This window comes from Acomys russatus, chromosome 8 (genome assembly GCF_903995435.1).
Source record: "Acomys russatus chromosome 8, mAcoRus1.1, whole genome shotgun sequence".
NCBI lineage: Eukaryota > Metazoa > Chordata > Mammalia > Rodentia > Muridae > Acomys > Acomys russatus.
The window spans coordinates 31,843,324-32,131,681 of NC_067144.1; the positions used below are offsets into that span (position 1 = coordinate 31,843,324).

Below are 288,358 nucleotides of genomic sequence, written 5' to 3' on the forward strand. Positions count from 1 at the left end.
AGAATGACTTTTTCAACTCATTCATAATTGAGAATTGAATAATTTTGAGATTTAGAGAAGTAGCTTTTAAAGACTTATTAATACAGACATCAGTAATGGTTAATTGATGACTAGAGTCAAAGCCTGAGAGACTATCTACTAACATTAGTTGTGAAAGTGCCTGTGAGAACAGAGACAAAGTGCCACAGGCGACAGACGGCAGCCCTACCTCACAGACAAGCTTTGAGAATTAGGTGTCATAGTGTCTACAAATCAGAACACACAGCTTATTATACACCTAAAGAGCTTAAGTTACTGAAGATGCCCAAGTGTGGGATGTTTGACTCTTGGACCCCTAACAGAACAATAATTAGACAGAAAAACAATTAAGAATCAATAAAATCTACTGCAGCACTGTCTGCTCTAGGGCTGGGTCTCAAAATTATTCTTCCATCCCGAGTCATTTCTGAAGAACTTATACACCTTATATTTTACAGTACCTCGCACATGACAATTACACCCCAATTTGCTTATAAGAAGGTTAAAAGTATGCCAAATCTCTTTGAAATGTATATAGATACTTGTAACAGAATTTGTTGACTTGAAATTTTTCAGAAATTTTTTAAGAAAACCCACAAGGTAGCTTTATAAATCTCACAAGGATGATTATTGCCTGTAGTATATCCATATCACATTAAAAATCAACTTTATTGTCAATGTTACTAAGGAATCTGACACAATTAACAAACTTACATACAGACAGATTATGGCATGAATAAATTATTTAAGGAAATGTCATAGATTCATGGAGTTAAATATTTATCTTGTATTTTATTATTAACATTTTAAAATTTAAAATTTGCTATCAAAATATTTTATGCCTTATTGACTCATTTAAAGAACACATACTTAATATTCTAATAATTTAACCCAAGTTGAGGCTGAAGTGTGTGGCGTTTCAAATGAGAACGGCCCCCAAAGCTCATATATTTGAATCTTCCAGTTGGTAGAGACACTTGAGAAGAATTAGGAGCTGTAGCCTTGTTGAGATGGTGTGCCACTCTCTGCTACCTGTCTGTGTCCCAAGATATTAAGCTCTCAGCTACTGATCTGGTGCCATTTCTGCCAGCCTGCTGCCATCCTCCAAGGCCATTACAGTCATTAAATGCTTCCTTCTTTACGTTACCTGGGTTACTGTGTCTTATGACAAAAGTAAGAAAGTAACTGAGAGAAAGTATCAACCTTTTCTCAATTTCATAATCCTAATTTTTATTTAGAAATGTCTTTTCTGGCCGTAATAGCTCTGGTTCCTGTCTTTGCTCAATTGTATAACCTGTGTACACATGAACACATTATAATTAATCTGAGATACTTTCTAGCGATAAACTCAAGCTATTATGATTATTTTATTCTCCTTATATGTTACTACAAACCCTTTAAAACTTTATTAGCATGTGAGTATCAATCATTAAGGAAAATTTATGGAACAAAACTATATGAGAGGTAAAAATTAAGGCTGACGAGATGGCTCAGCCGTTAAAGGCTAGGCTCACAACCAAAAATATGAGATAGGTAAAAACTATACTAACAGAACAACAAATTTCTCTTCAATCTTTCATTGACTATGGCATGTCTCATTCACATAAGTATTTTAATCTTATATAATTTATAATTAATAAATTTTAATTTTTATATTTAAAATTCTTCACCCAAATAGAGAGATGGCTTAGCTATTAAAAAGCTATCATTATCCCTGTATGTTTGTATATGTACCATGTATGTGTTCACAGACGCAAATATTGGGCATGAGATCTTTTAGAACTGAAGTTACAGACAGTTGTGAACTGCCATGTTGGTGCTGTGAACTGGATCTATGTCTTCTGCAAAAACGTAAGATGTTTGTAACCACTAAACCATCTCTACATTCCCTCATCATCAATAAAAGTTTTAAAGTAATATATAATTCAGGCTCATTATCTTTCACTTAGATATACTTAGAAATTCTAACAGTAAAAATAATAAAATGAAGAGAATGTTCCAGAAATAAATCAATAAACTTTCTGATAAATAAAATTCTGGATGTGTATTTTCGTGTGTGTGTGTGTGTGCGTGCGCGTGCGCACATGAATACTCATATTCCTAGCTTGATTTTGTTTGAATTTTCCTTTCCATAGGTTAGGAGAATATATAGTGCTTGCCTAGTACGGCTTTATCGACAATATTGCAAAGAAGAAAACATTAACAAATGAAGCCTGATACTAAGATGTTTCTGGGTGACTCTGTTTAATTTTCAACTGATTTCAATTTCTCATGAGGATTAGAATACCCTAGACATACAGCAGTAATCATCTCAGAAAGATTTACTTATGAAAAATTCACTTTTATAAAGTTTCTGAAATTGGAAAAAAATAGAAAAATTTACTTTTTCAGAAAGTGACTTGCTAAAAATTGTATAAGTACTCTTTGCATTATAACTTCATATACAAATTTGCTGAGTATTATTTTCTCTTACCAGCTGACTGACTGGTTTCTCTACATTATTCTCAGTTTCTTCCTTGGTCTGCTCCTCCACATCAGGATTTCCACTTAAAAAGAAAAAGTATAGTAAGAGCCTGTTCTCACAGAGATCACAAGTTGCAGCAGTAAAGAATCAAAGAATTGAGTCATTATCACAAAGTTTCAAAAGTGTCACAAATGTGTATCAAAGGCTAATATGGAAATAAGCTATCTAGCACAGTCAGGTTTGGCCACCTGGATGCTTCTAAACTGTCACAGTTGATTTTGATATGTATCTACATCTTTTTGGAGTCTCAAGTTAGAGAAAAACTATGCTAAGCCCTTGCTTAATAATGGTAGGGAAACCAGCAAACTGGTATAATTAACTCTGCACATTTACCAGATGCACCGCAGACAAAAAGGTCCTAAGATTGGCTTCCCAGTACTCAAGTTAAAAAATTAAGCATGACAGTACACTCCTAGAACCCCAATGCTGCGGTGGGGGGCGGGGGGAAGGATGGAGTTCCCTGGCCAGACCACAGAGTAGATAGGGGAACTCTAGGTTTAGTGAGAGATGCTGCCTCAAAATTGAGGGAGTTCAGAGATAGAGGAAGACACCTGACATTGACGTCTGTCTTCTACCCACTTCAGAAGGGCTGAGTGTGTGCCCTCACATATATAGACCACACATATACTCACAGACCATACACACAAGCTTATGGCATTACATCAAGGTAAAGAAGTCTTTGAAAAGGATGATTTTCTCATTGTATGTAGGTACATTTTCTTGCTGTTTCCAATTTAAATAACTTCCTATTCTCTCCTGCTTCTACAGTCATCAAATGTTTCTCATCTTTAAAAATCTATTCTAATGTCACTTTATGAAAATTCAAGTTCTAGTCATTATTATTTTTTCCACAACCCAGTGTTTGCAATATTGTACTTATATATTTTACCTACAGATATACTACCCTTCCTCCCCGCCCCTTTTCCCCCAAGAAAGGGTTTGTCTATGTAGCCTTGGCTATCTGGAGTCCCTAAGACCATTCTAGTCTCAAACTCACAGACATCTGCCTGCCTCTGCCTCCCCATGAGCTGGCATTGCAGGTGTGTGCCATTATGTCTGGCTCAGATATACTTTTTGCTGTGTATGTTCCTACTACATCAGAAGCTCTACTTACAAAGCCTTTTTCTTAAGTCTAACTCTCTAAATACTGAGGAATCAATCAATAAATAGTTCTTCTGTGTTATGCTTGTTATCCTGTATAAAGTGAGAATTAATAAAAAAACAAAAACAAAAACAAAAAGGCCCCCTAAAGTCAAATACAATTTATAGTCAATGTGAGTGCCTGTTAAAACACTATCTTATTTTTTATTTTTTCAAAAAATATCCGAATGGAGATCACTTGGTGGTTATGAGTACTGGATGCTCATCCAGAGGACCCAATTCCAATTATCTGTACCCACATAGTTTATTAATCATTATCTATTAACTATAGGCTCAAGGGACTTAATGCCCTCTTCTGGTTTCTTCCTACATTATACACACATGGTCCACATAAGCTCATGCAAGCAAATCAGCCAAGCACCTAAAAATAGGTTAAGTGATACCTGTATACCTTTAAAACAATGCCCTCAAGTATGGCACACTATTTGGACCTTTGTTCTTTAGCTAAAGGACAGTCCCTAAAGATCTCTTGTGAAAACTGGACTTCACTCAGTCTACAATTCTCTCTAATCAAAGTTGCTAAATTTTCCTGAAGCTTCGTGGCATTCAATTGACCAATTTTCAAAGTTTGTAGAAAAGTCTAATGCTTATATTGTCTTGGGAATATGACAACTGCCGCTCGGTTGTAGTAACCATTCCTTACCTCACATAAAAGTCTTCTGTTAGAGAATCCATATTGTACAATGTTCCTTTACAAGACTTATTCCAAAGCTTGCAAACTGACTTTTGTTATGGCCATTTAAAGCTGTAAGAAAAAAATAGTATTTTTAATAGGAAGTTGCAAACTTTTTTCTTTCTCCCTATATAGACCAGTTATGATTATTTTAAATATCTTAATATTCATAAAATAATAATAGTTTCAGCATCCAAATATAATCACCACCTAGAATTTACACTTTTTCTAGGTGTAGGCATTTCTAGGCATTTTCTCTTTTAAGAATTTTGTACAGCACACTTTGATCATATTCACTTCCCAACTACTCCCAGATCACTCTTTTTTCCTCTACCCATCTAACTTGAGTACATATATGTATTTATATATATAACATAATTAACTATTATATATACATAATTTATATAATTATAATATAATGTGAAACGTATTATATATATACATAGATATACATATACACACACATTAAACTCATCTAGACCAATTTACACTATTCAAATACTTGTGGATATAATACAAGATCTCACTAAACTGTGCAGGGTGGCCTTGAACTCACAATGTAGTATATAGTATAGGCAGGACTTGAATTATGATGCTCCTGTGACTGAAGGCTGAGCCACTAAATAAAACAATGTTTGATTAGGATTTTCTTGACCATTTCTTTTCTTTTTTCTTTTTCTGAGACAGGGTCCTCTGTGTAGCCTTAGGTAGCCTGGACTTACTTTGTAGACCAGGCTGGCCTCAAACTCATAGCTACCTGCCTGCCTCTGCCTCCTTGAGTGCTCAAATTTAAGGCATTCACCACCATGCCCTGCTTCTTGGCCATTTTCTTAAGGAATACAACTAGATTTCCTACCTTTCCCATTATAAGTAATTATACAAACTCCATTGGTCTTTCACCTTTTACTATATTAATGGTATTTCTTTACAATAAATTCACAGTAAAATTGCTAGATTAAAAGATACTCATGCATATTTTGAAATGGCTTCCCATAGAGGTATATCAGTTTCTTTTTAATTATAGTAACAGTAATGAACACTCTTTTTCAGTATAAAAATGCTACATAGCCACTTTCCTTTCAAAACCATATTAATTGTATGGTTCCATAAAATAACAGGTGAGATGTAATATCAAAGAATTTTTGTAAAGGTTTGTTTTTTCTTGTCCTCTTTTATTTATTTATTTATTTATTTATTTATTTATTTATTTATTTTTAAGACGGAGTCTATCATATGGTCTCTGGGGGATATTGAGACTGAAGTGGATTTCCAGTGGAGGAAGGGGGACACCAACCCATCCACCAAATCTTCAACCAAAATTTATCCTGCCTACAAGCTGTGCAGGGATAAAGATGGAGCATAAATTGAAGGAAGGGCCAAACAACTGGCCCAACTTGACAGCCAACCAGATAGTATTAACCAAACTCTGCTGTTTGTAAACAGGAGCCTAGGGTAACTGTGTTTTGAAAGGCTCTACCCAGCAGTGGAGCAAAACAGATGCAGAGACCCACAGCCAAACATCACGGGGAGCTCGGAGTGTCTTGTGGAAGAGTTGGTGGGAGAATGATAGAGGGACGCAGAGGGGACAAGAATTTTACTAGAGGACCAACAGAGTCAACTAACCAAGGACCATGGGGCTCAGAGACTGAAGGACCAACCGAAGAGCATGCATGGACTGGACCTAGGACCCCTACACATAGGCAGCTGATGATCAGCTTGGTCTTCATGTGGGTTCCCTAGAGACTGGAACAGGGCCTGTCTCTGACATGGACTCTGTTGCCTGCTTTTGGATCACTTTCCCCTAGCTGGGCTGCCTTGACTAGCCTCAATGGAAGAGGATGCTCTTAGTCATAATATGAGGTATTGTACCCATAAAACTCAAGTAGAATTCAAGGTTTACTTCCAGTACTTTGAAAGTACTATTGCAGGCTATTTAGGAAAAGTAAGCTATACAAATTAATTGTTAGTTGATCAAATCATGATCAAACCAATTACTAGTCTATTTTATTACAAGAATATACATTGTGGGTTTAACAGATAGATATGATTCTATAGATAGATAAGGTAAATTAGTTAGATAAGGTCTTCAAAAGCCTCAGAGATCTACAGAATATGGCATTTAAAGACATTTTTTATTATTTTAAAGATTCTTTGACAATAAGACAGGTTAACTCCTGACAACTCCGAGCCTACCTCAAAGATGATGAGCATCAATGAATCTCCTTATAGAGGTGGCTTCAAATGTGGCAAACCAAAGACCAGGCAAAATGTCCTCATTTTGGCCACAGACAGAATTCTGTCTAAAAATGGGCACGCCTGGATGCAGGCAGAGTCAACGGCCAAATTCTGCCAAAACATGGTAAGCAAGTCCTCAATAGTTCCTGCCTCACAAATATGGCCGTCAGATATATTGGGCCAGAAGGCTGAAGATAATGCTCCAATGTTACAGAGTTTTGGGCGACTGTTCAGGCACCAAACTTCCTCCATCATTTTCTCATTTTGGAAACTGCTAACCTGTACTTCCTGTCTATTCAGGTAACATTCAGGTAATTTACACACCAAGATATTTTTTTCAAGGTTGCCAAATACAAATAGCCAAAACACTATGAATGTAACATTTATATAATTCCTGCTTGTTTTGTGGTTGTTCTTGTTGGAAGTAATTTATTTGTATATAATTGTATATTTACAACAATATAAATGTATATATAAAAAATAAAAACTTGCTAAGAACAATTAATACATTTGTAGACTTTGTAAGCGTTTCTTTTGTTTTTACCAGAGTACTTCTGATAAGAGCTTCACTTGTTCTGGGTTTGACACTTAAGAATTTTGCTGTTACAGAAATGCTGCATTACATAACCTTCAATAGACAACATGCTAACATGATGATAGTTTTAAGAAGCTGTACTCTTATGCCAACACTAATTAAACAAATTCTGGATGTTTATGAGTATGCTGACAAGCATATTCTGAGTGTTTAATTACTTTTGCTTAATTTTATAAAAGAAAAAAATTGAAACTTCAAAGACATGAGGAGTTATAGCTACTTCAAAATTCAAACCTGGTGACATAGACCTATAATCTCAGGGACTCAGGAGGCTGAGGCAGGAGGCTCAAGTTCAAGGTCAACCTGAACAAGATTTTTTTCTAAAAAATTAAAAGGAGAATGACAATAGAAAACTTACTAAGAACAATTAAGACACTGTTTTGTGATGTGAACTCCTAACCAAAAATATTATAAGTATTTTAAAATCTGATTATATCTTCTGGGAGAACACCAATCTTGACTCTTTGTGGTTTTTAGTGTGGTAAATTAATCTTTTTCCTTGCGGCTACTATAATTAAGAACAACAGACTAGTTGCCTCAGTTCAGTAGACTACATACAATTCCAGAGTCACAGTTCCACTAGTCAGCCCTACTAATGGGTTTCAGCTACCAACTTCTTGTCGTATCTTCATGTAGGTGGAGCAGGGAAAGAGCTCCCTGAGGTCCAGAAGCTCTATCCCACGAATAACTCATCTCTTAAAGGCCGTCTTCTCTAACACTCTCACATTAAGAAGCTACACTTAACACATCTGGAAGGGAACAAAGTCAACCTACTGCATACTTACCAGCCTTGTCTCAGTGACACACTGCACAATTCTTTTATATTAGCAGTATTAAGAATGAATAAAACATGCTGATGATTCGATTATCTATTATTATATTTTTGACTTTAGTATTATATTCCTAGGCAAGGTCACAGGAGGAATTTTTCTAGACAATATGGCCAAAGGCATTACAGTTATCCTCAAAACCCTTTGGGATGATGGTTGGAAATTTTGTGATCACAGATTTTATGCTCCCTCATAAAAAGAATTCTGACCATTTCAACTCTTGCCTCATTACAAAGATGAGTGTTAGAAGTACTTGGCAACTCAAAGTAGGAAGCAGGAGACTTGAAATGTACACTCATGGCTTCTTTATTGCAAATTACCCATATAAATATGGCTGCTTAGAACAAAATTAGCATCTTATCAGAAACATTCTTTTGGATGCCATTATCTTGTTATGTAGCCGAAGAGGACTTTCAATCTCATAATCCTGCCTCAGATTCCTAAGTGATGAAACTATAGGCACATATAGACATAAGCTAAGACATCTTTAATTCTATTTAAACGTAGCCAGTTGCTTCTGCACTTACACAGTCAAATCTATTGAATTACTTATTGTGTGGCAGTAATAAAATATCTGACAAAAAACAATTTAAAGGTTTTATTCTTGCTTAAAGGCACGGCAGTAGGACCAAAAGGCTGCTACCAAGCACATGCATCTGCAGTCAGGAAACAGACTGTGAACAGGAAATAGGGGGGCAATAAAACCTCTAAGCCTGTACTCAATAAACCACCGCTTCCAGCAAGACTCCATAACCTTCCCAAACAGTGGCACCAGCTGAAGGTCAAGTGTTCAAATGCATGAGCCTATGGGGGATATTTTACATTCTGACCACAATATCTACATGATATGAATGCCACCTTATTTTTAGCATTTGGAATGTACTTAAAATGGATATACCTAAGTTAGGATGTGCTGAAAAAATGGTTATTTAACTAATCATCAGTTTTAAATATTTATAAATAGCTCTGCTAAAAGCACGTTGTTCACAAATGTAGGTAGGAACCACTAGATAGACTATCTTCAGCAACTGAAAACATGGTGTCATTACAGTTAGATAACAGTAACAAATGGGAAATAAAAGGTAACATAGGAAGAGATTACAATCATCAAATGAATGGAGGAGCCTCACAAAGTTGGTTTGCCTACTCTCTGTGACAAAACCATTCTTCTATCTACCTCTAATTTCTTTCACTATGTAAGAAAATTGACTGTTTACTATTCTAGAAAAGAGTAACTTTTAGGATGAGAAGACAGATTAAGCTTTTGGATATGAAGAATTTCCTTTCATATACAACTAAGTATATGTGTTTTCATTGTAAGATTTCATCAGTTCTGTTGTGTAAAACTATGGACTATGTTAACTATGCATACCCAAAAGCATCTGTCTCCATACAACTCTGAAGGATAATATTGTGATACATTATAAAAACTGCAAATAAAGACTCAAAACTATTCATTACTAATAAATCACTGAGTGCAGGAAATCATGCAAAACGCATGTTTTTTTCACTATTCTCCATGCCTTCTAGCCATACTTGATTTATATAAGTATGCAAATTGAGTTCAGCTAGGTCTGCACATACCCAATCAGAAACAAAACTCTATGACCCTAATATTGGTCAGCAAGTAATTTGAACACACAACTAATTATATGCAGTATTTCATAGTGAATTAATCACATTCACCTTTGCTAGGTGTTTTCTCATCGGTGAAGTAAATAAGAACAATTAGCAGCCAGATACCACCTGCAGCACTGGACTGAATAATTCAAACCTGTCTGAATGAGCTCTAAAAGTTAACAAGTTTTTAGAAGGAAGTATAAATGTATTTGATCACATATCCCTAAAACACTAAAAGTCTGAGAACACACTAAAAATATGACAATCAATTAACTTATTAATTATATGGCGGATCTCTATAGTTTTGACACTGTTTTCTTTAGAAAAAAGGCTTCTTGCTTTAAGTCACAAGATAAGAATCTACTTGGTCCATACACTTAACTAGAAATTTTTACGAGTTATGCAAAGGACCTTACTCTATTCAAAAGAGTAGGCCTTCAAAAAATTACTAAAAAATATTACTACACTCTGACATGTCTCTTGCATCTTTACTTACCCATGAAACTGAATTCAAAATGAATGTGTATTAATTATGTGAGACAAGCAAAAAATTCAAGGCAACATTTAGACTGTAAAAATAGATGTGAAAATTGGGGGAAAACATTTATTTAAATTATTAAGACATTTCCTCAACACAGATATGATTTCTGTAAAGTATATAAAGTCATAATTATATTTCAAAACCGAAAAGTGATTTTATGTCTTTAGCAATCAGGACAGCTATATTTTAATACTTGACAGCTGTTAAAAAAACAACAAAACAAAAAACAGAATAGTAACATACCTCTTAGTGAGAGAAATACCAGATATATGCATCTTTGAGTTATGTCACTCACTATTGCACAAACACGGTAAGAGTCCATTAATATTAATACACACTTAATGGCAACGATCAATCACTAGATGTCTTTGTTAGGTTTTATTGGTGTGAAGATACATCATGACCAAGGCAACTCTTATAAAGGTAAACATTTAATTAGGTCTAGCTGACAGTTTCAGAGGTTTGGTCCATTATCATCATGGGGAGAAGCAGGGCAGCATGCAGGCAGACATGGTACTGGAGGAGGCCAGAGTTCTACATCTTAATATGAAGGTATTCAAGAGGCGACTAGATGTGTCTCACATGGGTGTAACTTGAACATTAAGACCTCAAAGCCTGCCTCCACAGTGAGGCACTCCCTCTAACAAGGCCACACCTCCTAATATTGGCACTCCCTAGGGACAAGCATTTAACCACATGAATCTATGGGGGCCACCTATTCAAACCACCACACTAGACATGGGCACAATATGATAACAGATTGGGTAACAGATATTTCTGGCTTCACATGGCACACTATTCTACATTAAACTTTTTTATTATTATTATTATGAGTACTAGTGCATTTCAAGGTAATGATGAAAGTATGATACGGTAAACACATGAATGGTTAGTAGTTTATTTGTACCATATATATCTATATATGCTATACTTTATGATGCTCTCATGTAATGTGTTACATTATGTGTTACATTTCAATTGTGGCAACTAGGATGTCACTAGGTCACAGGAAGCTTCCAGTCTTCAGTTTAGTATGATATCACTGGACCACCAACACATATGCATCAATGACCAAAGCATCATTATGGGAATGTGCCTGTTATTTCAATGGAAGAGATAATTTTCTTTTCTTTTTGGCACTTTAGCTTTCTAATAAAGGCTATTATTCTTGAGAAATAGAAATAACATAAAGTTCATTTACGAGACTCTGAATAAAATAGTCATAAAGGTCATCCTGGGTAAAGTTCAGTGTCAGTATCTGAAAGTTCTAGTTGTAACAGGGACATGTTAAACAGCCACATGCTTTAGTCGGCCATTTTCTACTGTATTTCTGTGCCTTGAAAGTTTAGAAGGTAGGTAAATGAACCATTTGTCATATTTGAGGTTAAAGCACGTGATTTGGAACCTGGGCCAATAAAACATTTGTTGTACTTCCTACTGATATCTACTAACAATCCCCTTGTTTTGGAACTTGGGCCAGGGAAACATCTGTGGCATCTGCTCTTCCTTATTTTACATCTGGCCTTCCTTATGTCCCCACCAGAAGTTTTCCAAGCCAGAAGGTCATTTGTAACCTGACAGTTTACACACTCAATATTCACTTAGCAAATAATGTCACCTGTCCCTCTGCATACCTCAAAACCTTTGAAAGGAAGATGCTGATAAGTAGATTAAGACGGGCTGTGCTAACCTAAGACTTCTTTAGCAGTCTTTGGGCTCTTTCAGATGACAACCATGGGTCGGCAGAGCGTTAGTGTTCTCCAGCAGCCTCTTAGCTCTGTGGGTTTTCCAAATCTCTCCAGTCTCTAAATACTTAAGTACTGAGATTCAGACCCAGGAAGGAACTTCTCTACCCCTGCTGACCTCTACAACATCTAGCATTGAAGCTTTGATTTCTGTGCATCCTCAATGTCTTTAATTACTAATAAATTCAATAAAGGATGAAACAGCCTACTCTTGGATTTCACTTCATGAAAAGACTGAAGCAGTGAAAAGCAGACACAAAGAGAGGTGAAAAAAAAAAAGCAAATTGGCTCCACATTTTATGATGATGACTTCTTTTTCATGTATGAAGTGAATTCCAAAATACTTTTCTATTTAGACTATTTCCCTTATTGGATGGTTGCTTCTCCGAAGGTACCACTATCTAGTCTTTGTTCTGTGTGGTAGGCACTCTGCAGCCTGTTATACATATTTGTTTAAAATTTAATGAACAGACGGTGGGTTGCATGAGAGTGGGACTAGGAGGAGAGGAGGGAGGGGGCTAGGATCAGGCTTTAAAGAGAATAAATGAAAAACACTGAATGAGTAAATGAATGCATGCATGAACGAACATATTAGCTACAAATTCTTTCGTGAACATCTCAACGCCACCATCATTTTCAGCCATCAGTTAGCTTTACTTTTATTTTTTTCTTAATATGAAAATAAATCCCGTCTTTAACATACCCAAGGGAAGAAAAACTGTTTCTCGAATTCACAAAACATTTCAGAGGAACTTCTCGGTCAAATGGTCACATACTCTATTCTCAAACCTAGCTTAAGCTCTTGAACCAGTTGCTGACTCACTTCGTTACACATCAATGCAAAACACTATCCTCTGATTAAAAAAAAAAAAAGAAAGAAAGAAAGCCTCAACAGAGCCTTTTTTTTTTTTTTTTTTTTTAGCCACCGAAATGAACAAAATAATCATGCCCGCCAGGGACACCTTCGCCTATAGAAATCAACGCTGACGAGAACACACTGGGGAGCAACTCCGGGGTGCAATCCCTAGGGCGTCCGACAAGTTCTATTGTAAGGCCATGACTGGCTTGTCACGGAGTCCTGGCGGCCACGGATTTAGCCTGAGCAAGTCTTCTCTAGACACAAGGGACCCACGCTGGAGAACCTGAGGCCCCTCCCCCGCCGCATCAAAACCTGAGCCCCAAAGATACTGCTCGGAGTTCCTCACCGTGTCTAGACTAGGGGGAAGCGACCATATCTCTGGCAGAGGCTGACGCACAAACGAAAACCAGACCCCGCAGCGCCGCGGCCGTGGAAACCCTGGGAACCAGCGCCCACCATACGCAGGGACCCCCCGTGTTGACTAGCAGCCCCTCCACAGGTTGAGCCTCGAGTCGCGTTTCTCGCGAGATCCCTCGTCTTCGCGGATCGGCAGCTGAAACCTCGCGGCCTCTCTGCTGCTGAGGGGCTGCGGGGGAGCGGCTCCCAACCACATTCCCGAACCCCCCGAGCCTCGACCCTAGGCCCACCCCACCAATCACAGGCAGCAGTCCCAGAGGCTTGCCCAGAGACTTCCGGAGTCCGACCGGAACAGGAAGCAGCCGGGACGGGAGGGGTGGGGCCTAAGAATCAAAAAAAAAAAAGCGCGGCGGCAGCTGGAGACTGGCGCTGGCGTTCGCGGTGGTGGCCGCTCTCAGGGTTCCGCGTCGGGATGGATTCCACCGCCTGCCTGAAGTCCTTGCTCCTGAGCATCAGTCAGTACAAAGCCGTTAAGTCGGAGGCGAACGCCACTCAGCTTCTCAGGCACTTGGAGGTGAGGGGTTTCGGGGCGCGAGTGGGTGCTCCCCTTGTGTAATCCTGTGTTCCTGGGGGGCCAGCGAGTGGCCGCCTGGCACAGGACAGTTCTGCAACCGCTTCTCTGTCCTTGCACTGGTGAGGGCGACTGGGTGTACGCGTTCGGATCGGTGACAGGAGGGGGATCGTAGCCTGCTCGGACCAGGAAGTGTGTGTGTGTGTGTGTGTGTGTGTGTGTGTGTGTGTGTGTGTGTGTGTGTGTGTGTGTGTGTGTGTGTGTGTGTGTGTCTTTGACTGTGTGTTAACTGGCCTTTCTTTTAGGTGTCTTCTAAGTACGTTTTGTTTTCTTTGTTGAATCTTCACTGGCTTTTTTCACCTAATATAATCTGGGCACTTCATTCAGGTTGCACATACTACCAGGGCTCCTTTTTATGCCTTGTGTTATCCCGTTTATTTAAGTGTACCACAGGCTGTACACATTTACCTGTCGACAGACATTTGGATTTTTTTTCCCCAGGAATGGATGCAATTATAAACAAGGGCATTCCAATCATACACTTTTATTATGTTTAAATGCACTCATTCCTTATCTTGCTACCAGTAGAACTAAGAGGTCATAAGAAAGGCTATGTTCCCTTTTTTACTGTTTCTTTAAACTTAATTATTTGTGGGTGATGTGAGTGCAGTTCCCTCAGAAGACAGAAGAGGGCGCGGTATTCCTCTCTGGAGCTGCAGTTACAGGTAGTTGTGATCTTCTTGATGTGGGTGCTGGACTCAAGCGCGGGTCCTCTGTAAGATTAGTACAGGCTCCCAACTGGCAAGCCACCTGACCCACATTCACTTTTATTTCAAATCGCTGAAAACAGTTTTTTAAAAAGTGGCCTTTCACTTACTGGCAGTGTATCAACTTTGCCACCACTCAGCCATTCCATCCTTAGTTCTTAATATTTACCTTTTTGAGGGTAATGTTTTGGTTTTGGTGGTCAGTGTCATTACGCAGAGGACTGATAACAGTTTCTGAGCATACACAAATGTATGTCATGAGACGGGAGGTGAGTCATTCCTCTGAGCTGCTGCTGTCAATGTTTGACTGGATAACTCCACACAAGGCTGTATCATGAGTCATTTCGTGATGAGCAGGACCAAGTTGATCTGGTCTGGTGTTTGATGATGGTATTTCACATCACTGACCGTGTGACTAGTTATCAAAAGTGTGGAATCAGCTGTTGGGGGTATAAATCTGAGTTGTGCTTTTTCATTAGTGTGTGCTTTAGTTTACTCAAATACAAATTGAATCAGAAGCTTCCAACTTACAGAGTTATGAAGCGGAAAGGGAGTTACCATGTCTAAAGCACTTAAGTCGGTGCCAAAGCCAGATTAGATGCTGTGTGTATGTATTAGCATTAAGATAAACTAGTTTTTATTAGGAAAAAATTGATTTTTACTTTGTACTAATTACTGTATGTTAGATACTGTTGAGATACATGTCCAGCCCCAATCAAGTTTAAAACAGAAAATATCCTCATATTCTAGAGTTCTGAAGTTCTTAATAGATAAAAAAAGACTATGTTCAGAAAGTTGTTGATCTCAAGAGAAGTTGCCAATTTGTGTGATTTTTTTTTTTTAACTTTGGACATATTTTTCCATCTTATAGACTAATTAAATGGTAACAAACATTGTATGGTGGAATAGGTAATGCGAAGCTCCAAGAGCAAAGCTTATAAGGAAGTGAGAAGACAGAAGGGAGCTACAGAAGGAGGAATTAGGCTCTGATAATTAGAGGGTTACTAAAACAGTCTGCTTAGATATACTCTTTCAAGTATGTGTATTAGATACATTAGTCATATTCTTTGTTTTGTTTTGTGTGTTTGTTTTTGAGACAGAATTTCTCTGTGTAGCCTTGGCTGTCCTCAACTTTGTAGACCAGGCTGGCCTCAAACTCAGAGATTCGCCTGCTTCTGCCTCCCTGAGTGCTGGGGTTATAGGCGTATACCACCACACCCAGCTGCATTAGTTTAATTTCTGAAGTAATAAATTGTTTGACTTTAAATATCAGGTTATAACTAATCTCCTTCCTTAAAATAACTGGACTGAAAAGTAAAAGTTATTAAACACTTACCCTTGTTACATCCTTTAATATGCTTCATTAACTTTATTTATTTATTTATTTATTTATTTTCATACTCTCTTAACTTCAGCCTGAAAGCAGTCACTAGTTGTCCACTGGACTTCATGTTCCATTCTCCAAGTCAATGGAAGGAGTATACCAGGCTTCAGAATAATAGAGCTAGTTGGCTGTAGTGCACATTTTAGTCTCTGTTCAGGATATATAGGTAACATATAAATATTACCAGGTAGTCAGAAGTTCACTAGAACATGAAAGAAGTAAGTTTACTGTACGGCTGTGTAATAAGTAAAGCTTAGGTGATCTAAGTGGCTTTGGGAAATCTTTGTGGGAAAAGTAAACAACCTGCAATGCAGATCATTGAGTGGAGAAGGAGCGAGTCTGCAAGTGGGCAGAGAGAACAACAGGTGTGGATTTCCTGAGTTGGGAAACAAAGGGCTAAGTGGCACTAAAGAAAATTGGCTAACTTGAAATGGAGAAGCAATAGAAATTGTCAGCTCTTAACACATTTGCTTCCCATTTTGTAGGTAGTTTCTGGACAAAAGCTGACACGGCTATTTACATCACATCAGATATTACCAAGTGAATGCTTGAGTTGCCTCGTAGAACTTCTTGAAGACCCAAACATAAGTGCTTCTCTGATCTTAAGTATTATCAGTTTGCTGTCTCAACTGGGTAATGTATTCATACTTCCTTTTTCAGAGTTTGGAAGACTATTAGCTTAATATTCTTTTATTTTCGGTGGTGGTGGTGGGGTTTAAGAAAGGGTTTCTCTCTATAACAGCCCTGGCTGTCCTGGACTCGCTTTGTAGAACAGGAGGGCCTCGAACTCACAGATAACTGGCTGCCTCTGCCTCCCTGAGTGCTAGGATTATAGGAGTGTGCCACTGCGCACCCAGCTGACCTTAAAGACAGATAGAATTAAAGAATTTCTTTAAGAATGATTTCTTCATTGTAGAACCCTTTAGAGTTCTTATAGATCTCTCAAGAGTCCCTGCGTATATACATATGAACACATACATACACATGTCATTTCTTAAAATATTGGATCAAAGATTCTGCCATATATCAAAGAGTTCTATATTCTACAGAAAAGAATGCATCAGGGGAAATGACATTCTATTGAATTTTAAAACAACGAAAAGTCACATGAACATAGTGCCAATATTAAAGACAACAATCAGAAAGACATGGCTACCAATCGAAGATCCTTCTGTGACGGACTACATTGAACATAGAGCAAAAGATAAACTATAGTTACTTTGTCTATTCCTCCCCTTTCCATTTTGTTTTGAAATGTTCATCTATTAGTCATTTCTCCTCTTGCTTTGTGTGTGCAGAGGTGTTAAATATTTTTGTATATAGTTTTGCTTAGTAATAGAGAAGTTTTAGCAGAGACCAAACCGGCATGTTCCACCAACTCAGCTGCTATGTTGTTTAAACAGACCAGTTTCTATACATATGTAAAACAAGTTGTATTTTGAAATTGGTGGGCATTAGTTAAAAAAAAAAGTCTATCTTGGCCAGTCTCGGTGGCTTAGCCCTGTAACCTCACCACTCCTGAGCCTAAGACAGGAGGAACTGCCATGAGGGCCAGGCCAGTCTACGCTCCTGAGTGAGAACCCGATTCCAGAACGCAAAGCTAAATAGTTATTTCATGTTCTAGCTCCTTTAAAGATAGGATTATATGACATAAACATTATTTTACTTTTGTCGAATGATTTGTGCATGTAAAAGTGATGCATTTCATGCCATTTTATTTTAACTTTTAGCTTTAGATAATGAAACTCGAGACTGCCTTCAGAATATATATAGTCTGAATAGTGTGCTGGCGGGAGTGGTCTGTCGGAACAGCACTTGCCACAATGAGTCAGTGTTTTTACAGGTATATCGATCTTCATGGTACATTGTCACCTACCCTCCCTTCTTTATTCTCAGACCAGAATTGGTAAGACCTTTTATTTACTGCTATGGTACCGTTTCTATGATGACAGAGCATGATCAGACATAGTTGAGATTAGGGGCTGGTTGGACACATGCAGACTGCGTAAATATTTCTCAAGAAGAGAACAGAGAGAACTAGAGCTTAAAACACTGTAACTAACTTAAGAACATATGCATTTTGAAATGTGAACTATTCATATTAATATTATAATTTGTGTTAGTATAGAGTCTCAGTCCATTGAAGAAATACCTTACAAAATTTAAACCAATGGTTTAAACTTGCGTATCATAATTTGAAGACTCTTGAAGGCATCATTTTATTGAATCTAAAATAAAATCTTCTGCAAAGAAGAAAACCATGACAATTAAACTGACATGCAGTTATAGAGATAAAATGTAGAGGAAAAAGGATAGCCTCAAATTAATTCAGCCCACACTCAAGTTTAATGTATGTAAGGACCACAGATGCCTGTGGTGAGCTTTAGTTACTACAGCTGAGGACATGACGTAGTTTTGTGGTCCGAGGTTTGGTTGTTGAGGGACATGCCATCTACACTGGCATAGATCTGGCTGTAACCATGGCAAATGGGAAGGGTGGGAATATCATCATATCTCAGGTCAGGTAGGAGAGATACCAGGATCAGGCTCGTTTCTTTTATAACTTTCCTCTCTCGAGAACTACCAACAGGATCACATGGGAGATGCATCATACTTCCAATGACTTAAGGACTTTTATTCAGGCGCTAATTTCCAGAGGTTCAGACACCTCTCAGTAGCACCATCCTGAGGAACTAAGGCTTAAATAGCAAAACCCACCCTTACTGGACACAATTAGGTGCCACACAAACCATAGCAATGACAGGCCCTTAAGATGAAATTTGTAGACGTGAATCTATTAAGATGTAACTCCTAAGGTTTTTCAGGATATGTGTTTTAAAATAAAATGGCAAAAGGTGCCACCCCAATCATGGCAATGACAAGCCTTGAGATAAAATTTGTAGAAGTAGATGAATTAAGGCTTGACTCCAAAGGTTATATATTTTAAAATGAAACTTAAGAAATTGCTCTTTTGTTTGGTCCTAAAATGATGCTCAAAATGTTTGCAGTAGTCCATTTTGATGAGCAGGAAATATGTTTTCATGTATATACTCATAATCATATTCTTATTTTCAGTGTATTCAGCTCCTGCAGAGGTTAACATATAATGTCAGATTTTTCCATTCTGGTGCCCATATAGATGACTTAGTTACATTCTTGATTGGTCATATGTAAGTATGCAACAAAACATGTACTTTAATAATTTGTTGGTGTATTATTAAATTGAACCTATGTGGTAGGTTAATTCTTAGGAAATGTTTTCTAGCTTAAAAATTATTTTTATGTGTATGCAGTGTGCCCGAGTCCATCCATGTTCTGTGGTACACCATGTGTGTGCAGGTGCCTGTGAAGGAAAAAGGAGGGCTTCAGATTCCCTTGCGCTGTCCAACGTGGGTGCTGGGAACTGAACCTGAGGTCTCTAAAGAGCAGTAAGTGCTCTTAAACCACAGAGTCACCTTGCCAACATTACCTCCTTTCTTTGTTTTTAAACTAAGATTACTGTTTGTTTACTCCACTTGGGTAGTTTCAATGGTTGAGTGCCATAAAGCAGGTTTAATTTTCATTAAATTTAACAAATTGATTTAGAAAGAATAATAATAATCAAGGTGAACCTTGTATGTGCTTTATAGGTGAACATGATAAAATATCACAGTCGTTTTGGCACTTATTTCTGTATTTTTGTGATACAGTTGAGTAGGAGAATTTAGTTTCAAAATGTAAGTAGTAGTATTCAGACTATGATCATCTTGTTCTCACGTGGAAGAAGGACCTTAGGATACTAACTACTTCCTGCCTGATTTTGACTAAATAGACTGAACACCATACTTTCTGTCTCTACAACAGTCAGTCTTCTGAAGATGAGCTAACAATGCCTTGTCTAGGACTATTGGCAAACCTTTGTCGGCACAGTCTTTCTGTTCAAACACAATTGAAAACTTTGGTAAGTAAGGGGTTTGGTGTTTGTTTGGTTGTTTTTGTTTTGCGGTAGTAGATTCTATTCCTAAATTCTTCAGAGGCTTTTTGTTTTTGTTTTTGTTTTTGTTTTGTTTTCTTCTTCTTTTTTAACTTCCATTCTTGACTGTGGAATTAGGGCCTTCGAACATGCCATCTGGGTACCTTTATCAAAAAATCAAAACAAAAAAAAGTAAATAAAATCTCTGTATATCAAACAGTTTTGGAATTTCTAGTTGTCTCTTTTCTAAAATTTCTCTTTACAGCACTCATCTTTTAAAAGTAATAATCATGTGTTGAAAAGCTCATAATAATGTTTAGTAAGCTTGTCTACTATGTACAGTTGAAACTCACTTTCTTTTCTCCTTCAGAGCAATGTAAAATCTTTTTACCGAACTCTCATAAGCTTCCTAGCACACAGCAGTCTGACTGTGGTTGTATTTGCACTTTCAATATTATCCAGTTTGACACTAAATGAAGAAGTGGGGGAAAAGGTAATTTTTTTCTGTTTATGAAATTAACTTTGAAATCATTGTGTTTGACATTTTAAGTCAGTAAGATGTCAAATTACAGTTTTGTATGTCTAATAAAGTTTTCCCAATTTTTTAAAGCTATTTCATGCTCGAAATATTCATCAGACTTTCCAACTAATCTTTAATATTCTCATAAATGGTGATGGTACCCTAACAAGAAAGTATTCAGTTGACCTACTTATGGATCTCCTCAAAAACCCTAAAATTGCTGATTATCTCACCAGGTAAGTTACTTATAAATAGCATCTTTTTTTGTTATTGTTTTAAATTTTTGTCAGTTATGTGTACATGACTATTTTGCTAGCATGTATATATTTATGTACACCACATGCATGCCTGGTGCTTGTGAAACCAAAAGAGGGCCTTGATCCCTAAACTGGCTTTAGAGACATGTGTGAACTTCCATGTGGATGCTGGGAATTGAACCCAGACTCTGTGGCAGAGAAGCACTCTTAATACTTAAGCCGTCCCTCCAGCTCCAAAACATTTATGTTTTGTCTCCAGGTGTTTCTTGTCAATTATATTTTGAAACTACATAACATTTACTTCCAAAGAGTTCTTTGCATTAGAATCCTTCTCTTTTATTTTCAATTTATTTTTATTTTTTATATATGGGGTTTTATGTCTACATGTATGTGCACCATGTATGTGCCTGTTCCCTTTGGAGAGACTAGAATAGGACATCAGATCCCCTGAAAGTAGAGTCATGGCTGGTAGTGAGCTACCCAATATGGTGCACTGGGAACTGACCCCTGCTCCTTTGGAATAGTAATACTCATCCTTAACTGCTGAATCATCTCTCCAGACCTTGCTTTTAGCATCTTAATATTTTCATGGCTTAGATTTCAATGGGATCTTAAAATAAATTCCTTCAAAGAGTTAAAGCGACTTATCTCCAAGTAACACAACATGTACTGAGCACCTACACTGTTCAAACAGTAGGAAAAAAAAATGCAGCATGAGGATGTCAAGTAATTCCTAATTTTGCAGAAACAAAATCAAGAAGCTTTACAAATAAACCTAAGCACTAGGACTAAATTAACTTCGGGTAGTTGGAGTGTGTTCTGCAAAACGAGGCACGTTTACTTTAGCATTTCGTCTTTTTTCTAAACATCTGTGATAGAGTTGGTACCATCAGTGTCACAGATAAGGTCATTTTTTCCTTCAGAATACCTTCCCTTTAGCTGTCCTCTTTTCATCTGTTGTATATTTTTCAATACCCATGTGTATCTATCCTGGCTGTCACATAATGCTTACTGAAAAGCCTTGTGGTAACTTAAAATTTTCTTTTGGCTATGCTCTGAGGAGTCCAGGAGGTAACCATGTGTAGTGTCTAAGATTAAACTTAATCTACACTCCTCTCAGTCACTCAGATGCATTCTTTCCTTTTGTGCAGAATTGATCCCAAGAGCTACATCTATCTTGGCTTCTTGATTCACTGCCATACCACTTGTTAAAATCTCAGTCTTGAATCTGCTTCAGTCTTAACAATGTTGAGTTTCTAACGAGATATGAGAAAATCACACACATGATCTGGGCCAGATCCCTCATGTTTATTCTGTCAGCCTCCTTTCTTGATTCCTGCGGTGTCTCATTCAGTGTGTGTTGCCACCTTCCACGCACAAGCTCACTTTACCTTTGTTTCAAATACAGAAGAAAAAAAATTCATCTGCTTAGAGCTCACTCCCATTTGCACACCGAGACAAACTTGTTTTTCCACGTTCTTTCTTGGTGCTATCCTTTTCTGTTCATAAGCGTTTTATTACCCTGTGTTGTAATCTTCATTCTCTCATCAGCAAATCAGAAGCCTATTCAATGCTTCTTACTCAGTTGTCCCTTTCCTTTCAACCATTACATCACCTTAGTACTGCTCAAGGTAAATACCCAAACCTAAGCCAAACCTGGCCTCCTTGCAGCTTTATTTTTGGACCCTTGCAGTGCTAGAGTGGCTGGAAGCTGCAGCTGCAAACCAGCCCCTCAGACCGTAACACCAAACAACCGCTCACCCACCATGTGCTGCATTGCTGTGCTCTGAGGGTTGTAGAAAATAAAATACATTGTTCACAGAGAGTGGTTTAAGTTGAGGTGGGTTTATTGGCATAAGATTGTCAAAAGTTGATGACTTATGACATCTATGTACATAGATAGCCGATGACCATATATGTAAACATTGTAAAGGCATTTGATGTATCATTCGTTTTTATTTGAGAATGCCATACTTGCATATAATATGTTTTGATCAAATCTACCTCCTTTCTTTTGCCTAAAATCCTTCCCCTTTTGTCGTTAATGTGTACCTTTGAACCTAGGTATGAGCACTTCTCTTCATGTCTTAACCAAGTACTAGGCCTTCTAAATGTGAAAGACCCTGATTCTTCTTCAAAGGTATGTAAAAGCATGGCATTTTGTTTTGTTTTGTTTTCTGGTTTTTTGAGACAGGGTTTCTCTATGTAACAGCCCTGCCTGTCCTGGACTCGCTTTGTAGACCAGGCTGGCCTCGAACTCACAGCCATCTGCCTGCCTCTGCCTCCCAAGTGCTGGGATTAAAGGTGTGCACCACCACACCCAGCTGTGTTTTACACTTTTTAAAAATTTTAATGAACAGGACATTCTAAGTATGAGTCTCCCTACATATTTAGAAACTGTTCACACCCATATAACCAATATTGAAATTAGAATGACAGCACTACAAAATGTAAGCCGCATTACATTTTTCTTTCAGAATATTTCCTTTTAAATTGTGTTGGATTTTTAGTGTTTTATCATTTGCATTCTCTATTAAAGTCCAGTGAAGTGGTATTTAATGAAGACTTTATATTGTACAGGTTTTAGAATTACTTCTTGCATTCTGTGCAGTGACTCAGCTGCGCCATGTGCTTAGTAACATGGTGTTTGAACAGTCTCCATCGGGCAACAGCATTCCAGGAAGCCGTCCTAAGAGCTCAGAACCTACTGTGGCTCTGCTTCGTTGGCTAAGTCAACCTTTGGATGGATATGAAAACTGTTCTGTTTTAGCATTGGAGTTATTCAAGGAAATCTTCGAGGTAATAGAATGATTGGCAAATTTCCTTTTGTACTTTTATGATGCTCAGTTAACAATTTGTTTTACAACACTTTCATTGCTATATAAGCTTCCAATTGTCCATACAATGGATAAAATTAATAATTATAAACCAAACTGTCTGGAATTCAACTACTAAGGTTTTTTTTTTCTGCAAAGTCACATGTATTAGTATTTTCTACTGAATGCTTGGTATGTATTTGTTTCATACCTAGATACATACATACAGTTTGTTATCCTGTATGTTAAACTGTGTGTATTAAGCAGTATCTATATGATTCCTTTTTGTGTCGATACATACGCTTTGGTTTTTTTTTCTCTCTTACCTGTTTGTCCACTGCCTTGTAGTAATTGTTCTATAAAATATTGGTCTTAACTAGTGAAATGAGACAGAACATGCAAACAGCATGCAATGCACTTAGTAGATTGAAGACAAATAATGTTCATCCATAAATTATGTTACTGGGCAACTTAATGTTATCTGCTGTTTGCCAGCTTGTACATTCATTCAGCCTGTGCCAGTCTTCCCCGTGATTTTTCAGGTCATAATTGGATCCTATGCACCAATACGTGTTTGAGTGATTAAGTCTAGTAATTAAAATTAATGCATAAACTGCTTTTGGTATTTTAACTTGATCCTGAGTATACCTGATTTTAGAATTTAAAAAGCTTTTGAAATTATCTGTGGTTCTACACTATTAAAGTCAATCTCTTCCCATTTTAATTTTAGTTAACAAATTTAGAGTATTGTCATTAAATACAAAACATATTTAGAATAACATTTAAATCATAGCTTCTTTCAAAAATGTCTTATTTGTAAAGTCTTACACATTCATTTGAGGAAAGATGCCAAGATAGGTCTGAAAACTGGCTAAAATGGTAAATTGTAAAATGTTTTAAAATAAATGACTTGAATAAATGAATATTGAAATAAATGTAAAAAATTTAAAGTATACTACAGTTCAATAATAACTGTTGAAGTTTATTTTAGTTTCTCTCTTAACCCAGCTATCACATAAATAATTGAGAGTCTTTTATATTTGTTCATAATGAGCTTTACAACACATTCATGAGCAATTTAAGTCTGTTCTTAACCCTCTATTTAACTTGACTCTATCTTAGCCAAATTCCCCAAATTATTTGCTTTTTAATTCTTTCCTTGCTCCAGCTGAATCTTCTTTATCTCTCCTGCACCACTGCCTGTGGCTGCTCTTTTAACTCCTCCTCCCCTATCTGGCAGAAAGTCCATCCCTGTTCTTTATCCTGCTCAGTGATTGGCTGTAAGCTACTTTATTGGCATACAAGGAGACAATTGGGGAGCAGAGGTTAAACAACAATGAGACAGGAGAGTCTCAGAACAAGGCTCTCAACCAGATGGGGGTATACAGAAATTAACATTTGAATTACATGATAACCTTATGCCAACAGTAACTGTTTTGTGTTATGTATTCCACCTTTAATTACTCTTGATGGGAAATTTTCCAGGATGTCATTGATACTGGTAACTGTTCCTCAGCGGACCATTTCGTGAGCCTTCTGCTGCCTACAATCCTAGATCAGCTTCAGTTCACAGAACAAAATCTGGATGAGGCCTTAACAAGAAAAAAGTGTGAAAGGATGGTCAAAGCCATTGAAGTTTTATTAAATATCCTTAACCATAGTATAAATGGAAAGTACAAAAACTCCAATTTTGTATCTATTTGAAATCTTACAGTTTCTCATGTAATATGGGAAGTAATGTACCGAAGGGCAGGGGAAATACTTTAATAAAGTGCTTCTCTTGCAAACATGAGGACTTGAGTTCAGTCCCCAGTAGACACATGAAAATGTCAGGCAAACATGATAGTGTGGGCTTGTAATCCTGTGGCTGGGAAGCAGAGACCAGAAGGTTCCTGGGGTTCGCTGGGCCACCATTCTAGCCTTATGGCTGACCGACATTCCCTTTGGAAACCCAGCTGTGCTGCTGAGGATGATACCGCAGGTTGTCCTTTGGCCTCTAAATGCATGTGCACACACGTGTATACACACTTGCACACAAACATGTATGAAATGTGCACTTACATATATGGAAAAAGGATATTGATTGGGATTTAAAGTTTCAAAATACCTGGAAAAGTTCTCTAGTTTGTTTTTCTGTGTATAATTTATCCTGAAATACATTTAGAACTCATTAAATTTTTCTAGATACATTTTGTGTTCATATTTGTGTACATGTGTCCACTGCAAAGGATCAGACCCAGGATGTCATTGGAAATCAAACATTGTAATACTAACTGATATTGACAACCCAATAAATGGTGTTCAAATATGACCATTTTTTAAAATCACAGTTTGAGCTTTGAAAGTGAATTCTGAGGTGGCTCCTTGTAACTCTCCTGTGTTTTTAATGCTTGTTAATCCTGTAAGTCTTTAGTCGACATATCAGTGCATAAGCAAATACTAAGAGTTTTCAAGGTTTTATCCCCCATCCCCTGTGTTTGTTTGTCGTTGTTTAATCTACCTATTTGTTTCAAACTTGTAGCCAAGATTGAAAATCACTGGAGTAGAGGCATGCAGTTCCTCTGTTTAATCTTAACGGTGTCTTATAACTTGGCCCTTTTTTCTGATAAGTATTCATAGTAATTTGTAATTATAAAAAAATACCTTCCCATAATTCATTCAATGTTTATCAAAACATTGCGATCATTGCTAACACAAACACCCGGTGAAGAAATATACATTCTCTTGTTTTACCATGTGTCACATACTTGTATGAATCTATCTCAGGCCATTTACCAGTCACCTTAATACTTTAGAGTTCTAATTTTCTAACATGTCTTAAAGCAGCTAAAATAATTACACTGAGGTCCAATGATGACATAACTTGACTGAAAGTATTCTGAATGTTATAAGTTATATACAGCTACACTGTATACCAAGTACATGTATGTTCGTGTATCTTAACTGAATTTAACCTCTGTGTGGAGATGATACTCTGAAAATGCAAGTTGTAAAAGTATTGACTACTATAAAGTGCACCACGCTGATAGAGCAACAGTTTACATATGGCAAGATTGACCTCGGGTTTGGAACAAAGGTAGCAGATTCTGAATTGTGGTGAGTATCTCAAATCCAAAATGCATACTGGTAAAGGCAGTAAAAATTATAAAGTGTAGTTTTCATATTTAAGGATCATCCTTAGTTTTATTCTGTTAACTCAAAGGATAGCTGGAAAATTTTTGGTTTTGTTTTTGTTCTTTTTTGAAAAAAATTCAGTTTGTGGATTGCATCCTTCTGCTGGAAGGTTTTGACATCTGTAGCTTATGTTTCATTCTAACTTTTTTTCCTCTGTACATGTGTGAAAGAAAAATTACAGAGCCTGATCATTTTTCTTCTAAACTTCCTTTTGACATTGCCTTGGTAAATTTGGCTTCATTTAATCTTACATTTTTAAAGAGAAAAGCATGACAAAATGGCTGATTTCATTACAGAGACCCAGTCCCTGCTGAAAACTTCTTAGTAACAAGGACAACTCTTCCTTCGCACATCAGAGCTTTAGTTGAAAGTGGATGCTCACTGAGAGTAACGGGCGAGTCATTTATGCCCTGTCCTCTCTTGAATAAGTCCTCCTATTGAATATTTATTGAGACCCTGATAAAGGCCAGACAGTATAATTCGTTCCCACTTCCATAAATGGCATAACTGTTAGCAATTATATTCATGAAGAACTAAAATTATCTTTTCACTTTTAGGTCTTTTTGGTAGAGATATTCTGTGTATATGGCGGCAGGGGGTGGGGATGTAGACGTCAGGACAGGCTGTGGGAGTCCCATGGATTGAGCTTACGTCACCAGGCTTCACGGAAAACAGCCTTACCCTAAATTGGGCTATCTCACCCATCATTAAATTTTTTATTCCCTTTCAGATACAAAGTAGAATGAGTGCATGGTCATGTAGCATTCATTCTCTACATTATTGTGGGTTTGTTGTTGTTGTTGTTGTTTGTTTGTTTTAGTTTTAGAAACAGTTATGGAGAATACAATGAGGAATGTTCTAGTTCTTGTACTTCATTCAGAAGACATTTGAACCACATTGGTATTATTTTTCTGTTTTTCTGTAAATTTATTTTAAAAATTTATTCACTTTGCATCCCCATTGTGGTTCTCTCCCTCATTCCCCCTGGTCCCATCTTCCCTCCCTCTTCCCTCATATGCCTCTCCCCTGGTCTGTAAAGGGGGTGCCTTTCTCCCCAGCCTACTAAGTCCCATCAGGACTGCCTGCATCCTCTTCCTCTGTGGCCTGGTAAGGCACCCCGCCAGGGGGAAGCGATCAACTAGTAGGGAACAGAGTCCATGGCAGGGAGAGCCCGGAAGCTGCCTATGGGCTACGTCTGAGAAGAAGGTCCTTTTCGATGCAAGGTCCTCATTGGTGCATAAATCTCCACCAGCACTCCTAGGCCCAGATTTGTTGCCTTTGTTGGTCTTGTGGCGCCCCTGTGCCCTCTGGGGTCTTCTGTCCCACCCCCACCCCTCCACCCCAACTCTTCCATAAGACTCCCTGCCACCTGCCCAAAGTTTGGCTGTGAGATTCAGCTTCTGCTTTAATCCCCTGCTGGGTGGAGTCTTTCAGAGGACCTCTATGGTAGGCTCCTGCCCTGTTCCCTCCTGCAACAGCTTCTAGGATCTATTCTATTTGCCCTTCTGGATGAGATTCCAGCTTGTCCTTGTTATATAGCTTCTTTAGGTCTGTGAACCACATTAGTGTTTAAAAGTAGAAAACAGTCTGAAATTTAGACTCAGTACTAATTTAAAGGTAGTTAACAGTCTGAAATTAAGACTCAATACTAATTTGTTCATTCTGGAACTTGAGTCCTAAAAATATTAAATTTTTAACTCTTAGAAGTAATACTTTATCTTCTTGAGTTTTAAAAACAAATTTGTTTTAGATTTTTCATTTAGAATTATACACAAAAATATGCTAATTTTTTAGTTATCTAATTTAAATGTGACTTTTATTTTTAAAGCAAACTTGCTGCTGATGTAATTTTGAAAACTCTTAATTTGATGAACAAACTTAAACAATTGGTTCCTGGTATGGAAGTAAGCTTCTACAAAATCCTTCAGGTAACTTCAAACTTTTCACACATTTTATTACCATGTGATTCATTGTGTGCATGAGTATGTATCTGATAGATATACACATAGTCCTGTGTGTGTGTGTGTGTGTGTGTGTGTGTGATGAGCCACCATGTCCTTCAATCTAGGTGGGTCCTAAGGATTGGACTCAGGTCATTTTGTCTGAGTAACCCCTCTACCTAGGTGTGTAATAGCTCTCCCTTTGTTTCTTTCTTGATTTTTTGTTTGTTTGTTCAGATATCATATGACCATGTAAGTCAGCTTGCCTTTGAACTCTCCATTCTTCTGCCTCGGCCTCCTAAGTCGAGGATTACAAGCCCATGCATCATGCCTATCTTAATTTCTGTTTTAATATTCTACATCCTTAGGGGATATTTCTCTTAGAATTGACCATGAAAAGATTTGAGAATTCTGCCTTCTGTTTAGAATATCCTTGTTGTATGTAATTTCTTAAAAACTAAATCTAAATTCCTCCAGGTTCTAAGGTGAAGAATGTTCACAGTCATGGTTTCTCAGCCTTTCTTTCATTGTGTTGTACTTGCAGATTCATTGGTTTATGTTAGTATTGGGAAAGACTGTGTGTGTGTGTGTGTGTGTGTGTGTGTGTGTGTGTTTATAAACCTATGAGATACACATATGTGCAATGGCTTGATGATGACTTTGAGTATAATTCCTTGCTCCCTATCCACTTTTTTTTTTTTACAACATGAGGTTTTTTGCTGTTCTGGACCTAACCAAATGAGGTAGGCTGGTCACTAGTGAGCTGCAGCAATCTGTTTGTCTGCCTCCCTAACACGGGGTTAAAAGTATATACCCAAATTTGTATTAAACTCAGATTTTCTTTCTGGGCCAAATTCCCTAGGTGAGCTCTGAATTGTAAGCAGGGTTGGTGATATAAAATAATAAGGGACTAGAGAACATCTGAAGAAAGGGACGGATAGGGTTAGTGAGGATGTGCTGAAGAAAGGGACGGATAGGGTTAGTGAGGATGTGCTGAAGATAGGGACGGATAGGGTTAGTGAGGATGTGCTGAAGATAGGGACGGATAGGGTTAGTGAGGATGTGCTGAAGATAGGGACGGATAGGGTTAGTGAGGATGTGCTGAAGAAAGGGACGGATAGGGTTAGTGAGGATGTGCTGAAGATAGGGACGGATAGGGTTAGTGAGGATGTGCTGAAGAAAGGGATGGATAGGGTTAGTGAGGATGTGCTGAAGAAAGGGACGGATAGGGTTAGTGAGGATGTGCTGAAGATAGGGACGGATAGGGTTAGTGAGGATGTGCTGAAGAAAGGGACGGATAGGGTTAGTGAGGATGTGCTGAAGATAGGGACGGATAGGGTTAGTGAGGATGTGCTGAAGAAAGGGATGGATAGGGTTAGTGAGGATGTGCTGAAGAAAGGGATGGATAGGGTTAGTGAGGATGTGCTGAAGATAGGGACTGAGAGGGTTAGTGAGGATGTGCTGAAGATAGGGACGGATAGGGTTAGTGAGGATGTGCTGAAGAAAGGGACGGATAGGGTTAGTGAGGATGTGCTGAAGATAGGGACGGATAGGGTTAGTGAGGATGTGCTGAAGAAAGGGATGGATAGGGTTAGTGAGGATGTGCTGAAGATAGGGACTGAGAGGGTTAGTGAGGATGTGCTGAAGATAGGGACGGATAGGGTTAGTGAGGATGTGCTGAAGATAGCTAGCTCACAAGTGTGTTGTTGTTGTTGTTGTTTGTTTTTGGGTTTTGGTTTTTTGAGACAGGGTTTCTCTGTGTAGCCTTGGCTGTCCTGGATCACTTTGTAGACTAAGCTGGCCTCAAACTCCCGGTGATCCTCCTGCCTCTACCTCCCAAGTGTAGGGAATAAAGGCGTGCGCCTCCACCGCCCATATGTGGAAAGTTCTAAATGTTATTAGAAAACAAAATTACAAGATTTAGTTTAAAATTTCAATTGTATTTTATTTTCTACTCCCTCTTACAGCACAAACTCAGGTCTTAAAACATGCCATACTACTGGTCCTCATTCTCTCTTAGTAACATCTAATAATTCACATGTATTCTTAGCTGAACTGGAGGAGGTGGGCTTTATAAATAGAAAAGGAGTTTATCAAATTAAGAATGTCCCTGTCTGTTACTTTCCTTATATGAAAAAGATCTTTATGTGCTATTGCAGTCTATTTGCTTATTTTAGGGAAAACAAAGCTAGAGTTTAGTTTGGTTGCGTAATACTTAGATCAGTGGACTTCATTCTGGTTTTATCTGGTTTCTTTGCTTAGTGCAGGGTTCAACATTACCCATGTTATTATCTATATTACCTAGATAACTTACAAAAATGCAGAATTACTTTTTGCTGAATTAAGTTAATAAAGTAGCTTAGAAAGGGTGACAGTGAACATTCAGGTGGAATAGAAGCCAGAACTGAACCTGTAGGCAGTGGTCATGTGTACGGTACAAAAGCATTATGCTTTAGAGGCTTGGTTCTTAGTTGACTGAACTAAGTTGCTAGACAGTGTGAGCTTGAGCAAGTAATTTTCCATCTTTGTACTTCAGTTACCCTTACACAATTAATGATTCTTTGCTCTAGGAGAAATTGTGAAGGGATCCCATTGAGAGTTGTGAAGATTGAAATTAAGCATTTAACATTTTAATTATTAAGGCTTTACATGTTAATGATTTCATTAACAATTTTTTCTTTTAAAAAATGAGTCAGGGTGGGGAAATGACTCAGTGAGTAAGTGACTAAGTGAGTAAAGTCACATAAAAGGTGAGTTTGACAGTATATCTGAATCTATCCCAGTGCTGAGAGGCAGATATGCCAGGGGATTTATGACCAACTGGTCTACCCAGTTGGTGAGCTCCAGGTTCAGTGAGAGACTTTGTTTTAAAAAATAAGATGGAAAGCAATAGAGACACTAGCCTGTATACATACATATGCATACAAAACAAAAAATAATAAGTCTGGCTTTTTAACTTCTGTTTTTAGATGCTTTTTCATAATAGATGACTTTAGAGACTGTGATACTAGTATAAAATACTGTCATGAGGAACTTTGAAGTATATTAGATTTTCTAATTTGCATTCATTTGATAATATATTTGATACTTTTAATTTAGAAGTGATTGGCCAAAGTTTTATTAGAAATAAAACAGTATCCAACTACCATTTGATTCTGAGTAATTTAAATTCATCAAAATACTTAAGTCAATTCTGGAAGGCAGAATTTAAAACATTGAAGCCTTTTTCTGGATATTTTTTGTTTGTTTATTAATATGGATTTCCATACAGTATAAATAGCTAAAGGGTGGCAAAGTTCATCTACATGCATGCTTCAAGTGGGAATACCTTAGGATATGCTCACCCTTGACTAAGGCCTGGGCAGTGTGTAGTCTTTCCGCCTCTTACTTTCTGGTTTCTGATTTGTTTAGGATCCACGTTTGATTACTCCTTTGGCTTTTGCTTTAACATCAGATAATAGAGAACAAGTCCAGTCCGGATTGGGAATATTGCTGGAAGCTGCTCCACTGCCAGATTTCCCTGCCTTAGTGTGAGTAGGAGCCATTTGTAGTATCTCTTTAGTGCAGTCTGAATGCCATGCTATATTTCTTCATAATCCTCCATGTGTAATTATTAATAAATTGGTAAACTGCAGATTTTATTGTAATTGTCAATAACTGTTCAAATAATTTTGATTCCTGTAACAGAAAAAGCCAAATGTTTACTTTCTCAAAGAAAGCATAGATGCACGTAATTAGATATATTAGTCCTGCTTTTTTTTTTTTTTTTTTTTTTTTTGGTCTCTTAATCACCACTTCTGAACAAAGATTCTAGACACTGAAGGTTGAACCAGCTGCTATATGTCCTTTTATACAAGAATTTCTCTTTTCTTATTTGTTTGCCATCACGTCCTAAGAACCGCATGAACTCAGCTGGGAGAGGTCAGTGGGAGGATTCTTAAATATGAAGTTTTTAATCATAAAGTGCAGTAGGTGATGGCCAGGTGAAAAAAATTTACTATATTTAATTTCAGATAATAGTATATTTAAAATGCTGTTGTATTTTTAAATTTTATTTGTTGTTTTGCTTTGGTTTTTGTTTTGTTTTTTGGTTTTTTTTTTAATTGAGTTTATATCAGGAGGAGAGACTCTGTAAACTGGTTACTATAGTCTGTAGTTGGGATTTAGATTTTAGAACTTTAAGTGGTTTATGTAATAGAATTTATAAAAATTACTTGAGTAATTTGAAACTAGAGGTCAATAAGCAGGCTAGTGAACAAGTTTCTATTTTGTCAATAGTTTCATCAAGCCAAAGCCACACCATTCATTTCAGTATTATCTTCTCTCGTCCATGCTGTTTTCATTCTCTAAAAGTAAGAAATGAGTTTGATAATCCATGCTGTCTGTTACGTGACTTTAGTTGTATTTTGCAGATAGATAGTCATGAATTAAGAATTGAAGAACCACCTAGAAACCTACAAGAAGAACATTATGATAGGCAGATTTGGGCCCAGGGGTCCTGCTCAAACTATGGCACCAGGCAAGGACAATACAGGCCGTAAACTTTAAACCTCTACCCAGATTTAGCCAATGGTCAGAACATTCTCCACAGTTGAGTGGAGAGTGGGGTATGACTTTTTCACGTACTCTGGTGCCCCATATTTGACCATGTCCCCTGGAGGGGGAGACCTGGTGGCACTCAGAGGAAGGATAGCAGGCTACCAAGAAGAGACTTGATACCCTATGAGCATATACAGGGGGAGGAAGTCCCCCTCAGGAACAGTCATAGGGGAGGAGAGTACGGGGAAAATGGAAGGGAGGGTGGAATGGGAGGATACAAGGGATGGGATAACCATTGAGATGTAATATGAATAAATTAATAAAATAAAGTTAAAAAAAAAAGAATTGAAGAACCAGTAAATGCAAGCCCAATGCCAATGCAATAGCAGTATCCCTCCTCGCTTTACTTAGTGGTAGTAGTGTAAAGGGAGAAAACAAATTCAAGGCCTAACACACAATCTAAGAAATATTTTATTTAGAAAACCCAACCCAAAAACTTACACATTTTGACATTTATGTTTAGCAAAATATTTTTTATTTTTTGATATGATAATTACATTTCTTCCTTTCCTTTGCTGCCTCTCTAAGGCTTCTCATATACTCCTCTCTGTTCTTCAGGTTTATGATTTCTTCTTTCATTATTTCATTGTTATTGTATGCATACATATGTATGCATGCATACATGACAAAATGAACTGGAGAAAGCCCTCAAGTTCTCAACCCTAAGCAAGAGCTATAGGCAACTGAGAAAAGTTGGGAGTAGGCTAGAACCTAGAGCATGAGTAGAATAGATGGCCCAGGGACCTACAGTAAATTCAAATACTACTGTTCTTGAAAAAACAAAAAACCAAAAGCACAGTAGAATGACTCAAATGACATTCTGCTACACTCATAGAACAGTGCCTTGCATAGTCATCTTCAGAGAAGCTTCCTCTTCCAATAGATGGTAACAAGTACCAATACAGAGAGCCATAGCTAGATAGTATGCAGAGAGAGGAATAAGAGACCTAATACAGGACGACTCCATCAAATCCCTCCCCTCTGGGCTCAGGAAACCCTGTAGAAGAGGAGGCATAAAGAATTTAAGAGCCAGGAGGATGGAGGACACCAAGGAAACAAGGCTCTAAATCAACATGATCAAAGCTCATATGAACTCAGACTGAGGCAATTGCTCAGGGCCTAGCCAAGTCTGCACCAGTTCCTCTGCTAATATATTATGGCTTCCAGTTTAGTGTTTTTGTGGGATTCCTGAATATGTAATGAGTGGTTGTCTTATTCTTGTGCCTTTTCTTGGGCTCTTCTGTTTGTTTTGTCCTATTCTAATGTGTTAGTTTTTGTTTTATCTTACTATATTTTGTTACTTTTTAATAAAGGTTCATATAATGCCTATCACTATGGAAAGGAGTGGTTAATTATTCATATTACGTAGCTGACTAATGGAGGCCTCTTTGGGGAGGTAAATTTTAACCAAGATCTTATGGTAACCAACTTACTTCTGATAGAAGAGTTTCAGATAAAAGAACAGCTCATTCAGGGCCTTAAGACATAGTCAGGGTTGGCTTTCAGTGGAGCAGAAGAGAAGTCAGTTTAATGAGGACATACTGGGTGAGAAAAAAAAAAAGAAGGGTTAGCAGAGAAGATGGATGAGACCAGATGTTACCATCTGTGATAAGAATGTTGTTCTGAGTACAGTAACTTTGTTCTCACTAAAAATAATCCACACTCACTAACTAGTGGTAGAATGCCTCTAAACCAGATGTGGAATTTTCATTATAAAGGATTCTAAGTTGAAAAGAGTACTGGGGAAAATTTAGAATGTTTTTCCAAAGTTTGTATTATTGTGGTTACCAAGCAGATGATTTCCAATGCAACTAAAGACGTGTAGTTCCCAAATAAGACTCATTCTAAATCATACCACAGTTCTATAACAGCTTTGCCTTTTGCTCTCTTTTTGTGATTGCTTTTTCTTTTTGATGCGTATTCAGACTTGGAGAAAGTATAGCAGCAAACAATGTATACAGACAGCAAGAAGTTGAGCATATGCCCAGGAAAATGCCTTTGCAGCCTTTACATCACTGTTTTTCAACATCAACAAAGTGCTTAACGTCTCCTCTTTCAAAAGATAATGCTCCTGCACTGAACATTGAGGAGCTAATAGAGAAGCTTCAGGCTGGAGTGATGGTGAGTAGGGATAAACAGCACTGTAAACGGGCTTGCTGGATACTAGGCAGCTAAGTGTCAGCTCTGATTACAGATTTAGTTAAACAGCTTTAGGTGCAGATTTTATCACTGAAACTTTACTCTTTTACATAAAAAGTAAAATCAGGACTTTTCAAAGGAAAAAAAACAGTTATAAAATGTAAACTTTTTTTTTTTTAACTGTCATTTTATTCTAGCCCCCTTCCTGTCTGCCCATGAAGCTTAAGAAATATTTTTAGATCACCAAATGAATACTAAATTTTGTCAGAGAGCCAAATTAGTAAAATATTTGTAACCTACCTGATAAAATGTACGTTTTACTCTTTGGGTTTAATGGTTTAGTTGCAAAGTAGACTTTCCTTCTTTTGCTAAATTTATAATTTTCTGATGTGAACTCTGTTAAAACTAGGTAAAAGATCAGATTAATGATGTAAGAATATCTGACATAATGGATGTTTATGAGATGAAACTTTCTACGTTAGCCGTGAGTACACTCTTACTATAACTGTACTTGTGTATGCATTTTATGGATGTTTTCTGAAACAATGGACATTAATGGTGTATTTTCTTCTAGTCTAAAGAGAGCAGGTTGCAAGATCTCCTGGAAGCAAAAGCCTTGGCTCTTGCACAGGCTGACAGACTGATTGCGCAGTATCGCTGTCAGAGAACTCAAGCCGAGACAGAGGTCTGTACACTATACAGTAAAGCATGAGGGGCTGGTAGAAAGCATCACCAGTGAGGTGGGAAACATGCACAGTGCTAGCTACAAGGATCTTATTAACACACACGTAACTGAGGTGAACTGTCTTGAGCAGTTCATGTGAGTATTTCCTGGTCTGAGCTCTCTTCCCTTGACTTTCATCTACATTATCTCCACTTTCTTTTCTACCTGGTTGATGTATGTTTGTGTAAATATCATTAATGCTCTACCCTTGAGTGTCAGAAATCATCAGAATTATAAGCCCCTTCTTTCCTTGTTTTTCTGCTATATAGTTTCTGCCATTACTAAGAATCAGGGTTCCCAAAGTTATGGCAAGCCAGAGAGCTTTTTCCAGAGCACTAAAGGCACTGTGTTGCTGAATTTAGTAATTTGGGAAATGCTTAAAACTCTGAATAATCAGTGAAGTATTTACCCCTTAAAACATACATATAAAGACTTGTCTATGTACTGCTTAAATTTTCTGACTTAGAAACCTGGAAATCACTGTTTACCTCCTGTATTATTCACCAAGTTCAGCTGATTACACCTAACTTTCTGATTTGTCTCCTCCTACCTGCACTTACTCAGGGTCATAGGAGAGCTCTTAAGTAGTCTTTCTACCTTAAGTCTGTTTGACACCCTTTGCACTTCCAGTGGTTTTCTGTGTTTTGTTCTCTTTTCCTTTATGCCAACTGCCAGGGGTATCTGAAGGCGTACCTCATCCTATCTTTCTAGTGCTTCATGGTAGTTGTCAGTGCTCTCTGATGTCACTGAAATTCCTTAATTTGACATAAACAAAAATTCTAACTTCATCCCATTCATCTTCCATTTTTGCTCATACACTGAGGGTAACTACTTATACTAATTTGCATTTTGGTAGAATTTCTCATAGTCTTATTTTTTCTTAGCTTTGAATTTCCTTAACCATATTTAAGGTCCCTTTTCTTCTAGTCTTGCTTAATACCTCATCATCTTCAATTATCATTTAAGTGTCCACATCCCCAGAAGCGTCTGTGGTCATTTTCTCACTTGTATGTTTGGCGTTCCTTCTATACCTCTACCTTGTGCTTGCGTCTTCATAGCATTTTCCAAACCATATGATAATCATACTACTTCCTACTCTGTTAGTGTTAAAGACTATTTGCGAATCTCCAAGCTCTAATACATTCTTGTCATATGGTAAGTGCTTTATACATTTTGTAATTAAAATAATATACCTTATGAGTGAAGTATTAGTTTAATAATATGAAATTCTTAACAGATTCAGATGGAATTTTAAATTATTTGAGTTAATAAATTATAAGATTGTATGGTGCTTGAAAGAGGAGTTAAAATTGCTACTAAGTAAAATACCTTTAAAATCTTTTCTGGTTAAAGGTATCCTAAAAATTATAAAGAAATAAAGCTGAAAGGGAGGAGTCAAGAAACAGCATATATCCTGTCCCTGGATTAATTATTGTTTTGGTTAATTTTTCTGTCACTGTAGTAAAATACATGGACTAAAGCAACTTAAGGAAGAAATGATTTATTTTAACTTGTAATTCAGTTTTCTTGGCAGGGAAATCAAAGGGCTGGGAGTTTGAAGTGACAGGTCACATATACCCACAGTGACAAGAGTAGAGTGACAAGCATTCTAATGCTTTACTCACCTCCATTTCATGCATTCCAGGTTGCCTTGCAAGGGAAATGGTCCCATTCAAAATTGAGATGGAATGCTCCACATCTATTAACCTAACCAGATAATTCATGGAGGCCCATTTATAGTCAAAATCTGTAATGTTGGAGCAGTAGGTAAAACCTTCGTCACCAATCTTGATAAGCTGGGTTCAATCCCTAGGACACAGATGGTGGAAAGAGAAAACTTACTTCCACAAGTTAGTCTCTCACCTCCACACATGTGCAGTGGTATGCATGTACTCAGACACAAACAGACTCACACATTAATTCATTTTAACTGGCTTTAAATGTTATGTTTTAGGTGGAAAATTCTTCGGTAAAACTATTTTATGCACAAATTTAAACTGCATAAAATTACTTCCAGGTTATGTATATGAGGGATATGAAATGTAAATAAGTGTCCTGGTTAGATGTGGGTCTCATGTATTTGTTACGTATGTGCAGATATTCCAGAACCTTGAAGAATGTGAAACAATTCTGACTTTTGACCTGAATCAGATTTGGAAGAACTTAGGAATATACAATTGATACAGTTTTCTTTAGCAAGTAAATGCTGAATTAGGTATTTGATAGCTCTTTTAAATTGTACAGTTTATCAACTATAGAGTACCTCATGTTACATGCATGCATTATTTAATGCATTCTGAGAAGTGGGCTAGACAGTTTTGTGCCAACATCACATAATGTACTTAAGCTAAGAAGGCTACATTATAATAAGGCAAAGTAATCCAATGGGACTGCCACCAGCTATGTGATACATTTTATCCAAGCATTACAGCATAATGTATTTGTATGTGATAGTGGAAAAGTGTATGTTTCATTTTCTTTTGAGGCACGAACACTTGCAGCCATGTTAAGAGAAGCTGAGAGAAAAAAGGAAGAGCTTAGTGTGTTGCTGAAGTCACAACAGCTGGAGTCAGAAAGAGTCCAAAATGACATTGAGCATCTCTTTCAACACAACAGGAAGTTGGAGTCTGTGGCTGAAGAGCATGAAATACTGACAAAGTCCTACATGGAACTCGTTGAAAGGTAAATCAAGGTTTCTGTGTAAAGTTAGGACCTAAGTGCATGTGCCACATTTCTTCAACCCTAAATGGTTTTTGAAAACATGTTTTATATTGTTCTGACATCATAAATTAAGTAATTCATAAAATATTTAAGACTGCCTAACATGAGCTGAACAAGGACAACATAGACATGCCAAAGTGGATGGTGAAAAGACCAAGAGGCCTCAACCCTACACAGCTACAGCCAACTAAGGAATGCTAGTAGCAGGAGACATACTCTACCAGGGAACAGCAACCCAGTTTGTCTTCACTGTGGCCTAGAACAAACAGTGCTTGAGACTGAGGCACTGCATCATCACAGGTTATTGAATGAGGGCCAGCTAGATGGTTCAATGCATAAAGGGACTTGGAAAGCCAAGATTGATTGCCTTGATTGCCCAGAACATTCATGGTGGAAGGAGAGACCTGATGTACTCACACATTCATACACTCACAGTATAACACACATGTGCTCATATACACACATATAATCCATACATAATTCTAAAGAAATTATAGAGCCAATTTAGTTGTCACAGTTAATACTAATATTAAAATAGACAGTTGGTGATTTCAGCTAACCAAATTAGTTAACCATAGGGAATTTCATGTCACTTTACCTAATACCATAGAAATTTGTGTTACTACTTGCCTTTTGTTGTCATTGAGTATAGTTTACTATGCCATGAAGTGAGCTCTTTAGGTAAACTGTGTAATTAAGGAGCATAAGCATTTATAATTTTGATAGGTACTTCCAGATGTCCATGCTGCTTTCCTCCATGAAGACACTAACACATTTCTGTCATTTTAGAAATGAAACTACTGAGAAGAAGAATACCGACTTACAAACAACCTGTGAGTCCCTCAATAAACAGATTGAGACAGTGAGAAGGTTGAACGAGTCACTCAAGCAACAAAATGAAAAGTAAAACCTCTATTTCTATATTCTAATTATTTGTTATTTTGGAAAGACAGTGATTCTCTTTCTACATAGAATTGTTTTCTATTGCTAGCTAGTAGAACTCTTCTTTTAGATTACAGTATAAACTTGGCACATTTATAGGTAATTACAGTTCTTATGATTTTTACTTAATACATTTGGGGAACAAAATAGCACTAATAATTTGGTTCAATAATTTTTCTTTTGTAACTTTAGAACTATTGCTCAGTTGATAGAGAAAGAAGAACAGAGAAAAGAAGTCCAGAGCCAGTTAGTGGACAGAGAATATAAATTAACAAGTAAGTCGCTTTTTTTGCAATGCTGTATTTTCATCATAGTTTTCTTTGGAAGAATATCAGAACATAGGTTGTTTTAGTTTACGTGTGTGTGTGTGTGTGTGTGTGTGTGTGTGTGTGTGTGTGTGTGTGTGTGTGTGTGTGTGTGTAGTGGGACTATGCACCTGAGTCCCAAGTGGCCATGGAAGAGGTATTGGATAAAGTGATTCTCTGCAAAAGCAGTACCGGCTCTAAACTGCTGAACCATCTCTTAAGCTCCAACTGTTCTTTTTCTCAAATTTTAAATTACTTCCTAAACAACTTCCCTTCTCTTTAAACTTTCAAAAATCATTTTCTTTCAATTGATCAAGTAGAAAATGTTGTCTTTCCGCATCCCCTTCCCCCGCTCCCCCAACTCTAGGAGTTACAAGAAATGATGGCTTTTTTAAAAATAAAGTGTTTAATATAACAGCAGGTGGCAGTACTGGGTAACTTACAGTTACTAGTCTTTAAATTCTGACACTGTGAAATGACCCACAAAGGCATTCCTGCTCTAGCTTACCCTCCTTAGTGCAGAGACTAAGCCTGGTTTATTTGCATTGGGTTTTGCTCTCCAATTTCTAGTAGCCCTTAAGCTCTGTGTGTTTCCCTCCCCTGCCCCCCAATGCTTGTTTAGAGCAGAGAAAGTCGGAAAAGACATAAAGATTTGCTGCTTTATAAAGAATGCTGGTAAAAAGAAATAATTTGGGTGTACCTTGTTTTATGTATTTATTCTCTACATTTATCATGTGGGGGTAAGGGTTGTCCATGTAGGGGAGAGGACAACTTACAAGAGTCAGCTCTCTCCTTCCACCATGTAGTTCCAGGGGTTATTTCAGGTGATTGTAAGCACTTCTTTTTTTTTTTAAGGCATCTCCCCCTCCCTTGAGATATTTCCTTTACTCAGTAAATTTTATATAAAAAATATTTCCAACAAGATGTTTTATCGCCTTCCTCATTGTTTTGTTTTCTTTTATAATGGCTACTCTTTCCTAATCACATGGCTATTTGTTTGTTTTAGATTTGCACAAAAAAGCAAAATCCCAAGAAGAGAAGATTAATGTTTTACAAAAGGAAAAGGAAGATAAGCAGGGAACCATTGATCTCCTTAAAAAAGAATTAAGCAGAACAGAACAGATAAGAAAAGAGTTGAGTATTAAGGTAAGACTCTTTGGTTTTCCTTGCAGAAAAATAGAAAAGTAGTTTTTAAAAAGATTGAACATGGATAAATTAGCTTCTGATTATTTAGTAATTTCAAGTCATTAAAGATTTCATATTTATAGCTTTTAAGTGTATAGAGGATATAGAAGGGAATTTATAGGTCGTCATGTGGCATGCTGGTAGCTTTATATAGGTTGATAGCTCTGTCTCTACTTCACAAGTGGTTATGAATTTATATTTGCTTAGATCCTTGTTATTTGCAAAGAACTCCTAAACTTTTTTTCTCAATTATCTTCTCTTTGACATCTACAAATATCAAAATATTAGCACTTATAACTTAACAATGAGGAAATGGAGCATGAAGTTATATATAATAGATATACCTTATGAATTTTAATCTACTGGTTGTATATTATTGATTGTTTAACTTGAGAAGTAGCTGTGAATTGTGCTTTCTAGCCCATTTATTATCAAAAAGATAAAAATAGCCGAACTTTAAGACTGAACTATCTCAGAGCAAATGAACAAGGGTGTTACAGTCAAAATGTATCGATTTAGCCTATGATGCTAAATAAAGACACAGAGTCTGACGCGTACTTTAAAGCTGCTAGCACAACGCTGGGCAGAATCTAAACTAATATAAATCAACTCCTAAACTATGATAAACAAACTGCTTTAAACTGATATATAGTACATATACCCCAAGCATTTGCACTAAGATGCTTCTCCAGCCATTTCTCTACTTTGTCTTCTTACCCAGTCCAACCATCTCCCCCTCAACTGCCAGACTTGCTCTTCCTCCTCCAGCAAGCCCCGCCTTCCATTTCCTGTCCTTCTGCCCAGCTGATTGGTTAAGCAGCGCTTTATTGATGGTTGATACATCCACTCAGCATTCCTCCAAACGAGGAGCATTAAACTTGGTGGAATATTTATACTTTGGGGGGAATCTGCATTAATATGGATTTTTTAAAGTACTATACAGCATGTACTGTTTTTTGCAAAAACAAGAAAACATGTAGCTGCTTTATTGGCTCTGTGTGTGTGTGCGTGCACCAACAGGTCTCATTTTGTAGCCCTAAGTGGCCTCAAACTCATTACGTTTACCAATCTTGCCTTGAATGTATAGAAATCCACCTGCCTCCTGAGTGCTGACTGCTATCATTGGCTTTAAAGCATAATTTAAGAGTTCTAATTTATATTGTCTTAAGTCACTTTCTAACTTAATAAAAATATATGTAATTTGCCCTAAACTGACACAAGTAAAGGTTAAAAGACACTTAAAATATCTCAGCTGACAATCCATTCTGGCCTATTTATTCTCTATCTCTTGTCATTCTTTCCTCTCTCCTTAGGCTTCCTCCCTAGAAGTACAGAAGGCTCAATTAGAAGGTCGTTTGGAAGAGAAAGAGTCTTTGGTGAAAGTTCAGCAAGAGGAGTTGAATAAACATTCTCACATGATAGCAATGATCCACAGTTTAAGTGGTGGAAAAATAAACCCAGAAACTGTGAATCTTAGTTTATAAACCGTGACAGCTTGGGGGAATTTGCACATGAATACATTTGATGTATTTATATATTGGGGGTGGTAGTAAATGGAAAAGCTGACTCCACAACAATTACCCTTTGCCTGCTATCCATTAGTAAAAACCCTAATTTGATTCGTGTTTTATTTGATCTTTAGAACAGGATTTTTTTTTTTTTTTAAGATTTTATGATTTGGTTTTTCTATGTTTGCTCTTAATGTATCTCATATATTTTTCATTTATGATTATAGTCATGGATTACTTAATATCAACCATGGATACATTACATAAATGCACTATTAAGCACTTTATTGTGTGAACATGTTAGAATGGACACACAGACTATGAGGGACACAATATTACTAGGCAATATCTTTTGTGTCTATAGTAATAAATATGATCTCTGATTGACTAAAATATCACCATCACGAAGTAATATATTTGTTAAACTTTCTTGATACAGTGGTCTTAAAGATAAATTGGCTCAGATCAACTAGTAAAAAGAGAAATAGTCTGACACTACTAAGGAAATTTCTCTCTAAAGTTAATGGAAATTAGTAGATTGAAAGGACTTTATTACTGCATTTAAAATGAAATAATGTAAAGCCTAAACTCTAAATTTGAAAACAATCCATAAGTTATTAGAAATAACGTTTAAAAATTGGGAAGTGTCCATTACATTAAATGATTACACAGTTTCTTAAAATTAATAATTTGTAGAATTATTCACAACTTACCTTAGTTCTTTTGTTTGGTGTTTGGTGCTTTTTTTTGGTTGTTGTTTTTATATCTCATTATAGTAACCTAAGATGGTGTTTAACGCTCTCACTTTCTGTTTTTATTTTTTAATTTTATTGTGGTCTATAATTTTGGCTGATCTTGAAATCACTGTGTAACTCATTCCTATCTTGACTCATGGTGACTCCTGCCTTGGCCTCCCAAGCACTGGGATCACAAGTGTGATCTACTTCTATCAGGCTCTTTAAAATGTTGTATGTTGACAATCCCATTATCAAGGGTTATTTCAAGGATGATTGGATTTCTATTCTAACTAGTTAAAAATGTTATTTCCTGTGGTATAACACACATTTAATGTATAAATAGTTTTTAATTGAATTTTAAAGCAAAAGTTAATATGCTTGTTTAGGTATTTCATTCATACAAGAGAATTTTTTTTTTTTTTTTAGCACTTTTCATTTGAAGAAAATAAGTGATATTTTTAAGAAAACATTTTAGATCAGTACTTTAATTTTCTTGTTATGCTATTATTCCATGCATTCTTAACCATATATGATTTCTGTGAGTTTAGTTTTGCTTTTATTATTTTAATCATAGAAAATATAAATTTGGGTTTAGGAATTAATCATATGTTTGCATTTTAATGATTTAACGATTAAGAACTATGTCTGGAGGCCATGCCTGATGGCGCATGCCTTTAATCCTAGCACTCAGGAGGCAGAAGGAGGTGGATCTCTTTGAGTTCATGGCCAGCCTGACTTACAAAGAGAGTTCTAGGATAGCCAGGCCTATTACACAGCAAACCCTGTATGGAAAAGAAAAAGAAAGAAAGAAAGAACTATAGCTAGGTGGTGGTAGCTCATGCCTTTAATCCCAGCACTCAAGATTACAGAGGCAAAAGCTCTGTAAAATGAAAAGAATAAAAAGTTAAAATTAGTGAAGCAAAATTTTAGGGAAAAGAAAATATAACATCTCTAGACACTGAGAATCGATATAACCCCAGGTCACCACATAGAAGTATTTTGTGTGCTACTCAATACCATTAGTTACACATGCTTTTCAGCACCTGAAATGTGTGTGCAGCTGAAAAGTTGGATACTTTGACATTGTGATAGGACATTGTCTACAGTATTTTAGGCTGTATTCATAGCTATCCATGGTGAAATGGTACCCAAAGGGTCCAGGTTAGATCTGCCTAATAGGCCTTATTGTTTCAGTTACAATGCTAAGCTTTTATCAGAAAAATAGACATAATAATAATGTATAAAATTTAAATTGCACATGACTTTTTAGTAAAATCTTGTACCTTCCTGCTCTATTTTGGATCATGAATCATCTCTTCATCTATCATGTTTCTACTTCATATTCTACTTGCAATTTGGCTACTTACTAGTAAGCCCAGTTATCAAATCATGTTCTCAGGTTCTGAAATGCTGTATTAAATTAACGGTTATTTTATGATATATAATAATGGCTCCACATTTAAAAGTAGTCAATTTGGATATAACTATTATATCGCATATAACTAAAGGACATTGGAGAAGTACAATAATATTTTGAGATCAATACTATAATTAACTCATTACAGCGCATTTTTATACTTACTATTTTTTAATCATTGTTGATAGTTATTTCCTTGCAGTACCTAAATTAAAAATTAAGCTTTGTAGCTAGGTATACTAGTATGTGCCTTCAACTCTCATACTTTGAAAACAGAGAGAGCTAGATCATAAGTTCGATGTGAGTTGAGCTACACAGTGAGGTCTTGCTTTACATAAGGTTGAAACCATGGAGGTTAGTAGAATAAGAGTTAGTTAAACTGTATAATGTATATTATAGGAAAAATCATAATACATGTAGAACTTAGTACTACCTCTGGTTCAAGGCATCTATGAGAACTTTGGAATATGTCATCTTCAGATGGATGGGACAGGTGTACGCTAATATATTGCTAGTAGCCTTTCTCAAAGTCCATTCATTTCATTCTTTTTTCTTTGGAGGAAAAGCATCTTTCCCCACTTTCATTTCTTGTAGATTTTTTTTATTCCTATTTTTCTTTTCAACATGTGGTGTATTGGGTACTTTTCTGGCTCTGTTTTAGTTTGATTGATTTTGTTTTTGATTCTGTATACCTCAGATTTTAAAAGCAGAAATTTAAATCTTAATATTTCTTTTCTAAAAAGTTTTTAATCTGGTTCACGCTGTTTTACCATAGTTGAATATTTAGAGATGATTGGTGTGTATACTATGTCCCAAAGGAAAACACAAAACTTAAATTCATTTGTAGTATTACTCAAATCTGCTTAAATTTTTTATGGGATAAGTTTTCTAAAATACATACTATCATATTTCCTCTTATTATTTGTAGTTACAATTTGAACAAATAGTGTTCTTGTGGTCGTTTGAATGAAAATGACGCCGTACCGTAATAGAGACTGGCACAACTGGGAGTCAGTGTAATGTTGTGGAGGAAGTGAGTCACTGGTCTCAGGTTCCAGCCAGGCCAGTGGCTATGGGTCTCTTTCTGTTCCTTGCAGATCCAAGTTTGGAACTCTCAGCTTCTTCTCCAGCACCATGTCTGCCTTCAGGCCAGCATGCTTCCTGCTATAAGGATAATGAACTAAGCTAATACTTGGAAACTGTAAGCCAGCCCCAATTAAATGTTATCCTTCATAAGAGTTACTGTGGTCATAGTGTCTCTTCACAGCAATAGAAACCCTAACTAAGATGGTTGTCTTAAAACTCAATTGATTCAAGTTTATTCTAAGCACCTTAATTTCATGTGAGGATAAAAAGAAGATGGAAGGTTAATGCTGTATCTTAGAAATCAGATTAGTGCTTCTTTGGGTCTTAATGTCATAAAAAGTATCTGAAGATAGGAAGAAGATTCCATCTCATGGATTAAGTTTGTTATGTTGGGCTGTGAGAGCTTCTTTGGATCTTAATGTTATAAAAAATATCTGAAGATTGGAGAAGATTCCATCTCTTGGATGAGGTTTGTTACATTAGGCTGTGAGAGACAAAAAGTCACATCCACAACTATTAAGCCCTACAATTGTAGCACAAAAGCAGCTTTAGACTGTACAAAGGTAAATATTCCCACCTGGGTTCTAGTAACCATATTGACAAAAACTGTCAACCATTTGCTACTAAATGTTGAATTTGCCTACTAAGGCATTTCCCTTTGGGATTCCTAGTCTTATGACCTGTTTTATTTGCTAGTAACTGCTACTTCATTTTTGTATTTTCTCTTACCTGCTATATTGTTTTGTGTCACTTTTTTATATTTATATATAAGACACATGACTTGTAGATACTGTTCAGGCAGGCTTAACTTCTTAATCTCTTCTGACAATAAGTTCTTTTAATTTCATTCTCTACTTAAAAGTTGATATTGTAAATTAATATATAGAATACAAACCTCGCTTCTTCGTAGCAAAGGTTATCACATCATCTTTTTTTAAAATTTTTTAAATTAATTTTATTAATTTATTTATATTACATCTCAATTGTTAGCCCTTTCCCTGTTTTCTCCCATTCTTCCCTCCCTCCCACTTCTCCCCTTCTCCCCTCCCCTATGTCTGTGATTGAGAGAGACCTTCTCCCCTTATATATGCTCTTAGAATATCACGTCTCTTCTTGGTAACTTGCTATCCTTCCTCTGAGTGCCACCAGGTCTCCCCATCCAGGGGACGTGGTCAGAAAAGGGGCACCAGAGTTCGTGTGAGAGTCAGAACTCACTCTCCACTCAACGGTGGAGAATATCCTGTTCGTCGGCTAGGTCTTGGTAGGGGTTCAAAGCTTACTGCCTATATTCTTCTTGGCTGGTGCCTTAGTTTGAGGAGGACCCCAGGATCCAGATCTGCCTGTCATAAAGTTCTTCTCGTAGGTTTCCAGGACCCTGTGGATCCTACTATTTCCTTATTCTTCCATGCTACTCTCGCCTAAAGTCTCAATAGGATGTCCTCTCCTCTGATCCACTTTCTTGGTAAGTAAAGTTTTTCATGGTACATATCCCTTGGACTAGTGTTTTGATATAAGTGATATATACCGTTTGTCTCTTTTTGCTTCTGGGTGAACTCACTCATTATGATAATTTCTAGATCAATCCATTTGTCCACAAATTTCGGGAATTCCTCGTTTTTAATAGCTGAGTAGTATTCCAAGCCCCATTTCGCAATTGGGTTGTTTGGTTTTGTGGTGTTTAATTTCTTGAGTTCTTTATATATTTTGGATATTAAACCTTTGTCAGATGAAGGGTTGGTGAAGATCTTTTCCCATTCTGTAGACTGTCGCTTTGTTCTCTTGACAGTGTCTCCTGCCTTACAGAAGCTTCTCAGCCTCATGAGGTCCCATTTATTAAGGTTGACATTAAGGCCTGGGCTGTTGGTGTACTGTTCAGGAAGTTGTTTCCTGTGCCTGTGTGTCCCAGGCTCTTCCCCACTTTTTCCTCTAACTGAATTAATGTCTCTGGTTTTAAGTTGAGGTCTTTAATCCACTTGGACCTGAGTTTTGTACATGGTGACAAATAAGGGTCTAATTGCATTTTTCTACATGTAGACATCCAGTTAGACCAGCACCATTTGTTGAAGATGCTATCATTTTTCCATTGAATAGATTTGGCTTCTTTGTCAAAAATCAAGTGAGCAAATGTGTGTGGATTCATCTCTGGGTCTTCAATTCGATTCCATTCATCCACCAGTCTATTGCTTTGCCAGTACCATGCTGTTTTAATTACTGTTGCTCCGTAGTACAGCTTGAGATCAGGTATGGAGATTCCTCCGGAGGATCTTTTATTGTATAGGATTGTTTTTGCTATTCTGGGTTTTTTATTTCTCCATATGAATTTGAAACTTGATCTTTCAATATCTTCAAAATATTTTATAGGTATTTTGATAGGGATTGTGTTGAATCTGTAAATTGCTTTTGGTAAGATGGCCATTTTTACTATGTTGATTCTCCTGATCCACGAACAAGGTAAATCCTTCCATCTTCTGATGTCATCTTCAATCTCTTTCTTCAGAGGTTTGAAGTTTTTTTCGAATAAGTCCTTCACTTGCTTGGTTAGAGTTACTCATAGATAATTTTATATTGTTTGTGGCTATCGTGAAGGGAGTAGTTTTCCTAATTTCTTCCTCTGTCTGTTTGTCATTTGTATACAGGAAAGCTACTGACTTTTTTGAGTTTATTTTGTATCCTGCCAATTTGCTGAAGGTGTTTATCAGCTGTAGGAGTTCTCTGGTGGAATTTTGGGGGTCACTTATATACACTATCATATCATCTGCAAATAGGATAATTTGACTTCTTCCTTTCCCATTTGGATCCCATTGATCTCCTTTTGCTGTCTTATTGCTCTGGCTAGAACTTCAAGAACTATATTGAAGAGATATGGGGACAGAGGGCAGCCTTGTCTGGTTCCCAATTTTAGAGGGATTTCCTTGAGTATCTTTCCATTTAATTTAATGTTGGCTGTTGGTTTCCTGTATATAGCCTTTATTATGTTTAGATAAGTGCCTTGTATTCGCGATCTCTCCAGAACTTTAAACATAAATGGGTGTTGGATTTTGTCAAATGCTTTTTCTGCATCTAAAGAGATGGTCATGTGGTTTTTCTCTTTCAGTTTGTTTATATGGTGGATTACATTGATGGATTTCGTATGTTAAACCATCCCTGCATGCCTGGAATGAAGCCTACCTGGTCATGGTGAATGATGTCTTTGATATGCTGTTGTATTCGCTTTGCGAGAATTTTGTTGAGTATTTTTGCATTAATGTTCATAAGAGAAATTGGTCTGAAATTTTCTTTTTTTGTTGGATCTTTGTGAGGTTTAGGTATCAATGTGATTGTGGCCTCATAGAAGGAATTTGGTAATATTCCTTCAATTTGTATCTTTCGGATAGCTTGAATAGTATCGGTATTATCTCCTCTTTGAAGGACTGGTAGAATTCTGCACTGAAACCATCTGGCCCTGGGCTTTTTTTGGTTGGGAGACTATCAATGGTTGCTTCTATTTCTGTAGGCGAAATAGGGCTATTTAATTTGTTTATCTGGTCTTTGTTCAATTTTGGCAAATGGAATCGGTCGAGAAATTTGTCCATTTCCCTTGAATTTTCAAATTTTGTGGCACAAATGCCTTTAAAGTACGTTCTTACGTTTCTTTGTATTTCTTTGGTGTCTGTTGTTATGTCTCCCTTTTCATTTCTGATTTTGTTAATTTGGATAGTGTTTCTCTGTCTTTTAGTTAGATTGGCTAATGGTTTGTCTATCTTGTTAATTTTCTCAAAGAACCAGCTCTTGGTTTTGTTGATTCTTTGGATTGTTCTCTTTGTTTCTAATTTATTGATTTCAGCCCTGAGTTTGATTATTTCTAGGTGTCAACTCCTCTTGGGTGTTTCTGCTTCTTTTTTTTCTAGAGCTTCCAGATGTGTTGTTAAGTTGTTTATATGGGATGGTTCCATTTTCTTTTTAAAGGCACTTAATGCTATGAATTTTCCTCTTAGCACTGCTTTCAATGTGTCTTACAAATTTGGGTATGTTATTCCATCATTTTCATTGAATTTCAGGAAGTCTTTTATTTCTTCCCTTATTTCTTCCGTGACCCATGTGTCATTAAATAGAAAGTTGTTTAGTCTCCACGTGTTAGAATGCTTTTTGTTATTTCTGTTGCTGTTGAAGTCCAGCCTTAGACCATGGTGATCTGATAAGATACAAGGTATTATTTCAATCTTCTTGTATCTGTTGAGGTTTGCTTCATGACCAACTATGTGATCAATTTTAGAGAATGTTCCATGGGGTGCTGAGAAAAAGGTATACTCCTTAGCATTTGGGTGGAAAGTTCTGTAGATATCTGTTAGATCCATTTGCTTCATGACATTGGTTAATGAGGTTATTTCCCGGCTTAGTTTTTGAATCAAAGACCTATCCTTGAGTGAAAGTGGGGTGTTGAAATCTCCCACTATTAATGTGTGGGTATCGATGAGTGGAGCAAGCTTTGTTAATAAGTCTTTTACAAATGTGGGAGCCCTTGTATTCGGAGCATAGATGTTCAAAATCGTGATGTCTTCTTGGTTGACTTTACCTTTGACGAGTATGAAGTGTCCATCCTCATCTCTTTTGATTAATTTTGGTTGAAAGTCTATTTTATTAGATATTAGAATGGCTACCCCAGCTTGTTTCTTGTGACCATTTGCTTGGAATATTTTTCCCCAACCTTTTACTCTGAGGCAATGTCTGTCCTTGTGGTTGAGGTGTGTTTCTTGAATGCAGAAGAATGTTGGGTCATGTTTATGCATCCACTCCGTTAGTCTGTGTCTTTTTATTGGAGAATTGAGACCATTGACGCTGAGAGATATTAATGACCAGTGATTGGTAAGTCCCTTCATTTTTGGTATTTGTAACTGTCAAGATTTTGTGAGGTTGTGATTTTGCCATGGTAGAGTTACCTATTTCCTATGTAGTTATGGTTGTAGTTTGACCAGTTGGGGTGGAGTTTTCCTTCTAGTAACTTCTGTAAAGCCGGATTTGTGGCTAGGTACTGTTTGAATTTGTTTTTGTCATGGAATATCTTGTCTTCTCCGTCAATGGTTATTGATAATTTTGCTGGATACAGTAGTCTTGCCTGGTATCTGTGTTCTCTTAGGGTTTGCAGCACCTCTGTCCAGGCCCTTCTGGCTTTCATGGTCTCTGCCGAGAAGTCAGGAGTAATTCTCATAGGTTTGCCTTCATATGTTACTTGGCTTTTTTCTCTTGCTGCTTTCAATATTTTTTTCTTTGTTCTGTATATTTTGTGTTGTTATTATTATGTGGCGGGAAGATTTTCTTTTCAGGTCTATTCTATTTGGTGTTCTGTAGGCCTCTTGTATGCTCGTATGCATCTTTTTCTTCAAATTGGGGAAATTTTCTTCCATTATTCGATTAAAGATATGTTCTGGGCTGTGGAGTTGGCTATCTTCTCTTTCCTCTATCCCAATTATTCTCCAGTTTCGCCTTTCATGTTGTCTTTTAATTCTTGTATGGTCTGTGTCAGGAATTTTTCAGATTTAGCATTTCCCTGGATGGTTGTTTCCAGTTCTGCGATTGTATCTTCAAGTCCCGATATTCGTTCTTCCATTACTTCCAATCTGTTAGATAAGGCCACCTCTGAGATGCTTGCTGTCTTCTTTGATGCCTCTTGATCACGTTTTTCTTCTGTGTGTTCCTGCATCATAGCTTTCATTTTTATCTTCATGTCTTGGATTGTTTTAATGATTTCCATCATCTGGTTATTTATATTTTTCTGAAATTCTTCAAGTGCCTCTTTATATGACTCTTTTAACTCTCCAGCCCTCTTGTTTGCCTCCTCCTGCATTTGTTTACAGATTTTATTTGTTTCTTCCATTATCATCTTCTTTACTAAGGACTTGAGGTCATTTTCTTGCCTATCCATTGCTGTTAGGTTCTCTAGGTTGTTTTCATTGGGAATGTTGGAATCCAGAGATGCCAAACTGTTTTGGTTTTTGATAGCATTCTTTCGCTGTCCTCTTGTCATTTTGATGGCTCTGATGTTGGAAGGTATTTTGTAGTGACCTTCACTGGTTGAGAGTGGTTAATTGATGACTGATTATAGGTCAGGTGCCTTTGCCTGTGGGGATCAGGGAGTATTTCCGTGAAACAGGTAGGTGATCCGGTTTCACTCCTGGTGATTTTCCTCTGTACTGTGGGCTCCAGGCTGAGCCAGCCAAAGTAGATACCTGTTTGGACTTTACTGCTGTAATTCAGATCAGCAGTTTGGGGACCTACAGTTCTCAAAGTCCAGCAATCTGTTGCTCCACTTATGTCTCTGGTCTCCTCGGAGTAGATCAGGTACGTGGCTTAATGGTCGGCACCATCTTGGAATCCCCTCTCACAAGATGAAGAGTACTGGAAGGAATCTTGGAATGAAGAAGCCAATGGTCTCATTTCAAAGATGACTATGTTAGGTCCTTTATTTGCAAATGTTCATTGCAATGAGTCATTGGTCAGGTTCGAGGTCTCCAGCTTCTGTCACACCATCAAGACTGGATTCTCACTGGGACTCCTCCCTCCCTGTTATCCTGTTGTTGCCCTGTGTCATTGAGCTCCTCCAGCTTTGGATCAGCATGAGCCAACCATGTGCAGATGATGTGGATCTTCTCACATCATCTCTTATGCTATAGTTGACTTTATGTTGCCTATATATAAATAAAAGGTTCCCATGCAGTATTACAGTATTTGCTTTAAGTAGCTAAATGGCATAACTACAGATATCGTCAATATATTTATCTATTTGTTTATAGTGATGCAGAGTAGTTTATTATAACATGACTTGTGGGTTTGCGAATCATAACTAAATTGGAGGCAGAGTCAGCCAGTATCTTTTTTCTCTTCTGACTTTTTATATTTAGGTTAAACCTTTTGTTTCTTGTTCTTACCTAAAACAATTATTAATGGTTACCAATTTTTCCCTTACTTTTTAGTGACAGAAACTGAATGCTTTTGAAATGTTTTGATATACCTAAAATATTAGTAAATTACATCATTAATTGGGAAAAAAATGAAGTACCTAACAGTTTTGCAGTTATGATAGCATGCTAATTTCTTGAGAAAGTACAGGTACATTGTTACAATGCCAGGGATTTGTGCTTTGTACTTTACATTTGAAGAAAACATGGATGTTAAGAACATTGAATATGACTGTAGGCAGGTGAAGCAGATAGGTAGCCTTCAGATCTTGACTTTCCAAATGAATCTGCTGTATCATCAATCACAGCTCTGTAGCAGACTGCCTGTGGGGGCTTCTCTTCTTTGCCCCCATTCCCAGGGGACTTAGAAGATCTTAGGGGAACACCTGCTTTCTTTCTTTTTGTGGACCCCCTTAGCACTCTTCCCCAGTCAACCCTCATTTTTAAATTTCAGCTTCTAATACCTGTAAACACATTTTACCCAGAACCCCTTAGACACATCTATCATTATCCCAAAAGAATTCCCTGCCAAGAAACACGGAAACAGAGAGGGCAACAGAAAACGAGCAAAACACTCAAGACCGGCAAGAGCAGCTATCCACATCTAGAGTTACATTCATCCCAAACCCAAAGGCCAGCATCAGGACAGTTACAGCCAGGATAATATGTCTTCACTAGAGCCCAGCAACCCAACTTGATCATGTTCATAAAATATCCTTCATGAGTATGATAAAGATTTCTGAAGAAATGAGTAAGTCCCGTAAGTCTATGAATATGCAAACAAACAGTGGAAGGAAATGAATATTGCAGTCATGGCCTGAAACTAGAAATAGGATCAATGAAGAAAATCCAAACAGGGAAATATGGAAGTGAAGAGTTTAGGAACCTCAGAAACAAGAGATGAAAGGAGACTCTCAAGCATTGAAGACAATAGAAGAAATGGATACCTTGGTCAAAGAAAATGTTAGGTCTTAAAAATTGGTACTAAACAGCCAGGAAATTTAGGAGACTGAAAAGACCAAATCTAAGAATAATAGGAATAGAAGAATAAAGAACTCTAGATCAAAGGCACAGAAAAAATTTTTCAACAAATTCATAGAAGAGAATTTCCCCAACTTGAAGCAGGAAATAGCTATCCAGGTGGAAGAAAAGATACAGGACACCAAACAGACCAGACTAGAAAAGGTCTCCTTGGCATATAGTAATCAAAATACTAAGGGGACAGGACAAAGAAAACATTAAATTCTGTAAGGGGAAAAGACCAGGTAAGGCAGACATACAAGAATAACAGCTGATTTCTAAAAGGAGACTAAAACCCAAAAGGGCCTAGACAGATATGCTGCAGTTATAAGACCAAGAAGTGCTAGGAAGAAAACTCCAAGCTAAAGAAGTTAACTGCACCCAAATCCACTATGAATAATCTCAAACCAGTAGATCAAAAGGATTGCCACAATAAAACAGCAAGAATCAACAAACATTGTTCATTGAAAAGTCTCAAGATCAGTGGTTTCTGTTCCCCCCATAAAAGACACAGAGTAACAGAATGGATGCAAAAATCATCCTGCTGCATCCAAGAATCAAACTTAAATATGAAGGATAGGTATCATCTCAAGAAATGGATGGGAAAAGATACTCCAAGAAAATGGACCTAAGAAGCAGCCTGGTCACTTAAATCTTTAGTCTTTTATAAAATAGATTTCAAATAAAAGCCTATTAGAAGCAATAGGGAAGGACACTATGTATTCATCAAAGGGCAGATCCACGAAGAGAACATTGCAGTTCTTAAAGTCTACACACCATATACAAGGGCACCTAAGTTCATAGAAGAAAGCCAACATCAGTTTAATCACATGTTGACTCACACTGATGGTAGAAAGCTTCAGTATCCTGCACTTGCTAATGGTCACCCACACAAAAACGAAAAAATCTGGAGTTAACGGATCTTATAAACAAAATATACCCAAGAATATTTCACCCAAAACAAAAGAATATCTCTTCTGTGCACCTGATGGAACTTTCTCCAAAATTGCTCATATAACTTAGGCACAAAACATCACAACAGATACAAGGACATTAAAATTACATCCTGCATCCAGTCTGACCAACAGATTAAAGATCAGTATTTAAAAAAAAAAAAAAAAACAGCAGAAAGCTTACAAACTCATGTCAATGGAAGAACACATGACTGAGAAATGGGTGAAGATAAAAATTAAGAAATTAAAGACTTTCTAGAACTGAATGAAAATAACATATACAAACCTATGGGACATGATGAAAGTGCTATAAAGGCATGTTCACAGCACTAAATGAATATGTAAAAACCAAGATATACTAATAACAGCATACCTGAAAGCTCTAGAACAAAAGGAAGTCACATGGATGATGAGTAGACAGTAAGAAATAACCAAAGTTGGCTGTAATCAATAAAATAGAAACAAAATGCAAAGAATCAGTGAAACAAAGAATCGAATCTTTGAAATGATCAAAAGATTGACAAACCCCTACCCAAGTTAACTAAAAAGGACTGAGAGCCAAATTAACAAAATGTGAGATAAAGGCACATAGCAGACACTGAGAATCTAGAGAATCCTAATGACATAGTTTAAAAACCTGTACTTGACAGAACTGGAAAATCTAAAAGAACTGGATGATTCTCTATACATACCAGATTAGATATGCAACTTAAATGGGCCTGTATCACCCGGTGAAATAAAAAGAATAGCTAAAACAATCCTATACAATAAACAATCTTTCAGAGGAATCTCCATCCCGGGTCTCATGCTGTACTATAGAGCAACAGTAATAAAAGCAGCATGGTACTGGCATAGAAATAGGCTGGTTGATCAGTGGAATCAAGTCAAAGACCCAGAAGTAAACCCACACACCTATGAACACTTGATTTTTGACAAAGAAGCCAAGTCTATACAATGGAAAAAGTGATAGCATCTTCAACAAATGTTGCCGGTCTAACTGGATGTCCACATGTAGAAAAATGCAAATAGATACATATTTATCACTCTGCAAACTCAAGTCCATGTGGATTAAAGACCTCGGCTGCGGGTGGGGTAAACAGACACACTAAATCTGTTAGAAGAAAAATTGGGAAAGAGCCTTGAACTCAGTGGCCCAGAAGACAACTTCTGAATAGAACCCCAGCAGCCCAGGCTCTAAGATCAACAATAAGTGGAGCTTCATGAAACTGAAGAGGTTCTGTAAGGCAAAGGACAGTGTCAACAGAACAGAACAGCCTGCACATTGGGAAAGATCCTCACTGACCTTATGTCTGACAAAGGGCTAATGTCCAAAATATAAAAAGAACTCAAGAAATTGAACAATTGCCAGGTGTGGTGGCGCACACCTTTAATTCCAGCACTCAAGAGGCAGAAGCAGGTGGATCTCTGTGAGTTCGAGGCCAGCCTGGTCTACAAAGCGAGTCCAGGACAACGAAAACTACGCAGAGAAACCCTGTCTTGAAAAACCAAAAGAAGAGGAAAAAGGAGGAGGAGAAGGAAAAAAAAAAAAAAGAAATTAAACAACACCTAAACAACCCAATTTTAAAGTGGGGTACATAGCTAAACAGAATTCTCAATAGAGGACTATCAAATGGGTAAAGAAACACTTAAAATGCTCAATGTCACTAGTCATCAGGGAAATACAAATCAAAATGACTCTGAGACTCCATCTTTCAGAATAGCTAAGATCAAAACTCAAGTGACAGCACATGCTGTTGAGAACGTGGAGAAAGGTGAACACTCCTGCGTTGCTGGTGGGAGTGCAAACTTGTACAACCACTTTTGAAACCAATCTGGAGATTTCTAAGAAAATTGGGAATACTGCAACCTCAAAACTCAGTTATGCAACTTCTGGGCATATACCCAAAAGATGCTCCACCATACAACATGGACATTTACTCAACTATATTCATAGCAGCTTCATTGGTAATAGCCAGGACCTGGAAACAACATAGATGCCCCTCAATGGAATAATGAAACTGTGGTATATTTACACAATAGAATATTATTTGGCTACTAAAAACAAGAAAATCTTGAAATTTGAAGGCAAATGGGTGGAACTAGAAACAATCCTGAGTGAAGTAACCCAGACCCAGAAAGACTGCATAGTATAAGTGGATATTAGCCTAACAGTCTTCTGAGAGACTCCACCCAACAAGGGATCGGGACAGATACTGAGAGTCAAAGGTGGACTCTTGGTTAAAAGCTTAGAGTTCTATAGAAGGATGGAGGAGTGTGGTTAGAAGCTTCATAAGGAGACTATCAAGGCTGGCAGATCTGGACCCAGGGGCCCTTGCACAAAGGTGCACCTGTGTCCAGACTTTTAGCATCACATATGCACATTTTCCTTTTACCAGCAGTGTCTTGATGCAGACAGAGATCCACTTCTGTACCTGATTTTCAAACCAGGTCATTAGAAGTTTCTGATATCTAATAAAGATTCTTCTTAATTTTTTAAATTCTTGGAGTCCGGTAAGACAGATTCTTTAATACCTATTTGTTAGTTTATTCTTGTTTTTCAATGTTGTGACTTGTAGTAGTTGGGACATCCATGAAAGTAAACACCAATTGTGGAATTTCATCCAGGTAAAGTAAGCCATGATTATAAATCATCAAGATAGAAGATACTTGATACTTTATACCCTTAAGAGCCAGAGATTATCTCCTTCCAGATTGCATAAAATGAGCTTCTGTCCGATTGGAGTCATTTTTATTTCACTGGCAAAGAGCAATTCTGTTATTGTTAGCCATTCCCCTTGGTAACTAATACTAGGCTAGCCACAACCACTGACTAAATATAACTATATATAATCCACCAATGCTAAAGAAGAAAAAGTATGTTATAAAAAGATAGATATACTTAACTTCATTAAGATATAAAACAAAACAAGTAAATCCATATGATAAATGATAGAGTTGGTAAATTAAAATAATATGACAGAGATAGGATTAGGAAACAAATGGGGACTGGCCAGATGGCTCAGCAGATAAGAGCGCTTGCTGCTCTTGCAGGGAACCTGAATTGATTCCAAGTGCCCACATCAGGCACCTATAACTCCAGCTCCAGAAGCTCTGACAGCTGTTCTGGCCTCTGTGGGCACTGCACCATCGGCACATGCAGAGACACATGTGCCCCTAAATAAATAATAAAATTTTTAAGAAAACATACAAAGCAAACAGGGGACAACTGCATTTGAAAAAAAAAAAAGAATAGCATAATAGAAAAGACAAATGGTAATCCACATAACTGATAATCATTTGGAAAAAATGATAAACACACGAGGAAAATAAAATTAAAATAATAACAAGATATTTCTAATCAAAGTGCCAAAAAAGTTTAAATAATGTCACCTCTGAGCCTTTTGGCCCAATTGCCATATCCTAGATCTGGACATCTTAGCTTCCTGGAAATGGAAGAAATAATTTTCTCTTCTTTATAAATTACTCCTGTGGACTATGTGTAACTATTGTTACGGAGACTGACGGAGGCTAGAGCAGAGGCATGCTATGGATGAAAAAGCTACATCACAGAGAGAATGAAGAATACCATCAAATTCAAGAAAAATTGGGATTTGTGCTTAAGCATTCTGGCTTCAGAAGCTGAATGCTTTCTTATAAGGCAGGATATGATTTATCTAACATGATATAGCTTTATGATCCTTCCCCAAAGCATGTGGTGCACATATTGAGAAATTCTGAGATATGTTCAGCACAAAATAGTAGTGATGAAATACATCCCATGAATTGCATAGGTATGGGACAGGGAACACATAAATACTATATAGAACAACATAAAATCATAATCTTTCTCAATAAAAGTGACTCAACAGCTGATTTTTTTTGCAAGAGAGTGTACTGATATTTTTATGGAGACATGGGTTAGGGTAAGATGCACACAAGGGGCAAGCTTTGTTTCTTCTAGAATGTGATGAAGTACGGGGAAGTATTGGAGCCTAGGTCTCTGGTAAAAGGCTAGACAGGGATGCTTCGTGGGTCTGTCTTGTGTAGGCAAATCTGATAAGAACTTAGTAGGGGTCACTGAGGCTTAATGGAATCTCTTTGCTTCCTTATTATAGGAAACATCTCTAGCATAGTTCAGAGTGCATTCACTGAGAAGAAATGTAAAGTAATTTTGATTCACTGCATTTGATCTATTTTCTAAATCTTGATGAAACCAGGGAACCTGAACCTCAGTCCTCACCGTTTCCTTGGCTGCACAATTAAGTTCATTAACATCAAAGCAAAGCACTTTGGGATGGATGAGATGAACTCAAGTTTTTAACTAGATGTCAGCAAATGCCTTCTACTAGAGAAAACATTTAAGCAAGGAGGGCAAAGTACTGTGTTGATGTGTGAGTAACTCAAACTGCTCTGCAATTTTTCTTTCTTTTAAACTTTCCCATATTTACTTTTAATAGTTATTATTTATCTATTTGATGCGCATGTCTGTGCATCATGTGTGCTGTGCTGGTGGTGGACAGCAGATATGGACATCCGATCACCGGGAATTGGAGTTACAGACAGTTGTAAGCTGCCATGTAGGTGCTGGGAATTGAACCCAGGTCCTCTGGAAGCACAGCCCTTAACCACTGAGACATCTTTCAAGCTCCTTTAGCTGGAAAATGCAAGTATTGCAATTACTGGCCTATTTCAAGTAATTTTTAGAGAGGTTGTGATCCAAGTCTAAATCTTTCTGCTCTAAGAATACATTGTATGTTAGCTTTCTGTCAGTGAGACTAAATACCCAAGAAACTCAAGGAATTAACACATAGTTACAGAAAATTCAGTCCAGGATTAGGTAACTCAGTACCTTTGGGGGCCTATCATAAGGCAGTCTACTATGGCAGAAGTATGTAATAGAAGAAAATTGCTCACCTCAGAGCAGCCAGCAAGCAAAAGAAAAAGGAGTTGGGGACCAAATGTGCCGTTCAAATGAACACCACAGCAGCTTCTAAGGTGGGCCTACCTCCTAAATTTTCTATTATTCCCCAGTATCCTACTAAATTATGAGTACATAAATGGCTTTATCCTTTCACTGAGGTCAGAACCTGCATGGTCCAGTCACACCCCTAAGGCTCACCTCTGAACACTGCTGCTAATGGTACCCAGGACCAACTCTCCAACATATAAGCTTCTGGGGTATTAGAGATCTAAAGCAAAACAGACACTTGCCTTCTTCACTGGTGTTCATCCTGAGACAGGCTAAGACCCAGGTATTCAATAAATGGATCATGAGTTAAGTTGAGAGATCAGAGAATATTAACTTCACAAGAGAATAGAAATAGGAAAAGGAAACAAAAGAAAAATGTGGAAGAGGATAATTAATTCCAGGCTTGAAAAGATACCTTGCTGCTTACAACAGTATGCTAAATACATATGTAAATACGGTATAGTGCTATATGCCTCACAGCATATTTGGGGTACCTGATTTGCATGTGTTGAAATTTAAATGTGCTTGTTGGTGGCGCACACTGATTAATAAAGTGCTTTATGGAGAATTGGTTTATCAAAGCATTGCTGCTAAGAGTCTAGCATTAATGGTCTGCTTCATCCACTAATGTTCAGCTTCATCATCAGGGGAGAAGTCATTTTGGTGAATGACATTTTTGAGAGATGCTGAAATTGTAAATGAGGAGTTTATAACTGATATTTGCTTCTTTTAAAGTTACTATTAGACATGATAAAAAGATGAAATGAGAGGAAACATGTTTACCAGTTATATTCCCTTAATTCTAGTCATAGAGAATTTTAAAAACTGAAAATTAGTAATTTGTTTTTCTTTACAGTCTGAATAATTTTTTTTTCACTATGCAGCAGACATTGGTGAGTTCTATTTTGAAAATTATCTTTTAGATCCCAAGGCAGACAGATAACAGCCCATGTTAAAACCCATGGCATGTTTCTTGTATCTTTCCCCATTAAAGATTTTATTCATTTTTCTATTTGTAAATATAAAGATGTGCATGAAAATATTTAACAAAAATTATTCCCTTACACTATACCACTCATTAAAAAACATCTGGCAATATCAACTCTTTAGCTAAAAAGTAGATTTTTATTAATTATTATTATATTTGGCTACCATTTTTTTTCTCCCAGCAAGCCTTTTTTTTTTTTTTTAATAATTCTACCAATTTCACAACTGTTGAGATCACTGAGATGAAGTGTGGACAACTGACAACTGATGTCTATGAAGCAATAGATAGCAGAAGGGCTTTCTTCTGTTTATAGTGGTGCTGGTTTACTTCTGTTTCAAGTAACTAAACATCACCTATTAGTACATCAATGCCTACCTGACTATAGACAACAATGATGATTGGGAATGCTTGTGTTAGAAAAGAGATGCTAGTAAAATTAAAGAGCTCAGGAAAATGCTGAAGTGAGAGTAAGGATTCATATATGTTTGTTTGTGTGTGTGTGTAAAGATTATATATATATAAAGTTTTCATAAAATTATGTTTTATACCAATTAGTAGTCTGAAAATAGCTTAGCTAATTATCACTTTGAAATTGTTTTGCAAATGACTCAATTAATTTTCCTCATTTTATAAACTATTTCCTCACACTTATATGGGTTCAAGGTCATGTGGGATTAGGCCTGCCTCTAGCAGCCAGAGGTATGCAAGCACCCCTTATGTTATAGGGTATAAATGCAAATGATGGACAGTTGTTGGGGAATAGCCTTGGAAGACATGGGTTCTTTTAAATCTTGTTTTTCTAAGTGTAAGTAGAGAAAATGACTGGATCTCCAACAGAATTTGAACTGTAACTTTATCCACGGAGTGGAAGCCCTGATCGTAGATCATCAAGATAGAAGATACTTGATCCTTTATACACTTAAGAGCCCTGGATTATCTCCTTCCAGATTGCATAAAATAAATAAACTTCTGTCCTATTTGAGTCATTGTTATTTTGGTGATTTCAGTTCTTGTGCACTGGCAAAGAGCAATTTTGTTATTGTTAGCCATTCGCCTTAGTAACTAATACTAGGCTAGCCACAACCATTGACTAAATATAACCATATATAATCCCCCAATGCTAACGAAGAAAAAAGTATCTATGAAAAGATAGATGTACTTAACCTCATTAAGGTATAAAATAAAACATAAATAAATCCATATGATAAATGATAAAGTTGGTAAATAAAGATAATAATATGACAGAGATAGGATTAGGAAACAAATGGAGGCTGGCGAGATGTTTCAGCAGGTAAGAGCACTTGCTGCTCTTGCAGGGAACCTCAGTTGATTCCAGGTACCCACATCAGACCATCAGGCAGCTCACACGCACCTATGATTCCAGCTCCAGAAGCTCTGACAGCTGTTCTGGCATCTGTGGGCACTGCACCATGCGCACATACAGAGACACGTGTACACCTAAATAAATAATAACATTTAAAGAAAACATACAAAGCAAACAATGGATACTTGCAGGTAAAAAATAAAAACAAAACAAACAGAAGATGAATAAAATAAACAGGCAACTCAAGTAACAAAGACAAGTGGTAATCCATGTGACTGATCAGCATTTGAAAAAAAATGTTTAATGTTTTAATAGGAAATTGAAATTAAAGTAGCAATGCAATACTCGTATTGAAATGTCCCAACCAATATTGAAATGATGTCACCTTTTAGCCTTTTCGCTCAGATCAAGGGCAGTTTTTGTTGTTGTTGCTTATGACAATATTGAGTTAGCAAGTTGGTAAAGTCAACTGCTGCCAAGCCTCATGATGAATTGAGTCCTTGGAACCTGCATAACTGAAGGAGTGAGTGAACGGACTCCTGCAAGTTTTCCTCTCATTTCTACACAAGGGAAGCTATGGTTCATAAATACCCCCTAACCACACACACAAAAAAACCCACCTACTCAGCCACACACACATGTACATTCACCCACTCATATATGCACACCCACATAAAATACATAATTAAAAATTTTAATGAGAATGCCTATCAGTGTGAACAACAGAAGGATAATTTTATGTGATGAATTACCTAGATATAGAAGTGTGAATAAAAGTATTGCAGAATTCACTCTAAATTAGCAACTGCATTGCTAGAGGTATAGATCAGTAGTAGAGTGCTTGCCCAGCACTGTAAGACCCTAGGTTCTATTCTCATCACTACAGAATAAACTGGTTATCTGGCTTCTTATATGGAAGGGCTAATGTAGGATAATCTTCACAGAAGGCTCAAAGAACACATGTTCTGTTTGGGCAGTAGCAAAAGAACAAAGACAGGCCAAGAAGCCTTGAGTCTTAGAATATTTCTGACTTATTTCCATGTAAAATTGTAGACGTTTCATGTAAATTTTAAGTGGAATGATTTGTGTTCATCAATATATAAAAGACCTTCAAGAAGTTTCTAGATTAGAATCAGGTATTATATTTTTACTGTCAAATCAAATCAGGGGATTTAATCATTTGGCTAAGCCAACTATTGAGAGAATTTAGGTTTTATAAATTTTGTTTTTGTTTTGCTTTTTTCTGTTTTTCGAGACAGGGTTTCTCTGTGTAGTCTTGACTGTCCTAGACTCATTTTGTAGACCAGGCTGGCTTCAAACTCACACTGATCTGCCTGCCTCTGCCTCCCGAGTACTGGGATTAAAGGTGTGTGCCACCTCGAAGACATAATACTTGATATACAAGATCTTGTTCTAATTCTTACTCTCTATTCAGTCCAAGGATGAAGTTACCCATTCTCACATTTTCCTGGGGTTGTCATAATGGTCTCATAGGCCAAATCTGAATTTCCAGTTCTATTACATGACTACCTACCCTTTAGATTTGGCAATTACCAAACACCAACCGTCTCAGCACTATGTCTCAGATTTTTGCCCTGCTTGGGATAATTTTTCTAAGCAAAGCCACCCATACCACTGTTACTATTTACTCTTCCCCCTGTGGCCTCAGAGTACTGGCTGATGTCTCCCCTGACTGGTCAGAAATGGAAAGAGGCTTATAACCTTAACAGCTGTCTCTCATCCATTTCAAATTAAACCCTTCTGAAAACCACTCGGGTCAGTTTCCTCTGCATTTTGAATCATCAGCTCACTGAGGATTGATGTAAGGCAAGTTGGTGTGCCTCTTTGACTCTGGATTAATTGTTTTTTTTTTAAACACCCAAACACGACACACCCTTTTTTATTTCCAGCCTGCAGCACGTATTACAATGGCTTGTGATCTCCCAAAGGTCAAATGGAGAATTTTAATGTCCATGCCTTACAAAGCACCAGCCAGCCAGAATGGGCTTTCTCTTTTTTCATTCTGTCTACCCTGAGTCTCTGTGAGGTTACTGCTGCCAGCTTACTCAATCTAATTAAATCACATTCCTGTTAGAAGCAGCGACTTCATCCCAACTAGAATCCTATGTTGGCTCATTTCTGGTCTAACTGATCATTTGCAATGTGCAACACTTCATCATTTATTACTAGCTTGTTTCTGCCCTCAAAGCTGCCATACTAAGAAGGTTTCAGGCAAGGGTCTCTACCAGCTTCTTTCCCCCTCAATGGGAAATGGTTAATTCACTGCTTTGCAGCAATCATTTAGTAGAAGTGGCCCACCATTAGAGCGAACTGAGTACATGAGCTGCTGTCTATTACTCAGGGTTTCACTTTTCAATGTCATTTCTACAAAGTTATTTTAAACACAGCTCAGAAAAATCTTTTGCTCCAGAGACCATTTCTGGGTTCACAAAACGCTTTCAAATCCTGGAAGAGTGACTCAAAGTCAAGGCCCTTGGCTGCCTTGTTTGTTTGTTTGTTTGTTTGTTTGTTTATTTTAACCACTAGCTAGTTGCTTCACCTAAAAACTGGGAAAGAAAGTACCCTACATGTCATTAGAGAAATAAATAGCAGTACATGTCCTTGGATAGATGACGGCTTTTTAAAAACTACAGTTTGGGTGGAGAGGGGAGAACAACAACAGCAAATCCTTTATGTTACCTCTGAGTCGACAGTTACATATCACAGTGGTTACAGAAGAGAAAGTTTGAGTTTAAATATTTGTAGTTCAAATCTTGTCTCACTGCGTCAGCTGAGCATGGTGGAACCCACCAGTAATCTGAGTTACTTGAGGTTCAGGCAGGAGAATCTTGGGTTATAGGCCAGGCTGGGCAATGTAGTGTGAATTTATTTCAAAATTTAAAAGTAAAACAGAGTGTGTGTGTGTGTGTGCACACACACATACATATACACAAACACACACATACATATCCATCCCAGTGGTGGAGCACGTGCAGAGTCTGTGGAAGGCCCTAATTTCAGTCAGTTATCACCCTGAAGAAGTAAGAGTTACTAGGTATTAGCTTATCGCTGTTACTTGTTTCTCTATTCATAAACTAGGGATAACAAAACCGTCTTTGTACTATTGATAAAGGTTTTTAGTGAGGTCATCTGTACAACAACATAGAATAGGGATTGGAACATAGTGTACCCTTAATAAATTGTATTTCCTACTATTCCAAATATGACCTGAATAAGTAGTAGACAATTGCTAGTGAGTATTTTTTGCAAGGATTAAAGATTCTTGAGACCATGAACTGTTGGGCTCACTAGAAGAAGTAACTGTAGAGCCAGGAACTCTCTTGTTGCTTTTCTTATTAATATTGCCTAATCTCATTATACAGCAAACATTTGGAGAATGGGTCAAATTAGCCTGTGGATTTCAGTTCTCGGAATGGAATTGTTCTCTGGCATCTCACAGACTTGTCTTAGAGACATTTTGGGCGCCAAATTCATATCCATGGGTTCAACTTCTCAAAAAGACAAATTTAGAAACAATGTCAGAATTAACTGAGGTTGTCACTGCTGACCTTGACAGGAGTGTATAAAGTGTGGCTTAGCCCTAATCTGTGTATTTCTTTTGCTCTCTGAAAGGTAGGTGTTTGTCTCTCTACACCAGCATAGAGTAACAGGTATGAAAGTTTGCTATATGTAAAAGCCTTTTAAACACTACATTATTCATTATACGTAATGTGTTAATGTAGTTGTTTACCAAATGGTATGGTTAATCTGAGGTAAGAATTTTAACAACACAATTTGTTTTCAGTCATTACAGTGTGAAGAATAAATCCATTATTGTACCTATACTGATGACCATCTCTTGACAACTCTTATCTTCTACTAGACTTAAATATGGAAAACATAGGTCATATCTTGGTAGTCTGGTACTCTAAGTATGTTTTAAACTCTTATCATTTGCTAGATATTTGGAAAAGTGCTTGTTGAATTTAATTTAGGTTGATTACATAATGCCCTGCTTTACATGAAGTAAGTTTACCATTGAATACCTGTGAAGATGTGGATTGCAGTTGGGCTTAAGAAAAAGTTTCATAGTTATCTTGATGTGATGCAAAATAATTGAGACTACATTAAAACAAGGGAAAAGAAACAAATAAAAGCATAGGTCTCCACAAGCCCTTAAATTGACTAAAGATAATCTGTATCATTTTATGATGAATAATAATATCCACAGCTATCCTGTGAAGATTAGGGGTTCCCGCTCTTTAAGAATATCATCACATTCTATTTACTATCTACTAATTTGTGTTTTGTTGGAGAGTATATTTGACTTTTCTGAAGAATAGACTTTTTTAAAACCCTCAGTCTTACTTTTCCCTAGATTTTGGTTTTAGTATATTTTAATTTTTTCTGAAGAACGTGGTACTTTCAGCCTGGTTCCACTGCTGCTGGATGGTGAATTTTAGGCAATAATTTATGTGCTAAACTTTGTTTACTCACTTGTAAATTACAGAGCACTGAGCTAGCTGATATCAAAATTGTACAATGAAAAATCTTGAGATAAAACCAACACTGATCTATCTGTACTTGGGGGGCTGAAACAAGGAGATTGTGAGCTCCAAGACTGCCTAGAATATAGAAAAACCCTGTCTGGAAGGGAAAAAAAAGGATCTTATGATAATTCAACACACATTTCTTGAGTTGAGTATATTTATTTTAAAAAGAAGCAACATACTTAAATATGTTCTTCCAATTGAGTTTCCTTGATGAAGTCAGTTAATTTTATCTTTATACTTACTTTGAATAATTGAATCATAGATCTTAAAATGAAATTTTTACATAATCTAGAAAATGATCTGGTGAGACATTTGAAATGTATTTGTGTGCGTGTGTGTATAAACATGTATGTGCACATGTGTGTGGGGGGGGGGGTAGTGTCCCATGGCTGCCAATGTACGTACATAGAGGTTAGACACTCCTAGGTGTTGGTCCTTGTTTTCAAGCATGTTTGATTCAGGATTGTGTGTGTGTGTGTGTGTGTGTGTGTATGTATGTTTCTGCTGTGTTCTTGGAGCTAACTGGGCTTGAAGAGTCTATGCATTCTCTTGAATCTGCTTCCCAGCTCCCTGTAGGAATTTTGGAATTACAGTTTCTGTCATGGGGCTGGCTTTTATGAAAGCTCTGGCTTTATATGGGTTATAGGGACTCAAACTCAGGTTCTCATACTTATAAAATGAAAGCTTTTATCCACTGAGTCATCTTCCTACCCGTCTCCACCTTTCAATTCAACACATCTTCCTGTATGTACAGGTTAAATGCTGTTTACGATCTTTGGAACCAAGAGCATAAGCCCTGCTTGACATGACTAGGGCAGCTGTGGTTATCCCAGGGATCTGAAAAGAAGGATAACTGCACATAGGAACACCAGACATTGGGTTCACTAGAGGAATGTATGATTTTTTTCATTTTCCCCCTGCTGTCTTTGTATCATTTAGCTAGCTACTAAATATAGCCTTGCAAGCAGAGATTGAGAAAATAGCCTTTTTTGACCCTTTTCTCTGAGTTCCTTCTTTAGCACTTTCCTGTCCTTGTGGTCTTGCCCTCCACGCCCCCAGGAGATTCCTCAGACATTACCTCATGCCTACAGTATTCTGCAGTCATATAGTCAAATTCAATCAAGGTTTGTACCTAAGGAAAAAGCAGCAGATCTCCTGAACTGTATCTCAGCTAGGAGACACTACTATGTTATACTATGGTCTTGGAAGATGGGTTAGTTGTTGTTAGTTGGTTAATTCTCTAGATGTTTGTTAAAGTCCTATCCTGTGCAAAGGACTGCAATTTACTCTGAAAGTGTCTTACTATTAAATTACAAGTTTCAGGCATGGTTAGGCAGTTAAATTTAACATATGATGTAATTATTCATAATTTTTATTTACATAAATAGTAAATTAGCACAGTGCAGGGACCCAAGATAAGATAAGATAAGAGATGCAACAATGAGGGAGTATACAAAGAGCTGACACTGCATGGGAGGGAAGATCCATCAGAAGCTGCAAGAGGGGAACCAGAGGAAGGATGGAGTGGAACAGACATGTTTACAGTGTCAACTGGGGTGGGTCTTGAATGTGCTAGGCAACTTTTTGTCACTATGACAAAATACCTGAGAAAAATAACATAAGGAACAGAGGACTTTTGGTTCATGGTTCCAAGGCTCCAGTCTGTGCCAGCTGGCCCCATATCCCCTGGGATTGTAGTGAGGGTGTACAGCACAAGAGAGCGGTATGACAACCAAGCTGCTCACTTCATGGCAGCCTGGACACTGGGAGAGAGGGGAGCCAGAAACAAGGTATGTCCTTTAAGGGCATGCTCCCAATGATCTTCCTTCAAGTAGGCTCCACCTCCTGATAGTCCATTCAGCTAATTGATGGTGAAGTTCATCAGTGTATTCATATATGGATAACGTTATAACCTTTATATCCAATCACTGCTTAACAGAACCACTAACTGGAACCAAACCTCCAGTGCATATGCCTTTGAGGGCATATTTTTTATATGCAAACCGTATCAGTTAATTAGTAGACCAATTATTTCTTCAGGATTCTTGATTTACACTTCAATTAAACACTTTCACATTTCTCTTTAAGGAGATAACCTGTCAGAGGCACCTGCTTCTATTGAGATCCAAATTGCATATGAGTAAATATGCTTCAGGTACTATAGATGCATGGAGGTGGTAGATTTCTTCATAAAGATTGAGTACTTATGAGTTTTCCAACCAGTAAACCTTTCCAAGGGAAGGCAAGATTGGGATTATCCAGTAGCATGAATATTAGTGGGCATCAACAGTGTTGTTTTACAAAGTAGTATCCCTAACTAAGAGCACTCTCCAGATTTGTAATGTTCACTGGGCCTTGTATCTTAAATGTGTTTAATTTACTGCCTTGAGGTATATGCCCTAACTTGTTTAATGTTTGGTAATTCTCTTCCTCTGTTGACATCTGCAGACATCCATTTTCATTTTTTGCCATGTTGTTGTCATCCATGTGATCAACTAAAGCAGTTTTGTTAAAAAGATACTTAGTATTTATTTACTGGATAAATATTTTTATTTTTCTGCACTATTTGCTGCATAGTTTTCTAAAAACAGAAAGCTTTTAAGGGGAAACACATACAGAAGAATACAAGGAAACATAAAACCAACATGGAAGACTGTCACGGCTGCTGATACGAAAATCATTCAACTATTTTATCAGTTTCTTAAGAGTCATTAATTAAGTTTCTGCTTACAGTTAGGTACTAAAATACCACAACTGCATACAATTCTGCATACCTTTCCCGTGGAACACACTTCCTAGGTCCAATCAAGGTAGATAAGAACAACTATGGCCACCAGGGGGAGAATTAAAGGGACTGTATTCTAGAGAAGGTTAAAATCCAAGCAGATTTTTGCTTTGTTGTATCTATGTTTACTCAATTGTAGCTGTCATCTTGCAAATTTCCCTCTTTGCTTCCTGTTATTGCTTGAATGTATGGTGAAATTAATTTTCAAGCTTAGGATGATACCCCTCATGAATGGACTAAGCTACTCATGGATTGTAGGAGAGGTTTATTTGTTTTTAATAATAAAAGCATGTGCTTTCTGGCATACTTGTTCTGTTATGTGATGTGATTTGCCATTTCAGTGCTGGCAAGAAGGCCCATAACAGATGTTAATGATGATGACATCATGCACTTGAATTTCGATATCTCTAGAACCACCAACTAAATAACTATATATTTATTCTTTATGTGTTTGTGGTATGCAGTTACAATAACAGAAAAACTGAAACACCAGCCTTTGCTACTATCCTCCGTTAATGGTTTTGTATATTTTAGATTCACAAAATAATTTACAAAGTAAAGATACAAGCCGGGTGTGGTGGCGCATCCCTTTAATCCCAGCACTTGAAGGCAGAGGCAGGTGAATCACTGTGAGTTCGAGGCTAGCCTGGTCTACAAAAGTGAGTCCAGGACAGACAAGGCTACACAGAGAAACCTTGTCTCCAAAAACCAAAAACCAAAAAAAAAAAAAGTAAAAACACTTTTTTATTTAACTAGCAATCAGAAAATGCACAAATGTTTATTGATCAAGATCAATTACTACTTTAAACTTTTATTACATTTGTGTGTGTGTGTGTGTGTGTGTGTGTGTGTGTGTGTGTGTACATGTGTGTAAACCTGCACACCACAGTCTATGTATAGGCTAGAAAACAACTTGCAGAAGTTGGGTCTCTGCTTGCACTATGTGAGTCCTAGGGGTCAAAATCAGGTTGCCAGTTGCCAGTTGTCAGTGTTGAGATTTTATATATATCAGACAATGTACTGCCTCTTATAAACACCTACATTATCTAGGACAGAAATTAAGAACCAGTAAGTGTGGCAATTGTTTTCTTTAAAGGTATTTTGATGGAAAATATGAGAAACTCACTCAAGACCACTTAAATTGGGGCTTAACTAAGAGTTGGTTGAGAGTTTGTTGAACTTACCAGAACCAAAAGCAAGAACTGAATCTAATTTTCACCAGGTAGTATTGCTAGGAAACCTACCTCTCTCTTTCCTTCCTTGCTCTCATGTGTTGCTTCCCCTCAGTCTTGTAACTTCCTCCTTACTGATACCTTTAGATTAGAACACATGTGACACTGTTAATCACACTGGAGTGCTAACCTCACCTCCAAGGTTATATCACTCCACTCAAGCAGTATTCAGCCTGAGAGGGGCACCTAAGTTCCAAATCCAAACTGTAAGACATGTTCTTTTGGTTTGGTTTGTTGTTTTCAAGACAGGGTTTCTCTGTGTAGCCTTGTCTTAACTTACTTTGTAGACCACGCTGGCCTTGAATTCATAGAGATCTGCCTACCTCTGCCTTCCAGAGTGCTGGGGTTACAGGTGTGTGCCACCACACCTGGCTTAGGACACATTCTTATTGTGCATTTGGAACATTTACTCAAGTTGGTCCAATAATCTGGGCCTAGACACCCAGGCTACATTGCAGTCATAGTTATGTCTGGCTCACAACTAGGAATGAGGCCAGGCACCTCTCAGAGAATGGGTAGGCTCTGTGCAAATCTAAGCTGTGCCAAGTAAAAGTGGATTAGGATTTGATAACTACAGAAACAGTAGAACATGATGATTCACTGACTATAGACATGACAAAGAAGGAAGAATCAGAGGTGATGCCAAGGGTTCTGTTTGAAGAATCAAAGAATCAAGGCCAGGGGAGGGGCTCTTCTATTCAGATGTCAGGAAATGATGAAAGGAAGGAGAATATGATAGAAAGCAGTGAGCAAAAATATTTCCCAGTATGAATTAACCCTATCAGGAACATCTGCTCTGGTCATAAGGTGAGGGTTCTGGCTTTATAAGTACATATCTTTCACTTACTTCTTAGTCTCCTTCTGGCCTCCCTCCTTCTGACTTTGCTGCAACAGTACCTCATTTTATGGTGGATGAAGATTTCTCTATAAAAAATTGCATAGAGTATAACCATAATTAAAGGTGAAAGAACCCATTAATTGTCAATTCAATCTCTACAAGAATTTCTTGACTCAGTAAACATTTCATTCATATGTGCTTTTCCCCCTCACCCCAACCTACTTTCCACTCCAAGCCATTGCTTTCTCTCTACTGCCTTTGTCATTTCCTCAGTGTCCACCTGCCTCTGCTTTTGTACACTATCTGACCCAGATAGTCAACTCTGAAAGGACACTCACATTTTTATCATTTTATATGCATACTAAATATGTGTCTTAATACCTTCTCTTCTTTGTCATCTATTCTGTGTGTAATGTTTGATACCTAGAGGCATCTAGATTCTATCCTCCATTCATAGCAAGAGTCCTCATGTCTGCAACTTGACATTTGTCAATTTCATCTAGTATGCCACTTGCCAAGGTCAGACCTTTGTGGCTCAAGGCTGTGGTTTGACTTCTACCAGACTCAGGAACTTCTGTCACTTTAGAGGCATATCTTCTATACAATTATTAATTTTTTGTTTTGAAATTGTGTTGGTAAAAAGACAAATAAAAGCTGGGCTAAGATTATTATTATGTCATCTCTATTATATTTATGTTTTCCTTCTTATATTTAAAGAAATTGATGCATTCTCATAGGTTCCTGAAAGCACTTTTGACCTTAGGCATTGAGCTTTTAGTGCTTAATGGAGGACCTGGCTTTGTTGGAGTTAGATGTTCTTGGATATAGTTGTGCCATGGCACAGAAATAGAAGAACCATTCTTTGGTTTTCCTACTATGAATGATTTATCGTTTTAGAACAAATGCCTCAATTCTACTTTTTCTCCTCACATCTTTTTGCAGAACAAATCCTTTCACATTACCTGTAGTCCTACATTGCTTTTATCTCTCTCAGTGGATATTTTAGGAATGATGGATCTGTCTGAATTTGGAGATGCCGCCGCCTTCCTCAGAAGAAAGAAGTCTGACCCTCTGTTACAGTCCTCAGCCTTTGATGGTAAGACTTTGAGGAAGCTGCTGCCTTGAATTCACATTATTACTGTTTGCTTGATTGCAATGAATCATCAGTACTGGAGACTAGCTTATTTTGGATGGTGCACAAACAGCTGCTATGAATCTTTGAACAACTGAACACATCAAAGTGTTTAGGCCAGGAATAGAAATTTCCAAGAAAAAGGGAAATGGCTGGGAGGGATCCCAGGCCCACACCCAATTTATGTAGCTTTCAGTCTAGTATTCTTTTCGGGGACTTGCCATAGGCCAAACCATTCTTAGGAACCCATTAGTTATCAGTGAGCATAGATTTTAGTAGGGAGAGGACGGTGACTTGGCTGAAAGTTGGCTTTACACACTGTGAGGAAGGAAGGAGATGATGCTGGGAAGCTAGAGGTGAGAGTTTTTTCTCTATCTTCAGACATTTCTGCTGTGGGAACCTGGCCCTCTGGTTTGGGTCATTAGGGTTTCTCAGCCAAATTAAAAGTAAGATCATTTAAGAGACTGACACTGGGTATTCACAATTTCTTTGTGCATCATGCAAGGCCAGAGGTTAATGAGGATTTAGCTTCAAATAAAAAGGCCAGGTTCTACATTAAAATTTCCAAATAAATGTAACCTTCACCCCCATTCTATTTTATATGTCTGGGTTGCATGAACATTCTCTAAATTTCAGCTAATTGGAGATTTGGAAGTCAGATTCACAGTGTGGTTTGCCATCAGGTCACGTACGTGTCTTAATTCCAATATTATTTAACAGTGCATAATAAAAACTGAACATTGTTCTGGCATCCAGAATTAGTCAACATTAGACTTTAATGTGACCAATTATAATTCAAGCCAGTTATGAAGGAAATTGTCTTTCTGCCACAGACTCGCCAGTCCTGGATCAGCTCCCAGTTTCCCATCTCTGTATTTCATTTCTGTGATTGTATTCCAAAGTAGCTGACTATAATCCTTCAACTTAAGTCCAATACCAGAACAATCCCTGTGGTTGGAAGTGGCCATGCAGAGGCGTATCACAGGCAGTTAGGTAACGAAGACAATATGGTGATAGTGGTACCATGGAGCAAAATCAAAATTGGCCCAATACAGTAGAGATAATTGGGTCATTCATTAATAGAGTCAACACTATAAATAATTACTTAAAAGAGAGCAATCAACATAATCTTGATTAATTTTTTAACACATAATTTTTTTTTGTAGATATTCAGTGGCAGCAAAAAGATGAAAAACACCAAAACATCTTTATCTCTCTGGACTAGGTGACAGTAGAGTTAGTATTCAGAATCCAGGCCAAGTGGAAATAGTTTGACAATGAATATTTGGCCAACTTGGATTTCAATTCTCTGTTCTTGATCATCTATTACTTTGTAATTATAACAAAGCATCTCACCTTACTGAGCCTTTTTTGTTGTTGTTGTTCATCTGTCAACGTTAAATAAACAAAAACACCTGTCCTTCCTTCACTGCTGTTAGGAGCAATTAATGCTATAAACTGTAAAATAAATGTAATGTAGTGTATTGATACCTAGAAAAGAAAACTAGAACTAATGGGTATCAGGGAAGGAGACCAGTTTTAGAGGTAAATATCAAAAGAATCATACTCCAAAGCCAAACAAATGACTTTGTGCTAGGGATTATGAATCTTTTTTTAATATAACTGTAAGTTTGACTGTAATTTAACTCTGATTTTGTCTCATACCATAGGACACAGCCCCATAAGAAATGACACAAAGAAATAATACTGGTCACTTTTGAGCTTGTTTGTGGTGGGTTTTAATGTTTTGAAACTTTTATATATCTCAAAATTTCTCTAGTAAATGTTGACCATCTTCATATTATATGAGATATTTAATTAAAGATGGTTAGCCCAAAGGAAATAACATGAGGGAAAATATCCTTCATTTATAGATGAGAAAACCAAGACCCAACAAGATGAAATGACTACTAGACAACTCCTTAGTAGCAAGACCAATAATAAAGCCTAGATGACCCAGGTAAAATGCAGGGCTATCTCCATCTTCAGCTCTGCATTATTGATAGCCAAAAGGAATTAAAGGTCAACTTATTTCATCTACTTTATCATTTAAGAAAAGTCGTTGTCATGGACTGGATCTCAGGGAAAGGGTTCTGAAAATTCGCACTCCCACTGTTTCCAGTGATGATGAAACAAAAAGCTCATCATGGGGTAAGAGGTGAACCCTCCTTGATAGAAACACTGGAGAGAGAAAAGAAGTGAGGCACTTGTTAAAGGAAGCAGATAATGGACAAAAACTAATTTAGAAGGAAGGAAATTTGATTTCTAGAGTCATTAGTCTAATCACTGCTAATAGTTAGCTATGGCACTGTTGGTTCTGTGAACAAGTCTTATGCCTCTTCCTAAGTTGAGAGAGAGAGACCAACAAAGAGAGGTAGTGACAGAGGCAGATATAGAGACAAAGAGACACAGAGAGACAGAAACAAAGACAGAGACAGAGAATCATTAAATTTCTTTCAAGTGATAATATATTTTGAAGTGCACAGCCTTTAATATGCTAAGCAGGTACTTTTAAAAATCAAATATATTTTCATATACCAACATAAAAACACCAGTGTTTGCATAAAAGGAACCAAAATAATAAGTACAACACAAAACCAGTATTCAAAAGCATAAAAAAAGCTGAAAGGCAATGAAAACGGAGTTACAATGGATTATTCCAACTGCTTACAACGCAGTTTTCAGAGGGAATTGTTTGTAATGAGGGAAAGGGAGGAAGCAGTGCACTGTAAATTGTCGTAGGAAGAAAACAGTGAGCAATGAAATTCTATGCAGAGAGAAGAATTATGGGAGAAGAGGAGAATGTCTCTTGTCTCTTTGTGTACACACTCATCCCCCACTCCCCGACCCACAGCTCACATTTAGAGAATGCATCTGGTGAGGACCAGCTGTCCTGCAGCAATGAAATATCTAAAACTTTTGTGACTCAGATATTAGGGATGGTGGTAGTAACCTAATTGTTATTCCCTCTAGCATCGTAGTTTAATCAATGCCCTCCCTCCACTCACCCTTCTTTCTATTTGGTTGAGGAATTCTTGTAGCATGCTAAGACTCATTTTCTTTGAAAAGCAAATTTTCTATTCATATTAAATAGCTACTCACCTCAGGTGGAAGGGAATTTGATAAATATTTAAATGAACCTAGAGAAGAAGTTTCTTTCTTTCTTTTTTTTTTTTAAAGAAATTTCTTATATGCACAGGACTCCTAATTTATTTAACCTAAATTATTTTATGGTTTACTTTTGTGAAACACTTCCTTACTTGGGGATAAGGCATTGACTGAGGGGATAGAAGAAGGGAAAATAATATATGATGGGAAATATGAGTTGATTTTACCATATAACTAAATAACTGATATTCTACTTATTCAATCTTTTCAATTTAGCATTCCCTTCTCTTACCAGACTTTCATTCAAAAGTTAAAATATGATATATAGAAATTCTGAAGGACAAGTCCATTAACATATAGTTTTATACAGATGTAACTAGGTCATTTGTGAATGAGTCTTTTTGAGGGGAATGTGAGAAAGGGTAAAATGATAAGGGAATGTCCAGAGGTCTAGTATTGTGGTAGGATGGAGAAGATGAGTTAGGTAGACAATTTCCTTATAACATAATGGCCTATGATGCTAGCAGACATCTGCTTGCTGAGGCTTTCTTGTTTCTTTACAGTCACGCATGGGCAAGCAGTCATGATTAGCATTTATGTAACTTTGTGACTTATTCTGGTGACTCCAAAATTTAGTAGAAACAAGACTGCATCCATATGAAAATGACCAATGGAGATATCCTTGAGTTCTATAGTTATAACCCATATTTTCTCTCTAGGGAAGAAGAAATGCTGGGTTCACCATGGGAAGAATGCTTATATTGAGGCTGAGGTTAAAGAAAGTGATGGTGATGGAAAAGTTATTGTAGAGACTAGAGATGCAAAGGTAAAGAATGTCTTTTCCTCTGGGGTTGTTTATGTTCTGCACCTAGTCAAGTCACTAAGTACATTCTTTCTTTAACACTGAGCACCTGGGGTAAGTGATGTCACTGACATATTGTACAGACCACGTTCATGTTTAAGGTGTTCCTACCCTTACCAAAAGAAATCTAATGAATAGCATTGAATAAATTCAAATGCATGGTGGTTACAGTGGAAAATATAAACTGGACTTCCCAATTGTTTCCACTTCTTTTGTCAATGTTTTAAGTTCCTCTTTCTCTCCCTCCCATTCCATCTCCTCTTTTCCTCTCCTCTTCCTCCCTTCCAGTAACATTTGCTGCTTATTTTTTTCCTTGATACACAGTCTCAATCTATGTTTTTTAGGATGACCTGAAGCTCATGATCCTTTTGTCTTGGCCTCCCCAGTGCTCAATCCAGCTCTCTGAATGATCAAGAAAAAGACAGACTGGGGATAGAGCTCTTGCCTACCATGCATGAATACTTAATTTTAATTTCCAGTACTTTCAAAAATGTTTTTATTAGAAAGAATGTATGATTTTCATAAAATAATATCATATCATGTCCAATTGTGCTAAAATCTAAAGAAAGAGAATAAAGGCAGAGGAAAGCTGTTTACCTTGCAGCACATGGGTAGGAAGCAAAGAAAAATAGAGACAAATAGCACAGAGAAGGTACATGCTTTAAAGTCATATATTTATATTCTTATGTTCCTAAGCTAGGCTCTACTAGTTATAGCTCAACTAGCTAGAAACTAATCCACAGATCAATGTATTGATGAAGTTGATACCCTCATGACCCAATCACCTCTCAGTAGTGCTATTAACCAGAAACTAATTCTTCAAAATAGGCCTTTTGCAAACTATAATATAAGTTTAATTTATTCACAATTGTTGAGCCTCAGTAGCATGATTCCAGTATCAGTTCAGCTGTGCTGAGAATCTTAATGGGGGAGAATCTTCTTCCGTCTCCAGTGCTGGGATCAAAGGTATGCACCACAATACTTTGCTAAGAATGTATCTTTTATTTTTCTGTTCTTTGCAGAGTCTGAGAATTCAAGAGGACAAAATCCAACAGATGAACCCTGCACAATTTGAAATGACTGAAGATCTGTCAATGCTGTTTTATCTCAATGAAGCATCTGTGCTGCACACCCTGAGGAGACGTTATGACAACTGGATGATCTATGTATGTATAAAGGTTCTACTAAGAAAGTCTTGTGTTGAAATTTGTATTGGCTATATCTCAACTTCTTTTAATGATATTTTACATTTAGTTCAAATATTTGCATATAAACATTAATAACCAGGAAGTAGCTGTCTCAACATTTCTCTTGTTTGATCTTGTCAGCATGCATGTCATTTCCCACAGAATGTCATGCTAACTTAAAAATATGAAGCTTAGAACCTGATAGGGTAGACGCCACATGCCAACTCAATTACTTATTAGTTGAGATTATCCATTCCCCTAAAAATAAATCTGGAGGAAAATGTATTTGAAATGTTGCCCTTTCAACATAGCTTTGTGTAAAGATAAAACCAGGATATGCTTGTATTTGTATACACAACACTTTTGTGCACATACGCAAATATGCTGGCATTAGGAGTGTATAAACATATATTCATGGACACACTTTCCTATTTGTATAAAGAGAGCTAGGTGGTCATTGGGCATTTTCCATGGTATTCTGTATCAGTGCTTTCAGGAAAGAAGAGCTGAAGCTCTTGTGTCCATGTGTTTCTGATTACAACTGTCTCCATGACTGTCAACTAGCTTATGCTTATCATTCATAGCACTGGACTGTGTGATCTTTGAAGGACTGCTTTATTTTCCATTAAGTTCTCAATGAATGCTTAAGTAATGAATCCGTCAATGAAAATGATTAAAAAGGCTGGGCATGGAAGTGCATGTCTCTAACCCCCACACTTGAGAGGTAAAGACAAGTGGATCTCTGTGAATTCAAGACAATCCTGGTCTACAAATGAATCCTAGACAGCCAGGGCTATGTATAGGGACTCTGTCTCACAAAACAAAACAAAACAAAACACCCCACACAAACAAGCAAAAAGATAAATACATTCCATTTATGGACCAGGAACACTGCTAAGTCCAGATAGCGACAGAAATTTGCTAAATATGGACCTGAATTTGTGTCCCCTGTGTATATATACCCACTGCTTTACTCATAGAGGTTGAAGGGCGGCACTAAGGCTTGTTTACACTGTGAAAGACACATGTTTCAAAAACAACACAGCAAGCCCTAGAAGAAGATGGGGCTATCTGCTATTATGACACCCAGTCCGTGATGCTCAGAAAGCCATCTATGCAGTCCTAGGTGAAGACGGCTTTGTCCTTTGTCCATATTTCCCCTGTCTTGTTAAACCCTCTCATGTTACCTTTCTATAAAATGGGATATTAATGTCTGACTCTACATAGAAGTTAAAGGATTAAAATATATTAGACTGGGCAATTCAGTGCCTGTCCTTGTTGCCCATACAGCACTTTGGGAAACCAACTGATTTCTCCATGATCATTAAGTTCCTGCTGGTTTGTTTCTCCTCCTCCTGCTAATCCTATGTGTTAGAAGCAGCACTGAGATTAGTTGAAGATAGTGGCAGTAGGGATCCGTTGTCACTAAGACTGTGACATGCAACCATACTACTCTTCAACAATTTAACTTACCAGGTGACTGTTTTTGTTTCTCTGAAGATTTGTCTCTCAACAAAATTGCTACTAAGTGGGTAGTTTAAAACACCATCTAATCATATACAGTACAGGCCTTAGTCTCAAATTGAAAACAGTGGAGCTCTACTTCTTTTGGAGGCTCTAGAAGAAAAGGTTCCCTTATCTCTTCTGGCTTCTTAGTGGTACTGGTCTTCCTTGTGTTGGTTTTCCCCCAATCTCACTTCAAGAGGTACATGTTGGGGCTAGAGAAATGGTGTAATGCTTAAGAACACTGGTGGGTTTTGCAGAGGAACCAGGTTTGGTTTCCAGTAACAACATGAGGTTCACAACCATCTATAACTCCAGTTTCAAGGGATCTAATGTCTGCTTCCTGCCTCTGCACCAGGCACATATGTGCACACATGCATACATGCAGACAGGCAAATGTTCATACACATAAAAATAAATATAAATCAGATGTTTTGGCATTACTGGCTGGTTTTGTGTGTCAACTTGACACAAGCTAGAGCCATCACAGCTGTGGTTGAGGAAATGCCTCCATGATATCTAGCTGTAAGGCACTTTCTCAATTAGTGATTGATGTGGGAAGGCCCATCCCATTGTGGTCGTGCCATCCCTGAACTGGTACTCCTGGGTTCAATGAGCAAGCCAGGGGAAGCAAGCCAGTAAGCAGCACCTCCATGGCCTCTGCATCAGCTCCTGCTTCCAGGCTCCAGCCCTGCTTGAGTTTCTTTCTGACTTCCTCCAGTGATGGATTATGATCTGAAAGTGTAAGCAGAATTAAACCCTTTCCTCCCCAACTTGCATTTTTGTCATGGTGTTTTTGTTGCAGCAATAGAAACCTAAGCTAAGACATGTCCCTCAGAGATCAAGAGTTAATCCCAGGTCTTCATGTTGGCCTAACCGAGATCTGTCTGCTTCACAGACAGAAGTCCCTTCTTCACAGGATTTCAGATCTGTCTTTTTCCATGTTCCCTTATAAGTAAATATTTAAGCTAGCATTAGATGATAGGAAGCCCTGGCACACATGGGAGTGTTGCTAGTCTGTGTTCTGAAATACACTTTGATCTCCTCTCAGACATATGCAGGTCTCTTCTGTGTGGCTATAAACCCTTACAAGTGGCTCCCTGTGTATCAGAAAGAGGTCATGGCTGCCTATAAAGGAAAGAGGAGATCCGAGGCTCCCCCTCACATCTTTGCTGTTGCCAATTGTGCCTTTCAGGATATGCTTCGCAGTAAGTAGATGCCCTACAAAATGAAAAGTGAAAAGCTCTGAAAGAAGTTTTCTCCATGTCACCAAAGGACGCTTAGGCATTGTGACGGACCATGGCCTCACAGCTGCCTCATCTCTTGAAGCCCCAGTTTTCTCCCAGATACAATGCAGGCAATACAGTGTGGGCCTCCTATGGCTCCAGGGACAATTAGCTTGTACTTCAGAGTGAAAGAATACATCTGTAGTGCTGGGCGGGAGGCTGGCCCAGATAGTGCCCCCTGCAGATGTCTGCTCTTATCACACCAAGCATCTGCTATACTGTCTGATAGAGGAGCTGTTCTGTAGCTGTTACTGTACAATGACGCTGAAAAGGCTGAAAATGCCAACCAGTAGGTAGTTACTCTATATTTAGAGCAAGGAACTGGGCCTAGAATTATATGTGCATGTGACTAGTAAAAATAGGGGTATCTGTTTTCATACTCTATATTTCAAATGAGGGGTTTTCAAGAGTAGATGAAACAAATCTTTCCCCCCAATTCTAAGTTGAAACTCAAGAAAAAATATTCATAAATTCATGTCAGTACATAATCTTCAAGCATAAAAACAACCTAGCATTCTCTCTCTCTCTCTCTCTTCTCGGTCATCTGCTCTCTCTCTCTCTCTCTCTCTCTCTCTCTGTAGATGGAGAGAATCAGTCCATACTCTTCACGTAAGTGTTTGTCTTATTTTTTCCCCTATGTGAAGTTTCATTGGAAATAGATACTTTTACGTTACTGAGAGTAAAACTTAAGTTTGTCAAACTTGACTTGTTTAATCTTCAGGTACAAAATGCATTCCACGTAGGAAAAGGCGCTGTGCAAGTAGTCATACTACTCTGGTTTAAGGTGCTCTGTCTCCATCATGCAGCGACCCTTTAGGAACTATATGGTACAGTCTCAGGGAAGAGGCCTCCTGTCATGCAAGCATCAGCTTTAAAGGTCTCTGTGCTGGCTAGTTAAGCAGAGATGCTGACCATACGTAGAGTATGCTTGTGAAATAGATAACTTGCTGGTTTTAGCAGCCAAGGCACAGTACATATAGTAATACATGTGTGCCTTTGGAGGGTGAAGAGAACCTGGGATACGTTATTGAATGTTCATTCTGTTGGAGAGAACACCAGGTGGGCACTTTAGTGTGAGCAAGTGGGTGAGACCCAAGGGTTATGACATGTGGAACTCTATGGTCCTCCTTTGCAATGATAATGACAGGCTACGTTACTGACTCTCAGTTGGTTTCTTTTATCTTAAAGGGGAACATAGCTTTTTAGAATCTTAGAGCTGAGTGGCTTGCTTAAATTCAAATCTATGTTTTTTTTTTCAAATAGCATGGCCTGGCTTCTGAATTTTATGTATCTAAAGGCAGGCTGGAACAAATGTACTCGATTATCAAAGGGAAAGGAGAAAAATAATGCTCATATTCCTGGTGAAATGATTGACAAGCCGTTTTTGAAGAAAGGGACCGGATATGATCAGAATTAGCTAACTTTCATTACATTGATCATCAGAACCAGTTACCTGTTTTTATTTATTTGTTTGTTTGTATGTTTTTTCAAATTTAAACCACAGAGGAGAATCTGGAGCTGGAAAGACAGTGAACACCAAACTGACTATTCAGTATTTTGCCACCATGGCAGCCATAAGTGAACCCAAGAAAAAGCTGGTAAGTCTCCATAACATCATGAAAGGTGAGGTGGCCTCACCTACTGAGCCATGTAGACTCTTCCTGAGAAGTATGGGGACTAAAGAGGGAGAAAGAACCAGAGAACAATTAGCAAAGCTGTACTTTTCTAATTCTATGATAAAATATCTGATACTGCAATTTAAGAAAGGGAGCATTTACTCTGGCATACCCTTTAAGGAGATATACATTCCAGCGTGATGCGGAAGTGATGGGGTAGGAGACTGGCTGGTAACACTGTATTATTGTAGCCACACTCCGGATGCAGGAATTCAACAGGAAGTAAAACTGACCTGAGACTACAAAACATTAAAACTGGCTAACAATGGCTCAGGTTGATTAGGAAAGCTCCATATCCTGAAGGAAGCTGACTATCACCAGCTTGGGATCAAGTTTTCAATCACATAAGCCTATGGGGACATTTTCAGAGCATTATAAATCAAACTGAAAGCATATGTTACAGAATTTTAGATTAGCTTCAAAGAACTGACTGCATTTCATTTGGTTTGTTCCTCTGATCAATATGCCTTCAGGATTCAAACCTTTTTATACCAAGGCATCACAACCTTCAATGTCCTCTTCTGATATTTTTAAATCTCTTTAGCTACAATGCTGTGTTATATTCCCACATATATACACCAACGGCTTCCTTTATCCTCAACACCCTCAACACCCTTATCAGATCCCAAGTGTCCATTTGAAATGCCTTCTACTTTAATCATACAACATTTTCCTCCTTTATTAACTTTTCAACCTTGGTCTCTTTTTTATTCTTGAGACAGAGCTTCTCTTGCGTAGCCTTATCTGGTCTAGACTTGCTTTGTAGACTAAGCTGGCCTTGAAATCACAGAGATACGCCTGCCTCTGCCTTCCAAGCGCTGGGATCACAGGCGTGTGTTACCGCACCCTGCTAACCTTGGTCTCTTAATTTAATTTCTTGTTTCTAGGATGAGATACCCTGCCTAAAGGAGAAAGGATTTATTTGGCTCATAATTTTTTGTTACAGTCATTTTAAGGAAGTCAAGTTGGCAGGCACTTAAACTAGCTCATCACATGACATCCATAGTGAAGAAAACAATGAATTACTATATGCGTGTGAGTGTTCTGCCCACTCCCGCCTTCCCATGCAGTCCAGGCTCCAGCCCATGAAATAGTGCTGCTCACGTGCAGTGTGGGTCTTCCTACCTCAGTAACCAGCTTGAGACAAACCAAACTACTCCACACACTCACTCATTTAGACTCCCTTTCCAGGTCATTCTGGGTTGTACCAGAATAACAATTGAAATCAACCATATGCTTGGTAGTTTTAAATTCAGCTTTAGCTGAAAAGTGGATTTTTATAATAATTTGGAAATAATTACCCCAAGTAAAGTAAAGTTAGGTAATATGGGATGGTTCTCAGAACCATTTGTTACTGGAGTGATCCACCATGTCATCTGTTCATGTCTGACACTGTCACTTTGTACTATCAATTCAGTGAAAGAGTTCTGCTTCTTTGGCTGTGACAAGTAAGAAATAAGCCAAAATACAGACCCACTTTGCTCAAAATTTATTTAAACTTCAAAAGGTTTCCTTTCCAATCACCTCATTCCTGAATTTGCTTGATATCTGTAAGTATTCTTCAACTCTGTTTTTCCCTACACAAAATTTTGTTTCAGTGGGCATCTTTGTTTTGATGTTGTTTGGTGTGTTTTAATTGGTTTAATCTTGACATTGAGTTTTATGATGTTATATAACTTAACATAGCATAGCACAGCACAGCACAGCACAACATAACAACGTAACACAACATGCTCAGGAGGTCTATGGAATCCTTGCTTCTACAGCCTTTTATAATTCTTTGGAAGACACTAGACACACATTATTCAGAGGGAAATAGTATTTATACTTAAACCTTGCATATTTTTGAACACTATATACTATATAATTAATCCCATGAAGTGGGTCTTTGAGGATGAATTTGTAAAACAATGCAGCTCTGAATTGATGTGGAAATAGCTGGTTTTTTTCAGGGTCAATCTGTGTAGACAGCCATATGCAAAATTCAAATTGAAGATCAGTACCATTACTAGCCACTTCTTGGTGCAAACCTCTGGATTACCTGCAAATAATAGTGTAAAGAAAATATTAGTTAATAATGCCAAAAACTGATATATTAACCTAAGACAAAATTCTTATTTATTGTTTTGTTTGTTAATAAACATTTTCTTTATTCACATGGACTCAAACAGAAACATTACAAATTAATTCCTGCCTAAATACTGTCTTAGGAGAACATATGTGAAACTGCTATCTTTCATCTTTTCATTTTTTCCAAATCTCAGTTCCAAAAATAGTGTTTTATCACCTTGTTTGGAAACTACAGGTCATGAGTTATTACAGCAGTGATGGGATAGATCTGTGTTTGGAGAGATTTCTTCAGTGTGGAATTCCAGTAAACTTTAACCATCTATGCTTCTCTTCCATGCTTTCTAGAGGATTTTAGATGATCAAGTTGTACAAATGAATCCTATCTTGGAAGCATTTGGAAATGCCAAAACTCTGAGAAATGACAACTCTTCTCGTTTTGTAAGTGACATGATAACATCTCAGAACCTATAACTTTTAGGCTAATATAAAATCCATGCCTGAGCACATTGGTAACAGAATTCTAGAACAAGGTTTTTGATTGAATTCTACCATATTGTTACATTACTCAAAAAGGTTTTACCAGCTAGAGCTGAGACAATTAATGCTGTCCATGGCTATGTATCTTTTAGTTGGAAGAATACATCCAGGAGGTATGTAATTATCTTAACTGATACTTCTTTACCCTTGTAGTAGAGAAGCTCTTCTAGCAAATTATCATGATGACTCACATACTCATACAATTCAGAGGTTTGAAATGGTGTCTCTTTAACTTCTTGTATACTGAAGTTAGTTTAGTAGCCATTTCCTGTTTCTCTTAATTATTCTTTCTGCTCTTGTTTGTGGACTTCTTCTGGTTGCATATTTACAGGGTTGGTTTTTTTTTTTTTGAAAATAGAACAAAGTGTTCCAATGTGTTAAATATATACATTTTTATTTTAAAACCCAGTCTCATCCAAGAATGAGTGGCAGGGACTCATTGTATAAGTTAAGGAAAACTGAAGAAAGCTTCATGTTTGAATATCTGAACATACTTAAATAATAACCTAGGATAATTACCTAGTTTCTGACCAAAGCCTACTAATGCAAAATTTCTGTTTATTTATTTGCATATGCTTTGCATATTAAACGATTGCTATTTTAAAGATTTGTAAAATATTGATGCATATTTTATGAAATATGAAAGATGAGAATATAGAATAAAGAAAAGAAAAACATTTAAAGAAAAAAGTAAGGGCTGGAGATATAGCTAAATGGTAGGCACTTGCCTGGCTTGTGTGAGATCCCAAGATGGAGAGAATGAGGTAGAGACAGAGAAAGGGGTAGTATAAGAAACAAAATAAAATAAAATAAAAGAATAGGAAGGGCAGGGAAAGGAAGGAAAACAAGGAAAGAACAAGAAACAGAGAGGTGAAGAATAGAGAAAACAAAGATAAGGTTGGAAGGAGAGTCAAGAAGAAGCAAAAAAAAAAAAAAAAAAAAAAAAAAGAAAGAAAGAAAGAAAGAAAGAAATGTTATGCTAACAGGAAGGAAAAAAGATAAAGGGACATCCAATAAAAACGAAGAAATCCAGATAGGTTTTGATAATTAATACTAGGTACAAATGCCATCCATATTGACTTTCCACATATGTGTGTGCATATAGGCGTGTGTGTGATTGTCTGTGTAGCTGTCATTGTGCTTTGTTTTATAGTGCGCTAGCCCAGGCCCCATGTTGTAGTACCTCCCTGGCATAGAAGACCTCAGCCATCCTTCCATTTTTTACTTCAACATCCTCATGTCATAAATGTGGATGCCACTGTGTCTGGCGTTCTGTCACAGATACTGTCAGCCCTAGGCAGACTTTGTGCCTTCCTGGATTCTTCTTTTAGATTTTAATTCGGAAAGAACAAAGTGTAAAATCCTGTTGCTTAAATTAAGGTGTATTTTGAGACATAATCAGACATAAACCCTTCAGTTTCCTGAGCACATGTGAAATGAGCCCCTAGCCTTTTATTGTCTCTCAGTCTTGGCTTACATTCCCTTTTTTCTTACTTCCTAAACTACAGCAAAGGCAACTTTTCTTTTGATACCAAAATACTCCAAGTGGTCCTTTGCTAGAACTCTTGAAGTAGCCATGTATCTTCTAAAACATTTCATAAGGATGAGGGCCATTTATTTCTATAAGTTGTATTTAATTCCTTGGGCATTTCCTAGATGATGGCAGACAGTCAATGATTACTGAATGAGTTAATGAGCATGTCAAGCAGATACTACATCCCTCCTTTTCAAATAAGAGCACCGAGGATCTCAGAGATTGTACAGTGCACATAAAAACATGCAAGTAGAATGTCCTCGTTTCTACCACAGACAGAATTCTGTCAGAAAAGGGCAAGCTTGGATGCAGGCAGAGTCGACGGCCAAATTCTGCCAAGACAGGGCAAGCAAGTCCTCAATGGTTCCTGCCTCACAAATATGTCTGTCAGATATTTGGGCCAGAAGGCTGAAGATGATGCTCCAACATTATAGAGAGTTTTGGGTGACTGCTCAGGTGCAAATTGTCTCTGTCATCTTCTCATTAGGAAAGCTATTAACCTGCACTCCCTGTATACTCAGGTGATCAATTTTATTCCTTCTGAAGTCTCGGATGGAGTTGAAGACTAAATAGTTTAGTTTTACAATTAAGCTTAGTTTTTTAGAGGTTAAAATGTTTTTAGATCTAGATAGATGTTATAAGTTGATAATGATGAGATATGATAGATATAGATTTATATTCAGAGTTTTAGACTCACCAAGATAGGAAAGATGTTTTCTTCAAGGCTGCCAAATACAAAGAGCCAAAACACTAAGAATGTAGCATTTATATAATTCCTGATTGTTTCATGGTTCTTCTTGCTGTAGGTAGTTTATTGTATATATGTGTAATAATATAAATGTATATGTAAAAAATAAAAAAAAATTAAAAAACCAAACAAATAAAAACATGCAGGCAGAAACTGACAGATGTGTCACTAGCAGTTTTGCTAATCAATGTAGCTTCCTCTCAACCTTCCTAACACTGCAATCCTTTTATATAGTTCCTCATGTTGTGGTGACCCCCATCCATAAATCTATTTTTATTGCTACTTGATAGCAGTAATTTTGCTACTGTTGAGAGCTGTAATGTAAATACCTAATATGCAGAATATCTGGTATGCAACCTCTGTGAAAGGTTACTCAACTCCCAAAGGGGCAGTACACACATGTTGAGAACCACTGTTCTAGATATTATTTGATCTGTCTCATCTCAAAACCATCGTGCAATTTATTTTTCAATATTTGGAGTATGTGCTCATTTGAGAATTGTGAACATAACAAGGTCATTGCAACTGTTCAGCAAGTTTATATGGGATACTGTGTTCTGTTTCTACCTAGGGAAAACTTATTAGGATGCATTTTGGTGCAAGAGGCACACTGTCATCTGCAGATATTCAGATCTGTAAGTAACCATTGCGCTACCTGGTTGCTTTTCTTCTAAGATTTGTAAGAATATTACAGTATGAACCTTTACCCATTTTTTATCTTCCTAGATTTTCTCGAAAAATCTCGAGTGGTTTATCAGCAGCCTGAAGAGAGGAACTTCCATATCTTTTACCAAATTCTATCTGGAAAACAAGAACTTCAGGGTGAGTGTTAGGCTGGAGTCCATGTTTATTCTTCAAAAGGACAAAAAGATTCTCCAAGGGATGAAAAGAACTGTCCTAGTAATTCTCTTAGGAGTTTTATACCAAGGCTTATTTACCCTATATCAGGAAATATGATCACATATTTATATAACTAGTGAGGGTAGCATAAATGGCAACATTGTTTTTAATTTGGTATCAAAAGTAAGACAAGAATTTGCAGTAAATAAAATGACTTGCAAAATTAAGTGTGTGTATGTGTGTGTGTGTATGTGTGTGTGTGTGTGTGGAGAGAGAGGGAGAGAGAGAGAGAGAGAGAGAGAGAGAGAGAGAGAGAGAGAGAGAGAGAGAGAGAGAGAGAGAGAGAGAGATTAGATAACTCAAGACCTTTAATATTTAGACCTATATTGATGTCATAGATAAGAGGACAGAAGAGAGAGACACTGTTATGGACAATGGGAATTTTATAAAGAACGGGCATGTGTCTTTGAATATACAGACCACATATGAGAACCAGATAAAGTCAAGATTCAAGTGTGTTTTCTAAAGGAGAAAGCATATATATATATAAGTCAGGAGAGGGCAGACAAAGAGCAGGAGTGGCGTAAACATTGACTGGGTTAGACGATCTGCTTAGAGGAACATAGAAAATTATTGTGGTAGTTTCCAGACATATGGAGGTGAGTGAGTGTGTGCATGGGTGTGTTTGGTGCTGTAGAGGGTGGACAGGATAATAGCAGGGCACTGATTTTGTTGAGGTCAGTGTGTAGAATGACTTAGCCTAGCAAAAGTTATGGTATATGTTGAATGATTTTGCCTAGTGTTATGGAGGCAATGATAAGACAGTTATTCAAGATAGTGTCTATGGGAAGTGGAGAATGAATTCATGTAAGATGAGTCTTGACTATAAAACTATGAAGCAAGTTTCAAACATTCAGTTCACTAATATTTATTGTATGACTGCTAGGCAGCAGACAGTGCTATTTAAGCATAAGGGCTAAAGTGAACATACAGTTCCTTGCATTCTTTATCTTACATTTGTAGAGTGAAAGATGGGCATCCATCAATATACGAAGACATACATAATCTCAGATTATTAGTAGTTCTGAAAGCAAAACAAAGAATGAGATTTGGTGCATCTGTAGTTGATTGGCTAGGTTTTAGATGAAATAACCAAGCAATTTATCTCTGGGAAGACACTGTTTCTACAGATACCTAAATAAGGGAGCTTTCCAGGAACCACATTCTGAGAGGACGAAAGGTGAGTGCAAAGTCCCTGAAGACTGAGTGTATTTTGGTTTCTATGAAACCAAGAGGGTTGGCATAAGAGTGGAATGGCTGATATAAGGGGAAGTTGGCAAGGCTCAGATCGTGTCATATTTATAATTCATTCTATAAAGAGTTTAAATGCTATTTTAATGCTATGGGAAATCATTGTAAGGGAAGGATAACAAGCTGATTTTGTTGCATTTGAGGAAAACAGCTTACATATAGCCCAAACAAAGCCAGAATGTGTGTGTGCGTGTATGTGCATGTGTGTCTGTGTATGTGTGTGTATGCATGTGCTATATGTGTGTGTTATTGAAGATTAAATATGGGGACTCATGTGTTCTAGGCAAGAGCTCTCCTACTGTCTTCCATTCCCAACTTTAGGGGACATTATGTTCTATCCTGTGACAGGCATCTGACATGTAGTGTCTAATATAAAAAGCACTTGCAGCCTCACATGTTTTAGAGTCATTTTTTATTACAAATAAGCAGAAGCATCAGAAGTCTTTGAACTGCTCTGAAAAACTCATGCTGATTCTGAATTCAATTATTTTACCCAGTCTTTGGGGCCACTCAGATAGACAAGTGAGCAATAGTTGACATCTGGTGGTCCACACTGGTCATTGCCAATCTCCTTGGTTTTGGCCCCCACTATTATTAAGAGCCATTTTTTAAAAAGTGATCCTTGCTACCATCTGTGCAAAACATGCATTTCAGGGCATCCTGAGGATTGATGTAAGAGTGAGCATTCAATAGCTCTCCTAAATTATGAGCATTTACTTGCATTACAGAAAATTAAGCATCAAAATTCACAGCAGAGGTGGAAACAGCCTGCAAATGAGGTGGTATATTAGTTCTGGGTGTTGCTAATCTAACTTCTACATATCATGGATGCTCTTCTCCCCTGCTCCCAGTTAAAGTGTGCTGTTTTATCAGAAGAGTCTAATCAAGTTCTAGTAGGTTACCAAGAAGAATGGAAAAACCTTGTTTCATTTGGGGGGGGGGGGCAAGGGTTCCCTGACCAACAACTCCTAAGGCTATATCCTACCCTGGCCCTTGGTTTCTGCTTAATAATCCCTGGCATTGGAAAATAGTGCTGTCCAGCCATGGAAGGAATCTCTCTTCGAAGATGTTTTTAAAAGTTATAAACTATGTTTTTAAATTTGGTTATGTGATAATAGGCTTCTATGTTTTCTCATAGCTCCTTTGTTTAGGTTAACCATTTCCATTCTCTTTCCTTACTTCTCTCATAATATTTCTGCTTTCTACCTCCCTGTATACTCCCTGCCTTCTTTTATATTGTCTGTATTTTATTATCACCCTGCTGCAGGCTACCTCCCCAGGGTCTCTTTCTATTTTTCTGGGTTTTTTTTTTTCACACTTTAATTTGAGCATACAAAGTTAGCCATCCAAAGCTAGGATTCACATATGAGGGCGAACACGCAATATTTGTTTTCCTGTGCCTGTGTTACCTCACTGTATATACCTTTCCCAGTTCTATCCATTTACTTGCCAATTTCATTTATAATTAGTGCTGAACAAAATACCATTTGTGTGTGCATATAACATTAACATTGTGTATAAATGCATATAACACTAATATAGCGGCAATGAACACAGATGAGTCAGTAGCTCTGCAATACGCTATAGAGTCCTTTGGTATATGCTCAGCTGCAATAAGGCTGAGTCATGTGGCAGTTTTGTCTTTACCCTTCTGAGAATCTCCATACCGAATTTCATAGTGTGTATTGGTTTGCACTCCCACCAGCAGTGAATAAGGGTTCCCTTTCTCCCACATACTCACCATCATATGCTGCCATTCATTTCCTGATTATGTAGTTAGTCATTCTGACCATAGTAAGATAAATTGTCAAAGTGGTTTTAATTTGCACTTCACTGATGTCTGAGGGTGTTGAGCACACTTTAAAATGCTCTTAGGTCCTCCTATTCCCCAACTCTTCCATAAGACTCCTTTGCTCCACCCCAAAGTTTGCCTGTGTGTCTCAGCATCTGTTTGGAACCCACTGCTGTGTGGAGTCTTTCAGAGGACCTCTATGGTAGGCTCCCTTCCTATTTCTTCTCTTCAACTGCTTCACGGTCTATTCTGTTTGTCCTTCTGAATAAGAATTAAGCACTCGCCCTAGGGTCCTCCTTGTTATTTAGTTTCTTTAGGTCTGGCCAGGCCTCAGAGGAAGAGGATGCAGACAGACCAGGTGAGACTTAATAAGGTGAGGTCAGATGTGAGGGGAGGAGGACTCCCCTTTTGGAGGACTAGGGAAGGCAGGGAGTAAGAGAGGGAGGAAGTATGAAGGAGGGAGGTGAAAGGGAGGGGCCTACAATCAGGATGTAAAGTGAACAAATTAAAAAAAATTAAAAAGTGCTCTTAGGATTTTCTGAATTTCTTTAGTGTCTTTTGTGGTGGATCCTGACCAACCTCTAATTCTACTTATTTAGGTCTTTTCTTTCCTTTTTTTTTTTTTTTTTTAAGTTATTTCAGCTAGAAATTCACCAATCCTGCCTACCTTTTAAAAGAACCAATTCTTCATTTCATTGATTTTTAAAAATATTTTTATTTAATTGTTTCAATTTTATTAACTTGTGTCCTGGATTAGATTATCTCCTCATCTACTATTTTTGAGTTTTATTGCTTGTTGCTTTACAGAACTCTTGAGGTGTATCTCTAAGTTATTTATTTGTGATTTTGTACCTTTTAATGATTATTTTTGTAATAGTATGCACTTAGAGCTATAAATTTCCTGGCTAAGATTGGTTCTTTGTAGTCAAGTGGTTTTGATATATTGTATTTTCATTTTAATTTAATTCTAACATTGAAAATGTTTTTTTCCTTGATTTCTTGAATGACCCATATATCATTCGGCACTGTTTTCTTTAATCCTCATGAGTTTGTGCATTTTCTGGAGTTTTTGGTATTGATTTCAAGTTTTATTCCATTGCAGTCACTAAAAAAATATAGATTTATTTAAATTCTCTTCAATTTGTTAAGATTTTATTTGTGTTCAAAGATGTTTTCTGATGAGCCCTGATGAGCTGCCAAGAAAAAAGAGTGTATATTCTGTAGTGATAGGGTAGGATATTCTGTAAACATCTATTAGTTTTATTTGGTCTATAGTGTCATTTAATGCTGATGCTTATTCATTTTTGTTTTGATGACCTGTCTATTGGCAAAAGTAGAGTACTAAAGTAATTTACTATTACTGTGTTAGAGTTAATCTGTTGATTAACGCCTGCTAGTGTGGGTTTTTGTTTTTGTTTTATTTTTTATGAAATTGAGTGCACTTGAGTTTGATGTATATAGGTTTAGAATTACAATGTCTTCTTGATGGATTGTTCCCTTGTCAGAACTAAGTGATCTTCTTTTTAAAAATTGATTAATTTATGTAATCACTTTACATCCGGATAGTAGCCCACTCCCTCCACTTCTCCCGGTACTAGTGTCCTTGCCTCTTCCTCCATCCACCTCCTCTATTCCTCAGAAAAGGGGACCTCCCCGACCCCACCCTAGCTCATCAAGTCACATTAAGACTCTTCTCCTGTGGCCTGTGCGAAGCAGCCTGGCCAGGGAGAGTGATTAAAAAAAAAAAAAAAAAAAAAAAAAAAAAAAAAACCAAAAAGCCGACGTCAGAGTCTGTATCAGAGACAGCCCCTTCTCTGCTTACTAGAGGAGCCAATGAAGCCTGAACTGCCCATCAGCTACATCTGTGTAGGGGCCTGGGTCCAGGACATTCATGGTCCTTGATTGGTGCTTCAGTCTCAGCAGGTCCCTCAGGGCCCTGTTCATTGGCTCTGTTGGTCTTGCTGTGGAGCTGCTGTCTCCTCCAGGTCCTTTTATCCCCCCCTCCACTTTTTCACAAGACTCCCTACACATCTCCCAATGTTTGACTATGAGTCTCAGCATCCATTTTGTCATCACAGAGTCAACTTTATGGATTCCAATTCAGCCGAGCAGTTGTTTGGTGGCCAAGCAGATGTTGGGCTCCCAGCACTTAGATTTGGCCAGGCTCTGCCATCTTGAGCCCATGCCCTGTATTCATATTGTCTAGCTGGTCTCCTCAGGGGGACCAGTAGAACCGTGGATGGAGTTTGGGATGCTGATCCCGGGTACACAGGCGTTGTCCTTGGAGAAGCAGGAGGAATCCCAGGTCTGATTGTTGGAGCTCAGAGCTCCTGGAACTGGGGACCTGCTCTCCATATAGACACAATGCCCTGGGTGCCATGAGTCTGGGAATTGTTTGACTCCTTGAGCTGGAAGAAAGCTGCAGGGGGCCTGGAACTGCATGTGCACAGCTTCTGGGATGTCCCCTCCCATCCAGGAAACACTGAAGTCAGTGTTTTGGCGTCAGCCATTAGGTTACTCACCATAACCATAGTCTCTGGTCTTCTGCCACTCAGATATAGTACACCATGGCTACCACCATCTTCTCTATCTTGTTTTCAAGCACTGACACTTTATCTTTTGTCATCTATTCTGTTAATGATGCTTCTATTGAATTTTTTGTTTGTTTTTTTAGACTTACTGATATTTTTATTGCCAGCTTCACTTCACTTTGGGTTTTCTTCAGTATCTTTCATATTTCTAACTCTTTTCTATTAAATCCTAGTAAAGGGAGGTGGGATTTTCGGCACCTTCGGGAAGAAAAAGGAGAGTACCCTACATGGTGTCCCAGTCTATGCTAGTTTAGGGGGAAACAGGCAGAATGGTGAATGATCTAGTTCTTAGGAAGGAAAAGCCTTGCCAGGCAGCAACTTCAGAGCTGGGTCCCGAGAAAGTCTGGGGCTGGGCAGCCTAGGAAGCATGAAAAGGAGGGTTCTGCCTGGCACAGCAGCCTGTGGATTCAGTGAGAGGCAGGCTGTCTGCTGGGTGGCTTAAGGAGTGAAGGGGAAATGCCACCCAGAGGCATAAAGTGCTAGGAAAGCTTGCTGGAAAGTTGGGAGTTTAGTGGCCTAAGAAGGAAGCTGGCTTGCTCTGAGCTATTCTATAAAAACAAATTTAAAAATAAAGCTTTCTACAATAAAGTTATACAAAACTTTTATTTTTAAATTTTTATAACCTACCTTAATGAGGCCTGGAGAGATGGCTTAGCTGTAAGAGGCTAGGCTTATAACAAAGGTAGCTTGGAAGGAGAATTATGGACCTACAGTTTGAAATACACAATTGATATTGTGTATATATATACACACACACAATATCATATTCATATATATATATATATATATATATATATATATATATATATATATATATATATATATATATATATATATGAACCCATTACCACAAGCACCACAGGCATCCACTGAAAAATTTCCCCAGGGTCTTTTACAATTTTCCATTCCTTCTTCTTTTCATTGTTGGAACCTTTCTATGCCCATCCATATGTAAACATAATAATTAGGTTGCATTTTCTATAATTTTATAAGGCACGACCATCGTCCTGCACATGCTCTTTTGGTTTGGCTGAGCATGTTGGGCTTCTTTAACGTTTTAATTAATTCTTGACAAATAATAACTTAGTCTATGGATAAACAACAGTTTCACTAACACATTCAGCATTCGGCCACCAAAGCTGCTATTAGCATTCCTGTAAGCCACTTTCTTTGTCTCTGAGATTTATATTTCCACAAACCAAATATTCACTTCGATGGGTAATAAACAGAAAGGTAAGGCCAGATTTAAACCAACCAAACAACAACAAAAAACCACCACTGAGATCAAACAGGCAGCATTCTGCCAAGTCAGTGGATCTGTTGACGGCTGTTTAGCATTGTCCTGCATTCTGTTTCCTGATGAAATGAATCCTAACAGGACTCATTATCCCACCAGCAGTGCTAACACTGTATCTGACTGATGGATACCTTGAATGAAGAACCCAGCCTCCTGTGAGTGGGGATGCAAAGTAACAGGAATACATAATTAATGCTCCCTGAGGGCTGACCCCAGAGCTGGCTGTTTCCTAGGCAGAAACTCAGGTCTGTTGTACTTTACAGACCATTTTTATACCCTGGCCCTCTCCCATGAGTCTAGGCCAAGTGCATATAAACAAAGTTTTGCCCACACATATTATCTGCTGCTCCCTGACAACCACCGTCATAGCATACTGCCGCAACTGACTCTGCTTTTGGATTTGGTCAACCTGGTGATTTCATGGGAGGCCTTGACACATGACTGACAAGTTAACATGGGGCAAAATATTGATTATTGAGATTTTGGTCTAGAATATAGAATTTATTTTGGTTTGTTTACCTGTATTTCATAACTCTAAAAGTAACCTGAATTTTGGTCAATTGCTTCCTTAAGTCTTGTACATTTCTCTAACCTGTTTTACCTAATTATTTTCTGTTACAGAAATGCTTCTGGTGTCCACAGATGCCTCTGACTTTCACATTTGCTCCTGTGGAGTGGTTGCTGTGGAGAGCTTGGATGATGCTGAGCAGTTTCTGGCCACAGAGGTAAGGATTGGTACTTGTAGACGTTAAGTTTGGTGATGACAATGAGCAATGAAAACTAGCATCATTACACCTTACCTTGAGGGTGAGGGTGCTTCTTTCCAAAGCTTACTAGCAGTAGAAACTCAAGTATTTAATCAAAGGGCGTTATAGCTATAAAAAGCAGACAGACTTCAACTTAAAGAGCAAACTCTATTATTGGTGTGTATCTCAAAAGTCTTTATCCTGTTTCTATCTACAGGAAGTTGCTTTGGTACTGTTATTTATTTACAATTATACTCCAAGACCATGTGTTCTATAGAGTTTGATGTTTCAAACGTATTTTATAAGCATTTTGAATTAAAACTCAATTTTTTTCAGTCACGCATTTGTTCTATTGTTTATTGAACCATTCTTCAATTGTTAAATCCCAAGGCTTTTGTCTCTCTTTACCCTGCGAATAACTTAGAAGATTAATACTCTTCTTGTGTATTATATTCTCTCAATCTTCTATTTCTTATAGATGAAGGTATTGAAAAGAATATAGACTCATCCATCCCAGTTGTTACATGCATTTTAGATTAGTTACTATAATGAGTACAGTCTTCTGGGACCACATGCTGTGTCTTACAATGTAGTGGTATGGTGACATCATTAGACAGCACCTAGACACAACCTGAATGCTATCCATTTGTAATTAGCTGAATTTTATTTAATCTGAAGTTGGTCTTCATTCACATGATTGCATTTGGGCTTGAGACCCAGCTTAAAGGGGAGGCAGGTTTTTAAAGGTAAAGGGCACAATTACTTTATTTCTGCAGAATTTCCAACTATGTGAGGAACTCTCTTACTCCCCCTGGACACAGAAACAAGCAAGTTTATGTGAGCCAGAGCAAGTGGTGAATGATTTCACAACAGTCACACAAGTCTTGGAATGGGTGAGGAGTCAGGGTTGCCAAGTTAATCATTTTAGGAAATTAGGTCAGAAGCAGTTACAGAAATGGGTGCTTAGTACAAAATGGAGTTTTCCTTAGTCATCACAATATGATATTGTTTTCTTAACACATCCTCAACCCAATTTTTAAAATGAGCAAACTATGGAATAAAACCAGTTGAACATGTGAGACAAGCCGTCTAGCAGATTCTATGCTTACTGCCTTAACCATGAAAGACAAAACTATGAACCTCCAGAAGCCAGTTAGTGTGATCTTTTGCTGGAAGGGAGAAAAGAAGATCCGGGTGTTGAAGGAGACTTCTGAAGCTACTGGACACTGAACAAGCCAAGACCTAAGCCTTCCTAATTCCCGGTTTTTTTTTTTTTTTTACTGTTCACTATTTCTTTTATTTTTATTAACTTATCAAAGCATGGAAATTTTCAAATATCTGCATTTGATTTTTTTTTTTTTTCAGGAACAGTCATAGGGGAGGGGAATAAGGGGAAAATGGGAGGGAGGGAAGAATGGGAAGATACAGGGATGGGATAACCATTGAGATGTAACAAGAATAAATTAATAAAAAAAATTACCATTATAACCTAATTCCCTTTTAAAGGACCGAGTGGACTGCTGGCGGCCCAATGCTAACAGGACCGATTTGCCTTGCTTTGAGCCCAGCTGTGTCTGGGCCTGTGGTGCTCTGTCTCTCCTTGCTGCAGCCCATAGTCCAGTGCAGAACTGTGTGACACATGGCAGGGTGAGGTGCCTACTGGAGCCATCAGGCAAAGGAAGGCGCAGCTAGCCATCTGTTTCTCTTCTCATAGAAAGCCATAGACATCATGGGATTTCCTCCCCATGAGAAGTTTGGGTGTTATAAGCTTGTTGGAGCCATCATGCATTTTGGAAACCTGAAATTCAGACAGAATCCCAGAGAAGAGCAACTGGAGGCTGATGGCACAGAAAGTAAGACTCACTTTTCAAAGACACCACTTATAATTCTATTTAAATCTCAGCTTTCGGGCCTGCCTCTTCTTTTTTTTTTTTTTTTTTTTTTTTTTGAGTTTGTTTGTTTTTGTTTTGTTTTGTTTGTTTGCTTTTTTAGAGAATATTGAAAACAATCAGTCACATTTTTCTTCTTATTATTATTTATTTGACTGTGTTATGTTGCTGAGGTTTGAATTTAGGGCATCATCCCTACCAGGCAAGCCCTCCATACCTAATTCTTCATTATTGTTGCTAAAAAGTATCATCTCAATCATCATAGGATCTTCATTTCACAGAATAAGAAGCATTTTCAGTTATCACTAGTAATGTCAATGTATTTTCTTAGCTTTTGTAAAACATACTTTTAGCTCGTGGACTACTAAGAAAACAGATGGAGCAAATTATCATAAAATATAATAAGAAGTACAAGGGATGGGGGGAATTCTGAGCAAAAGCCTTGGGCACACACCTTTAATCCCAGCACTTGGGAGGCAGAGGCAGGCAGATTGCTGTGAGTTTGAGGCCAGCCTGGTCTACAAAGCAAGCCTAGGTCTGCCAAGATAATACAGAGAAACCATGTCTCAGGGGAATTCCGAAAGCAAACTTATTCCATCCTATCAAAACTACAAGGCTTCAAGTTCTGTTTTCTTCTTCTTTCATTTTCTTCCTCCTCCTCTTCCTCCTTTTTCCTTTTCTTCATCATCATCAAAATAAAAAGACTTCTATCATGAATGGGAAAGTGCCCCTTAGTCCCCTCCCCTCAGTGAGGGCCATCGACCGTTGATCATGGCTGAGGGGAGACTTACTTCTCTTTGGGGATGTGTCACGGAGTCAGTAGTAAGTGGGTTCAGGGGATATTTTAATAATAATAAAATTTTTAAAAGAGAGAAACGCGTTTTTGGGTCTCAATGGTCTCAATATATCCATGTATGAACTGCAATCTATATTTTTTACATTGATTTAAGCACACTTTTATCCTCTGAGCAGTGTATTTAGCTACAATGTAATTATATCAACAATGTTTTCTACCCTCTTTTACTCTTTTCCTCCCTCCTCCTCTTTACCTTCCTTTCTTCTTGACATTATTCCTTACTTGTGTGACCAGATGCTGACAAAGCTGCTTTCCTCATGGGTATTAAGTCTTCCGAGTTGGTAAATGGCCTGATATACCCTAGAATCAAAATTGGTAATGAATATGTTACCAGAAGTCAAAATGTACAACAGGTAAGGCAACATTTAAGGACACTGTGACTGTGTGATTATGTAAATATTTTATATAGGTCATATTTACATATGTTCACCAACTAACAATGTTAGCTGTAAGAGTTTCTGTGAAAACAGTAGGGAGAGCTACTGTGGCGAGTATTTCAAATGTTCTTATGAGAAACATTACAGTGGTAAGGGAATATGCTGAATATTTTGACAATTCTCCCTTAGGTAGCACTTCACTCGTTATCTGCATCTCGGTTGCCCATGTAAGAAGCTTTCAGAACTGTAGAGTATTGACATGACATGAGTCCTCTTGGGATATGACATCCTTTACTTAGTGTACATCCTTAGTGTAGTGGACAGACTTCTTGTTAAGGACAGGTTAAGCATTTCTTCATGAGATGGGGATTGAGATACCTCATTGGGTATTTAGTGTAGGAAAACTTCATAAAATGACATAAAAGGACTTTTCTAGCAACTGGCCTGAGTGAATGGGGATCGTATTACTCTACAGGTTCAGAGCATCTGGAGTGGAGCCTGAGTCCCAATGTCTCTTAAAAATTTCAGATGTTGCTGATAGTAAGACTTAAGACCACAGTGTTCAGAACAAGGCTCTGGAGCATACCATCAAAACATAATCTGCGATAGTTAGTCTATTTTTAATAGCAGCATTTCTCTCATTATACTTTTGGTAAACAATCACAGTGCTAACTTTCTTCTAATTTCTTTGCTTCTTTTCCCCAACCAATTCTTGTCCTTCTTCTTTTTTCTCTCATTGTATTTAGCAGAATTCTAAAACCATAGTTTAATAAACATATACTAGTTTGACTAGAAGATGTTTGCAGATAGAAAGTGCTCAGGATTAAAGCAAACATTGTTGAAGGAACGTGCTAAAGGTTTACTTTCCTTGTTTATATGTCTGAGCCTGTATGTGGGTGTGAGCATTTGTGAGACTGGAAAAGGGAATTGGATCCCCTGGAACTGGAGTGAGAAGCAGTTGTGAGCTGCCTGGCCTGGGTGTTGAAAAAGTAGCAAACAATCTCTCCACACCTTCTTTTCAAAGATTTAATTTTGTAATTTATGAAGAAAAATTTAAATATGACTTCTAGGTAACCCATGCTGTTGGTGCACTGTCTAAATCAATATATGAAAGGATGTTTAAATGGTTAGTGGCACGTATGAACCAGGTCCTGGGTACCAAGCTGTCAACCCACTTCTTCATCGCTGTTCTTGACATCACTGGTTTTGAAATACTTGAAGTAAGTATACGTGGGAAGAGTCAAATCAATGGGTAGTTTGAGGGGAGTAGAAAATTTGAGTAGTAAAGTTTAAGCATGGGAAAACATGAGAAAAGCATGCTAAGAATCAGTATACTTAAATCAACGGGCATGCTAATGTGGAAGGAGGAATAGCTCATAGAGTCTCATTCTTAGACGATGAGCTACAGGCCCCTAATGACTGCTCAAAGAGGAAGAATTAGTTCTCCCAGGGATGATCCCATAGTAGGTTGTGCAATACAGAGTGGTCATCTTTGAAACCATGTACACGTAAGAAACAAAACAAATGGACTAAGCGGTTGTAATATTTTCCACATACACTTATGTGTGTAACAATAATAATAAAATAAAAAGAGGCTATCAACTTGAGAGTGAGGGTGCATAGGAGGGATTGTAGGGAAGAAATGGAAGAGAAAGTTGTATAATTCAATTTCTATTAAAACATATTTTAAAAAGAAAACCAAAACAAGCAAATAAACAGAGTAATTATACCTAAACATTAAGGGCTATTTTGCATAGAAGAGAGCTACAATTAGTAACATTTATTGTTGTTAGAATTAGTCCATATTTTAATCAAGGTAAATAGAGGTCTTGGCTGACTTGTTGAATTATAATTTCTTTGAGAATTATTTTACTCAACAATTATTAGCTTGTAGATGCATCTGAAGGAGACAGGAATTTAGCTGAGCACTGCTAATAGTTGGGCACCATCATGTGATGGTGACTGTGATTTTTTTTCTCATTAATACATATTCTTGCAAGTGGAATTCTTATTTTTAACTCGTCTCTCTACCCATTCATAGTACAATAGTCTTGAGCAACTCTGCATCAATTTTACCAATGAAAAGTTGCAACAGTTCTTCAACCAGCACATGTTTATTCTGGAGCAAGAAGAATACAAGAAAGAAGGCCTTGACTGGGTATCCATTGACTACAGTCTGGATTTGCAAGCTTGCGTAGATCTTACTGAGAAGGTATGATATATATGAAAAGTGTGTGTGTGTGTGTGTGTGTGTGTGTGTGTGTGTGTGTCCTCCTTGTCCATTTTTATTTGCAAGCGATCACAGCTTACAATGCTGATCCATTTCAGGAAGTGGTCTCTGTCAGCAGAGAGGGAATGTGTCTGGAAGGCTCTGTCCATTTTCTCCTGATGATCTTTGTGTGCAGAATCTGTGGCATCCTAGCTTAACTCTCCTGTCAGCTGCCCTACTCCATCATGTGTAACACAGCCTGTCTGCGCCTTTTCTCTCTGTGTGTGTGTGTGCGTGTGTGTGTGTGTGTGTGTGTGTGTGTGTTCTCCACTGTTAAAATGCAATGGGGCTTTCTGAAAATCAAATGGCCAACCTCTACTTTTCTCAAGGGAAAAAGCAGAGATGAAAATGTGAACTCTGCAGTGCCTCTCAACAGTGAGTGTAGCCATATCCAGGGAAGCTTAAGGAAATTTGGCAAATTAGCACGCAGATAAACAATTGATCTAAATCTTTTAAGCTGGTACCCAGAATATTTTTAGTTCATTTAATTGGACCTGTAATTCATGACAGTGTTTTTGTGGCTTGTTAACAAAGTAGTTGTAGCATAAGGTTTCTGGGCTGTGTGAGCCCTCTTACATTGCTCTGTGCTCTGGGAAGGATTAGTGGGGTTTAGTAGAAGAGTTCATGTTCTCTTTTCTGCTGCTTTGTCCACAGGAACAAGCACTGTCTCATGGTAATAATTTAGTGCTTTTTCTTGGTTCTTATCAGGAATTGCAGTATGTTTTGAAGGCAAGCCTGAGCAGGTCAAAGCCTTTGCTTTCCTCAAAGCTCTTTAAATACACTATTTTCCATGCCTACCTTTAAAAAAAGATTTAAGATAAAGGTAAATCCTATAATTCTTAAAAGGAATACATATCACATTGATTTTAAATTTTCAGTGAACTTCTCAATAAGAAAGGCAGGTAGAATTAAAAAAATATAAGATTCCTTTTATTACTATAAACTTCTTAAAATAATAGTAATAAACCAACCATGGTATGATAAGTTGTGTGTGTGTGTGTGTATGTGTGCACACATGCATGTTTGCATGTGCATGCATGCATGTGTTGGTTTTCTGATTAGAAATAAGCCAGAGGGCTGGAGAAAGAGCTCAGTGGTTAAAAGTACTGGCTGCTTTTCAAGAGGTTCTGAGTTCAATTCCCAGAAACAACATGGTGGCTCACAACCTTTTAATGGGATCTGATTCCCTCATATACATAAAAAATATTTAAAAAAGAAAAATGTTAAAAAAAGAAATAAAACAGAACTTCAGATTGGCAAATGAAGACTTAATTTTTGGCAACTGTCACTTCTAACACCTGCTTACACTGCTTGTAATGAGACACTTTTTCAAATAGAAAGCAGGGATCTAGAGATTGTTTAGATCATGGTAGGTCAGTGCTATTGACTTTTATGTGACCAGAGGTTATTGCTTCGTTTATTCTAGTCTCGAGTGCTCCAAGTTATATTCTTGCAATGTGAATGTGATTTCCTGTTGTATTTTCTACTTGTTTGATAAAAAGTGAAAAAGTATTGACTAGGTTACAGAAAGCAAAGATAAATCTTCAACTACTTCAAATAACTCAGGCTAGATTAATAGCAAAAGCTCTCCTGAAAAATACAATATTTTGGGAAAAAAATCCAGTATATTGATTGGGAGAGAAAAGTGTTTATAGTAATGGTAAAACTTAGTTCTTGATATAGAACGAATCATGAGACGTTTTAAATCAAAGCAACTACATCACTTCTCTATATACCAAACATGTTGTGTTGTGCGTAGTCTACATATATGTAGGGGGAGGATTTTCCTTCTTCTTCCTCATTTCATTCCCCTGTGTTTTCAGACACAAGTAAACCAGGGTCTGTCATTTCCACCTGCTTCAGTTCTTTATCTGTGAACCTGAGTTAATGAGGTCAAGCTATGAGGGTCAAAGGGCATCACACGGAGACAGACGGAATCTTTCTCTGTGCTTGCCTTTGGGAGCTTAGCTTCAACCTCAGTTGGGTGGTCTCTGACCACCTCAGAACTTTAGTTCATGCTGTACAGGGAGTGACATAGGACCTCATGAATATTTTCGTACATTTTTTTTGGACTGTTCTTGGCTTCTCCTTCCTAGAAGCTTTCCAGGCACTGTGTTCGCTACCACAACACAAAATGCTCAATACTAAAAATATGAGTTTTTTGACTTTTAAAATATGAGTTTCCTGTGTTTTATATTACTGGTCAACTGATTAGCTGGACTTGAAAAAGTGATTTTCAAACATAAACGTTTCGTGTTTTCAAGTTTACAAAAATGTTCATCTCATATTGAACCAAGCTTAACGATTTCATATCTTTCTTCAAGCTTATGATGACCTCCTTCTACGTAAGTGCTGTGAGGAAATCTATTATAGGATTAACTCACAATTATTAAAATATTGTAATTCAGAACTTAATTTACTTCCTGAAGTACTATCATACAATTACAAATTTATGGTTATGTACAAGGCTTCATTAGAGAGATTATCCCTGTTGTTTCTTTGGACAAATATCCAAAGATTCATGTTTAAGAACTTGTTACCCTTGAAGCATAGCTTTAAAAGTTATGGCATTCTCCCATGGGATCAGCATAAAGTTCCGAATTCCACTGGCCTCAGTTTTTACCATTGTAAGAGATGCTGGGTGTAAACGGTATTACATCGTGGATAACACAACTGGTCTTTCTTGATAACTTGGTCCAAATTAACATTTTCTCCTACATTTGATTATTTATCTTTCATTATGCTTTGAAAGTTTTGTAGGATGAATTTTGAGCATATTCATCCCTCACCAAAATCTTCCCGGATCCACCCCCCTTCCCTGTCCACCCCAACTACTCCTGAATGTGTGGTCTTCCACCAGAGCACAGTTGGCCTAGGGGAGCTACATTCCCTCTCCCAGCAACTAACAAGGCCATAACCCCATGGGTAGGGATGGATTGACTTCTTTGGAGTACGTTTTGGTTGTTTCTATATAGTGACAGGCTGCCAGACAATAGCTGTTGATATCAGTAGACAATTAGTAAATATTCCAAAATTTTTCTAAATTATCTTAAACTCTGGTAATTGCATTAAATAGATATTGCAGCTTTCCAAAAAGAGTTCTTTGATTATGCTTATTTTGTTATTTTTAATATGAAGTAATTAACTTTAGTATGTAGTTATTTCTTGTGTGCCTGAAATTTTTTAAAATGTATAGCTTCATGCTTATTTATAGTGTGTTCTCAACCAGGAGGCTGAAATTTCAGAATTCAAACTTTTCCATATTGGAGCATATATCAATGTTCACCTATCAATTAATTGCTTACTAGGAATTTCCTGAGGACTTACACTAAGAGTAATAAGGCTTAGAAGGCATCATCTTTCCTCTCAAGGAACTTCACTTATAATTGGAAAGATGTCTTGAAACCATGACTTTTCCCCATTAAATAGATAAATCTACTACTCAATTACTTATCTCTTCACTCTGTTGCTGAGGCAGGGATTTCCCCTAAGCTATGTGAATGGATGAACATGTGGCATCCAACACGGAGCAGGAGAGATCAGCCACTTATTTGTTATGGTGTTCCTATTTTGCTCATACTTTTAGGAATTTGATACTCCATACCACTTGAGGCCAGATAAGGGCTGCACCCAGCACAGAGTAAATAGGGGCTAAAGGAGGCAGGCTCTGAGGCAATAGGGTGACTTCCAATATCTGCAGGAAGATGCGATGGACTTGTCTAATTCCATTGCTAACAGTGTACAGAAGCCTAGACACTGGACATGGTCCATCTCATATGAGCAATCACTTGCTATGGGATCTAATCCAGGGTGTTCAGTGGGAAAGGAACATATGCTTGGGGTCCCTAAGCCCCTGTTCGTTTTCTGTAAATGTGGAAGTACACAATGGTGCTGAGTCTAAATTATCATACAGTGACGTGCCGATGAACTCAAGTCTTCGGCAAAAGCAAAGGAACTCTAAGTCTAATAAATGTAAAATGTCTTTTTAAATGGTAAATATAGAATAACAATAATAAAAGACACAGGCAAAGAGAAGTCCAGAGCATCCAAAAATCAGAGGTTGCCTGTGTGTGTAAGAATCAATAAAGTTCTGCCAAGAAAGGTGTAATGTTTAGGCTAGATCTTCAGAAATGGATGTTATTTGTGCAGGTTAAAACACGCGGCTAGTGAAATGATGAGAGGGCAGGCAGGCACAAACACACAGAGATGGAAATGTCTCCTTGGAAATGTCATGTCCCTACTTGAGCTTTCAATATTCAAAAAGAAATACCTAGGGGAAAAGGACGAGCAGACCGTGAGGGGATATTAATGAATTTATTCCTTATTTTAAGCAATGGGAGTATGTTGGGTTCTGAGCCAGGCAATGGAGAAATAAGAGCAGCTGATATTTGATCTGCTATAAAATAAGGCCAGTGGGGAGGCAGCTCAGAAATCAAGAGGTCCTGAACCAGGGCAACAGACATGCCAGTAGTAAGAAAATGATTGTGAAAGAAATAAAAGCAGGATTCATAATTTTCTTTTTTTTTTAAATTTTTGTCTTTTTATTTTATATACAAATACATGAAAAAACTTTACATTAAAACAAAAGAAATCATACATTTTCAGATAAAAGCTTTAAAAACATTGGAATAAAAAAAAAAAAGCCTGAGAACATTAGAACAATCCCATCATATGGACTTAATCAGTGTCTCATGGTATGTATGGTACTAAGGAATGAATCTTGGGTCTAATGAGTGCTAAGCAGGCACTCTGCCAGTGAGCTACATCCTAGCCTTGACCAATGTCTCTTGTATGACTTTATCTGGGTTGTTGTTAATTTTTGAAATATATTTTATTAATTTATTCATATTACATCTCAATTGTTATTCCATCCCTTGTATCCTCTCATTCCCCCCTCTCTTCCTTTTTCCCCTTACTCCCCTCCCCTATGACTGTGACTGAGAGGGACCTCCTCCCCCTGTATGCTCATAGGGTATCAAGTCTCTTCTTGGTAGCCTGCTATCCTTCCTCCCCATCCAGGGAACGTGGTCAAATATGGGGCACCAGAGTTCGTGTGAAAGTCAGACCCGACACTCCACTCAACTGTGGAAAATGTCCTATCCATTGGCTAGATCTGGGTAGGGGTTCAAAGTTTACTGCATGTATTGCCCTTGGCTGGTGCCATAGTTTGAGCAGGACCCCTGGGACCAGATCTGCCCATTATAATATTTTATTTGTAGGTTTCTAGGACCCTCTGGATCCTTCTATTTCCCCATTCTCCCTTGCTTCTCTCGCTGGAAAAATCGTAATTTTCAAAAGAGAGAGAGGTCATAGTGCAAGTGTTTTCAGTCAGAGAAACTGATTCAAACCATTTACTGTGAAATATGGGTGCAATAGAATTTATTGTCAACATGATGCCTTGAGGCAGATCTGTAAGGAATTATCTAGATTAACGTTTAACCTCTGAGAATGTTCTCTTGATTAGGTTTGTCAATATGGGAAGAGCCAATTTAGTTGTGGGTGGGGCCATTCCATGAGCAAGATATCCTAGTTACATGAACCTGAGAGGGTAAACTGAGCACTACCCAGCATGCACTTAGTGCCCTCTACTTCTTGACTTTGTGAGTAATGTTCAAAGCTGTCTTGAGCTCTGCTTCCGTCACTACTCTACAATGATGGGCAGGAATATGGAACCCTTCTCCTCTGATTTGACTCTCTCAGGGTATTTAATTATAGCAACAGGAAAAGAAACTAAGATAATAGTGCAAGATGATAGCAAATAATCACCCTTTTCCAACCTCTTTACAAGTTAACTGTTGAAGAACTCCATATTCATTAGAAGTTCATACCTCTAGAGCAATTGAGAAATAAAGGAGACCTTGAAGACTGTGATGTGCGATTTCTGGTGCTATAAAACCATTACATTTCAAGTATAAAGTCTACTTGGTTTACATAAAACTTCTATTCATCCCAAAGTTAGTATATTGACTTCACTAGGAAATCAGGGATCAGGGGCTCTTCGGGTGTGGTGTGGTGCACACGGCTGCTTTGCCATGTTCTCCTGTTAACAGGCTTCCTTTCGGGTGTGGCATGGTGCGCACGGCTTCTTTGCCATGTTCTCCTGTTAACAGGCTTCCTTTTGGTAGATGCTTATGTTTGTAAACGATTATTCCAGCTTTCAGTAAAATTTGGCTGTTAGTATATAAGAAACTACATGGTGTAAGATGGAGTTCAGTCTTCCAAGCTCCCAAAGAATTCACATGTTTGCGTGAGTCCATCAGCTATTTAAGTTATGGCATTCCTCTTTTCTTTCCCCTCTCCCACCTTTTTTGATTGTCCTTATTTTTCACATTGTCAACAACTCACAAAGCCAGTGTTTTATGTACAAGATGGGCATCTAATTTGCATGGAATGTGTTGTGCTGACAACACTTCTTGATTCACTCCATTTTGAGTCTTGGAATGAAGAGAAGGGCCAAGAATTACTTTTGGGTTGTTTCTATAAATTGCACACTCTAGATCCATAGGGAAAAAATTAAAGGATACAAAACCTGGGATTTTCAAGATGACTTGATGGGTATAAGTGCTTGTCACAGAAGCCTGACAACACGAGTTTGGTTCACATAACCTACATAAAGGTAAAAGGAGAGAGCCTATTCTACAAAGTTGTCCTATGGCTTACACACACACACACCATGGAATGTGTGTGTCTACCTCCCTGTCACATGCATACACAATAACAATAACTTTAAAAGTTAAAATATGGAAAACCACTATATAGATTTATATTAAAGTGGCAAATAATTGAAATTTTTATCCTCAACTATTTGATTAATTATTATGTGGAGTAAGAATGAAACTTATTACTGTGGCTCTAGTGAGATATTTAGAAGAAGGAATTTTAAGTATAAATATATATTGTTTTACTACATTGTATATCTTGAGCCGTGACTCTTATGATATCTCTGCAGGAAATCATTTAAGCACCAGTGACTGCCCTTATCAATTCTGATGAGAATTCAAGGATCTACTAGGAAAGTTAGATCAGATCTATCTTAGTTGTTATCCCTTGAACTCATAGCTCCCCTGTTTCTCTGGGCCACTTTGGTAACCATGTGCTGTATGTCTTTTGGCCACACACTTTTAAGAGTGGAGCCTATGTCTAAGTCATATTATCATATCTCTAAATATCTGGAATAGTGAGCTGATCTTGGAAGGCTCTTCAAAGTTATTTGTATAGTGAATAGGTAAATAAAGTTAATATAAAAGAAATATATAAATATAAGCATTCCTAGTTTTTCCTTGCATGACAAATGTGTTTTACCTGATTGTGTTTCTTTGTGCATATTATTTAGTGGAAGGACCCATTAGAATTGGTTAGTTCAAAAATTTGTCTTAAATCCCTTATTCTCTTCATTAGGAAGTTGTGGCATAGCTCTCCTTTTGACTACATCACATGTATAATGACTTCTCACAAGCTCTGCCACCATTTCTAGGCAGATAAATGCGTAGCAAACCATGATGCTATGGACCAAATCCAGCCTGCAGTCTGGTATGACTGAAACATTGCCTCTTCTTTTCCTTGTATGTGCCACAGTGAATGAGCAGGTAGCAAACAACTTGCAAAGACTATGACCGTTTAGAGAAATTTTGCTTAAGGAAGTCATAACATTTTCTCCCTTACCTCTTTGCATATTCCTAAAGCCCTTTAAAATGCAAATGCTACTGTTAGCTCATTGCTTTCCAATCTGCTTGAGAGACTTCTGCTCTAAACCATCTTTTTCTTCAAACACAAGCCAACCCACATCTCTTCATGTTAAACGTCCCCAAAAGGCTTCTCATTACATTCAAAACCCAGTCACATTACCACAGCCTGTAAGTTCTTTGGGAGCCAGCTACATTTAACTTTGTGACTTTTTTCCTTATACCATATGCCATGGATGGCTTTGTTGGGGTCACCCTTGCTTCTGATAGGATCTCATATTTGCAAGGGTCTTCTGTGTTGGGGTCCCTGCCATTTTCATTTTCTCCTTTCCTTGCCAGAATACTTAAACTAGATGTTTCCAGGTTGTTCTCCTTCAGGCCAAAAAGGTCTCATGGTAAAATGACTTCCACCCCTTCATTCTCAGTCTTTCTACTTTATAAGATGCCTTCAGAGCACTTACATGGAACCAAGTTAATTACCCCATAGCTATTTGCTTATTTTGCCTATTATCTCTGCCCCACTTGAATGTCATTACAGCGAGAAGCTCACTGCTGCCCCTGCTGGTAATGTGTACTTAAAGGACTCATGGTGTAATGGCATTGTTCTGTGCTGGGAAGAGCTTCCCTTTGTCAACTAGTTTTTGTGAAAGATTTATATGAACTTACTAACAGAAATATTCCTTTCTGATACTTGTTAGAACTCACTTTTGTCCCAGCCCGTGGGACAAATTGAACCAGGGTTCACCTGAAAGAGGCAGTGGGGATTGAAAGTGGGGACAGAGACGTGAGAAATAATGAGTCAAGTCTGGAAATTTCTGATCAAGACTCTCTTTAATGCAGACAAGTAAGACTATATATAGCAAGGTCGACAGGGTCTATTCTAATCCCACTTTCTCTAGCCCCTAGGCTGGAATACAATCGAATAGCTCCCTGTAAGAACTTCCCTATTTCTCTGGGTAGTTCCCTGTAAGGTCTTCCCTATTTATTTCAAAGGTAAACAATCCAAAGATAGCCTAGAACACAAGACATCAAGCGTCAATAACCCCAAGGTCACAGCACGTAGCCTAAGCACGGGATTTCTAACATGGCTGAATTTAGCATGGCTCCCCACAACTTTTATCCCTCTCCCACAGCCCATGGGCATTTTCTCCATCCTTGAAGAGGAATGTATGTTTCCTACGGCTACTGACAAGACTTTCAAGACCAAACTCTTTGAGAACCATTTTGGAAAGTCAGCTTACTTCCAGAAGCCCACATCTGCTGAGAAGGAGAACTTCGAGGTTCACTTTGAACTTGCTCATTATGCAGGAGTGGTGAGTTAGCCCTTCACTCCCAGGTCCACATTTTCTGATCTCTGAAGCAAATGAATTTGTCTAAACTCCTCAGCTAATACTTTAGTGCCATTTATTTTAAATAATGAGGTGAATAAGTGGATCACAGTGGTAGAGGAGATGTGATGTCTCCTTTTAGTGGTCAGGAAATGAAATGTCCATACTACGATAGCTTATGCATAGAGGTCAGAAATCTCAAAATGTACTCTGACACCCAGCCTCAAACCAAGGCTGCTGCCGAAGGCCTGGAGACCATCAAAGTCAGGAACACCTACCCCTTTTGTTTTGCTTTTAACTTGACATCGTGTAAATGATTTTAAGTCACCTTTTAAAAAAGAAATGGTGTGAAGTAATGGTCACTAAATTTGGCCAAAAGAATTCTAACGATTTGCTTGCCTCTCCAGTGACACATGTCAATTTTCCTTTTTTGTAGCCACTGATTATAAGAGAGCAGATACGTAACTAATGGATGAAAATGATGTATCTCAACCTAAAATGACCTCCGAAGTTTCCCTAGATATAGTTCTATTATTATTATTATGGAATATAGTTGGAAGGATATGTAAAATACCACTGTATTTGCTAACTTTATTCTGAGTACTCACTATGTGCTAGAGAAAATAGATTTATTTTTTAGTGCTGCCTATGAAAAGTGCTGCTATGAATGATTTCTAATGGTGATAAGTTCCAATTCACCCTCCCTCTATCCCTTTCTCTGTCCTTTCCCTATGTTTTTAACCCATTACTTTATTTTCTGTCAAATCTTTTTATTTTCTTTTCCTTTGAAAATGCAAACTTTTAAAAATCTAATTGGGTTTCATGATGGCCTTCTGGCCACCATGTTACTCAATATCATTATTAAATTAATACTAAAGGATACATTGTATAGATTTTTTAAGCAATGCATTTTCCATATTAATGCATACCTTTTCTTATTTTATTACCTGAAACACATGCCTTTCTAAAGGTCCCTTATAACATCAGTGGTTGGCTTGGAAAGAACAAAGACCTTCTTAATGAAACAGTGGTGACTCTACTTCAGAAATCCTCCAACAAAGTCCTGGCGAATCTCTTTTCAAATGATGTCTTTGCTGGCACTGGTGAGTTGGTCTCCACTGGTGATTTACTTCCACGTCAGGGTTGATGGGTGACTTGGTTTCTTCAAAGGTCCTTTCTGCTTTCTGTGATAAAAACTTTTGTTTTCTGTGGTGTCCTTCCTCTCCTAGAGAGTTTATGATCAATTCATGCTTTTCTTCTAGACTTACCTACAAAGAGAAAACTGACAGCACAGTTTGATGAAGGTTTTGAAGACAACAATAATCCTCAAATATATATCAAAAGACCAATCTAGTTTTGAAAATCTTAATTTGCTTTATTTGCAATTCTAAATTGATTGGCAGTCTAAAGCAAAGCAAAACAAAACATATTACACCAAACTGTGCGACACTAGTAAGAGAAAAAAAAAATGATGTGTAAAACTGGAAGTTATTGAGACAACCTTGTTGACCATAGCTTACATTTACCTTATGTGAACATGGTTTAAATAGTTGACAGAGAGTGTTTGGCTAGAACCTTGCTACTTGCTCAGTGTTGGTTATAATTTGCTTTCTTATTAATTTACATGTTATGTCATACAGAGAAATATTTGAGCTAAATTTAGGATGTCTTAAGACAGCTTTGGGCTAAAGTTTATCTATCTATCTATCTATCTATCTATCTATCTATCTATCTATCTACCTTCTCTCTCTCTTCTTGCCCTCCCCCCTCTCTCCCTACCTATCTTCCTACCTATCATTTCACTTTGGTTCATATAGGTTCAATAATCAAAATATGTCCCCCCATGTCTACAGATGTTCTTTTTTGTTGTAAAATGGAAACTCCTAGTAGATGTTAAGTCTGGCAAAGCCAGGTTCCCTCAGCATACATAGGATGGAGTGTACCAGCTGTCCTTTCAGCAGGGCATGTGCTTTCACCTCCTAACATTCTCACTTTCTATTATTTTATACCCAGCTTCACGTTAACGTCTGCTCTCTCTTAGCATGATTTAGGCCTCCTGATCAACATGGTCAAGAAGTAGATGAACAATGTGGCATGTACTAGACTCTTCAGCGCATGGTGATATCATTAAGGAGCAATTCTGGCATACTTTGGGTCTGGCCATTGTCAAGAGGAGAGAGAAATAAAAATGGTTGTGTTTAATTTTGATAATTCAGAGGAAATATAGCTCCCTGATTCTATTAGTCTTTTTTTTTTTAAGACTATGTCTTGATAGTGGCTGGCCTCAAGCTACTTCTGCCTCAGTCTCCTAAGAAATCAGGATGACTGGAACAGAGTACTGTTCCTACCTTTTATCTGGGTCTTCTCTGGTGCCTCTGAGTTGGTGAGGTAGTGGCCATATAGCTTACAGTTCTTAGTTGGTTAATTATCTGAAGGCACATAGAAGAATCACAGAAGGGGATGGTCAAACAACAGGGAAGGAATTCGGAGTGTTCATCGTCAAAGTGTGCTGCATTCTTTGCATCAAGAAGAGAAGAATGGAAGGCAAAGAGGGATCTTTGAAAAAAAAAAAACCATATTCTAGTGCTTCTTGTAAATAATTCCTTCTAAAATTCTAACTCATCCACACATTAAAATTTTCCCCAATAGCCATACTTTCTCTTGACAAATTGCTGTATTTTAGACCAAGGTTATAGTTTCAGAATGTAATGTCAGATAATAGTATTTCCATTCAAAAATGGGGAAAATGAAGTGCACAGAAATCATGTTAGTCACTTAGAGGACCTGACTCTCCCAAAAAGACCTTCATGATTACATTTCATGGCTTATGTCTCTACACAGTAATTACTCAGGCTCAGAAACTATGTGTTTTACTATTATGTACTAACTGGTGTCCTATAGTCTCCAAGTTGCCTGTAGTTTTGTTGTTTCTGCCATTGTACACCTGAGTGAGTTAGAACTGTACAGCTGTTTGCAAGGTATTTTAACTTAGTGTGGATTCTTTCGCTTCAGTAGTAAGGAATGGAGAGTAATTTGCATCCTTAAATAAACCTTGAGAGTACCTGAGTGTTGCCATAAGTAGCCAATGTAGAGAAATTAAAAAGATCAACATAAAAGGGCCTATATTATCACACAGTAGATAACTACTAATAACATTTTGGTTTGCAGGTCTCTCATTTGCTGTCATTTCTATCCTAACTGTGCTTAAAACAATCAGGATAATAATATTCAACATAGACATTCTGTAACTTTTCTTAAAATAACACTTAAAATAGTTCCATGTTTGTTATATGATCTACATAATCATTAAAGCTTGGAGTATTCTACTGCATGCATATTTATTCATAATTTAATATGTCTTATGGACATTTCTTAACTTCTCTTTTGCTCAGATTTTCCACAATGACTAGATAATACTTGAGTGAATATATTTATATAGCTATCCTATTATTTCTTTAGGGAGAAGCATCAAAGGCATCTTGTGAAGGATGTAGATATTTCTTAAAGCTTTTTGGTACAAACTGTCATGTTTTAAAACTTGGATGAATTTGTTTTTATCAACACTATGATAATATCATGTATTTTGGCAAAAGGCATTTAAATTTTTTCTTCTTTTGCTTTTTAAGCTACACAGTTTGGTGAGAAGACACACAAGAAAGGAACATCATCTCAATTGATTACATCTCGGCATAAAGTAATTTTCATATTTTAATTTTTAAAAAAATTAGTTAATTAATTAATAATTGTTATTTTGTGTGTGTGTGTGTGTGTGTGTGTGTGTGTGTGTGTGTGTGTGTGTGTGTGTGATGTATGTGAGCATGCATGCCCTAGCATCCATGTGGAGGTCAGAAAAGAGCTTTGTGAATGCAGTTCTTTCTTACCATTATGTGGGTTCTGGGGATCAAATTGAGGTAACCAGGCTTTCATGGAGAGTATGTTTACACACAAGGCCATTTCATCAGCCCTAAGTAAAGCCACTTAGGTGGAAATAATAAAGCGATCTTGTTATTGTGAAGGGCTTTAGAAGTCACTGGGGTGCCATCATTAGGTCCTTTTGTCAGCTCTGAGCTAGTCCTGTGGCTGGTGTGACTATTGCCTCTTAATGACTTCCAGTGGCTAGAGTTATCATTAGGCAGTAGGAATCTATGGCACCTCATTTTCCTCCTCTCCAGACTTTGGCTCTGTTATGCCTTAAGAGAGGACCAACTCTGGTACTACCTGGTGAGTGGAATCCAGCCTGAGGCTGAGCCAGCACCATTGCCTTTTCTTCCCTTTCCCTACCCTGTTTTCTCCACTCTTCAATGTTTTAAGCAATCTTAGATTGTGATTCTGAATAATATGACCTAAAATAAAGGCTTTCAAAATAGAAAACCGGAGAAATGATTTCTTTTGCAAAGAAATCTTATTGCTTAGTTTCAAAAGCTACTGCATTCAAATTCAAGGCAGGTGGAAAATAATTCATAATTGACGGGTAAGCATTGACTTGCCAAAGGAAAGAAGTAATGCATTTGGTAAGCATGTAATAATGTTGAAATCATTGTCTCCCTGTTGGTGTTCCTGTTGGATATTGGATTCAAGTGACAGATTTAGACTTTCCGAGGTTCTTTTGTAGCTTGCAAAGTGACTTTTCTGTTTATTATGGCTTTTATTTTAGGACAACATAAATAAATTGATGACAGATTTGAAATCAACAGCACCTCATTTTGTGAGATGTATAAGTCCCAATACTAACAAAATGCCAGGTAAGAACTAGACATCATTACCATTTGCAGGAGAGAATGTATTTTAGTTCAGCCCTGTTGAATGTACTTTATAGAATTATTTACTATTTCCTTTATATATGGGTAGATTTTCACATAGAAAAGGAAAGGAAAGGAAATGTGAGGTCTCTGGACCCTCCTCCAGGCTGCTTTGAATTGTTTCAGGTGGTCATACAAAAAACTTTCCCTGAGTATGCTCCAAGTGAAATAGGTCTTTGAGTTTTAGGTTAAAATGTAGATGTGCACCTTTTCCATTCATTAGAAAGAGGAGCTATTTTTTTTAAAAGGATTGAATAATCAATCAGGATGATATTTTAGCACAAGAATAGTATTTAGTCTTCAATATATAAATTGACCATGAAGATCACTTCAGAAAATTTTAAATATTTTTTATCTCGTAATCTTTGCAATATTATCTTCCTTAATATGCCTATTGACTTAGTATGTACTTCTGGACAGTAGATACTTTTGTAGTGAATTGATGGTGGGATGGTGATGAGAGAATGGTGGTGATTTTTAGTTTCTAATTCACAGAACAGCTTTGCCAAATTTAACTATCTGGATCACATTTCTTAGATCACAGTTCAAAGCTCTCCAGCCAACTCTTTGAAATAATAGTATTTTTAAAGCTCTAGTTTGAGGTACTTAAACGAACCTATATGACAAGCACTGTGCCTTTGGACCGTCAACCACTCTTGGAATTCATACCTGAGTACTGCAGATTATGATCTGTATGGTTCTGCACTGTCTTATATTTTTATTAATCTTCTGCAATTAAGAACCTAATCTTGACAGACTATCATCTAAGTATGGAGACTGTGATGCCAAGTAGGGTTGATACTGGAATTTTTATAATGGAGATATTTCAACATTATAAGTTCATGTATGTATGTGTGTGTATATGTATACACACACATACATACATATATGTTACATATAGCTTCATTATTTTTATGAGTTGTTTTAGTTGTGTGTTTGTGTGTATGTATATGTATGATGTGTGTATATTTGTCATGGTATTAGGAATAGAATAACATAAGGCTTCCACATATGCTAGGCACACATGCTCTATTTGAGCTACATTCCCAGCCCTCAGCTGGGCTTCTGAATGCATCTAAGTGTTCCACTTCAGACTAGCAAAGAATGCAATCAGCTGCCTCTGAATTTTGGAGCAATTTTGCTCCCTATTAGATGATTTCTATTAAATCGATGAGAATTTCAGCAAGTTTTCAACAAAAGCTTTATGCTTCAAAACAACCCTTCATATATAATAAATGGTTTGAGTGGGTTTGATTTTAAAATGTCAGAAGGTTCTAACCCGCTTGTTATAAAAGTTCCAGTTCTAACCATAAGAGGATTGGAGTACAGACATATAGTTTAGCTTACGTTGGTGATCTGAGACATAAAGACAGAGCAGGCCTTTGTGAAAGGAATGGTCCTTGGCTTTGTCCAGAGTACTTGATGAAGGTCAGATTCACTGGCTTCTTGCATGGAGTTTCAAAGGCTTCCACCAGAGACTCCAGATGACAACTGTAGAAAGGCTGCTTTTGTTGAACAAAGTGGTGATAGAAGAATGCTCACATTATAGAATAAATGTAGACACTGGCAACATAATAGGGTGGAAAAGAAGGCCTGAATGTGGTCAAATCCATTCTAGGCACAAATGCAAACAGAACTATATGGTTGGTCCACCTTCCCCTTTCTTTTTACTCATACCTCTTGCAGTCCTTCTCTCCTCCTATGGGAATGGCAGCTCTGATCACCCTCAGTGACTGCTTTTAGTTAGCACATGTATATGATGTCAGCCATTTACAGCAGCAACATACATGATCTTTCTTATTTTCTTAGAGAATTTGCCTACAAAGTCTTATATACCAGCTACATTAAAAATAGTAAAATTAATTAAATTAAAAATATCTGTAGACTCCTTCCTAGTAGGACAAGTGCCGTAAGTAGTCAGGTTGGGAGTCAGTGAACTCCTGTGAACTGTCATGAGCAGCATACTGAATTCAAACTTTCTTTCAACCCCAAGATTCAGCAATAAAGATAATATCTTGTAAATAGATGTTTGAGATGTGGAGTCACCGTGTCCCTCTCTTTCAGGTGTATTGGACCCTTTCTTGGTTCTGCAGCAGCTGCGTTGTAATGGTGTCTTAGAAGGGATTAGAGTATGTTCTGAAGGGTTTCCAACTCGGATGCTATATGATCACTTTAAGCAAAGGTATAACTACATTTGTCGTTCCAAAAGTCAGAAGCAGTTTGCTCTGTTTCCTCTGTGTTGAGTGTTTATGCGTGCATTGTTTATTTGCTTGGTGTGCTCAACTCTACATTGGAATGCTTTTGTAGTGCTGAGATACATGCTGACAGAGTTCCATATTTTTTGTTCGTAATTCCAATATCTATATAGGTGTGGTGCTCATGAAACTCTGTTAGTGGATATTAGATCCATATATAGAAGAAATATATATGAAAGGAAGATGGAGAGCCTGAAGTGTGTCTCTGAAAGTGCACATGCTTTGTGGTGGCTGCCACACAACCAAGCTATTGCCTTTTTTTAAAAGCTATTGTAAAAAGAGGGGTGCCAGCAGTGTGTAGGCAGTAGGAGGCAGGGGAAGCATCTTTTCTTTCTATGTCTTGATTTTGAAAAGAGAAAATTATCAAGTTTACTAAGACAATTTGAGCAAAATATGGTAAAGCAAGAAGAGCACCTGTCTGTCATGGCACTGAAAGGCACATGCCTGCAATCCATCACGAGGGTGAAAAGCTTTTGCAAAAGTCAAACTCAATTTTTCAGTCTCGCTGTCCACATAATAGAGATCCTTACACTTTCTCCCTTTCCTTTGCCTTCTGAGTCCCCAATTCCCCAGTCAAATTAAGTAGACACCACAATACTGTAGAAAATATAAACTGACCCATTGGACAGTTAACAGGAGGCATCTTCACTAATTGCTAACAGGCGGTTTGTTATAGATTGGAAGGAGATAGAGATAATCTGTACTAGCTTTTCCTCAGATGTTTCCAATTACTCTTTTAGTCATATGATCCCCTGGTCTCATTTCAAACTAGGTACTGCATTCTAAACCCAAGGATCTTTTCAAAGAACAAGTTTGTGAGCAGCAGAAAAGCAACTGAAGAAGTACTTGAGTTCTTGGAGATAGATCATTCCCAGTACCACTGTGGAGTCACCAAGGTAACAGAGATATGTCAAGAAATGTATTTGGAAAAAAGTGGGAGGGAAAAGTGCACATTTAAAAATATTGGTAAATGCTTTAGTTACTAAATAAATTCTTCAGATCTTGTGACCAAAAATAATAAATATAGAGGCAGTTTTGCAGTGGAAACTTGACTTTCGCTTGATAAAGAAAATCCATTGTTACTTAAAGAAGTCTAGGTTTACGTTTCACTTACATTATTTATTTCAATAGTGAGGGTTAAATACCAAGCTCATCCCAAGCAAGCACTCTCTCGCTGGGTTATAATACTCCATCTTGCATATAAATTTGTATAACTAATTGTCTAGTCAAACTTGTGCCAGTATATAAAATACCGAGTTGATCTTTCTGTGATAGAAAACAGAGTAAGAGAAGAGATAACTACTTGCCTATGTGAAATGTTTTATGTAGTCTGCTGCATTCGAAAATTATTATTACTTGAATAATTTAGTAATTGAAATCATTTATAAATGACAACCAAAATATGATTATATACAGTCTCTTTTACCCAAGAAACCCACATATTTTTGGAAATTTCTGACTAATAGGCTTGATCTTATATAGTAGTCAATACCATGTTGTTTTTAATAGCATCCATGTAAGAATAGATTTTAAAAGAAGAGTGGGAGGAAGCAGGGTGAAGATCTGTTTGTCTGTTCATCCCTCTTTCTTGAGCTTGCCTCATCATCCTTCTGCCTCAGCGTCCTGAATTGCTAGGATTACAGGTGTGTGTAACTAGAACTATCCCTGCACTATAGTTCTATGAATGATACTTGATTCTTTTTAATGGTACTTTTATCTTGAGTGCCTAGGAATCACTGTTTATCATTTCTGGGTTTTTTTTTCTTATAGTTCATTATTTTTGCCATCTGCCACTCTTCAGGGCTAAAGCTCACATAAGCTAGTGAAGATCCTGAGTTAGGTGAATGAAAGTGAGAGGGACTCACTGACAAGACAGGGTTTCTCTGTGTAGCCTTGGCTGTCCTGGACTCCCTTTGTAAGCCAGGCTCATCTCCAACTCAAGAAATCCGCCTACCTCCTGAGTGCTGGGATTACAGGCATGCACCACTGTTCCTGCCTGCATGGACATATTTTAAGCAGAAATTCACTTTCACAATTGTTCAAGGTGCCTTTAAGAAGGACCACATCAATTCCTCTAAGAGACTTGTGTCTTAGGTAGCTACCCACCTGACCTTAGTTTTCACTGATGATTCCCTGGAAGTGCCAAGTCTCTCCTGTGTAGGGCAAAAGCATCTTTTACAGCGTAAGTCAGTAAACTATGGTACAACAACCATATGGGCTATTTAAAAGTCACTGCCTGTATCCTGCTATTCCTCTCCAACCTAGTCCTAGGATCCCTTTATGCTTTTCTCCTTTCTGTGATTACTCTATGTTGTTAACTGACATCTGAGTGTACGTAGCTAGGAACCTCAGATTAGAGAGAATGTGAAGCTCTGTCTTCCTGGGTCTGGTTTACTTCAATATAATCTTCACTAGGCCCACCCATTTATCTACAAATACCCTGGCTTCATTTTACTATATAGCAGAATAGTATCCCATTGTGGATATATACCATACTTTCATTATCCACTCATCTACTGAAGACATTGGCGTTCCATTTCCTGGAAATAGTAATAGCAATGTACATGTTAGTTTGGAAGGGATAATTACACAGTGTTCCACTCCTAGCCAAAGAACCCCAGGCAACTAATGACTGCCAGAAGGAAAATTAGACTATGCTAGGTATAAGCCCCCTTACTGTTTGCCCAATGTAGATTGAGGTCTGCTTTGAAGCAACATACACACAAACAAGAAAAGTGGTCTCAGTAGGTAGTATTTATATATAGTTGTTTGTTTATTTGAGTGTGTGTGTGTGTGTGTTATATACATGTACATGTTCATGCATGCACAGATACACAGACCCACACACAGACCCACGCAGAGAGAGAGAGAGAGAGAGAGAGAGAGAGAGAGAGAGAGAGAGAGAGAGAGGGAGGGAGAGAGGAGGGGGATTATAAAACAAAAATATGCTATCAGCTTGGAGGGGAAACATGAAAAAGATTCCAAGACGGTAAGAGGGTAGCTGGAAGGAAAGGGAGGGGAGAAGACATCTAATTTTATTTCAATTAAAACATATTGAAAATAAAATGAAAGCCATTGCTAACAAACTCAAATAATTTTATATTTAGAAAAGCAAACAAGTACCCAACATAACTGTTTATGGCTCACAAGACCCAGAAAAGTTTCTTGCCTTGTCCCTCACAGAGATAGTTGTGGACCCTGAAAGTCCTTTGGAGTGCTGTGTATCTGAGCCCACTTTCAAACTTAGATCAGGTTCTTTGAACATTATTACTAACCAAGGGGAAGCACAGAGGAAATTATCAGGATGCTAATAAGTCCAATATAAAATGTCCTATATAACCTTTAGAGTTAAAAATTAGATTCCCTCGGATGCAAATTTTACACACTGAGTAAATAAAGCATGTACAAAGACATAGGATTGACAAAGCTGTCCCATAGACTACTTTAGTTGTTAATGGCATCATTCAAAAGACTGCTGGATTCATCTGATGAGGGGAACTGTATCTGACTTACTTCCTTTAGGTATTTTTTAAAGCTAGCATTCTGGACCGGTTAGAAGAAAGAAGAGATGAGAAAATATCTGAAATCTTCACTTTGTTCCAAGCCAGAGCACGGGGAAAGCTGATGCGTATTACATTCCAGAAGATTCTAGAAGAAAGGTATTCGATTTCTGTTCTACTCTCACACCACTAGAACAACTCATACCTCAATCAACATGGCTTTATCTCAGTGCCCTGTAATAGGCTGTGGCACAGAGCTTAGTCTGTGTAGTTTTGAAAGTGTCCTACTACCTGTACATATAACAACAGTATAGAGGGCCTTGCTGTCTTTCAAATGAAGTATGATCATAATCCAGATATTATTTCTGTTTCTTCCCATCTTACCTTTGGGAGAAATAGTTTCAAGTTTAGAATTATGCTTATTGGAAGGTGATGTGTTTCACAGTTATGCCAGTAGCACACCTGAAAAAACTGGCACACACCTAAAGAAGACTAAACAATGGTAATATCAATAGGCATATTGATATGGAAGGGGAAATCTGGGTTCCCATTCTAGATTGAGAACTACAGGCAACTAATGATTGCTGAAAGAGTGAGACCTACCTCTCTCACAGAGAGGGCACCTTAATTGAGTATCCAATACAAATCAGTCAGCTCTAAAATTGTATGTATATGAATGGACTCAGAGGCTATACTTATATATTTATGTATATATATACATATATATACAATAATAAGGAAAAGAGACAATCAACTTGTGAGATAGTGAGGGAGACTTGATAGGAGTTGGAGGGAGGAAAAAGAAGATGTAAGAGGTGATATAGTGATATTTTAATAAAAATATGTTTAAAAGATTGACACACATATTCCAAAATTAACTCTGTGGAGAAATAGTCTCTCTGTCTCTCTCTCCCTCTCTCCCTTTCTCCCTTTCTCCTCCTCCCTCTCCCTCTCTCTCCCTCTCTCCCTCTCTCTCCCTCTCCCTCTCTCTCCCTTTCTCCCTCTCTCTCCCTCTCTCTCTCTCTCTCTCTCTCTCTCTCTCTCTCTCTCTCTCTCTCTCTCTCTCTCTCTCTCTCTGTGTGTGTGTGTTTGTGTGTGTGTGTGTGTCTGAGTGAGTCAGTGACTGTTACTTCCACCAGCTCAGCAATTATGAATATTAATAACTTATGATTATAACCCTCTTGTTTCATTTCAGGTATGATCAATAGGAATGTTTATAACTATATTTGGACAATTTGGTGTCAACTCTTTTTTCTAAGTTTTTAGTAGAACCATAGGAAGCAAGCTAATAAAATCTTTAAATAAATAAACCATGAACAAGAAATTCTGTATTGGTAATAATTTTTCCTTACCATGGTTTTATTCTTGAGGGAAAACTAGAAGGCTTGGTATAAGTTGCTTGACTGACATTTTGTTTATTCTATTTGTCCAAAGATGATCAAGACCATAAAAGTTACTCCTGAGGACCCTTTGTGACTTTCTTACAGCAATCAGTTTAGCATGGGACTATAGTTGGCAAGGGATATGTCTTCCAGGTTGTGTTTGTTTGGGGTTTTTTGTTGTTTGAGAGAAGGTGTTATGTAGCATTGGCTGGCCTAGACCTCTTGAACTCCAGGCATCTCTCCTATCTCAGAGCCTCTTTAGAGTGCTGGGATTGCCCATGTACACTACCATACCTGGTTGTAGCTGTATATGTTTATGTAAAATTCTCAATTCTTTTATTTCTTAAATGAGGTCATTAAAATTCAATGTTTCTAAATCATTTATCAGAAATTATCGTGCATTATATAAAACTCATAAAATATAAATAATATAGAGCATTCTTATGGCACCATCATCAAGGAATACTAATTTCTAACTTTTTATATAATTGCTGACAATTTAAAAATTATAAACTGATTTCATTGAAACTCTTATATATTTCCTTCTTCCTACAAATCTACTTTCCCCCAGATCCTAAGTTGTTGTTTATTGTTTTCTGTAACATGTATAAATAAATAATTCATGTAAAAGTATGTTTTCATCCTTTACTATGTGTACAGATTTTTTTTTCTGAGACAGGGTTTCTTAGTGTAGCCCTAGGTGATATGCAGATATCTTTAAACATCTGCATAGTTTTGCATGGCTACTTTATGTAAATAACATTCGTTATGAATTTTTAAATCCATGCTTAGAAACCTTCTTTAAAGTGTACCAGTGTTGGTGGATGTAGGGCTCATAAAATCAAGATCATTGATTTAATTTCTGTACAGCAACCCATTGTTTAAATATACCACCATGTATTCCTTTTCCAGGGAAATTAAATTTTAATGCTATTTTAAATATCATGTGCCATTCCAATATGTTATAGTTTCCTAATGATATTTTAATATTTTTCTTATTCTTATTTGTAAGAGTTTTTGAAGATGATATAACTTAAAATGATGCGTTCTCTAAGTTATCCACAGAGGACAGACATGGAAGGCTGCTCTCCAGGTTTTAGGTTGTATACAATTATGACTTTGCAGGATATTATTTTCTGATTTACTACCCAGCAGTAGCCTGTGAGATTCCCCTTGCTGTATATGTGGTAGTTCAGATTGTGATATATTTCAGACATTGGTAAAGCTATCATTTGCATTTAAAGAATGATGTTTTCTGTAGCTTAAATGTTGTGATATATTGTTCAAGAGTATTCCCTTTTCTTTCATTTTCTTTTTGTAAAGTATTATTATTATTATTATTATTATTATTATTATTATTATTATTATTTCAGTTTACATCCCAGTCACAGCCCTTGCCTCCTCCCAGTCCCACCCTCCCTGTTTCCCATATCCCCCCTCCCCTACTCCTCAGAGAAGGGGTGCCTCTGACCCACCCATCCGAGCTGATCAAGTTGCACCAGGACTGAGAACAACCTCTTCCCCTGTGGCCTGGCGAGGTACCCCTACCAGGGGAAAGTGATGAAAAAACAGGCAACAGAGTCCATGTCAGAGTCTGTCCCCATTTTAAAAACTTTTTAAAATTATAATTTATTCAGATTACATCCCAATTGTTATCCCCTCACTTGTATCTTCCCGTTTCCCCCTCCCTCTTCTGCCCTATTCCCCTCCCCTAGACCTCTGATAGAAGATGACCTCCTCCTCCACCATATGGCCACAGCCTCCCAATCTCGTCTGCATAGCCTGGTTTCCCTTCCTCTGTGTGCAGCTAGGCCTCCCCACCAAGGAGAAGTGATCAAATTGCGGGCACTAGAGTTCATGTCAGAGGCAATCCCGCTGTCTCCACAGGAACTGACAAAATTTTATATCTGTATCTATTAATATATGGTTTTCTAAATTCACTTATAAATGTGTTAAATTTTAACAGATCTTTACAACATTTAACTTACTTTGATTGACACTAATGAATTTTGTAGTAGTGTTACAATAAGATTTTCAAAAAACAAATTGACTGGCCTACAATTTTATTTAATTTTTATTATGCTATCTAGTTTTAGAAAAATATTCTGACCTTATAAAAGAATTGGAGAATGTTTTCTTTTTCCATGTATGAAACTTTTTATTGCAATTATTTGTCATTAACTCTTTGTTACATTTGCCTATAAACTAATCTGAATTTGATGGGTTTTGATAGATTTCATAATTTTTAATGTGTTGACATATTATATTTTTTTCTTGAGTCAGTTTATAAATTATTAACTAAATAAATAACTAATATTATAAATTATTTGTTTATATTATGTATTATTCAACTGCAACTGTAAAGTATTTACTGCTTATAATTGTATTCCCCAGAAAATAATCCTAATTAATTCCTAAGCCATTGTTCCTACTATTATTTATTTTGCCTTCTCTTCTTTCTTTTATGCTACATGTCTATTTATTTATTTATTTATTTATTTATTTATTTATTTATTGTTTCAACATGATAACTTTTATTCCATTTTCTCCTCAACTTCATTAATTTGTTATTTTCATTTTTGTGCCTTCCTCCAATTTATTTTCAATGTATTCTTTTTTTTCTGGGGATTTTGAAGTTTAATTGACAAAATTGCATGTTTATGGTATACAATCTGATGTTTTCATATATATGCACTTTGTGCAATGATTGCTGCAATCAGCTTAATTACTATATCACCCTATATAGTTATATTTTGTGTGTGTGTTGAGAACATTTGGGATCAACTGTATTTAACTAGGCATGGTGTTGCATGCTTGTAATTCCAGCACTCGCTATATGGAGACAGAATGATCAGGAGTTCAAAAACAGTCTGGATTACATAAGATGTGTATATCACATTGTTAATATAATATATATTTCCCAGAATTGGACACATTAATTACTTTTCTCATTGCTGTGACTAAATATCTGAGAAAACCTAGTTCACGAAGGGAAGGGTCTATTTTGACATTTTTTAGAAAAGTTTAATGGAGGAGGGAAGATCCACAATGAATATTGGTAGCAACACCATAGGGGCTAAAACTCTGCACCCCCCACTTCCTGTTATAAAGAAAATGTGACCACCCACCCACCTCCTGCTTCCATTCCTTCCATCATTATGGGCTGTAAATCCCAAAACAAAAATGATACTATAATACGTTTTTCAATTTATAAGTGTGAAGTTTTCTCCATGTATTTGGATCTTCTACAGTTGATTTCATCAATATCTTAATTTTCTGTATATAGGTATTTCTACCTCTGCATCCTATTTATTGCTAGGTAATTTGTTTTATGATACAGTTATAAATGGGATTGTTTTCTTAATTTCTCTTTTACTCCTTTCATTAATATAACTATGTAACTGTGCTGATTGTGTTTGTTAAAATTCAATTATTTTTATATATCAGGTAGATTAGCCTCAAATGTAGTCTTAATTATGGTCTGTATTACAAGGACCTATTTTTAGCCTATCTATGCCTTTGAAGGTAAACTACTTTGTCAGAGGCTACATTCATTTGAGGTGGAAGTAGAATTAAAGTCTTAAATTCTTCTGCTCTTTCTATTGAGTACAGTGTTAAGAAAATGTAATTTTTAGGTCTAAGATACGGTTATTGCCCATTGTCCCTGTTGTGATGTCAAAACCCTTGAGAGTAGATTAAAAAAAATCCAATTTTTCTCTGCAAATCCTAATAAGGTAGGACAGAAACTATTTGTTTCTAGGACCATTTGCAAGCTTAAGTTTTAAGAAAGTTTGCAAACTTCTGTTTGCAAATTTACAGCCTTCCGGTTGTAAAATCATGTATTTTACAGATTTATAGAGTCTACATGGCACTAGGGTTGTCTCACCCTCCCTGTGCTCTCTGAGCTGTCATGAGAGCACCATCTCTAGTTGTGTTTTCCTGGCCCTTAAAGCTTTCTGGGTCTAAGTGTTTTTCACACAGTGACACATCATAGATTTCTTGAGCTTCCTTTATTCTTTTACATTGTTTTAAAGAAATATATGATGGTCTTGTTTCAAAAGACTTGTCCTCAGTTTTGCAGAGTTTGCCTTCTCCTTGGTTTACTCTGTTGCTGAAGCTAATCAGTTTTAATTCTTGTTTTACTGATGAACTTCTTCAGTTCCCAAACCTTTTTTTATGACTTCTTTCTCTCTCTGAAAATTGTCATCCAGTTCATGATTTTTTTCTTAATTTTACTAAATTCTTCTGTATCTTACTGACTTTCTCTGGAATAATTATTTTGAAACCCTCCTTAGGAATTTAATAGAGTCCCTTTATGTTGTGCTGCTTTTTTGGCTGTGTCACAAATTTTTTCATGGCTGTGACAAACTCTTTCAGCAACTTAACTTATAAAGAGAAAAGGTATATATCAGCACACAGTTTCAGATGCTTCAGTCCATAATTAGCTTTGCTGTCTCCGGTCATAAAAGCTAGGTTAGAAATCATGATAAGTAGCTTATTGTAAGTGGTGCTGCTCATACCACGGAAGGAGAGAGGAAGATAAAGGAGTCTCAGCATTGCATTTACTAGTAACAAACCCAACAACCTAACTTTGCTGACTGTGTGTCTAGGAACAAACAGTTCTATAGACTATCACATTTTTGGTTTATAAATTTCATAGCAGTCTTTTATAACTCTTTATGATTCTTTGAGTCATTTGGGACTTTTTATATTTAGTTTTGGTTGTATTGCCATTGTTTCCTTTTTATTTTTTATAGTCAGTCTTAACTTCTTTTTTTATGTTTTCACTCATACTTTAGGGAAGCACTTGTTTTGATCCAAGAGAACATAAGAGCTTTCATGGCTGTGAAGAATTGGCCCTGGATGGGGCTCTTCTTCAAGATCAAGCCCCTTGCTAAGTGTGTAGGGCTTGAAGAGGAGATCAATGGGCTGAAGGAAGAGTGTGCACAACTACAGAAGGCTTTGGAGAATTCAGAATCCCAGAGGGAGGAACTGAAAACAAAGCAAGTCTCCCTTGTCCAAGAAAACAATGATCTACTTCTTCAGCTGCAGGCTGTGAGTTTCCCCACAACCTCTTCTCTGTAACTAGCTTTAAATTTGACTAAGTAGTTCCATAGACTTGAGAAAAATAGCAGAAGCACACACTATTCCTTTTTAAATACTACAAATGTTTATTAAACAGAGACCCTGGAAACATGTAAATATTGTAAATATTGTATTAAAATTGGCAGGATGTGCTAGAAAAAAATGTGAACCTGGGCTATAGAGGTGCCCACTAGATAAATCATTTGCTAGTATGGAAGGGGTTTATATACTCACTACCTATGAAAAAAATGTCTAGCAAGTGGAGTGGCCACCAGTAACCCCAGCGTTCAGAACACTGGGGTTGGAGACCCCTGGGCATACTGGCTAGTTAGTTTAGCTGATTCATGATCGCAGGTTCAACTGAGAGACCTTGCCATAATTGATAAAGTAGAGAATCATCCAGGAAGGCATCTGATATCAACTTCTGACCTCTACACACATGTACATGCATGTGCCTGCATACACAGGTACCTACTACACACACATATACATGAAAGACAAAAAGAAGGAAGAGAAGAAAAAAGACAAATTACCAGTGGGTATTTAGTGTATAATGTCATCATAAGCTATTATGGAACCAGGAAGATCCAGGTCTTTGGTTCTGAGACAGTATTGCTTTGTGGCCCAGTTTGTCCTGGAACTTACTATGTAGCACAAGGTGGCCTTGAACTCATGGCTACCCTTCTTTGCCAACTTCCTGACTCCAGCGATTACAGAAATGAGCCACCCCACCTACTGAAGTTCGGGGTCTTAACTGACAGTGACCATTAGCAAGTGGGCAGATGGGATGTTATTAGGTCCCACATAAGCTTGACAGATCTCCACAGGTTCTTCTCCTGTGTGATACAACTATCTCCTGAATTTTGTCTTCCTGCTTCCTCTTCTATAGTCCAAGCCATTACTAATTAGTTGAGCTCTTTAAAGAGTTTTTCTCAACCTTGGTATTATAACAAACACACTCTTGAAGTATAAATGAAGGCATGATACCCACAGTCTTACTCTTAGATATTTTGACTAAATAGAAAATTTGTAAATCTAAAAAAACCTGTACTTATGATCTTGATTTTGCCAGGGCTAAGAACAAGAAGACACACTACTTTCTCACTGAGGCTCCTTCAGCTCCGGTGACATGTACATTTTAGAGTCTAAATTCTCTTTCCAGGCACATCAGTCTTCGTTTCAATCTGATGCCTATATACCATTTCCAATTCCCTCTCACATTTCTTCTCTACAGTGCCCTGAATTACTGTGACCTCAAATACCCTCAAGGGCACGGATGCAATTTTATCTTTATTAAACTCATTGCAAAGTGCAGTGCTGGGCTGAATAATGCTGAGTTCAAATACAATTATTTGTAGTTTGTTTTGTTCTTGCTACTTAAATCGACTAAAAACAAACACTCACTGAAAAAAAAGATAAATTATTACTTTTGGAAGGAGACAATTTATTATTTTGGGGGCATATTAGTTGCCAATGTACTCAATAGGCTGTATCACAAGTAACGTTTTATACCAAAACAGACATTTCTGAAATGTATTTAGCAAAGCAGTTATTCTATAACTTTAATGTATCCCAGCCACATTTATTAAAAATAGGAATCCCTGGTTCCCATTCCAAACCCACTTGAGGATCCACACTGTTAAGAAAAACAAACAAACAAACAAACCACGTTTTGTAGCAGCCATAGAAGAGGTCTGTTGTATTAGTTACTTTTCTGTAGCTGTGATAGATTGCCTTTGACCAAGAGCAACTTAGGGGAGAAAAGGTCCATTTTGGGCTATAGTTCCAGAGAGAATGAAGTGCACCACCTCAGGGAAACAAAGTAGGAACCCTCTCTTCAACCACTACCTTTGTCTGTTCTATTTCCATTTCTGAGTGAGATTTAAGCATCCTCCCTTGGATCCTCCTTGTTACTTATCTTCTCTGGGTCTATGTTGCTTTTTATCTTCTTAACTGACACAATTTGAGTGTTTTAAAAAATTTCTCAGTCATTTCTGTTAGGATGCATAATGAGGTCTGAAGATGAAAAGTGAGAATGATAGTGGTTTACTTTCACTATAATGAAATACTAGAGATAATAAACTTATGAATAAAAAAGGTTTTTTAGCTCACAGTTTCAGAGATTCCAGAAAGTGCTCTAGAGACCCACTGTTCTGGTGAGGGTCCAGATAAAAGTGTCAGGGAACTCAAGTAAAGCAGTGAAACAAAAGACAGAGGAAGAAATGGGGCCAATCTATTACCTTCAGGGGAATGGCTTCAATGAATTAAGGGTCTTTCCTTAGACTCTATCTAAAGTTCTATCTAATAGCTCCTATCTAGTTTACATCTCTGTTGCTATGAAAAACATCAACCAAAACCAACTTGGGACAGTGAAGGGTTTTTTATTCTTCCAAGTACTCAAAGGCCTTTCTATCCCAGAGCTCCAAAATTCTTCCATAATCCTTTACCCCCAAAATATGATCAGGCCCACCACAGCAAGTCTAAATTCCTGGAACCTACCTTGCTTCTGGTTTGCTTCTTTGTAGCAGTGAAGAAACACTGAACAGAGCAACTTGAGAGAGGGGAGATGATTTACTGTATCTTAAGGTTATAGTCCATCATCAATGGAACCAAGGCTGGAGTTAAAGGCAGGAACAGATAGGCAGGAACTAAAGTAGAAACCAGGGAGGAATGCTGCTTATGTGCTTACTCCCAGGCTCATGTTCAGCTACTTTCACATTATTTTATCAAACACATTTTAAATTAATTTATAATTTATTATTTTATATGTAATGAGTGTTTTTACTGCATGTATGTATGTGCACCACATTCATGCTGGTTCCTCTTCAGCTCAGAAGAAGGTATTGGCTCTCCTGGTACTGGAGTTATAGCCATTTTTTGAGCTGTCATGTGGATTATAGGTACTGAATGTGGGTCTTCTGTAAGAGCAGCAAGTGTTCTTAACCAATGAGCCAACTCTTGTTTCCCTAGCTTACTTTTAAAATCCAGTTCAGACCCACCTTCCCCAATGTGGCACTGTCCACAGTGGTCTGAGCCATCTCACATGGTTCAATAATCAAGAAAACAGACATTGCCACAGGCCAATCTGATGGAGGCAATTCTTCAACTGAGCTTCCTTCCCCCCCGCCCCCACAGTTGACAGTTGAAGCCAACTGTGATGCCTCTCAATGATTTCATCCATGGCTTAAGCCTTTGTGACAGGTACAGGATCTAAATTACAGTAATATGTAGGTAAAGTTGTGGAGTGATGAGAGCCACACTATACAAGAACTTTCTCACCAAGTAGAGTTTTTATTTTGAATCAAAAGAAGATAAATTGGATGGCTTTGAAGTCATAAAAGGTGATCTACAGCAAAGTGTGTCTTCATTTAAAAATATTTTAAATTTAGAGTGCATATGTGTTTGAATACAATCTATTACCCATATAATTCCTTCTATATACCCCCATCACTTTCTCGTCCCAGCTTCATGCTTACTTGCATGGTCTCCTTCTTCTCTCTCTCTCTCTCTCTCTCTCTCTCTCTCTCTCTCTCTCTCTCTCTCTCTCTCTCTCTCTCTCTCTCTCTCTCTCTCTCTCTCTCTCTCTCTGTCTCTCTCATTCTCGTCCACTTAGTGCTGCCTGTATGTGCATGGCTGGGGGACCATCTACTGGTTCATGGTAGCCTCTTGGGGGGTCTACATTCCTGAAGAAAACTGATTATATTTAGCTCAGTTGCCAATAATCCTTCAGATACTGTTGTGACTGCATGAACCCCTCTCCATGCTTGCTGAGAGTTTGGCAGGCTTATTCTCTTCTGAGACTTGTGTATGTAGTCCCAGACACTGGTAATTCACGTATACAACTGTGTTGTCACACCCAGACATACCATAATTTCCCAGATGTCTACTCCCCCTAAGTCTTATAATCCTTTCTCCCTCTCTTCCATGGTGATCCCTAAGCCTTGGCATGTGATACAGATGTGTCATTTATAGCTGTCCACTCCAGTATCTTATTCTCTGCATGTTGACCAATTGTGGGTTTCTGTGTTAAGCCACATTTACTGCAAGAAGTTTCTCTGATGAATTCTGAGAGATGCATTAATTTATGGGTGTAAAGATAAAAACTTAAGGGGGCAGTTTATCACCACATTTATTTAGTAAAATAATAGTGCTAGGCTCTCCCATAAAGCCTATGATCTGGCCAGCAACAGGTTTTTGTTCTAGTTAATGGTACTTGGTGTGGCTTCCACCTTGTGGAATGGGCTTTAAATCCCACCAGAAATTGGTTGGTTATTCCCATAATAATTGTGCCACTATTGTACCATTTGGGTATAGATTTCTAGACCAGTCATTGTTGTAGCTTTTAGTGGGTTACATCTGGGAAAGACTCTTAATGACTTCTCTCTCTCTAGTGGTATCCATAGAACCTTCTAGCAGCCTCTTCATTTTTACTTGATGTACAACATAAGAATAGTGGAAAACAGTGATATTTGGGGACAGTACATTTAAGACAGTAAAAAAAAAAAAAGCAGTACTTATGTTCTATGTGTTTAACTTGTGGGATTTGCTGCTGGTAGAATCATTGAAGCAAAAATTTTGGTTAGAATTAATAGTGAAAGTTAATGACTTATAAATAAATTTATGAGTTCTAAACTCAGCCTATGCATAAAACTGTACTGCTTAGCTCAGTTTGTAGAAATATATACCACAGAAAATAAATCAGGGCATTTAGAATGCTGTTACTTTGTGTGAGAACTTAGAATAATATTCTCCTTAGATATATATTCTAAGATATATATTCTTAGTTAATATTCTAAGCAGTTGTCAGTTTGTGTGCCCATATTAGTTTTCTATGTGCTTTGATTTATATAAGACACTTTTTGCTTTTGGAAGCTTGCTAATTCTCTTAGGCCACCAGGTTTCTATTAAGTGCCTTAGAAGAAGCCACTTAATCTACTAAATAGGCTTGAAATATGGAAGTCTCTTCCAAACACAAGCAACATCTTTACTTTCAACAATAGGGTTAGGAGGTAGCCTGGGAATGCCATTTCAGCTGCCTATGATAAGGTTGGTCAAAGTCCTGGGCAGAGGGCAGGAAATTATCTCCTTACTATGTGATAAGCAGCGTTGTTGCCCAGCTGAAAATTACTTCCAGTTGTTGGTAACAATTTTCTCTTCCTCTTTATGGCAGAAACAAGAGACCCTGGTAAATGCTGAGGAGCAGTGTGAGTCACTGATTAAATCCAAGATGCAACTGGAGGCCAAAGTCAAGGAGTTATCTGGGCGGGTGGAGGAAGAAGAAGAGATAAATTCTGAGGTGACTGCCAGAGGGCGGAAACTGGAAGATGAATGTTCTGAGTTGAAGAAAGAAATCTATGACCTGGAAACAATATTGGCGAAGTCAGAGAAGGGGAAGTGTGCAGCGGAGCACAAGGTACTTCCAATAAAGTTCTTCCAAACAATCAGCTGCTAGGAAGACTTGATTCTTGGGGACTAGATGGACTCTGTTTATTAACACAAAAGCATGCAAATTTATAGTGATGGGAACCAGAATCAGCAAAAAGTAAAGGGTATGATGAACTGTATTGTTCCCCCTCATATTTCCTTTTTGAATGCATGGGAGCCATTTAGTGTATGAAGTGAATTATTATTGCATCTAGAATCTAATAGAGCAAAATGGTTTCATTGGGCCTTTGAACATCCATTTTGGAATAAGAATGGAAATGATACACTTTGCTAAAAGATAATTGGGGATATTTCTAAACCCCCAGCTTTAGCAATGGTTCTGAGTCCGGCCTTGAAGCCATTTTCTTAATTCCAGTTAAAACTTTGGCTTTTTGCTTTAGCTGTGAGCTTTAGTTTGTGTGCCTACATGTGGACTGACTAGTGAGGAGTCTGCATGAAACCTTTGACAAGCAGCTAATCTCCAAGATGAAACTGTCCTTGGCAGATGATTCAACAATATGTTTTATGTTGCTTCCCAGTGGGACAGATAGCCAACTTTTACCTTCACATGTGCTGTCTGCAGAAACCCTTCTTGAACTGCTGTGCTGTGTGGACACTGAAACATGACCAGATAGCGTCTGTTCCCCTAGATACCAAACAGCAGTTTAAATTACCACTAATGCTATTGTTATTATACAGTAATAAGATCCAAAAATAGTTTACACATTATGATTTAATGATCAAAATATTTCCCTTCCTGACCACTGTGGATAAAGGACCCACTCTGGGAGAGGGGAATTGAATTTAGAGATTTGTAAATGGCTCTCGATGCTGTTAGATACCTCATGAGTATTTCTAACTATGAAAGACAGATGTCCTTGGTGCTATACCAACTTTCTAGTGATGGTGCTAATGTTGTCTTCCCACAGGCCAGGAACCTGGATGATGAGGTTCACTCTCTCAATGAGGAAGTCATCAAACTTACCAGAGCAGTGCAGGCTGCTCAGAAGGCCCAGGAGCAGACCCTGGAGCATCTGCACACAGAGGAAGACAAAGTCAGCAACATGAGCAAAGCAAACCAGAAGCTGGGCCAGCAAGTTGATGCGGTGAGCAGCAGTGGGCTGGCTGGCTGGCAGTCTGTCTTCTTACGTACATATCCCTAATTTTTTGCTTGGTTAATTTATCCTAACAGTTCCATGAAAACCCAGTAACAAAGTGAACTCCTTTTATTATGTGTTCTCTCTCTCTGTCTCTGTCTCTGTCTCTCTCTCTCTTTCTCTGTCTGTCTCACTCTGTCTCTGTCTCTCTCTCTGTCTGTCTCTCTCTCTCTGTCTGTCTCTCTCTCTGTCTCTGTCTGTCTGTCTCTCTCTCTCTCTCTCTCTGTCTCTGTCTGTCTCTCACACACACACATATCTATCTATCTATCTATCTATCTATCTATCTATCTATCTATCTATTATCTATCTATTATCTATCTATTTTTTCAAGACAGAGCTTTTTCGTGTAGCATTGGCTGCTCTGGAACTCACTTTGTAGACCAGGCTGGCTTCGAACTCAGAGATCCACCTGCCTCTGCCTCCTGAGTTCTAGGATTAAAAGCATGAGTGTTTTAGTCTTAACCCACACATAGAACACTACAGTGTGAGGTTCAGCATTCTTAAATGTAGCTTTTCTCAATCTAGAAATGAGAGATTGAGATAATTAATAAAAGTGATGTCTTTCATGCTCTATGAGTTCTAGGTAGGCTGTGACTATTCATGAATGCTTGCACAGAACTGATTGCTTGCTAAAGCTCTAGAAAGCAGAATGGTTGGGTTTTGAAGATGCACCTATGACTAAATAGGACTTTTCCCCCAGGAAATGAGCTGCCAGGTGAAGAAGTGAGCTACTTTTCCTAGGAAGCAGTCAAATGGGCAGCTCTCTATTGGTTGCCATGGTAGGACAGATCTTATCATATATAGAGAACTTTAACCCATCATTGATTTCTTGATATTTTTGGTAACCTATTGATGTGTTTAATTTTATTTAACTCTTTAAAGTTTTAAGATGATATTTACTGATTGGTTTCTTCGGTTTATGTTTATGGTAGTATACATTCATTCATAGTGTGCATGTATAGTTCATATTATAACTTATGAGAGCTCACTTTTTTCTCCTAGCACATGGGTCCTAGAAATCAAACCCAGGTCTTCAGGTTTGTCTCAGCCAACTTTACATGCTGAGCCCTATTTGGGGCCCTAAATGGATTCTATGTATCGTTTACAGAATCTGTTCTCATATTTTCTTTTTATTGAAAAAAAAAATGGTTAATTTGAACACCTCCAAGAAGGTACAAATTCTGCATTTTATTTGGTTAAACAGTCTTTCTTTTTGTCAGCTGGAAGGTGACCTTGAGCAAGAGAGGAAAGCCAGAATGAAGTGTGAGAAGGAAAAGCGCAAACTGCAGGGCGAGTTAAAAATGAACCAGGAGGGTGCGGAGAACCTAGAAAGCAGCAGACAGCAGCTGGCAGAGCAGCTGAGGAAGTGAGTGCCTTTCAACTAACAGAGGATTCTGGGAAAATCTCAGTACTGGGAGGAGAAGTGCTCTCATTTTATTTAGTACCAGGTTTCTAGACCAAGTCTATCAAGACCCAAGAGGATGACTAGAAGCGTGGGAAATGGATTTTTTATATATTTGATGAACTCTATTATGCAGTTGCAAAAATAGAATAAAAATATAATCTAGAGGTTATAACAGAAAGTATTCACCTAAATGATGAGAATTTTGGAAGGACTAAGTTATATGAGAGGTGAATTATAAAAATATGAGTTTACAAAAAATGGTCCATTTCTTCTATTTGTGATAAGACCAAGGGCAACATGCGCACAGCAAATCCTGCTCTTGGTAAAGCCTGGACTTGTTGTCTGCTCCTAGTTTATTACACTTTACATGTGTCTGGGGTAACCTTAAGAGTGTAATGGAACAGTATGCTAGAAGATGCTGACAGGGTTCCCTTTGCAGTCACTGTTGAAAAGTATGTCAGTTTGGTAAAGTGAAGATTATACTCCATGCCTTTGCAGGCTGTAGGCCAGAGTTTGAAAATGTTGAATATATGTCATAGGCTTATTGTAAAGCAAGTTCTGTGTGGGACAGTGTAGAAGCATGTCCCTTATATTACTTTGGTCAGGTTATGCTATATATCTATACATAAAATTTATAAAATAGTATACATTCTACAGTAAAGAAAATTAAAATAGCTCTACTATTACAACACACACACACACACACACACACACCATTTGTTGAGTACTTAGAAAAAAGTTTAGAATGATGCTCACCAAAACATGTGATCATAGTTTGTAGAAAGAGACCAGGGATTGTGTAATAGTCATGAAGACTTTAGCTGTAGGCATACTGGTTATAGTTTTACAGTAAGAATTCACATATTATTCTGTATTTTTAAAGTCCTTAAGTATGTGTTAATATTTTGATAGGCTGTCTTTGTCACATTTTTCTATACAGGAAAGAATTAGAAATGGGTCAGGTGAATTCAAAAGTGGAGAATGAGAAGAACCGGGTGTCTCAGCTTCAGAAAATGGTGAAAGAGCTTCAGGTAACCAGTTATCAGAATCAGTGTTTAGATTCATGAATGATGATTGGCACTCCCACAGCCCATACCTTTAGCCAAATCTAAAAAGGGAGTAAAGAGCAGCTGTTAAGAAGGTAAATGGCATCCCACAAATGGGTGACCGTGGAAGGGTAATTAATCTTAATCTTAAATTGCTTTCTCCTGAGAATAATAACAAGTAGCTTGTTCTTTGAACTTTTGCTATGGATTAGGCATTGTGCTAAATCCAGAGCACATAATTTTTAGCACATTAATCTTGACACTGTTGAGCTCAAATTATTTTATTCAACAATGTTTATGTGGGAAGAACAGTACATGACCTGCTGTGTCATTAGCTTAGTGTTTTAACTTTTATGGTTAGAAAGCAATTAATTTAAAATTTAGCAGATTATATAGCTATTCATAAACTGAAAGAATTATTTGATAATGGATAGCGATTTGGAAGTTTTATATTAAGTGGTTATTTTACACTGCATCACCGTGTAATAAGGCAATTAAAAGTACTGTTATGGCTATACACATATGTATTCATGGTATGACATATACATCATGTAGATTTTTATGTCACATTAACATCTCAGTAATGTCTACTTTTGGGCTTATCTTCTGGGATATTTTAAGGCCAATGAGGAAACCAGTCTCACTTCTTGTAAATGAGCTTTACTTTCAGGAACAATGTTAAGCAGCAAGCATGATGCTTTCTGAGCATATCAAGTGACACTTGGCTTCACTTAAAATAAAATAAATCTTTCACTTTACCCAAAAGAAAAAAATTATCCTAATGACTCTCTAAAAATTATTCATGAAGAAATGCTTCTGCCAAATCCATTCAATGGAAAAAGGATAGCATCTTCAACAAATGGTGCTGGTCTAATTGGAGGTCTATATGTAAAAAAATGCAACTGGACCCATATTTGTCACCTTGCACAAAACTCAAATCCAAGGGGATTAAAGACCTCAACATAAAACCAGAGACACTAAGTCACTTAGAAGAAAAAGTGGGGAAGAGTCTGGAACATATTGGCACAGGAGACAACTTCCTGAACAGAACACCAACGGCCCAGGCCTTGATGTCAACCATTAATAAATGGGACCTCATGAGGCTGAGAAGCTTCTGTAAGGCAGGAGACACTGTCAAGAGAACAAAGCGACAGTCTACAGAATGGGAAAAGATCTTCACCAACCCTTCATCTGACAAAGGTCTAATATCCAAACTTTATAAAGAACTCAAGAAATTAAGCACCACGAAACCAAATAACCCAATTGAGAAATGGGGCTTGGAACTAAACAGAGAATTCTCAACAGAGGAATATCAAATGGCTGAGAAACACTTAAAGAAATGCTCAACCTCCTTAGTCATCAGGGAAATGCAAATCAAAACAACTCTGAGATTCCATCTTACACCCATCAGAATGGCTAAGATCAAAAATTCAAGCGACACCACATGCTGGCGAGGATGTGGGGAGAGAGGAACACTCCTTCGTTGCTGGTGGGAATGCAAACTAGTACAGCCACTTTGGAAATCTATCTGGTGCTATCTCAGAAAAATGGGAATAGGGCTTCCTCAAGACCCAGCTATTCCACTCCTTGGAATATGCCCAGAAGATGCTCCAGCACACAACAAGAAAAGTTGCTCAACCATGTTCATAGCAGTCTTATTCATAGTAGCCAGAACATGGAAACAGCCTTAGTGTCCATCAGTAGAAGAATGGATAAAGAAACTGTGGTACATATACACTGTGGAATACTACTCAGCTATTAAAAACAAGGAATTCCCAAAATTTGTGGATAAATGGATTGAGCTAGAAATGATCATAATGAGTGAGTTAACCCAGAAGCAGAAAGAATCAAATGGTATATACTCACTTATATCTGCATACTAGCCCAAGGGGCATGTCCCATGAAAGCCTTCACTTACCAAGAAACTGGGACAGAGGGGAAGGCATCCTATTGGGACTCTAAATGAGAGAAGCATGGGAGAATAGCAAAGTAGAAGGATCCAGAGGGTCCTAGAAACCTACAAGTAGAACATTATGATAGGCAGATTTGGGCCCAGGGGTCCCGCTCAAACTAAGGCACCAGCCAAGGACAATACAGGCAGTAAACTTTAAACCCCTACCCAGATCTAGCCAATGGTCAGAAGATTCTCCACAGTTGAGTGGAGAGTGGGATATGACTTTCTCATGTACTCTGGTGCCTCACATTTGACCATGTCCCCTGGAGGGGAAGACCTGGTGGCACTCAGAGGAAGGACAGCCAGTTACCAAGAAGAGACTTGATACCCTATGAGCATATACAGGGGTAGGTAATCCCCCTCAGGAACAGTCATAGGGGAGGGGAATAATGGGAAAATGGGAGGGAGGGAAGAATGGGAGGATACAAGGGATGGGATAACCATTGAGATGTAACAAGAATAAATCAATAAAAAAAAAATAAAAAAAAAAAAGAAATGCTTCTGATTTTTTTGAGCCAAGCATGGTATTATTTGAGATAAATATTTCAGATTCAATAACCTGTCATCAGGAACCACATTTACTTGTAGGTAGAAATTAAAACTTTAAAGGCACTTGCCCTGTGACATCTTGTGTACAGAACTGGTGGATTAAGCTGATATGACCTAGAGAATTAGCTTTCTGTCAGTCATTTTATTTAATGTAAAGGAATACATTTTCTCAATAGTCTTCCTTCTCTTTTCTCCTAACCTGTGCCTAATTACTGAAGACATTATTAATGAACATCACTGGTCTCACTGCTCTGAATACAATGACTCTACAAAGGTTTCCAGAATTTTTTACCACTGCACTGGAGGGTCGGGAGTTCTCAGAGTTCTATCAATATGTTCCTTTCACTAATAACCCTGACGTGGTCTCAGACCACTGTTCACTTTAGTAGTCCTCATTCCTCCACTAGTTCTAATTCACCACTGCAAATCTCCTACTTGGAATCTGAAGCCTAAGAAACTAATTGGCCAACTTTGCCTGGCATGTGTGTATGGTTAAGCAGATGCTGTTTCTTAAAGGCAAGTTGTTTGAATAGATGTTTATTCCATGTACAGAATTATTAAGATGGTGGAGCAAATTATATATAGAAAGGTTTTTTGCATATATGAGTCACTATGCTATATTTTTATAAGCTCCCTTTAAAATTTGTTCTTGGCATATGAAAGAGGTTCTTTTTTTAAGTGCTATTTTTATGGGAAACCTGTTTCTTTTTATTGAAAATAAATTGTTTATCCAATATATTCCTGTCACAATTTCCCCTCCTCCCAGATCCTTCCCACATCCCACTCACCTCAATCCACACCTTTCTTTGAGAGGGGGCTCCTTTAGTAAGAATCTCCATATTTGACCACCTCCCCTTGGTGGGGAGGCCTGGTGGCACTCAGGGAAAGAATAAGCAGGCTACCAAGATGAGACTTGATAGCCTATGACCATATAGTGGGGGAGGAAGTCCCCCTCAGTAATAGATCTAGGGGAGGGGAATAGGGTGAAAGTGGGAGGGAGGAATAGGAGGATACAAGTGATGGGATAACAATTGAGTTGTAATCTGAATAAATTAATAAAATTAAAATTAAAAATAAAAAAAGAATCTCCCTCCATGTGTATAATTTAATGATGTTGTCTAAAATGTAGGGCTGGGGGAATCGGATGCACTGAAAGTTGTAATTATGCTTCTTGGTGTTGATTTGGAGAAAAATCACTTAATTTCTTGTGTCCAGTTTCTTTTAGTTATAAATTAAGAATGAAAAAATGTCATGTTTGCTTTTTAAGTTGAGACAAAAATGAATGTAATAACCTTGTTGCATGTAGAAATAGGTTACAAGTAATTAATGCATGCCAAAAATATTTATTCCTCTAGACTCATATACTAAAGTTGAAAGAGGAACTGGAAAATGAAAGGACAACTAGAGCAAAGGTAGAAAGAGAGAGAGCTGACCTCACCCAAGACCTAGAAGACCTGAGCAAGAGGCTGGAGGAGGCAGGGGGCACCAGTCTGACTCAGATGGCAATAACCAAGCAACAGGAGGCAAGATTTCAGAAGCTTCGCCATGACATGGAAGAGACCACGAGGCACTTTGAGGCAACTTCTGCCTCCTTAAAAAAGAGACACGCAGAGAGCCTGGCTGAGCTTGAGAGCCAGGTAGAACATTTACAGCATGCCAGGCAGGTGCTAGAACAAGACAAGAGAGACCTACAGCTACAAGTGGACAACCTTCTGACCCGGGTTGACCAGATGGCCCGAGCTAAGGTAGACTTTTCTAAGCCTCCTTATTGGCATCTTAACATGGAAGTAGCAGGGGAGGGGAAGGCAGAGAAAAGTGAGAATAATAACTAGAAATTTTTGCTAATGGAGGAGGCAAGTGTTTCTTTTGCAATATTAGAAGCATTGAACCTTGTCTTTTATGTGCGATGTGAGTACCCTATTGCTGAATTTTAGCCTCAGCCACCTTGGTATTTTCTAAATTTTGAGAGAGAGTCTCATCAAGTTTCCCAGGATGGCCTGAACAAACTCTGTAGTTCAGAAGGGCTTTGGAATCGCAACAGTTCTGAAGTCATGGTGGTTGCCCTGCCTAGGTGACTCTTCTGGGCATTACAGTTGTGGAGAATTGAAATTCATAGCTGCAGCAAAGCCCTTGCAATTCTCTCTGAACTTCAAAGCTTTCCAAAATGCACTTTAACTTTAAGAGGATATAATTACATCTTATACTTCTTCTACTTTGTGGGCCTATATAGCTAACAATGTGTGGATGCCATCAAAGAGTGCCTTTTGAATTGTTGGTTTGAGCCCCATATGGGATGGCATGAGACAAAAGCATTGGCATGCAGGCAGCAGGCACTTGGAATATCCCTGGGCAGTGAGTCGTGAAGTCCAGCATGCATCACAGGCCTCTTCTTTGAACTTCTTGGCACTGGAGGCCTTCACATTCTGGACTTGTGCTAGAAAGAACAACAAACAGGAGACCAATGTAATAGCTATTCCAATAGGTTGTACAATGAAATATGCTTAAATTCATGAGCACAGTGCTTACTGAAAACTAGCAAATACATAAACAAAAGAATTTCTTTGTTCATCATTAGAAACTACCGAGAAATTGACTATTTTGAAAACTTAAATTGCAATAGAGCATTTATGCTTCTTTTTTATCTCCCCCAAGTCACTTGCTCATTCTTCTCATCCGTGTGGACCTGTCTTTATCTCCCCAGCCTTTTCTGAAAGTGTTCTCTCAAGGACCACTAGTGAGTGGCTTTACTTTCAATAAATCAGTGGATTTAAATCAAGCCTGCCATATTCACCCACAGCAGGTGTTCCCTTTGTGCCTTTCTGTCCCTGGCACCTGGTTCTTCCAAGCAGCCTGGCTCTGCGCTGCTGTCCCTTGCCTCTGTGGCCATTCTTTGCTCCCACTTCATGATTGCAGCAGGCCAGTTCTTCACTGTCTCTTCGCTTTCCTCCCTGTTCTCACATGGTCTCTTATTACCTTGCAATTGCACTATTAAGGCTTCCTTAGTTATCTTTTTTTGTTGTTTCTAATCTCTCATTATTCTAACCCATCCTATACAACATCTATACCATGCATTTCTAAAATGTGAATTTATGGGATTATGTGCCCACTGACAAACGCATTCCAAATGTGCTTTCAAGATAACTCATGGCCTCTCATCAGGTTCAGCCTTTGTTGTCACTATTTCAAAACTCCAGTATTTTGATTTTTTAAAATTTGTTTGTATGTGTATGTGAGTTTGTGTGTGTGTGTGTGTGTGTGTGTGTGTGTGTGTGTGTGTGTGTATGTGTGTGTGTTTGGTTTTTTGTGTGTTTTGTTTTATTCTTTGTTTTGTTATGTGTTTTGAGACAAGGTTTCTCTCTGTAGTCCTGGCTATCCTAAATTTGCTTTGTAGACCAGGCTAGCTTCGAATGCACAGAGATCTGCCTGCCTCTGCCTCCTCAAGTGCTGGGCTTATAGGCATGTATCATTGCACCTGGTTTACTTTGAGTTATTTTTATTCAAATATAAATGCTTGTCTTTTACTAAGTATTTGTTTTCCCATCAGTTTTTCCTTTCTCTTTGTCCTTGTCTCTGTCTCTCTCTGTCTCTGTGTCTGTCTGTCTCTGTCACTGTCTCTCTTTCACATACTCTCTCTGTTTCTCTCTGTCCTCTCTCCTCTATCTGTCTCTCTCTCTGTCTCTATGTCTCTCTCTGTGTCTCTCTCTGTCTCTCTCACTCTCTCTGTCTCTGTCTGTCTGTCTGTCTGTCTATCTCTCTCTCTCTCTCTCTCTCTTTCTCTCTCTCTCTCAGTTTTGTTTTGTTTTTAAGATATTCTCTCGCCATGTAACTCTGGTCAACCAGAAACTCACTACATAGAATATAGACCAGGCTTGGAACTCAGAGAGATCCACCTTATTACCCAAGTACTGAGATTAAAGGTGTGTGCCACCACCTTCAGCTATCCATCAGTTTTTTTTCTATACAAATTTTCTTCTCTGGAATATTCAAATTATTTCTTCTGAATTAAAATTTTACCTATTCTAGAATTCTAGTAGCATTTCTGGAATCTTTCCTGCATTGTTGCATTTTTATGTCTTTTAACTTTTCTTAAAGGAGAAGCTTCTCTAAAGCAGAAACTAAGTCTTATTTTGTCCTTTGTACAATCTGTGCAGTTGCTAGCATTAGCATCTAGAAATGCCTCTTGTCCAAAGTGTCACATTTAGACAGTAGAGATTGGCTCTTATATGCATGTGTGTCCATGTTCATATTCTTTTGTTGATTTAAATAGTTTTGATAGTATATATTAATTCTGGGGCTGACAATATGGCTCTGTAGATGCTGCTGCCAACCCTGATGATTCAAGTTCAATCTCTGGGGTCCACATACAGGAGAAGAGAACTGACCCCAGCAAGCTGTCCTTTGACTTTTACATGAGCTTTGTGGCAGTTATGCCTATATGTGTGTTCACATGCTTGTGTGCATGTGCTTGCTTGCTTGTGAGCACACACACACACACAGACACACATACACACACACACACACAAATCTTAAATTGTATTATTCTTAAAGGCAAAAATATTATGGTGAGCTTTTGTCTAAGTTGTTGGCTTTCTCTTTTCCAGGTAATAGTGGGAAGAATGTCATTGCTCAGTGGAAGCTAAAGCATTTTCAAATGAAAAGCATTCAGATAGAGAGCCCTAGGGCAATTTAGAAGTGATTGAAATTCTCACATTATTTTGAATTCACATCATTTTTTGCATTGTCTGTCATGTAGCATTTTTAGTCATCTTAGGAAGGAGAATTAAGATGAATATGCATCTCATTAACTTTCTCTTTCCCCAAATCAAAATTTCTTATTTATCTTTAGGCTTAAATTGAAATTCTTTTGAAGGTACAATTCTTTTGGAAGCTTTATTTCTGTATAGGTGACTTTTACATAAATATCCATGTGGTCTCTGGCAAATTCTGATTATAAAGTGCTTTATTAATTAAAAATGTCATATCAGTTGCTAGCACTAGTTGTAGATACACACCATGTTGGCTCTTGTTCCTTAACAATTTAACTTGATTATGAATTCATTAAACAAATATATCTCCTTTACCACCCGACTATCCTAAACAGGATGGAGAGGAGATTAAGGAGAACAAGAATGAAACCTTCTGGGTATCAGTTTGAAGGGGTGAATCCCTTGGTGTAATTCTCTCGGAATCTAGCAGATCTTCTACCTGACAATAGCAGTCACACCATCCATGGCTCCAGCCTCAACAATCCCCAACAATTAATTCTCCAACAACACTCTGCCCCACGCCGTCTGAGCCAGAACCTCTGTCTTCGAAGAATCCTGGGCCCCTAGACCTCCTCTCAATCTATCACAGATGTTTATCTCAGTGGTGTCTCAATTGGGTCAAGCCACCCAAGACTGCTTTCACCTTGGGCTTAGTCTAAGGCAGGGTCACATTACTTCCACAATACCATGTGAAGCTATGTCTAAAACATTCCTTTTCTGACTCCCCAGATGTGTTGATAACTTTCAAGTATGTACAGCTCAGCAGTATGTCATCACATGTCTCCTAAAATCCTTCCACTCTGTGACTCATTTTCTTGCTTTTATGTGGTGAGAGATCTTATTGATATCCACTATTTCATCCTTTTAAAACAGATATGTAACACAGTATATCCCAAGATGTGAACAGAAGAGCATCTCATAACCGTCTATGCTATTCTCAAAAGTGCAACATCTTTATATTCTCAGCAAAATCCCACTTCTCACAAATCAGCACATATAAATCCAAAACCTCCACGTCCTCCTGAAGCAGGTGTATTCTTTGGCATTTCTGCCCCTGGCACCTGGTTCTTCATTTGTAAGCAGAGACATTATCCAATAAGTCCATGGGTTAGAGTAATTTCTCATTGGAGATTTAAAACAAAGAGAGTTTATATAGCCATACATTTACAGTCTTTTAAGTAACTCAGACCTTGATCAGTTAATCTTTAGCATCTCTTTTATGATTACTTCTTCATGTGATAGATGTCTTAGAATTTAATATTTTATATTTTCTTTCTAATTATATCTGCTCAAGCAATTTCAGTTCAAGTCCCAAATCTCACACTTATTGTCTTTTTCAATGTGGGCATAATTTTAAGCCACTGGAATATTGTTTTTTGTTTTGTTTTGTTTTTTAATAAAATAAAGCCATATTTGACTTCTGAGGGATATTGTGAGGAAAGGAATAAAAATGCCAACTATGATTGTCAGAATCATTTCAATATGTGAGCAAATATATTCAACATTCAAAACATGATTTGCCATAGCAGATGACCTAAAATGGTTACATCGATTATGGTTGCATCTTTCTTTCATTGTGTATAGCGTATATGGAAAGTTAAATATAGCTGGGATTTAAGATTAATGCTATAGCCGCCATTATGCTGGTGGTATTGTATAAGAACCTGGTCATTGACTCTCTGCCTTGTTTGGCTTCCCAATTAGCAAAAAGCTTATGTAGAACATGCATAAGCTGGAACTTCATGGTGGTCTTTTTTAGTCTCCCAATAGTCATGTTCTGGAATAATAATTCTCCTTCTTCTTCTTCTTCTTCTTCTTCTTCTTCTTCTTCTTCTTCTTCTTCTTCTTCTTCTTCTTCTTGTTCTCCTCCTCCTCCTCCTCCTCCTCCTTCTCCTCCTCCTTCTTCTTCTTCTTCTCCACTAAATCTGGGGATGATACGCTATTCCAAGTAATAAAACAAATAATTGGGTTGTATTTTATGAGGAACATTTGAGTGTGACTTCAGGATGTACTTTGGCCAACCTCTTACTAAAGTCTACTATAGTTTGCATGTTGTAGGCACTTATTTAGTGCCCATTGTATGCCAGGTGCATGTGAGGGGGATATAAGAAGGTACAAGTCATTCATTGGTTGTGAAAAGTTTAGAATACTTATTAGTATAAGGTTAAAGAGCACACTCTTCAACACAACAGAAGCTTCTACTATAAATGGCTAAGGTTTTTGTTGGCGCAGAAGTTTCTTACTGGTCTTACTCTGTGATGCCTCCAAATTTGACTGGTCTTGACCACTAAGGTTTAATAACACCTAGGCTAAAATTGCAACTATCAGGTTCACCACCATCTCTCACTGTTTCATTGGGTCTCAGTGTTTCCTCAAATTTCAAAGTGTATGGTCTCCCCTCTCCTTACTTAATTTCTACAGTCTTCTCTCTTTAGAGAGATAATGCATTTATGTGGTTGTTGTAGAAATTGTAATTTAACACATAATAAAAGGAGCCTATGACAATGTTAACTTCTTTTGTAGTTAAAATTACTGTTATCAATAGGGAAGACGGAGGCATCCAAACATTATTTATAGAGAGGTTTCAAAACAAACAAACAAACAAACAAACACAATTTAAGTCTGTAGAACCACATAGCACACCAAAATACTTTATCATTTCTGTTCACATACATTATGAGGGTGCAAACTAAACTTAGTTTCTTAGGTAGTCTCCCCACTCCAATCTTGCATTTATTCCTCTCTGAGGACCTTGAAAGTCAAAATGATTTGCATGACTTTCCAGAGTGTGACAAGAACCTGGTGACTAGAATGGTTACTTAAATCAGGGACACAGAAAGGCTTACACATCCTTTTCACCAAGCAGCAAAAGCCAACTCAGAGTAGCTAAACTTTGAAACTGAAATGTTAGTCAGCAGGATTGTCTTGAGCCTCAACCCTCTTGACAAGGAGGTGCAATTTTTTAGGCAAATTTTGTACTAAGCTATTGAGCTCCAATCTGTCTAGTTTCTTCTGTTAACCTTCTCATCCCTGTAGATTTCATTCTATATCTTTTTCCTCCCTATCTACCTTTTTTTATTTTTAGCCTCTAATACATGTAAGTTTTGTTCTAGATACTGTAAATCTGAGATCAAGCAGAACATTTACCCCAAGAAACATATTTTAGTGGAAATATTTAATATAGTATCATGAAATGTTTTTATCTGGGCCAATGTTGGACTGTGACATGCTGCCTTCTCGAGAAGAGTTTAGAATTCTACAGAGGCTCTAAAATCCAGGGTGTTGTATTTGAATCTGAGAAGCTTTGATTTTTTTTTCAATGTGCTTAATTTAAAGGATACATTTTCCTGATGTTGGCTGTGCTCTTTACTCCAGAAGTAAAAGAAGTAATACAGGTCCCGGAGCAAAGCATCGCCACCCTGCCTATGTAGCTAATTTATTATGGATTCTCTTTGCCAAGGCTAAGCCTTCTTTTGTAACTCACAGGCAAATACTGAGAAACTCTGTGATCTGTATGAAAGGCGCTTGAATGCAGCAAACACAAAACTGGATGAGGTGACTCAGTTGGCAAATGATCTAACAACACAGAAGACAAAGCTACAGAGTGAGAGCAGTAAGTAGAGTATTGTTGCCTTCTCTGGAGTAATTCTCCAACTTACTGCTACAGATCAGTTCGTTTAGGGTTCCCTTCTGTGTCTGGGAAAGGCTCATTGTCCTGGCTTTGCCAATATGGGACCTCACAGGCCTTCTCTAAATAGAAACAATGTTCAGGTAGGAGTTCTGGTGATGGTCCTGAAAGTCAATAAGCAGGAACAGCCATCGCTGAGAAGGACTGCACCTGATTTATCTTATGAAATCTTTCCCTAGGTGACTCCTTAAAAAGACTGGAAGAAAAAGAGGCTCTGATAAGCCAACTTTCCAGGGAAAAGAGTAACTTGACTCGGCAAATTGAAGAACTGAGGGGGCAACTAGAGGAGGAGACTAGGGTAATGCATCAATCATTTCTCTCCAGTCTGGTGGTATATGTTTTTAACAAACAAACAAACAAATAAACAAACACAGAAACAATGCTTGGAGGACAAGCCTCAGTATTTTCTCTTGAGGAGAAAGATGGAAGCACCCTAGATGTAGTGGGCCCTTGTTTGTGCTAGAAGGACCTCTGATAACTAAAGAATTTTCCTTATTATTAGACTTTAGGTGAGAGTAGCATGGAAGAATAGGGAAATAGTAGGACCCACAGGGTCCTGGAAACCTACAAGAAGAACTTTATGACAGGCAGATCTGGGTCCTGGGGTCCTCCTCAAACTAAGGCACCAACCAAGGAGAATATAGGCATTAAACTTCGAACCCCTACCAAGACCTAGTCGATGAACATTATATTCTCCACCGTTGAGTGGAGAGTGAGATCTGACTCTCACACGAACTCTGGTGCCCCTTTTCTGACCACGTCCCCTGGATGGGGAGGCCTGGCGGCACTCAGAGGAAGGATAGCAAGTTACCAAGAAGAGACTCAATATTCTAGGAGCATATATAGGGGGAAGAGGTCTCCCTCAATCACAGACATAGCGGAGGGGAGAAGGGGGGAAGTGGGAGGGAGGGAAGAATGGGAGGAAACAGGGGAAGGACTAACAATCAAGATGTAATATGAATAAATTAATAAAATGGAAAAAAATAAAATTATGCATGTACTTGGTGAGATTTAGGGTCAAAAGGTGTGTGTTTCTACCATGCTTCTTACTTGAATGGAAGGTGATCAATGGTCAAGGATTTAGTAGGCCACCAAACAGTGGTACATTTCCAGTGACTTTCACCATATGGATATGTGAGAATTTGTTGTTTTCTGATTGTGTTATATATTCTTTGTTCCTTCCCATCTCTCTTCTGGTTTACTTTTGAGGTTTAGTGATTTTCTGTTGTGATAAAGTTAGATTTTTTTATTATTTGTATACTTATGTCATAATTTTTATTATACATATATGCCACATCATTTTTCCCTAGGGATAAAGAAAGAAACAACTATTTGCCATAGCTAGAGCGGGTACCAACATATCAAAGAGAATATTTCTTCCAGGTCCTATATCGTAGACCAGTAAGTTTATTGGGATTACCGACAGGAACTGGGTGACTGGAAGATACCACCAGAAACACCCCTGGGAGACTTCTGGGCAACTACATGACTGAAGAGTCCCATAGCATGAAGCACTCACAAAAAGCTGCACCATTAAATAATCTTAGCACTACACACTGCAAACTCCCTGCCCTTAGTCAGCTTTCCGCCTTCTTTATAACCATGAGAAAGAGAGGAACCCTCCCTCCACAAATAATGTTAAAAGGCCCGGTCTCTAGAGGATCTCCTGAAAGTGATCATAGCTGCTGTGCTCCAAGACGGCAGCACTCATGTCCTATCCAGGTAAATCAGCTGTACAGCAGTGTATGTATGCTTTCACAATGGCACCTACTGTCCATTCACAATGGTACTACTACTGTCTTCAGCTGTGTGGAGTTGAATTTCTCCTTCAGTCCTCTATGTTACCTATGAAACCAGCCCCACTCACAATGGCGAGTCTTCTGCCCATTGCTTACCCTGGATTGCCTTTATTTCTTTCCACTGTGGAAGGATATCTCCTCTCAGAACCTCACTATGCCATTCCATTTCCTCCTGGTTTGTAAAGTTTCTGCCGGGAGTCTGCTGATAATCAAACTGGAGTCCCGTACATGAGAATTAGCACTGCGTCTCTAGTTCCATAGCGCTCTCTCTTTTTTTGACTTTGATTTCTAACTTTGCTGAGTATATTATCATGGTGCAGACTTTTATTGGTCAAATCTATTTGAGGTATTTCAGAACTCTTAAAACCTGATGCCTGTTATCTTTATCTTTTCTAGGACTGGTGAGATTCCATGGATAATCTCATTGTCCCTGCCCTGCCCCGCCCCACCTCCGGCACTGCTGCTTATTAATTATGAAGTTTTCATACTTCTCTCATCTTCATTCTTTGAACATCACTGGGTGTTGTTGCTCCTCATCCCCCATCTGGAAATATGTAGCTGAGGATGCCGTTAGCTCAGGCACATCCTCAGACAGGCACCTGCCTAACATGGTGCTTTTAGATTTTTGTTTGTTTGTTTTTCAACTTTGTCAAAAAGACCTACGGGGAGTGATGGAAGCCTTAGTCTCTTCATGAGGTTATTCCCTGGGATGATGTCATTTCATTAGCCAGACAACCATTTAGGCATGCTCATTAAAATCAGCTCTGTTGTCCAGCAAATATAGAAAGTACTATAATGCTATCATTATCTAAGTGTAAACACAAGGATTTTGTGTTTCTAATAAGTAAAATGAAAGGGATAGATTAAATCTTACTCTTTGTGGTTTAAATTTGACTGATATATTGTTAAACATAAATCATAGTACCTAAATGATAATGAATGCTACTTTAGTGATTCCTACTATATGCCAAGCCTTTCTATGACTGAAATTCATGCAGTCAGGCTGCTGTTTTCTTAAATATAAATTTCTTTCCTGTTTTAATGACAGGTCTTTTCCCAAAGTCTTTCCTTAGTATTAACTGACTGTGTTTAAGTTAAATCTGACTTTTATAGGGGGTGTTAGCTTTATTGGAAGAGAGTATGTCACTTCCAAATATCCCATTGCTAATAGTAAAATGTGCCTGTTTTTAAAACTGTGTATTTTACAGTCTCAGGATGCCCTGGCCCATGCCCTGCAGTCAGCCAAGCATGACTGTGACCTTCTGCGAGAGCAGTATGAAGAAGAACAAGAGGTCAAGACTGAGCTGCACCGGGCTCTATCCAAAGGCAGCAAGGAGACAGCGCAGTGGAGAACAAAGTATGAGCATGATGCTATCCAGAGAACTGAAGACGTGGAGGAAGCCAAGTGAGTAGGTCAAGGCTCTCCTCAGCCCGGAATTGGTCACTTGCAGGAGAATGAGAGTCAGTAGTGTCTCTTCCTGTTGTGTGCCTAACAAACCCTTCTAGAGTCTTTTAATAAGTCCAAGACAAAAGATGAGACAGTTATTTCTGGCAAAAGGCATATAATCTAGAGGAGTTAAAATATTATAAGATAGATGATTGAGATTATAAAAAGATCTTAGAGAAAGAAAAAGGCTCTCTCTAAGGGCATAATAAAAATATTTACAGAAGACTGGGACTTTAAGTTGTGCTTTAAAAATTGGCCACTAGCTCTTGGTAAAGCAAATAATTGGTTTCATATATGTATATGTGTCCATCAGTAGATGCACTGGCTCTTTCATATAGGACTTGGATACTATCAATCATTCTGTGGAGATAGGGAAGCTAGAAACATGTTAACATTTATCATCACATTTATTATTTGTCTTATGGGACAAGGGCCCCTTTTAATGAATTAATCTTTGGGCCACTCCTAAGGTGAGACTGTGAGGTTTGTAGTTAATTACACCAATAGTTTTGAAAGCTATTCTAAAAACCTTTAAGAGTTGGGATACCAGTTAGTCCAAGATCTAGCACTGAAGAGTAAAACTGAAGTGCTTATTGGCTTATGGATTGAGCAACTGTGTGAGTTTGAAAGAACACATGCAACTGACTTTCCCACTTACAACCATTAAAGGTTTACTTAAAAGAACATGATTTGATAGCTCAGCAAAGATCCAAGAATGATTAATATCATTCTTTTAGGCTTTAACCACAATCAATGTTCAGTTCCTCACCTGAACTGTGAGTGGGTTGCTGTGCACTTCCAGAGCAGCTGTTATGTTGTGTCCCCTGAGGGAACTAAGAGATCTCTCTCTATCCACAGCAGCTCACAAAGGGCTTTAGAATTGCAGATACTAACATTAACCACAGTAGGTGTTCACGGAATCCTGGACCCCAGAAAAGTGGGCCATTGACCAGAAACACTTCTTTACATCCAAATCTGCAAACTTTTCTTACTTATTTTTTTAGTGGTTGAAGATTTCAATTGAAAGTTTATATTGATCATTATAGTTGATAGTTGATTCTTTGGGTGTGAGGAAGGAAAAAATGTAGATAATGCATTTTGATCACATGTTTGATGTAAGTGGTTTTGTAATAAGCGATGAACAAAGAAAAAACACTGAGTAACATGGTAATATTTGAGTAGTTTTGTTCTTATATTATTTGAATATTATATAAATATGGCTTTACTGTGTTGTACTTTCCCTCCTAACCACCCCCCAAGATGGCAAGCAGCTATAGAAAAGTGGCAAGTCCTGTGATTTTCTGTTGGAGAGTGACAGAGCCTCTCCCCCAAGCTTATTTTCTTTCTGATCTGAAAATAACAGGTTTAGTTTCTGTTTTGTTTTGTTTTTTTTTCGTTTTTCTTTCTTTTTTATTAATTATTCACTTTACATCTTGGTCATAGCCCCTTCCCTCCCCTTCTCCTGGTTCTACCCTTCTTCCCTGATTTCCCTCATCCTTCCCCTACTCCTCAGAGAAGGAGAGCCCCCCACCCCAGCCAGCCCACCCCAGCATGTCAAGTTGCATCAAGACTGAGCACATCCTCCTCACCTGTGACCTGGGGAGGTAGCCCTGCCTGGGGGAAAGTGATTGAAAAGCAGGCAACAGAGTCCATGTCAGAGTCAGCCCCCATTCCTCTTACTCGGGGACCCATATGAATAATACTCAGCTATTAAAAACAAGGGAATCATGGAATTTACAGGCAAGTGGATGGAACTAGAAAAGATCCTCCTGAGTGAGGTAACCCAGACCCAGAAAGACACGCATGGTATGGACTCACTTATAAGCAGATTTTAGCCACGTGGAAAAGGATAAGCATTCTGCAACTCATAGACCCAAAGAAGCTAAGTAACAAGGAGGACCTAAGGGAGGATGCCTAAATCTCAGCTCAGAAGTGGACATAGAAGAGACAGCACTTTATTTTTGTCATCTCTCATATCCCTTTTTATAAGCTAGGCAGTTGAGTAAGTACATGCTTTTGGAAAGTTATGGCACAAAAGAGTAGTTTCTGTTAAATGTGGAGCCAACTATCAATGAAAGGAAATTAGCAGGCAATGATAAGTGTGTCCAGTTGGCGCTGGAATTTCCCAGACATAGTTGAATGTCTCCAGTCTTGGTGAACACCCTCAGTCCTGGGAAAACCAGCAGAATTAGTCACCTAAGCCAGAGCAATTTAATGGTGCCAATCAAGCAGGCGTAGTTAAAATACATACGATCATTTTAGAAGCCTACTCTTTTAGGCTGGTGTGAGTGCCAGAATTTCCTATAAGAAAGTACATTGAAGTATGCCATTATGAAGCCAGAGAACAAGGAAGGAGCAGAGCTCAGGGGCTTCCAGATAATAAGTACAGATGGGACTGTTTTAGCATCCCACACCAGGGAGCTGGATCATGCTGCGTTGGGGTAGCTGTGTGGTACTTGTAAGTTACTGAAGTCCTTCCTCCGATAGTCACAGTAATGCAAGAGCTTTGGTACCCACAGTTCATTTCATGAAAGAAACATCTATTCACTTTAATGAAGATGTACAAATGCTGCTGCAGCAATTCTGCAGGACGTGTAGGCAGGAACACACAGCCCATGCGTTAGAATTCCCAAGAGTTCTATACTGCACGGACAGAGGAAGTACACTGAGCACGTCACTTCAACCCAGAAGGTGCTGGGGGGTGGGCGGCTCGGACGGTGGTCTCCATAAAGGAGCACGGTGGTAGGTTGATCTGGCATGAATGCAAATCTGGGGTCAAGCTGCTGAGGAAGACACAGAGAAGAGGAGAATGTAAGGCTTGGAAAGCAGGTGGTAACAGGAAGAGGCTGCGCGGGAGAGCACAAGAGCAGAAGACACATCCAAGGAGCTCTTGAGGGACTATCCCGACATTCCCAAGTAGTTTTAAGCGGCTTACTGTTGGTAAGATGCTCAAAGCAAACTTGACTCTCATATTCCTTATGACATGTCAGTGCTACCCTTATTAGTTATGAAAGTGTTAGGATAAGCAAGTATTTCCTTAGAGGAATTCAAAGAGAGTTTGAATTTAAGATCTAGGCTGGTAATGGAAGGAGTAGTAGGATCCATGTGGACACAGCAGTGGCACAGGCTACTTGTGTTGGTCTCAGTCACTGTACCCTTTGGTTCTCTCCTCAGGAAGAAGCTGGCGATTAGATTGCAGGAGGCTGCGGAAGCCATGGAGGTGTCCAATGGTAGGAATGCCTCCTTGGAGAGGGCCAGGCACAGGCTGCAGCTGGAGCTGGGGGATGCCCTTTCTGACCTGGGGAAGGCACGCTCTGTGGCAGCGGCCCTGGAGCAGAAGCGGCAGCACACCGACAAGACTCTGGCAGCCTGGAAGCAGAAGCAGGAGGAGGCCCAGGAGCTGCTGCAGGCCTCTCAGAAGGAGGCCCGGGCCCTCAGCACTGAGGCCCTCAGGCTCAAGCAAGCCTGTGAGGAGAGCACGGAGGCCCAGGAGACCCTGAGGAGGCAGAACCAGGACCTTCAGGGTACTGTCAGCTGGGGTTGCAGCCAAAGCAAGACAGGGGCTGGGGAAAGCGAAGCTTCAGGGCAAGGCTGTCTAGCCTTGCCATTTCCATGTTCTCATCCATGTTTGACTTTCAAGGTTTTAGTACTTTATTCTGAAAAAAAAAAATACTGCAGTTGTTATTGTACTGAATTAATTCTAAAGGTAAAATTAGGGCTACACCTCTGAGCTACTTCCTTATTATAAGGGACTTTCAAAAATTTCTTCATTTTCACAACCTTATTGAAAATTTCCACGCACATGTGCATAGAAATATATTATCCAAATTATAAATTTTCTGTACCTTTACTTTCCACTGATCAATATATTTTGAATATATTATAAACTTCAGTAACCCAGTGCATGTTGGGTTCTTCTACATTCATTTATTCATTGTTTAACCCTGGGATTGGCCTTCATGTTAATGTCCTCATCTGAAAAAATACAAGGTTAGATTACATGTCTGAATTTGCAGTTCGTAAGTTATAGATCTGGGATTTGAGCCCAACCATCTGGGCTCCTGTCTGTGCCTGCTTTACTGAGCAATGCTACTGGATTATGTACCTTGTGGTTCTTAGCATGCCATGCCTTGGAGATATGCTACATTCTTAAAAAAAAAAAACAGCATAATACTCCATAATAAGTATATCTAACACCTATTTAACTAGATCTCATTAACTTTAAACCTGATTATATCCAATTCTGAATAGTTATATACTGTGTATTCATACACATGTATTTATGCATATTTAAAATATTTCAGCAGGGTAGATCCCTAGAAGTGAAATTGATGAGTTAAGGAAATAGACTTACGGTAAACTTCTTGGCATATTGCCTAAGAACAACTCAAAGAGACTGCCAAGTTATCCCAAAGCCTACAGTCATATGCAGGAAAACCCTGAAGTGCCCTGGAAGCAAGTCCGTTACTAATGGAGGTATGAGTGAGTCTTCTCTGTGGCCCTGTACAGTCCACAATGAAATCACTGACTAGGCTGTGGGATGTCCTAGGTCATTGGGCAAAGAGCTCAATGTGTACCACCTGGGAACAGACAGCTACACCTACCAGAGATCTCAGGTATTTGTGAATTTTCATTTTTAATAAGCTCCCAGTCAAGGCTAATGCCATCAGTCTGGGTTCCATGGGTGGCTTGGCATGGGGTGTAGTTTGGGGCTTTTATTTTAAAGCTCTAAAGATGGTCATGTGGTATAGCCAAAGTTGAGGAAAACCTGCTTTCAGTTTTTTCTCAGCAGAAAAGGATTACAGTTCCTATGACCTTTTATCTAATTTTTCTTGCAAGAATTCTGGAAATCTTTATTATTCTTTCACAATGCCAAGCATGTATGTAATATTATTCTAATCACATGCATCCACCATTATCCTTCTTCTTATCTCCCTCCTTCTGTTGAACTCTCTTTGCTGCAACAAGTTTGCCTCTCGATTCCTTTGTTGTAGTTATTAATATGCAGAGTTTAAGTGGTGAAGCCTGCACGAGCATGGATTAGACACTTACTGGACCATGAGCACAAAACCAATGGATATAGCACAGAGGAAAATGACTCCCAGTCCCCTACGAGCCATTAATTGTCCACAGATGGCCAGGGGAGGTTGGGGCCTGATAAACCCCTCCCCCATCTATGATGTGCAGTTGGTCCCAGTCTTGTGCATGTCTGTTGGGGGTAACCACAGCTGCTGTAATTTCATGCTGTGACATCTATATATGTCCAAGAGACAATATGGACAACACTCTTTTATTCCTTCTGAATCCTCTTCTTCTGTGTTCTCTAAGGCTTGAAAGTAACAATATAGGTATCTAGTGCAGTGTGAAACACTCACCAGATGATTCTCAGCATGCAGAGCAGCTACAAATCTCTGTATTACCTGCTGCCTGCTGCAGAGAGAAGCATATCTGACCAAGGCAGCACCACTCTGTGAGCATAAACATTGATATCGATAAGGCAGCTTAACAGTATGTCCTTTAGCAAAGCAGCAGTAACAGGGTCCTCACTGGGACCTGTGAATTCCTCAGCACTAGACACTTGGTCAGGTTCATAATACCAGATATGAATTTGGTTTGTGGAGTGAGCCTTAAATCAAATCAGCAAATGTTGGGTTACACCCATAACAGTCATGCATCTGTTTTTTGTCAGTGAGTGTATCTTGCCTGGAAGGTCAGTATTGTATCATTCACAGTTCACAGTGAGGACACTGATAATTCCACCACTCCCAAAGCAGTCTATGAAGCACTTTATGGAAGCTTCCAACTCAGTTTCAGCTTGCCTCTCTATTTTCTGCAACTAAAGTGTACAATGTATACAGTCTTACCATTTAGTTGTAGTAGGTAACCAACACACATGCCAATAGATGTATGCCAGTAACCTGTGTTTTGAGGAGAGCTCTTGGGTTTTCCCCCTAAACACTCATAGAGATATATACCACACCTGGTACTGAGTTTGACCTACTTTAGATTAGGTCAGCGCTGCGAATCAAAGGAAGAGGTGAGCTGAAGTTCTTTTCTCTCCTGTGCTAGGCAAATCTCCAAGTTTCTTGGCCATACAGCATAACTTTTAGGGACTGGAGCCTCCCTTCATGAAGTGTCAGAACCAACCACAATAAGACAGTGTCATGTAGTGATGGTGTCTCACTGCTGGCCTCACTCTGTCACAGGCTTCGTACTTATGCAATGCTAGCCAGAACTGCCATGTGCCAGAGTAACAGCCATTCTCTCCAGAGGCCCCTCTGCTTTTCTGCCTTGTCAAGGGTCATTCTGGGACTGCTGCAGATGACAACCTTGCTTTTGCTTAAGTGTTATGTTCCAGTGTTGAGTGGCAGCCAGTGGTGTTGACATAAAAACTTATCCACTCAACTGCAGGGGTTCCTGTTCTCTCTCTCTCTCTCTCTCTCTCTCTCTCTCTCTGTGTGTGTGTGTGTGTGTGTGTATCTCCAAGTGGAATCTGCCATGGTCCCAGCAAGCAGAAATGCCAGGTGAAGTTACACAGGCTGTCTTGTACACAACACCCTCCCATTCTCACTAATTGTTGAAGTCATCTTCTGGCAGATGACAAAGTAATACAGTGAAGAAGGGATTCTTTTTCCCCTAATTTCTAATAAGGTTCTCTGTGGTTAAGGGCTAGCTTTCACATGAAGTTGTCAATGGCTATGTGGCCTCAGTAAAGAGAGGTTATGTGTGAGAGTTGACTTCTACTAACATACCTGATCTTCCATCTTTCAGAACAGATTTGTAATCTCACAAACCAAGTGAGAGAAGGGATCAAGAATTTAGCTGAAATGGAAAAGGCCAAGAAATTGATTGAACAAGAGAAGATTGAAGCCCAAGTGAGGCTGGAAGAAGCAGAGGTATATTGCCAGGGAGGGAGAAGGTCTCAGAGGGGAAAGCAGATCTGCCACCATTAGAAAGAGCCACCACACTGTGGCACTTACTCAGGTGTTTGCTATATGCTAAGTACCATGCCAGATGTTTTTTCACTCTTGTCTCCATTTTACAGAGGAAACAGAGAACAAGATAGTCATCAATAAATGCAAGTCCTCCAATCATAGTGAAAACAACCATAATGTGTTTATTTACTTTACCGCCCCAGTTCACACCCTCACAGACCATATACGTGAGCATCCAGGAACTTGTTAGACTTTCAGACTATCTGCCGTGTCCCCAACTTTATCAGCTTAGAATCTGCATTTAAACCAGGTCCCTTGGGGTTTCCTGGGATATGAACATGGAGATATGTTTGCTGGAAGACCATTGGCCCATAGGGTACTCATTGAGCACTTGCCCAAAGTTGGGAGTTTAAATAGATTTGAATGAAAGAGTCTGTTAAATGCTGCCCCTCTGCTCCCAATCTGTTAGTGAGATAATCCAAATGAGATTCTGAGACACTCCTCCATCATTGAGAGGTTATTTGTGTGCCCAGTCTTTGACAGGGGTGTTTTCTATGTTCTGGAAGCATCTCGTGCTTTATCCTTGGATGTGGACTAGGTGATTGACAGGACCACTGAGAAGATTTGATGCTAAAGAAGATGATGTGTCCTAGTAATAATTCCAAAGTCACCAGGTGGTTGATTAGTATTAGCTCTACAGAGACTCTCTGCTCTCAACTGAGTTTCATCTTGAAGCCCTTGGACATCTATCTGGACACATTGAAACAGACATGCCCTTTCCAAGTGGAGGAAATGAGTTTTGAAAGATGTCATAGAGCATTTTGGATGGAGGCTCTTGGGAAGCATGGTAACAGAAAAGTGTGCTGCCAGAGAGCTCCCTGTCCAAGCACTCACTATTAGAGCTGCCTCACCACCCCAGCTCTGTAAGACACTGGCAAGGCAGATGCGCTGCTCCTGCGCGTGCTTCTGAAGTCAAGTGCTCCCAACTCATTATTGCTCCCTATTGCACAAACATTTCTCTAGGATCACTTCATTTTATTGAAAATTCCTTCAAAAGGCTGGTTTGTGCAAAGTTGATGAACTTTGTTTAATTTACTTTTCTTTGGGTCTCTGGCTACTCTAGCCGGGGACTTTCTAAGGCCACCATATAAAATAAAATAAATATCATATATTTAAACATTATAGCAATAAAATATTATTTTAGGAGCAGTTTTAGTTTTGTATAATATATTGGACTAGTTGTATATTAAGTGAATTAGCAAGTCCATCAAAGGCCATATTCAGGACATAACGCTCATACCATTTAATACCACTAGATGGCAGCATATGTCATTATCCGCCTGTGGAGTTGTAACCAGCCTCACAAACACTTCATCTCTTTCCACGTGTATTTGTGCCTTTGGACTATTTCTTTTGGTGGGTGGCTTTATGAAAACTTAACCAGACCTCTGAAGCCATAGGACTCAAATGACTTGAGGTCACCTCTAGAGATTCACTTTCTTAGTACATTTTGAGGGTGAGTTTCCCCTCAAACTAATGTTCCCTGGAAGGAGATTGTTTATTGGACACTTGTATTGATTTGTGTCTGTCAGGATTGAGAGAAGAACTAAGGAGGCCTTCTTAAAAATCCCTGAAAGCTTATTTCTGTTGTCGTCACTGCTTGACTGTTATCACACAGTTTTACTCTTTTCAGTAGATAAAACATACTCTTTAGGGAAGATGCAAAACTGTCCCTGCTTTCAAGACTGTCCAGAGTTAGCTAGGCGGCAGCTTGTCTTACACATACACGCTGATATATTATCGCTATTCTTCAAGTATTTTGTCATTTGCTTGTTTGCACTTCTTTATACACATTTCCCTTGGAAAAGGCTCTGAAGATTTTTTGTTTTTTAACCAATTTCCTACTTTTTGTTTTTTATTTTTTTAATCATTTAGGATTTTTACTTTATGCGTATTAGAAAAGCTTTTTTTAATTCACTGGAATGTAGATTCTATTGTGTATTACACATTTGCATATGTTCTAAGGAACATATAAGCTAAATTGCTGGAAAGACTTGTATATTTTTAATTTAAGGAATTTATTCAGAATACATCCTGATTTTTATCCTCTCACTTTTATCTTCCCACTCCCTGCTTCCTCCGTCCATCACCCTATTCCCCTCCCCTAGGCCTGTGACAGAAGGGGACCTCCTCCCCCACCATATGGTCACAGCCTATCAAGTCTCATCCTCATAGCCTGCTTCCCCTTCCTCTGAGTGCCACCAGGCCTCCCCACCAAGAAGAAGTGGTCAAATGGGGGCCACCAGAGTTCATATCAAAGCCAGTCCCCACTCTCCACACAACTGTGGAGAATGTGCTGCTGTCCATTGCCAAATTCCTACTTTTAAAATTGAATGACCTTTAAAGAACATCCCTGGAAATAAAGTTCGAGCCTTTATTATTTGAATACTAAGTCCCAGAAGATCTTCTACCTATTAACTCCCCTTTTAGTAATAATAATAATTACATGGCTCACTTTGAGAGCGTTATCTGCTGAATATTTCCCGGATGTCCAAAATAAACAGTGACTTTCCTATTCTAGCCTTGATGATTTTATTCACTCGTCCCAAAGATGGAGTGAATTAGAAATACTTAAAAGTACTATCTGTCAGCAATTAAATATCAAATACCGTGACAGAGAAGATTGAGGTTTCCTGTTTAAAAATGTTTCATTTTTCTTTCTATCTATTATCTATCTATCTATCTATCTATCTATCTATCTATCTATCTATCTATCTTTTGGTAGTACTGAGAATTGAACACAGGCCCCCATCTAAGCCAGGCAAGAACTCTATGATTGAGCTGTATATCTGGTCCAGCTTTTGGCTACTATTCAAAGAGCAAATGTTGTCAGAGCTAGGTATAAAGTGGTGGATGCGAGCAGTCACTTGTCCTACTCTAACGTCAGGGGCCTGACTTGAACCTAGAGATCCAATCCAGTGACTCTAAAGAGAACTACATTCATGATTATAGGTTTTAAGGGAAGAAAATATAATTTTTGTTCAAGAATTTTGTGTGCTTTTTGTTACAGGGAGCTCTGGAACGGAATGAAAGCAAGCTCCTTCATGTCCAGCTTGAACTCTTGGAGGCTAAGGCAGAGCTGGAAAAAAAGCTGTCAGAGAAAGAGGAAGAGGCAGAGACGCTGAGGTACTTAGGATTATGTTCCTAAACAGCAGCCATGTGTGTCAAAGTCTCAGAATGAACAGAAGTCACTGTGGGGCTGCTCTCATAAGTCTTGCCAAAAAATGGCCCCTTGGTCTAATTTGATGCTGGTTTCCCATTAAGTGCATTACAGCCATTGCCTGCCCTTGTGGTTTTCTGCTCTCCCATGTTGAGTGAACTGTCTCGGGTAAGAACAACCTGTGGTGTGCAGGCCTGCTTCTAGAGACTCCTGTTCAAGACCGGTTAGGAAACTGAACCAGTTAGGATGCTGAACCATGGAAAAAAGGACAAAAATGTTTGGTGCTGTGCTTTCAAGCTAATGTTGGATCAGAGAGAAGGCCTGTCCCCAGGGAGAAAGTAGAGCCAAGAGCAAGGCTGTTTGTGGAAACATCAGAGTCTTTCCTGGCTAGGTTGTTTCATGAGACAGGATTCCCAGTTGCTGGATCTTTTCTTTACCTCCTTTCTGCTGACTTTAGACATTCTACAACTTAGATTCTCAGGGAAGGAACAAAATGGTCCCACATGTCACAGGAGGTGGTGAGGTTGACTAGGAAGCTGTTGCTGACAGAGTGCTTTGCATTCTACAGATCTATAACTTAAATACTTACAGTTAGGGGTGACTAAATTACCCCTCTGTCTCTTCTGTTTCTTTAACCCAATGATTCTCAACCTTCCTAATGCTGCAATCCTTTATTTACAGTTCTTCATGTTGTGGTGACCACCAATCATAAAATTATTTTCGTTGCTACTTCATAACTGTAATTTTGCTACTACCATGAATTGTAGTATAAATGACCCCTGTGAAATGGTCAGATGACTCCCAAAGGGGTTACGACCCACAGGTTGAGAATCACTGACATATCAAAGCTATACGTCTGCAAAGAAGATCATATACTAGTCTGAGGTTCAACTGGCCACTTGTTTTCAATATCTTTGTTAAACAAACAAAACAAGCCAGTGACATGTTAACAGGTTCTGTTAAACTAGGCTTTTTCCCATAGCTTGTTTTCTGCCCAAATTTCCAGATGGTCAATATTTATTGGGGATTTGGAGCCAAGTTTATTCTTCTGTGTGCTCTGAGTTAACTAACCCTCATTCACAGACATTTTTGTGGAAATGGCTGTAGTGAAGAAATCTGGTGTACTTATGAGTATCTGAAATAATTATTTGAAAAATGGAAAAGTGTAATATATGTGCTATTTTTGCACAAAAGGAACAAAAATGAACATATTCTTTTGTAGTAAAAAAAAAAAAAAGCTTGACTTCAGGTAACATTAGATCTCAGCTATAAATGAATCCAGTGAGAAAATGAACCCTCAGAGCGTCTGTGTCATGTCAGGTACATCTGAATGTCGGAGAACAGCTCCCCAATTATAATCATCAGTGCACAGGAAGTCAGGGATACAAACAGCTAAGGGTAAGAGGAGAACACTGAAGGGAGCATGAGCTGTGATGGGCTGGAAAAGGAAGGGGCGGCAAGGCTCTGGCATGAGCTCACTGTAAGCTTTAGCTGGTGACTCACAGTGGCTATGATCTGTACATCCAGAAAGGACAGATGAGCATCTCACAAAACATTGCACACACCACCGCAGACCCTCTCTGCTCTGTGTGAGTGCAGATTGAAACAAATGCCTTGCTCTAATCTGGTAGTTCAGTCCGAATCTGGGGCTTGGCAGAAATGGAGCAGAATACAAGGGGAAATGTACCCTAAGTATGGAATTCCAGGCAATGAAGAATAATAAATGTAAATTATGGACCTCAAGAAAAAAAAACACCCAAGGGCAGGATGACGTTGAAGACCTTATATTCATATAAACCATGTACATTACCACAAAAACTGGAGGTGTCTATTAAGACAGGACCCGGAGAGTTGAGGGGGCCAAGAAGGCAAAAGAGAAGGGCAGGCTTTTGTAGCATAGACCTGTGGAACTCTCTCCCATACTGAACATTCTGCTTGTGGGGAATTCTGACTGAGATCAGGAGAGAGGCCCATTGGTGGGGAAAAGTCAAGCAGCTGTCAAGAGAGATGTTTGCTTCTAACAAACATTTGAGCTCTCTGTGTTGTCAGGATGCTAAGTGTAATGTTGTAGTGGGACTCCTAAACTCAAAGATAGTTTGTATCTTTTATGTATTTATTTTTTTAAGATAGAAATAACTCAGTTTTTTAAACATTCCATTTGCTTGTTAACATTATCAGAACTGATAGCCTTTAAGAAATCTGTGATAATCTGATCACAGAAACAGCAGCAAAGATATTAAAAACACTGATTTTCTTCAACAGTTAGCCTTTAAGAAATCTGTAATAATCTGAACACAGAAACAACAGCAAAGATATTAAAAACACTGATTTTCTTCAAAGATATTGCTTTTTGTTTATTTACTTTTAACCTTTAGATATATTTTGATATTTGATATTTGATAATTTCATATATGAATACCGTATTTACATAACTTCTATTCTCTCTTCACCTCCCAATTCTTCTAATTTACCCCAAACTGCCTCTTAAATTCATGACTACCAGCTCCTTCTCCTCTTTTTTCTTTTTTCTATTATTATTACCTTGATGATAGTGATTGTGATTATTATTTATTATTATTGCCAGGGGAGGGCATTGGATCCTCTGGAGGTGAAGGTACAGGAAGTTGTGATCTGCCTGTGTCAGGTGCTGAGAACCAAACTTGGGTCTTCTGCAAGAGAAGCAAGTGCTCGGAAACCACTGGTCCATCTGTGTAGCCACTGGTGTTTCATTTTTATTTAAAAGATACATTTGAGGGAGGTTTGATTTTAAAGAGTGTTTTGATCCTGTGTGAGTGGTGTTGACTGTGTTGCAGTCACCACTTAGGCCATTACCATTTCCTTTCCCTTATACCATAGAACTTTTCGCTGCTCCTTAACATTTATGAAATTGTGCAGATAGCTGCAGGAAAGCTGGCATTTGAAACAACTTGGTTTGCTGAAAGAGGCTGAATTTGTGGGTAGGGGATTAATGTCAGGCCACAGTGCTCCTGGTAGGGAGAACTATCTGAAACAAAACAGGGAGTTCCCCCAGAGGAAAGGAGGGCAGATCCTTCAGGACTTAAGTGATGTAGAGTATGTCTGTTCCTTTATTATTTTGCAAGAGGTGCTGTCAAAACAAAACCAACCAACCAACCAAACAAACAAAACACCCCATAGGCTGGATGACTTATACAATACAAATTCACATTTTCACAGCCTGGATACTAAGATCATGGTGTGAACAGGCAGGTTTTCCTACGGCTTCTGTCCTCATCTTAAAGGCAGATGGAGGCTCTCTCTTTTCTTCTCACATGATCATTCTTCTGTGAGTGTATATTCCTGCTGTCTTCTTTTTCTTCTGAAGATTCTGTGCTATTGGATCAGGGCCCTTTCCCAATCACTTTCTTTTATATTCATTGCTTCTTTAAAGACACTTGATAGCTCTTTAAAGTCCTATCTCCAAGCACAGTACTGTGTATCTGGGGGCATAAGGCTTCAGCATCATAATTTGGAGGGTACCCAATCTAATCCATAACATCCTCATTATGTTTACATGCCTACAAGCTTATAGGATGCTGATCTGTGAGATGAACACATAGTACCTAGGAATATGCACTAAACCTGAGACAGAAGACCGGCTTTAGACTAGGAAGTAAAAGTTCCTTTTACTTCCTATATTTTCTATAACTACTTCTGAGGCTCTTCCTTCCATAATGAAATGTGGTCTTGAAAAGTGGAGTCCCCTACCTGAATCACTTGCAAACACCCGCCTTAACCCTACTAACAGCAGTGCTCCTGTGATGGGCATGAGAAGTCTGGACACACTCTATGGCAATTCAGTGTGGAATCTAAGTCTGACCCACGACAAATGCATATCTGTTGTTTGTTATTACAGCTTCTATAAGGATAAGAAAGATAAAGGATTCCTTCTTCTACTTATCTGTCTAGGACTAGGGCTTTTTTGCAATGATTGCGTTTAGGAGGACATGGGGTTTTTATGGCAGCTAAAGTGTCTTGGTGAACAACTACCAAATACTGAGGAGTTAAAACAGGAGAAGTTAATGCTTTCTTCTAAGACCAGAGTCTGAACTAAAGGAGAGTGGAAAGTAAGCCACTCATAAAAGTTGTTCCATTGTCCAAAGCCTTCCTACCCAGTGATGCCACAGGTGAAGAAGCTGTAGACTTGCAATCAGTGTGGTCCAGTGTCATAAGGAAGAGGCTTCTAATAGCCCACTGCAGTACAGTCCCAATGAACAAATTAGCAGTTAGTCCCATGGTGCCTAACTATCCTGTAAGTGTTGCCAAGTGAAAATTCCCATGATTTGCTCAAATCTCTCTTTGCACTCTTTTTGTTTTTGAGTTTTGAGACAGGGTTTCTTTGTATAGCTTTGTCTGTCCTGGAACTAGCTCTGTAGACTAGGATGGCCTCAAACTCAGAGATGCACCTGCCTCTGCCTCCTGAGTACTGGGATTAGAGGTATGCACCACGACTGCCATCTCTTTGCATTCTTGAATACAAAGATACTAACTGAGTTCATGGCACTACACCTTTGTACAGTGCCTTTTTTAAAAATAAAAGAATATTAAAATATTTCTATACTATACAGGATTTAGTTTTCTCAATTAACCATTTTCCTTCAAACTCCCAGGGAGAGAATTCAAAACAAAACAAAACAAAACAAAAACCAATGCTATTATTTAAGACTGTCTATAAACCATTAGAGCGTATGGCTGCATCTCTGAGCTTGTGTTAATCTCAGCCTCGGTAGCTCTTTTCTGTTATATTCAGAATTGCTTGTTTTATCATTTGGAAGTAGTTTAAATATTATAGTTGTTTAAAGAACATTTATTCTTCATCTGTAGACACTCTAGGGAATCTAGAATTTATCATCCATGTCTTGTCTTGGTTAGGATTTCTACTGCTATGATGGAACACCATAACCAAAGGCAACTTCGGGAGGAAATAATTTATTTTTCCTTCCAATGTCTAAGTCCACCACTGAGGGAAGTGAGGGCAGGAACTCAAGACAGGAAACAGAGGCAGGGATTGGAGTAGAAGCTATGGAGGAATACTACTTACTGGCTTTCTTCTCATGGTTTGCTCAGCCAGCCTTCTTACACCTTCCAGAACCACCAGCCCAGTGGTGGCACCACAAACAGTGACCTGTGCTAACTCATATCAATCATCAATGATAAAAAGAATATGTTTCACAATTTGCTAATGAGCCAATCTTGTGGGTGCATTTTCTGAGTTGAGGTTCTTGCTTAGGAAATAATTCTAGCTTGTGTCAAGTTGATATAAAACTAGGCCCTCCAACAGTCCTTTAATGAGTCTTAGGCAAAGGTAACACGGGAAACTTGAAATGGCCCTAGTGTTTTTATGGTTGTATGTTGAATCTGACCTGGAATCCTTACTTTGTCTGTTATAATGAGAATAGATTCATTCATCTAATGCCACACTTTCTCTGTTTATAAAATGAAAAACCATTAGATTAATTTCATTAGTCTCTGGGATTTTTAAAAAAAAATTAATGTGTTTTCCATAACTTGAAAATAAGAGGTAACTGTTCTTAATTTGGGTGTGTGATGCTCTCCCCAAATGTTACTCTGAAACCAGGGAGAAGCATCAGCAGGCTATGGGGTCCCTGCAGTCTAGTCTGGATTCTGAAGCTTTGAGCAGAATTGAGGCCACCAGACTGAGGAAGAAGATGGAAGGGGACCTCAAAGAGACAGAGCTTCAGCTTTGCGCTGCCAACCGGCAGGTGTCACAAACAACTAGAGCCTTTGGCCAGCTTCGGGATCAAATGAAGGTACTTTCAAGCCATACTAAAGGACAAAGATAGACATAAACTTAGTGGCAGAATCTGTTGAGTGTAAAGGAAAAAGCCCCACAATCCCCACCCTTCCAGAGAGCTGGAACATACTTACCTGAAGTTGGGTGGGGCTCTGCCAGGATCATGCATGCTCAGGGGCCACATCCCATTTTGTGAGCAGGACTTTAGATAGGAAAAAGGAATGTACAGAGTCTGGGTCACCACCTGCTCCCATGAAACCACTGGGGTATGTTTACATTGGTATGTCAGAATGACAGTTCCATTCATAACCTCCTCTTGGTGCAAACAGTGGGATAGGTACCAGTATTTGAGGCCAGCAGCAGGGGCTTTCTTTTCAAACAGAGACTTCCTTGAAAGTAAATTCTCTCCTGCACTAAGGAAAATTGTGTTTATAACCTAGAGTCCAGCCTAAGCAAACAGGCTGGAAGAAATATGACAGAAGCTAAGGACAAACTAAGAAATATCTGACTCTTTAGTGAGCCATGCACTACACCCCACCAAATCTCTAACCTTCCAGACAGATGCTCAGAGACACTGCTGGTCCTGCCTGATATCTAATTCACAACACAGAGACTTTAGCTTTCTCTGTATCTGAGTCCTCCTGTCAGCTATTGAGATCAACAGCATCCTGTCCTGTTGCTCAGGACACTTTGACTTCAGTAAACCATCCTAGAGCTGCTTCTCAGGCTCACTTGGAAAGCCTTTTATCTATGAGATCAAGAACTTGGAAACTTGTCTCTGTATGGCAGTGCTGCTAACAGCTAGAGTCTGAGGAATCTGTGCCTCAGCCCCATATTTCCTCTTGCAGGACCTTCAGCAGCAACTGGATGACAGTGTGTTCCAGAACAAGGACCTGAAGGAGCACGTGGCCCTGGCTGAGCAGCACAATACTCTTCTTCAGTCTGAAGTGGAAGAGCTGAGGTCCCTGCAAGAGCAGACAGAGCGTGGACGCAAGCTGGCAGAAAAAGAGCTCCTGGAAGCCACAGAACAAATCAATCTTTTCCATACCCAGGTAAGACTCATTAATTCTCTCCATTCCCTCAGTCAGTTGGTTGAAAGAAATAGTTCCCATCTCCGAGTCAGCTAGGATATGTACAGTGGCCATGTCAAGTCTTTGGTGGGACACAAGAGGCACAGAAATCTGTGCAGGCAAGCTGGTCACACCTTTCATTCCAAGCATTAGCTTCCCAGGGCTGCTGTAACAAGGTGCCACCAACTGAGTCTTTAAACAAATTTATTTTTTCATAGTACTGGGTGCTAGCCATCGAAAATTGAGGTATTTTAAAAGCCATGCCTGCTCTGAACCTACAGAAGACTCAGCTCCCTCAGCTTCTGAGGGGTTTCCTAATATTCTTACTATTGCTATCCTGTTTTAGTTACTTGTCCTCACATGACACTCTGCTTGCCTCTTTTTCTCCTGTGACTGGGTCTCTGTCCATATTTCTCCTTTATGTATGAATGCATCATTTGGAATTATGGCCCACCTTAATGACTTAAATATTGACTTGATTAATTCACTTAAAGCCTTACTTCGAAATAAGGTTATATCCTGTAAAATTAGGGCTTAGGAGTTCAATATATGGTATTGTGGGCATGGTGAGGAGTATAATGAAATTGCAACACTAAGTTTCTGTATGAAGAATGGACTTCCAGGGCATCCTTAGCTGGGATGAACAGTTCTTACTGGTGTAAAATTATTTGCTTGTTCCCTTACTCCCTTATTCTCTCTCAGAGTCTTGCTTCCCAGCATCCCAGGCATCTCTGACATCCTGAGTGGCTGTAAGTGAGAATTAACAGGATTCCTAGATTGCTTTTCTGGAAGTAGAAGAAGCCACAATGACAGGGACAAATGCCTATAGCAAGTGCATCAAGCACTGAGCATCTTTAAGGCACATGCTATAACTTAGATAAGTATGCTCAGTATGATAATATCCTCACTGCCCCCGAAACATGAAGATAGAAGTAAACAACCACACTATACTATTGTGAGTACCATGGAGGACATACAACACTGCAGGATGCCCCAATGGTCCTAGATTAGGTCAAGCAGGCACACAATAGTTTTTTTCCTAGTCATTTACACAAACTTACAGGAGAAGCCAGAATATTGACAGAAGCCACAAAGGATGTCAGAGATGCCTGGGATGCTGGGAAGCAAGTCTCTGAGAGAGAACAAGGGAGTAAGGGGACAAGCAAATAATTTCAGATGAAGACATTGGAGAAATGGGACAAAGTGGTAGAAAATTAAGAAAGTGGGTAGAGATGGGGAATTTGGTGACTATTGAGGAGGTTAGATTAAAGCAGCTGGGGACAGGCTGCCACTATGGGTATGGTAAAAAATATCTTGGCTCATTTTAGTTGTTAGAGTGACTGAGAAGTGCCCCTGGCACTTTGTGGGCAGGGTCTAGAGGCCTCCTTTAAAGTACTTTGTGATCCCACTTTACAAAAGCGCCATATGACTCCCACATTTGGGAACTGCTATTTGCAGAATGTCAGTGCTGCTCTCACAGGGAAATGGTAAGTCAGAGCTATATCTACTCCAATGTATTACAATTAATCTGTGTCCATAGCAAGTTCATGCAGTGTAATCATCTCTCTGGGTACCATGGATCAAGAACACATATGCTGTAGGGTATGCATAATTATTAGCAGGTTAACTAATTTCAACACTTCTTTGAGGGTATTGGTCAGCGGTACAGCATCCGACTTGAGTATATGAAGCCTTAAATTCAAGCCAGCTGCAAAAGAGAAAACAAAAACAATCAACAACAAAAAAAACAACGTGTTTTTCTCTCCTAAGAAGGTTTATCTCAATAAAATGTGGCATATTGGATTATTTTTTGAAAGTGTATCATCCATTGTCTGCCATGCGTAATAACCACTGGTGGCAAGTTGCTTGATTGGCATGTCATAACTGATGGAGAGAAGGGAAGAGATAGGGAGGGGGAGGGAAAGAGAGAAAAGACATCAGGATATGGTTTTGAGGGAGAAAGTATAAAATGGTGCATTGTAATATGTTGCTTAGTTTTTGTCAACTTAATGCAAACCAAAGTCACCTGAAAAGAGGAAACTTCAGTTAAGAAATTGCCTCCAGTAGATTGGCCTGTAGGCAAGTCTATGGAGCATCTTTTTGATTGATGATTGATGTAATAGGGCCCATCCCACTGTGGGTCCTGGGCAGGTGGCCCTGGGTTGTTAAGACAGGAGGCTGGACAAGCCTTAGGCAGTGAGCAGCATTCACCCATGGCCTCTGCCTCAGTTCATGCCTCTAGGTTTCCTGGGCTTTCCTTGATGATTGGCAATGTAAGCTGAAATACAGTCTTTCCTCCCTGAGTTGGCTTTGGTCAGTGTTTTATCACAGCAACAGAGAAGCAAACTAGGACACTTAGGTAATGGTGCTTTGGTCTCTAGGCCAGTTTCTGAAATGTAAAAAAGTCATTAACATGAGTGTTCTAATACTCAGATCTCACTGACCTATGAGATCTGCAGCTCTACAGCAGATGGAGGCTCAACAAAGGTGAAGTGCTGCCCCTGTCTTAAGATGCTGTGTCCAGCATTAATTCAGGAGGTATGGCACTCCCCTTAAAGACCTCTTGCTTAGGACACACAGCTGAGTACAATTCACAAATGATCCTCTGCACTTTATACTTTAAACATCATCCCTCTGAAAATAGAAGCAGGAAAATGGGGGAACTTGCAGAAGTTATAAGCACCATGTCCCTAAGAAAATTTAAGTGATTTCTATACAATCAAATCACAATCAAGTCATTGTTTAAATATGTGCTGTCTTTCACACCGAGAGAGCGTCTATGGCATTATGTGCAGTGAGCTTCCATAAGACACTCCAGGAAAATCTACTTAATTCTCCCAGCCCACACTGAAGGCAATGGAAACCCTGCAGAGCACAGGGCCTGCCCCTTCACAGGAAAGAGAGGGGCATTCTTGATGGTGCTGATGGGAGACAGGCAGAACCTGTGAGGCTGGGATACCTTCTTTCTCTGCTCTAGCCTTAATCTGCCCTGAGAAAGGCTCTAAGTAGAGGAAAGTGAAAGGATGAAATGAAAGGAGACACGAAACGTGGGAAGCCCGGGCTTTTTACATACAGTCTTTGTGCTGAGGTTTCACATGCTCACAAAAGCCACACTTCAAACACAGGGCAGATGCAGCAAAGGGGGCTTCGGCCTCCAGTACAACAATCAGGAAAGAATTGGGACAGCATGGATGCAGAACACAAAAGCCTCCCTTCAATGGGACCTGAGGGACTAGAACTGGGTTTTAGACCATCTGCTTTCCCACTTCCTCTTCCTCAGTAGAAAAGAAGGCAGGTGGGCAAAGAAGGGCAATTGGTTTTCTTCCTGCAGCAGGGTGATGGAATCTTCCAGGTGGCTGCAGGTGACCTTTACTTCTGCTCAGAACAAGACACTTCTATCACATTGAGAAAGCAGAAATACATTCCTCAATAAGTTGAAAAGTAAACCCATGTTCTGGCCTTGTATTAGTTAGAATCCTCCTTTCTGATTCAGCCTTCCATCTCTTTTCTCCCATGCCACTAAGGGAAACCCCTTCGTTTGATCTGCCTTTTATGCTCAAGGCACCACCTGGCCTGGAGATCTTAACTACATATAGCTGATTGCGATCAACTCCTCCCACCCAGAGCTCCTTGCCTGTGCATCCCTAGCCTCAGATTGCCTAACTAGAATGCTGTCCTTCCTTAGAACACAAGCCTCCTCAGCCAGAAGAAGAAACTGGAAGCTGATGTTGCTCAGATACAGAAGGAAGCTGGAGAGATGTTGCAAGCATGTCAAAAGGCCGAAGAAAAGGCCAAGAGGGCAGCTGCTGAGGTAGGCCTGTTGACTGCTCACATCTGTTTTCTGGAGCTCAGTAGAGCTATGGCTCAAAGGTGGGGCCTGCTGTAGCCCAGATGGGTTCCACTAGTTCTCCCATACAGTCAGGAGGAGGTTACCTGACCTTGAGGCTTCCCTTTTGGCCAGAACACTTAGGCCAATTGGCTGTTGTCTTCTAACCCACCTTGACCAGGAGAAGGAGTGATAGAATGGCTAAAAGCAAAAATCCTGTGAAAACAAGTCTTTCTTTATAGGTTAGCTATTTTTCAGTTGTGAACCATCAAAACAGCTGGTATTTAGAAATAGAAATAATCTTCCTGTACTTCCTTATAAGTTTCCATTTTCTTGGGTATGTCACAGCTTTACGATGGTGAAAAGATCTGAAAAGAGTGGTTAAACCGCTTACGGTTTGCAATCTATGCTACTATTACAGTAGCAAAACCAGACCGGAAAGGAAGTATTTGGTGAACCTTATTTATTGGCAAACTAAAAATTGTTGATGGTTACACTTTTCCTAGATGGCACTAAGTGCAGGGTTAGTTGAAAATCTCAAGTGGAAAAATGCTCCCTCTTCACCCTGCTCCATGCACACTGTATGATGGGCAGATGCTATTCTTCATTTAAAAAGCATGGACAGTGCTATTGAGAAAAGCCATTAATGGAGATAGAGTGAGGTGTGTGTATTCAGGGCCCAGGACTGGATGTTTTGGGGTTTATTAAATGGTACAGAACATGATTTCAGCCTCTGCTTACCCTTTGAGGGCTTTTCTGGAGTCAAATGTGCAGCTATGCGCAGCATTCCATCCCTGCTTTATGGAGGGAAGGTATTCCTCATGCTTAGGAATTATGAAAACAGAAGAGACATGACTTACCACTAGATTTTACATCAACAATTGTATTAATGATGCTGCTTTTCAGTAAAGTTACTGTTTGGATGTGGACTATCTCCCATAGGCTCATGTGTCTGAACAGTGGGTTCACTGCTAGTAAACTGCTAGGCTGTTAGGAACCATTAGGAAGTGAGGTCTAGCCAGAGTAAGCAGGTTACTGGGATGAGCACCAGTGACTACACAGATGGACCAGTGGTTTCCGAGCACCCTGGCATCTCCATCCCCCTTTGGGATCCTTAGTCTCACTATTAGAAGAATTTACAGATGGCCTTAAATGGAAACTCAAGACCAATTTTATTAGATTTTGGAAGAAAATCCTCAGGGCAGGCTAGCTGTAAGCTTCAACGCCCACCAAAGGGAGGAGAAAGGAGGATGGATGAAGAAAAGCCATGCCGTTTAACCTGGCATGGAGATCAAACACACAACAGACAAGTGTCAGGGAGGGAAGCATTAGAGAAAGAGTAAGATAGTCCAACATTTTGGGGAAACCCAAAGTGTTAAGGAAAGCATGCTTAGAAAAAAAAGTAGAAAGAGGAAAAGGGAAATGACATTTTTCTGAGTAACTAAAAAATGCGCAGATGGATGAAGCTGCATGGCTGTGGTGTGGTAAGCTACTGCCTACCAACAGAGTCTGGAAAAGAAAAATATGGTTATCTCATGAAAAGGACAGTTATCTTACCCACCTGCTTCCCATGTCGGCTGAAGAGAAGCCCTCCATCCCCGCGGTTCTTCTCAGAGCCAAGTCTATTCTGTTGAGCAGAAAGGTATTTCCCCTAATCTACCTAAAACCATCACAGCTGCAAGTTGTTATTGCCACCATGTCTTCCCACCACGTGTGCCTGTTTCCCCTGAGCCACAAGCCATGATAAATTCTTCAGCCCCTAACAATTGTTTCTGTCAAATACTCTGTCACAGCAACAAGAAAGAATCTAATACAAATATTAATGTCCTATTTCAGTCATGAGTTTTGTTGCTACTGAAAAATTCTGAATTTGTATAACTTTATAAAGCAAAGAGGTTCCTTTAGCTCATGACCCTGAGAGTTTTCAGAGGCATGGTGCTAACCACACTATAGTGAGGACTTCCTGGTGCATGGCATTGCACTGGGCAGAACACAAGTCAGAAGAAGCTGAAATGTTATCAGAAAATCAAAGACTCTGTATTCCCACAATCCCTTCTGAAACATCCTCAGTTTATCTAAGGTTCTCCCATTAGGTGCCCAACTCTTAAAGATCTTTGTTCCCAATATCACCATACCTAAACCATACATAGGGATAACCAGATAGGCAGAAAAGATTTGTTCTTCACTTAAGCACACAAAAGGAGGAAATAGTTTAAATTCTATCTAGAAGACAAGCAATTGTGCACAAAGCTAAAGCCCAAAGCAGGTGAGACTTGATAGCTTATGACCATATAGTGGGGGAGGAGGTCCTCCTATGTCATAGACCTAGGGGAGGGGAATAGGGTGAAAGTGAGAGAGAGGGAGAAACAGGAGGATACAAGTGATGGGATAACAATTGAGTTGTAATCTGAATAAATTAATAATAATAATAGTAGTAATAATAATAGCAATAGTAATAATAATAATAAAAAGAACAGCAAGTATCCTAACTACTGACCCATCTTCTCAGTCCCCCTTTCCTTACTTCCTAGGCAGCCAACATGTCAGAAGAGCTGAAGAAAGAACAAGACACTAATGCTCACTTGGAGAGGATAAGGAAGAATATGGAGCAGACAATTAAAGACTTGCAAAAAAGGCTGGGTGAAGCTGAACAGACAGCTGTGCTGGGGAACAAAAAACAAATCCAGAAACTGGAATCCAGGGTAGGAGTTTGCTTGGGTAATTGTGGGGGCCTAACAACTTCTGTTCAAGGCCTTAATGTCCTGGAACATCACAGCTCATCACTTCCTTTAATGGCTATTCCAGATTCTGGCAGTGTCTGATCTGAATACATAGACTAATTATCGTTTGACCTTGGGCCAGCCAATAGGACTTTTCTGGGTCTGCATGAAAGTTGTCTTTCCTCCTACTGCTGAATGAGAAAACCTCTTTCCCCATTCATCATACCAGTTCAAGGCTTTTTGCAGGGAGGGCAGCCCGCTCTATCCAAATACACCTTTCTAGTCTTGCTTCTGTGTCAATGTTCCCGTCATGTTCTTTAAGGAGAAGCACAACTTACTAACAGCTAAAGAAAGGAGAGAAAGGGACCTGGAGAGATGACTCAGTGGCTAAGAGCATTGTCTTGCTCTTCCAAAGGACCTGGATTCAATACCCAGCATCCATATGGAAGCTTACAATTGTCTGTGTCCGATTCCAAGATATATGACACCCTTACACCAATTCATACAAAAAATTAAAAATGTTTTTAAAAATTAAGAAAGGAGATAAAGAACACACCCATGATCAGAAAGACTCAGTATAGATACAAAAAAGACTGGCACAAATGATGTAGGGTCTACTTTAAGGGAATTTAACAGCATTTAATAAAACTACCTTAAAAATGGGATTTTAAAAATTACTGGATGAATGTCAATGATTATATACATGCATATAGTAAACTTACAGATGTTAAAAGACTGTTCTCTTGGAATTTAATGACCCCAAGTGTCCTCTGAAAAGTGATATGTACACTTCTGCACATTTTTGGTACCTCTGTACAATGAAATGCCAGTACAGACTCATGATCCACCTAAACAGTTGTGTTGATTAAAAAGAAATGAGGAAGGTCTCAGGAATATGTTCTGGAGATCTAGGGTAATAGATAATAAAAGTAAAAGTGTTACAAAGTGTTTATAAGCTTCTGCTCAAGAAAGATTATTTTGTCAGCAAAATTGTAACAGGATGAAAACTAATAAAAATAACTAGCCCTAAGAAAAGAACAAAAGAGATGGAAGTTAGACCTTTGAAATGTACCCTTTCAGGTGTTTTGGTGGAAAAACCATATAACTTTTTATGTGTTTTAAATCAAACAAAAACCAAGTTTAATTCAAGTAGAAAAAACATTATTCATTCTTAAAATTTTAGCACTAATAAAAAAAAAACCTTAGATATATATCAAGCATAAAACATATACAAAGAATTAATCCCCGTGACCTTTAGCATAATGCTTTTTAGTACAGCCTTTATGGAATATGTCTTAAAGACAAACAGGCAAAACTCACAAAACCAAAATAAGGTAAAAAACAAAATGTAAGTTTTGTTCCAAAAAATTTTTAAATATTTTATTTAATATTCATATATGCACATAATAATGTGTTTTGATCAAATCCATCCCCATCTCTTTCTTTCCAGTTCCTCCCCTATCTGCCCACCACTTCCCCTTTCCATTTTCATATGCATGCTCTCTCTCTCTCCCTCCTTCCCTCCCTCCCTCCCTACTTCCCTCCCTCCCTCCTTTCCCACCTCTATCAAATGCCCACTGAATCCCTTAGCACTGCCTGTAAGTACTTGAGTGTGAGCCATCCTTTGGAGCATAGGTAGTCAGTCTCTCAGGGTCTACATCCCTGAAGAAACAAAATAACAACTTCAAACAGTAATAAAATGAATATGATATTTATCCCATTGTATATGTTGAACCAAGATTTTAGTTTAAAAGGAAAAACACTTGTGTTGTTCCCTTAAAATAAAACACTTGAATTATGCATTTCTATCACCCATTTAATATTGCAGAATTTTATTTATCTTGGTATCTTAGTGTTTTATTGCTATGAAAAGATGCTATGACCAAAGCAACTCTGCCTTCTCCCTTCCTCCCTCCTTCACTCCCTCTCTCCCTATCTATCTATCTATCTATCTATCTATCTATCTATCTATCTATCCCCCTCTCCCTCTTTCTCTCTCTCACGCACACATATACACAGACAGACAGACACAGCATACACAGGCAGTGGGCAGGCAGGCAGGCAGGCAGACACACACACACACACACACACACACACACACACACAATTTTGCAATGTTGCAATGCAAAAAAAGAGGCTTACCTCCTCTCTTTGAATTTATCTCTGACATCAAGAGTCTTAACTATGCTTTTTTATTAATTTTTATTTTTTTACATATATATATTACACATATATGCAATAAATTACCTACAGAAAGAAGAACCATGGAACAATCAGGAATTATATAAATGTTATGTTCTTAATGTTTTGGCTATTTGTATTTGGCAACCTTGAAGAAAACCTCTTTCCTATCTTGGTACATTTAAAATTCTGAAGGTAAACTAATATCTATTATATCTAATCATTATCAACTTAAAACATCTATCTAGACCTAAAAACCTCTTAACCACTAAGCAGCTAAGGTCAATTGTAAAACTAAACTATCTGGTCTTCAACCCCATCAGAGACTTGAAAAGGAATAAAATTGATTACCTACATATACAAGGAGTGCAGTGCAGTAGTTTTCCAAATGAGAAGATGACAAAGATAGTTTGCTCCCTGAACAAGTCACTGGGCAAAATGTCCTCATTTCTACCACAGAATGAATTCTGCCTTAAAAAGGGCAAGCTTGGATCAGGCAGAGTCGATTGCCAAACTCTGCCAAGTCCTCAACAGTTCCTGCCTCACAAATATGTCTGTCAGATAGATATATTGGGCCAGAAGGCTGAAGATGGTGCTCCATTGTTATAGAGAGTTTTGGGTTACTGCTCCGGTAGCAAACAGTCTCTGTCATCTTCTCACTTGGGAAGCTATTAACTGTGCTTTTATGAGCTCACATAGGCTAACAGCCTCAGTTTGGGTGATGGGTTTTTTCCCAGAAAGAAAATGGACATACCTTTCCTTAACTATTTCTCTCTTTCAATTTATTGTATGGCAAACTGCACAGTAAACTATATGGTGGCCTTGTTACCAGCATGTGGGCTGAGGTCACGGTTTGTTACAGGTGCGGGACCTGGAAGCTGAACTGGAAGGTGAACTCAGGCGCAGTGCAGATGCCCAGCGGGAGGCTCGCAGACTGGAGAGAGGCATCAAAGAGCTGACATATCAGGTACTCCAGGAAGCCAGTCTCTGGGATATGGTTAGGCTCCTCCTCCTCCGTCAGTTGTACCTTCCAGTCTGAAATGGCCTTCTGGGATTCTTCACCTGTCTCTGAGCAGTAGATATTTTCTTGCCCTGTCTGGGCTCTCTGTGGCTCCTGTCTGTCCACTTCCAGAGGCCATGGTGAGAGCTGGCAAGATGCAACTGAAGTGAAAATCTGTTTAGGCCATCTTTATTTTTTCATGCATAGAATTAGTAGCACTTTCAGAATGGTGATTTTATGTGAGAGGCTGATTGAGAATAACATGTAAGTGACATGCCTGGAAGACACTAATGCTGGCCATCTCACCAGCTGATTGCATGGAATGCTAACTGGACTGGAGACATGGCCACTCTTTTGAAGAGTTTGTTCCTGGGGCCAGATGAAAACATTATTACTACAACATGGCTTTCTTTGCTAAGGCTTTCTGGAGCTATCCTGTAAACCAGCAATAACATCAGCTTGAAGCAAATAACTGAAAGTAGGTTGACAAATTTCCTACACATAAGCGATGTACTTCTAAGTCAGTGACATTCTTCATTGTCTACACTGTCACTTTCCTTGCTCCCACCACCTCTGTTGTTGAGATGGAATCTGGCTATGTTAACCAGGCTGACCTTTAACTTGTGCACTCCAGCAATCATCCCACCCCAGCCTCCCAAGTGCTGGGACTAGGGGACCGTGCCACCACCTTTAGCTTTCTTATCTTTTCTTTCTAATGGACCAGGGCACAGCATCCTCCTAGCACACACTTGGGATGTATGCATTCATGCATTGCTTAAGGGAAAGCATCCATTCTGAGAAGTGCCATAAGGAAATGTGGCAGTTTAGAGGTGATGTGAATACCAACAGAGTACTGCAAACCCAGCTACTGTAGCCATTACATAGTGAAGCCGCTCCCAGACCGAAACCTGTGCAGCATCTCACTGTACTGAATTCTGTAGACAGTGTGTCACAGTGGTAATTTATTTGTTTATGAGCACATCTACACCTAGAAACAGGTTGAGAAAACATGATATAAAATGTTTCTAAAATGGTACACCCAAAAACATGGTGTATCTTACACAAACGGCATTATTATTAATGGATTGTAAAGAATTGGAAGACACTTAGGTGAGAGAATATATAGGTCCAGGACACAACTATACAGTACTGTAGATTTTTATCAGCACTGTATATTAGTTACCATAGATTTATGAAGCAGCATTTTAATTTTCCATAGCTTAACTTTCCAACAGTGTAATGTTTTAGTTTATAAATTTTAAATATATTTTAAGTTTTTGACTTATAATAACTCCCAGCTTTTAAGCAATTGTATAGCTGTATATTTTCCCTTTTATTATTGTTTTGTTTATTTTTTACATTAGCATACAAAATAACTGGTTTCCTTATGGAAATTTCATATATAGTTTTGGTTGGTTTTCTTTGTCTTTCTTCCCTACCCCATTTCCCATCCCCCAGCCTCACTCAGCCTTTCCGTTCCAAACATTCCTCCTCTCACTTTCATGTCACATCTGTTTTATTATCCTCTCCACCTGCTCTCTGAATGCCTCTTTGTTCCGATTCCGCTTTTCCTGGTCTCTACCTACACGTACCTTCCACACAGTCATACAGATTTATAGATAGAATAAAATATATGTGTCTCTGTTAGAAGCCAGCATCTGCATATGAGGGAACATATGCTGTTTGTCTTCCTGAGCCTGGGTTTCCTCATTCATAGAATGCTGCCAGTTCCATTCATTTTCCTGCAAATTTTGTTTTCATTATAGCTGGATATAGTTATACTTGTTTATAAAGTGCTTTTAGTGTTCGTTATAGGCATATGTTAATTATACATTGTAATAGATCTCATTGTGACATTTTCATACATGTACATAGAGTATTTTATTTATTATTATTTTGTTAACACACACACACACACACACACACACACACACACACACACACACACACACATACACATTAAGGGCTTGAAAGATGGCTCAGCAGTACCTGTGTTCAAATCCCAGCACCTACATGGCAGCTCACACCTCTCTGTACCTTCAGTTCCGGGACATCTAATATTCTCACGTAAACATACATGTAGGCAAAACACCAATGAACATAAAATAAAAATAAATTATATAAAGAAAGAGAGAGAAGATGCTCACATTAGCCTAGGCCTAGACATGGTCAGCTTTGTTATCTATCTGAACCTTCCACCTGCACACTTGCCCCACTCTAATGCCTTCTGAGGCTACAGATGTGGAGCTTCAGCTCATATGACAGTAACTCCTTCTTCTGCAATACTCTCCTGTAGAATCTTTCCCTCTTGAGGAAGGGCCACTCTCTTCAGAAGTCTGCCCATGATGATTTTCTTGGCTTCTTTTTCTCACTATTTGTTTCTTCACATGCCGATTATGATCAGGAACATTCATTTGTATTCACGTAAACCTTTTGGTGTTTCCAGCTTTCTACTGTGCTTGTTAGGTCTCAAAAGCTTTTGTTAAATTCTCAATGGCCTGGGTATTGTGTTGGGGTTCTTCTACAATAGCCTTTTGTCTTGCCCTTTTTTCAGTCATACACTCAGTAGGAAATTATTTTTCATCTCTGTTATAACCCATTGACCACCGCCATACCCATGGGATGTCAGTGACCAAACACTTCTTCACTGTTTGACTGTTTCATTGTTGAACAAGCATTCCTCACATTTCCTTCTAGCCTTCTCATACTACATAATATAACTCGATTGGATAAAAGGGGAGCTCATTTTAGGGACAGGGTTACAGCTCCTTTGACATTGCTAATGCTACTTGAACATTTGCTTAAATCTTTTTATTTTTATTTTTTATGTGTCTTGAGTGTTATACCTGCATGTACAGGCATTCACTATGTGTATGCCTGGTACTTGAGGATTTCTGAATAGGATTCTGGATCACCTGGACCTGGCATTCTGGGTGGTTGTGAATCACCCTGTGGGTGCTGAGAATGAACCTGGGTCCTCTGCAAGAACAAAGGGTACTCATGACTGCTGAGACATATTTCCTGCCACTTGTACAGGAAATTTTTATGACTGAATACATGGCTCTTTTTCTAAGATGAGATTAACACTGTTTTAAACAATGAGTTCTGGGAGCCAAAGTTGGTGTGGCTAAAACCAATAACCACCTTAGAGATACGGCATTTTGAGACCCTACACTACATTAGAGAAACGATCCATTGTGATGGACAAGGACAACATGTTAATATGTAGCTTTTTTTATTTGTCCATGGGCTGCTTTTATCACTTTTTTTGTGTAAACAGTTGCATTATAGAACAGTGGTTCACAACCTCCCTAATGCTGTGACCCTTTGCTACTTCCTCCTGTTGTGGTGACCCCCACCTATAAAATTATTTTTGCTGCTACTTCATAACTATAATTTTACTACCTTTACAAGTAACAATGTAAATATCTGATAAGCATGATGGTCTTATGTGACCCCTATGAAAGGGCAATTTTCACTCCCAAAGGGTCATGACCCACAGGTTGAGAACTGCTCTTATAGAACAAAGCACCAAACCTATAAAAATTTTATTTTCATTTCCATGAAGATTGCAGTTTTTCTCTGCTTTGAATTATTTTAGTTTCTTCCTCAACAACATTGACATTCCTCTTGTCTTAGTTTAAGGTTGAGCTTTGTTTTCTTCTCCTCCTCCCCCTCTTTCTCCTCCTCCTCCTTCTTTTTCTTCTTCTTCTTCTCCTTTTTCTTCTTCTTCTTCTTCTTCTTCTTCTTCTTCTTCTTCTTCTTCTTCTTCTTCTTCTTCTTCTTCCTCCTCCTCCTCCTCCTCCTCCTCCTCCTCCTTCTTCTTCTTCTTCCTCTTCTTCTTCTTCTCCTTCTCCTTCTTCTCCTCCTCCTCCTCCTCCTCCTTCTCCTCCTCCTCCTTCGCCTCATGATCTCATGAAGTGGTTTTCAGGTTGTGCTGTTCACATATGCCCTTTGGTAGAGTCCCAGGAATTGTATGGGGTACTTTTCTCATTTTTTCCCCAAGTGCCTCTGCAGTGCATTGAGTGTTCCTGTTCAGTTACAAATGGCTTCCCACAATCCTGTCAGACAATACCCACTGAACAGTACTTTCAGCATTAGGCTAGAACCCTTTGAGTTGAGGATGGTCAAGAAAGATCTCCACACTGATTGATGTTATTATCTGTTTTAGTAATATTCATAGTTGATTCTGAGTTAATTTAGTTCACTGTGGTAACATCAAGATACACTTTGGGCTAGAGGACAATATTTTTATGATAGATCATTTACAGGTGTCACTTGAAAAAATACCATTTGTGGAAGAACACAACTGTGGTTCCCTTTTCCTAGTAAACTCTTGTGGAAAGACTCTGTAACTATGCGCTGGACCAACAACCAAGTGGGGCCTGACTGTAAAATAATCTATGGATTGTCCTCACTGCTCATCTGTCTTCTTTATATCTCTGGAAGGTAGAAATTTAAGAGCCTACAAAAAATGTTCCAGAAATGGAAGACATAATAACAGTAGCCTTTCATTGTCTACAAGGTAAAAATCGCCGCTGTGCCCTCCCTCAGCTACTTCATTTTGCCTCCTATATTCGGGAATCTCTGTGCGAACATTACTCACCCTTTAAACACTTTACCAGAGACATAAGAACAGAGAGGCAAAAATTGATAAAGTCACTGTGTGGGGCCTTTTGTTCAGGACCCAGACATCAGGATGGTGTTACAAGTACAAAGGGTTCAGTTAAGCTCTGAAAAGCCGGATGGACTCCAAGTAGGTGTGACAGATAGAACCTCAATCTGCATGCTGACACCCATCAAATGTAAAAGGAGGGGTTGGATGGAAAGAGCCCCAGGGAGCTCTGGGAAGCTCTGGGTAAATGCTGAGAAAATCTCCAGCATAAAGATTACCTAATTAGGAGAATTCTATCAGGCAGAAATGGCCAGACAACAGTAGTTACACTTTGCCCAACTATTCTTGAGTCCAGTTATTGCCTAGAACTTTTGGCACACTTTTGGCTTCTAATGCTGTGACAGAGCCCAAAAGTCCCTACGGGGGAAAGCTGCCATGTAACTTCACTTCTCATAGTCCAATGAGAAGTTATTTTCTGGAAGGGACACCCAACACAGTCATGGCTACCACAGTTACATAATGTCTAAAAGGGGAGATATGACCTCAGGCCTTAAATCCAGGGCTTTACCATCCCATTGCAATGAACATCATTAGCATCAGCACCTGCTTGTGGCTTTTTTTTTTCCAGTTTTCTTCCGCTTAGTCTCCTTTGTTATGCCTGTCTCCTATAGAGGAATTTTAATTCAGAACATGGCTGCTCTGGCAAGAGATCTCATCTAAAAATCTTCTAGGTCTTTGTAATCCAGCTGGTATACAGATAGACCTTTAATCCCAGGATACAGACCCAAGCAGATCTCTGAGTTCAAGGCCAGCCTGGTATAGAACACATTTCAGGTAAATAAAAGCTTAGGCACAGGTGTGGTGGTATACATCTTTAAATCTCAGTGCTCAGGAGGGCAGAGGCATGCAGATCTCTGAGTTGTAGTCAGTTCTGTTCAGGAGTTCAGTCAAGTCACTGATCGAGAGGCAGTACAGTGGAATTGAGTTTGTGGAATTCAGCGGCAATTTTACCAGGAGAATTTTACAGAGTCGGGTTGAAGACAGGACAAGCTAGACACAGATAAAAACAGAAGGAGCCTGAGAATGAAGAGACAGAAGATTAGAACACATTTGCAAAGTTAGTATAAGGTCAAGCAGAACAATTCAAGAAAAGCTGAGAGAAGTCAGATTGAATCAGTCAGCTCGGAGAGGGGTTTGAGCCGGAACAGCTGAGTTGAACCAGCCAGCCAGAATTCAGAAAGAGCTAGAAAGTATTGTTTTAAATTACATGTATTATCTATAGGCCTGGCTAGCAATCAATCAAGACACAGACACTTGTTATATTTTAAAATAGCCTTAGTTAACCTGGGGCAGGACAGATATCAATCCTCTAAACTACTTTCCATAGTAGGGCCTCAGGCATTGGATCCCTGTCTCAATCCCATGCTATCTGCTTCTAATAACTTCTATCATGCTACCTCCCATCCATAATCCCATATCCTTGCTCATGTTCTTCATCTGGGCCGGATTCTCCATCCATGCCAGCCATGTGCTTCTCCATCTGACCCATGACGGCCTTCCTCTCTTCACTTCAGGTCTCTCTTTTTTCTTCCCAGGATTCCTCTCTCTCTAAGCCCCACCTATCTCCCTTGCCCTGCCCAGGTGGGATGGATTTTTATTAAGCAAAAGTTGGGTCACACAGACATAAAGCAGTGGTTAGCACCAAAATACATCAGACCATCCCACAACAAGAAAGAATGAGCTTATTTAGAAGTAAGTCTCAGAGGCTGGAAATGTTCTAGGACTAGATTAGCAGTGGCTAATTGTACAAAGGCTAGAAGCTTCCAGGCCTAGGCCTAGATTAGCAGACAGAGGCAGTAAACCTCCAAGATGACAATTCCTTCAGAAGAATAAAAGTTACTTTAACATCCTTCTCAGTAAATTATCAGAAACCACAGTAAACAGATAATATAAATTTCTTTTTTATTAAATATTTTTACGTATACATTTATATTATTACACATATATACAATAAACTGCCCATAGTAAGAAGAACCATGAAGCAATCAGGAATTATATAAATGCTATCTTCATAGTGTTTTGGCTAACCTATATACTCAGTAATTCATTTTATTCCTTCTCAAGTATCTGATGGGGTTGAAGACCAGATAGTTTAGTTTTATGATTAAGCTTACTTGTTTATGGGTTAAGATGTTTTTAGGTCTAGATAGGTGTTTTAAATTGATAATGACAAGATATGATAGATATTGATTTACATTCAGAATTTTAGATGCACCAAGATAGGAAAGATGTTTTCTTCAAGACTGCCAAATACAAATATAAATGTCTTAAGCTTTGTGGATAAAAATGTAAAGTTCTTAGTCTAGTATATGTGGGTAAAAATGGAGGAGGGATTTTATTTAAAGCGTGGACTAGCCTCAGCTCCCCAGCCCGGCTGAGCCCTAAGTGGGCTCATTGGGCTGACTAATCATGAGATCAGTATCAAATTGTATGATGTCATTGTATAATGACAAGGAGGGTGATTTCAGGTGGTGGAAGTATGCTGGGCAGTGGTGGCACGCACCTTTAACCCCAGCACTTGGAAAGCAGAGACGGGCAGATATTTGTGAATTTGAAGCCAGCCTGGTTTATAGAGTGAGTTCCAGGACAGCCAGGGCTACACAGAGAAACCTTGTATTAAAGAACAAACAAACAGACAAACAAACAAACAAAAACTCAGTCAGGTGTTGGAAATACCATAGCTAAACCAATGCAAGAGGGAATAGGCAGAATGCTGTGGGGCCCAGGGGGGAGATAATCCTGTCAATAGTCGGATTTTCTGGGGTAGTACTAGGACCTATGTCACACTCTAAAGTCAGTTTCCATCACTATGACAAAAGACCTTATTGATCCCTCATGTTGTTCCTGTTGCTTTGGCTGGGGAGGTCTATGACATAGAGCAACAAAAATGCATGTCTCATGGCCGGGAAAATGAAGGGAAAGTGGGCCGGGATCCACTGCTTCCTTCAGGCACGATAGCCAGTGACCTAAAGACTTTCTATTAGACCCCATCTTTTGAAGGTCTTACCACCACCTGATGCCAATCTGTGGCTGAGCCTTTAACACTGGACTTTAACATCTTCAGGGGGGATATACTTGATAGAAGAGGTAAACTGGATCCAGTACAGAAATGAGAATAGAAGTAGATCCTGATTAAATTAGTCCCTTATTCTTTGGAAGGAAGAGGCACTTGATTTCTTTGGAGGTTCAACAGCTTTGAATAGAAAATCCTCTAGTGCTTTCAGGGGTACAGAAAGAGGGCCAGGAGCGTGAAGAGTCCCACCAATGTGCTTCTTTCTTAGAATGCCAGACAGTCCCTGGAGAGCTGTTGAGTGACCCCACCTCCCCATGTCTCCTTTCTCCAGCTCAAGCCTAGACAATGACAGAGGAGAGAATGACGGCCATACCAGGATCCACACCACTTGCAGACCTTTCCTCGCCATCTTTGCTGATGCCCGTGACAAAATTCTGAGAAATTCAGCTTTTCAGTAGTTTATCACATGAAGCCAAGGGCCAATTCAGAAGCTCAGGGGTTAAATTCATTCAATTGAGGGATTTTGGATTTCCATTTTGCATAAGTGGCTTTTGTGATAATACATCTTATTTCTAGTAAGCAATCTCATGCAAGGGTAGCTTACCTGGAATGAAAAGACTAAAGAATATATCAAACCTAATCAAACCAAAACCTTGACTTCCATTTAAGCAAAGGCTGGTGGCTGCTGTGAGGATCAAGAGAAAAGTCATGGCCATTTCCCAGAGCCATTCGTTACTTTCTCCAAACTTAGGATGAATAGAGTTTAACGTATTTTCAAAAGCATTGCTGTCAGATCATTTATATTTAAAAAAAAAAAAACCCAACCTTTACTTCCTGATGTGAGAGTACAATCAGTTGCACACTGCTGGATCCTTCAAATGACTTTCCCATGCATGCGTATGCATTTCAGGCAGAAGAAGATAAGAAACATCTAAGCAGGATGCAGGCTCTGTCAGATAAACTTCAGCTGAAAGTGCAGAGTTACAAGCAGCAAGTGGAAGCAGCGGTAAGTGCTGGTTCCAGCATCCTGGGTTTCACAGCCATTGCTTTTGGTTAATGCTCTGAGCTGGGGAAGAGCTCAGCAGAGACAACCATCTGGACACCACATCTGCCCGTTCTCTGCTTTTATGTAAGTTAGCACCAGAGCTTGTAGCAGAGGAAAATGTGTTGCCTTTCCCTGTAGGAAGCCAGACCTCTCTCCCCTGACCCAGTGGCTATACTCAAACATATGCATAACCAGAAATGAGCCAAGTAATATCAGAGTGGCATGCAGGGTTGGTGAATTCTTGTAGGGTTTCATTGTGGGCCTCCTTCAACTTTGGACTTTGAGTGAACACAATCACAATTTGTAATACTTTTTTTTCTGATGAGTCTGGATATAATGTGAACAAAACCACCATCATTGAAATATCTCGATTCCTTTGCTAATTGTTTTTAATTGCCTCAGTTTACCTTTTACATAAAGTATCAAACATCACAGAATCCTTAAAGTAATATATTAAAGGATAAGTGCCATATGTGTTTAGCTTATACCTAAAAATATTTTGATGGGTTTTCAATTGTATGAGTTGGTCCTATGTCCAAGAACTACTTATTGTTTCATAATTAGAAAAGACAACCACCTCTTCCTGGGGAGGGGACAGGTTAGGATGTGAATTGGATTTTAAACCAATAATTGTGATTGCTCTAGTATGCAAGTGTATGAAAGTTATACCACCTGAAATTAGTGGAAAGGAACACCCATTCTGAATTTCCAGGGGACAACAGTTATAAAATGGACCTCTGTTCCTATTCTTTAAGAAAAATTCATTTTACTTTCCTTTATATGTATGAGCATTTTGCTTACATTCATCATTGGATAAAGATTTTATATAAATCTTTACATGATGTTATGGTGCCTACAGAGGCCAGAAGAGGGCATCAGATCCTCTGAAACTGGAACTACAGGTGGTTGTGTGTGTATTCAGAAGGAGACCTGAGCCTTCTGGAAGAGCAGTAAGGGCTCCTAACTGCTGAGTCATCCAGCTTCCATTCCTACTCTTAAGTCCTCATCCCAATGTCTTGTGGCAAAATAATGTATTCACTTCAGTGCTGAGTTTATAGTCCTCTCTGTTTTCAAGACTCTTATTTCAGAGCCTATGTAGGAGTAGCAGTATCCTCACTTTCTGTGTTTTTCGTCTTTATAGGAGGCACAAGCTAACCAATATCTTTCCAAGTATAAGAAGCAGCAATACGAGCTGAATGAAGCCAAGGAGAAGGCAGAGGCTGCAGAATCTCAAGTCAATAAGCTCAAAGCTAAAGTGAAGGAGCTTGAGAAAAAGGTACAGCCCGCTCTGTGGTGCCTAACAGCCTACTGTTCTAGGGTTAGTGTAGCAAGACGTGTCTCATTTTTCTCTTCATGGCTTTTTAGAAAATAGCCAAACAAGCCAAATAAAGTTCTTTCCCCAGTTACTAAACTCTACTTGTATAGGGAAGATGGACGTGCTAAGCCTTTGAGTTGAAAAACATTCTAGTTTTCTTCATCCAATACTTCATCCCAGGTGAACTTGTAAGCTTGGAGCCTTGGACCTATGACTCATTTGTGTAGGAATAGTCAGTGATTCATGGAGCAAAGGGGATATCAAAAGTACAAATGGACCTCAAAATTATGAGTGAATTCTTTTTCACAGTAGACAAGCATGTCAGTTTGTATCGGGACAAAACTGAAAGTAGGAGAAAGGTCATCAAAAGCGAGCCAGGTTCTTCCCCAAAGCACAGAAATACCTTTTCATGTCTCCAAAGTTTGCTGAATGGCCATTGGAACACAGTAGTGGGCGCCAGTGCTTCACTGTAAAGAGAAACTGGGAGGAGTGAATGACAGTGAACTCCGAAATGGATGCTGGGCAGGGACAGGGAGTCTCCTCCTTGATGAGTTTCCTTAAAACACAGTTTTTATGTGACATCTGGGTGTAGAATATGGGAATAAAAGGTATTTGATAATATAGTAGCTGCCTTTCTAAAATGTCTGAAAAGTAGTCAGCGTGGTTCCTAGCACAGATGGCATCCTCCATTTCCAAACACTGGTGCATGCCTAGCCTTCTCATTTCTGGTCACCCCTCAAGGTAAGCTGATAGGATTGCCAATAATAAATATTGACCTTGTGAAAGGAGGGCTACAAGTGGTTACTTGGAAGACATTGAGATCTAAGTCAGGGAAGCCTGTGTCGTTGGCAGCCCAGAGAGTTCTCACTGAGCAGCTGTCTCAATCTTAAGGCCCAGTTGGAGAGCTGTAGGGGAGTGACTTGAATGCTGGCCTCATTTGGAGATTCAGGGTCTCCTATGCAGAGCCATCTAGCAAGGCCATATAAAGAGTTGCTTGGGGAGGGGCCTCTCACGTGCTCCAACTGTCCTCAGCTTCAGGAGGTCACCAGGCCTCCAAAATACACCCATGCATTTCACCTTGTCATGGTTGTGTCCAAGAATGAGTAAAACAAATCAAGTGGAAATTGCTTCTGGTGGGAGATGAACAGGAAAACCTTGCTGGGCAGTGTGATGACTAATTGCTCCCCATTCCCTGTCATAAATACAGGGAAAGGGTTTCCTGGTGCAATTGTGTGTGAGGAGCAAGCTGGTGATAGGGTTGCAGAATTTCCCATGGGGGAGGAGAGGCAGAAATGGAGGAGCATGTCCCTGGGGTGAATCACCAGGGTCTTCTCTCTGCAAGCAGATACTTGCTTCAATTTTCCACCATCTCCTTTGAAGCCTATGGATCCTGCTTCCCTCTGGAAAGGACTCACATGGCTCTAGGCATGCTCCACTGCTCACAGTCTCTGGAATTTCATAGACCATACTGATGTGCATTCTACTTTCCAGGTTCGAGAAGAATAAGGAGTTTCTTTTTTATCAAAAGACAACAGCTGGAAGAAGCAAGTCCTTAAGAAACAAATATTTATGTAGCATGAAATCAGGCTAAGAAGATAATAAAAACATACTAGAGAAGATCATTACTTCTTGGATTAATGGACGGCTTGTTGAGTCTCAAAGGAAGCATATTTTCTCCTAAAATTTCACACAAAAAACTAAACAGATATAAGAGTAAATTGTGATGTTAGAAGAAGGCATATTTATTTTTTCCTCTGTATCTTCAAGCATAGGCTCAGAGAAGAGCCCTTAGACTATGCTCCATGGAGTCTGGCACATGATGGGGAATGGCTTTGAAGTTATCTAACTTTGCTTGACTCATCCCTTTATCTTGGGATGAGTGGTATGCTCGAGTCCTTGGCAGCCCAGAGAGATCGCACTGCTGCCTGAACAGCTTTCTCAGAGTTAAGGCCCAGGGGAAGGGTCCTAGGTGAGTGCTCCCTGCTTGTGTGGACTATAACCACATATCAGTGCTTCATATCAGTGAGACAGGTTGTACAGGCTCTGGGTTGTGACAGTGGAGCTAAACAGGATGCATACATCCAGGATTTCTTTCCTTGCATGGTTCTAGACTAAAGTTGGGCACAAGCAAACATCTGTAGCAGGTTTACTAGGTACTTTATGTGCATAAAGCTACTGTATGTCCCAAGCACTATGAAAGTTGAAAAATGTTGCCCCAGGCCCAAGGTGAGCTCTCAGTAATCAGCTACCCTGGAGCTATCTCCTCCAACCTCCTGGCAGTCTCCTTCAACTTTAAAAGCATGAGTTCAGGTCTAAGGGAACCAGCACCAGCTTCACCAGAGGAACACCTGGCCTTGCTGTAGAGCCTGGAGATGAAGACAGTATGCAAACAGTTTGTCCCTTACAGCTTGCTTCAACCTCACTGAGTGAGAAGCTCTTCCCCCATCTCTGTGCAGCTCACTACAGCCACTTCAGGCCCAGCACCCACAACCCTGTAAAGCTGAATCCTGACAATAAACCCTATTCACTGTCATTATCAGTGGTTCTGCCTTTCTGTCCAACCACACTTACCAGGGTTCTTTAAGATTAATCCAGTGTTGCCAAAGGAGCAAGGCCTGTTTTTGTTTGGCCTTCTCCACATACAAGCTTTGATGTTTAGATTTCTCTCTCTCTCTCTCTCTCTCTCTCTCTCTCTCTGCCTCTCTCTCTCTCTTGACAGATTGGTTTCTTTTTCTTTTTAAAGATTTATTTATTATTTATACAATGCTCTGCCCACACACTAGAAGAGGGCACCAAATCTCATTATTGATGGTTATGAGACACCATGTGGTTGCTGGGAATTGAACTCATGACCTTTGGAAGAATAGCCAGTGCTCTTAACCTCTGAGCCACCTCTCCAGCCCTTATCTCTCGTTGCTGAGAGACTATCTCAGTAGTTGTCAGAATTCTCTCATCATGTCTATCCTGTGTCTATTTCATATCAGCACCCTCCCTGAGTCTCCAAACATGATTCTTCCTATCCTATCACTTAGATTTCTTGTTCTTTCTGAGATTTACCCTGTGTTTGAGGCCATGGGATGTCAATAGCCCTTGTTGGCTTAACAAGCCAAGGCTCATCCTTCCAAATGTCAAGGTCATTCCAAGCACTGTATACCAAATGAGAGTATTGAAAAAACAAGTGGGAGGAGTCATCGGGCAAGCTGCTAGGAAGCAGTGGGCTCCTCACTATTGATCACAACCCGGTCAGAAAATGCTAAACACTGAACACATGACAGGAATATTCTGGAATAATTTTTAAAAGCTTCTGTAAACATAAATTTGCAATTATATTGTAATAAGCTAATGCTGCCATTTAGGAATCATCTAGATGACTTATACCTGAGAGTAGAGATGTCCTGTTTACATCTTGCCAATCCTAAAATCTGATTACTAATTGTTTCTCCACACTGTACACACCTCTGAGGAAAATGAGAGTATCATAGTCTTCAGCTGAGAAGACTGCACATCCATTTTTAAAGGATTTATTCTTAGATGTTTTTATGTGGATGTCTGTAAAAGTTTTTGCCACACGAGTGTGGGGGCCTACAGAATCCAGAGGCTGTTGAGTCCAATATGGGTGCTGGGGACCAGATTCCAGTCCTCTTGAACAGTAGCGAGTGCTCTTAACTGCTGACAACCTCAAAGACATCCAATTTTAATTTACTATTACCTATTCATTTATCAGATTTTCTCTCATTTGGGAAAAATTTAAATAAAAGGAGCCAAGATTACTAGGAAACTTAACCATCATATCACTGGAATTTTTCTTCACACAGAGGCTTTAATATTTTACTGTTTATGAACACTCATCACACATTGTGGTATTAGCACATATGAATGAGCAAAACATGTTCAAAGTATGAGACTGTAAAACTCAAATCAGAAAATTTGGATGAGTCGCCAATCACATCACACTTTTCCTCATTAATTACAAAGTTAAAGTCTTGTCTAGGTCACAGATAGCCTAGTTTTAGTGATGAGTTAATAAGCATTCACATTTCATACTTGTTTACACAGTTATATATAATATGTATATATAAAACATATATTTGTATATATGTATGCATGCAACAGAAATTAAGAGGCCATGAGTTTGAGAGAAAGGAGGAGTATATTGGAGTGTTTTGAGAGCAGAAAGGGAAGGGGGAAATTATGTAATTATATTATAACCTCAAAAATGAAGGGAAAAACATTATATTTAGAAGAACAGAACATCACCAGCTGCTGGCCCATCTTCTCTCCTCACATCAAATGTGTGTGTAACCCTGAGCCTATAAGAGGGCTAATTACCAATATATCCCTAAGTCAGGCATTTATCATGGTTTGGGTCAGCAGCTTTGCTGGCCTGGTGTCTCCAGTTGTAACTCAGCTCCAGACAAGTCAGTCTTTGAGGTGATAAGGCATATCCAGGGCAGTCCTAGAGAGAGTGATGTTGATATTGCCTGGGAGCCCCAGTATTAACAGTCCTACATCTAATTGGCTATGCTGAAATTACCAAGTACATTCCAGAAGAATGAAGACACTATTAAATCAGCCTTCTCAGTCTCTGGCTTTGGACCTTCACCTTTTTCCCAGTCAGATTTCTACTCATTTTCACCAACTGTGGATTTAGAATCATCTCCTAGTATTACAGTTCATCTAGTGATATACTGCTTCTGGGTTCTTAGTTGAAACCTCAACACCATTTCACAAGGAGAGTTTCACTTCTTGTCCTTGCTAAGACATGCCTCTTTGTTCATACCCTAAGTCAAGGGCTTTTAAAAACATGGTGATTGGAAGGGGAATAAAAAAATGAACAAGCAAAAAACTACAAAGAACATTAAGGATTGGACTATAAACTACAACCAGGGCCTCCAGTAGGCCACATTTAGTTGAATTCAGGAAAACAGCTCCAGATATAGGATTAGCCCATCTAACTGAAAAAGAACAAATTATTATTATTATTATTATTATTATTATTATTATTATTATTATTATTATTATTATTATCATCTGTGGCAGCAGTGGTAACAGGGAACTATCTTTTCATGATTTTTACCTGTGTCTTCAAATTGCTCCCCATTCTGCTCACTTACTGAGAGGCTTACTACATTGGACTCCGCTGTGGCATCTGTTCCCTTTGCTCCACAGTCTGGAGTTCCATTGGATTTCCATTCCTCCAGCGCCTTTCCTTGAAGGTCACCTTGGTCTGCCTCATTCCTTTCACTGAAGGTCACTGGCCTACAAGGCTGTGGCTTTTACATGATTCCCTCGATCTGTATGTTAGGAACTGCTCCCATTGTCTTTCTGACTTTAAGTTTCAGTTTGCCCCTGATTCAGGTAGTCAGTTAAGGGAGATGAACGCTTTACCCTCTGCCCTTGCCATGTAGTTTTGAATGATTTGTGTGTTTCCTGTTGGACCCTAACACACAGGCTTCTAGTATAACAAACTATCCTTCTAAAGCTGCATATGACATTACGTATCATTACGTTGGGCAATAGGTTTCATTTGAAGAAATTGGACTGCAAGGCACCAGCTATCTGCTCTTGCCCAGTTAGGGACAGAAGTCACAAGCACGGCAACCAGCTCCTTCTTGTACAAATGATCGCAGGGTAAGTACTGGAGAAACGCCTCCTCCACGTTGCCACTGAAACTATAGTTTCTCTGTAACCATAATCTCAGTCTTTGAGCATGGGGGGGGAGGGGTGGTGTCAGGTGTTGTTGACAAATGAATATCAACCTAGAAAGGCATGGAAGGGACATGGAATGTTGGCTAGTCCCAGGACACCATGGGCCTTCTCAGGGGAGCGCTGGAATGAGGAGAAGCTACTAGATGCAGAGCTGCTGACACTTGTCAACCTGCACACACTGCAAGCTGCACATAAGTCTTCACGTCCCTTCTCGGATCTGAGCCACCTGGCACTTTGATTCCCGTTTCTTGAACAGTAAAATGTGGAGATTGACTAGATCTGTTTTGTATAAGTTACTTTAATTTCAAATTCTGTTTCTAATGTAAAAATATTTCAAGTTCTTGTGTCTATAGGGTTTCAAGAAATCCTTTTATATGTTAGTAAAAATTCCTGACATGGAACGTATATTATTTTTTAAATTTATGGATGATTGGAGTTATAATATATAACAAAGATGCTACTCAACAGGTCTGGTATAACGAGGTTTATTTGATGGAGGAAGTGAAGGAGGAGAATTAGGGCCTGAGTGACCCATGAGGGCAGAAGAGAGGGAGAGATGGGGAGAGAAACAGACAGTGGGAGAGCATAGGAGGAGACAGACAGACAGGCTGGGGGGGGGCGGGTTATCAGGAAACCAGGAGAGAGACAGAGACAGAGAGAGAGAGAGAGAGAGAGAGAGAGAGCGCGCGCACACCATGGGGGGGGCGGCGAGACATGGAGGGTGGGTTCTTATCCTGCACACCTGGCAGGGGTGGCAGGTGATGACATCATAGGCTGCTAGGTTGGTGGGAAGGCATAACATTTGGAACAAAGTAACACACAAAGACACTGCATCTCTGAGCAGCACCAAACAGACTGAGCTTGGAGAAGGATCTGGGCCAGTAGGTGTGGGACAGAGGTGAGCCTGTGGATGTCTGAAAGTAGCTGTTTCAAGTCTCACTTCTTTCCAGCTCTTTGTCAGTGTCAGGTGCTTGGATGCTCCTCTTATCTGTTATGAAGCCTAATGAATTTGTGTGGTTAAAGCACATGTGATTGTTTTTTTAAAAAACACGAAGCAAATATTGTTTATTCATTGACTATAATAGGAAAACTATAAATAGTAGCTTTTGCTTCTAACACTGTGCTTGTACATAGCTTACAGAGTCTGATCACTCACTCAAGTAGGCAAGGTGGAAATGTAGGACATTTGAAAAGTTTTGATAAAGTTTACAGATAACTTTCCAGAGATCAAGTCTTGTCTGCGTACCTAGCAGCTTTGTGTGTGTTGTCATGCGTTATTTTTAATACACAGGGCATGGTACACCTCTGGGTAAAGTCCATGACCCAAATTAATCATGTGAACCTTGGTGTATATTCTCAGTTTAAAGGGAAAGTTTATCCATAAAATCAGAAAAGCCAAATCAATAAATCCACCAAAGCTAGGTGGGGGAAAAACAGGAAAATGGTGCATTTCCTCGGTTCTCTGTAGAATAGAATCAGTGCATTGGAAAAAAACATAAAGAGTAGATCCAGGTGGAGGGCTGGGATATCACATTATAAACTTAGTTATATTTGTGTTCCAGATGGAAGGCAGATTCAACAAAACAAAACAAACAAAATTGTTTTCCATAATGGAAAGGCCCTTCTAAGATAAAGCCAAAAGTTCAGGCTAGACAGTGTTCACTGTAGACATAAATGCCTCCAAGTCTCAGTGTCTCTGCTATGAGAAACCTATAAACACTGTAAATCAACTAGATTCTTACTTAAGGTGAAGGTCATAAGGGAGAAGAAATGCAGTGAGGCTATTGCGGATTTTACAGGTCTATTGCTTTCTGTTACAATCAAGAAATTAGCACCTTTTGCAAAGTAATAATTAAGACTGAAAACTAGCCTTTACCCAGCATTCTAGTTGGAACTTAAAGGAATGCCAAAGTCCACACTTGATTGAAGAAAACGGTATCCTTGGAGAACAATAAGATGGTTACAGTGATGAGAAAAGCAACAGGTGACCCAATGGTACTTGGAATGATATAAACATGTGGCATCCTGGTCTGGACTAGAATTGTTGCATTTAGGATTCCTAAAGGAAAAAAAAATTAGAGATCAGAGAGAGTTACTAAAGATCAGCTAAGCCCATCTTGTGGTCTGTGTTCTACCAATTAGTAAGAAGTACAGAACACAGAGCTAATTCCAAATGAGATGCTGCTGCCAGGGTATTCTTTAAAATGAGGTTCTGCATCTGTATAAAGATAGCAGCTTTATGGACATCTCCTTATTACTTACAAAGTAGCATCTCATAGGTAATAAAATACTGATCTGCCTACCTTTTTGAGTCATGCTGAAATTCTATACTCTTGTAAAAAAAAAAAAAAAAGAGAGTGACTAAGATATTAGCTGGTTTTCTAATGTTTGCATACCTGTCTCCCTGGGGGTTGGCGGGAAGCTCACAAGGTTATAGCTGCTTCTCAGTTTCCTTTCATACTAAGGAATGTCCCCAATAAATAAGAAGGATTATTTAATTCCATTTAGCATGCCACCACTTTGGTTGAACAGATCTCTAGGCTCTTGTGTAGCTTCTTGGCTGCTCATCCTGGTCTCTGTCCTACTGCGTGTGTTAATCCCAAATATTTGAGGAAAAAGACCACTGGCCCAAAATGACCATAGCCAAATTAATTAAAGCAAGCAGTTAATTAAAGTAAGCTTTTCTATTTGTGTACACAAGCTGCCTCCTCCTAAGGTGGTATTTAAGAAGTCAGCATTGGACACAGGCAAGATAATTTTGTTTATAGCTCAAAGGTAGGGGGTTTCCAAATGGGGGATTTGGAGGCCAAATAGGACGAGGTGACAGGAGCAGAACATAAGCATAATAACTTGGTCATAACAATCTTCTGAAACAAAAACATGATTTCAGGGTTGTCATAAAGTAGTCAATACAACAGGTGGTCATAACAACATTTTGAAACAAAGACATGGCTTCTGTTAAGGTTACAGGTGGGGCATAGCCCGATCCTTGAGAAACAGCAGTTTAATCATAAACAGGAATGAAACTAGTTTGCCTTTATTATGAGATGGCTGTCAAGCCCAAGATAAAGGCAGGCTGGTTCATCAGGTGCTCCTGCTATACGCTTCTTCTTGGAGGGTGTGGGAAAACCCTCATAGTCTGCACTGGCCCTGGTTTATTTGAGAATGAGAGGTCATGGGGAAACCTTTTTCTTTGCTGATGAGAACCGAGACTTGGGCCTCTGGTGACAAGATGGGATGTCCTTCAGCTAGCTACTTCATGACACTTTCCCTCCAATCCAAAAAAAAGTCTAATAGTAACAGTTTTAAAAGTAGAATAGAGCCTTTTGTCACACACACACACACACACACACACAGAGAGAGAGAGAGAGAGAGAGAGAGAGAGAGAGAGAGAGAGAGAGAGAGAGAGAGAGAGAGAGAGAGAAATATACTCTTTATATGCCTACAGCACAGCCAACTCTGCCAAGTTGGGCTCCTCTTTGGAAGCACCTGATGAAGGCCATGGTCTCTCATTACCAAAGCCCAAAGCCCTAAGGTTATCTCTCCTACTTATTTTTACTTAATATATTTCAAAAAATTTAAAATTAAACATAATCACCTCATTTTTCTTTCCCTTTCCTCCATATAACCTGTCCCAATTGGAATGATAAAAAAAAAAACCCTAAAACATACTGAGGTACAGCAATTCGTTAAATGTAGTTATTGGGGTTTTTTTGTTTGTTTGTTTTGTTTTTTAGTTTTTTTGAGATAGAGTTTCTCTGTGTAACCTTGACTATCCTGGACTCACTGGGTGGACCATGCTGGCCTCAAACTCCCAGCGATCTGCCTGCCTCTGCCTCCGGAGTGCTGGGATTAAAGGCATGTGCCACGATGCCTGGCCAAATGTATTTATTAAATAAATATTATTTAATTAAATATTATCTAACTAATAAATAAATTAACATTATTTAATTAAATATTTAATTATTAACCAAACCTTATTTAATAAATAAGTTATTTGTTAAATATTATTTATTAAAAAGTTATTCAGTAAATATATTAAACAGAAGATCTGGCAAAGTGTCCCTGTGGTGTCACAGTGATTGAAATACAGGAGATGATCTACACATCTAGGAAATCAACTTCATGGAAATTTTCCATGACTATCTAGTTAGTATTTATATTGTAAATAATAAATTTTGTAAATTAACCATCAATAGAAGAAAAAAATGACCAGGACCAGGACTTCAGATATCACATAGTGACTGTTTCTACCAAGGTAATAGATAGTGCGATGTTTCCCAGCATTCCTTAGGGCCCCAATATCAACTTCCCACTGTGCCTCGGCATCGACTCCCAATCTTGGCTCTGAAGCGCCCGTTAGCCACAGAACACATCTAATGATGATATTTGGCTCACTATCATTGACACAAATTTCTCTTTATTTTTCAAATTCTAAAATGGTAATTTCTGTAGGAACACATTTTCTTTTCAAAACAAAACTTGTGTGGTCAAAGAAAAGAGGGTTATGGGCCATGGAGACCAAAAGCATTTAGGTGGATGCTATTTGGGGAAGGGGGAGGGTAATAAAGTATTCTTCTGACAGCTATCCTAACTTTTTTCCTTCTATCAAGCCTGTGGCACTATAGCTCAAATCCACAGATGCACGCAGTATGCATGCTTAGTAAATAAATCTAACACATCCAACAAAGAACCCTAATGGCTGAGAAGTTATGATCTGTCAAAGTCACAGAGAAGTCCCTCTGCCTGGGGCTTATTAAATGATTGTGAGGATTGTGGCCAAGAACAAGGGACATCCAGTTTTTGTTCTGGCCCCAATGACTTTGATGTCTTGGCTGAGCATAGGAAAGCTGCTGCCGACTTGATATGTAAGCAGAATGTTTTCACTGTGTGTTTCTAACAGTCCAGTTATCTAACAACAGAAAGGAAAGGAAACATGCGTGAGGACAAACTTGTCAACTAATTGTCTAAGTTGCACATAGAAGGGAACGGGAAACTGTTAGCACTGATACTTTGAAGGCAGCTTTCTAGAAAGTGATGAAGGATTTGTCCTGTGGTTTCACAAAAGAAAGCTGCATGGTTCGTTTCTGCTTCTCCCTGAGGCTTCTTCATGCCCCAGAGCAGTGCAATACTACACATCTGTGGTGACAATCTTAATTCCATTCAAGATGTTGTCCCCGTTAGGAACTCTTCTTAGTTTTTAAAATTACATTTATTTGTTACACGTGAGTGCACGAGTGCCCATTCTATCATGGGTATAGATGCCACAGCATGAGTGTGGATATCGGAGGACAACTTGTGGAAGTTGGTCTCTCCTTCCACCATGTGGAGCCTAGGAATTGAATTCAGGTCCTCAGGTTTGGTAGCAATTGCCTTTACTTATTGTGCTGTATCACAAGCATGGGGAGTCTTTTTAACTTAGTGTGCATGTGTGCAGGTGTGTGTGTGTGTGTGTGTGTGTGTGTGTGTGTGTGTGTGTGTGTGTGTGTGTTTGAGAAGGCTCTCACTGTATAGCCATGGCTCACCACTTATACCAGGCTTGCTCAAACTCAGAGTTCATATGCCACTGCCTTTCAAATACTGGAACTAAAGGAATGCATAATGTGCTTGGGCCAGTGGTCTTTAGCTGGCCTCAAAAGGAGGTGCTCCTCAGGGGTCCCCATCTTGCTATTCTGCATACTGGCCAGTGATCTCTTTCTTGTATGGACTCAACTTGTCTATCTACTTTGACAAATTTTCTTTTCTTCTGTCATGCTTTGGTTAGTCTGCTGGCTATGTTTGGTCTACACCTGACCAGATGCTTCTGGCTATGCCCTACCTCATACCTACAATAGACTTTGCCCTGAGTCCATACCTAAGCGCAGTCATGGCCTCACTGCTTTCATTCAGTTCTCCTGCGTCTTCTATCCTTTGTGTTCTGTGGACTAAACTCTGTGGTCTGCCACAGATTATTCTTCTTGGCTTAGTTTGCTTAGGAAGGTGTGGGATTCCTTCTGAGTTTTGCCTCTGTAGTTCAGGACAAATTCCGCAAACTCCAAAAGACACTCCAAATATCCAAAAATGACCTCAACCTGAACTGAAGGAGGACTTCCAGTGGTGAGATAAAAGCCAGCATTCCTCAGGAACTTGAGAAGCTGGTTACACTCTACCAGAGGGAGCTGTTTCCCTTAGCCATGGCAGAAGGGACATGTGTCTCCACTGGCGTGTACCTGAGGCTGCAGGGCAAAGCCCATGCCAGCCTCCAGACTTCCTCAGTACCACAAGTACTTATCCGTGTCAAAGCATCCTCCCTAGCATGATGGCTTCTCACTTCCCCAAGCTTCCCTGCTTCAGATACCCATTTGTTCTTTTTACAAAGGCAAGAATTTTCCTCTTGCATTGCTATTCTGACTATACTTTTTCCATTCCCCATCTCTTTCTATCTCCCCTCTCTCACAGACAGCCCTGGCTATGTTCAATGTCCATTCTACTGGCTGTGTTCAGTTAATTCCTTTCTCTCTTTGTTCTGGTCTCTTCCAGAAACTCTGGATGTTATTGCTCTCATATGTACAGAACAACCTTTTCCTTAGCCATATCATGGAGTGGTCATGTCAGTAGTTTCTTTACTGAACCCTCTCCCTCACATACACCTTCATATTAGTATCTGTCTCCTAATATCACCCCCTTCTGCCTTCTCCTGTAAACCCTGGGCATTTTACCCCTCTGTGCCATTGTACTGCATAGTCCATGGTAGTGGGAACTGCTTTCATGATTTCCCCTGATTATTTTTTGACATTTTATTTATTTTTGTGTATATGAGTGTTTCCCTGAATATGTGTGCATGTGCACCACATTTGTGCAGTGCCCATAGAGGACAGAGGATGTCAGACTGCCCCTCCCCAACCCACGGGACTACAGTCGTTATAGATGGCTATGAGTCACCATATGTATACTGGGGATTAAAGCTGCATCCTCTGGAAGAGTCACCTCTCCAGCCCCTCCTTATTTGCATATTTAAAATAGGGTGTCAGGGTTAGAAAGATACCTTAGAAATTTGTTCTTGTGCAGATTCATGAGTTTAAAATGTAGCAACCACATCAGATGGGCCATCTGTAACTCCAGCTCCAAAGGGATACTGACACTCTCTTAGGGAAACATTGGCATCAGCACACACAACTTTTCGTATACAGGGGCATAAACATACACATACATACAAGAAAATCTTTTTTGCTTCATTTCAAAATGTATGCAATAAAATTACCTTGAGAGCCAGGGAGACAAAGTGTGAAAGTGAGAGAAGGCAGGCAGCACTGCCTGTGCCTTCATGTCTTATAGAAACCCTGTTAGTGGGTCTGTCAAAGAAAAGCAGAAAGGGCATGCTGTGAATTTTAAATGCCTAAAGAAATTAGGTTAAATTATTGTACTTTTGTACCAATCATTTCTCTTGTAAACATTAAACCTGATATTATCAAGGTCCAGCAGCATGGAAGCTCTTAGTATGTCATAGTAGAAAAATTAGATTATTACAACTTTTAAATAGCATAGTCTTTATTTTAAAGCATACACACTTTTGCACATAAGGCCTTTGACAGGTTGATCACTATGTATACGCTACAATGTCAACTTTGTGGGTGGGTCCTACATCTGGATCCCTGTACACTATATGACAGCTGCTAGAAATGGCTGCTAATGAATACACATTTGGCATTGGTTTCATAATGCTTCTCCAAATAATAGCTTTCTCACTTATAAAGCTTGCTACACATGACACATATTGCTTTTGTAGTAAAATGTGCTAAAGTCATTCATGTGTTGATGATATTAATTATGGCTTTAATTATAATCACTACTCATAAAATATAGTCTAAGTGTCCAGTATAGTACAAACCAAAGGCAGCCATTAAGATCACAGTTTTCAAAGAACTTTCAATACTCAAGATAGTAATAAACACGGTTGGCAAAATTTGTGCACAAACAATCTAGTGAGTGTACATAAGACTTGTCTGTTTTTCATTATCCTGAGATTATAGTTTTTATTCTTTAAGAACTAACTCCTTAAAAAAAAAAAAAAAAAAAGAACTAGCTCCTTTAAAGGAATGCTTATAATTGGTTTAAACCCTCTAAAAGCAAACTTAAATGGAACCAGTTAAGAGACCTACTGTTACCAGAATATATTTTAAATCTGTGGTAGGATAGGAGGGTTTAGAATAATTAACACTATTCTAAAAAGCACTTTCAGATTTGTAATTTTTTTCAAATAAAACTTAGTAGGTTAATCATCTATGGTTTCATTTTTACAGTTGAAATATTATAAAAATGATTGAATATCAACCTTGGGAAAGAATCTTCCCAACATGACCATTCATTTTCTATTATATATACAGTTAGATAAATACTAGAAAAATTAAAGCCCCAAGTATTAAAATATAATAGATAAAATGTGTGGCCCAGATAAATCACTAATATTTTTGGCAAAATATTATAAAACAGTACTCATTTTCAAAATAGCATTTTCATATGTATTTATATGTGTAATATAAGTAAAATATTAGTAGAATGCCACAATGATTATTTCTGAAGACTACAGACAACTCCTGAATCTGCTTTTACTCTAGCAGTAGGTCAACATATAAAATATTTTGTTATTGGCCATTAAGAAAATCTTAAAATTTAAGCATCACAATGGAAATATTAGACTCATGGTATTTAAATGTAATATCACGGCATCCCCCACTTCTACTGCCTCAAGTTGGGACACATCATTACCAACTTCCCACTCCCATGTTGACTCCTACATTCGCTATTTTCTGTTCCAGCACCCCTCCTCTAATTTTAGTAGACCTGAGGTTCTTATTTCATTTATAGTTATGATTTGCAGTTAATAACTCATAATTCCTTGACCACCAATTCTTCCAACTTACTAATAGATGTCTGTGCTAATCTTCTTTCTTCTATTGCTCTTATTCAAAGCTTTCTGCAACCACACATTTCTAATTCAAGGACTATGTCTCCACAATCATATTCCTTCTTTACAGCCTCATCATGTTTGCTCTCTCACTACCAAATCATTTCCAAAACCACAAACAACAAACTTTTATATATAAAAACCCAAACACCACTAAAATTTGTTAGACTAAACTAATTCAGTAATGTTGCAGGATTCAAAATATATATTTGAGACCCAGTACCATTTTATGTAGCAATAGCATTGCTCAAAAAACAAAAAGACAAAAACCAACAAAATAAAACAAAAAGTTATGTCAATGACAGTATATGCAGAAGAAAATGATAGAAATAAATGTAAGTCAGAAAGTGAAAGACCGCTTCAGTGAAAATTATAACACTAATGAAAATAATGAAGGCCCCACAAACAAATGAGAAAACACTCCATTATCATTAAATGAAAAAAAATCATTATTATAAAGAGCATATATATATATATATTGTTCTCATCAAAATTTTAAAGTCTCTTCATAGACATAGAAAAGAATGTTACCAAAATCCATACTGAGCCACAGAATATCTTAAATAGTCAAGCAACACTGAACAATTTAATGTCTTGTGTCAAAACACTATGTAACTTCTGTCTGTATGATAATAGACATTAGGCGCCCCAACAAGTTAATAAAGAAGTCTAGCCTACCCTTTGACCCAGCAATCTGACTACTGAGGAAGCTGAAGTTGCAGTAGTCATGCTACTGACACATCTGTGCTCACACATTCATTGCAACACAATACTATAGTCATGGTGCCTATAATACATTTCTGTGTCTCTAAATTGGGAGAAACAGATAAATCATGTTCCAAGTCATATATCTGAACTTCTTGGCAGAAGGTAACAAAAATGATGCTGACTTACCTAGCCATTTCATGTAAATTAGTCCAGATAATTCTACTAGAGTTATTATAAAGAGACCTGAAATTAGAAGGGAGCCATATTTTGGTACACACACTGTAAAAACAAAGAAATTATATATTATAAATGCGAACAGACTGATTAAAGAAGTAAATAATATCACATTTTAAGTGGAGTAATTATTGTCCAACAGGCTAAAAATGACTTATATATGCTGATTATCATTAATTCAGTCAATGAAATGATTCCAACTTTTTAAAAACTCACATTTGCATAACATACATATCAGGACTACTGGAAGATTCTGTCCCCAAACAATTTGAGTCTGGTTAATTTTAAAGTTCTTTTGTGTATCTAGCCATGATAATTTGGATAGCTAGAAGATGCCCATGTGGCATATTCAAACAATATTCTTTAACAGACATTGAAAGCCTAACTGCCATTAGAAGAAATATTATATTAAAGAAAAATTCTTTAAAAATAAAAAAGAAAAATTCATAAGCTAGCAAACATTAAGCGTGTGAAGAAATGTCATTCATTAACACTGGTGATGCAAACTGCTGCAGCTATTTTCATATAGACATTTACAAAACTAAATATACCTTTAGCATACAATCCGGTGTTTACTCAAATAAAGTTGCTAATGTACATCCTAGAAAAACACACATTTATGCTTACAGAAATTCTATTCGTAGTTACAACAAATCTCAAGGCAACCAGGATATCCTCCAGTAGGTGACTGCATCTAAACAATACTGTTGTGTGTCCTCACACATATTCTGCACTCAGGAATAGTGAACTATGAAACCATGAAAAGGCATGGGAAAAATAGAGATGCCCATTTATAAGTGAAAGAAGTCTATATAAAAAAGTTACATGCCATATGTTTCCAAACAAATGATATTTAAAAAAAATACAAATCTATAGAGATGCCAAAAATATCAGTGTTGCCAAGAAATTGTTGGGATAGAGAATAAACAGATAGATAGTGAACCAGGGATTTTCATCTGTGGAGGTAGTTTACATAACAGATACAGTGTCACAGATATAAACAGACGGTGAACAAGGGATTTTCATCTGTGGAGGTAGTTTACATAACAGACACAGTGTTACAGATACAGTTACACAGTTACACAGATATACAGTATATGGATATGTATAGTATACAAATATATCCAGATGTGCACTGTATCTCTCAAGTGCATTTGCCACAGAAAAAGAAGGAATCATAATGTAACCTGTGGATGGTGGCCTTTTATTAATGACTCACCAATTAAAAAAATGTGTTGTCTGGCTGGGGATAGTGAAGATGTGGCCATCAAAAATATTTGGAAAGGGATGCAATTCATAGAAACTCTGCAATGTTCACTGAATTTTGTTGTGAATCCAAAACATCTTTAAAAAGATGACACTAATGTATAAAGAAAAAGAAAAGTAAGAGATCTCTCTAAAATAAATATAAATCAAGACTCCAGAAAAACATGACTTACCATTTACAGTAAGATATAGTCCTGTAATAGTGAGTACATAGCCCAGTGCCTGAACGGCCGTTAATATGATCATGGCATGGAGGGTCCTCCCAATAGCTAAAAGGAAGAAAAGGACATAGCAGGAGCATGTTGGGAATGAAGATGAAACAGTAACTTCTACTTGCATTTGGTATAGTCAACAACAAGGTCCTATAACCAAAGACTGGCTGCAGTAACTTCTCAAATGATAGACACCTTTCCAGTGATCTTCTCAGCAAGCTGGGCTCCACATTACCCATGTGCCAGACATTTACTGTCACTGTACTCTGTTGGAACTTTTTACTCCAAATCTGAAAACAGTAATGCGTTGACTGTATTTGTGTTCCTTACATCATGAAGGGTAATTGCACATGCCTTCTTTACCTGAATACAGAATTGCTTTGGTGATTACGCACATGATCACCTCTACTGTGCATTTCGAGGACCTGTGCCTTTAAACTGGAACATTTCCAATATATACAAATCCAAGAGAGATCCTAAGACCCACAAAAGTGATGTTTGAAACAAATTATTTACTTCTTTTGTGTTGGGGTAGGATGGGATGTGTGTGGAGGTCAGAGGTCAAGTTATGGGCATTGTTCCTCTCTTTCTACTATGTGGGTCCTGGGAATTGAATTCCGATTGTCAGGCATGACAGCACACACTTTTACCTACTGAGCCATTTCACTGGCCCAAATGTGACTTTTTAATAACAACAACAAAAAATGTGCTAGTAGTTTCCTCTTAACATGTAAAACAAATTACTGCTTATAGTTTGAATATGCATACTTCACTCTAATGATTTATGTGAAGTTTTGCCAACAATAACAACAGTAACTATAACAACAAAAACACAATCCAACAAACAAAGAAAAGACTATGTTCAGTTCTTGATTTTTAACCTCATCTTATGGAAACAGTCCTCTTAATGCAGAGGCATGGTGAGAAAAATGGCATACTTAAAAATCTGCTTATAGCTATACCATACTGTAATTCAGTAAAGATAACCTTGAAGTAATGCAGGTCAAATATTCTGAACACAAAAACTTGAAATCTAATCGTCAAAATGTTTTCTCCTAAGTAGGAATATTCAAACAGTACAATTTATCCAAATATCTCAAAGTCTGAAAGACTGAAATTTAAAATATTTCTGGTCTCAAATGTATCAGAGGAAAGGTACTTAAGTTCCATATATAAAAATCACTTTTTACAAAATAAAAATACATTGAATATCTAAGATGATATTGGAATTCATCTTTATGGGAAAATGTCATTAAGAATACCATGGAAATGTATACAATAAACCAAATTTTATGAAAATCAATATTAAAATAAATGGAAAACTTCCCCACTGATGGCTAGTTTTCATAGTGACAGAATTCTGTCACCATGCAGGTTTCTGGGTAAAAAGCCATCAGTGATTTTACCGAGTATTGACTAGGCATGTTACCATACCAACCTTGCCTGGCAACGTGGACCTATTTATACAATGGTAGCACAACTGCCATGGGGTAACTAATCACAATCTGATGGGATTTGAGATTTGTTCAACAGGAGGATATTTTATTCCTGGTATTAAAATCCTGGTCATGAATTGATTGTTGAGGAGTTCAAGGCCTTAGGGTAGAACCTGTTATTATTATTTTAAAAAATGAGTATATTGTCAAATTGCATTCTAAAGACTTATTTGTTATATCCTAGATACCTGGATTGCTCTCTCTCTTTGTCAGGAAGTTTCTTTCCTGCAGTGAGAAACAATCAGGTGAGAATAAGAGACTGAGTTCTCAGTCCTAAATGTTCAGTCTTACCACCTACCAACAACAACAACTAGGGCCATGGAACATTTTGGAAGATTTTGAAAACAGTGATGGAGCTTGATGATGGGAAAGATACCCATGTATTGTTGTCTACTGGACATGACATGGCTATCACTTTGATGAACTCGCAGCTACTCTGGGTACCTGTGCAAGACCAGCAGAAGATCAAGCCAGTCAAAATTCTGGACTAGATGGTGGAGGCGTTCTCTAGGCTCCACCCCTTATTAAGGAGTTTTGGAGAGTGATTACAACTGGGGACGGGGTGAATCATTCTCTTTTGAGGATGTGGCTCATGGTGGGTTTCCCATGCTCCAGTGGACGGCTTCACATTCATGCACACATGGTTAGCACTAATTGGACTTAGTGAGATATCAAATTTAAAAAATTAAGAAGATATGAACTTGAGGTATGGACATTCTGGGGGGATATGGAGGCAGTGAAAGGAGGAATTAGAGGAACATTGTGATCATCTGTGGATGGAAATTCTGAAGGCTAAAAAAGAAAACTCATTAAAAAATCAGAACAGAAGATTTCCCTCAAAATACTGTCTTTTAAATGAAAAGGTATTTAAAATCATGTTAGAACATCAAATGCTTACCTGGCCTAAACTTATGGTATTGAAGAAATACAGGAATCACGAAAGGACTAACGAGGAAAATAAGCCCATAGTTTTTCTTTTCTGAATAATTACCTGTTGACAAACAGAAATTTATTTTCTGTGTGTTTCTACTGCTTAGGGAGTTATTGTGCTGAATTTATTAAATGCATTGCCCTGAGCACTGTACTCATAAAGTAGGAAATATTGAAAATATTTTCTTCCAAATTTACAGTGACTTAACATTTTTCTGTTACTTCAGACAAAACTGAATAACCTAAATCTTAATGTCAGAGTTTTCTCACTCATAAACCTTTATTTGGCTTTAACTCTTTAACATAATTCCAGATGATAAACTTGCCCTCCCTCGCCTTCGACCATCCATTCATTCTCAATATTCAGTCTGTTCCCCAAGCCAAATCAACTGCTCCTTCACTGTCGTCTTCTGATTTCATCACCTCTCCAGGCCTTCCCCAGCCTTGGATGCAAACACAGCTACCAAATCTGGATTGGCGTGTGCCTCCATGTCCCTAAGAGAAGGAGGCAGTGCTCTATGATCTGCCATAGTGAGTCCTGACCTTTGCTTTTCTTCCCATCTCTCCCTGCTTTTATTTCCCACCTATACTTCTACCTCTCAGCAGCAGTGACCACTTCAGAAATTTATTCACAAGCAGAAACTGATTTCTGTTTCCTGTGTTCATGCCCACTTCCACATCTTAGCCAGTGAACTTTGTCTCCATTGATGGTGGTCCTATTTACATTCTGCCTTCCTGTCCCCAAAACCTATCTGATTATATGACAAAAGATCTAATTAAGTTACGGAGTTAGAATGAAGATATTAAACTGAGTTAAGTGAGCATCTTTCATTTCAATGACATCACCTTTGTGAAGGAAGAAGAGGGAGACCTCACACCAGTACACAAATAGAACATGGAGAATGAGATACAGCAGATGATGGAACAGCAGAGATGGGAGCTACTCTGCCACAGTTAAGGAAGCAAGGCATTGCCTGAAAATACTGGAAGTTACAAGAGGGAGGAAATGGAATATTGCCCTGCCATCGTACTGAGCACACCACTATCAGGCATAAGGGACGTCCAAATCCTTGAGGTATTTTCTGTCCTTTGAGGCTACATCACTTGCCACAATCTGTCCCAACAGGTCTAAGAATCAATAAGCTTTCCTTTGGGATGTTCCTCACATCAGCCCCACACACCACAGCCCGGTACCTGTGAGTCTTACCTGGGATAAAAATAGTGGCTCCAACAATGACAATTACGGTGAGCAATACTCCAGAAGTAGATAAGACAATAGTTTTCTTATTCATAGGGTTGGTTTTATATTTTTGTACTTAAAAAGAAGAGAAGTAATTACATGAACTTATTCAGAATTAAAGGCATTTCTACAACATATAAAGTGCAAAGACAAACTGAGAATTCAGTGAAATTGGGTAACCTTTGAATAAAGTTTATATCAAATTAGTCACACCTTTCTTAAGGAGTTGATAGGGTCATGACAACACATATATATAGCAATATGACTGTGAAGGTAGAACCTATAAGCTGAAATAAACCCTTTCCTCTCCAAGTTCCTTTAGGTGAGAGTGTTTTATCATAGCAACAGATAGCAAACTGACACCCTCCTGTTGGAATACAGTTATTAATGTAATTCAAATGCTGATATTTGTATGCCTCATATCTGGTTGCAAACTTTATCCTGAGAATTCCCTGTCTAACTGGTGTATAAACTCTGCTCCCCAATTGTCCCCCTGATATGCTAATAAAGCAGATTACAGCCAATCAATGAGCAGAGAAGAGAATAGGGCTGGACTTCCTGCCAGCCAAGGGAGGAGGAGTTAGAAAAGGAAGTAGGGTGTCAGGCCAAGGGATTCAGCCATGGGTAGAGGTCCAAGAAAGATCAGGATGAAGGAAGAAAGCAAAAAAGTGCAAGTAGGGGATTTTGGCAAAGATGGAGTCAGGATAACACAGAAGATTAAGAAAAGACTTAAACTGTTCAATATTGTGTTGTATAGCTTTATAAACAAATATAAAAGAGTCTCAATAAATGGTGTGATAGTGAGGTTAAGAGAGAATCTAAGAGAAATAAATCATTTTATAAAAATAACTACAAACAATGTACCAATGAGGGGCAGAACTTACAGTAATTTAGCAAGAACTTATGTACAAAATAAAACTACCGAGAAGTGTCTTAGTTCTGTTCATCAAAAGTGCAGTTGGTGTTAGTAAGGTAGGAGCTCACAGCTTGCTGATTAGACAGACCCCTGCAGAGCAGCAAGTCTTCAAGACAACTGCAGAAAACAAGCCCCCCATACATAAAAAACCCTAGAAAGGCAGTTCTTTTAGGGCTTGCTAAGAAAAAAAAAAAACACAAGCACCCTTCTCAAAGCCAGACTTTCCTAGCCAAGGCAGAAAACTAACAACACTACCCTCCCATTAACTTTCCCTTCATCTATTTTTTTTTTTTTGCTGTTGTTCTTATAATAATTTCCGGTTGTATTAAGATTATTCTTCTTCTAGTCTTTCAACTGGTAATAATATCCTAGCATGTCTTCTTACTACCCTGCTCCTTTATTCTCTAAATGTTATTGGAGTTAAAGGATAAATTGTTTTAAACTCACTAAACTGTATTTTCTTAGAGGGTTTGATAAAAATTATAGTTGATTCTGCAATTAATATTCTACTTCCAAAGCCGTGCTGGAGACTGCTTTTAGTGCCCCAAGAGTCTGGATATTCAACTCTATCATGGGACCACACTCAACCCTGATAGGATCTAGCTCTACTTGAACATTGCAAACACCTCATTACTGAAAAGCTATGAGTTATTTTATTTTTAGTTTAATCAATGGCCTACTCAAAGTTGTGTAAGTACCAATACAGAACCACAACTAGCAAGAAAAACAAATCAAAGCACATTTATCTATACTACCATTTGACAAGTAGACTTTAAGCCAAAAATTAGTCAAAAGAAATAAAGAAGTCCACTTCATATTGGGCAAGGGATAACATATCAGTGAAACACTACAATTCTAAATGTATTTGTACTATACATCAGCATGCTCAGTTTCAAACAACAAACACTGCTAGAAATTCATGGTGAGTAATGACAGTACTCCAGTTTCATCAGTAGACTGGCCGTCATCTAACAAACATCATCAAAGCAATGTCATAACTTAATGACATGACATCACATTACATCTACAGAATATTATTCTACCCAAATATTCTAGATTACTGATTGTTCTCAGAAGCTCAAGTAATACTCTATAAACAGACCATATTTTAAGTTACTAAGCAAGTCTTGACAAATAGAAGAAAATTGAATTTCTTATATTGTATCTGATCACAATATGTTTAAACTAGAAATCATCAGCAAGAAAAATTACAAAAGATGTAAAAACCTGTGGAGACAGAATAATACACAATTGAATAATGAATAACGAATAGGCCACTAAGGAAATAGGGAGAGAACTCCAAAAGATGGTAGAAATGGATGATAATGAAAATGAAGCATATTAGAACCTGTAGAGTATATAGCTCCTAAGAGGGAGCTGCACAGCTATAAAAATCTTAAAGTAACGGAAATGCAACCTGGAGGTTGTAGAAAAATAAGAACAAGTTAAACCCAAATTAGAAGATGGAAAGAAATTAATGCGATAGAAAATGAAAAGGATACAAAGGATCATTGGAACAAGTAGCTGGCTTTGAAAATATTTAAAAAATTAATACAGTGTTTGTCAAACTAATGAGGAAAATAGCAAAGACCCAAATTAATATAATTAGAGATGAAAGGGAAATTTATAGCAGATACTAATGAAATTCAGAAGTGTACTTTGAAAAAAAATCTGTATTTTGAAAAAGTTTAAAATCTCAAAGAATGGGTCCATTTCTAGACCCACTTGACCTATTGATAAGTTAAATCAAGGGGATGCAAATGAGAACTAATGATAAAAGGAAAGGGTTTTAAAGGAGCTTATACACAGCTTAAACAGATCTATAAGTAATCAGTTATGGTGGTGCACACTTTTAAGCTCAGACCTCCGGAGCCAGAGCTAGAGCCAGAGCCGGAGGCAGAGGCAGAGGCAGAGCCGGAGGCAGAGGCAGAGGCAGAGGCAGAGGCAGAGGCAGAGGCAGAGGCAGAGCCGGAGGCAGAGGCAGAGGCAGAGGCAGAGGCAGAGGCAGAATCTCTATGAGTTTGAAAACAGCCCAGTTTACATAGTAAAATATCAAGCCAGCTAGGTTTACATAGACAAAAAGTCCTCCCAACTAAAAATCCAAGGCCTACAGTTATTCCCTCTTGAAGTCTAACAGATCTTTAATGAAATAACATTGTAATAATAGTGTTCCTTACATTATTTGATTAAATAGAGCTAGAAGAGCATACTAAACTCAGTTTATTGAGCCACTTTTGTTCCGATAACAAAACCAGATAGAGACACAGTTATAGGCCAATCTCATTGATGACCCAAACCATGCAAGTTACTCAATAATATACTAGCAAAACGAACTCAACAACACATCAAAAAGACTATTCATAATGATCAAATCTCCAAATCTCTAGGTATACAAGTATGATTTAACATAAGCAAATCAATCAATAGAATTGAGGACTGAGTCGCGTAAGCATATATCAACAGATTCAGAAAAACCTTTGACAAAGATCAACATTCCTTCATGGAAGCAGAAATGACCAAACAGAAAAGAAGCTAGAAGAAACATACTCATTATAATAAAAGATCGTCACCTGCCTGCCACTACGTGTGCCAGGGACCCAGGATATAAAGGGGGCCTAGCCTTCCACCTTCTCACTCTCACTCCTGCACTTTCTCCCACATCTCTCTACCATCATGGCCCACTCGGGTTCCAACTCCTCTTCCTTTCCTTTTTCTCCAAAAAAAAGAATCTCTCCATATTCATAGCTGTTGTTTGTGATCTCATTTTAATGATAATATGAAATACTCCTACAATGAAAAATTGAAGCACTAAAGATATTACATGATGAGAAGACCTCCTATGCTCACGAATCAGGAGAATTGTAGAATTCACAACCCACAGATTCAATGCATTCCTCACCAATATTCCAATGATGCAGAAAACAATTAAAATTCACAGGAAGCACAAAAATCCCCGACAGTCAAAGTAATCCTGCCTAAAAAGAATACTGCTCATTTCTACTTGTACTTCAGGTTCATTTGATAAAAACAGCGTGGTAATGGAATAAAATTGACTCAAAGATGAATGAAATAGAATACAGACTTCAGAAATAGAAATAAACAGCTATAACCACCTGATTTTTTACAATGATGTCAGAAACTCACATTTGAGAAAAGATACTCTACAACAAATGGTGCTGGGGAAACCGAGTACCTGCATGCGGAAGCATGAGACTCAATCTCTATCTCTCATTCAGTACAAATATCAAGATGGAACAGAGACCTCAGTGTAAAATCTGGAACTTTTCAGAGAGAAAATTTCAAGACCTAGGCATAAGCAAGGGTTTTCTGAATAGAACTCCAATAACTGAGGCAATAAAACCAAGAATTTCAAAATGGGGTTCTGTGAAATTAAATTTCTTTTTGCACAGCGAATGAAACAACTAAGGGAGAAGGCAGTCTACAATATGGGAGGGAGCCTTTGCTGATATCTGCATATCTGCATAAAGAACGCAATCATGAAATATGAAGAAATCAAACACCCCCATCACTAAATGGACCAATGAAATGTACGGTTCTTAAAAGATGAAATACAAATGACCAGAAACATAGGGCATGATCTTCAACATCTTTAGACAGCAAGAAAATTCAAACGAAGTCAGCATAGAGATTCCATTTTATCCCTATTGGAATGGCTGTTACTAAAAAAAAAAAAAAACAAGACAGCAATGGGAAGCTGGAAGGACATACAGAGGAGCACAGCTGGTGGATCGTATCTTGATTCAGCTATGATGGACATCAGCTTGGAGGGTCCTCAGAAAAGTAGCAGCATACATGTGAGTTCCAGCTGTACCTGCCTTGCATCCATACCTGGAGAACTATACATCAACATATCATAGACGTACTTGCTGATCACAGTGTTACGATGGTCAAGTTATGGAGTCCACTGGTCTGTCCACTCACAGATGAATAAAGAAATGTGGCCTGAATACACAAAAGAGTTCTCTTGCAACCATAAAGAGGGATAGAATTATGCCATCTTCAGAAAAATAGAGCCAACTGGAGATCATGATATTAAGTGAGTGAGATTTAGAAAAAAACCCACATTTTCATTTGAATTTATAGATAAATAAAATCACTTTTATATATGACATGAAATAGTCTGTATATAAAAATAGCATACCCATTTAGCAACTGAGAGTTGCTCGCACAGCCACCCTACCTGACATGGTGGAGTATCCCCTCCAACCACGAGCCAAAATGAATAGTAGTAGAATGAGAGAGGGAGAGAAAGGAGAATTTGAATTCATGACATACTTGGATAAAAAATATCCTTATCATATCCGTCACTATATACATTACATTTCTTATTAAAAATAATAAAAAATGTAATATTGTTAATGATAGTGCCATGATCAACAATCTTCTAGCATTCCTGCAACAAATCATATATTTCATGATCTTTAAGAAGTCTGTTTCCTGTATGAATCACATGACTCAGCTCTGAAAGCCTAGGTCTGCCAACGTGGCTGAAAGCTTACTTTAACACTAGTGATTGTGGCACAGGGCCCGAGGCCATATCAGTCCTTTCCTTAAAATAAGAGGCTTACTGAAATGCCAAGATAACTTCCAACAGTGTCTGCAGTCTTGGAAATAAGGGCTGCAGTGTGCTGACAGTTGTGGCTGTCAGCCCTTGTTCCCTCTTTTTCCATTTAGACATAACCTGGGGACATTTCTGAAACCACTAAACATTTCCACAGCTCTGTGTATTGGATGAAACTCTTCAGATAAACTGCCAGTCATCTCAGGTCTGTTTTTATGTCTCACTGAGGACCCACACAAACTCTCATTCCAAGGGAACAACGTCATGGGCTATCCAGCACGCATCTTCTGCTGTAATTCACTAGCCTTCGCCTCTCTGAAGGCCACAGAGCAAATTTAATTAACACTGTTTTCTCCTTACCTGAATAGGTGTTTACCAGTTTTCAGTGACTACATCAGAGGGCTTACAGGGCGAGTAGGAAGAGATCTTACATTTTAAAAGTTTGAAAGTTTAGTCTGTTACCTCAGAACTTCAATTATTTAGCAACTTTCCTTTACCTAATTTGCATGAAAATATGGTTGAGAATAAGCCCCAACTGGAATACATATAATTAACCACTTTTTGTACTTCTTTTAATTCTATGACCAAATGCCTGACAAGGAGCTACTTATAGGGGGGGGCGATAATTCATGTTGGCTCCTTTTCACACTCCATCATGTGAGGGTAGGATGGCTGCGGGAACAGCTCCCAGCTGCTATGAGTACAACATGAGGCCTCGTCCTCACCTCTAGACAGACTAGGAAGGAAAGACTATCCAGGAAGTTGGACTGGACTATGAACCTTACAGACTGTCTGCTCCAATCTACTTGGTCCAGGTAAGCCCCATACTCAAAACAAATTGCCTCAAACTACCAAAAAAAAAAAAAAAAAAAAAAAAAAATCATCTCAATAGGGGACCAAGTGCTCAAATATATGAGTCTATGAGGGCACATTTCAGATTTAAATTATATCACCTTGTGATGACAATTCTAAACTTCTCACAGAAAAATAAGACACAACATCAAATCTGGCCTCCAGAGAGTTGGTTACATGGCTACCAAAGCAAGATCACAGAGCATAAATCCCCTCCGGCTGCTGCAGGCACTACAGAGATGCATCATGGTATGCATGGTGATGTCTGCAGACAGGTGCAGACAGGGAAAACAGGGCCCCAGAGCATAGGCGGCTGTCTTCATGCTAACTTAGCCTCTGACTATCTGTTCACCGAGTAAAATTATATTTGTTAATTCAGTATTGTTATGGGAGTGGTTAGGCAGTCTAAATAGTATTTCCAGTATTCTCTTTAAAAAGATTTTCAAAACACAACAAAACATCTTCCTACAAATTTAATTGTCAGGGACAAACAATATATAATTCATGAAGACTGTTGCAATTCAAACAATGTACACCTTCTTATTTATCAAAATATGACTCTAATGCAGCTGGATTACACAGAATAGCTTACTGTAGTACTCCAAGAGATAACAGTTTTAGTACTAAAATATAAATGAGAACTAGAAGTAAACACTTACTTAAAATACCAAACTGTACCCAGAAGAGAAGTATAGTCAGAAATGGGAGAACAGTAATGGGGATATTTTCACTTAAAACAAACCATGGAGCTGAGGAGAAAGAAAACAAAAATCATAGTTAGCATGTTCTGTAATTAAGGAGCCTTAATGGTCTTAAATATATTTTGTCATACAGATGGAAGATTAAGATAACTAAAAGCTGTGGTCACAGTTTATAAACATTTATACATAAGATAAAAATGTTCATGTGATTTACTTATATAATGACATTTTACTTAGGATGCCCAAAGTTCTGGTTTCTTGAATGTTCTTCCATCCTTCTGACCTGTGTTCTGTGGAAGGAAAGCCCAGTTGCTGAGAACAGGCCCTCGCCACACTTCCAGACCTGAAAACCGACTCTGACTCGCAAGCAGAGTTGACAATAGACAGAATCTGAGCGCCTCTGCTTGTCACTGTCCTTAGTCACTGCCCAGGAAAGACACTGGCTGTACCTGTCCCTCAGTAAGCATCTCTGGCTGTTGACAAGGATGATATATGCAAAGGGTTTAAGGCAGAGGTTGGCTTCTCTTTTTTTTTTTTAAATGAAAGATCTTTTGTATAATATATCCTGATTAGAGGATATATTCCCTCCACTCTTCCCGGGCCCTCCCCACCACCCCTCCCTTCTGGATCCACTTCATAACAACCAAGCATGATAAAATAAAATATAATAAGATGATGCAAAAACTATCATATCAAAGTTGGACATGGCAACCTAACAGGAGGAAGAGTCCCAAGAACAGACAAAGGAGCCAGAGACTCACTTGTTCTCACAGTCAGGAGTCCCATAAAAATACTAACCTAATCGATATAATATATACACAGAAGACCTGGTGTAGACTCATAGGCCCTGTGCTTGCTGCTTCAGTCTCTGTGAGCTCATATGCACCCTGCTTAGTTGACTTATAGGACCGTATTCTTCTGGTGTTCTCCATCCCCTCTGACTCTTACAGTCTTTCTGCCTCCTCTACTGCAAGATTTTCTGAGCCCTGAGAGGAGGTATTTGATAAAGACCTCTGACTTAGACACTCTCTCCTCATAATGTCTCGTTATAAGTCTCTGCACTTGTTCCAATCTGCTGCTGGAGAAAGCCTTTCCTGTGATGACTTGGTAGGGCATAATCTATGAGTCATTAGAAATCATTTTATTGTATTTTTGTTGTTGTTTTAAGACTAGTCATATTTGGTTTTACCCTCAGTTTTGGGCCTATCTAGTTTCTGGTTCTTTATTACCCAAGCATAGAGTGGACCTTAAATCAGGCATTAGTTAGCTACTCCCATACGTTCTCTGCCACCATGGCCCTAGCATATTTTGCAGGCAGAACAGATTGTAAGCCAAAGGTGTTTTGGCTGGATTAGTATGCACATTTCACACTAATTTCAGTAGACTGCAGAATACCTTCCTGCACCAAAGACACTAGAACATACAGGTTGAAGGTCCGTGAAGGCACCAGATTGGCTTCTCCATCTTCAATGAATTGTGTAGATGTCCTCAGCAATGGGGCCCCACTGTCATTTTTGGGGGGAGGAGCAACCTGTTTTGTCTTAGCATTAGCCTGAGCTCTTTGGGGATTTCCATGGGACCCCCTTGCCAACACTTCAAGAGGATGCAACCTAGTCCCCTCACAGGAAGCTTTGTCTGACTAAAAGAGATGGCCAGTTGAGACTCATTATCCTCCATCACAAGAGTCCTTGTTATGGTCACGTTTATAAGAGTGAAAGTCTCCGTTGCATTAGGTTTCCACACCACTCCCAAACGCCCTCCAATTCCAGCCGTCTCTCCCTTCATCTCATTTCCCCCTCCCACTTGATCGCCCCTACCCCTGTCCCCATTTACCCCCAGTCCATTTGTAAAAGCTGCTAATCTTCCCAGAAAGATCCCATGCATCCCACACCCCCCTGAGACCTGTACCTAGACCACCTCTCCTTTACTTAACTTCTCTGGGTCTGTGGATTTCAGTTAATATCTACTTCTAAGTGAATACTTGCCATAGTTGTCTTTCTAGGTCTAGGTTACCTTGCTCAGGATGATTTTTTCCTAGTTCCATCAATTTGCCTGAAAATATGATGATGTCATCTTTTGAATAGCTGAGTGATATTCTTTTATATAAATGTGCCACATTTTGTTTATTTATTCTTCTGTTAAGGAACATCTAGGCTGTTTCCAGTTTTTGGCTAATATAAATAAAGCCATAATGAACATGGTTGAGCAAATATTCTTGTGTTAGGATGAATCGCTCTTTTGGCATAGCTGGATCTTGAGGTAGATTGATTCCCGGTTTTCTGAGAAACCAGCATATTGATTTCTATAATGGCTGTATAGGTTTGCACTACCACCAGCAATGGAGGAGTGTTCTCCTTGTTCCACATCCTCACCAGCATAACCTGTCACTTGTATTTTTTTATTTTAACCATTCTGACTGACATAAAACAGACTTTCAAAGTGGTTTTGATTTGCATTTCTTGGATAGCCAAGGATGTCAAACACTTCTTTAAATGTTTGTCATCGATTTGAGATTCCTCTAAATATCTTAAAAAAAAAAAAAAGAAGAAGAAGAAAAGTAAATAAGAGATTCCTCTATTGAGAATTCTTCATTTAGAGCTGTATTTCATTTTTAATTGGATTATTTATATTTTAATATCTAGTTTCTTGAGTTCCTTATATATTTTGGATATTAGACCTATATTGGTTATGAGGTTGGTAAAGTTCTTTCACATTCTGTGGGCTGCTACTTTCTTCAACTGATGCTGTCCTTCGCCTTACAGAAGCTTTTCAGTTTCATGCGGTCCCAGTTATTAGTTATTGATCTTAGTGCCTGCACTATAAGTGTTCTGTTCAGGAGGTCATCTTCTATGCTAATGCACTCAGGGATTTTTTCACTTTCTCTTCTATCAGATTCAGTGTGTCTGGTTTTATGTTGAGGTCTTTGGTCCCCTTGGACTTGAGTTTTGATCAGGGTGATAAATGTGGATCTAGCTGCATTCTTCTACATTCTTCTACATTCAATTTGATGAGCACCATTTGTTGAAGATGCTGCCTTTTTCTCCAGCTTGTATTTCTGGCATCTTTATTAATAATCAAGGCGACCATGCGTTTGGATTTATGTTGGGTTTTCAATTTAATTCCATTAATCAACATGTTTATTCTTATGGCAATACCATGAGGGTTTTATTACTATAACTCTGTAACACAACTTGAAATCAGACATTGTGATACCTCCAGCGGTTGTTTTATTGTTCAGGACTGTTTTAGCAATCTGTATTTTTGTTGTTGTGTTCTTCCATATGAAATTGAGAATTGTCATTAAAAGATCCATTCAGAATTTTGATGGGGATTTCGTTGAATCTCTAGATTGCTTTTGGTAGGATCACCATTTCTAGTACTTTAATTATACTAATCCATGAGCATGGGAGCTCTTTCCATATTCTGATATCTTCAATTTCTTTCTTCAAAGACTTAAAGATTTTATCATACAGGTCCCTCTCTTGTTTGGTTATAGTTACCACAGGACATTTTTTATATTATTTGTGGCTACTGTGAAAGCTCTTGTTCTCCTGATTTTTTTCTCAGTTCATTTGTCATTAGTATATAGGAAGGCTACTGGCTTCTGTTTGTTTGTTGTTCTTGTTCTTGTTGTTGTTTTAGGTAATCTAGTATCAAGCCACTTTGCTGAAAGTGTGTCAGGAGTTCTCTGATCCAATTTTTAGGATCTCTTATTTATACCATCATGTCACCTTCAAATAAAGGTAGTTCTCATCTTCCTTCCCAATTTGTATACCCTGTATCTCCTTCAGTTGTCGTATTGCTTTAGCCAAAACCTCAAGTACTATATTAAATATATATAGAGAGAGTAAACAACATTGTCTTGCTTGTGATTTTAGTGGAATTGGTTTGAGTTCTTCTCCAATTAATTTGATGTTGGCTATAGACTTGCTATAATTTGCCTTTATCTTGTTTAGATATGTCCCTTATATCCCTAATCTCTCCAGGAATTTTATCATGAAGAGATGTTGGATGTATAAAAAGGCCTTTTCTATATCTAATGAGATCATCATGTGGGTTTTTTCCTTTCATTGCATTTAAATGATGGATTATAGCTACTGATTTTCATTTGTTGAACCATCCCTGTGTCTTTAGAATGAAGCTTACTTTGCCATGGTAGATGATCTTTTTAATATGTTCTTGGACTCAGTTTGCAAATGTTTTTAATTGAATAGTTTTGCACCAATGTTCAAAAGGGAAATTTGTTTGTAATTCTCTTTCTTTGTTGAGTCTTTATGTGGTTTGAGTATCAGGGTGGCTGTGACCTTATTAAAGAAATTGGGCAGTGTTCTTTCTGTTTCTGTTTTGTGGAACAATTTGAGAAGTATTGGCATTAACTTTTCTTTGAAAATCTGGTAGAATTCTGAGCTAAAAAAAGTTCATCTGCTCTTGAGCTTTTTTTTTTTTTTTTTTTTTTTTTTTTTTTTTTTTGAGACTTTTCCTTTTTTCTTTTTTTTTAAAGATTTATTTATTTATTTATTATGTATACAGTGTTCTGTCTGCAAGTACACCTGCATGCCAGAAGAGGGCACCAGATCTCACAATAGGTGGTTGTGAGCCACTGTGTGGTTGCTGGGAATTGAACTTTGGAAGGGCAACCAGTGCTCTTAATCTCTGAGCAATTTCTCCAGCCTAGTTGGGCTACTTTTAATGACTACTTTTATTTCACTGGGAGTTACAGGTCTGTTTAAAATGTTTAACTAGTCTTGATTTAACTCTGGTAAATGATACTTATCAAGAAAATTATCTATTTCTTTTAGATTTTCCAATTTGGTGGAGGACACTTTTTTTTTTTTTTAAGTATGTTCTTATGATTCTCTGGATTTCTTTACTGTCTATTGTTATGTCCTCTTTTTTCTGACTTTGTTAATTTAACTCTTCTCTATCTTTTTGTTATCTTGAGTAAAATTTTGTCTATTTTGTTGATTTTCTCAAAGAACCAGTTCTTTGTTTCATTAAATTGTTGTATTCCTCTCTTTGCTTCTATTTTATTGATGTCAACCCTCAATTTGATTATTTCTTGTTTTCTACTCCTCTTGGGCATGCTTATTTCTTTTCTTTTTATTCAGGTGTGATGTTAAGTTCCTAGTATGAGATCTCTTTCTCTCTTTCTCTCTCTGTTTAATGTAGGCACTTAGTCTTAGGACTGATTTCATTGCATCACATGAGTTTGGGTATGCTGTGTACTCATTTTCATTAAATTCTACAAAGTCTTTAATTTCTTTATTTCTGTTTTGATACATTTTCAGTATAGTTGCTCAATTTCCATGAGGTTGTAAGTGTTCTCTTGTTTTTAATATACAACTTTAATCTTTGAAGGTCTGAATGGTTGTAGGGAGTTATTTCAATATTCTTGTATCTGTTGAGATTTGCCCTTTGACAGAGTATGTTGTTAATTTTGGAGAAAGTTTTATAAGAAGCTGAGAAAAAGTGTATTTGTGTGTGTGTGTGTTTGGGTAAAATGTTCTGTAAATATCTGTTCATTACATTTGGTTTATAACATCTGCTAGCTCCATTCTTCTTCTGTTTAGTTTTTGTCTGGATGACCTCTCTATTGATGAAAGGGGAGTATTGATGTCGCTCACTCTTAGTGTGTGATGATCAGTGTGTGATTTAAGGTTTAGCAGTGTTTCTTTTAGAAACTTGGATGCCTTTATGTTTGGGGCATAGATGTTAAGAATTGAAATGTCATCTTAAAGTATTTTTCTTTTGATGAATATGTAGTAACCTTTATCACCTTTTTTTTAAATTAGTTTTGGTTTCAAGTCTATATTAAAATGGCTGCATCAGCTTGTTTCTTAGGTTCATTGGTTTGGAATGTATTTTTCCAAACTATTTTAATGTAATGTCTATACTTGATATTGAGGTGTGTTTCTTGGATGCAGTAAAAGATTGCATCCTGTTTTTTTAATCTATTCTATTAGTCTGTGTCTTCTTATTGGGGAGTTGGGATAATTGATTTTGAGGGATCCTAGTGACCAATGGTTGTTGATTCTTGTTATGTTGCTGTTGGTGTTGTTGTTTGGTAGTGGCGGTATGTTTGTATGCTTCCATTTTTTTTTTGTTTGTTTTGTTTTGCTGCTGTGATAGTATTTAATTTCTTCTGTTTTCATGGAAGTAGTTAACCTACTTTGGTTGGAGTTTTCCTTCTAGCATCTTCTCTTGGTCTGGATTTGTAGATAGTAGATAGTTATTGTTTAAATTTGAGATTGTTATGGAATATCTTGTTTTCTCCATTCATAGTGATTGAAAATTTTGCTGGATATAGTAGTCTGGAAAGGCATATGTGGTATCTTAACAGTCTGTAGCACATTTGTCCAGGCTTTTCTGGCTTTCAGAGTCATCATTGAGAAGTCTGGTATAATTCTTATATGTTACATGGTCTTTTCCATTTTCAGTGTTTAATATTATTTCTTCATTCTATATGTTTAGTGTTTTGATTATTATGTGGCAAGAGGGCCTTCTTTTCTGTTCCAATCTATATGGTATTCTTTATTCATTTTCTACCTTTAGATGCATCTCCTTCTTTAGGTTATGAACATTTTTTTTCCTATGAGTTTGTTAAAAATATTTTCTGGGCCTTTAATCTGAGATTCCTCTCCTTCATCTATTTATATTATTTGTAGGTTTGGTCTTTCCACAGTGTCTGAGATTTCCTGGACTTTTGTATCAGGAATGTTTTAGATTTACCAGTTTCTTTGGCCAATGTATGCATTACTTCTATTGTATCTTCAATGTTTAAAACTCTCTCTTCCTTCTCTTATATTTTTTGATACAGCCTATCTCTGTAGTTCCTGTTCAAATTCCTAAAATTTTAAGTTCTCAAATTTCTTCAGTTTGTGTTTTCTTTATCACATCTATTTCCATATTAAGGTATTGGACAGTTTATTGGTTTCTTTCAACTGTTTGCATTTCCTGGATTTCTTTAAGAGATTTATTCATTTCTTCCAATTGTTTGTTTGTGTTTTCCTGGTGTTATTTGAGGGATTTATTCATTTCCTCCAATTGCTTTCTATTTTCCTGGCTTTCTTTGACATGTTTATTCCTAATTGTTTGTTTGTGCTTTCCTAGCTTTCTATAAGAGGTTTATTCATTTCCTCTTTAAGTATCTCTGTCATCTTCATATAGTTGGTTTTAATGTCTTTTTGCTTGTACTTCAGCTATGTTGAGATATTCAGGGCCTATTGTGGTAGGATAGCTGGGCTTTGGTGGAGACATATTGCTCTGGATGTTGTTGATTGTGTTTTGAAGCTTACCTCTCAGCATCTGGATTTGGGGTTAATTATAGGTCTAGGTGCTGGTTTCTGGGTTTGTCATTGTTATGTGGGTTTTATTCCTTGCTTTCTGTTTCTTCTCAAGATTTTTGGAATGTCTATTGTCTGTTTTACTGGCTTGCTCAGCTGGTGTGTTCAAAAGGAATGCCTGCTGGTGTTGGAGACTGGGATGCAGTGCCAAGTCAGGGAAGAAAAATTAGGAGGAGACCATCTGTGGGATCCATAGGACATAGGTGGCAAGAAGTTAGTGATCTGTTGTTCTGGGGGGACAAAGAGAACTGAGGAGGTCTGTGGGCAGCCTCCAAAGGTTGGCTCTTAACACATGCTACTTAACTTGTGAACTATGATTGTGTATTTGTAAGTTGAATACCTGTGTGTGCAAAGTGCCAAAATCTACTTGAAGCAACACTGGTCTACTTCTGCAAGGCATGATTCTAAGGACATGGTGAGGGAACACTTTAGACAGCCAGCCTGTCCTTCTCTTGTTGTGAATAAGGGCAAGAAAGAAGAGTTGACAGAAAATTATGCATATAGCTATAGCTAGTCATATGACATCTTGAGATGCATATTTATTGGACAGTACTCAAATCTGGATTAACCTGTCCTTTCAAGCATCAGTTATTTGCAGTGAAAACATTGTTTTTTTGAACAATATATTATCATTATAATCACATACTGTTCACTAGAATGTCACTAGAATACTTTTTTTTTTCTTATTTGCCTTTGTGACAGTTGATCAACTCTCCCCTGCCTTACCCTTCTATTGCTATCCCCATCTGGTAACCATTGTCTTCTTCCAGTTTGCATAAAATCAAGGTTTTTAAGTTCCACCTAATAAGGTTTTTCAGTGCTGCTGCCCTTCTTGTGTCTGACTAATGACTTCTAGTTCTATCCACAGGGTTGCAAATTATAGAAGGATTTTATACCTTTCTCACAACTAAGTAGTGTTCCACTGTGTATATGCATCACATTCTTCTTTCTCATTTATCAGTTGGTTTTTAGACTGGTTTCACCCCTTGATTATTGTGACTAGTGCCCTAACCAACATGGAAGTTCACATGTTTGTTCACTGTATATGTCATAGTTCGAATCTGGAATGCCCCACCACCAAACTCACAGGCTCACGCATACTTGGTCCCCAGTTGGCCAACACTATTTTGTGAGGTTGTGAAATCTTTTGGGATGGAGGTATGGTTGGTTGAGGTAAGACATAGAAAATCAGTCTTTAAGCTTGGCTCTCTTTCTAGCTTACTTTCTGGAATGTGATAAGATGCTTTATATGTTCACTTTCACTGCCAGAGCCCCCTGCCATGCCTTCTCTATCATACCAATTCTCTGAAACATGAGTCAAAATTGAGAAATAAAATCCTTTCTCCCTTAAGTTTTTCCTGTCAGATATTCTGTCATAGCAACTTTACTAGCCACTTTCCTTCTTTCTATGAGAAAACACCCAGGGTGACATTGAGTTGAATTGTTGGTCAAAGTGACCCCATGGAATTTCCAAACAACCCAGGCTATTACCAAGACTATAATTTTCTCCACAAACTGACAGCAGGCCCATTGCTGAAGACAATATCTATATTGAACATGGAGATGTTGAGTTGGTGCCTTCATAGAGCCTTCACCTCTATGTTCTGGCATCTTTGGTTCAGGAACATACTCTACATGCTATCAAAAGAGAAACATATACACAAAGCCAGCAACAAACCCTTTTATCTACAAGGATGTACTGCCTTTGAGATATGCTCCAGCAATGGTCAAAGCTGGTGGGAGTAACCAACCAATAAGATTTGACTTAAGGCACACTCCACAAAATGGAACCCAATAACCAACCTTCGCTAAGGTAACCAAAAATCTGAGACTAGATACCCCAGGAACCTAGGGTGAATACAAGTAATACTTGTCTAAAAAAATAAAAAAATTGATGATAAAATGACTCCTAAGGATATTAGGCTATCCTCATAGATCCTTGCCTTGTTTCTTTTGGCTCAGAATTTAAGAACATACTCTGTGATGGCAGGGAGGCATGATGGTGAGGATGAAACATGGCTATTCAAATTTAAGTTAAGAAACAGATGGCAAAAATGCTGGCACTCAATTGCCTTTCTGTCTTTAATTCACTCCAGGATGCCAGCCCATGGAATGGTGCTACTCACAGCTATCGTGAATGTCCCATGCAGTCAAACCTTCCTAGAAATGTGATCACACATGGGCCCATCACTTTTCTTTTCTAAGTTTCACCAAACTGACAGGGTTAGCCATCACATCTATGAAAATGGTGATGTGGGGGTTTGTATATACAGCACTGGTATTGGTGAGTAATGTGGTAAGTCTATTTGTAGTTTTTCCGGAACCTATATAGCTTTCCATAATGGATGTACTAATACACACTCACACAAATGGTTTGTAGGGATTTCTTTTATTCCACAGCCTTGATAGCCATTGTTGGCTAAAAACAACCACTCTAACTAGAGTGGGATAACATTTTACAATGGCTTTGATTTCAATTTCCCTGATGATTGGTTATGCTAAGCATTTTTCCTATACCTATAGTCTAGCCTATTTGAATGTCTTTTTAAGCAAACTCATGCAACTACAACCAAATTATTTTTTTAACAAAGTGCCGTGGGCGTAGACTGTGACAACCATTGTGGAAATCAATGTGGACGTCTCTTAAAAAGGATGGGCAGTGAAGAAAAGACAGCCTCATCAGCAAATGGTGCTGGGAAAACTGGATCTCCCAGTGTAGAAGGAAGCTAGGTCTTCCCCCTTCACTGTGCACAAAAAACAGCTCCAAAGAGTTTAATGATCAAAGAGTTTAATAATCTCAACAAAGAACGTGAAATTGCTAGAAGAAAGTGGAATATAGTAAAAGATGCAGGCATATGTAAAGCTTAGTTCTTATTAGAGATATCACCAAGGATGCTCACTAATTAAGGTCAACAAGTGACAAATAGGACATCATGATGCTATATTCTGTATAGCAAATGAAACTACTGTCAACTGAGTGAAAATGCAGGCTATAGAATGAGAATAAGTACCAACCACTTATACAACTGACAGAGGATTAATATCTAGAATATGCAAAGAACTTAAAAAAAACCCACAAAACCCTAAACAAATTAAAACTAATGAATTCTGGCAATGAAGAGAGAGTTCTCAAAACAATATGCATCAATGATCATTGAACACTTTAAAACTGCTCAAGATCTGTAGCCATCAGGGTAATGCAAGTTAAAACTGTTTTAAGATCCCAGCTCACTTCAGTGAGTGTGGCTATTATCAAAAATTCAAATCACATTAGATACTGTTGAGGTTGTAGACAAAGGAAACCTTTATTCACCATTGGTGGGAGTGTAGAGCAGCACACCCACTATGAAAAGCTATATGACGATTTTCTCCAAAATGACACAAATTGAACTACCATCTGATGAAGGATATACCCAAAGAACTCTTTATTCTACTACAAAGATTCTTGCACATCTATATTTGTTGTTCTTCTATTCAAAATAGCCAGGAAATGGGATCCGCTTTGACGCTCATCAACAGGTGAATTACTAATGAGTACATGACCCACACACACAATGGAATTCTAGTCAGCTGCAAAGGAAAATGCAATTATGAAATTTGATGGCAAATGAGAAGTACTGGAAAATATCATACTAAGTATCCCAGGCTCAGAGAGACAAATGTTGCATGTCTGTTCTCATACTTGGGTCCTAGCTGAAGACCTTTAGATGTAAGTTGGAATATCCGTAGAAGCCAGAAAACTAGAAAGGGGTCACTGGAGGGGGATACCTTAAGGGATACGCATTAGTACAGTATAGATGATATAAAAGCAGAGCAAGGAAATGCTTGGAGTAGAAACCTCTACTTAGGGATGAGTATTTCGGGAATGAATGGGGAAAGATTAATTAAAGTGAAGGAGCTATGAAACACCATTTGGAAACCTAAGGCCTTGTAAGCTCTGTGAGATTTCCTGCATAGCTAGACAATGTTCCTCCCAGAAGCCATTGCTTATCAAAGCAAAACCACAGCGCTGTATTGTATGGTCCTTCTTTTGGAGTTAATGGGTAGGGAAGCCCCACAGCCTATTGTTTCTACTCTTGATTGCCCACCAAACCAGATGATAAAACTTTATTCCTAGAAATGCCACGTACCTTGGTCCAAGACAGGAAAACCCAGGTGGAACTGAGTTGGACACTTCCTCCTTTCAAACTGGGGGCTTTTGTTACTGGGAAGACTTTTGTTACTTGACTGCAGACTGTTGAGGGAAATAAGGCATCAGTGGTCTTGCCCATTGGTAAACACTACAAACTATAATGCTCAACTGTCAGGCAAGATGTGCCCACTGGTGCAATATGGTATGACTATTAAGGGAGTAACAAAATAATCTCTAAGTGGATTAAAGGGCCTTTCTACAGAAGGAAATATATGACCAGTACTGCAAACCTGGTCAAAACCCCATGATTGCAGAGGCCATAGGCTCTGGGGTGGAAACATACTTCTATTGCTTAGCTAAAATGGAGTGGCACTAAATGACATCTGAAATATTTCTGATTAGTATAAACAATCACTACTCTCATCTTCAACTAAAGGAGCTTCTCTGTGTAGCGAATGTCATGACTTGTGGCTGTTCCTGGTGCTGAGAATAAGTGGAAACTGAGTGACAGCCTTAAACCAAACATTTTTACCAGCCCCACTAAGGCTTATGGAGAATCACTTAGGAAAATCACATGGAAATGGAAAGAGTATAACAACTGGTAGAAAGAAGGAGTGTGAAGCATTATCTTTAAGGCATGACACAGCCATTGCAAACATGAGCCTACAGCAACTTTGGTTGCCTACATGGGCCTGCACCAGCCTGAGCCTGACAGCATCCAATCATGAACTTGAGAGGAACTTCTGGGGCCCTTCCATTTTTTGGTCAACTACGGGATACTGATGAGTTCTGGAAGAAGGACAAATACAGTTTCCATTTTGTTCCCAATGGTAATCCCACCAAGACCCAATGGATAGTTCCAAACCTATGGCCACACAGATGACCCTAGTTAAAACCAGTAGGTCAGAAAACAAAACAAAAAGACCCAGACTTAAGAAAGGAACCTGTGATGAAGATTAGGGATTCAAGGTTGGGGGATAACAGACAGACAAAGGATAGAAAAATAGGTGGGGATTAAAGCAAATAGAATCCACTCTGTATATGTATAAAATTGTCAAAGAATAAAATTTATCAGTAAGAAAAAAATATTTAGATTGTCAATTTAGGTCTGTTTCCTGCTCTGTTTTTAAGTATGGATATATTTTACAGTACTCAATTAAAAAAATTCTCTGACATATGACCCGGGGTCAACTCTGGGTGTATTGTGCTGTAGTTCATCCTCAATGTTAAGGTCCACAGCTGCCTCCTGCTGCAACTCAAGGAGAGTGACTGCTTTGCCACTGGATCATTTTGTTTCAGTTTTCTTTTTATTTAATGTTGTTGGTTTTTATTAAATTGATTTATCACATTCTGGATATTAACCCTTTTTACCACAGATAGAGTTTGAAAATATTTTCTATCATTGTTTTAGTTGCCTATGCTTTGCAGGGTTTATGAAGACAAAATAAAGAAAACTTTTGCCCATCCCAATATCTTTAAATAGTTCCTTCACGGTTTCCTCTGTTTCATAGTTTCAGATCTTATATCTAAATCTTTAATCCATTTCTATTTTATTTTCCGTGTGGTGATTTTTAAAGTATGGTTCTAGTAATAAAAGTAGAAAGAGACCAATGAAACATGTTTTTTTTCATTTCAGCAGTGGTAATCTTATTGCTCCCATTACTCAAGGTAAAACAAAACAAAACAAAACAAACAAACAAATAACAAAAAACCCAAACCAAAATAACTTGGTTCTGCCTGAATTCTGTTTTCTTGCATCCCACTGTAAGCAGATAGAAAATCCTGCTTTCTCTTATATCCAAATATGATGTATGTTCAGTATGTGATCTCATTTTCAATGTGAGCTGACATTGACCTCAACTCTTAAACAAATAAGCACCTTTAAGATATACTAACATGGTGGCACACACCTGTAATCCCAGCACTCTTCCAGGCAGAGGCAAGAGGATCTCTATAAGTTTGAGGCCAGCCTGGTCTACAAAGCCAGTTCAGGACAGCCAAGGCTCCACAAAGAAACTCTGTATTGAAAAATAAATAAATAAAATATATTTTAGCAGGAACTCCTAAATGAAAATGATATATTTTCAATAGTGGCCCACCATTTTTTTTTTTTTTTTTTTTTTTTTTTTTTTTTTTTGCTTGTCACTGGAAGCCTCTGTCAGCAGGTTCTTCTCCAGGTACCAGCCATTAGCGTATAATGGTACAGGAATCCTTGAGTTGACCAAAAGTCAGTGGCAGTAAAACAGACTCCTGGGGCAGTGGTTCTGGAAATGTCTTTTGGGGAGAAGGTCTGGACTCAGCCTTGGGTATAAAGGAGCCTTCCATGTGAAGACAGGGAAGCCAAATGATGACCAGTGTGGCTGGAGGTTAGTGACACAGAGCAGATGGGAAGCCTCCTTTATGCTGGGTCCTAACAGCTTGTTAATGGAGTACAAATTTAATTCCAATTTTGATGGCAAGTGACTGGAAGGGAAAGAAAATCACCCAGTCTATCAGTCCTGTAGAATGGCTCACAGAGAGGCTGAATAGTCAGAAGGCATGGCCTCAATGATGAGAGAGAGAGAGAGAGAGAGAGAGAGAGAGAGAGAGAGAGAGAGAGAGAGAAGACATGTGACCAACCAGCACCACTCTGAGTTCAGTTTTACATGTTACATTTCATGTTGAAGCAGAGAACTGACCCAAAAGGAAGGTGGTAGAAATGAGGCTCTGATGTGGCATCAGCAATGGCTGAGTGAACTGGACTCCACCACAGCAAACCAGAGGGTAGAGTCCATGGCCAGAACCAATGCAGGTACAGCTTTCCAGGCCTCCCCCTACTGCTACTAGTTAGTATGTACTTCTCAGAGGCTCTGCAACCAACTAAACTATGCTGCCAGCTGGGGACCAAATGGTCAAATACATGAGTGTCTGGGAGTCATTTCACAGTGAAACCATCACCAATATTACATAGACACCCGGTAGTAGCAGTAAGGTGCTTTTTAGAAGTACAGTTTCCCAGCCCATTTCCCTCCTTTCCAGCAGGATCAGTTGTAGTAGGACATAGAAAAAGAACATGCTTATTGAAATCTAATTTTCTTAGTCTGTTTTACATTTCTGTAACAGAGTACCTGAAACTAGGGAATTTATAATGGAGGGAGCTTTATTTTGGTACATGGCTTTGGAGAGAAAACCATGCCATTGGCACATACTTACCAGCTGTTTCTTCTTCCTTCTGTCATTTTTTGTACATGTGCATATGTGTAGTGCATATGTGCATGTGCGTTTTTATGTGTACGCACATATGTATGGGCTACAAGTTAATGTTTTGTGTCTTTTTTGATCGCTTTTCACCTTATTTTATGAGGCAAGCATTCTTAGTAATCCTGGAGCTCCTCTGTTGGGCAAGAATACCTGGCTACCAGCTCTATAGAGAGGCTGTCTACACTCTGATACTTTGGCCAGCCCTGGGGTTACAGATGCAAAGCCAGAGTCTGGCTTTTATTGGGTACTGGAGATCTGAACACAAGAACTCATACTTGTGTTCTAGACACTTCTTCAACTGAGCTACCTTCCAAGCCTGGTATCTGCAGGGATGATGATGACATCACCTGTGATACCTGGCTCATTACATGGCGTTAACTCAAAGAGGAAATGGCACAGTCCACAGATGCAGAGTATAAAGGGTGGATCTGTCTTACAACGACCTTCACTGATGCTGATTGATTCACTTCTTTAGGAGTTAACCCATTCCTCAAAATAGCATGAAGGCCTCTGTTGAAGATTCTACCAGCAAATGTGGCCAACCAAGTGAATCAGGATTTGAGATGCATATACAAGGAGACAAACCGTACTTAAAGAATGTCACTCACCACCAATGTATGTTAGTTCCACTGTGTGTTTCCCTTCTCTGCTTAATTCTGTTACTCCACATGTGTAGTTTCCCTCTTTAGCCTCATTCTTGTTCAACATCAAAGACGCGTTTCCTTTTAGCAATTCTGAGGGGAGAATTTGGGCACTCCGGAAGTTAGCAGTTGTAGTGGATGAGTTTAAAGCTCCATCAAAGGAGAAAATTAAATTTTCTCCATACTTCCACTTCACATATAACTCTCTGATGTCTTCTGCCTCTATGTTGGAGACATGGCATGGAATAACGACAACCTTATTGCATGGATTGACCTTCACAGAGTTAATATTGTTAAAGAGTAGTTGTGCTGAACCTGGGAAGGGAAAACACAAATAATTTCATATAATTCTGTAACTCTGTACTACTGAATCATAGATCTATTGCAAATACTTAAGGAACAATGCTGCAATTATTCATGGAAGCAAACAGCATAATAATGATAGAGACTAGGAGCGTGAAAGCAGTGTCAGATATTTTCAGTGTTAACTTTCATGGCATGTAGAAAACGCTACAGATTTTCATTATTTGTTTTCAGCAATATCAAGAATACATCACCATATACTTCAGCAATAAATGCAACATGCAGGTATAGTAATATCTGTGGAGACGTGGAAGTAAGTATTTGTCATATAAATACATCATCCTTATAGTCGGAAAATGTTAAACCAAAAATTGTCCAAACACCATGTTTAGCTTCAGTATGCTTGTAGATAGACCTTGTTGAACTGATGTGGAGTGTAGCTCTACCTATGTCAAATCTCTGTAAGGAGCAGCCAGTTCTACTGTACTGCAATATGCAAGTAAGTCTGAGTGACAAAGTCCTAACTTCTCACTAGGATGAAATATTTTAAAGACTACCAAAGAAAGGCATTCACCATGGTTATTTCCCATTGAAAATACAAAAGAAAGAAAAGAGAAGAAAAGAAAGAAAGAAAGAAAGAAAGAAAGAAAGAAAGAAAGAAAGAAAGAAAGAAAGAGACCTGATGTATGCAAGTCTCACAGAAGTTTATCCACAACTGACTGGCAGTTTCCTACTCCTACGTATCCTCAGGGATATCCACTGCTCAATTTTCCTAGTTCTCCACATTTTCTGCCCAAACCTTTAAATTGTGATTTATTTCTTTGAAGAAAAAAAAAATTGCTGGAGAAGGGACCAAGGAGAGAGCAAGGAGACTGGCATCAGAAAGGAACCAGAGTGTTGGCAAGTGCTCAGAAGGATTTAGAAATGGACAGGATGGTTCTTGGGGGTCCTGTCCATGTGGCCAGGAACTGTCTAGCAGATCTTCCAAGACCCATTCTACAGGACCAGAGCTTCATCTAACTTCAAGTGAGGCATCTACAATTTCATCACTTGTAGAAAACTGGGGGTAGTGGAGAAGACATGCTCACAGAGATCTGAATTTCATTTGCAGCTGATTTCTACCTGATAGAAGAGGGTGCAAAATGATGCAAAAAGATGGGCTCACCCTATCTAAAGTTTCTAAATCTAATGTCTGTTGACTGAAGGAATTACACAGGTAACTTTAAACTGTTCCCACATGTCTGACCTGGCTCCCTGCTTTCATCCTCAATATTTCTCCATGCCAATATTGATGTATTTTCTAGTACTCAAAATAACTGCCCTAAATGCAATTGTACACTTCATTGCTCAAATCTTACCCTTCATAACACCATCCCTGCTCTCAGGCCACAATATACATCAACATGGAACTCAATCAAGAGCCTCCAAGATCCTTCCAGCCCAACATCCTATTCCCTCTCATTTCCAATCTACACTCCCCATGAACAATCCTATGAATAAGCAAATGCACTTCCCTGCCATGCCTTATCCCATGTTCCAAGGCTTATGTAGGGCCACACATTTCCCAAGTGTAGAATATGTGCTATGGTTAAGAGCACAGACTTTGGAGACACAGCTTATGTTGTAATAGAACCTTAGGCAAGTTGCCTGAACTGTGTGAGTGTCCTCATCTACAAAGAGTGAATAATAAGTAGTATCTAATTCACTGAGATTTCTGTGCAGATTTAATTTAAGGATGAACCTAAAGATTTTACTGTAGTACCTGCTGGATACTTAGCAACTACACAATAAAGCTGTTGCTGCAGTGTTGCCTACTTTCACTCTTGTCATAGCACTATGGAGTTGACCACTTTTGTCCCTCTGCCTGAACACTACCCCTGCTGTTTCTTTCTTACTGCTACTTGCTCACCATTCAAGTGCTGTCCCTTTACCTGTCAGCAAATATTAAGAGTTTTTGCTTTGCTTGAGCTTTCAGTAGTTTCAGAAGGTAGACTGATTTCTGGATTGGTATCCTAAGGAGCTTACTAAGCTTCCAGAAAAGAGAATTCCACACATACCTTATGAATATAAAACAGTTAGAGAAAAATTTAAAAATACAAATAATGTCTAAAAGTCATATGGAAAGCTTCACTCTCTTTTTCATTTTTATTATTATTTAATTAATTTATTCAGATTAAAACTCAATTGTTATCCCATCACTTGTATCCTCTAATTCCTGCCTCCCTCCTTCTTTCATCCTATTCCTCTCCCCTAGGTCTAAGACTAAGAGGGACCTCCTCCCCCACTATATGGCCATAGGCTATCAAGACTCATCTTGGTAGCCTGCTTATTCTTTCTTTGAGTGCCTTCAGCCCTCCCCACCATGGGGAAGTGGTCAAATATGGGGCGCCAGAGTTCATGTTAGATTCTTCATGGAAATCTCCAATGTTTCTCTCTACTTGTTTATAGATATGTGAAGTATAAAAGAATAATCTATTTAAAGGGAGATGTTTGTTTGCTTTTTGTTTTTTGTTTTTTTGAGAAAGGGTTTTTTCTATATAGCCTTGGCTGTCCTGGATTCACTTTGTAGACCAGGCTGGCCTTGAACTCACAACAATCTATCAGCATCTGCCTCACGAGTGTTGGGATTAAAGACGTGTGCCACCACACCTGGCTTACAGGGAGTTATTAAAACTGGACTTGGAGGATGCTCAGCAGTGTTGTGGTAAAGAAAGTGCTTTCTAGAAAGTTTAAATAACATGTATGTAAAGGAATGAAGAAAGTGAACCACAGAGATCAGGGAATCATTTGGATGAGCTCTAGGAAATGAGGTTGGAAAGACGATTTAAAAAAAGAATCTGCAGACTCTTCTTTGAGTGTCATGCTGAGCAGTTTGAATTACACAATAGACAGTTCAACTCAGATTTATTTTCATCTTAAAAAGATAACAACTGAGAAGAGATGACTATCAAAGAACCTCCTTATGGAGATGGCTTCAAATGTGGCAAACAAGCCACTGGACAAAATGTCCTTGTTTCTCTCACAGACATAATTCTGCCTAAAAATGGGCAAGCTTCGATGTAGGCGGAGTCGATGGCCAAACTCTGCCAAGACAGGGTAAGCAAGTCCTCAATAGTTCCTGCCTCACAAATATATCTGTCAGCTATATTGGGCCAGAAGGGTGAAGATGGTGCTCCAACTTTAGAGAGAGTTTTGGATGACTGTCCAGGCAGCAAACTGTCTCTGTCATTTTTTCATTTTAGTAACCTGCAATTCCAGTTCACTCAGGTAATTAAGTTTTATTCCGTCTCAAGTCTCTGATGGGGTTGAAGACCAGATAGTTTAGTATTACAATTAAGTTTAGTTGTTTAGGGTTTAAGATGTTTTTAGATCTAGATAGATATAGAGATGAAATATGATAGATACTGATTTTCATTTAGAGTTTTAGACTCACCAAGATAGGAAAGATGTTTTCTTCAAGTTTGCCAAATACAAATAGCCAAAATACTATGAATGTAACATTTATATCATTCCTGGTTCTTTCATGGTTCTTCCTGATGTATGTGGTTTATTTTATTTATGTGTAATAATATAAATGCTTATATAAAAATAAATATAATAAATTTAAAAAGAAAACAACTAACAACAGTATGAAAAGGCAATGAAGGGCAGGAGGGAGGTAAAGGAAAACCCATAAAGAACTTAGTACAAGTCAAGGCAAATGACAACTGGAGAAAATACCTAAAACCTAAAAAAACAACAATTAAAATATATATAAATCAACAAAAGTCAGATGAGGGAGATACAAAAGGAAAAATGAAAACTGGAAATCAAAACAGTCTGTGGAACTAGCTGGTTGTAGATAATGATATGGAAAAGAGACTGGAGATTTAGGGATGTTATCACCACAGTGTTTCAGCCTGAGCATTAAAAGTGGTAGTGGTTCAATGCAGTGACCAGGATATATGACTTTAGATGTCAGAGGAAAGGCCTGGGAGCCAGCAGGAGCACTGATGCTAGTTAAAATTTTCAGCATAAAGATTGACCACAGGGTCCTTGTAAAGCAAACAGCAGAGAACAGAAGTGTGAGGATGTCAATATTCATGCACTCGAGGAGAGCAAGTCAAGGGAGGAGGAGAAGTGAGAGAAGCAGGAGAGGCAAATGGCAGCCCCCAAGGCAGGGTCTTCCTCTGGACAAAGTAGAGAGCAAACAGAATTAATGGTGAAAACAAGCCTCGGGGTTGCACAACAGCTCCTGAATCTGTGGCAATGTTGATGAACAAATGGCACCACATGGCGTTTGCACTTAGGAGGCGATTCTCACTCAGCAGATGTGGACGAGGACTGTGGCGGTGGCTCCATAGGTAAAATGCTTGTCCTTCAAGCTTGGGGAGCTGAATTTGAACTGTCAGAGCTCATGGTACCAAGTATTTGACATCTCAGTGCTGGGGAAGGAGAGGATTCCTGGGGCTTCCTATTCAGCCATCCCAACTGAGTTCCAGGCCAATAAAAAGACTGTGGTACAAACAAAACAAAACCGAGAAGCAAGCAAAAGATGATTAATTAATTAAGAGAAAGATAGAAAGCACCCGAGGAACAATAGCCAAGGTGAGGCTAACCTCTGACCATAAGCAAACAGAGATATGCGTTCTCGTATACCCCTAAATTTATAAGTGAAACTCTAGCACAGTGGGAAAGTCTGCCAAGTAAGCGCTGAAGTGGGAACAAGGGCAGGAGTTTTGTGTCTTCCTGGGCTTCCCTTTTCTTTTCTTATTATGAGGTAAAACTTGCAAGCTAAGGGGACAGAGTCGATGATGGCAATGCCAGATCTAGGATCCAAGGCTGAGAAACAAAGTGCTGGAAAAAGGTGTCTGACGCAATGGATGTGAAAGGGGAGTAGACAGGCTGTCATTTCCTTGAGCAAGTGGACAGGGATCCTCTTGAAGCAGGGGAGAGAGAGGAAGGCTATGATGGTAGCAATTACAGTGTCAGGAGGGCAGCTGGGAATACAAAATCCTCACTGCTGTTTTTTGAAGCAGAGTTTTAATGTGTCCCTTTAAGATGGGCTAGGCTATGCAACAAGACCCTGGCAAAAGCATGTTAATGGAGGAAAGGTTTATTTTAGCTTCTAGTCGCACAGGGGTACAGTCTTCTATGGCAGGGAAGGAATGGCCATCAGGCCAGCCAGTCCTATTGGACTGGCAGTCCAGAAGCAGGAAGCAAACACAAGGAGAGGCAGGTTATAATAGTTCAAGCCCCCTCCCCACCCACCCCATGCCACCCCACCCCACCCCACCCCACTCCATCCAACCCCACCCCACCCCATGCCACCCCATCCCACCCCACCCCACCCTCATGACCGTTTTCTTCAGTAATGCTTCGTGTCTTAGAGGTTCCATAGGCTTCCTAAACTGTTCTGCCAGCCGAGGACCACGTATTCAACACACAAGAATGTAAGGGGACAGTGCCATTTACGTGACACACTGCATCACTAGAAGCAACACTCTCAGCAAGGCAGATAAAAATGCAGTGCTGACACTATTTAAGGCAGCATTTACTCACTAATGACTCTGGTACAGAAACTGCTCTTCTTTTAAACAAAGTTTAATTGGACATACAGGGAAAGAACATGGCCATTTGTTCTGTGTTTTGTAAACCATTACAGTAGACTTCCCTCTGTCTTTAATTGGCTGAAATGGGCATTAGAAGTTAACACAGAGGTCTCTGAAACTGTAAAGGTTGCCAAGATGTAGCTCCTGATTACCAGGCTTCATTATATGTGACACTGAAAGCAAAGATCACATAGACTTTGGCACAAATGAGTGTTCAAATCCATGGTGTTCTAACTCTGTCTAGATTACAAACCCAGCTCCCTCAGATTATAATTGCCTGTGTTCTGAGACTGTTATCGCATCTGCCTACATGCTGTTTTGAAGCCAGGCATTAAAGATTCAAAGAGTCCACCTCAGACTTTGACAAACACTATCATTTCTTATTTTATGTTCAATATCTAACACATCACAAGCCAAATGCCTATGCTACTTGTATTTTCAGGTTAATAATAAGTACAATAAAAATACTATAAATTGTTTAACTGTGAGACTCAGAAGAATTCAGTCATGTTGGTGCTTTAAGAAAGTAAGTGTCACTTAAGAAAAGAGTGATCTTGGCTGTAACTCATAAAGGCTTCCCAGAATCTATATCCCTCAAAGTTACATCACAGTGTTTTTTTCCTAATCTATTTAAAGACAGGACTCTTTTCTTAAAATCAATGTGTAGTTTATCATTTTTACACATGAGAAAAGCTTTGGTGCCAATGGTCCACCTTTGTGACACCTTACTTTATCCTTAAGTCTATTTCAATATAAATATGAGTGTATAATAGCTGGCATAAAAAAAGTTATTTTAGCTTTATGATAGCAATGACTATCATTGCTACTTTGAGGATGCTGGCAGTAAATGCTCTGTAAACACTAAACGCTTCGATAATGGAGATTTTGATTATCAGGTTGCGACATTCCTGGATATTGTGGAGGAAAGAAAGCAGTAATCAGCCACATGGGGCGACCATGAAGGCAGTGTCCAGCCATCGGTCATTATAGATGGTGTTTCATTATCTATAAAGATATGACAGTTCTCTAACATTGTAATTCATGACTTGCCTGCACAGGCTAGAGTGGCCTCTGGTAACCCAACGAAAAAGGAAAATAGAGATTTCAGTGGGGCAAGAAAATTTGTGTGGGGTAATGTATGAGAGCGCTCAATGACACTTACAATATTACACAAAGGCTGACAAGCACTGAGTGAGTGATGTAGTAACTATGGTTACTACATCAAAGCAGCATTAAAATGGTAGTTGGCCACCCCCCCCCCCACTGGCTGGTATGCAAAATTAGGCTTCATATGGAAAGCTGTTTCACTGTATTGACCTTGGAAAACACTTGCTAGAAAAGTACCAGTGGGTATTCCCCTGCTATTGTCACTTGGTTGCATTTTAGCAGGCTGTGACTCAAATGACTTCATTTGGCATAATGATTTCCCCATTTTTCAGTGAGAAACTTTTCCAGTGGGTCAAGATTTTTCTTCAAAAGCTTTGCTGACCAACCAATTTGTGGTTATGTTTTGATTATCCCTTAGTGTCAAGCAGAATCTGCCTTGTTTGTTCTGGCCTCACATTCTAAGAAAATGATGGGAGCCAATAGTACAGCCAAGGCCATATTTGGTTAATGAAGAGGCAGAAAGAAAACCTGTCTCAGGGCATGTCTGTGGTGTAGTTGGCATAACTATTTATTACTCCCAAGGGCAGCTCCCACTCCAAGACACTAAGCTAATATTCTTTTAAGAGAGTTGTCTTTATAAAGATTAGACAGATAATGAGAAAATGCTTGATGACCATAGTGTAAAATATAATCTGCAATGACACTAAAACTCCAGAACAATGATAACTATGCTACAAACCTCATCTTGAAAGCACTTGGCTGTATACATCGTAAATTCAAGGTATACTTCCTGAGAGCAGAAATATCACACAATTTGCATTGTACCTTTTAAAAAAAACTAATTAAGACATTATTTTTCTATGTATGTGACTTCTTGAAATAAAAACATCCCATTGGGATGTAGCAGGTGACTTCTATATATAATATCTTACACATGTGCTGTTACCTGTAGTGAGGTATGAATAGTGACATTGCAACATCTTATTGCTAGACTATTTACTAAATTTCTATAGATTGCCAACAACTTATGGAGCAGGGCTGTAAGTTTGTGAGCTGTCAAATCTAACATATAAATCTTAATCTAACTGTAGTCTGCTTTATTTTTGTTTTTGTAGACTTTATGAATAGTTATGGTGAAATGAAGAATCTGATCTTAGGTCTCATTGCTTAACACTGCAAGGGTCCAAGTCCATCATTTGCAGTTACAAGTAGATCAGCTATTACTTTAACAATATTAATTGAGGTAACAACTGATCTACCTATAAGATTGTACAGTTACAACTTTATAAGGTAATATAGGTTATTTGGTAAACTGTAAGTTTCTTTGCATTTTTAATAGATCAGAGGTTTTGGTAAAAAGGCCAGATCTAGATCTTGACAAGTTTTCTCCCTTTGGTGATAGATAGAAAATGTAAATAGAAAGAATTATCTTTCCAAGGAAGCAGAGGCATGGAGGAAAGCAGCAGATCCTGGAGTGCCCATCTCTAGTTGATAAATCTGCAAAGTATCCCCTACACCTAAGGCTCAGGAAATACTGCTAAAGATGGAGGTAGGGGAAGATCCAGTAGAATAGCACATCTGCTACACACAATGTCTTTTATATATGACAGGAAGTGGCACCCATGAAATCCCAAGTACATGGTCACCCAAACAAGACCTACACAATGACAGCACAATTTACCATCCCAAAGTGGATGGGTGAAATCCCAGAAGTCTCCACCCCTAGATGAAGAGCGACAGACATTAGTAGCTACTAAGAGAGGAAGGATTCTGCTCCAGGGCCAAGTCTCCTAATATCCTCTCCAGTTTCCTGTGGTCATTCCTAACAGACTGTATGACATATACATATGAGAAACACTAAATGGACTCAGCAGTGTGTGTGTGTGTGTGTGTGTGTGTGTGTGTGTGTGTGTGTGTGTGTGTGAAACAATAATAAAAAAGAGGTCATAAATTTGAGGTGAGCAGACACAGGAGGAGTTGGAACAGGGAGAAGGTGAGGTGGAAATGTGTGAAACGGGCTTTATGGAACCAAGGGCAAATGTGATTTTAATTTTCTTAGAAATACCTCAGACATTATGAAGCTCATTTACTTTAACATACCTTTAAAGTTTTAAGTTATGTGAAAAGTTTATTTAGAAGTTCTTATCCATTTACATTTATCCAATAGAAATTAGAATGTGTGTGTGTGTGTGTGTGTGTGTGTGTGTGTGTGTGTGTGCGTGTACATATATCCCAAGATTGCCATTTGCACCAACTTAACAGACAAAGAACCTTCGTGTTAAGTCATTCTTTGTCTTCAGAAACAGTAAAAGATGATACCATATGAGAATATATAGGGGGACGTAATCCCCCTCAGGAACAGTCATAGGGGAGGGGAATAATGGGAAAATGGGGGGGGGGAGGAATGGGAGGATACAAGGGATGGGATAAACATTGAGATGTAACAAGAATAAATTAATAAAAAAAAAAATAATAAAATAAAAAAAAAAAAAAAAGAAACAGTAAAAGACAAATCAAAATGTCTGGAAGAGAGAAAGCTGCAGACACTGTTCTTTCACCTCAGGGAAACTTGCAATCTTATGTTTTCCAGCATCAACAGAAATAAGTAAACATACCTGAGTTACTATTAATGCTAATAATATTGATTAAATGCTTGCTTTAATTCAACTAAAATATATCAACAATTTTAAAACCAAAATCTCATGAATTTAAAAAGTGAATTTGGATGAATTATTCTTCTCCTTGACCAGATACTTGATTTCAATGACTAATTTTTTTTCTTTGGGTTCTTAGAGCTCCTTCACATGTTTTGGCAGAAAAGTATTATATAGCATGCAGAGAACATATAGACATCCAAATGAATACCTAATCCCAGTTTTCATTTGAAAATGCAGCCCTGAGTGAAACATAATAGTATAAAACTGTAGAGGAAGTAAACTAAGTTACCACTGTGTAAGAACTGCTAGACTAGCCTGGCCCACACGTTGGAAGCAATTTAGGCTGCAGAACTGTGAGTGTGTGTGTGTGTGTGTGTGTGTGTGTGTGTGTGTGTGTGTGTGTGTGTGTGTGTGTGTGTGTGTGTGTGTGTCCATGGTTATCCTGGAACTAACTTTGTAAACCAGGATGGCTTTGAACTCACAGAGATCTGCCTGCCTCTGCTTGCTGGGTGCTGTGATTAAAGGCGTCAGCTCAGAGGTTATGAGCATTTGCTGTTTTTTTACAAATCTTAGCAACCATACATGGGTCCTAACCTTCTGTATCCCCAGTTCTAGATCAGATGTGTTCCTCTGGCCTCAGATGTGTCCGTGCATATATGTAGACAAGCACTTACACACATGAAATAAAAAGAATAAATAGGAGACATAGGATGAGGAGAGATAGAGAGAGGAGAGAGAGAGAGTAGAGAGAGAGGAGAGAGGAGAGCGAGAGGAGAGAGAGAGAGAGAGAGAGAGAGAGAGAGAGGGACAGACAGACAGACAGACAGACAGACAGACAGACAGACAGAGGCCTTTGCCCCTCAGACTATCAAAACAATGAGCCCTAAGAAACTAAAATTTCAAAGGCTGCTGCTTGCTGCCACCTTGGGGAAGAGGCTCCTGAACGGATGATGACAGGAGATGGGTTGGGACACACTTTGACTTTGACAGGGACAGCTTAGTTATGCACACCTCTTGCTCCCTACATAAACCTAATCCCAGCCCTGAAGATAGGCTTGGGGGAAAGGGTTACTGGAACTCAGTATTTGTGGCCTTCCTAATGTGGCCACATGGACTAAATCTTTCCCTGCTTTTCACTATTAGTCACTTGATAGTTTAAGTGGATTCCTGAGTGAGGTCTGGAAAGTTTATCATTTAGGGCTCTTATGGCCCAACATCTGACCTAAAACTTCTGGACAAACATGTCTCCTTAACTCTGGTGCTGACATGGTAGAGCAAATTCCCTCCGTGGTGGACTTCACTAAAACCGGCAGTTACTTCACAAGAAGAGACCAGGGCACTCCCATTCTTGTCCCTCAGCCCCTAAAGCCATGAGAAGGTAGTGCGTGGGGTGGGATGTTGTTCTTGCACTTGAACCCCCCCCCCCCCCCCGTAAAAACCTCCACAGCCACCCGCAGATCAGGTTTGCAGAACGGCAGTGTGTGGACAGAGTGAGGCGCTCTAGCTCTTCTCTCGATCCTCTCATCTTCTCTAGAGAGAAAGCCCAGGGCACCCAGTCCCTTGGAGCCCTCCCCTGGTCTGCAGTCTCAGCGGATGCCATCTGGGGCTGGCAGGACACAGCCCACAAGCCTGATCACTGGGAGATTAGAGCCACTCACCATAGTACAGATGACCTAACAGCAGAGCCACCACCAAGGGCCACATCCCGGCTGTCATACGGAGGTGGTTACTAGCCGGGCCCTCTGGGGAGCTCGCGCACTCCACTGGCTCCAACTGTTAGCACCTCGCGGGCTCCTTTCCAGCATCCTTGAGATCTTCAGTACAGTCTCTTTCTTCCTTCTTACTTAGTTTGTAAATGATCTCATCTTCTGATCAGGGTGAAGCAAGCAAGTAGTCCCAAGCACAGTGAATAGCTGAAATTAGAGAGAACCGCAAATCTGTAAAGAGGAACAGGCACTGTGGCAGGCAGATCCAGGAGCTCTACCAGCCAGCAGTATTTCAGGACCCCGAAGCGGACCTCTATGCTGTAGAGTTCATGAACTTGAACAGTGGGTTTAAAAAGTAGCTCCAAGCTAGTGTGGCTGATTCACCAAACTCCTTATCCTAAAGCAAAAGTCTTTCTACAGATACTTTCACTTTTTGCAGAGACTAATGAAGCGGTCAAAAAGTCAGGCCGTAGCAGCTGTTCTGAGGAGCGCTCATCCTGTACCCCGTCCCCCAAATCCTTCTCCAAAACACACATTGGTTTTCTCTCATCTGCAAATGTTTCACTCTTATAGTACCATGCCATAATAGTTACTTCAGACATGTCCTTCCAAACGCCCATTGCAGTTAATACCATTCAGAAACAAAACCACCGGTTTATAGCATACAGGCTGAGTGCATTGTGCATTCTAATGGTGTCCTGTATTTGATTTTTAAAGTGTGTGCATCTCTTTCCAGATCACTATCATTTTGTGTAATAAGAAGGCTTATTATACCCCTTCTTTGTCAACTTCCATAAGACTGGGCAAACAGAAGGTATGATAGATACTTTCATGCAACTTAAAGAAGTGTTTATTATAATGTGATATTATAAAGTGATAAATGTCAGCTCACTTTCTTCTTTTTATACGGTTCAGGATCCTAGTTCAAGAAACGAGGACATCCACAGTGGCTGGGTCTGCCCACCTTTATTAACCCAATCAAGATGCTCCCCCAATCTCTCAGGTGATCCTAGACCTCACCCAGTTGACTATTGAGAGTAGCCACCAATAGGAGGTATTTTAATAGGTGTCAGCGTGTGATGTGAGGATAGAATTGCTTTGTAAGATTTGATTGTATGTCAGGATAATCTTTTGTGTTCTGTGTGAAACTATCACCTGTCAATAAAAAGGTGATAGCCAATAAGCTGTGGTGGGGATAGAAGGCGGGACTTCCGGCAGGGAGAGAAGACCTCTAGGATAAAATCAGGTGACAAAATTCATTGGAGGGAAACTTGGAGGAAGCTGGCAATGTGAAGCAAAGGAGAGGTAACTAGCCAGGTAGCTGAACTTAGGTTAGTACAAAGGAGATAAGAAGTTACGAGTTAGTTGGTAAACAAGCCAAAGCTTAAGGCCTAGGCTTATTAATGAATAATAAGCCTCCGAGTTGTTTTTAAGGAACTGGGGCAGGGGTGGAAAATCACAAGGCTACAACTGTATATTTACGCAAAACAGCACTGACAATTATAAAATCAAAATATCAATCCTTTTTGGAAAATGTTGAAGATGTTCTTTATTCTGCAGTATTAAATATTCAGCTAAGACTTAATTTTCCATGTAAAATTAAGCAAGCATATACAATAGTTTATAAATTTGCTTTTATCTTTACTATCTGGAAAATTTTATGTATATCAAAGAAACATTTTAAAATAAAACTCTTCATGGTTTATATAATTATTAGTAAATGCTTGATTTGTATGCATATTATACATACCCAGGGATCAGTGGGGGTAAAATAAGCTTTAAGCTAAACGAGATGTTGTCAGATCACCAAGGGAAGGAATTCACAGTATTGAAAGTGTATATATATATATATCAGGCTTATATTCCCGTGTACTTATAACAGCACCATGATGAAGTTTGGAAGACATGCTTTGTAGTTACATATACACATACACATATATGTGTCAATAGAAACAGAGAGGGGGAGAGGGAGAGGGAGAGAGAGAGATGGTTGGACTTGGTCTATACAGGCAGTCAGGACACTTCTGGCAGATTGTGATAATCTATTTGTTTGCTTATTCATATTTAATAGGTGCATTGCATTTGCACATATTTATAAAATACATTCTTGTTTTGGTTTATGTATAAATTGGGTACTGGGATGGTAATGTAAGTCTTACCCCAAACTTTCATCATTTTTTTGTGGTCGATACAACAGGTTACTATTGCCTCCCCCACCCTCCACCCTCAATTGACTCAAAACACTTTAGGAACAAAGAAAACGCTCTTTAAAAGCATCGATTGTATTCTGGCTAACATTGAAAGAAAAATATGCCCAGAACAGGTTCTTTTTGTCTTTTTTCTTTTTTCTTTCTTTCTTTCTTTTTTTTAACTAGCGTATACAGGTCTTAGGTTTTTAAATGTGAATTACGTGGTCATTTTTAAATCTCTTTCAGGTCCTGGCCTCCAAGTCACACTTGGGAGTAGTTTAAACAGAGACAGGAAACTGCAAGTCTGGTTATTTTGGTCAAGTGGGAGATGTTCATAACAAAGGTATTGTCACAGTTACATTTGAAGTAGGCCAGTGTTGTTCTTTTCCAGTAGTTGTCACCCAGGGTCATCCTACCTGGCAGAATTATGCTTTTCCTAATAAGAACTGAGACTTAATGAGCCTCAATCCTGTTACCCAGTGTCTTCGCTTTGCTGTGGGAATAGGGCCTAATTGGTGGCAATCTTAGCAAACAGAAATAGTCTCAGCATGTCTAAACTTTAATTTTGTTAGAGGTAAAATTTTTCCCTACAGTTTCTAACAAGCCTCATTGCATGCTATCTGTTAGGGTCCAAGTGAAAATCCTGAGCACCCTAAAAGGGAAGGCCCATTGACTATGGCCAAGATGACAGTCTAGGCTCAGTTACAGCTGGATATTGACAGAAAACAAAAAACAAAACAAAACAACAATAACAACAACAACAAAGAAAAAAAACAGAGGGACTGCTGGCACATAAATAAAAGCTTGTTCCCAGAGATATGTGAAATGGCTTTCTGCTGTTATGCCAAGATTACCCAGATTGAGAGACCCCAAAAAAGACCACCAGGACTCGATAACGATGCAACAAACACAGGGTTCTGTATTACAGGCTCAGAGCTTCAGATCATCATCCTTCCTGACGCAGCAGGATAGGAGAATGATACCGGGGCTTCAAGGGCAATGGGTTTATAAGGAAAACTGTAATTAGGGGTGGGGGTCACAAGGAAACAAGGACAAAACCATAAGCAGGGGTCATGAGTCTCAGGAATGCAGTCATTTAGGCAGACTGGGTGGGGACCGGATCTCCAGGGAAAGTTGTGAGTCTCAGGAATGCAGACCTTCCAGCAGGTTGGGTCCAGGAGGCTGAATCTCCAAGGAAGCTGTTCTGTCTCAGAGGATCATTGGGCATTAATTGTATCTTCTGGAGAGTGCTGGCAGGTTTACTTTATGGCAGTGAGTGGTTTTCCCAGATTGTAGGAGGTAGTGAAATCATCCGGAGGACAACTTTGTCACAGACCATAGCATTAATTATAGAATATAAATTACATATAGAATATGACATTAATCTTGCCCTTACACTGCATGACAGAAAGGCTGTTTCCTTTGATGTACCTGTGGTCACCTGTCAAGGTCCATGGTAGCCTTCAGACTCCTTAGGTCCCTTTTCACATGTACCTTTAGGAACTTCAAAGCCAGCTAGACTCTGGCCCTTCTCACCTCTTCCTCAACCCTAAACTCCCAGAATGCTCCAGTTTACAGGCTTCCCTCCCTCAGCTTCTTATTCTTTTACCTTACATGGTTTTCCCATACTCAGCATCTCTACCCTAGATGGCCAGTCATCTTCATTTTCTCTCCTCTACAGACTCTTTTAGATGCCTCTGACTGTTCTCTTAGCTACAATAAAAGCCTTTACCCTAACCATGAGGTAGACACCTCAATGGTTTCTTTACTGCATTCTCGCTTACATGGTCCATCTTCAAGTTATATTAGAGGAAAAGCTCCTTTAGCTAAATTCTACTTTGTAATCTTAGTATTTCCTAAACAAGTTTTAGTAAATTGGTAAATCTTTTTGTCTTAGTCGCTGTCCTATTGTTGTGAAAAGACACCACGATTAGAAGAGAAAGCATTTGATTGGGGACTTGTTTACAGTTTCAGAGGTTTGGTCCATTATCATCATGATGGGAAAGGATGGTAGCACATGGGCACACATGGGGATGGAGAAGTAGCTGAGCCCGTTATCCGTGGGCAGAGAGGGAGACTCTGGGATTGGCATGGGCTTTTGAAACCTCAGAGCCTACTCCTGGTGACACACTTTCTTCAACAAAGTCACATCATCGCATCTCCTAATCCTTCTAATCCTTTCAAATAGTGTCACTCCCTGGTGACTATGCATTCAAATATATGAGCTATGGGTACCATTCTTATTAAAACCAATTTATGTCTTCAGATTTCTCCTATTTAAGTGAGTACATTGAAATTAATTTACTCTATTATGAATTATTATTAATAATACTCATTCTACTGTGCCATAGAACTGCAGAACACATTCTTCCCTCCATCAAGGGATAAGGCTCTACTTCCTGCTGACTGACTTCTCTCCCTTGTCTATTTTGTGGCTACGACAATTCTACTTTGAATGTCTGTGATATTAAGTGCTAGCTTCCACCTGTAAGATCATGTGATTTATTTTTCTGTGTCTGACTTCATTCATTTAATATCTTCCAGGTCCATCCGATGGCAGAACTTATGCTTTCCTTATGACTGAATAAAAAGACACTGTATATGCATGCCAGATTTTCTTTATCCGTCTTTTCATAGATAAAAAGGATAAGCAGGCTACCAGGATGAGACTTGATAGGCTGTGACCATATGGTGGGGAAGGAGGTCCCCTTCTGTCACAGACCTAGTGGAGGGGAATAGGGTGAAAGAGGGAGGGAGAGAGAAACAGGAGGATAAAAGTGGGGGGATAACAATTGAGATGTAATCTGAATAAAATAATTAAAGAAATTGAGTTTGATTTCATATTCTGTTGAGATTAGTGGTGCTACTGTGAAGAATTCCATAATAAAGAGGAGTGTAGAGTTCTTCTCTTTTGAATATGTACCAAGTAGTGAGCTTGCTGGATCACACAGCTCATCTATTTGCAATTTTTCCAGGGTACTCCATAACACTCTCCACAAAGAGTACTAATTTATATCACTATGTACTGTACATGAGTTCCTCTTTCCTCACACCCTTGCCAGCTTTTATCAGTTTTTGTCCTTTAATAATACCAAGGGCTGTAATTTGAGTTTGCCTCAGGGAGCTCTCCACAAATGTTCAAGGCCAGGAGTCTGCTTCAGAGTGCTCCCCCCATCACTTACTCCTTTGCACTCAGACACCAAAAGTTGTTTAAATGCAAATTTTTTTCCTGGGGGTACAGACACTGGTATTCACCACTATCTAGGCTTCAATAAGTTTAATCAGTTTAGAAGAGAATTGCCAGGTCTTTGGGTAATAGAAGCCAGGGAGCCACTTGTACTGAGGTACCACAGCCTGTGATGACTTGTTCTTCTAAGAACACATGATCTATGTACCAGGGGCTCAGGGTGTGGCTGGGAATCAGGAAAACAGAATGGGCAAAAACCTACCCAATGAAACTTGAATGGGGGTGGGGGGTTGTGCTACCCAGAGATGGCAGACACAGCACAGAGGAGGATTTACTACATTAAATGGGATCAGAGCTATGGAGAAAAAAAAAAAAAAAGAATAAGGCAGTTGTGTGTGTGTGTGTGTGTGTGTGTGTGTGTGTGTGTGTGTGCGTGTGTGCGTGTGCGCGCGCGTGTGCACGCGTGCCCATGTATATATGTGTGTGCATGTGGAGATCAAAGGTGAACCCTGGATATTGTTCAGAAATTACTATTTTTTATTTGAAATGGGATGGGGGTGAGTATCTCTTATTGGGAACTGGGGTTTTCCAGTTATGTAGCCTGGATGGCCAGTGAACCCCACGGATCCATCTGTTTCCACTTCCTCGGCGTTAGCATTACAAGTACACATTACCTCACCTGGGTTTTTCATAGGTTCTGGGAATCAAACTCAGGTCCTCATGCTTGTACAGCAAAGACTATACTGGCTGAGTAATCTCCCCATACCCTCAGGCTGTCATTTAAAAAATATTTATTTATTATGTATATACAGTGTTCCATCTGCATGTAAGCCTGCACACCAAAAGATGGCACCAGATGGATGAGAGCCACCCTGTGGTTGCTGGGAATTGAACTTGGGACCTATAGAAGAGCAGCCAGTGCTCTTAGCCTCTGAGCCATCTCTCCAGCCTGAGGCTGCCATTTTTATTTTTATTTATTTATTTATTTATTTATTTATTCTTGTTACATCTCAATGTTTGTCCCATCCCTTGTATCCTCCCATTCCTACCCCCCCCCCATTTTCCCATTATTCCCCTCCCCTATGACTGTTCCTGAGGGGGATTACCTCCCCCTATATATTCTCATAGGGTATCAAGTCTCTTCTTGGCTACCTGCTGTCCTTCCTCTGAGTGCCACCAGGTCTCCCCCTCCAGGGAACATGGTCAAATGTGAGGCACCATAGTACGTGAGAAAGTCACATCACACTCTCCACTCAACTGTGGAGAATATTCTGACCATTGGCTAGATCTGGGAAGGGGTTTAAAGTTTACCTCCTGTATTGTCCTTGGCTGGTGCCTTAGTTTGAGCGGGACCCCTGGGCCCAAATCTGCCTATCATATTGTTCTACTTGTAGAGTTCTAAGACCCTCTTTATCCTTTTATTTTGCTATTCTCCCATGCGTCTCTCATTTAGAGTCCCAATAGGATGCCTTCCCCTCTGTCCCAGTTTCCTGGTAAGTGAAGGCTTTCGTGAGGCTGCCGTTTTTAAATGAGGAGGCCAGAGAAGGCTCTCTTTAAGGTGACGGCCCAGTGAAGAGTGAAAAAGCCTGGAGTACAGTGGCAATGCACCGTCTCCTGGCTTGAGGTTCTTCACAAAGATAATACTTGGTCTCAATTGTACCTGCTAACTCCATGTGATTCTAGGGAAAGATTTTATTGTTTATAACCTTGAGTATAGTTGTATCCAAAGACTTACAGACAGAAACATATAGTTTATTATGTGCGCTTTTCATAGTATAGTTAAAGTATAAGGATTTAAAAAAACCCTTATGGTTATTCAGTGTGCTGTCCAAATTTATTTCCTGAGAGTGAAGGGAAGGTTATGTTGAAATGTTTTGTTTTAGAGACAGTCTGTTGATTTCTGTGTAACTAGACTGTCCTTGAATCCGTGATCTCCTGTGTCGGCTTCTGGTGTCAGTTGTTCCAAGTGCTGGTGGCAAGAATGTGCGTTTAGGCCATTGGTGGATGCAATGTTTTATAAATATGTGTTAAGTTCATTTGATATCCAGCATAGTTTAACCTCATTCATTGCTCCTCTGATCTGTCTTGATGAAAGTAAAATATTGAAATCCCGAAGTATTATTGTATTATGCTTGTTTCCTGTTTTAGATCCAATAGTGCTTGCTTTAAATAATTGGTCACCCCAGTGTTAAATTAGTATATATCGACAACTTCCTCATGTTGAATCAATCTCTTTGTCATCATACAGTGATATTCTTTGTCCCTTTCTGAGTTTTTGTGCAAAGTCTTTTTTATATAGTCATAGCTGCTTCTGCTGTTGTCCCACTCTCCAAGAGTGATGTAAGGTGCACAGCTATCTTTGAAGTGATTCAGCAGACAGTCCAAAGGATGATGTGCTCAAGTTCATCTTGATGAGTAGAAAGATTTTATTAGGTATTGATTTTGAAAAAGCAAATGACTATCAAAACTGTGTTCCCGATGTCACCAAATTCTGGCTACCAAACTCTGGGATTATAAGAGTTTAAGCCTGTAGAAGAATTGATGAACACCTGGGCTTAGAGTGTTCTTTAGTGTTAAAGCAGAAAGGGTGATTAGAGGGTCGGTCAGCATAAGGGACAGACAAAGCCAGATATCAGGAAGGTTCTGTATTAATGGTGTTAACTAATGCTTTTGACTTTTCTGATCTCAGAAAACACTGCCCAACCATGAAGGTATGTCTTTTTTCTTCATTTAACTAGAAGTCTTTTTATGTCCTTACTGGTGAAGTATGTTTCTCATAAGCAGCATTCCTTTTGTTTCAGTTTCAAGCTCTCAGGTAATAAGTCAGGTACTGTCCTGTGTGAGCTTGTAACCTCAGTGCTGGGAGGGGTGGAAACAGGGATTAGTGGGACTAGTTGGCTGCTACCTATCCTAGGCTTAGGGAAAGACCCTGCCTCAATGAATAATGTGGAAAGTGAGGGAAGAGGCCACCCAGTGCCCTCCTCTGGTTTCTATGTGCATGCATAGGCACTTACATTTACTTGTACCTCCATATGTACACACACACACACACACACACACACACACACACACACACACACACACACACCACTCACTCACTCACTCACATATATGTATAGATATATCACAAACACTCAGCTAGTTTACTTTAAAGGCTTATCTTCAAGCCCAGAAGACCATTCTTCCAGTTTGGTAGTAGAGTTCATTAGTGCATTAGTTCACTGGCTATCCTGCATAAATCTCTGAATTTCATCCTTAGCACCATACATATACCGTTTTTAAAATCAGATCAGTTTTACTATAGAAAAAGCTCTCAATTGTACTTTAACTTACAATTCTTTGATTCTATTTCATCATCTTTTTTGTTGGTTCTCTCATTCATATCAGGAATTATCTATTTATATTCTTGTATTTCATTTTGTTTTCTTAAAAATCATTTGTTTGAATTCTTCATTAGGCAACTTTTCAGCTTCCATTGTCTTTTGGGGTCAGTTAATAGAAAATGTGCTATGTTGGAGGGCTTATATTATTTATTGTTCCTGAGTCACCCCATTGGAATCTGTGCATCTGGTGAGTCAGTTATCTCGCCTAATTTTCAAAATGGCTTTCTTAGTAAGACTTTCTGCAAGTCACGTGACTAGGGCATCACTTCATATATGCTTCATTGGCCTTGGGTCCAGATGTGTTTGGCAATGTCTCCTGGTGCCTTATGACCACAGAGGCAGCTAATGGTGGATTGCACCAACAACTGAAATACAGCTCTCAAGGAGGAGTGAGATCATTGGCATTCTGCGTGGTGCATCTGCCTATTTTTTTGTGGGCTCAGGTCAGTTTCTGTGGGTCGTTGAGGATGAGACTGTCTTGTTTGGCTCAGCTGCATATAGTGCGGCATGCCTGCTGCTTATGTAGCAGAGGGTTATGTGGAATCTAGGTTACACCAAGAGATGCACGCTAGGCTTCTGTCAATGTTTAAGTGTTATGCCTATGCTTCTGGAGACTAGTCTGTACATGGAGTGCTTCCCAGCTGCTTTTCCCCTGCTTCTCAGGACCTCAGGAAGCCGGGCTGTTGGGACTGGGTTGCCCACTCGCTTCCTGGAATTCCAAGATCAGCAGGGCCACCTGGTTGCTTCTTGTAGAGGACTGAGCCACCGAGGGCAGGCTACTCAAGGGTCTCACAGGTCTGTGCTCACACAAGCAAGGCCTGTACTGTGCTCTTCTGGGTCACTGCCAGCTGAACTGCTCAGAATGTGCAAGTGAATTATGTCTTAAGAGATGAAAATAGTTGAAGACAAGAACTGTCTATCTGCTTCCTTGTATAATCTATCTATTCATGGCTGGTTTCTCGTCTTCTCCCAGTGGTGAGGGTGGTAATGTAGGGAGTGGGTGTGAGCTATCCAGAGCTAATGAATAACAAGAAGTGGACAGGACCATCTTGCTACTTTTCTGGGGGGGGGGGTCTGTGTAGCCTGAATATCTCAAGGTGGGCTTCCAAGATGCAAAATGAATAAAGAGATGGTGCCCAATGCTTCTTGGTTAATTCAGAGGCCTGGGAATATATAATTGTTTGGGACAGTTCACTAGAGACTTGGTGTGATAGATATGTAGTGTGGCATCAAGGTGTCTGTGTGCACCAAGAGCCCTTTCCCCCACCAGGAAGACAAGATGGGACATATGTCAGTGTTCAAAGGATGCCACTAGAACCCTGTGAAACAGTAGCGTGACTATGTCCAGTAGATAACTTCCTGCGACCCTTTTAAGGAGATGGGAAGCATCTCTTCATTAAGTCAATAAAGCATCTCTTCACTTAAGATTGATCCTGAAGAGTGGAAAGTAGATGTTATGAGTTCAGTTCCTCTACAAGGCTCCCATGTGTCTCTGTGTTCTGCTGCATACTGTACACCCTCCCCTGCTAATACTCTACTTCAACAATCCTGTGAGATGGCTGTTGTCTCTAGCTGTTCTTTGGTTCTGTGTGGAGGAAAGTATGCTAGTGGTAGTCAGACAAGGCCTGTGAATAAGACTTGCAAATCTGTTTTAATATAATGATTGTCAAGTTGAGAAGTGTTTTGTATTTATGCTTATTTCAACATTCTTTATTAATAAAATGACAATTTCAATGTCAAAAAAGGAACCTTTGGACAACCATCTTTCTCACCTGACCCCCAACTTTTATCCTACTTAAACCACTGTGACTCAGGGTCTGTCTTTCCCCAGCTTATCAACTTGCATAAAAAGTTTTGTAATTGTTGCTCTCTCTTGGGAACTAATACTGGAACTATCAGGAAGTACCCACTATACACAACCTGTCATGATCGTCTAAAACAATGAAAAATCCTAAAAGATACATAACTATATAGAAATGCAAAGCAAACGTTACCACATATAATTAGAAAAAGATACATTGTGGTAAGATAACAACAATGACAGAAAATTAATATGCAGTGTGTGCAAAGGATAATTACAAATTACAAAAGGAAGAGCAAGTACTGCATAGAGAAAGAAGCACTATAAAAGTCCAGAAAATCCAACTCATTTGAGAAGCAATAACTGAAAGGCATCTGAAAAGATGCTTAAAGTGTTTAATAAGGAAATAAAATCACAGTAATAATGAAATATGATTTCATACCCGTGGGACTGTCAGGTTTGAAACCACTTCTAATTATTACATTAAATACAAAAGAAGTGAAGATTTTTTTTTTAAAAAAATAAGTAATTCAAGAAGGAGAGAACTTTCAGAAATGATTGATGAAATTGTTAATTGCTACTGCTTCTTTGGAAAGTAATCTAGTATCTTAAAATTAAATGCCTATTTTCTTTGATTTAATATTACATTCCTGGGACATTTTCCCAAGTAAAGAAAAACATGAGTAATGGCTCACATATAAGGATTTGATTCCAACATTTTTCATAATGGCAACAAAATCTAGAAGCTTCAGAGGAGAATTATTGAACAAATTATGATCCATAAGTTGTTCATTTGTGTTCATTTGTAATTATGGCCATAATATCATAATGGGATATCACATGGCAATTAAAATAATAAATTAAAATTGTAGCAGTTAATTTATTTTTGAGTGAGAAAAGCAAGATGTAGAGGCCTATATATAATTGATTCAATTTTGTTAAACAATGCCTGGCAATGTGTGAATATTTATCTGAGCAGATAAGCATGGATAAAAATATTGAAGAATTACATATTGTTAACCTGGAATGTGCATTGTATGGGTAAAACTGAAAAGAGGATAATAAGCAGACAGTGGAAGAATGCAAGAACCGCTATGGATTGTGGAGTGAGAACTAAAGCAAGCCCAAACCTGCTAATATTTTAGAATGTTTGGCTTGTTAATATGCGATATAGTAATGTAGACTATGTATAGATAATGTCATGTTTATTTATAAAACCATAACTTAATTCTGATCCTAATTTATACTAAGAAATATTGACCAACACCTTATTTATTGTAAAATAATTTATTATATAAAATGCATATTTATTAAAGAAAAGTAGAAAAACACACACCAAATTATTTTAAAAGAATCTACGATCCTGTGACCCAGGAATAAGGTCTTGTGTTCATTATTCTTACAAACATAGTGAGTAATGTTATATACTTTATATATTGAATATATGGTGCAGTTTCATAAATTGTTCTCACTTAATTACTATAAATGCCTTCTGTAACTAATTTCCCCTAGAAGTTCAGGATTGCATACTATAAAACATACAAAAATATTAGTTTATATTCAGACAAGTCTTTTATGAATGGTCTCAAATTGCAGCAATAAAAATGGGAGGAAAAAATGAGCACAATGCAGGATTCAAAGGCCCTGTTTTCCTCTTCTTTGGTGGCAATTCTATGTAGAACACATCCTGTTTCCTCCCTTCAGCTACTGGATACATTTTGACACAGCATATGATGCTGACCCTTTCGTCTCTGTAAGGAATAAGACAATGGCTGTAACTATAAACTGTTTGAAAGGAGATTAAAAAGTCTGTGTCATTGAAGGAATTCAGCAGCTGTCTGTCGTCCTCGGTGCACAATGCCTTTACTATTATTGTTATGGGAGGAAGGGTCGTTTCAAGACCAGGTTTCTCTGTGTAGCCCTGGCTGACCTAGAACGCACTCTGTGGTCTGGTCTGGTTTCAAACTCAGAAATTCACCTGATTCTCTCTTTGCAATTATTATTTTTAACTTTTTATTATTCTGTGATTTTCACAACATTTACCCAAACCCCACACATCTCCCTGCCCCTTTGTATTTGCATTCTGTCTTGCAACCTATCCTCCCTCCAAAAAAATAACAAAACTACCACCACCACCACCACTACCACTACCGTGGCCACCACCACGGCCACCACCACCGCCACCACCATCAAAAACCATCTCATTGTGGAGACTACTGTGTGTCACAGTGTGCCTCACAGTATACCCTTTTGACCACACATCCTTACTTGCAATGCTCGTTGCAAGGAGTCAGTGGTCTGGCTTGAGGCCTCTGGCTCCACTACACTATCACTAGCTGATCCTTACTGGAACTCTTCTCAGATATCTGTTGTTGCTCTGCCCTGTGTCATGTAAATCCTACCATTCTGGGTCTGCAGGATCGGTCCCTTCACATGCTCCAGCAGGTATCATAGATGGGGTAGATGTCGTGTGGGCCAACCCAAAGCTGTGGCTCTCAGTCTGGGTGTTAGCTGAGCTGCTCAGCCCACCAGCTGTCCTGTACCCGCACCACCTGGGCCAGCTTTCTAGCACTCATGTCCTTGAGACCAGCTTACCTTCAACCCCTTGTGGTCAGCTCTTTCACCCCAGCATAGCCAGGTGAGGATTAGCCAGCTCTCCCAAGTGCTGCAGCTGACAAGGGATTGGACCAGGTCTGTCTGCACAGCTCTCACACTTCAACATGGCCCCATGCAGCATCCTAGACAATGTCTGCAACATGGTAACAGACCCATGCTGCTGCAGGGCCATGGACATGGCTCTCAGCTGTAGCACAGGCCAAGAACTTACCATAGCCCCAGGTGGCAAAGGGCAGCTACTCAGATCAGGTTAGTCCACAGTTGAGTCTCAGTTCTGCCTCTCTTTGTTGTGCCCACATCCTTCTGTTTCTTTCTCTTCCATTTTGCCACCACTCATCTTAATGGCACCAGGGCCTCTAGGTGTCTGGGGTTGTCTCAGGCTTTCTCTGCCCACCTGGGCATGGGGATGGGTCCTCTGGTGGCATGGTCTCTGTCTTTGCAATTACTTTAATAAGACTTTAGGTTTCGATTTGGGCTCTGTGTATTACAGCATTTGCTCTACTGTAAAATCATTGGTGGTGATCACTTGGATGTCACAACTGTTCACAAAATATAGTTCTCAGCTAGTATTTTTGTAAAAAGTATTATTGACTTAATATTCAAGTCCTCATTTTAATCTATATTCCATGGTCAACCCAGAACAGAAGTTATCCCACCTTACAGCCCAGGGGTGGTAATAATGCAACTCCAGGGCAAATCTGAGCCTTCAGTGGCCACATCTAGCTGCTGCTACTCTACCGAATGCCAACTATCTGTACCATCATCTTGATTGCTTTTCTGGTCACATTTCTTTCACTAAAACTCTTCCATCACTGTGTATACCTCCGCTTTCTTGTCTCATGTGGCTCAGGGTCTTGTAGGTCTAGGTTTCTCTTTTTGAGTTGTCAGAAATAGAAACATATTTATGACTCCTAACAGCTGCCACTCAGACACTGTCATCTGAACACCAGTCCAAGTGTCCCTTGCACCTGGACATTTTAGATCCGTACAGTTCATTGAAACTAAGTAAATTGTTTGATTTATTTGAATTGACTAGTTTTATGCCCCGACCAGTGGGGGTTCAACTAAAGATTGGGAGGAGAATCACCTGAATGAGGGACAGAACACAAGACACAAAAAAGGAGAGCAAGTCTGAATGTTGATCAAGCTCTCAAACTTTTATTTTTCAGGCAGCAGTTTTTATAAGGTAGGAGACAGGGAAGTATATTGCTATGGCAACCCAGTTGCAGGCTGTCTCAAGACATGGGGAATTTCAGGCAGGGTCATAATGTTCTGCCATACAGGATATCTTGCTCTATCTTTATCTTTATTCTAACTGCCGAACCACAACAGGGTTGTTCCATCTTCATCTATCTTTAGTCTAACTGCCGAACCACAACAGGGTCAGCCGATTTCTGGTAAAAGGCAAGCTCTGGGAGAAACAGAAACTTAAAGGTGCAGGCTTGGACAAGATGGCGAGACCCTGGACGTATAGCCCATGGCCCCCAGCAGTTTTAAAATGTCTGATTATAACTGAACATCCCCTTTCCTTGCCTCTAAGCACACATTAAAGCAGCCTAGACTCTTCAAAAGGCCAAAGGGAAGACTGTCGTGTCCACCCCCTACAAACCAACAGCAGCCTGTTCCGATTCTCTCAATCTCATATGATGGCCTGGGATTTCTGTGAGAGCAGTGCTGCCTGTCAATTAAATGACATTCCTGTAAGAATATACACAAATCATCTTGACTGGATTGTCATATTGGCGTGTGTTAGTATAATTGATTAATTATAATTTTGCACTATTACCTTCAACATTTATTTCTGTCCATTTCTGCCATCTGTGTTGTTATATAATAAACAGGATTCAGGATAGGAATCTCTCTGCTACCTTTTCTTTCATCATAGCAGATGGTGAATTAATTGGTTTTGAAGGTTAGTTATGGAAAATTGGCGGAGTGTAGTGGGTAGTAATTCTGTGAACAGGTATCAATAACTCAGTTTCACTTTTTTCATTACTTCTCAACATTTATTGTAATTTTTTTCAGTAAATCATTTGCCCTAGAGAGACACGTTCAGGCTTCAAGTCTGTGAAAAGTAATTCAAAATCAAGGCTGAGATGGAGCAGCCATTCGTTTGCTAACTGTTTGGTAGCCACTTGCTGACTCATGTAGGTACCAAAGGGCAGAGAACATTTGGTAGATACTGGAAGAGATCAATAAGCCACATGGTCCCTTGGATATACAGAGTATATTTTAAATGTTCACAGTTAAGTTGAAGAACTTAAACAAGATTACAATAATTGTAGATTGCCATACTTATAAGCCCAGTGTTCTAATTTCAAATCCTGTTTTCATTGGTCAGAGGTGATGGTTCAGTTGACAAAATAGAACCTGAATTTGGGTCTCTAGCACTCACATTGAAAATCAAGCAGTGTGGCCTGGGGCCTGTGACTATAACTCCAGCCACCACAGGGCCAGAGACAGGTGGATCCATGAAGCTGATAATCCAGCCACTGAATTAATAACTTTAGGTTCAGTGAGAGATCTTGTCAAAAAAAAAAAAAAAAATGGAGGATGATAGAAAAAAGGCATTGTCTCACAAAACCTAAGTAAATAAATACATGTTTATTGACTTTAATTGAACAAATAAATACTCTAATTTTACTTCAGATATATATCAAAGTATCTGTGAAGGTGCTAGTACTTATTTAAAACTCACTTAATTATCCTGAGTAATGTCATAAAATTCAGAGGATACAAAAACAATGAAATTTATATAAATGATAGCGTAAGTTTATATATCTCTGACTGAGCTATTAACTGGCATTATGAGGCAGAATATATTTGCCTTCAATATTAAAATTAAATATGCAATATTAAATCCCAGCTTTATTCAGCTTGTTTTGTAAATCTTGTGTCGGCAACTTCTGGACTCATCTCTACCACTTCCATGCCTTCAGGGTGGCTCCACTGCCATGAACAGTAAATCTGAGCAGTCACTTATTTGATGTCCCATGTTATAATGGCCTGTAGGTCCTGGTGCACTAGGAACTTGAACAGTAAAGATATTTTAATTCTAATTTACAAGGATTCACAGATGTTGGGATAGAACAGTTAAGATTTCTTGACATGTTTTCCATTAAAATGCAACTATTTGTAGAATTTTTCCTAGCATTTCATTCTTCATATAATCAAGCAGTTTATTTCATATGTTCATTTTTCTTCTGACCTACACATCTAGATTTTTGTTTTTCATCCAAATTTGAGCATGAGTTATTGATGAGTTTTTAATTACAGATATGCTAAGTGAAAGACATAGTGGATCGTGCAGAAGCTAAATGTTATGTATATCATAAGTGCAGTTGGAATGGGCCTATAGTTAGCAAATGAGCCACAGGGAAAGGAAAGAAAAGCAGAGGAATACCAGAACCTGGGGAGCAGTAGACAGTCGGGTGCTCCAGAGCATGAGTGGTGGTACAGACTAAAAGTCTCCATTGGATATGCTTCTGCTAGAGGCACCGTGTCTATGGAGTGGCAGAGGAAAAAAACCAAGACAGTAGGCTGGGAAGAAGAAGAGAGTTTGGAAGGGGACCAGAATTTTGGAATGTGAACTGCATTTCCTGGAGACCTAGAATCCCAATACTTATTACCTGCCAAAGGGAGGCCATCAGGAAATCATTGGTGCCAAGCTCTTGATTTGTAATTTTTGACATTTTACCTCTTAAAAAGAGGTAAACCTTCCTCTAGCTTCTGCATCTCTAGACATCCAAGCTTCTGTAAATAAATACAGTGTAGATCTTATAGCTGCATAAAGGGTTATAGGCTTGTGCACAAGCACAGAGAACTTAGGAGCTTGAGTCAGTGAAGTTTTCTGAGTGAAGGCAGGGACGGACAGGATCGTAGACAGCATGATGGGGGCATCAGCCTTGCCGGTGTATTGTCTCTAATTAGGAGCATCATGAAGCATGTTCCTAGGCTGGATACATGTACCAGGTGCTATAATTCAAGTACATTATGTTTGTCTCTTTGAGGCATGCACTCTAGCATGTTTGTAATTTTTTAAATGTTTGGTAATTCTTCCTCTGCAGAAATCTGGAGAAATACATTCTCATTTACAGGCACTTTGTCTTCAGCCTTAATAACAGAAGAGGCTTTGTCAATAGATGCTCAGTGTTTGTTTAGTCAGTGGAATATTAATATTTTTCTTATTACTTGCATAATGGTTTCCCAGCAATGAGAAGCTTGAAAATAAACACACATAATAAAGTACCTTGATGAAGAACTCGAGGGAACCTAATCAATTATAATGAGGCCATCTCGAAAAACCCATGGGGGTTCCTAATATGAAAATAACTTAACTCTTAACAATTTACTTAATAGCTCTCAATTCAGCTTCTGCTTATTGTTAGGACACAACATACTAAAACACAAAGGCTATATACAGTTCTGGACTCTTCCCCATCAAATATGCATTATTTATTTCTGGTTAAAAGAGATGAGACTTCTCAATGATAGGTGTACACTGGCCATCAGGGTGAGAACTAGGGAGAGTGGGCACTCCCAGGGGAGATAGTTATTCAAACAGATAATCTGCCCATCTCAAATCCTTCTGCCAAGGTATGGCCACTATTTTGCCAATCCCACTATCTTCCACTATGATTTAAATGTGTCCCCTAGTATTCATGTGTTGGAGAAGAGATATTTCCAAAGTGCTCAGGCACTTTGGAAGGCACTGCCCCATGAGCAAATTCCCTTCATGGATTAATGATTTACCGAGGTCACATTTTGTGTGTGTGTGTGTGTGTGTGTGTGTGTGTGTGTGTGTGTGTGTGTATGTGTGTGTGTGTGTGTGTGTGTGTGTGTGTGTGTGTGCGCACGCAGCAGATTCTCTCTGACACACTTGGGGATATTTTTGATAATCTCTCTGCTACCATTTTAAGAACCAGCAAGTCCTCAAGAGCTGCTATAAGATGCTGGCATTTTGCTCTTAGACTCCTAGTCTCCAGAACCATGAACTAAATAAGCCCTTTTATTACAAAATTTTCCAAGTCTGTATTGTTTAATTATAACAACAGAAAACAGATGAAGACTTCCCTGTAAAAATACCCTGTGTTACGGTTTGCATGTCTCCCATTCCCTAATCAATTTACAAAGCAAAGCTATTCTACTTATTGGACACAGGAAGTGAGGCTGCACCAACATTTTATGAACAGTGATAAGAGTAGTTAACACTGACTGCAGTTTTACTGTGCACCAGACAGCATGCTGACTTTTTTTTTTTTGAGACAGGGTTTCTCTGTGTAGCCTTGGCTGTCCTGGACTCACTTTGTAGACCAGGCCGGCCTCGAACTCACAGCTATCCACCTGCCTCTGCCTCCCGAGTGCTGAGATTAAAGACGTACACTACCACTGCTCAGCCAACATTCTGAATATAAAAAACATGCTGACTTTTATATACAATATTAAGCTATCTTAGGAGAGAAGATAAGAACTAGTGATCTGTCAAAGGGTGGGATAAATAATTTTAGTCAAAGATATTTTGATGGCAAATACAAGAAGTTCATTCAGAATTATTTAAAGTTGTATGAAAAGGTTGGAAATGATGAGAAATAGTACAGAAATCAAGGAAGGGGCTTGCTGTAGCCACTATCAGTAGATACTATCAATAGGAAACTACTACTCAGCAGATACTATCAATAGGAAAACAATTCAGGACATAAGCACTTCTTTTCTCTTCCTTTGGTCTCCCAGCTGCTCCTTATTTTCATGATTGCTCCTCCATTAGTACTTTTACTGATTAGCCTATGTTATGCTTTGGATATAAAGTTAAACTTCTGGAAGACTCATGTGTTGAACATTTTGTTCTTACCTGTGGATATAATTATTGACAGTTAACGGCACTATAAGGATCCTCCCATTATCAGCAGGTTCGTCCATTGGTTTGTTAATAACCTGATTGCATTGTTAGAGGGTAATTAGAGATTGGAACTGGTTGAAGGAGGTAAGTCACTGGGATTGCATGTTTGAGAAGTCTGTCTAGCATCTAAACCTTTCCAAGTCCTCTCTGTCTCTGCTTCCTGGCTATCACTAGGTGAACTATTTTCCTCCGTTGCGTACTCTGTGCTACAGTGGTCTCCCTAACATGGGTCCAGAGTCTATGGAAACAAAGGAGCACGTGATTTTTACTACAACATCAGTGTGAACCTTCAGGTTTGCAGCACTGACATTACATAAAGACTCCAGATTAATCATGACACCTATGTCTAGGAAAGTGGGCAAGCTCAGGAGAGAAACACTTCCGTTGAACCGGCAGGAACTGATGAAGGCGAGGATGAGCCTGTGGAAGAACATCTCGAACAACAACAACAACAACAAAAAAACCTACAATTTTGTCTGAAGCTTCTGTTCTGAATGGTGAATTGGGAGTTATGGCTGCACATGATCCCCCCTTCCCTTTCCTTTTCAGTCTCCCGCATTCACAGGACTTGGGATGGTTGATATGACGGTCAACTTTACAAAATTTATACAAACTTCTGGACGTGTCCGTGAGGGAGCGTGTAGCCTGGGTTAATTGAGTTACATCTCCCCCCATGTAGGTGACACTGTTCCATGGGTTGGGGTCCCAGATTAGATAGATAAGAAAGATGAACCTTACCCTCTCTCTGTTCCAATGACAGATGCAAAGTGACTGGTTGCCTCACACTCTTGCCACCATGACTTACTCTCTGTAACAGACTATACCCAGCAAATATTAGCCAAGCCTCCTTTGATATTTTGTTGCAGCAATGACAAAAGCAATATAGTCCTTCATATGGACCTTCTGTGTTACCTGCTTCACCTACCCCATGAGTAAAGATATATCTTTGTAAATTTACCTAGAAAAGTAAACAATTCAATACCACCAAATTCCTACCTTCACCACAAACTCTAAAAAGACAAAGTTTATTCTGCCTGTTGTTGTACACCCCAGGACTACAGGGGAAGTTTATAGACAGCCCACTCTATGCATGTAGAATGGATGGACATTTTTTTCCTGCTAGTTTTATATTAACTTGGCATAAGCTAGAATTGTCTGAAGGGAAGGAACCTCCGTTGAGAAAATGGCCCCATAAGATCGAGTGGGGGGCCATATTTTCTTAGTGATTGATGTGGGAGGGCCCAGCTCATTGTGGGTGGTGCCATCCTTGGGGTGGTAGTCCTGGGTTCTATAAGAAAACAGGCTGTGCAAGCCATGGGAAGCAAGCCAGTCAGAAGCACCCCTCCACTGCCTCTGCATTGGTTCCTGCCTTCAGTTTCCTGCTCTGTTTGAGTGCATGCCATCACTGCTTTTGATGATGGAAGTCTTGGTGAAATAAACCCCTTTCCCTACAAGTTTCCTTAAGTAATGGTGTTTTATCACAGCAAGGGTAACCCTAATTAAGACAAGAAGTTTTAGTGTGACAGCAAAATGATTAAGAAATCGGGGACAGTGCTAATTTTGGAAATTCCAGGTATCCACTGACAGAGATCAGACATTTAATGTGGTTCTTGAAGGGGTCTGGGTGCTAGAATTCTGCTTCAGTTTGCCTATCTGTAATGTCACTTCCTACCTGCCATGGGTCATGGCCCTGCCCAGGGCTATATAAAAGAACAAACCCTCCTCATGGCCTCCTCTTACTCATCTCTTCTTCTTAGCCCCTCATCCCTTTCTCTCTTCCTTCCTCTGTCTCTCTCTGGGGTCCCCCTCCCCCTTTATTTCTCTCCCCATGCTCATTTAATAAACCTCATATAACATAATATCTGGCAACTAGTACCTTATCATCTTGCTGCCTTACATCTTATTTTAATCATAAAACTGGGAATGTTAATTATGAAAATAAAATTTTCTATAAATACATTTGTTTCTCATGGCTTAAGAGGAATTTCCAATGTAACAAGCATATCCATGGCCAGTTTGCCCCTAGAAACCTCCTCCTGGCATTATCTTGCACCTGGTGGTTTCTTCCTCTGTGATAAGGACACGGACACATTTCATCCATTAGGAAGACAAGGGAAACACTGGGAAGCTAACAGGGTTTTTGGGTTAAGGTCCTGAGTCTCCATGAGTAATCCTGTGACTATTTGAGTCTCTCTTTGGGTGTTTACAAAATAACTGAGGAAGGAGAGAGGGTAACCACAGAATATACAACTAGCATAAAAAAGAGTTCCCTATATAGGCATTGTTTTTAGTGTGTGTGTGTGTGTGTGTGTGTGTGTACACATGTGAAGGTCAGAAGACAACTTGCAAGAGTCATTTCTCTCTAATGTGTGGGTCTCATAATCAAATTCAACCATCAGATTTGTCTGATGGTAACTTTAGTGGCTAAACCATGTTGCTGGCTCTAAGTATTTTATTCTTAAAATAACTACAGAGTCTGGTCATAAAAGTAGGTGGTATAAGGCATTTTATCCCAATATCCCAAAACTTTCTTTTTTGAAATAAATGTCCCAAGAATTAGAAAATACCTCTACTCTTGGAAAACAGAGATGTATGGTCAGCTAGGCTGATGCTGTGTCTCAGCTGGAAGATACTAACTTATTTCTTAACAAGATCAGATGAATTTTGATCAACATGATCCTCTCCATGGGGAAGTGAAAAACTCATTTTTCAACTACCTTATCCATGGGAGGACAGGCTACCTCATGGGTAGGTGGATAGGTAAGTAACTAAAATATACTGGAAATTGAATCATGCCATCAAACCATTGGTGGCTTATGTAGTGCTCTGACTCCGAAAACACAAACTCTAGAAAGGATAATCTATTTGACTGACCCATGTGCTACGTGATATTTAAAAACAAGAATATCTATTCTCATTCTCTCTCTCTCTCTCTCTCTCTCTCTCTCTCTCTCTCTCTCTCTCTCTCTCTCTCTCTCTCTCTCACACACACACACACACACACACACACACACAATCAAGGTGATTGGCCCTAAGTAATGACACTGGAGGTTGCCCTTAGACCTTCAAAAGCATGTGCGTACATGTGTGCATGCACCTGCACATACATACAAGTACATCCATGCATCCATAAAATGGTCATTCCCAGAAGTCAAAAGTTCTCTTATGACTTGGTGTTCATATGCCTCTTTTTATATCGGACCATTTCAGATCATGCCAGCTGTCCTGATTTAATCATCAGAAGTACCTCCTTTGTTCCTACAGTTGTCCCTATATAACTGAAATGTACCATTTAAAGTGATAGATTACGTGGTGGCCCCATTTGGAAGCATGTCCATGATTCCTAGAGCCTAATCATTCAGTCCTCCTTCATAAATCAACCTCCTAGATGTCTGAGGAGTGCTCCAGGCACCCATATGAGCATCCAGACAGTTCTTATGCTTCTTTCTCATGAATGCAGGCAGCAGTAGATACAGAGTCTCAATGGCCAGCTACAACAAAAGACAAACTCCTGACATAATATCCTGTCAAAATGTAGATGAACTCTTCCTTCTTAAGGAACCTTCTTAACTTCCCATTGTGCCTGTGCCTCTGATTTCTTATCTTGAGTGCAATACACATCTTGGCTATTTGGTTTAATCTGTTTACTTCCTTTGCGCATTTGGGATCTTTACTTTCTACTTCAGGTGTTGATGTTCACCACTGTGGCAAGCATGCTATTCTGTTAAGTTCTGAAGCCACAGGTGCAACTTGAAACTAAATGGATTTAGGGATCGGCAGGACCGTAGGAGTCCCTGAATGCTGGAGGAGCCTAAGGAAGGAGGGCACTGATCATTCCTTGTGATGAATCATTTTCATGACTTCATCTAGCTGTTATTTCAGTGGTCTCCAGGTTCCTCCCATGCCTGGGAACTGAAGTTTCCGATTATTTAGTGCCTGTTCCCATACATTCTATTCCATGCATACTTTTAAATATACAAATGCTCCAGGTTTGGTAGGGTGTTTGCCTACCTGTGCAATGTCCATCTTCATGTGGTCTCCTTTAAATCTATGGATGTTATCAAAACTACTATTTAAACCTCTAAGTATGGAAGCAAAAAACAAAACAAAACAAAACAAAATAAAACAAAACAAACAAATAAAAAAAAAAAAAAACCACAGCACAACTAGAGACAGAATAGATTGGGGTTGAATGAAAGGACACTTTTCCTTTCATCCACATCCTGTTCCCACTCTCCAGACATATACCTATTTCTTGGGTACACTTTCAACTTTTGTGCACAAACATATACAAAAATAGTCCTTGGTCTGAAGACATAGTCAGTTGGGTACATACATGTACCAAAGAACCAGCCTGCTTCAATCTTAGTCTTAAAAGCCATTTTATAGTAAAGACAAACTAGGTTCATTCCTGTTTATGATTAAATTTCTGTTTTTCAAGTATTGGGATTTGCCCTGTAACATTAACTTCAAATGTCTCTGTCCTCTACATTCCACATATGGCACTCATGTCTTTGTTTATAACTATTTTACAACCCTAACTTTGATTCAGAAGGTTATATGACCACCTATGACTACGTTGTCATGACTACCTTGCAACCATGTCTTTGTTTCAGATCATTACGGCTAATGTCTATGCTTTGTTTGGCTGTTATAAGCCTTCTTCCTGTTTTGCTTGAACAAATCCTCCATATAGAAGCCACTTACCCCTTTGCCATAAAATCCTAGTTTCCTCACATCCTAGGCTGATCTTTCAAGCCTTGCTATAAAGGAAGCAACCCATGTACATGAATAAAAAAGTATTGCTTTAATTAATTGCTTGCTTTAATTAATTTAGCCATGTTGATTTGGATCTGTGGTCCTTCTCCTCCCATCTTTTGGACTAATAGTAGAAGGACAGTCCTTGAACCCACCTGCTGCCTTTGTAGAGGACATGAGTTCAGCTCCCAGCACTTACATAACAATGTATAACTCCAATTTCAGGGGCCTCTGACATCCCTATATGTTGTCACTAACCACACATGGTGCACATGCAGGAGAGCATCCATACACATAAAAATTATTTTGTAAGTCTTTAAAAATGAATACGTTAAAGAAAAAGATATTTCCTCATATCCAGTGCAAGCCATAAGGAAGTTATACAGAGAGTAGATGGCCATACCATCATCTCACAAGTGCATGCACACAATTGTCCTTTCAACTGCTGCTTCTCCTATGACAATAGACTCAAATATCCCAATGGAACCAACCACTTTTCTTAAACACTACTCTCTACATGCCTCTGCCCAGGTAGGCATGACATTTTCTATCATCTATTGTAAAATCCCTCTGCCTAACTTTAAGAGCTCTCTTTACCATGTGCCATTGTATTGATATGTACAATATTAAATTGCTTATAACTCCTATGCCTGTATCTGACTACTCATGTGTAAGGAGATCAAGTTTGCCTGTTTTTACAGTTCATTTTTTTCAGTTCAGCATTAGTTCTGCCATTTTGCGGTGGTCCTTTTGAGAAGAGAGGATTCATGAGAGCTTGGAGAAGATGCAGTCTTCCACAAAACTGAGTCTTCCTGGCTTCTGCCACCAGCCATGTCCTTTGGTGGTGAGATTTGTGACAGCATCACTCTGGTATCACTTCATGTCATTGCCATGAAGTGGGAACAAAGCTAGCTGACTAGTTAAGAGGAACCATCAGTTCTGTGTCTGAGTTCACAGCTTTGGGCGAAGGCAGCTTCCATGAATCTCTGGATGTGAGCAGATGAGGGGCTCAAAGTATTCAGTGGGGGAACAGAATACTTTAGGGAAAATTAGGATGGCTGGGCTGCAGCATGGGGATTAGGTCTTACGTCACACTTGTTATATTTCAGGAGCTACCATTTCAATAGAACCCCAGGAACAGCCCTCATAACACCTTCTTCTGCAAACTCTTAGCTTTCAGTGCATACACAAAAGAGAGGGAGGGAACTCTATCTATGTGATGTGTGAGGCTTGAACACAGGAAGAAAGGGAATGATGTAGGAAAGGCTGGAGAATAAGAATTTATCTCTCTGCATTTCGGTCTTTCTCAATGGAACTTGACCATTGGAATGAGACCCTGTGGTCTCTGGATCAGCAAGATCTCTCAGCCATCAATAAAGAAAAGATGCTCACTAAAGGTTCTTGTAACTTGTAATTTCTTTGTACTTACAGGAAATGGTAAAGGCTCCCAATGGTTTAGCCTGAAGAAGAGCAAGTTCTACATTAAAAATCTCTAAATAAATGTTTCTCCTCACTCCTTTTATACATCCAGGCTGCATGCCCAACTTCAGCTAATTGGGAGTTTGGAAGTCAGATTTACAGGGTGAGCTAACATCAGGTTACTGTGTGTCTTAATTCCAAAATTATTCAGCAGTGCGCCATAAAAATTGAATGTCGTTCTGGTATTCAGCATTAGACAACATTAGACTTTAATGTGGTCAATTATCATTCAAGCCAGTTATGTAGGACATTGTGTTTCCATCACAGACCAACCGGTCTTGGATCAGTTCCCAGTTTCTAGTCACTGGATTTCATTGGTGTGATTGTATTTCAGTGTAGTTAATTATAACACATCAAATCAAATACAATAACAGAACATTCCCCGAGGTGAGAAGTGGCCATGCAGGGGCGTTTCATGGGTGGTTAAGTAACTAAGACAAGCTCATGATACCCATGATGGGGAGGAAAGCAAAATGGGGCCAAGTATTCGATATAAATGAATGATTCATTTAGTAGAATCGGCCCTATAAATAGCCACTCAAAGAACTATGATTCACATAATTTTAAATTATTTCTGTTCACATTTTTCCTTATAGAAATTAACTGGCAGCAAAAAGATGAAAGTCATACAAAACTGTTTATCCCAGAACTAGGAGACCATGGAATTTATAACCTTGAACTCGGGCCAGAAGAAAACAGTGCAATGATTAGTGTTTGACCCAGAGCCTTGAGTTTGTAGTCTCTGTATTTGTGTTCTCAGCCCCTCTGTATTTAGAGCAGACTATTTTATCTGACTGAGGCAGCAGTGTGCTCACCTGTCAAGTGGGGCATGGCATCACTTATGATGTCCATCCTCCTCAAATGACAGGAGAGCTAAGTGAGAAGATGAGTACAGAGAGAAATTCGATGCCTTATAATGGGACCCAGAATGAGAACAGAGGTCCAGAGTTTCCAGAAAGAAGCTACACTCCTTTAGAGATTAAAAAACGAATTACTATTCTAACATGAAATGTAGATATTTTTGCAGAATGTCTACCTAAAAATGACTCAGTGCTGTTCACTCCAGCAGAGGAACAAACCAGTTGTGAGGCATGCCTTTCAAATATGGGAAAGATGCCTGTGCAATGGGAAGTGGTGAGTCACATAATTGAATTATCCTCAGCAGACAGAGTGTGCAGTCTCTGTAGGTGTGTGCTGACTTGACCAGAGGCAAAAAGGAAAAGAATTTGAAAGTGAAGAAAAAAAACAAAAACAAAAACAAAAAACACCTTGCATGCCTATAAGATACCAAAAAATAACTCCAAGAAAAGCACCATGTATTGGGGGATCCAAGGCACGAGGCATTCCCACAGAGAACATACCAGTCACTTATTGCCTCACACTGTCCTGCTATGGTTGCTTAAGATTCTTCCACCATTATTGTGCAAGTGGTGGAGGTTGAAGTCACTGTTGCAGAGGCCTAAATCAACTATTTTAATAAACTGACTGAACCACTTGTTAAAAACACTTCATTAGTATAATACTAGCCAGCTTTTTCTTACTGAAAAATAACTAAGATAATTAAAGTACACATGAAGTGAGGTATTATTGACTAAGGATTTCAAAAGATTCAGCACACAGGTACATGAGCTTACTTCACTGGGCCACAGTACTTCACAGCAGAAGGAAGTCAGCATGGAAGATACATTTGTATCGTGCTAACCAGTCACACAAGAGAAAGGAAAAGTGGGCACTGAGCTCTTAATACAGCGGTTCTCAGCCTGTGGATCATGACCCCTTTGGCAAATGTCTATCTCCAAATAGTTTACATTATGATTCATAACAGTAACAAAATTACAGTTATGAAATAGCAACAAAAATAATTTTTTTGGTTGAAGGTCACCACAACATGAGGAACTGTATTAAAGGGTCACAGCATTAGGAAGTTTGAGAGCCGCAGTTCCTAATAGGTCCTTCAAGGGCTTACCGCTAAAACCCTAACTTTCTTCCCTTCTCTCCTGCATCCTAAGGTTTCCATTATTTCATAATGGTAGCACAGGATGGCAAGCAAGCTTTTAGCACATGGGCCTTTGCGGGACACTCTATATCCAAATTGTAGCATTCCGCATCCCACCTCCTCTTCCAAAGACTTGTGTTCATCACACTCTGAAAAGTGCGTTTGGTCCATTGTGAAAAGTCCCTCAAGCCTAAACTATTCTGGCACTGTGTAGAAGTCCAAACCAAAGTCCACTCAACACTAGAACCACATTCTTCACTTTGAACCCTGTCAAAAGCTTTTAAGATAAAAAATAAACAGTTTTATATGTTTAATAATCATTTGCATGTGTCAGCATCTGTGTATAGTATAGTGTCCTCATCATTTTAAATTAAACAAACAAGCAAGCAGGCAAACAAACAAACAAACAAAAAACCTCATTCCTATTCCAAAACAGAGGAAGAGAGACGTAAGAAGTAATGACCAGAAAAATGCAAGACTGAGATCCAGTACAGGAAACATTGAATGCTAAGTCTTCAGAGCAGACATCCAGGCCACTTTGTTGCATAGTGTGTGCTCCCAAGCACTTGGGCAGACCCACCCATATGATTTTGTGGACTGATACACACTGTCTGCCTCAGACTAGCCGTGATCACTTCCTATAGCTCCCTTTTGCATTGAATGGCTTTCACATCCCCAACTTTCTGAAGTCACCTACTTCACTCATACAACTTCAGTATTAATCACCTTGTCATGGGGCATTTACAGGACTCTGAGCGTGCCACACAGGGCATGTTTCCCCAGGACTTCCTGTGACATTCCTTGGTAAAACCCTCAGTAGTGCTATATTTTGTGTTTCATATGGCTGCAAAAGTAGCCTTACATGGAGAGAGTAGAAAAGAGCCTTGAATGCCTTGGTATAAGACACAACTTCTTGAGAAGAATGCCAACAACTCAAGCTCTAAGATCAACAATTCATAAATGGGACCTCATGAAACCAAAAAGCTTCTGTAAGGCAAAGGACACAGTCAATAGGACAAAATATAAACCTATAAAATGGGGAAAGATCTTCACCAACCCTACATCCAACAGAAAGCTAATATCCAAAATATATGAAGAACTCAAGAAATTAAAGACCAGCAAATCAAGTTACCCAACTAAGAAATGGGGTACAGAGCTAAACTGAGAATTCTAAACTTAGGAATCTCTAAAGGCTGAGAAGCACTTAAAGAACTGTCCAATGTCCTTAGTCAACAGAGAACTATAAATCAAACAGCTCTGAGATTCCATCTTACACCTATCAGAATGGCTACAATCAAAAACTCAAGTGATAGCACATGCTGGCAAGGATGTGGAGAAAGGGATAAACTCTTCCATTGCTGGTCGGACTGCAAACTTCTACAACCACTGTTGAAATCAATTGGGTGATTTCTCAGAAAACTGGCAATAGTTCTACCTCAAGACCCAGCTATATCATTCCTGGTCATATACGCAAAAGATACTTCACCATACCTTAAGGCTCAACTATGCTCATTGAAGCTTTTTCAATAATAGCCAGAAACAACCTAAATGCCCCTCAACTGAAGAATGGATAAAGAAAATTTGGTACATTTACGCAATGAAATACTACTCTGCTATTAAAAACAAGGACATCATAAAATTTGCAGGCAAATAGATGGAACTAAAAAATATCATTCTGATAGAAAACTGTCTCTATCATCTTTTCATTTGAAAAGCTACTAACCTGCACTCTTAGCATACTCAGATAATCAAGTTTACTCCTTCTCAAATCTCTGAGGGAGTTGAAGAGCAGGTAGCTTAGTTTTACAATGAAGCTTAAATGTTTAGGTGTTAAGATTTTTTTAGGTCTAGATAGGTGTTCTAAGTTGATAATGACAATATGTGATGGAGATTGATTTATGTTCAGAAATTTAGATGCACCAAGATAGGAGAGATATCTTCAAGGCTATCAAATACAAATAGCCAAAACACTAAGAATGTAACATTTATATAATTCTTGATTGTGTCACGGTTCTTTTTGCCATAGGTAATCTATTGTATATATGTGTAATAATATGTTTGTATGTACAGAAATAAAATAATTCTTAAAAATTTTTTTAAATTAAAAAAATCATTGTGAGGTAACCCAGACCCAGAAAGACACATATTGTATATACTCACTTATAAGTGAATATTAGGCATAAAGTACAGGATAACCACTGCTACAATCCACAGACCCAAAGATGCCAAGTAACAAGGAGGGCCCAAGTGACAATGCTTGAATCTCACTGAGAAATAGAAATAAAATAGATCCTGGAAGTAGATGGAGTGAGAGGATTGGGTGAGTGAGGGTGTGGGGAGGTAAATGAGCATGAGGATCAGGTATGAGGAAATCAAAGAGATCTGGGAGAGAGAACAGAAATCAATGTGGGGGGTCATCTCTGGGAAGGGGGAGCTTCAGGGAGTCTATTAGGGAGACTTTAGCTTAGACTCCATAGTACCTGAAGTGGCTATCCATTGTAGCTAGTCTGGACTTCCAGTGGAGTTAGAGGGGCATCAGCCCACATGCAAAACATTCAACCTAAAATTGGTCCTGTCTAGAATTGTAGGGATAAAGATGGAGCAGAAACTGAGGGAATGGTCAACGAAAGACTGGCCCAATGTAAGACCCACCCCATGGAAGATAGTCAACACCTGACACTAGTAATGATACTTTCCTATGCTTCCACACAGGAGCCTAGTGTAACTGTTCCCAGAAGCTCATGGAAACAGATACCTATAGCCCAACAAGTACTGGAGCTCAAGAAGTCTTGTGAGAGTGGGAGGAGTGATTGAGGGAGCTATAAGAGGTCAAGGATACCACAAGAAGATGTACAGAAGAAACTAACCTGGGCCAATAGTGGCTTACAGAGACTGAACAACCAACCAAAGAGCATGCATGAGCTACACCTAGACTGTGTGCAGCATGGTCATCATATGGATCCCCTAACAATTGGAGCAGAGGCTGTCTCTAACTCTGTTGCCTGCCTTTGGATCCCTTTCCCACAGCTTGGCTGCCTTCTCTGACCTCAGTGGGAGAGGAAGTGCTTAATTCTGCTGCAGCCTGAGATGCCACGGTGGGTTGGTACCCCTTGGGGGCCTCCCCTTCTCTGAGCAGAAGATAAACGCGGGAAATGGGATGTGAGAGTGGGACTTTGAGGAGAGAAAGGAGGGGTCTGAGAGAAGGCTGTAAAGTGATTAAATAAATTAGTTAATGAAGAGAAAATTCTATAACAAATGGGAGCTATGCAGGGGCCCAGTTGAACCATGGTTAAGGATGTCTCTGAGTATCCTGGTAGCTGAAGATGCAAAACCATATCACCTTAAAATAATTCACTTGCCAGATCATGGAAGCAAGGTACCCTAGGGCTCTTATTATAAAGGATTGCCTCTGAAGCGATTTTATAGGTTGACTGCTTTGAGCCTGCAGCAGATATGGTCTTATGGATTATCTGGATTCACCGAATACATCTTTTGTATTGTTCTTGTGGAAAACACTTGGATTCTTTCTAATGACACTATTCTCTTTAGAACTGCATCCTTCTTGGCATTACCTTCAAATTTTCTTTTCCATCCATAGCTAATATTTTCAATCTTTCTACTCCATTCTTTCCGATTGGTTCTCATAGTGATCTTGACATAAAACAGCCAGTAAGAACAACAGTACAATCTTAATGCTATCTGGAAATTATATCAGTTAGATAAGATAAACCAGTTTGCTTATCACCTTTACAAATTTAGTGCACAAAAACCCTCACAGGTCATGGATAACATGTAGCTAGGTCATTTGCTAAATCGTAAAAGTGTGTGGCTCACTCCAAAAGGTCCTATAGTAGCCTGAAACTGAACATTTCTATCTGCATTCTGGACCCCTTATGACTGCCAGAATAAGTCACTCATAAAATAAGAATATGCCAATGTTTTTCAGACTCCTCCCACAAACCCTCTCTGTCACCATAGCAAAATGCTCCATAGCAAATTACTTCTTATAACAGATTTAGTTGCTTTCCTCATGTTGTCTTTGTATATGAACAATTAATGATGGAAATCATTGCCTCTGTAGTTATAAAATTCTGGATGCTGCTTTTAAATACCATGATTTAATATGTGTTCACAAAAGACAATATATGTATATAAAAATTATTCTAGTAGGTAGAGTTAGCCAATGAAAAGAGCTAAAGAAAGAAACTGGTCCCGATAAACAGGAGCATAAGTATCCAGGAAAGGCTAAATTCAAATTTAAAATGGTCTTCATTAGTGACACCTGTTAGATGGCAATTTGTGCCTTTCATATGACCTTGCCTTGTGTTCAGTAGTAAAAGTGAAATAAAAATACCTCACTTGAGTGGTGGCACATACCTGTAATCCCAGCACTTTGGGAGGTACATGTATGGATCTCTGAGTTCAAGGCCAGCCTAGTGTACAAAGTGAGTCCAGGATAGTCAAGGCTACACAGAGAAACCCTATCTTGAAAAGCCAAGCCACCACAACCACTATCACCACCAACAACCCCCCCAAGACAAAAAGAACAACAAAAGGGGGCTGGAGAGTTGGCTCAGTGATTAAGAATACTTGTTGTTCCTATGAAGAACCTGGGTTCATTTCCCAGCACCCACATGGAAGCTCACCACTTCCTCAGGAGTCAAGTATGCATGTGGTACATAGACATATGTGAGGTAAAACACTCAAATTAATAAACTAAATCTTACAAGAAGAACAAAAAAGAAAGAAAGAAAAGAAAATAGTCTATATTAGTATATCATTATTTAGGAAGTTCTTGTAGTATTTAAGGATCAGGAATCATGATAGTGGGTTGGGATATGGCTCAGTAGCAGAATGTGTGCCTGGTATGTGTGAGGGCCTTGGTTCCACCCAGTACCACAAAAATGAGTCATGATAATTACAATTTGCAATTTAGTAGTGCAGCAGAAAAATTAAATAAATAGGATGGTGGGTAGCTGGTAGTTGTATAGGTAGATAGACATGTTATAGTTATTTAGTTAAAACAATTAGGTAAAAAAAAAACAGCTAAAGAATGGTTGGTTTTATTTTAAATGACTCTAGACAGTTAGCTTGGCAGCAGCATCTATTAAAAAAGAAAAAAGCAGATCTGAGTGCCTACTACTCTATATCACTCCTTGTGTCAACTTAAAAAAAAAAAAAACAAAGAAACCAGATATATTGAGGTAGACATCCAAGTGCCATGTATTTCACCTAGTGACAGTATTTACTCCATCCAGACATGGTAGCACATCCCTGCAATCCAAACAATTGGGATGGCAATACAGGAGAACCGGAAGATATAAGACATCTGGCCTACAAAGTGGGACTCTGCCTCAAATGTTATAAACAGAAGGTAACATCTATTTTAATGATTTTGTTGTATTTAAATAACATGACAAGCATAGTTTTAGACTATTTTCCATACCCTGAGCAAGCCCATTGGCAATCATCTCTCTTCTTCCCTAACTAGTGTCCCAGCCATTGGCTTGCTACTTTCTGCCTCTATCGAGTTGTCTGTAATGGCCATTGCATATAAATATAATATGTGTTCCTTTTGTCTAGATACTTTTATTCAACATACTAATTTTGATGTTTGTTGATGCCATGGTACATGGAAATACCTCACTCCTTTTATTCCGCCATATGGATATAACCGTTTTTGTTTATGGTCTCATGAATCAGAACTCACTTAGGTCATTTATATGTTTGGGCCACTATGCATAATAACAAGTACAAGGAGGTTTTATAGATTCCATATTTTCATTTTGACTATGTACGTATCTAGGAGTAGAGTCATTGGATCATGTGGGAAGTGTATGGTTAACATTTTGAGAACTACAGAACTGTTTTTTTCAAAGTGGCAGCATCATTTTGCATTCTGCCAAGCAATGTACAACATTACAGTTTTCCTATATCCACACCAACAAAAGTTGTTGTTTTTATAAGAGTCAAAAAAACTTGTGCATGTTGCATGTTGAAATATATATATATATATATATATATATATATATATCGTAAGTGGGAAGTGGGTGCACAAATGCATAGGGACATATTTGGATGTCTGAAGTCAATGTTAAGAGCACTCAGGAGGCAGAGGTAGGTGGATCGCTGTGAGTTCGAGGCCAGCCTGGACTACAAAGTGAGTCCAGAACAGTCAAGGCTACACAGTCAAGGCTACACAGAGAAACCCTGTGTTGAAAAACAAAACAAAACAAAGAGTCATCCTGTATTGCTGTCCATGTTGTTTTTGAGACAGGCTTTCTCCTCTACCTGGAGTTGGTGGATTCAGTGCCCTGGCCATCTACCCAGCCCCAGAGAGTCCGCCTGGGGGGCAGGTGTCACAGCACTCCTCCACCATGTCCAGCTCCATTTGTGGATGCTGTGGATCCACACCCTGCTTCTCATGCTTGTGCTCAAATTTTACCCCCAGAGCCGCGCTCCCTGACCAGGAAGTGGAATGCTGGTGTGGTATTTGAATTTCCTGGATAACTGGTGTTGTCAAACATTGTTTCACGTATTTATTGGACATTCATGTGTTCTCTTTGAAGACAGTCATTTCTCAAGCTCTTTGCTTGTTTTTTGGTTGGGTTACTTTTTGCCTTCTCATTGTTGATTTGTAAGGGCTCCTTTTACCTTCTGGGTACAATTTCTTTATCTGATTTATTGTACATTTTCTCCCAGCCTGTGTGTTTTGCTTTTCTTGATTGTGTCTAAAACAATTTGATTAGGCCTCTAGATGTGTTATGCTTTTCTGAACAAATTTTCCAAAGCTACTGTCTCGTTCTCCAAAACTACTAGCTGTTTCTCAGCAATTTAGGTGATTTATGATTGCAGTGTGGTTTCAACTACGGTTTGTAAAATAAATCATAGGAAGAACAACATGCACAGCATCATGGGTGAAGAAGGATGTTTTGAAGGTAATTTATTGTGTCTGGTTTGTCCCACCACAGTGCGTCGAGGCTCTCGCTCTCCCAGCTCACTGCATGTCTCCTTGATTTCAGCTTTCCCGTCCCCCAGTAGCACAGGCATCACACTAGCAAACATTACCAGAGGCAATAACACCAGGCAGTGTGCAAGTTCTCCCCACAGAAAAAAAGATAGTAATGAAGATGGGAAAATAGAATCAGCCGTGAGGAGAGAATGTTAGAGGTACTCTTCTTCAGTCTGAAAGAGGAGAGGGCACCCCAACATAGGAAAATTGAAAGCACTGACAAGGTCCTAACTGAAGTGACTGAATACAGTGTGAAAGCGTACTACCTGTAGGAAGTGGATTAAGATTATGAAGAATGTGTGAGCCTTGAAAGAAGTCATCCCTACCCTTGGTGAAATGGGGCAACAGTTTGTTCTCAGCAGTTAAAAGTGAGAACTGTCTTACAGAAAGAACATTAGGGGAGACTGGGCTTGTAGCTAATCAGTAGAGAACAAATTTTCTCACATATGAAAGATATAGGGACATATCCAAAGAACCAACACACACATACACACACACGCGCGCGCGCGCGCGCACACACACACACAGAAAGAGAGAGAGAGAGAGAGAAAGAGAGAGAGAGAGAGAGAGAGAGAGAGAGAGAGAGAGAGAGAGCAGAGAGGAGAGAAAGAGGAGAGCGAGAGAGAGAGAGAGAGAGAGAGAGAGAGATGAGAGAGAGAGAGGAGAGGAGAGAGAGAGAGGAGAGAGAGAGAGAGAGAGAGAGAGAGAGAGAGAGAGAGAGAGAGAGATTTTTTGAGAAAAGCTGACAGGAACCATTTGATAGTAGAAATGGCCCCATACCAATCAAGATACCAATATTTGCTGACTAATTACCATGTTTGGAAGACACAAAGAATTCTGGTGATCAAGTGACCTGCACAAGATAATTTTTCTTTCTCCATGACCTAAATATGAGGGTCCTAATTTGCTAAGGCAAGGCTTCCATCTAGTCTCAAACACCTAATGGCAGGTTACCAAAATCCCTGCAGGCCAGTTTTTATATTCTCACTGTCTTCAAAAGCTGTGTGTGTCAGATGTGTTGGCAGTTAGCAGATAGCCTAGGGATGTAGAGGTAATCCCAGGTCTTGATGTTGCCCTAACCTTGTTCTGTCTGCTTCAGTTAGAAGTCCCTTCTTCACAGGAATTCAGATCTCCCCTCCTCCGTGTTCCCTTATAAGCAAATATTCAAGCTAGCATTACATGACAGGGGAAGCCCTGACACACCTGGGAGTGGGTATGTCTGTGTTCTGAAATCCGTTCTGATCTCCTCTCAGACATATGCAGGTCTCTTCTGTGTGGCTATAAACCCTTACAAGTGGCTCCCTGTGCATCAGAAAGAGGTCATGGCTGCCTATAAAGGAAAGAGGAGATCCGAGGCTCCCCCTCACATCCTTGCTGCTGCCAATTGTGCCTTTCAGGATATGCTTTGCAGTAAGGAGATGACCTACAAAATGAAAAGTGAAAAATCTCTGACCCAAGATTTCTCCGTGTCACCAAAGGATGCTTAGGCCTTGTGACGGACCATGGCCTCACAGCTGCCTCATCTCTTGAAGCCCCAGTTTTCTCCCAGATACAATGCAGGCAATACAGTGTGGGCCTCCTATGGCTCCAGGGACAATTAGCTTGTACTTCAGAGTGAAAGAATACATCTGCAGTGCTGGGCGGGAGGCTGGCCCAGATAGTGCCCCCTGCAGATGTCTGCTCTTATCACACCAAGCATCTGCTATACTGTCTGATAGAGGAGCTGTTCTGTAGCTGTTACTGTACAATGACGCTGAAAAGGCTGAAAATGCCAACCAGTAGGTAGTTACTCTATATTTAGAACAAGGAACTGGGCCTAGAAGCTACCATCTTATGATTAGAGCAAACTGGCAAATTTGTTTTATCCTATACAGTTTCAGTGGCATTGTAGGAACTATAAATGGACCATACCCTTTCCCTTGTGTCTTATTTTAATTGCAAAAAAATGAAAGTTTGAATAACTCCAAGCAATGTGTGAGAGGATATTCTGGCATCTCTCCTTATTATATAAACAGATTCGGTCTGTATCCTTCATTGTAACCACAGGTTAGGCTTCCCTTTTCTCCTGCACGAAGTGTCAACAGAAAAACACACCTGTTTTTCATCGAGAATTAAAGTGAAACTCAACATCTTAGAATTGCTTTCTCATTAGATGCAGGACACATGCTAGGCATAAGTAAGCTATGTGGGAAATTCTCGTGATGTTTCGGTAGGGGATCACTGTAAGCTGGGATGTGAGGAAGTCTGTCTCCATCATAAATGAAACCATTAGAGAGCCACAGTGCACACATTAAGCTCAAACAGTTTCTTGGTGGCTTCATATTCCTAAGTGATCACCCTCAATGCTCAGAAGACTAGCTAATTAATCATAGCGGTTACTGGGAATACAAAGAATGAGACCATAGCATACATAACACGATGGTTTAGGCAGCCAGATGGAGGGGATTTGGCACAGTAGGTACAGTAATCGAAGGTGTGGCTTTGAGGAATAACAAAAGAGGGTGAAGAGAAAGGAAGAACTTTACTGTATGCGCTTTTGGATGGAAAGAGCATCAGTTGGCCAGGCGAATGTCAGCAGGCAGCTGGGACCTAAGGGGCTGTGGAGTTCTTAAGCCCATGACCTTCCTTTGCAATGATGTTACCACCTCATGTATTAGACCTTTATTTGATTTCTACTAGCTCAAAGGAGATCATGAGGCAAAAGAACCTTAGAGTAACATAGCTTGTTTGAATTCAGCCCTTTACAGAAGCACAGACTGCTTTCTGAAGTTTCATGTATGTAGATAAAGGCAGTCCTTCATGCTTTGGGGGAGCAAATGTAGTGGGTTATCAAAGTGAGAGGAAAAGCTGAAAGCATGGCTTCCTGGTAAAGTGAACTGTGGGCCTGAGAAGAGGACTGGGCCTGATCAGAGCTATTTAACTTCCTTTACGTTGGCAATCCCAGCCAGCCATGTTTCGGAATTTCTGATCACAGAGGAGAATCTGGTGCTGCAATGACTCTCAATACCAAAAGTAGCATCGAACATCTTGTCACCATAGCAGCCATCAGTGAGCCCACAAAAAAGCTGATAAGTGAGTATCTATACAGCAAGACAGGAAACATCAGGTGACTTCTCTGATTAAGACATAGAGGTTCTGCCTTGACCACTTACAGGTAGTAAGGAGCTGGAAAGGATCACAGAATTAGCAAAATATTGAAAAGTCTTCTTTTCTGTCTTTCCTCTACTCCTTTGAAAAACCATCAAATTGCTCCAATCCTGTAATATGTAAACATAAATTTAAAAAATTGTTTCAGAGGTTCTCAGAGGCATGTGTTGTCCTGGTTTCTGTTGGTTAGGCTCTCTATATTGTTGTCCTCAAGAAGGAAGCCATCTTACTTCAAGTCATCAGTGTCTTAAATGTATGTTGTATTAGTTATTGGTCCTATTGCTGCAACAAAAATATGTGACCAAGGCAATTTAAGGAAGAGCACATTAGTTTGTGTTGTAGCTTCAGGGCAATAATCCATTACCGAAAGAAAGGTATGCCACCCATGAGTGGGAGGCGGCTGGCCACGTGATGTGGTGTCCACAGTCAGGTGATCACCACAACCTGTGGTACTGTCCATAATTATGGTGAATTGCCCCAGACCAATTAACCTACTCTAGAAAATCCCAAACAAACACAGTCAGAGGTCTGTTTCCTTGGTGGTTCTTAATCCCATAAAGACAGCAACGAGGTTTAACCGTCACCTTTGACATTTCTGAGTTTATTTACCTGAGGTGTAAATGTCAGAACCTCCCCCCGCCCAAGTATGCAGAAACAGAAGGCTGCTTCTCTCAGCCTTGACTCCTACATCTAATCTAAACCCTGAATGTACACACCCTGAACTTTAATCACATTTAAGCATTCTGCTTTCTCTCACTCCCCAGTTTTATTTACTTACTGTCCTGGGACTCAAATCTAGATGCTCCCTGTGGCAGGCAAGCACTCTGCCATTGGGCAGCAATGCTACCCTAGCTGACTCTGTTGATCGCTACAACAGATTAGTGGGCTTATGGATAACTGTATCACGGAGGTTGTTTTGCAAAATAGAATATCGTTTAATGGAATTAAAAATCAATTTTTATATGTCGACTTATTGAGCAGTTAGATATCGCATTGTAATTTTGCCTTTCCAATTCGATGCTGCATGCTCTCTGCTGTTTTTGCGAATCAAAGGGCATATGAAAACAGCCAATGGTTTAGTGTTAAGCTATAAAAACTTTCCTTTGTAATCACTACACTCTTGAATTTGATTTATTTCTTTTGGCATCACTGAATTCTATTATTCATTATATATAATTACTTTTGTATGCATTGAGTTTATTACTGTATATTCATAGCTCTGGTCTAGTCATTAAGTCTTCTGATAACATACTCCATGATGCATAACACTTCCAAGAAATTTTTGTTTAATTATTTTACATATCTGAAAGATGTATATTACATAGAAAATATCTAATATGTGTGTGTTGTATGTGTGCATGCACACATACAACTCTCTCTCTCGCTCTCTCTCTCTCTCTCTCTCTCAAATTCCATAAATAATATACTCACTTCTACCACATGGGTCTATGATGACAAATGAAAGAAAGAAAAACAAAACAAGAGAAAACATGGTGCAGTCTAATTGTCACAGTGGGCCATTCAGGTTCACTCTCCGTAGATGACCTGTTTGTGTTCCCTGGATTATTCTTGTATTTCATTGAGATTAAGAAAAACAACAACAAAATATGCATCATTTGGTGTGGATGTCTAGATTTCTTAGAAATAATATAAAAATATGAATTATGTTCATAGGTCTGCATGTTATCAATCATGCAATAAATTTTCAAGTATCCTTAGGTCTGGATATATAGGAAGAAGGGAAATTAATAATGGAGAAATGCCTGGAATCAAGTGAGTCTGACTATGTTGGTGAATAGCTATTTTATTTTCACCCAGTCAATCAAAACAGAAGCACTGCAAATAGCTAGGTCTTCCTGTTCACTCATAGCATCTATATTGATAAGCCAAATTCTTTTGATCCATCTGGGTTTTTAAAAAATTGTTGTTGTTGTTGTTGTTTTGTTTTTAAAATTACATCCCAAAATATTACTTTATGTCCAAAATTGGAAGCAAGCTTGGATACCTGTTATCGAAGCCAGAGTGGAGAAATTCTGATCTGAAGGTGGAGAACTTGCAAATTGGAATCCTGATAAAAACCTAATCAGCTACATTTCTCACTCATGCATCTCATGGGTATTAGAAAATGCAGTCATTTGAGTAAATCATGAATTCATTTATTGAAGCCAAATCCCTGAAAAGTGATGATTCTCATTTTGCATTAAAATAAATTTGCATAATATCTACATATTTTTATTAATTTTAGTAAACATAAAAGCAGTGATTTCTTTATGACATTTATACATGTCTACCATCTCAATTTTCTCATATTTGCTCCATCACCCTCTCTTGTTCCACAGTCCTACTGGTCTCTGTATATGGGAAAGAACAAGAGCTCCTTTTTCTCTTTTTCTCCTTTCTTCCTTTTATTCTTTCCTCCTTCTCACCCTGCCTTGCTCCCTTTTTCCCTTCTGCTCTTCATCTCTCCGTTACTTGTTTCCTTTCATTTTGTTTTTGATACTATGTAGCCTTGACTGACCTAGAACCTTATGTAGACCAGTATGGCCTCAAACTCTCAGAGCACCTCCTGCCTCTGTCTCCCATGTGCTGAGGGTATGGGCATGCACCAACATGCCTGGCTTGCTTTTCTTTTTAATCTCCCGTTAACCTCTTTCTCTCCTTCTCAACTCCTTTAGAATTTTTCCTCCCTCTACATAGTCTTCTTTCTGTTTTTGTATCATGTTATTATATCATATAATTTATCTTATATTTGTAAATTTACTTTCCACATATGAGAGGAAGGAACATGATATTTGTATTTGTGATTATAGCTTATTTCATTTAACACACTCTCTTATTCCATCCATTGTTCCAAAAATAATAAAATAATATACATACATTCTTCTTTATGGTTAAATAAAACTCTATTGTATACGTATCTTAATCATTCACTCATCTGTTGATGGGTATGTGGACTAGTTCATATCTTGGCTGTTGTGAATAGTGCTGCAATAAACATGTATGTTCAATTATCCCTTGGTATATCTACTTAGACTTCTTTTGGTATGGTATATTTAACTTTTAAGCAGTGGTAAACTTGTTTCTTAGTATATAGGTATAAAGCAAATTTTGGAATACCAAAGAAAGTCTTTTATACTGAAGTAGACAATACTGTTAATTAAAGAAAAATCTTTGTGTGTATATATGGTGTGTGTGTGTGTGTGTGTGTGTGTGTGTGTGTGTGTGTGTGTGTAGGGGGAGAGAGGGGGAATGTGTGTATGCCACATGAGTGTGTGGAGGTCATAGGACAACCTTGGGAGTCAGTCCTTCCTTCTACATTGTTGGAGAAACAGTATCTTTTTGTTGTTTGTTGTGGAGTATCCTTAGGCGTGCTGGGATTACAGATGCATGCTCCAGTGTCCAGCTTCAGGCGAGCCCTGTGATTTTTAAATTCAGTTCTTTAGGTTTGCACAGCAAGCTCTTTAACCACTGAGCCATCCTTCCAGTCTTCATATCATTGGATCATGCCAAAAAATTTAACCAACCTCATCAGTAATTAATAATACCTGTGTGTATTGCCTGAAAAGTTTCTTCCTCGGTCAGTTTCAGAAAAAAAATGCTTAATGATTTTTCATTTCTTTTCCTTTTCTTTAGGAACACCACCCCTAAAGACATTGGAATGTTTCATGTTTTATTGCATTTTACAGATTTAAAATGCTTCCTCCTGAATGATACCCTGTGTTTCCTTTTATAATAAACCAGGTAGACAGGCACTGCCTAATTTATTCGCTGTGGTTATTGCTTCTCCTGCTGCATGTGGCCTCCATACCGCGATGTGCTCTCACTAGGGATTATTTTTTCTTATTGGAAAAAAGTGCCTTTTAAGTAGCTTTGCATAACTAGAAATCCTGTGGCAGAGGAAGAATTAGGGCTTTAAAACTCAATTTCACAAATATATTTTGTGCCAAATATGAGTGGCGAGGAGCCACTGCAGAACTCGCAAGGAAATCTACAGAGGGTTCCCGAGTCTCAGAGCACAGTCCTACAATGCCCACACACCAGTTTGCCCGATTTCCTTCCTAAGCCCTTAGAACTGCTCTGTGCTGTTGACATTTGTCTGGTATATAGGCACTAACACTAACCCATAAAACAATTGTTAGCCTTGGTGTTTGTTAAAATACTAAAGCATCTTCTCATTAAGTATGAATGGAATGAGGAAGATCTAAGGATTCCCCATTTCCTAGGCCTGCTTAAAAGCTGTCATGCTTGCAGATTCCTGATAATGGAGAGTAGAGCAGTAATGAACTGGTTCTCAACCTCTGGGTCCCAACCCCCTTAGGAGTTGAATAACTGTTCACAAAGATCTCCTCAAACCACCAGAGAACACAACTATTTACCTTATTATTCATAACTGCAGTAACTTTGCTAATTAGTAGTTGATAGACTTCCCTACCACCCTAGCCGTCTCAAGAAAAACTGTCAGTAAAACAGCCAGATGGCTGTCATGGTAAACCAGCAGCCATCTGGAACACCCCATGGTTGCCTTAGGAAAACAATATAACTATCAAAGCTGATTGCTCTGCTCCTTATGGTAAAGGTTTAGCCAGGACTATTTTTTGTTGCATCCTGTGTGGAGAAAGTGGTTGAAAAGAAAGAAGGGGGGATATAGAAATATATAGGGAAGATAGAACAAAAAGTAGATTAGTGAATCTACTCCTCAACTTAATGTCTCAATTGCCACTCACAAGATATTTTTAATTCACTGATATAGAATTTTGCATATAGGTAAAAATAAGTTCTAGATACAGTGGTATAGAATTCAAATGTAAGATAATTCTTCACACACATTATATATATTTCCACTCTAATATGAGTTATTGTATCCCTATAACTCAATTATAATACAAGGTTTACTTTCAATGCCTTGAAAGTGCTATCAAACTGTTTAGAAGAAATAAGCTATACAAATTAAATGTTAGCAGATTAAATCATGGTCATGCCAATTGCTAGTCTACTTTTATCACAAGAATATACATCTTAGGTACAGAAGATAGATATGACTCTATAGAAAGATATGGTCTTCAAAGACCCCAGAGACATGCAGAATATGGCATTTAAAAAGTTTTTATTACTTTAAAGATTCATTAGCCAGGACTTTTGAAACAATCTGGACCAGACGTTCTGCTGTCGCACGCTATCACTCTAGAAAACCTGTTTCTACCTAGAGCCGAATGAAAGCACTTCCCCTGGTGGCCTGCTAGGGGGCGCTGCTATGATTGGCGCTAAACAAGCAAAATTCTGATTGGACTATACACTTGATATTTAAGCAGCCTACTCAGATTCACCTAGTGAGTTAAGTTTAGAGACAGTCCCCTATGCTGTCCCCACAGGTACTGACTCGTCAGACCCAATAAAACGCTTGTCCTCGGTGTCTTTTCTTTCCTAACTAAAGGTTGAGCTAGTAACACAGAGAAGGCATCAGCAGAGGCAGCAGGTAAGTTGTGGCAAACCCTGTAGTCAGAAAGGCAGGCTGGGACACTAGCAACAGCCAGATGCAGGACAGCCAAAACGTCTGAAGAGTTTGAGAGTGGACTGGTTCTTGAAAGAGGGGCAGGAGAGCTAGAGCGAGTGCAAGGGAGGACAAAGCTGAGACTGAAGAAGGATCAAGCTATCTAAAGAGCCAGAGAGGGAGGGCTGCAGGTCTCCGGTGGCAGAAGCATTCTAGGATTCCAGTCCTCGTACACCAAGAGCAAAGGACCTTTGACCCCCATAGGGGTTGTTACTCACAGGCTGTGATAGAGCTTGGGCAACTTGGTCTCAACTCTAAGATGCATTCAACAAATGCATAATGCTAAGATTGTACAGTTATCTTCACCACTCTGTGTAACTGGTGATACATGAATAGCAGCTATGAGACTCCTCCCTCTTCCCTCCACCTAAAGATTACTTTCGGTCTCCCATAGATAGGCCCTGTCAAATCTAAGACTCTGAACGTGAATCTCTACACTGTGCAGGGTCTCATGTGGGAACCAGTTATGACCTGAAATGTTTATGAGGCATCTGTGATAATTAGTATGTAGGAGCGTCAGAACTTTTCCCTGCTCTGGGGAAAGCTGTACCTGTCTGGAATCCCTCCATTTCAGTTACACAGATAGATTGCTTTGCAAAGTCTGACATCTGGTGGTTCAAAGGAGATACAGTCAATCTCCTTGTTTTCAGCACTGTTATTATTTGGGGGGTCTTCAAAGGAAAAAGATCAACTGTTTGCTAAAGAAAAATGAGAGTATTCTGAAAAACTATGTAGGAAGATATGATTTCGATATGAAAATTATGTTCAAATGTTCTAAACTGTGAGACTTTGTCTACACTGGGGGTAGGAGCCTTTGTGGCTTTATGGACTAAGTGAGGTTCCTTCTCACCTCTGTGCTCAGTGAAGTCTGGCATTTATTCCAGGTCCAGCTAAGAAATACTTTCTCAGTCCCCTTGGATGTAGCTTCTTCAAGTCTTTTAGTTCTTAGGAGTATGTGTCTAATAACAACTATAAAAAAATAGTCATGTGGGAAGGCTGGGTGGGGGAAAGGGAAGGGGCAAATTATATAATTATAATCTCAAAAATAATGTAAAATTCTTTCATTCTTGCTGCCATCCATCCCTACATCTCCCCCTCTCTAGCACCTTCTTCCACTCTCTATTTTCTCCTCTCTACTTAGTGTGCTCACTTTTGCTTGTCAATTGATGTGAAGACACCAGGAGGAGAGGGGAAAGACCAAGCTGCTCATGCTTTTGGAATGTAAATATTAATTTCCTACGGTGTGCAAATCTAAACAGTGAGGAACCATGCAGCAGGTTGAGAAGAGATATTGCAAACCATCCATTTGATAAGTATTAATATCCAAAATATATAAGGAACTCAAACACTTAATTATAAGAAAAGGAGCTGATTAAAATGTGGACAAAGAACCTGTATTTCTCATAAGAAGAAACAGAAATGATAGTAGGCTTATTTTTTAAAATGTTGTCAATATTGTAATCTTGGAAGTGAAAATCAAAATTGGCTTGGACATGACCTCATAGAATCATCAGAAGCATAAGAGATGAGGACATGGACCTGCAGTAGCATTTAAACACCATTGGTAGAGATGCACAGTCATCCAGATGCTGTGGAAGTCTCTTAAAAATCCCAAGGGAAATTGCTAAGTGACTACATGTGATCAAGCAATCTGACTTGTGGGGACATATCCAGAGGGAGTGAAAGGAATCACATGAAGAGATTGCTGAATCCTCTTGTTCTTTGTAGTGCTGTTTATAATGTCCAAGGTAGTAAGTCTATCTAAGTGTTTATGAAAGATGAAGTGACGGAAAAGAATGTGCTGGATGTTCATATGTATACGGACAATTACTATTTCACCTTAAGAAGAGTATGGGAGAGCCCAGGAGACTTTATGCTAGGTGACCTAGGCAATGTAAAGAAAGGCAAACCCCACACAGTCTCACTGTTTTGGGGCCCTAAACAGTTTCCTGGGCTCAAGAGATTTGTGACGCAGCATGATTGTGAATAACAATTTTGAAATACTTGAAAACCACTTAGAAGAATAGGTTAATTTTTCTTACTGAAAAAAACAACTGGTATGTGGGGTGTAGATATATCAGTTAATGGGGGTAAAATGTTCTACTATCTGTGCTTATGTCAAGGCATCATTTTATGTAGTGCATATATGCATATTTTGTCGATTTGAAAAACAAGAATTAAAATATTTAAAAGATGGTATGGACTTCATAACTTTTGTATTATATTCCTATAACAACTAAATACACTTACCTTTTGTGAATTTACTCTGAGTTAGCTTAGTTTCCTTATTGTGTTCGATACAAAAGTTTTGTTGCGTGTTATTGACATCAAATAACCACATGTATTTGAAGTTAAAAGTCATAAATGTTGGCAATGTATATATCAGTAAAAATGTTTCTGCAAACATATCTGCTGCCCCTTCCCAGCAGTTGGAACCCTCCTGTCTTACCCCCAGTTCTCAGTCAACCACTAATATGCTTCCTGTCACTAGGCACTGTAGTGAATTTTCTAGAACTTTGTAATGCAGAGCCTTATACTGCATTTGTGTGGCTGATTGTTTATGTAGAATTATTATTATTATTATTATTATTATTATTATTATTATTATTATTATTTCACATTACATCCAGATTGTAATCCCCTTGCTCTTATATTCCTGTTCCCACCTTCCCTCCCCACTCCAATCTAGTCCCCTCCTGTAGTAGACCTCTGATAGGGTGGGTCCTCCTCCCCTACCAGCTGACCACAGCCTATCAGGTCTCATCAGGACAGTCTGCATCCTCTCCTCCTCAGTGTTCCCACAGGGGCAGGATGAAATCCAAGGCACCAGAGATCTTGTCAGAGGCAATCCCCTGCTCTCCCCCACTTCCTCTAATTGCACTGTCCTTGGTGCATCAGTCCCTGTAGGCCCTCTGGGTCAGCCTTGATAGTCTCCTTGTGGAGCTCCTGACAACCACTCCTCACCCCATCCTTCCATTCCCCAACTCTTCCATACAACTCTCAGCTCTTTGACCAGAGTCACCCAGGGTCCGGCTGCAAGTCCCTGTATCTATCTTGATCCCTTCGCTGGGTGGAGTCACTCAGGACATCTGTGTTGGGCTAATATCCACTTCTAAATGAGTATATACTATGCGTGTCTTTCTGGATCTGGATGCCTCACTCAGGATGATCATCTCTAGTTCCATCCATTTGCCTGCAAATTTCAAGATTCCCTTGTTTTTGATAACTGAATAGTATTTCGTTGTGTAACTGTACCATAGTTTCTTTATCCATTCTTCAGTTGGGTGGCTGATTTTAGTCAGCCTGATTATTTTGAGAATTATGCTTATTGTGCTGATTTCTTATATTTGCCAACACACACACACACACACACACACACACACACACACACAAAGGGGGGCACAGTTTATTAGCCCATTCTACTCCTGACAAATATTTGGCTATGAGTATCCCCATAGTTTGATTTCTTTGTTTCTCACCTTTGTGTTTCCACACAGCCGATCTCCACTTCAGTTAGTCATCAACACAAAGGCAACATCTTCTTTTAAAACTTTTTAGGAGGCTAGTGCTGGACAACGAGAGGTTAGGGAGACTCTGCCAGCTCAGTTGATGTGTTGCTGACAGCCTTGTCTTTGTTCTGCATGTATTTCCTAATGAAGTGAATCATGTCTGAATCTTGGACCTACCAGC

The 288,358-nt window shown here is 38.8% G+C and overlaps 2 protein-coding genes across 2 annotated transcripts; both read left to right on the forward strand.

Annotated features, from left to right (window-relative positions):
- Positions 1-13,560: 13,560 nt before the first annotated feature.
- On the forward strand, positions 13,561-42,707 carry Cip2a (cellular inhibitor of PP2A). The gene is made up of 21 exons (XM_051150025.1): positions 13,561-13,732; positions 16,366-16,513; positions 17,611-17,723; positions 18,956-19,050; positions 19,724-19,820; positions 20,203-20,325; positions 20,443-20,588; positions 22,674-22,749; positions 23,190-23,408; positions 24,911-25,070; positions 26,380-26,521; positions 28,428-28,527; positions 31,951-32,069; positions 35,064-35,259; positions 35,687-35,761; positions 35,852-35,962; positions 38,487-38,683; positions 39,512-39,625; positions 39,857-39,939; positions 40,976-41,115; positions 42,468-42,707. The coding sequence occupies exons 1-21, from the start codon at positions 13,631-13,633 to the stop codon at positions 42,636-42,638; spliced, it is 2,727 nt and encodes a 908-aa protein (XP_051005982.1). The 5' UTR covers positions 13,561-13,630; the 3' UTR covers positions 42,639-42,707.
- Positions 42,708-72,504: 29,797 nt separating this feature from the next.
- Myh15 (myosin heavy chain 15) lies at positions 72,505-190,812 on the forward strand. The gene is made up of 41 exons (XM_051150353.1): positions 72,505-72,592; positions 76,456-76,562; positions 77,621-77,764; positions 80,340-80,496; positions 81,156-81,183; positions 82,079-82,172; positions 84,666-84,758; positions 87,711-87,774; positions 87,866-87,961; positions 95,592-95,695; positions 97,431-97,569; positions 98,696-98,814; positions 99,909-100,058; positions 100,880-101,050; positions 109,923-110,102; positions 111,088-111,220; positions 113,744-113,811; positions 114,772-114,859; positions 116,981-117,098; positions 117,944-118,067; positions 120,694-120,830; positions 126,853-127,108; positions 132,309-132,551; positions 133,492-133,668; positions 134,940-135,085; positions 136,065-136,155; positions 140,029-140,418; positions 146,926-147,052; positions 147,307-147,425; positions 150,135-150,331; positions 153,548-153,897; positions 157,145-157,269; positions 160,379-160,494; positions 166,125-166,317; positions 167,150-167,353; positions 171,057-171,182; positions 173,729-173,899; positions 176,961-177,065; positions 185,697-185,792; positions 186,973-187,107; positions 190,705-190,812. Exons 1-41 carry the CDS (start codon positions 72,505-72,507, stop codon positions 190,810-190,812), a joined length of 5,877 nt encoding a protein of 1,958 aa, XP_051006310.1.
- The last annotated feature ends 97,546 nt before the right edge of the window (positions 190,813-288,358 follow it).

Coding starts and splice junctions, on each gene's coding strand:
- Cip2a (XM_051150025.1), top strand. CDS start 13,631: ATGGATTCCACCGCCTGCCTGAAGTCCTTGCTCCTGAGCATCAGTCAG. Junction 19,051..19,723: donor ACATTCTTGATTGGTCATAT/GTAAGTATGCAA, acceptor TCTCTACAACAG/TCAGTCTTCTGAAGATGAGC. Junction 25,071..26,379: donor AGCCATTGAAGTTTTATTAA/ATATCCTTAACC, acceptor ACTGAATTTAAC/CTCTGTGTGGAGATGATACT.
- Myh15 (XM_051150353.1), top strand. CDS start 72,505: ATGATGGATCTGTCTGAATTTGGAGATGCCGCCGCCTTCCTCAGAAGA. Junction 114,860..116,980: donor CAATACTAACAAAATGCCAG/GTAAGAACTAGA, acceptor CCTCTCTTTCAG/GTGTATTGGACCCTTTCTTG. Junction 133,669..134,939: donor TGGGCCAGCAAGTTGATGCG/GTGAGCAGCAGT, acceptor TCTTTTTGTCAG/CTGGAAGGTGACCTTGAGCA.